Source organism: Pogonomyrmex barbatus, unplaced genomic scaffold, assembly GCF_055798465.1.
Source record: "Pogonomyrmex barbatus isolate J1 unplaced genomic scaffold, ASM5579846v1 scaffold1, whole genome shotgun sequence".
NCBI lineage: Eukaryota > Metazoa > Arthropoda > Insecta > Hymenoptera > Formicidae > Pogonomyrmex > Pogonomyrmex barbatus.
Window position 1 is genome coordinate 6214440 of NW_028297098.1, and position 288358 is coordinate 6502797.

Consider the following 288358-nt stretch of genomic DNA (forward strand, 5'->3'; position numbering starts at 1 on the left):
AAAATTCCTCACCCTGAAGAAAAAGTTACGCTAAGCGTTGTTTAACGGTAACATTAAACCCTAACGCAGTCTCTCGCAGACTGCAAAGCTTATAACGCCATAATCGTAACGAGATATCGCATTAAAATATACGACCGACCGGATACTTGAACGAGGAAATGGTGGCGGCTAGGAATAAATCTCGTTTCAACTTAAGTTGGGGAAGCAGATACGAGCGTCGCAGGTCATGCGCGAACAGGTCGGGAGAATGGAACACGGGGGCGAGATGCCAGTTGATAGCGCGATGCACCGGACGTGGAAGCGGTGCTCTCTCTCTCTCTCTCTCTCTCTCTCTCTCTCTCTCTCTCTCTCTTTCTCGGTATGAACAATAATATTTGTTCCTCGTTTCGTCGCGAGATGCACGTGACGCGAGGAGAGGGGAGGAGGGGGAAGGCGGGGGCGATACACGCGTGTTCTTCAAGTGCAGGCACTGTTTTCGCATTGCAAGCGAAATCTGAATTTCAGAACGGAGCAAACTGCGAGGATATGTTTGTTTAACGTTATGCATGGCAAAATCGAAGAAACTGAACTTGGAATCATATGACGATTATATGTAATAAAAGAAGCGGGGCGGAAGAGAAAAAGGGAAATAAAGGGAAAGGGAAAGGGAGAAAAGTCAACATCGCGACAGATCGTTCAAAATGACATCTCTGTTCGGTTTCATCGAATACAGAAAAAGTGAAATATGATTGAGAATCGTAGTAATGAAAAATGAAGTTGTATAGGATATGCTCTTAAATCCAATAAAGTTCCGCTTCCTTTTGAATATTGGCGAATTGATATAAACTGATAAACGCACATTTGTACAAAAATTCAATTAATATTTTCGTATATTTTTAGATATCCCATTAAATTCTGATGTAGAATTAATTATACATGTGTATTTGTATTGATTTTACATACAAAGGAACGATAAAATACGTAATTTTTCTCTGTAAAACGAGTTCCAAATGCTATTCTGTCTCATTTGGAACAATTTATTGGACGCCATGCATACGCCATGCTTCGCACATACTGGTAATTTAATGAATTTCTGCAATGTAAAAAAGATTTAATAAATAAAATTCCGCGTCTGTGCGATAATATATATTTTCACGCCAGTTTGAATCTCAGGAAAAATACCGGTTATTACCGAATCCGTACGAGCGACTATCTCTTGACTTTTCATAGCTGTCGGCTATCTGATCGGTTAAATGATTAAATATTCGGCAATTAGCCGCATGTGCTGCGAGAACGGGATATTTTTTTGTTGTATTCCGATCGCGCTCGGCCCTTTCTCTATAATCAACCGCCGGGCGCGGTCTCTCATCTCTCTTTTCATTCTCTTCCCTCCCCCTCCGTCCTGCTTACCCTCGCCCTGCTCGAAATACCGCTTTTAATCGGTCTCTCGTATATCGCGGCACTTTAACGCTACATCTGCTAATTGCGTCGGTAATGGCGTTTCTGGGATTCGACGCAAATTTGCTCGGTCGTCCGTGCGATTTGGGAAAATCGTCGCGTGAATACTTGATAAGCCATACTCCGGTTACATTATCGCGGGGTTACACGTGCACGCACGCACGCACGCACGCATACACGCGTGCACGCACGCACGCACGCACGCGGATGCGCGATATAAACGCGTTGATCCGCTTCCGTCCCGGTGATTCAAGAACCGTCGGATACTTTCAGCAGCCTCCACGAAAATTAGCCGCCACGAGAGAGATAAGTCCCTCTCCCAAGGGTATGATGCAAAAATGAACGGGGCGCTATTATTTTTCGCATTAATGTCCGAACGCGACTGACCGACCGCTTATAGGAAGACTGAAAATGATGCAGGCTGCCTCCACCGTATTAGTATCCGAATCGATTATCGAATATATTACGATCACGAGCTCGTTATTTCGCAATTTACTCGTCTCGGTGATTAATTATCTGGATGTTGCAATCGTTATCATTAGCGATTGCGATTTCATTGCATCACCCTTGGCGCGCCTCCTCTTCGCTCATCGCCCCGCTTCATCGCAATCGCATTCGACAAATTTTTAATCTCTTTTGTTCTCTTTTTGCGCAGGCTTCTAACGACATAACGCGACGAGACGCAGACGGAATTATGCAATGAAATGAATTTCTGCGCTAACCCTTTATGTGCGAACGCGAGAGCTGAGATTCGGACTTGCGTAAGCCAAGCGTAGCAGAAACTTTTTTCATATCTCTGAAATTATTTTGGAGTATCAAAATCTGGCAAACGTTATCCTCTTTATTTCCTCGTGTCCGTTCGTACATTTGCGGGAATATTAACTTAGCTCCGACCTGTATTTCGGTGTTTTACATGGAAAATAAAATATTTTCTCTGGTAAAATATTTTTCATCAAACGCACATTATATTCGACAGCGTTTTAACAAATTGTTTATGATATATGTTACGCAAATAACACTCGACCTACATGATGTGCCATAATTCGTGAATATTTCGTGCGTTTGCGTTTGCTCTTAAGTTATAATATTCACAATATTTTTTGGTATGTCGAAATGTAGATGAATGTATATTTATGTTTCATTAGAGTATTCTAATGGTCTTTCGAATTATTCAGTTAGATTTTCCTATCTCATTTCTCCTCTCCTCGCACGTAATTCGGAGTGCATCTCCGAACCTCTCTCTCGCTGTCGAGAGGAGAGGGAACAAATTATTCACAGTTTGTTATATCGACGTCGCGGATGTGAGACTCGCGTTTCCCCGATAATCTCGGCCGTAATAATCTCGGAGCGGAACGTCCAGGGTGCCCCCGGGCGTTAGGCTAGAATCGCGCGCTTCAAAATGCATGGAAATAGGAAATCTCACGATCCGCTCGCAATAAGGTCTGCACGTGATCGCTGTACCTCCCGATCGCTGCACCCACCTCCGTAGAATTGGCCGGGGACCAAGCAAGGGGTGAGTACTTTTATCGTATTTCGCTCGGCATTTTTCTCTCGCCTTATTTACGTTCTCCCTTTTTTCTTCTTTTTTTTCCTCTTCCTCCTTCTCTCTCTTTCTCTCTCTTTCTTGCTAGTCCTTGCTGTCGTTGTCGTTGGCATCGACAGCGACGACGACGACGGAGTCCGTTGTGCACAGGCGATGCTGAATTATTTACAAACTTTAAAGCGCGCAGGTAAAACCGTGCCGACTACGTTGCGCTATTCCGGAGCCAATGTAGATGATCCCGCTCCATTTTCAGTAAATGTTCATAGTTCGTAGTTTCATAGCTCAGCGACATCCCCCTGGGACGAATTTACATCTGCTGCGCCGTCATACGCGATCGCGTCATGAAAGATGAACAAGGATATACAAGATTTATCTTTCTTACACAACAATTTTCTTTCGCTAAAGATACGCACACATAACTTTAATAAAAAATTGTCTATGTCCGCAACATTTAAATATAAATGGATTTTGAACCCGGACGAACATCATCTCTAACAATAGATAAATCTCAGACATTCGGAGCGTTGCGAACTATTTCAAATTATCTCCCTCGTATTTCTCGAGATTAAGGGGGATTACTGCGGGGGTGTCAAAGGGAACCTTGCCATTCGCGCTTCTGCGAGTCGAGACAATTCCCGGCGTGTGGCAATTCCCCGTAATTTTCTATCACCGACGTGTGCCTGCACTTATGAAGCACTCGTACGGTCGTTCTCGTAACTCACTCTGGCGCGTCATTAATACCCGGGCATTCGCCGTACACCATCACGCGGCATTATGACGGTAGATCGATCCCATTTGGATCCCGGTCCAGCCGGGTTAACTTCGCGAGCCTCGGCTCTCTGGAATACCACGGAATTTTTGTCAGTGAGCGCTAAGCCGCTCGGAAGATGAGCTCCCGTCTATTCAGCGCCTTCGTCTTCCTCCCGCGATTCTTTCGCGAACAATGAGCGCGTATTTAACAACGAGCCGAATTTCCCCGGGGGAGAATCCGTCGGATCCTGTGTGTTATCCGCGTGATTTTATGCGGAATAATAGATCCGATTCGACGGCGCGGTCACGAGATTATGCTGAATATTAATAAGAAGACGCGGACGCGTGTCGGAAAAATCGAATGGGGATCGAATAGACTGAACGTTGACGTGCTTCTTATTGCCACTATTCGATGTATTAGAGTACATTATCGTGACGTGACGAGGATATATTTTAGGGTACATTAACGTGACGTGAAGAGGATATGTTATTTAAATAATTCTAATTTTCGATATCTTGAATATTTTACATATTCAGGATGCGAGCTTTATTCCGAGTGACAGACGATATTCGTTTAATAAATTCGCGAAAATAATTCGACGCAAATTCATCCTTTCAATTAAATAAAAGTGTACTGAAACATAATTATTCATTACGTAAAAATATTATTATGATATATTAGATAAACATGTTTTTAATCTAATCTCTTAAGACATTCGGAGAAGATAATCTCTCTGAGGAATCTTCTTGGCAGTGTGCCATATTCTCCCCGGAACATTCTGTATTCCTTGAGCATCACGTGTTTCTTGCGGAAAGACTTTGAGCAGCGACTCTTCGTCGTGCGAGAGGAAATCAACGCCGAACGTTTTCCTGGCTTTCCCCTCACGGACCGGTAAATCTTATTTTCCTAAAAGTCAAAGATGCAGGCAGCGGTGCCGCGGCAACGCTGCCTCAGACGGCATCCGGAGCGCTTTGATCTTTAAAATCTTTGACTGCTTCCAGTTTCTGATGATGCGGCATTTTCGCGACGTACAATGACTCGGTTTGAATTTGTCAACGAATTACCGCAATTCCATTAGTCGTTCGCGGTGCGAACGTGACGAGAGAAATTTCAGACGCGTTTTCCGCTACGTCCGGCGATCTGTCGCGAAGATACGGATTTTTCAGAAAGAAACCCCCGGAAGAAGAGAAAAGTCCGGAAAAAGTCGTGGAAAACGTCAAGCGAGATTTTTGGACGCTAGATAATGTGGAATTGATGTCGCGGCTTGGGTGTAAACTTTTCGCGACCGAACTTCGCGTTTCGCGAGAGGAATCGAGTTAGCGAATATGCGGATGTCGTGTCGCGAGCTACAAAGTCGACACATTGAAGGAACGAGAGTCTCGTCGCGTTTCGATCCCTCTGTAGCGACGGACGCAACTTCGCCGCTGCTTCTCTCTCCAAAGGGTAGCGCCGTGGTATCGCCGAAAAGTATTCCGCAACTTCGCCGCTATTGAGTGGCATCAATCGCGATATCTGTCGCACGTTCACGCGACTCCGCGCGATTCCTTGCGTCCGCGAATCAAGTATCTCGCGAAGTTCATTGTTCCGGGATTTCTGCCACACGAAACGTATTACTGATGTTACAAAACCCGTTTCTCTTCCTATTATCTCTCTCTCTCTCTCTCTCTCTCTCTCTTCTTGCATGCGCGTGCGCGCGTTTCCTTTATCACCATCTCCTCTCCTGAGAGCTTTGCCGTATATACCGCAAAACCGCTTACCGCGAATTGCAGTCTCGGCGTTACTCAACAAAAGCTTCCTCGCGCGGTATATGGACGGCAGAGTCGAGCGATATGCATACTTCATAGAGCGACGTGGTACATTGATTCGCTCGTGCGTGTCGTCGCAGCCGCCGGCATAAGACCTGTGGAGTTCTCTCTCTCTCTCTCTCTCTCTCTCTCTCTCTCTCTCGATACGGCCCGCGCAAAATTAAGCGAAACGGACGATTGAACAGCGGAGCTTTTCCTCCTTGCGGCGGTAAGAAGAAAGGGCCGTGTAATAACGGCGAGTGCGAAATTATTTAAACGGGAACGAGCCGAATTGAGACCTCCGGGGGAGGCATGAATCTGGAATGAAGTTCCGTAACCGTAAAAAGATCCTGATGTAGCCTTGAAGAACCCGACAATTGCGAGACTTAATTTTTCATCAGTTATTCCATTGACATTGGAGAGCGAAGCCTCGGAATGAAACAGCGGAAACGTAAAACCGAATTTTCTCAGTTTCTTCTGGAAACCGTCGCCCAGCAATAATTTAAGTCCTTATTTAACATTTCATTAATTTACGCATAAAGTCTAAAATATGAATCTTACGGAGGAAATATCTTTTTGCGTAGTATTTACAGATTTCGTTGAAATACACTTGGCATTATCGTCTACGTGCTTGATTCAGTTCCGCTAAAGCAAACAAGGTTTTTCTGGGCACACAGACTCAGTAATCAAATAAGCTCGACGAGATTTTCAGGGAGAAAGCAGAAAAACGTCGCGTCAACATCTCGACTGTCCCAGTTGTGCAGTATTTGCTTGTGCTCGACTTCGTACATCCAAAAGTCAAGCGAGAAAAATCCATAAAGACGTGCAAAAAATAAATGTTGGGAAAATTTCATAATAAGGTTAATATGGGATCTGTGTCGCGAGAAAGACGTCTGTATTTTCCACCGTGCCTATGCGCGATAGAAAATACAGACGTCTTTCTCGCGACACAGATCCCGTATTAACCTTATTACGAAATTTTCCCAACGTTTATTTTTTGCACGTCTCTACGGATTTTTCTCGCTTGACTTTTCCCCAAAGTTTCCGACCGAAACTTTCGCGCAAAGGTTTATACGCGTGACCGATTTATAGTGGCGGAACTTCCTGGGCTTATAATAAACGCGTTTTACTACTACTAAACGTCCAGTTTGACTTATTCTCATAATATCGCGAGTACGGCGAAATCCGTGTTCCTTGTGTTGAAATTCTGATGACGACGATATAGATTATGTACAACGAGAACTTTCCGTTTAATTTATAGTTACGCGTCTCATAGCTTACAATGTTTCACTATCATCGCATTTTATCGGATCACACATTACGATGAATCATTCCTTTTTAAATTTTATAGACGTCATCGAGTTTTGCATCGACAACGTTACGGATAGACAGCAGAAAAACTTATTTTTTCACATTATATAAACTTGAATAAACTTCTGATCAAAAAGTCAATTCGAAATATTTAACAGTGAAATGTGAGGAGTTCAGATACAACGAAGAGACTTTTTCTGAGACTTTTTCTGGGATCAAACTTTCGCAACAAAATTGATTTTTATTTTATCTGATAGCTATAAAATGACAGTACTAGGTTATCCTATATGTATTTTTAGAAATACTAATACAATCGTAAATCAATATTGAAAATGATCGATTAAAGGAAAATTAGATGAGTTTTCAAATTCCCGCGTCTGTATTAAAAAAAATAGAAAGCACACATAATTAAAGGATTTTATTTTTTTACATTTACACGTTACACTATAAATATTATGTGTTTTTACTCAAGTATTTATCATATGTAACAAAATAGATTTTTATCAAGCATCACATTTGTTTCCATTCGCTGTCATTATTCTGAGTCATTTGTTTTCATTTTCGCTGCGAATAATGTATCTTCTTCATCTCGATAAAAATAAAGTGATTAAATGCATTGTGCTCACCGGATAGGAGAAAATTATATTACGTGGATACCGTTGAACTCGTTCTTCTTTGCACTTCGGAGAACTCTCAGATTTCTAAAGATTCGTGTGTGTGTGTGTGTGTGTGTGTGTGTGTGTGTGGGTGTGTGTCAATTATGCACGTGCGCGCGCGCGCGTTGTGTGAAATGGGGGGTGCATCGATCGATGCAATTATATACTTGAGTTGTTCGCGATACAATGATAGAGATGTGCCAAAAAAAGGTAAAACAGATTTTAAGACACGTTAGAATATCACGAATATCCAATTTTAATTGCTTTTTAATCTCTTTGTGCTTTGCAATTATTAAAATAATAATTAAGAATTTATCGATAAAAATGCGGTACCGCGATTGTATTTTATTTAATAAAAGCATCCTTGATCATCATGCGTCGTAATATTTTCTTTGATATAAGCGTCAAAATATTTTGCAGTTAAAAAACCACATCAGCGTTATGCGTAACGAAAGTTGAATACAGAATACATACTCTTAAAAATGCAGAGCAATTAACTTTTTTATTATACTCCGTAAACAAAATGAAGTAAACACAAGCGAATTATTGTAATCACAGAATAATGCGAGCGTATCTGACAAATAAATAATAAATATAATAAACAATATGCGAATGAATAACGTATTTCTCGCGATCGAGCAAGTATTGAGTACAGCGTAAAAAATGCAATAAAGGCACGAAATTTTAGTTAAATGTATGATGCGTGCATGATAATGTCATGCATTAAATTTGGAATGTAATAAGCTCACTTTTAGCAATTTTGAAGTATTCATTTAAATGAAACTGTATAATGCATTTGTATTCTCTCGTGAAATTTCCGTTCCTGACACTGTCAAAAGTCGCAGAACACTTTTATTATCTTCTTTGGAACTACACTTTTAATATTTTTGGTAATTATAAATATTTTATAACTAAATTAATGTGGTGAAATGTTTTTCGTAAAAAAAATGTAAAAGAAAAGTGTTATATTTCGCAATTTCGTGCCGGTTCGTGCGAAATTGCGTAGACACTTCTCATTAGATGGAGCATGCCAAACGGAAAAATTGATAGCGTTTCCGAGAGTATTCTTTTTTAGCTCATGTCGTCTTTTTTTCACGGTCGGCGATTTGCAGACAGGTAGCACGAGAGCATGCGATAACTCATGGTCCTTAATCTTTAAGCATCCTGTACTTCTGTTTAAGTTTTAATGTTCTTTTTTTGGGTACTCTGACACCAATAAATAACATCCTGGAAGACAACCAATGTGACACGGGTATCACAAAAAGTGCTGAAATTACGTAAGGAAAATACATCCTTGTCGCATCGCGTTTGGTGTAATGAAAAAAAATAGACATGTTGTTAATAATAAAGGATGACAGTTACATACGATATGATGCGAATATTCTTAGCCAATCGATCCCGAAGTTGTACCGGTGTTTATCCGAAAGAAAGCCCCGCGAGAGTTTCGCGTTTCCCTCTTTCTCTTTCTCCGCCTTTTTCTCGGGCTCAACTAAAATAATTACGAATTTCCGCGCTTTACCAGCGGGTTAATTAATTAGCTCACATTAATTACAGTTATATACAGAGAATAATTGCTTTCTTTTCACGGGCGACGTGGTAGCGCACGATCGTCCGGGTGTTCGCGCAGCGTAATGTTCCTCCTGTGCAGCCGCCGTCCTCACGCTCGACCGGCCGGGCTCGCCATCGGCGACGTATACGCGTGTTCTTAACGGTGAGTTTCAATTTCCTGGTCACGGGTCACCGCCCTTGCAATTCCGGAAGAACGAAACCGGGACGCGCTCAGCCTCCCGGAGCGCACCCAGGAACAAATGAAATATGCAGAACGCTTCTACTTCGCGATCCACGGCTCACGCGGCTGGTAGGCGGTAGAGGCGCGGGGCGCGGGAACGGCGAAGAGGGGTTAATTGCAAGGAAATACGATAAAGCAGACGGGAAGCGTTTCGTCGAGACGCTGGAAAATTTATACGAGGCGTAGGGATGGTTTAAAGAGGCAACCGCCCTCTGTCGGTGGCGAGGACGCGCCGAAATAAACGAGAGCAGGCCGCATACTTTACGAATTCCGATTGCGCCCCTCGGGAGCCACAAGGTTCCCGCGACCCCTGTTATTCTTGAAAATGCCTTGGCATTTCATCCCGCGGTGTCTCGAAAGAGGTGTCGAGAAGAGCGAAATCGGTCTCATTAGCATCGGTCTCATTACATACACGGACGATATACACACTCGATGTTATCGCTGTTTGACTTTTGCGCGCTCCAATATTGACCTTCATTGTAATAAATCTTTTCAGGATCGAGCATCACTTTATCCTCTAAACGACAAATTGAAGTCTCTTAAAGTGTGATAGTCTACGATATAAAATAACACAGAATTTTAATAAAAATGCTTATCTTACAAATTTGATCTAGAAGAAAAGCAAGGTTTAGATTATTTTTCAATACATTTTAAAGATTTTGTAATTTTATCTTATCCGATCTTTTATCTAAATAATTCTCTCTAAAAATTCTCTGTTTTTGCATCCGAGAGTTTTCCATATTGCTGACTTATCAGCCCGATATTATCCTTTGAAGGTGCACCTGTCGAGAAAAATCGATACAAAAGCGATAAAGAATTCCGTGGAGCTTACCATTAATAAGTTATCTTCATCCTGTTCTTTGTGACGATGGATCTGTGCAGTGATAGAGATTGCCTGGTATCCGCATTTTTGTCCGTTGTAAAACTGTCAATTTATATCCACCGGCGAGTCCAGGCGCGATTGCGAATTCGATGGAATTGGTCATCAAACTGATCGATATATCGCTGATTGAAATTAATATATTCTACGAATCAATTCCGCTTTCGATGATAAGCCATCCTGGAAGCCTATACGTAATGCGAGGAGGGTAGAGGGGGAGGGGGAGGGAATATAATCCATTGTGCGTTTGAAATACACTCCCGGTAAAAACGGTGGCGCAACCGATGGTGAAGATGAGGTGGAAGACGCGATGAGGAGACGAACGTCCTTTTTTCCACGTCGTCCTTCTCTACGTGAAGAGCTCGTATATGTAAGAAAAACTCCGGATCGGTTATGATTCAATCTCGCCGCTCGGCGACATCGGCCCTGGACGGATTAACGCGGCCCATTCCCCTTCCCTCCCCCTTCCCTTTCGTTCGCTTGCGCTCACATCAGCAGCACGGGAGATGAAAAACACCTGATTACAAAAGAATTTGCATTTTTATTACAGTGACGTACGTATATGTTACAGTACACAATGTGTAACGAGAACGCACATACATCGTAGACCTCGCGTCGCGCCGATTTCGCCAATCCGCGCGAGAGACACTCCGCGCTTTTTCCCTTCAACTCGAGCTGTGTCCCTCCCTCCCTCCCCCATCCCCCATCCCCCGTCTCCGCCCATGGTCGGGAAACGGGAGATCTTAACGCCAGCCGATCCCAAACGATTCAGTAATGCGATAATGAACTACCGTCGAGCGCGTTTCTCGCAGCGCTACATTCCGTAACGATTTTTCGTAACGAGCTCGCTCGGATATCGTATATCGCCTCGATAATCATCACTTCGTCGCGCTCCGTCGAAACGTGAACGCGGGGGAGGAACTCCCGCGCCGGGACATTAAAAATTCCTGTGCAGCAAACGCGACATTTTGTCACGTTTGCGGCTTCGATGCTCGACGCGCGGCGATCATGCTCGGGATTATTGGCGACATCGAGCGAGTCGAATCTGCCGATCTAAATCGAATCGCGAAAAACGCACCATCCGCGTGCGTTTCCATCCAGTCCTAATGCGAAATACGTTACATCGGTCCATCGCGTATAATACCGATACCGCGATAAAAGTTCTGAATGGATCTGGCCTCTCGTTGGACCCCTCGGGGAGAATCATCACGCCGATCACGCTAATTCACACTATCGTTGTTTCGCTATTTAAGAGATCATCAGAATTTTTATGATAATAATCTCGGTGATATCGACATCCTTAACCATTGAATACATAGTTTTCCGATACGTATCTATATACAATCGTTTCACGTATATTTATAGAGTCTAAACACGGTCCACAGAACGTCACCTTAATTGCCAATTCCTCAATAATGGCTAGCGTTCAGACGCGAATATTTGACCTAGAAGGAAAAGATGAAAATTCGAAATAGATCCGAATATAATTTTATACCTGACCTATGCCCTCTCGCACCTTCTTATTCTACAAAGGTTAACAGAACACGTGTCTTCACTGGTAAATAAAGTATATTCTTTTTCGTCTTGAAAATGACAAGCGACTCATTCAGCGACTGAACAAGAAAGAAAAAAAAGATGATTTATGCTCGTCATAAGAGAAGTTTATTTGATATCGGATGCTTCTCATGCATCTTACTCTGTAAACTCGCGCTGGAACGCTAACCGAATGTCGGAAATATCTTTTAAATTTACATCCTCTTCTTGTTTTCCTTCTTTTTACACGTTTTGCCCTCTCAACGCCGGAGGATCTGGAATCCGTCGCGCAATCGATCGCTCGCAAAGGGGTGAGCAATTTTTCCCGTCTCCGCCACCCTCCTGATGATCCGCGCGCGGCCCAATCGGAAATTGATGGTACTGTCGTACCGCGGGCGTTCACCGCAAAATGGCGCGCCATTTCGCGAGATCGGCGCGTGGTGATGTTCTAAACCGCGCGGTTTGCCGAGCCATTAAGAAAACACAATAGCCACTTCACACCCGTCCGATCTCATCCGAACGGCCGGCCGGGTGCGACACGTAATAACGTAGTGTTTAGTCGTAAATCGTTCGGCAAATGCGCGTCACGCGTTACATGGAAGCAAAGTCTATCTACCACCTATTCCCCTCCGATGTCGCTTATAGTTGTCCGGGAGCACACGCGACCCCTCGAGAGAGATCGTGTGTGCTTCATACACTCCACAAAATTTCATATTTCTTGAAGAAGACTGAGCGTTGAAGATGCGAGGAAATCTCCCCTTCCAAAACACAATTCGTCACCCGCAAATTCGACAGATTTCTCGCAAAAATTCTGGAAATTTCTCATTTCGTTCAGAATCTCTTGTATCTACTTAATGTCAATATATTTCTGTGATTTTAATATTCTACACTACCGCTTTTAAAATGCTGCTTTCAATTTAATAATAATTAATAATTAAATAATTTAATAAAGATCTAATATGAAATCCAATTCGGATTGGCTGAATTTGATATAATTTTTTTTAATCTTCTTGGTTACAGAGGCAGAGAATATTACGATATATCTCGTCTTGTTCAAAATTTATAAGATTTTTTAGAGTATACGAGAGCTCTGCACGTGTGGCTCACATTGTTCAATACATTGTCGAAATCAATTTCCTGTACAACTCTTACGAGATATCTCGTCCGCTCGATCGCGTTTCGTCCAACACGATGCGTCGTCGCGAAGTGATTAAAGTTACTTGGAACAAAATTCAGATTCGTAAAAAACCGTTTATAAAATGCTCCGTTATTCTGGTAAAGATTTCCCATTCGTGCGCACATTCTCTCACGTATACGCATGCATACTCACTCGTGCGAACTCGCTTGAACTCTTCGTTGCCGTTAACGCAAAGGTCTGGTGTGGCCAGATTTTTTTTTTGGTACTAGACACTTCTCGAGAACGATGCTCTTCGTCGAGCATCCATCGAGTCCATCAATTATAGCACTCTCTCGGTGCGCATCACTTAGGCGCACAGCACTGCTGATCGCGACCATTTCTCAGTCTGTAGTTCGACGTTCGTGCTGAAAACTCGACAATCGACAATTGTCCGTTTGTGGCTCTTTGGCGCGTGAACTCGAAACTTCCGCGAATCGGGGAGCCCTTCGAACCTTAATTAGCACGCTCGAATCGTTCGAATCGCGCTCACACGTTCGAAACCTCCACGAGTCGGGAGTTCCGTGGCTTTTCTCATACATTCAGCGTGGTGTTGTTGATGAAATTGTTGGTGGAATGCTGACCATCCTGACTGGTCTGCCTGGTGGTGGTGTGACCGGCCTCGCCGCTTTGTATGCTGAAGTGCCTGTACGATATATACTCTGGCGGTATCGGCTGCTGATCCCTCTTGACAGCCTCCCGTTGCTTCTTCACCTTGAGGTAACCCAAGACGGATACCAGCAGGAGGAAGACGACGAAGCCCATGCAGCAGCCAACTATCAGGCCCAGCCGCCTCGTCAGGAAGCTGCTCACACTGCCGACATCGCCCATGGCCGAGCCGTCGCTGCTGATTATGGCGTTCGGCGCATCCAGCGTCTTCACCTCGGTGCAACGGCTGGTCGAGGAGTCCGTCATCTGTGAGCTCGGCGTGGACGCGAGTATCTCGACCTGCGTAAAGTTGAGCTGCTCCAACGAGCCGTCCTCCATCCGCGACGACGTCATCCAATTACCGAGACCGAATACACAAATCAGGTAGCGAGTGTTCGGCGACAGTTTCGACAGTTTCACCGAGCGCGCGTTCGGCTCAAGTATTTTGGCACGTACCTGGAATTCAGAGAGGTAAAAGTGATGCCACGTGTTTACGAGGACACTGAATAAATTTAGGAAAAAAGTATGTATGTACTGTACGTATAGAGTATCCTCACGAGATAATTTAATTTTTTATAAACATGCTCGAAATATACTGATCTTTATTTGTTTTTTATTTGCTTAAAAAGATCTATTATTTTCCATTAAAAAATGCATATTATTATTATTATTATAGAGAATATTCCCTTTTTTATCGCTGGGTGATATCACGACGCGAAATTGTCTCTAGCAGAATAATGAGCGCGTAGCAATTGCACGTGAGAGCATACCGTTATTATCCGGTAATTACTAAAAAATGGGTAAATTCGATTTCCTTCGGAGTGACGAAAATACTTAATCCGGTCGAAACGCCGCGTCGCTTTTTTGCGTATCCGTGTCGATCGATCAGCAAGGATCGGTGTCGGATGTGACAACCAAGTTTTTGTGAAGGACGAATTGGAACCTCGGCGGGAGGGGGAGAGAGAGAGAGAGAGAGAGAGAGAGAGAGAGAGAGAGAGAGAGAGAGAGAGAGAGAGAGAGAGAGAGACAGCGAGGTCCTCGGTTATATCGATTGATGAATCAAGCGCCGTTTACACTTTACATTTTATCCGATCCGCCCGTTCGATATATATCCCGTGTTCCGCATCCGCATCTCGCTTTTTAGCGACGACATTGCCGCGTGCGCTGTCACACAACGAAAGTGCCTGTTTTTACGGTACCTCGTCAACATTATCCAGAGCGTGATAGGCCACCTGATAGCCACGCAGACCGGAATGATTTCTGCTCTGCCATGACACCAGGACAGAGAACGGCTGGATGTCCTGGATCGCCAGTTTCAAGACCAGGGGCGCGGTGCAGAAGGCGTGCGGGTCCAGATCCAGGAAGACCAGTCCGCGCAACTCCGGCGGCTGCTCGCATCTCAGTAGACCGCTGTCCATGTCGTTCATCCTTAGTCCGCCCCCGCGATTACGGCTCATCCCGCCGCCGACCAGTTTCTGATGATCGCGCAGCCATTCCCAGAGCTCCTGAGACTCGCAGTCGCAGTGCAGCGGATTCTCTGCGCGGAAATTCAATGTCTATGATTATCTTATGAAAATGGTCTCGAGGACGTCTCTATCCAGCGATCGGCATTTGTTCCGATGATTGTAAAAAAGTTTTTCCGAGGCACGTCGTGATCGTCACGAATGAGTTTCGCGAGTTACGGAAGCCCCGAGCATTTGGATTCACCGTAAACGCCACGACGTTTATGGCAACCTGAATTACCGCAGCGCTATAGCTATTCCCGCGTTGAATAGCACCGTGATATTTTGTAACGTTGCTCGCGATTGTGTGCTCAGTGTTCATATCGTTCACTCGACGTCGAGGAGTTCCAAGTGTAACTACCCGGCGGGGCTATTTTCGACTGAGTCGAATTCGCTTGCATGCGAAGATACGCCGCCGGAGTGAGTTTTGCATGCGACCAATCATCTCACCGGCTGAGATTACTATTGTCGAACATAGCGCGATACGATCCGTGTGAATGGCGTCACGTGTGTTTATATACGCGCGAGCAATATCGTTGAAGGTAAGAGAATTTTTTTCGTGTTACCTCGCAATAAACGACCGAATAACAGGCTCGAAAAACGTATAAATATTTTGTGCGGGAAGCGACTTAGTCTAGTTTTCAGAAATGAAAAATTGAAAAAAAAAATATAGTCGTCCCATTGCGATTTAACGGATAGATTATTAAAGACATTGCATTGATTTTTCAGGTCAACTATTTCTATTCGCAATTTTCTAAGTCGTGAACAGCAAAATTCTCACGAAATGCGAAACGAAGTAAAATTGGAACACACGAATGAAGTAATAAATCTTATACTTACCCTCGGCCCGTAAACTCCGTATTTGCGTTTCGAGTGGTCGAAAGGCATTCAGCGGTAGGTTCGCTAAGTAGTTTCTACTTAGATCTAAAATCCTAAGCTTCTTCAGAGGTTTAAACGCGTCCGGCGAGATCGACGATATCCAGTTGCCGTAAAGATGCAGCTCGACTAGATTCTCCAAATGCTGGAACGTGCCCTTTCCCACTCCGCTTATCTGATTGTACGAAAGATCGAGCACCTGCAAAGCTTTAAGGTCAGGCGGGAAGTCCTCGAGCTCTTTCAAACGGTTGTGCGTGAGATTCAACAGCCTGAGGTGTTCCAGCCCCTTCAGTCTTTCCTGCGGCAACAGTTCCAGCTCGTTCACGCTGAGATCCAGCGTGAGTAAATTTGGGAGGCTGCGAAACGCGCTGGGCGATACCCGAGATATCATATTGCTGCCCATAAAGAGGTGCATCAGCGCGGGAAACGCCTCGAAGTCTTGACTAGTGACTATCGTCAGGTTCGTCCCGGAGATGTGAATTTCCTGAAGAGCCGGATACTTTGCCTCCGAACTGATCTCGTGAATTCTAACGAGAGGATTAGCCGTGACGTTCAGCCAAGTTAGACCGGGTATATTTTGCGCCGTGAGTGCAACGGCGGGTATTTGCCGGAACTTGTTAGCCGCAAGCTCGATCTTTCTCAGCATATTCGAGCGGGCGAAGAAATTCGCCGGAAGAGCCGTTAAGTGATTGTGACTTAAGTCCACGGATATCAGGCGGGAGAAATTGACGGCGGCGAAGCCGGTGAGAGACATAATGTAGTTGCCACGTAAATCGAGCTCCCGTAGACTGGTCAATCCGTTCAGTCGCGACATGTCTACGTGGAGGAGAACATTGTTGGCCAGAGAGAGGAATTCCACCGTGGTGGCGTTCGCGAATACGTCGTACGGGATCTCTTGGAACCTGTTGCCGTCGAGCTTGACCTCCTTGAGCGTCTCCAGACCCAAGAACAGCGTCGCCGGCAGTACCCTGAGTAAATTGTTACTGAGCAATAGTTTCCCCAAATTCTTGTTCTTCGAGAATATCTCGGCCGGCATCCTGTAGATCTGCGACGAGTCCATCGCGAGATGCTGAAGGGACGGCAGACCGTCCAGAGAATTCGCGTTAATCTGACTGAAGTTATTGTATGATATTCTTAAGACTCTTAATCCTGGTATATCTAGGCGGTCCAACGCCGTGGCAGTGAAATGATTGTGCTCGAGATTCAACTCGTAGAGATTGTTCAGTCCGCGGAAGGCACCGTTCTCGATCACGCTGACGGTGCAGTTCTTCAGGTTGAGCGTTCTGATCGGTAGCCCCTCCTGGAAGATCTTATCGTGCAGCACGTTCAAGTGATTATTGGCCAGATCGAGGACGCGCAGTCTTTTGAGGGCCGTCAAGGCGTAAGGATCCAGGCGGCGTAGACCGTTGTCCTGCAGATAGAGTTCCTCGAGCTCGTGTAGCTCCGAGAAGGTTTTTACGGTCACGTGGCTCAGTCGGTTCATACTGAGCTCCAGGAACTTGAGCGCTTGCATCGGCTTGAAAGCGGTATCCTCTATCCGTGAGATAGAATTATTCGTGAGATACAGGCGTTCGACCAGCAACAGGTCCCGAAACAATGGAGCTTGAAGACGAGTCAGCCTATTATGTCCAAGCCACATGATCCTGACCGAGGCCTGGCCCCTTAATGAGTCATTGTGTAGAACTCCAAGTCCATTGTTGTCCAGCTGAATGGAAACCAAAGAGCTACCACTGTTTTCGTTCTGGCCGACGTCGTTCGACACCTGGAACACGTCGCCGAGAACCGCCAGGAGGTTACCCTGTAGATTCACGTGTTGCAGACTGTGGAGAGATCTCAGCGCGCCGGTTTCCATGTCCGTGATGGCATTGTTTTGTAGATGCAGCTCGAGGAGCGACGGTAACGGCGCGAACACGCCACGTTTCACCTCGGTGATCTGATTATCCTGCAGTCGAAGCTCGCGCAGTTGCTTCGCCTTGGCGAACGTGCCCACTTCGAGTTCGCGAATGTTATTGCCGTCCAACGAGAGGGTCGAGAGATTCTCGCAGTGTTCGAGAAAGTCGCGCGGTACCTTCTCGATGTAATTTCCGCTGAGATGTAACTGCGCTAATTGACCGAGCGTCACGAGGCCGCGCGCGTCAATTCTTCTGATGGCGTTTTGCTGGAGATACACGACCGAGAGGCTCGTACTACCGGCGAACGTTTCCGCCGGTATTTCGAGAATGTTATTCTCCGCCAGGAAGAGCTCCTTCAATTCGGGCAACCTCGAGAACACGCCCCGGATATAGTGTATGTGATTGTGGCTGAGATCGATCGACCTGAGCTTTTGATTGGCACGGAAGGTGGCCACATCAAGAAACACGATCTTGTTGTGGCTGAGGTCTATCGACTCGAGATCGATCAACGATATAAAGGCATCCTTCTCGACCGATTCGACCGCGTTGTAATAAAGCGAGAGGGTCTTTAGGGACGGACAGCAGCGAAAGCAATTGAGCGGAATGTCCTTGAAATTGTTGCTACTGAGATCGAGGAAGTTTAAGGCGTCCAGTCTGGAATAGCCGTCCTCCGGGAGCTGGGATATCTCGTTCCAAGCGAGTCTCAAGGACGTGAGATGTTCTAATCTTCTTAAGGATGTCATGGGGAATACTCTGATCTTGTTCTCCGCCAGATCCAGGTCCTTCAAAGTGCTCTCGAGACCACCAAAGGCGTACTCCGAAATTTTCATGATTTGATTACCCTTCAGGTTTAGTTTAATTAACGCGAGCCCGAAGAAACTGAAGCTAGGCAGCTCGTAAATGAGGTTGGCCTCCAGATCCAGCGCTTTGAGTAGGCTCAGCGAGGCCATAGCCTTTTGAGGTACGTGAGGTAGTCGGCCAGATACGAGTGCCAAGGATTCCAGGCTTTTGCTGAGTCGCGTGAAAGCATCCTCGTTTATTTCGCGGATCGCGGAATGCGATATTTGTAGATGCCTAATTTGCGAACCCGCTGGGAAAGCGACGGACCGAAGTTCCTCTACTTTTCGATCCAATTCGTATACGCTCAACGATTGAACAAGCGCTCCTGAAACAATCGCGGGATATTTCACTCAAAGCCACTCAAAGCCACATGCTCTGTGAGTTACAATCGCGAGAATTAAAAGTAAAATTTTCTTCCTGTATCTTATTTTTTATTGGATACGCGTAAAATGTTTCATCGAATATCGATAGAAATAAAAGAACAAAGATAACAATCATTCTCTTCAATAAATACACACAAAAATTTGTATTATTAAAAACTTTACAAAGTATAAGATGCAGTAAGATTAATATAACATCTGACTAGCAAATGACAAGTTTAAATATCATATTCCTTTTTTACTCGGAGATTTGAGATGAATATTGATAAATCAGACTATTTTTCTGTACGTCAAATTAAAATATCTCTGTAGTAAAATATCTATTAAAAAAATTTATATTAAAAGCGATTTAAATTAAAGTTTGCAAGACTTTTGCACTTACAGTCTAAAAAGAATATTACTACATTTAGATATCATTAGATATTTAGATATCCAGAAATACAATTAAATAATCTCAGAGCTCGAATGTGTCAAGTTACTTGACGTCTAAGAACCGAAAGCTAAAAGAGTAAGAACTAAAAATAGCTTATTAACTATTTGCACAGATACTGGAACGTTCTCTCGAGTTTATCTCTTTTTTCTTTTTCTATTCTGCTCCACAGCTGTTTCCGCCAGCACGACGTTACTACCACTTTATCGGTGGACGTATCACGGCGGCGGCTGTTTCTAGTTATATATGCAAGCGAAATACGTGTTCTCCCCGCTGATCCCCGCTTTTTGCGTGTTGTATCATGCACGGTTTACCTTCCTCGCCGGCGGCATGTATCACGCCGGACAAAGCGTTCCTGAGGGACTCCTCGGTGGCACCTGCGCACTCCAGGAACAGACCGCCGTTCTCGAAGTTGTAACACGGACAGCCGGGTATTGTGTCCGCTGCCGGACACTTGGCGCCCCTCGCTTCCTGCGTCGCCATGCAGGCCGCCAGAATCACCGAGTAGATGATGCGGAAACCGTCCCGACGGCGATTCCACCGATTGTCACGTTCTCTGCACGACGGGGTCGACGATCGTCGCCACTTTCGTCTGGTCCGTGGCCGCGTCGTCCACATAGTATTATTATCGCGCCACTTCGTTCCCGGCTCGTCCCGATTCGTTCATCGTTTCTCCTGCCGACACTCGGATCTCGGCACCGCCGCGGATCCTGCGAACAATATGAAACGTCGCGGGGATGAAATTGGAGACGTGAGACGGGGGTGGGAGAGGAGACGCCACTATCGTCTTGGCGAATACACGGTTGAATACGTCGTTCAAATATGAAGACACTCGAGATAAATGTCCAAGAGTAGGTAGAAATGTACGACGGTTGAACGGTATCATTTTTATCTGATTCTCCATCGACACAAATGAGATTTCAAATTTCGACTATATATCGGATTTAATGTCCGAGATACAGTGCAATATGATTTTCGATAATGATCTTGGGCGAACTGGAAAAATGTCTAAGAATATATAAAGGGGAAGAATTGTAAGACGAAAGGAGAATTCAAATTGATACGTTTCGTTAATATTAACAATTCATTATATTATCCGCGGAGACATCACATATTTATGTATATGTTCGAATATTTAAAAATTTGTAATTTTCAATTGTTCTTTGTATTAAAAAACTAACGTTTAAATTATCTCCCAGGAGAAATCACGATTTCTTATTCGTTGAGTATTTTAAGCGCAAATTTATATTCTTTTTCTAGTTACGACAACAAAAGATTACAAATTCCAGCTAGTTCCGTGCGTTTTTTTGTCAGAAATTGCCCTGGTTTTCCTCGCCTACGGTTCGGATCGTCCAACCAGAAAAATATGGTTATTCTGTTTTCGACGAACCAACAACGAAACAGGTACGTATATATACTCCTTGGACGAATCTCAATTTTCAACAGGACAAGGTTGGATCCCGCGGGACCGGAAAAGCCGACGGATAACATCCTTAAAGAAAAAAAAGGGTGAGAGAAAGAGAGAGAGAGAGAGAGAGGAAGAAGTCAACAGCGTTGGTCTCCGAGCTCCTGAGCTCCTGGTTTCGGTGTCTTCTTCAAAAGATACCGATCCCGAAGATCAGCCGACCGACGGTCGTAATTTAATGCCCACAGTAAATCTTCATGGCTCGGGGATGCTGTCACATACCCGCGTGACCCGTTACGATCGGAAAAATATGACCGGATTGGGCGGTTGCCAGATGGTGTCTTAAGACGGTGTTCGGGGTTGCGAGGCGATCGGTTCGGGGTCACGTGTGGGACATGACCGAGAATACGAAGTGGTAAATGGGTGTCGATTTCCGTCGTGCTACGCCGTGTACGGCACGTCATTCTTCGGATAACTTTGTTAGGGCCGTGCTTGCTGCGGGGTAATGTTAGGTCATTGGCTGCAGCACCGGAGTAGAAAAATCAATATGCCCTCGCGACTCCTACATCAGGGGGATTTTATTTTTTAATCCGCTCGCACGCTTATCGCAATGCCTGCTTAGGCCCACTTTCCCGTAAAAAATTCCGTATTCCGGATGACCGTTTCAGACATCCTCTCGCTTGCATCCCCATTAATTAATTCATTAGATTTTCGTGAGAGATACGCGAGTTATTATTTCTACTGGAATTAAGGCAGTTAATTAAATTTCATCCTAATTAGGTGACAGGCTAATTATGTAGTTTAAATTACACGGTTTATATTAAGCTGCATCTAGTTCTCGATTATTTCAAAAAAACAGAAACGAAGGGAAAAAAAGAGAACAACGGATACGGGAAAGCAATGGAATTGTAAAATATTGCTTGTTTGTTTAAGAGTATACTGACGTTAGAACGTTAACGTTAAACATAATATTGTTGCGCAATAAAAAAAAATAAATAAAAGCATATGCAGGCCAAGCTATGATTTTATATCATAATTTTATAATGTTATTTTTTGTTCTCTTCTTTTTTCTTGTAGTGATGCAAAGCTTTGTAAATGTTACATAAATATGAAATTAATTCTAAATTTTTATAGAAAAAGCAATAAGAATATGTTTAAAAATAAATAAATCACTGAGTGTTTCTCTCATTATTTTATATTTATCCTTACATTTATGCATATATTTTGCAATAATTCTATAAGTTTTATAAATTCTCTAATTATTTAAAATAAGATTATAATGCATATATTAAAATTAACTGAAAATTATTTCACAGATTTTAAAGTTATAGCGATCTGTAAATGATGCTATAATACATAATGATGATACTTGGTCTTGATGAAGGCTCTCGATGAAGGCGGTCAAACATATCTCGTTATGTGGAAATGGGTCAGAATTTAGTTATACGTTGTGCGAATCTCTAATTTAAAACTCGCGAGAGATGAGAAAAGCGCGAAACGAAGTGAAGCGCTTGTTATCGCCGTTTCGAAAGTGAGCTCACGTGCCATTATAAATTTCAAAACGTACGTATATCTATGTAATATATTGGATCAAATCGTAAGGTCGAACTTCATCGTTTGCTAGCACGAAAGTTGTTCCGCATTGTAACTTCCAGAAGCTTTGCCCGTTGCTCTTGTTTCCGAACCGAGAAATCTTCCGTGTACTCGACGTTTTACTCTCGAAGGACTTGGCACAATATTTGCATAGTGTTACGTAATGCTGTGGCATTCGACAGGTTTCTAAATCTAGAAAGACAAGAAATAAAGCAAAATAAAAAAAGAAACGCGAATCACTTCTCTTTCGTTAAAAATATTTCTATTGATATAATATACGTTTATAATACTGTTTTTATAAGTTTTAACAAACAAGTTCGTATATGCATTTAAATTCGTATATTTTTATATCTTAAAAATGCTTAAATTAAACTTGCACAAGAGAATTTTTACATAAAGTTAGTTTTAAAATTACGAATTTCAAATATATATATAATTAACACTGTTACTTTTCTTATTAGCCGCTTGATTTCCTTAAATCAAATCAATTATAAATTAAATGTGAATAATTGTATTTCTATTTCAAATAAGTAAATATATAGTAAAAAATAAAGAATAGATTAAAAACATTTAATAAGATTTTTACAGGGTTTAAAAAAATATGCAATAAGATATTTACAGGGTTTAAAAATGAACTAATTATAAAGTGACTCATTATTGTTATATGACTTGATAATATCAAATAATATCTTTTAAAATATTGTATACGAAAAACATTCTTCACACAACAATTTTTTACAGAATTTTCTGATTTGTAAAATATATATTATAGATACAGAAAGTGTAGAATAATAATAAAGACATATCTAAAACATCTTTAATTGATATAAGATTGTTTCTAAATTCATTAAAAAAATCATAGAAGTAATCAACAAAAGATAGATGATTTATACAAATAAGTAGTGTTGTCATCATGTTGTAAATAAAAAAAAATCAGCTGCTATCAAGTTTTTTTCGGAGAGGTGCGAGACTTGTATTCTTTTCACTTATGTTCGCGTGTCGACGCTCTCTTTTCCGTCGAAAATTTTTCGCAAGGCCGAGCCAGACGTTCCTGTCGACGTCGTTTGTGCCGTTCGTGTCGTTCTCGCACGCGATTAGCTATCGAACACGCCGTCGGGTATCGAGAAGCGAGTGGTCCTGCCACCCGGAATCCGCGTTACGTACGAACCCGGATTCCGCTTTCGATGGGATACAGCGAGAGTCGATCGGCGTTTCCGAGAGTCGGCCTGACTCTCCGGTCGGAAACGTTCTGGTCCATTACCGCCGTAGCGAAATTGAATTTCCTCGGGATGGCGGCGTGGCTTCACGCCGCGCGCAAGCTCGGATTAAATCGTTGCGGCCGTCAAGCAAACCGCAGCCACTAATGAAGCGTACCGCGTTGAATTTAAAAGATTCCCCTTGCTTTCCTTCCTCTCTCCCGCGTTACGCGGGGTCGGGGGTCTCGAGGATTCGCGTCCTCGCGCGAAATTGCAGTCATCTGACTGCCCTCTCTCTCTCTCTCTCTCTCTCCTCCTCTTCCTCCTTTCTCTCTCTCTCCTTTACTAGATTACGTTAGAAGGGGAGGTTGAAAGCAGCGCGGTCTGCAGAGATGAGTGGTGCGTCGGAAGAGCGCAGGATGCAACGGATATACCTGTGCATACGGCCACCCTCCTTCTCTCATCTACTTGGGAGCGGTTGCCTAACGAGCTCTCCGGCCACCGGAATGCTTTGCAGTTGTTCACCTATTTAAATAAGAACCGCCGATGATAATGAGAATGCAAATGGCGCGACACGCCCTACGCGAGCTTCGTCTCACACGCCATGGAATAATAAAAAGTGAGCGTCGCCGCGGGCGCTTGTACATAGCGCGAGCTCCTCAACCCCCGAAGTACGGAGGGGGTTGCGAGTCGGGATGACGATGGTGCTCGCGGTGATTACGAGCGCTGATTTTTCTTGCTCGTCGCGCTATCCGGATCTGGATTAAAGCACCGAGATTGAGAATTTAATAAGACTGATCGAGAGGTCTAGATCTCGTGGATACACACACCTTTCGTGCCGCGTGTTGAATGAAATTACAAAGCAGCACGTTGTACGCCGCGGCACGGTTTACGATTCCGATCGTAAAGAAACAATATATCGTGCCGTGTGCTCGATCAACGTATCAGATTTTACGATCTCAATGTCTTGAGAGGGACACTCTTGATTGTCGGTTAAGAAATAAGAAAATGTTACTTGTAGATAAATCTGGATTTACAGAGCTTGGCGTAAGGTCTTAAAACGTAATCATAGAAACAGCGAATTTCGCAAAATGTCTTATATGTATTTACGGCCGATATTATCTGAAAACGGACTTTGATTTTTTACGACGAAGGGGATTTTATGGGATTTTATGGGATTTTTTTTTCCGAGATTGAGATGACTGTACACCTGTTCCATACTATTTAATGCATTTGATGCGTCAGTTATTATTGGAAATCTCGGTTGATTTATTCCTTCGCAAGATAAATTTCTTTGCTATTTTTCTCTTTTTATGAGAAAAGGAATTTCTGTTATAACAAGTTCTGACAAGTCATAAAGTCACTCAATTTAGTTATTTTTAAATAACTTCTTTCTCGGTTAATCGGAGGTCTTCGTTAAATTGGATGATTAATGGATGACGCTTAAAAACGCAATCGCGGGTTCGTTCACATTGTTGACGTCACAGCGAGAATTATCTCATCTGATAATAGCGACGTGGAAATAAACTCACGTGGCTGAAAACGAGAAGTCGTGATATATAACGGCGACGAAGCGAGATCCGCTTTATGAGTTTTAGGGCCATCGTGAAGTAGCGTCGTTCAGATCGTTTAATAACTTGTACTTTACCGAGTGAGTTCTGTTCCTCCTGGCATCGAGGCAATATCGCGTAATTTTTACTCGGAAAATAAAACGCTATCCCTCCACCGGAGAGTTTACCAGCTTTAATCGTGCCTCTGTATCGGGCACGCCTTCGTAATCCGTGTGATGGAAAATCCTTTCGAAATGGCCAACGTTAAGTCCCTAATTTATCGATCGAAACATTAAAAATTAAGCCGCCAGCATACGCGAGTCGCAGGAGGGACGCCGACCTACTTACGTGCCTCACATAAACTCACGTTTTATCCCGAGATCGCGTTACGAATTGGTGTAACGCGAAGAGCACCGCCGAAAATATCCGGCGAGCTTTATCGAGCGGTTTCAGCAGTCGAGTTTTCCTAAGTGCACGACGTTTTAACGTCAATCGGTTTTCGTTTCCGAAGACAATAATCTATTTATAAGCCGCTCCCAAAGATATTACATGTCAATTTTAATTGTTTCCAATTAAGTTGAAAAACTGTCTTTCTTGATTTCACATTGGCTTCAGCTTGTTAACACAGAGTTGCTTCCATTCAATGCTCCGCGGTCCGTGTAATATTTCAAAGGAGAAAGATACGATCTTCTTCGGTATTTCCGCCAATAAGAAAGGAACTTCATCTCCGCCGGAGCGTCTGAAGTATCGTTTCGCGAGATGAAAAGTCAATCTACATAGAAAGTGTGCGTATCAAATCAAATGTATGTCGCATTAAGTATCGTGTCTGTATTATCTTACGCGGAAAAAAGTTTTCCATTATTTTTATCACTCAAGTCAATGTGAATCTTATTCTCTGCCAACCATTATCAGTATTTGCTTTGATATTTTTTCTCTTATCTATAATACACACGATTGCGATACAAAATTTTTGCTCTCTCTCTCTCTCTCTCTCTCTCTCTCTCTCTCTCTTTCTCTCTGCATTTTGCAACGATACCTAGAATAGCATTTTCCATAAAGTAATCAACGATCAATCTTTATTATTACTGGCGCAGAGATATTTGGTGTATGAGTTCGCGGTTAGAAACGGATTCCTGCCGGGAAACGCCGCTGTTGATTTAACCCGTTCGGCGGATCAGAGAAATTCATGCGGATCGCAAAACGATAATTCTCTTTTTCAATCAAATTCCGGATTTCAAACTTGAATTCTCCATTAAACCGCGTTCCTCAATTAAGAAATCCACCATGAAAATTTCCGACAGATAATTTATTTCGAGTGGAAAATATAAACGACGTTGGAAATTAATTCGCCGCGAGGAATTTTCGCGGCTAAGTAAGAGTTAAAGTTTTGAATGATCCTTACGTAGATGATAGATCCGTCGCGATGGTAGATCGTTTACCGTCGCTCGTCGCGTTGCTTCGCGGGGCAGAAGTCACGGTCAATTTAAATACCTCGGGTTCGTCCTCGTATGTTAAAGGGGCTTTGCATGCAGGATGAACCTAATACGGTTGTGGAGCTTGGTCTTCCGATGGGAGATTGAGAATCAATCTCTTCGAGTCCGGTCACGGATATACGGTGGATGGACCTCCAATAGGAAACAAAGGCGCGGAAAGCGTTAAATCGCGACACGTCGTAATCCGTTACGGGCTACTGGCTTTAAGGCGTGCGGACCTGCTTGGGGTACAAAGCAGCAAGTATAAAATATCACCGTGCAGAAGTCCCGGGATAAACTTTTTGCCGGAGCGTTGCCCGCGTATAAAATGGCATGCAGTCGCAACGCGTGAGAGCAAGGTGGGTTGGGTACCGTCCTCAAAGGAAATTTAACCTTGTTGATCCGGCAAAAAATTTCTTGGTGGTGCAATTAGTACGTAGCGCGTGAGAAACAGCTTTCGGGAAGCATCCGGACTGCGGATAAGATTTCATTAGTCGTACTTAGCGGTTTTAAGAACTAATTACCACGGGCGCGCGTACGGATTACAAGACAAATCTTTTCTTTCGTGAGGGCTTGTGTACAAACCGACTATTTAAATAGACATATTAGGAAATATCCAGTATATAATAAATAAAAAAGTGTTTTAGTGTGCGAGCATTGTGAAACGTTCGAAATTAATATATGAAAAGCGAGATTTTAATTTATCTTTAAAATCTAATTTATCTTTAAAATTTTGCTACACATGTTCTAACCATGTATTTTACGTTATTTAATCTTTTTCTTTTATAACATCATGTTTGTAGATACGGAAGAGTGAACGTTTGCCAGGAAAGTTAGGTGCGACATATCTTTATGCGAGTTTATACGTACCCAAAGCTAAAAAAACATAAATATAAAGAAGGTATAAACTTACATTTCTGGCTTCGGCAAAATGCAAACAAGAAAATTTAAATCAGAACACTTTACGTCACATGCCTTGAGTATAAACGTCATGCAGCGTCGTGTCGGCTTCTTGAAATAGTCCACGAGGAATACGTAAATAGCACTTTCGGGATTTATATTCATGAAATAAAGTAACAGTTTTAAACATAGGACACGAGTACTAAATCATTGTGCACGATGTAAGAATGGAAAGAAGAAAAATTTTTTATGCACTCTTTACATTATCTCATAAATACATTTTCCTATTTTTACAAACATGACTCTTGATTCGATCAATTCGAAATGAAAAATTATATGATCCTTATATTAATTTAATATTGGAAGGTAGTGATTAGTTATTTTAAGTATTGCATTATTGTTCGATGTTTTTAATATACAAAAGTATTACAATTTCTAATATTAAATTGGATATCAAATTGGATTTCTATAAGAGGAGCATATATAATAATTTTATGTAATTTTATATATATAAATTGATTATTCTCTTGAATTGTTGAAATTATTAAATATATAAGATAATTTCATAATCTAATGTATAATTAAATTCATCTTACTTTATTATTACCTTATAAATTATTAATAATTATCTTATTTTATTATTACCTTATAAATTATTAATAAATTTATAAGGTAATAATAAAATAAGATAATTATTGGATATTAAATATATCCATTTATATACCAATTATATACCAATATAAATATTAAATGTTATTTATTATCGAATTATTAAATAGAATTTTACAATAATAGATTTTATTCGAATACGAATAATTTCGATAATAATAAGACTCCGTTCGAATACTTTTATAAAATAATCTTGGAATTGCAAAGAAAAAGAATAATATTCTGCAACATTGCGCTCAACTAAAATAAATTGTAGAACATTCTTTCGTGTTGCTTATACAAGAATTACATCTTTATTTTTACATCAAAATAACGGATGAGGCCATGTCCGAGCAAGACAAATGAGTATATTCTGAAAACAGAAGAATATGAAAGACATCGTCTATAATGTGCAACATACGTTTTAAAAAAGAGTATTTCTAGAAGAGAAAGCTTCTACAAGACATGTGAAATTTCAAGCATTATGCAAATATCTACAAAATAAACAAAAATATTTTTTTTTATTTCAAATATTATATAATAATTCTTGAAATTTTATTTAGTAAATGTATATCAGATTTTTATAGATATTATGTAGCTATGTAATATTTTTACAATCTCCTTTTTTAAATTGTTAAAAATCGAATTTACATTGATGCGAGAGATACATTTACATGTTTAATTACATATAAATGCAAAAAGATTTATCGTTTCTGACTAATTTATTTATTTTTTCGTATTTACAACCACAAAAATGATTTTATAAAAACAAATAACGTAAAGCGTGAATAAAAATGCGTTGCAAATTCTAAAAATATATTTGATTTGTATACGATTTATGATAGATAAATAAAAATCTTATTTTTTGTAAGTACTATGAAATAGCTTACAAGAGATAGTAGCATCATACGATTATCGTATCGTTCGATTATTGGAAAGAAAAATTCTTATATCTTGCCTTAGCTCATTGCCATCTATTAATGCTGAACATTATGGATAATGAAGATATGAAGGCGTTTATCGGTGTACACATGTACTGTGCGATATCGTGTTATAGGTGTGTAAGTGTATGTGTGTACGTGTATACTAATCGATATACAGAGAATGCATCTGAAGTCGTTGTATAGTCGAGAAAAGGCTGCTCTCTCTTTTCAATAAATAAATCAAAACCATTATTAAATAAATTCTTTTTGTTTCTGGTTATGAGAGAAAAAAAGTAAAATTGAAAATCGAGTAAAGAGGAATCATTCGTTTCCCTGTCCCTTCGTCTGTATCACAATTTCAGATGTATTTTGTATATTATTATTATTCAGGAATATGAATTCAGTCTAAAATATTCGCATAATAATTACGGAGACAATATGCAATTCTACGTGGAGTTCGTCCTTTAATCGCGGCTAAGCTGCATTAATAATATTAAATCCTTTTAATAATGGGACGTGCATTATGACTTTTGCATCACGATCGCAATATGATACTCCCGTATTGAATATTAATTATCATATCACATAATTATTACTTATTTATAGCCACTCGCACATTTTGGCCAATAACATAATGACATAGTAATATTGTATTAATATCGATATACATTCACGTAGATTAAAATTTGCTATTTCTAGACTTCATTTCCTGGCGTGCAATGCATCATTTATAGAGCGATACATTAAACAAAGTTAAATAGATATAAACGACGCCGACGTGACGAATTTCCTGAATTGCAACGGCATCGTTTCGCCTCATATTCGTCGTAATTAAATGTGTAATCAAACGCGGTCATCTTTGAGATTATCTGCATGCTTAATGGTGCGTATTTTCCCATGCGCAGGAAATGAAAACGCGCCCGTCGGTCTGTCGAGGAAAGTTTTGGCTGGACAGGAGTTAAATTGAGAACATCTCAGCATTTGCCACGTGCATAATTCGGTCGAGTAAAGTTTTATTAAGAGGCGATTCCCAGTATTTATCGTCAGATGAATGTTATTGGGTAAGCAAATTTGGTTTACGAGAAAGCAGATCTGGTCGTCCGGTGAGACTCTTGCGAATCCGGTCGACATTGGGCATGAAATTCAAGCGGGGAATGGTCCAATCTGCTTGTAAAAGCAGAAACGCCATGGGAGGTCCGGTCCTTTCCCGTAAATCCGCAATCTCGATGGATTATGTACACTCCGCTGCTATTTTACAATGCGACAGGAAGGCGAACACATGAAAGAACACCCTCACAACTTCCTAAGTTCGAATGTGATTCTCTCGCTCTCGCTTCTCTCTCGCTCTCATCTTTCGTGTCTTGGTACTATAATAAATTTCAAGCATTTTGCCGCTCGTCCTGTCAAATGTACATATTTTCATAGTTAATCAGCGATGTTAACCACGAGCAAAGTAAGGCGGTAACAATGATCGTTTTCGCTAATGCGAACACGTAATGCAGATATAAAGTTGTCGCGATGATAATAAGACATCGACGTGTGCGGAACGGCGAGAAACTCGCGCGGAATGGCTCAGGGCGTTATATTAAGACGCGTTAATGTGGAAACAAACGCAAGAGCTCCCCCGTTCGCTCGACGTGCCGCTGAGATGTTTTGGAACTTTTGTCTTTATGTCGAGGAAATTCAGCTTTGTCGCAGAAAAAGGACTGGCTTTTCCGCTTTGAACGACTGCGCTAAAAGTCCGCGATGTAATGTAACATTCTCTTCTTTGAGATCAAAAACAGAATGAGCTTTGTTATGTAGAAAGATATATATATATATATATATATATATTAAATATTATATTAAAAAATACACACACACACACACACACACACATATATATATATATATATATATATATATATATATATAACAAAACTTCTGTTTTTGATCTCAAAGAAGAATGTTACATTACATCGCGGACTTTTAGCGCAGTCGTTCGCGGAAAAACCAGTCTTTTTATCTGCCAATATCTATGCACAAGAAAAGATATATAATATATATGTATATATACATATATATTATATATCTTTTCTTGTGCATAGATATTGGCAGATATAATATGCATTGACACGCTGAATATTCCCGAAGTTATTTCTATTATTAAAGCTGTGTAAAAAAAATTCATGTAACACGTACGCGAAGGAAAAATTTTTTTTCGTAGCTCGAATCCTTTTCAATTTTGCATATTTTTATTATTAACATGTAACGCGCTGTATATGTAGCGTAGTTGTAACCTCTCTTCTTCGATGTAATAATTTCCAAAATAATCTATGTCTATAAATGTCATCTTAACGATATAATAGGGATAAAAGTTCAAAGTTAAGAAATATGTTATCCTTTTTTCTTTCATTCATTTGCTTATACACAGGAGTGATTCGATAATTCCACTGCTCCATCGTTAGTGTAAAAATTACGCTGTCCAGGAAACTTTATAATCCAATTGGAAAGTTTTCCGCTGATGTAATAATCGCGCTTCAGTAACGAAAAAAGCGGAGATGTTTTTTACAAGGGCTCGAACGACGTCGATAACTACACCGATAATTTTATCTTAAAGAAAACTTCGTCACAAGCACATAGCGGTTGTCGCGATCGTAACGTGATACTGAAGAAAGATTACTTGTGAATTAAATTTAAATTATCTGCACACACGTAGTTTCTAATTATTCATTCATTTAAATTTATTAATCGTACCTGTGGAAAATTTCATATATTACCCCAATGCATTATGTATTATTTGCACATTATAATCTTTGAATTCTGCAATTCGTGTTAATCAGAAATTAATTATCTATTAAATGAAGAAGAGGAATTGGTTTGGAATTATTATTTGTTACTGGATTTATTTATATACGATTTCGCTGTTAAATATCCTGCTTTTCCTTCTGGCAGGGATATAATTATTTTCTCTGACACATTACCGCCGTAATATTCTACAAAAATATTTAATTGGTTAATTAATTTAATCTAACGATGAATAAACTGAAGGATTTACTCATTTATGGTATTATTGTGTTACAAATTGAATTAATTATATTAAATTGCGTATTTTGTATTATATTCATGGATGAGTGATACTTGGAGTGAGTCTTCTACCTTCTTCGATGAGATGAGATGAGACGAGATAATGTCGCTCGAAAATTCGCTGAAGAAAAGTGGTAATCTACAACGTTTTACGCCATCCGAGATGATGGAACCTCGATGAAAACATGTTATCGCAGAAGAAATCGGGCGGTTTCTCGCGGCAGTGTTTATGGCCTGCGCATGCAAAAGCGACGACGGGGTGGCGACGGGGTGGCGACGGGGTGGCGACGGGGTGGCGACGGCTGCTGCTGCTGCATGCACGGTCCACGGATTTTTCTGGCTCTTGTTCCGAGTTGGGGTTAAAGGCCAGCCACTCGGTACCGCGCGTGTTACCAAAGACCACCCTCGGCCTTGAGCGAACTTTTTTCTGAAAGAGTTTCCGCCAGGCTTGAAGCGCGGGATGGCTTACCCCTCGTGATAACCACGGTGGAAGAACCGAGGAATCCGGACGGTCCGGAACAGTCCGGGTTTGCATTTATCGCAACCCAAATCTGAAATGGAAGCGAATTCTCGCGACAACTGGGGCCAGATCACTTCTTTTTTTTTTTCCCCTCGTCGATATATCGCCGGTGCGGCGTGCGGAGCGAGATTCGAACCGAGCGAGATCTGTGTTTCGAATTGGTCGAAGTGCTCATCCGTCTCTTTTTCTCTTTCGCAAACAAACGAATCCGCATGCGGGCGACTGAAAAAAAAGGAAATAATCAAACTTCGACTCAATTTGCCGCCGTTCAGCAGCGGGGCGGCTGGATTTTCATTTTCGTTGCGACCCTTTCGATGTAGGTATCTGTTAAATGGCAGGACAGGGATTAATTACTTTCCCCTTTGCTGGCGTGCTCTTGACGCCTCGTCGAAGTGAAAATCTACGTTGGTTGTCTATTTCGTTACTTCGGCTTTATTTTTCAGCTCGTAGCTTTTGAGTCCGACAAATCTTTTTCTCGTGGATAAAATGCATTTTTACATAGAGGCAAAATAAAATTGCATGGAGTTTAAAATTTGATGCTCGTCTGTCTGTTGCTCGTTCTCTATCGAATTTGATTTATTGCGCTCTTTTTATATAAAATATATAGATATAATTAAATTAAATGTTTTCTAAATCTAATTTTAAATCAATACTACAATATTAACTACAATAGTCTCTCTCGATTTATATTTATTATTATTCGCAAATGTATTTATATTGCGGGTTATAAGATCTCTGAGATAATATTTTTCTCTCATAAATCATTTTCTCCATAGATGTTTTATTAGCAGACCGATAATATATCAGGGATAGAAATTGGGTAGTATTTCAGCGTCATGGATGTATAGCCGATTAACTTGTTAACGATGTACGCTTCTTGCTCATGAAAGCATTGGATGGTGAGCGGTTAGCGATATTAATTTTCATCGGTACGATACGTGTAATTTAGGTGGCTGGCGGCTTTCCTAATGGTTAAATAAGGTAATCCCGGCATTTAGCTCTAAATTCGTTTGTTTTTACTCTTGATCGTGGCAGAGCCACAGTAATGCATAAGAGCATTTCGATAGTAATACTCTGGTTAAAATTTATGATAACAACATTCATCGTATCGACTTTACCGCGAAGCGGATTAGGAGGTAAGAGACTCATTTTCCAAGTTTTAAATAATTTTGCTTTTAAGGGGCCACAAGAAACTATCTGCCGTTCTTATAAATTTTTCAACTTGCGGGGTTCGCCATTAGAGCGGCGATCAAAGACAAAATAAGATCTAATAAAAATAATTTTTTAAAGACACTTCTTTTTTAATATTTCAGGGATCTCATTTCATAATCTTACTGCCTCGAGCTTCGCCATACATGCATAAATTCTGCGATCGCTTATTGACTTGACTTTATTTAAATCTCTTTTTGTTAATCGCGATCTTCTCATGATAATCTATCGTGTAACGGTAATGGCCCATAGTTAATCGCGGAATATATCGTGCATCATTGCCTCGTTTATATTTTGCTCTTGCTACCAGAGAATGTCAGAAACATTACAAGAACGTAAAAGGTAGACTCGGTGGTATTTTAGCCTCTTTGGGAATTGGAAATTCGTATATCGGAATTGACTTTTTTCCCAAGCGCCGTAACTCAGTCGAGGTTTCTAATTTCAAACGGGAAAGCAGATTGGTTAATCCCCTGGGGGACGGGCGTACTTTGCGTTATTATTTATTTGGTACGCAGCGCAGCTTTCTTGGCCGATAAAATGGCCGGGGGAAAATATGTGAAACCGGCACGGATCGAATATGCGTGAACAGGCGAATAAACAGAAGTACGCGACCGCCGGTGAATTTACGACTTTGTTCTTAAAGAATTTATGTTCTACGTTAATATCACAATAAGTAACCACTGAACCGTGGAAACCTTATAAGAGAACTTTCGATCGACATTTTCTCACATACATATTTAAAAGCAATTTTAGGAAATCAGCAGTAGTAAAATAAAAAGAGGATTACTTAAGTCTGTCTCTCTCTCTCTCTCTCTCTCTCTCTCTCTCTCTCTCTCTCTTTCTCTAAAGAATCTAAAACTCGGTATTTATTAGTGAATCATATGAGAAGAGAAGAGAGAGAGCACTCAGTAAATTGATCCGTTTAGAGAAATACGGTACTGCAACTCCGATGGTTCGAATTATGGATGGACTGGTTGATGGGATGTACCGAGGTATCCATCAGCTTTACGACGTCTGGAACGCCGTTCGCCTTCTCGTCACGTAAGCCCCGATACGAGAACGAAATAAGTTATCGCTCGACGTAAACGCTTGCATACGGGGTGACCGGGGTAGTAACGCAGACGGCGGCGGCGGTGGCATAAAAATACAATCCGCTATCAATGCCATATGTTTCCGCGGAAAATGCAAATTTTGCTACGCGTGCACGACGTCGCGGAGATACGCACCCGCTAGGATGGCAAAGAGTGCATCTCGTAGCCGCATCGTAGGCTTTGATTTATATGCGAGCCACGGGAATATGGGGTGCGCACTATAATTTATACGTGCCGCGACGCTGGAAAGTGGCGAAGTCGGGGAAATTGTGGGGAAGAACGTTTTCCCCGGCGGGACGCAGGTCCGGCGGCGCGGGTCGATTAATTAATTAATTCAAGCGGAGAAGCGCGACGACGTAACAATGTGTCGCGCGCACAACGCCGACAGGGACGCATCGTGTGCTTACGAAAGATTACAGTGTCCCGTTGATGTCGTGTTATCACGTACAATCTTGAAACTCTGTGTTAAACATTGAAAAGGCTGCTTCTCGAATAAGGTATATCTTTTTTTTAACATTATGCAGATTTTCGAGAGAACAGCAAGTTTTTTTGTGAACATTTATTTAAAGAGTCGTTGTCTAACATGAAATAAATGGAGAAGATATAATTATAAATTGTATTTTATAATTCAATTTATAAATTTTAAATTTTATCAGGATTTCAAGTAACAGAGGAATAAAATAAAAAATATCATATTTTATATCTTTGATAGTTGATATTTTAAGTTTTTTTTTTTTGTTTGATATGTTTGTGTAAATATATTATCTGAAAACCAGACTTCTCTTACATAAAAATGAAAATAAAAAAAATTGTGTAAAAGCAAATTGCTTGTCACACAATTATCTATGATCGTGTTTATTCAATAAAATGTCATTCGTATTTTTATTATATGTACGAATAATACTTGTATTAAAAAATCAAGTTTTTCAATTTCGTGTAGCATATTAAACATTAAAAACATTGAATATCGTTATTTCACTCTTGCAAGAGATACATCGAATAATCCCGTCCAAATATTATTTTCAGTAAAAAAAATATATTGCACACATATAGTTTAAATGGAATATTTCAATCTCCAGTTACATCTGTAAATTGTCTTTGTTTTATAAAAAACGTAGGAAAAAGTATGTTATACACAATGCGTTATACACTCTTCGATTATTTCTGCGAAAAAGAAGTATATTCATGATATTTGATCACAAACATGAATTTATTACTTCGAAAAATCTCGTCAAATATACGGTTCCACTATTAGATATTTCGATAATATTGCAAGCTTAAGAGTTAAATAGTTTATATTGTTGGTAGTTTTATATTGTTTTATCACCTTTCTGTTGTTCTATCTTACTGCTGCACTCTTCCAGCCATCTCACTAAACGCGGAAAATTGTAAGACAATAGATGGCAAGAAGAAAGGACCGTTATTACCGTTTTAGAACATCTGGCGGATGTAGGATTCCGTGGACCAGTATATCCATCTTTCTCAATTGAATCTTATCTCGCTGCTCGGTGTTAATGACGTGACTCTCAAAAGCTGCCAAGGAAAACAGCTGCATTATTATAAATGAATTAATTACAGACGATAGGATTTCCTGGGATTTCCGACAAAAATACACAACACACACATCCCGTACAATACTTTTTCATAATAATTATTTTTTTATTGTAAGTTAATTATTTATATAATAATTAAGTACGTATCATGATATCATATAATATTCATATAAAATCTGACAAATTCGTGTATTTACGAATAGAGGTATTTCTCAAGATGTCAAGTGCTCTTAATTTAAAGGGTTGGCGGAGTTTCTAGGAAAAGAGTCATATTTTAAACTTCTATATCGGGCCTGCGCACCGAAAAAATTCTTCTGTATAAAGTCTCCCGCAGAGTGGCGTAATCAATGCCAAATGATCCGGATGAGCGTAATTCGATTATTTAAGTGGAGAGTGAAAAATTGCAGCGCTTAGTTAACGGTGAGCTTAATTGGTAGCTGTTATGCGATCGATCCGAGGCCAGTTCGTATTGTGGATTCAATACGAGAGATGTATGTCGTAATTTCTCAGCATACATCGCATCGCGCATGACGTGCTGGATATCGACGAATCAATCTTAGCGCTGTAACTTATGTATTGTGCCTGTTGGTAGTTTGATTGTGCCTCTTTTAGTCATTGTACGTATGCACTTTGCGCACGACACATACACGATGCGCCATTGTTACATCTCAACGTCGCTTTAGTGGACGAACAATGGTCCCGTTAAAGCTGATGTTCGTTTCCCACTAATTACGGATTGTATTGATGCCGGCTCTAAAACAATTCACCAAATTCTGACACTTTACACTAGTTGTAAAGCAGGCACGATATTGTTTTGCAATACAATTCGCGGTATCGCTTTTGCCTCTGATGACTGAGCTTGTTGTTCCCTCCCCCTCCCCCTCCCCCGAGATCGATGAACGGTGATTTGCGAAAATATCATTTTGCAAAAAAAAAAAGTGTAACAAAAATATCTGCCAAATTTCCCTGAGATAGCGCGACGCGTTTTAAATTTTCCTGGAGAGGGACTCGAGCGTTTGTGTGCAAAGTCCGTGAGAGCTGAAAAATCAACTTGAAATCTTTCGAAAGTGTTATTAACGGCGAAATGAAATGACGTAGAAAATGAGGCCTGAGATGAGTCGTTCAAATCTTTTCAGCGTTCACTATCTCATCGATCGTGTCCATCGTGGAAAAGCGAGGCTTTGTCGCATGCGGGTCCAGCGGGCGAAAAACTCTTTTAATTTTGTTCGCCGTCTCTTGAAAAACTTTCTATATCCGCCGCTGTACACTCGGCACGTTCGTCACTTGAATCCGCTGAAATTGAACTTCCGCGAATTGCCAGATGTTGACGTTGGTCGTACAATGATACTTACGGTAATCCGCGAAGAGATGTTGTCGCTAGTCGAGTGGTTTCGCAGTATCGTTTATAGTTAATATCCGTGAGGCTCTTGCCATTATTTCATAAAGTTTCAAGAGTGTGCGATTCACGAATATCATTGAATATCGTTTGTTATATCCTCCCGCGCGGAATTACTCATTTTCTTGGCACGATGACAGAATGAAGTATTAAAATTAATTAAGTTAAGGGTGAACCAAGCATCCGCACAAATTCGACGAGGGATCTTTTTCTCGAATATTCCCCAAATGGCACTGAGGGAAGCCTTGTATATTATAAATCACTTCTAACTTGCGAAAATGATAATACTGGAGGATTTACCAAGGTATAATCATGCGACTCTGTGAATTATGGCTAGTGGCGAACTACTTAAAGTAACTCCGTAAACACCTCAACTACCGTAATCCGAAATTATTGGCGGCATTAGCTCGCATAAGTACCTCTCAGTCTTTTGTGGGTATTGCTATTGTTATTTTTTAGAACATAAATTATTCCGTTACACAAAGAGCGGCCCCGCGAATTGTCAATCATTTTTCGCGATAGATTAAAATAACGTCGTTAAAAAGAGAATAATTTCTTTCTCGTTAATTGATTTCGCTAATGCGTGACACATGCATTTTCCCAACGTTCCGCATTAATGATGCGGTCGAGTAAATAATGATTATCGCATCGCGGGTAACGCGGTTGTCGAGCGCACGCATAAACAGAATATATGCGAGTATATTTTAAACGTGAAATATAATCTACGTGTATGCGTTTCTCGAATGTCTTCGATCTCCGTTATACGCGCACATACGGAGTATTTCTCAAAAACCGGTAGTAGCGTGATATAAGAAGGGATGAAAATACGTCTCACTTCTTTCGTATTACTACGTAAGCGGTTTACCGAAAAGGAAGAAAAACTGTTATCACATTTTCGCGTTTTCCGTTTCACAGACAGTTTTTATTTATCGCAATCTGTTGTCGCGCGTGTACAGAGCACTTCCGGTGCTGCTCCTGTTGCACGCGAAAAAACATTCTACTCGCCGGTATTAGCGAAATTAGATTTTCGCTCGTATTTCGTTACACGTTCGGAGATCGCTCGCGTCGCTTATTGGAAGTTATTTGGCGGCCGCCGGACGTGAACGCTTAAATCATGTGATTCTGGCATTTTAAATAATGCAATATCTGGGTATTATTTGGGCTTACAATCGGCCGTCGGTATAATCCGACGTGCGAACGAACGCGCGGAAGCGATACACGCGCGGAAACGAGACGAACGGATGTCAGCATTTTTGCGATTTCTGCATTTACCTTCCCCTTTTTCTATATATAATGCGCAAAAATGGGATTACGCCGTATTATCAATTCCTTGTTCAAGCGGGGAAACGCAAACGTCCGCGTATATCGGGCTGCACGCTTTTTCCCTTTCTTTTTTCTTTTTTTTTTTTTTTTATTTCGCTTTGTGCACACCGTGTCTTTTAGTACTGTTTCGCATGCGTTTCTTCTATCCGCACCGTAATCGCATTATTTTTTTAAGCGTTCTTTCCATTTGCGGCGATATTAATAAAGGGCTGCACAGCTATTTCATTAGTTGTCAAACGAGTTCGCTTCAAAGCGCGACGCGATATTAAATGTAATTTACCGAAATTATCGAAAATGTATTTCAGCACGCGGGACATTTTATATCCCCCGCATTCGTTAGAGAAATGTACAAAACTTTGGATGACTGAAATATCTAATATGGAAAGTGGATAATATTTTTTGGCAAGTCTTTCGACGTGCTAGTTTAAATTGCGAAAAGTTGATAAGAGCTACCGAACTTTATTCGAAATGTACGCTAATATACCTAGCTCGCGCAGAGGTTTAAAATATTATAGTCATTAAAACTGTTTTGCGTGCATTTTGCCGCGGAGGACTTAGAGCTCGCTGCGATTGTTCGTAGTAGATTCAAAATCGCTACAATTTGCATATCGTCGCTGCATTTTCGCGCGTTACTTCCGGTCCCGCGGACAAACATCGTTGCACTTTACTGCAGTTCGCTACACTTCATCCATAACGATGCATTCGTTTCACCAAGGAAAATGTCCGACGGCTTTGCATAACCGAACTTTCCGCGCAATCACAGTTTTCACTTACGTGAGCTCGTACATCGTTTTAAGTGATGCCGGGAAGAGAAGTTGTCTACGTTACAAGAATATATATACAAGAAATATACAGGATTTGCAAGAATATACAGGATTTGTCTTTATTTCTTGCCCATGGCGTTTGGGAATTCACTTGTTTAACGTTTAAAATCGATCAAATTACAGTTTAGCGCACGTCTATTAGATGATAATTGAGAGACAGTCAATTACGAATTTAATATTGCATGAATTATGCATTGGTATATGCAAAGTAGAACTCAACAAAATGTGTTCCGCGATCATGTGAAATCTAGGTCATTCATAAAATAGTAGAAGTGTACATGTATCTTTACACGCACACATAGAAATTATTTGTGGGTAAGATTAGCTTGAAGATTATACGTAACGTTCTCATCCATCTACTGCTCCGAATATGTAGATTTTAACGATATTCTAATAAACTTTGTGTGCGTTTCGTGTAATATTTTTTATTGTGATTATGTACCTTTATATTAAATATATTCAAGTATTGCGACGGAATTAGGGCGTTAGTTGCACTGCTTTCAGGTGAAAATGGAAATTTCTAGGACAATGAATATGTACAAGGTTACACGTAAGCCTTTCGTAAGAATATTTAAGAAAAAAAATTAATTAAAATGTAAAAATATATCACCTAGTATATATTTAATGTATATTTCAAATAAATCAATAGCCGAGAGATTTATAAATATCTCGTGTGTTTATAAAATATATTTATAAAGCTTTAATATCAATGGGATTACTCTTATTATGGATTGATAAAAATTATAAATTATTACAAGCGTAATAAAATATACAGGGATGTTAAATAAAAATATAGAGAGATGATGGATTATATTATATTTTATTACTTATCCATTATTCATTTATCGAACGAGATATCGAGCAAATGCGTTTTATTATTTATCTAAAAATCATAAAACGAGAAAAAGTACATTATGTCTCATAAAGTCTAATTAAAGCCACTTTACTAATAAATGTTAGTCTCAGTGTAAAGAGACAGTCGATCAGATTATGGGCTATACTTTAAGCACCGTCTAAGCAGTAATTTAGCTCCACCACTTTAAGTTTCATCAAGCAGAAGAAGTGTAATCAGATTTTAACTCGTGCATCTTACCAGCTATAAGAGCCATTTAAAATTACATTTTCTTTTTGACGAAAAGCCACCGCTATAATGCGCGTTAATTAACGTGAGATAGGACGGAAAAATAAATTCTGTTTTTATCATGATTTATTTGCCGCAACTTTTCGTAGCAGATATGCATCGTTAAACATTTGATAAACAAGATAAAGTTTAATCTGAAACATTTACATTGTATTTTTGAATCAAATATGTGTGGCATAAATTTTAATTTTACATGGTTCTTTATATAAAATTGTTACGATTACATATTTATAAATATATATATTTTTTATTTATGGAATATGATGTGCATATTTATTCTTTGTACGGTTATAAATATATGATACTGTATAATAATATGTATTTGTAATGAACTATGAAAATAGAATGCGCTTACACTATTTTTTCCGCAAAATCAAAGTTTAATAAGTAGGATTCAATATAAGTTGAATTTAAAAGTTGAATGAGCTCTTAATGCCCATGATAGTTTTATTCTTATTCTAGCAGAAGGGAATTCTTTCCGTCCAATCACTCTTAAAGAGATTAACCCTTAGGAGAACTTCTTGCCGTTTCCTCGAAGTAATATCCGGTTAAGTCCGGATATTACCGCGGTTGTTAATTACAACGACTCCCCGTTATCAGTTCAACATGCCATCAGTTTGAGTCACGACATGTTTATCCCGATGCTAGAATATTTCATCAATAGCTATTCGGAAACTTGTGTTTTTAATATCAAGGTATTCTACTTTAAAAATTTCCTCATTTTCCTTTCTACGTTGATCGATTAGAAAATATCAGATTCTACTCCTATCTACTAATTTATGAAAAATCATAAGTAGAGCATCAATCCCTCCTCTTAAGAGACTAATCAGATATTAATAATTCGATAATATGTTTATGTGTGCTCGAGAATATCATGATGTATCTATATGCTTTGTGCTTGTGCCGCCGACGTGCCTCTGCAATAATGTGTATGTACCTGGAACCACCTGAATGCTTGCGTATTAATGGAATGTGAACCATTCGACAGCACATTCGATAGTACAAGTTGGCACATAGTTAGGGTCACATTGTTTATCTAACGTAACATTGATAATTAAAGTACTGAAATGTATATAAGTCCAACAGAAAAAATCAGTGAATATCAGGAAAGAACTAAAAAGTTTTTAGAATTCAAAGATAAACATATTTTATCCCGTTCACTATACCGCCATAAGCAATTTCTGAAATATTTAAATAACGTAAAACGTAAAACGTAAAAAAATATTTCTTCTAGTAGAAATTTAAATTGTTAATAGTTTGTTATAATATTTTTATTAATAATAGTTTCGTTCTCTCTATTCTCGCGCTTCCATTATTTAAACTGTAGAATTTTTATTTTGAAAAAATTCGTCAGCGAGATTCCGATTAAACTGTGATTGTTTAATTTCATCGAAATATATAAATAAGCACGTAATATCAGTAGATGTCTGATAAAGAAACTTAATATCCAGTATTAAACAGCTGTACATAGGAATTATTCGATTTAGATAACTAACAGGTGTTGTTGTCGATAAACGCCCGATGATAACAAAATAGCGATGCATTTGCGGTTACGTATATTCACACTTTCAAATAAAGCTAATCTACAGATTAGCTTCCCTAATATCGATTTGATTAAAATGTTTCGTGGCAAACTAGCAATTTCTAGATCTGGTAATCTAATTCTAAACCCTTTATAATAATATTTCATATTCATTTTATACATTTGTAAATTTTATATACTTCCAACGTCAAGATCTAATAAACAAAGTTGTCACAATAATATTGATTAAAGCACAACTCATTAATTACCAATTAGCTTCATTGCTCGGTATCTCTCGATAATCACGAATTGCAACGATTGAACTGCGTGAGGTTGAGGTTTCAGGATACTCGTTTTTATTCGCTCGTAGCAATTTTTCCAACGTTAAACGGGAGATCGGCGTAACGATCCGATCGCGTATACGCTTCTGCTCGTTTTCCCCGACATCGATACATCGCAAACGCGGCCGTTGCACAAGTAACGAGGCGCACTCGCACATATCCTTCCTCGCGCCAATCATCTCGGTTATTTGAATCGCATCCGCGTAATTATCGGCGCATCCACGCGAGCCGACCGGGCGGCACCGATCGATGACACAGATTGGGCAAAGTTACTGTCGGCACATAAGCGTATCGGTTCGTTCCGGCGGCTCGTTCGGGCGAGCAGAAGCGGCCGCGCCCGCCTCTCTCCGTTGCGAGCAAACATTTTCGATACATCGATCATTGGATTTTTTCGCCTCGGTACGCCCGATGCACCACGACACGTACGGCCGATGGTACATCGTAGCTTCACCGTCGAAATACCAACTCCCGGCGAATCCTGGCGGCGGCACCGACGGCGGCGGCGGCTGCGGCGGCGGCGGCGGTGGCAGCACGTGCGTGCGTGCGTGCGTGCGTGCGTGCGTGCGTGCGTGCGTGCGTGCGTGCGTGCGTGCGTACGTGCGTGCGTGCATCACATGCCACCGGTACCGCTAATTGCACCACCCATTAAGGATCCTCCAATTTGCACAATGCACAACGCTCGTTACGATTAGCAGCGTTGCGCAGCGCTGCCGTATATTTAAAGTGTCGTATATCTCTGATAGACCCGGCGTTACGGAGCCGCCTCCTTCGCGCGACGACGAAACGGCCAATCGACAACGGACGAGTGAAATGCACTCGACGTCGAATTCAATTTGTCACTCGTCTCACTTTCGCGAATTATTTTTCAATATTCGCGAACGGTGAAGCGATGATTATTCATGTCGTTCGGACCTTTCGCGTCGCGTTCTCTTTTTCCGCGTTCACGCTACAGAAAGCGAAAAGCGGCGCGAATGTATTTAATCACGGGATTACAAATTCGCGATTTCATTGACGCTGCGTAGTGAATCTAATGAATCAATATGAGCTCCTCGCGCGGCTCTCGGAGATAAATGTAAAGGTCGTTGTTTTATCGCGTGAGCGAGGTGCGTTTCCATTAGAGTGAAATACAAAATAGTTTGTCAAGTTGCTCAAAATTGTTCATCGTGCTAACGTGGTAACGTCGGACGCTTACTCAGGCATAACTTTTTTAATTAAAACACGCGCGCAGTAAGAGTCAAGAAAATTCCGCCTGGTTGAAGAAAAAAGAGATTAATAGTGCTCGATGGCGAGAGCCGCCATTCACGTGGAGGGTCCCGCGTTTCTAAAAGTGCGTGCATAAACTAAGTATGCGAGGTAGGATTAGAGTGGCGGCGTGTATTACCACTGCCGTGCGTTTTAATTATGGCCATACAAGCCTGCCCGTTCTCGCTCGTTCGCTCATCTCGCACGTTCTCCCGAGCCTGAGTACACCACACGCTATTTCACTCGCACGAGATTATTCCTCCTAATTATTTTAATTGCTCACGCTTGTGGGACACACGCCGCGAAGGCCAGCGGGCATAATCCGAGGCGAAAACTTACGCGACATGAGACGTGATTATCTCTGAAACAGATACCATTCATGGATATGCTCCGACCGTATTTTAACATTATGCACCTTGGATAATTAAAGGCCCGCGCGAACCGGATACGCCCGTTTTCTTTAATAAAACGGCTATCTATCACGCGGTAGATGCCCTAGTAGTACTTTGATCGATTGACGCAACGCGCGAGACACGCCCGGTTAATACAAACAACAGAATAAGGGGGTACAAATGAACAGTTTGCAATATTGATCGTGACAGTCAATAAGATCCGCGATGTCTCGAGCAACCACGATGAGAAGGATGCATCGCAGGCTGAAATCCTCTGAAAATTTCAATTATATCGATATGGAGTTGTCTTTTACTGTTGTGCGACGCCTTAAAAAACTAAACGGTAATGCAAGAAAAATTTTTATTTAATTTTTTCTTTAACTTTCCGCGCGCGTCCGACTTGTTTTTTTTATCGTTGATACAGCTCTGCATATCGCGCTGAATATCATGGAGAATGCCTCCGTCAAGAACGGTTTATGCATCCCGGCCGATCCCGAACGGCGTACGCGTCGCGTAATGAAACGCTCGGATTGATGTAATAACATTTCGTTCCTCGGTGTACGCTGGCAGGTCAATCCAGGTGGAGTGATCGCCGACGGCGATATTCTCTTTTCCACGCGTTCTCGCGACGCGAGGATGCGGGATAAGCGACTTCAGCATCGGCGCGACGCGACGCGACGCGACCTCGCCGCGTGTGAATGGGCCGCCACCGATCCTCCGGGATCCGTGAAACATTTTTCGCCGGCGGCTCATAAATATCAGCACGTCCTCACCCTTACGTTCCTTCCTTCCTTCCGGCATCGCGTCGTTTCTCTTCCGGGCCGACCGAACGCGGCGACACAAAAGGGGATCGCGCGCGGCTTAAAGCGCGATTCTTCGTCGGTGGCGTCCCTCGACGGTGACTCGATTCATGGGAAGCTCGTAGAAAGAATACGGCGATCTTATCCGCGGGCTTGAGAGAGAGAGACTCCTTCGTGCGATCGTCGAATCGGCGGATGAAAAAGGTGCTTTCCTCGTTCCCGCGGGGATAAATACTGGGAGCCATTCATTCGCGCATCGATTTTGTATTCCGGGTGTGGTGTGTGTGTGTGTGTGTGTGTGTGTGTGTGTGTGTGTGTGTGTGTGTGTGTGTGTGTGTGTGTATGCTGTGTGCCTGTGTGTATGGGTGTTATCGGTTATTTCCATTCATCCTTATCGGACGCGAGAAATCCTGCCACAAAATGGTCCCCCCTCGCACAAAATGTGCTGTCGTTGTGTTCCGTCGTAATCACCGGGAGCATATAAGGCACGCGACGAATTAAAGCGCTGATGAGGGTCAAAGTATTGCGTTTTTGTGTCGCAATCAATAACTTACGACCATGTACGAGATCTCGTGAAGCATTTGCATTTTTTGTGGAACTTCTCTCATAAATTAATCGGATCATTTGATAAAGCGAGTTGGCGGAATCTAATTCTCTATTTTAATCTGACTGAAATTCTGCAGGATTACTGATTTACAATCAATCGATTAAGCTCGCAGTTACGAAGTGAAGTTAAAGTCAGAATTTTGTCAGTATCTATATTTAATAAACGAAACATTTTCATGTATCAAGAAAGGCAAATAAAAATCAACGTCCAACGTGTATTTATGGAACTAGGTGAAAATTGCAAAAATTAACTCGACAATTAGTTTGACTTTATTGTATTATTTCTTATAATATCTTCGCTCGCTTGTTTACAGCTACAGTCATTGTAATTTTCGAAAACGCAACTTTTTCCTTTACTCGGAAGTATTGTACACTCCTTCTTTTTGTACACTTCTTTTTCAATTCTGCTGCTTTACACGAGTGTTATTATAAAATTACAGTTTGACGTTTGTTACCGGACTGTTTAATGCTCAAGTTCCGCAAAATCATTTTCTGTCCGTTTCCTTCACATGATGAGAGACTCAAGAATTTTCTTGACCCAATACCGTCTGCCATTTGGCTTCTTTCTCGCGGGAGTTTCTGGCTCTTTCCTTTACGAGACTACGGAATGGCTGCGTGTGTTGGTTGTATAATGAGGTGCCGAGACAGCGCCTCGGAGTCGTTTACATCGGGACTCAGCAAAGTTTCCGAAAGGAGTTAGCGACATCGAACGACCGAGGAGAAACCTTCCCGGGTTTCATAGCTGGAAGAGACGACGACTGGTATAGCGTATAATTATAAAAAAAAGAGAAATACAAACGAGTGAAAGGTCTCCTCGCGAACTTGATCCGCGGCTTTGAATTACGTCCGCGGATATGCTTCTACGAGATATCGTCCGACTGCGTGCGAAGTTTTAAAGAGCTGTATATATATGTATGTAAAGCTGTATGTAGCGAGGACCGACCGGTCGCGCAAAGTTACACGTTTGGCTTTATAGCGAACACGAACGGAAATCAGAAATATCCCTTTTCAGCTCTCTGTAGCTCTTTTAACCCTTTGCGCTCGGCGTTATCCCTGTCATAATATCGATGCGCATTACATTACGGAATTAAATTCCAATTTTTTTCAAGTTATTTTCTCCGATTCTTTCTCTCTTTCTCCATTTAAAGTCCTATGAAATAGTGATAAAGGGTTTTAACAAAGGTATAAATTATATCTTTTAACGCCTGCGCGGATAAAAAAATGGCAGCAATTTTCAAACGAATGTAACGAATAATGCATTATGTCGTTGCGCGTATGTACACTATACGGACTGTAACGGTTAAATTCTTCAATTATTATTGTTACAAAACAGATTGCATTTACAATTTATTTATTGAACGTTGTCCATATACTCTGTTTATGAAAACGTATTAACAGATTTTAGTTATGACAATTTTTGTAATTGTATTGCCACAATTTTGAAAACAACAATAATGCGATATACGATTTTGCCGTTAAGTAAAAATTTTGCAATTCTCGAAATATTGTTTTATCTGTTGATTAATTAGTATGAAATTACAATTCCCAGTCCGTACATGATAATAATGTTACCTTTGTTGTTCATAACACGTTCTCATTATCACTCAAAGGGCGTGCATTTGTTTAATTAAGTAATGCGGCCATAACACTTATTACATCGATGAATACAGCGTCGAAATTTCAAATAAATTTGTGTATTTTGCGATAAAAAGTGCAATAAAATACGCTCCGTTGGCTAATCGGTAATTGAAATCTAACAAATAGCCGAATTATTCTTGAATTCGGCTTCTTTTTGGAATGCAAGTGATGCAGAAAGTGACGCGAAGGAAGTCCCTTAAATTATGCTAAAATGTCCGCGTAGTTTTACTTCAGGCTTATCCAAAGTTAAGTAGCAGAGTATTCTTCGGTGAAATCTAGATAAGAAAGTTCGCACCGCAAATGGAAGGAATGTCATGAATTTTAGAAGAATGTGCTACCTGTCGACGATTAGCTGTAAATGCAACAGATGCCGTCCGTTCTCGCGCAACGAAACATTACGATCTTATTAAGTTTTTAATCAAATTTAAAAATTAAACAGTGTACATAAATATATAAGTCAATCTTAATTAAAAAAAGGAGAAATCCATTAACTCGGTCACGGTTCTTTGTACGAGCAATTATACATATTTTGACTAATTCAAGAAGTTTCGAGAGTCATCCATTATCCGCGGTATACTTTCCGCGATTTTCCCTGTTCCTCCCTTTTTTCAACCATGCGACGTCGAATGATTATACGATGGCTTCCGCCCTGCATCTCGGACTTTCAGCAACTCCTAAAAACATTTCTTCAGAAGTTTGCTGAGATAAACTTGCCGACATAGCCGGACGGAGCCCGTTGAATTCAACGAGTTGCGAGAAAGCCTGTCGGAACTGACTTCTAGAGAGAGAGAGAGAGAGAGAGAGAGAGAGAGAGAGAGAGAGAGAGAGAGAGAGAGAGAGAGAGAGAGAGAAAGCAAGAGCAGCATGCTGCCACCACGAACGAGGGCTAATAACCTGGGAAGTTAATTACGACCGTAAACTAGCGAGGGGGTTGTTTGACTACTCCAAGGGTGGCTGACATAAGGCAGCTTCGTTGCACTGGCCAAGCCGGTACCCGCCTATGTCGCGTCGGTCCTTCAAAACGATCGGACATCATGAAAAGCTTTCGCACAGCGAGAATTGACTTAATGCCGCTTAGTCGCGTCGTTAAAAACTACGCGGCAAATCAAACTGGCGTCTCTCCCGTAACGCAAACTCATTTTAATTAGATGATGGAAGCGCGCGGCGTGTCCGGCGGAAATTGGCTCTCGTCACGAGATTGTAAATGGGTGTTTTTGAGATCGGGAAACAATCGTGTCCTGATCGTTTCCTTTCCATCATCTTGTGTTTGATGCGTGTCGTAATTTGCATCGTGAGACTCCTCGGTAACTTTACTTTCTAATAATTCTGTCTCTGCCGTTTGTTTTTTCGTGAGATTTTAATATGGAACGGAAGTTATGTGAATTCCTTCTCATATGAAATGTATTTATTTATAAATTTAAAATATTTTGGTATTTTTATTACACGCGCGACATTTATGTGCATTAACTACTCTCAAGTTTCCACTTCCGAGAGCTTATCACAGTAAGAAATTTATCAACATGTTTGTACAAACAAATTTACTGCAAGTTACAAGTAAAATATTTAGAAATTTAGAAATTTAATAAGACTTGTCAGCAGATGAGTCGTGAGATAAGACTAACAGAATATATTACACTGTAGTTTACATTTTCTTCGATGTAACAGCATTTAAAAAATGGTTTTCAGGTCAGGTATTCATATGATAAGATTAATCGAATGAAGACGAAGTGCTTGTATATCAACACATTTCCCCAGGGTATGCTAATACGCTAGTGGAAAGGTTGATAAATAATATCGCGAGGCAAACCAGAAATTTTGATAAACTTGAGAGCCAACGAAAGTCAACAATGGGAATAGCGCCGCTAATAAGAATGATGTATCATCTCAGCGAAATTGTCTTTATCGTCCGCCCGGATAATGAATGAATTAAGTTGGCCGTAAGCCATGAAGAAAATTACCCGTATAAATAACACCCGGAGACAAAACTTCACGGCCGCGGTAGCCGTATGAGAATTCTTGCTGACGGTAATATTTTCCGGCCACCTCGCTGCATCCGTAACCGTAAATTATTCCGCAAAACGCAACGTTTTTGCCGGTTATGTTCTTTAGAGTCTGTGCTTTTAATCCGCAGCCAATTTACACGTTGTCGCTTTATTACTTCCCCTCTACATAACTCGCGCGATTCCCGACTCGTTGATTTAACATTTTTATCCGGTTGAAGTTATCCGATTTCCGTGCGATCAAGATAGAATGCAAATTTCTAAGAATACATATAGAGATCATTTTGAAATTGCATCTCCACCATCTCGGATTTACGGATGATTTATCGCACGCCGGGAGAAACTTATTTTTCGCATTCGTTGCATTATTGATTAAAAGAGCGATAGTTTACTTGGTACAAAAAAAAAAATCACCGGGCAAAAAAGAAAAAACGTATCATCTCATTAATTTCCTTTGTGCAGCGGCGAGACTTTTTCATTCTTCTTTTCATTGATACCGATAGATAAAATTGTTACGTGGGAAAAGTGTAGTCGCTGCTTTTATCGAAAGATCCAACATATGCGTTTTAGTTCAAACGCAAACGCTACGACAGAATGTATAAAGAATCGCAAAGAGTACAAGCCGCCTTGTCGGAGTGAGTGTTCCAAAGTATCCGACAGTGCCGCGAGTAAGAGCAAAAGGGAATAGAGATGTAAAAGGCTGTTTCAAGACTTTTTCCATTTATCAGACGATTTTGCAAAGAGACGTGTAAAAAGGTGGGCGATATAATACATAGCAGGAATTATTATGCAACTTGTGCCGTAAGATTATTTGAGATTTGTGCGCGATGGTGTCACCAAAGAAGGTAAATCTTCATCCTGATGTATATCTGACACTTCTCACGTATTGCGTATTTTCCACTTGATTTATTCACTATCTCTCAAGTGTCGAATATGGAAAAATATGGAAAAGCGATAAGATATTGTAAAACGGTCATCGATAACAATGTTATTTTCGCATTCAAGGTACGATAAATTATTTCGCAACCCCGATTTATTTCTTTTTTTTCGCAGAGATTGTTTTCTACGATTGTATTGAGATTTTTTATCGCATTCCGCGCAGTGCAATTTCCACCCGAAAAATGTTGAGCAATAGCAATTTCATATCATTATAAAAGAAAATTTATTTCAAAGAATATCGGTCATTTAATTTTAGAGGTAGAAGCAAAATGTTTATGCTCGAATATTCGACGCTGCTATGAAAAATGGCCTTCGATGTAAGAAGAAAGAAAAAAAAAAAGAGAATTCTCTGCAACGATGTTAACGTTATTTCGCGGTAATGGCAAATTTATTCCTGATGGAAAGCTCGACGCTCGGGCAAAGATTAAATTGACCGTCGCGACGATGCCGTACAAGAAAGTAAGAAACGCGGGTGGCGAACCACCTGTATAATTAGGCATAGATCGCGATAGCAGTTACGAGGCTAACACGCATAAACGCCTCGCGCACGCGAGAGTGCGGGTCTGAATGTTTGCCATTTATCAAGTGGCCGTAAGTCGAAAAGTCTTATCGGCCGGCGGTGCAAGTCGACATTACGCGCTCACGGCGTTAAGAGATTGGCGCTTTTTGCGGGGAAACCGCAAATCTCTTCCTGCTCGAGAGCGAGTTGTAATAACGCGCGGAATCGCGCAATTCCGCGAATTTTTCGAAGCGCGGACCGGTGAAATCGATTCCCGTCATGTCGATGCCGAACAACAGCGCGTATCAATTCCGCCGCCAGGGATCTTTAACAAAATCTGCGACGCGGGTTATTATTTCAAAATTTGTAATGCGAAATAATATAATTAGCGATACGCCGCAAAACATGCGAAACGTGCGCGAAATGTTTTATGTTATTTTAACAGTATCGATTGCCGAGCAGCCAAGTTCAAGCGACCATTATTTCAACAAATATTTGTATCGAAACTTATCTTTGTAAGTCCACAGATTATAAAGATGATAATAATAATGAAATTATTTCATATCGTAACGCGATATCGCAACCATTGTACGATAATTGATTCCAATTTCAACGATTATTGTGTTTCAAAATAAAAATAATAGCGTGATACGAACTATTGTACATTAAACTATTTGATATCACTCGACATAAGCGTCATTGCGAAGAATGTGAATGTTATCAATCGATAATTCTTCGAAAATAATCAGATGTAAGAAAGAACTTATCTATTATTAGGAATTTTTCAGATACTTGCCGCAGTATAAAAGCGATTAAATTAAGCGATTAGAGTCAAACAATCACTATGTTTCGTTCGTGCATTTTGATTGCGGCGTTGATCGTCGTGATCAATTCAAGCCCAACCCAGGAAGGAGGTAAGGATTGGTACAAGAATAGCTTGATATATCAGATCTATCCGAGAAGCTTCAAGGATGATGACGGGGATGGTATTGGCGATTTGAAGGGTATCACAAGTAAATTGGAGCACGTCCGAGATATCGGCGCCGATGCACTATGGCTGTCACCGATTTACAGTAGTCCGCAAGCAGATTTCGGCTATGACATTTCTAATTTTACCGACATCCACGAAGAGTATGGAACTCTAGAAGATTTTGACGAACTCGTAGAGACGGCAAAGAATTTGGGACTGAAAGTAATCCTTGATTTTGTGCCGAATCATAGTTCCGATGAACACATATGGTTCAATCTGAGTGCCGCTCGTGAAGAGCCCTTCGACGAGTTCTACATTTGGCGTGATGCTAAATATGACGAAAAGGGCAAACGTCCGCCAAACAACTGGTTAAGCGTTTTTGGAGGCTCTGCCTGGGAATGGAACGAGGAACGAGAGCAGTATTATTTGCATCAATTTCATGCTAAACAACCGGATCTCAATTATCGTAATCCTAAACTACGAAAAGAAATGGAGAAAGTATTGACTTTCTGGATGGATCGAGGCGTGGAGGGTTTTCGCATCGACGCTATCAATCACATGTACGAGGATGATCGATTTTTGGACGAACCGTTAAGTAGCAGGGCGACTGAATTACCTGAGGATGATTACGATAGGTTAGACCATATTTACACGAAAAATCTTCTCGAGACTTACGATGTTCTCAAATCCTGGAGAGAATTAATGGACAAACATCCGAAAACTGCTGACACAAAGATGATCCTGACCGAGGCCTACACGGATTTTAATCTCACTATGTTGTATTATAAGTCGGGTTCGACTGTGCCGTTCAATTTCATGTTTATTTCTGATCTAAATAATAAATCTAAAGCCGCCGATTTCAAGTACTATATCGATCGTTGGATGAACAATATACCTAGCGGTCCGGAATACGTCGCGAATTGGGTAGTGGGCAATCACGACAATCATCGTGCAGCTAGCAGATTTGGCGATAATCGAATTGAACAACTTAATATGTTAGCAACCATTTTGCCTGGCGTAAGCGTAGTTTACAACGGTGACGAGATCGGCATGGTTGATAGGAATTTTACATGGGAAGAAACCGTGGATCCTGCTGGATGCAACGCTGGACCAGACAGGTAATTATCTGAATAAAATCACGTAACATAGAAACGTATCATAGAACGTAACATAGAAAATTTATAAATTTTTTTTATTTACACAATCTGTAATCTTATCTGGATTACAAAAATAGATTAATTAAAAAATTTGATTGCAAAAATTGTTAATTTGTATAAATATTTAGATGATTATAATATTACGAGATTTGTAATTTAATTTAATAATCAATTATAAAAAGTATTTAAAAATATTTAGAAGTAGTTAACAAATATTTAAATGTATAGGGCCATTCTTTTATTTGTAATAAATCATCATGTTTGATTATTTATTTTAGCAGGATAAATTCGAATTACAATTAACTAAACATGCTATATTTTAGATTTTGACAACAAATTATAATAAATCTATGTCAAAAAAAATGTAGCATATTAAATATATGTTCCTATTAATATTTTGTCATAATATATCATTTTTTTCTTAATTGGTCCTGGCATTATAATATTTTCAGGTATGCTGAAAAATCACGGGATCCGGAAAGAACGCCTTATCAATGGGACAACACCACTAGCGCCGGTTTCTCCAACAATACTGACACGTGGCTTCCAGTGAACGAGAATTACAAAACCTTGAATTTGGAAGCGCAAAAGTCCGAGAACGACACCTCTCATTACAAAATGTTTAAATTGTTAGCGCAATTGAAGAAGAAGAATGTCATTAAGCTGGGCTCTTTAGAAACTTCGTTGTACTGTTTTGATTGTATTGGAGACCAGAACGTTCTAGGGGTGATACGACGATACGAAACATCCGTCGTGGTGCTCTTAGTGAACTTTGACGAAAATCCGGTCGTCGTCGATGTCAGAACCTGGTTGAATATTCCAGAGAACTTGATTGTTTATGCGTCCAGCGTCGACTCCGTCCTGAATCAAGGATCGCACGTCGATGTGGCTAATGTCGCTCTGGAGGGCGCGGTTTCCGTTGTACTTACAACAGAATTGGTCGAGTAAATTTCTGCTTATCTTATGACTAACGGGTAACTCTCTAATAAAACAAAGTTTCATATATATATATATATATATATATATATGTGTGTGTGTATGTGTGTGTGCGTGTGTGTGTGCGCGCGCGCGCGCGCGCGCGTGTGTGTGTATAGGCGTGAACATATTTTCTTTGTAAGTCACATCATCTTATGCAAATCTGAGAATCAATATTGAAAGAAAACATCTTGTAATTGAAAATAATTAAAAGTAAATTTGTTGGTATTATTGTGTTATTATTAATTGCAAAATATTGCAATAGAATCTAAAACTGATGATCTAACTAATTCGCTCGTCTATGTATTTATAAAACGTACATTCTTGTTCAAATAAATTTTATTGTAACCTGAATAGGAATAATTCTTTATTATCTTCTGATATGTAAAATATTAGAAATTTATAAAACAAGAATTTGATGTTAAATTCTTAAGTTATCTTTATTTCAATAATTTGTTGTCGTACTTCAATATTAACTTTATTCTATCATTTTTAATTTTTCTTAATATAATACATATAATACATTTTTTAATTAATTACTACGGAAGAGTCAATAAAATAAAGAACTGTCATTTTACGACGAGTAAATTCTAATTACTTTTTCTATAGGTAAAATTAAAATATATAATATTTGGCAACATGTAAATTAATATATTTATATGAATTTATATAAAATATTTCTGTTTTGTGAAATTGTATTTTTATAAGCAATTAGTATAAAATTGAAACAATGTCCCAATTCGTAATTTTCTATAATTTATATTTATTATAACGATAATTTAATTATAATACATTTTCATTGAATCATTATTTTTAATTGATATGATGATGATTGAAACTCTTGATATTATAAAAATAATTATCTAACGAAAGAAAAATTACTTAATCTCACACATTATTTTAATGTATCATCATGAAAAATGTAAATTATCATTATCTAGCATTTGCAATTACAAGCTTATCAAATATAAATAATAAATGATAACATTTTAACATGCGTATCTACTATATATTTTTTGAAGGTCCATCGCGAAAAGTATAAAAGCACATTAAAATTAACAATCGAATTAATTACTATGTTTCGTTTCGTGTATTTTTATCGTAGGGTTGGTTGTTTTAACAACCTGCATATCATAAAAGCGATTAAAAATTAGTATAAGAACAGTTTGATGTACAGTTTGATTTACCCGAAAAGGATAGTAATAGGAGACGACATAGGCAATTTGAATGGTATTACAAGCAGATTGGAGCATATCGCAGACATCAGCGTTGATGCGCTATGGCTCTCTATCACCATGGATCTCTATCAGCCCGCAGTTTGACTTTGGTTACGACATTGCTAATTATACTAAACGTCGACAAGGATTACGGCATTTTAGCTGACTTTGATAAACTCGCGGCGAAGATAAAGTCCCTCGGGCTGAAAGTAATCCTCGATTTTGTATCAAACCACAGCTCTTACATGAGTGGTTCAAGAAAGGCGTCCGACGAAGCCGTACGACGAGTATTACGTTTGACATGAATAGAGTAAACAGTTGGGAAGTCATCGAACAATTGGCTGTCATCCGCATGGAAATGGAATTCGGTACGGAGATAGTATTATCTGCATCAGTTCAATATTGCTCAAGTAGATCTCAACTATCGTAGCGTTACATTGCGACGCGAAATGAAAAATGTGCTGAGTTTCTGGCTAGATTGGGATGGTTTTTGCATTGATGCTGTCAGCCACTCGTTTGAGGATGCACGTTATATTGATGAGGCACGAAAAAACGTGCCCGAGATATCAGATGATTATAAAGCCTTGGACCTTACATTTACACGAGGAATCTTCTCAAGATTTACGAAACTTTCCAATCCTGGAGAAAATTACTGAATAACCATTCAAAGACAGATGATATAAAAATCATTTTGATCGAGGCATAGATATCACGTTGTACTATAAGTTAGATTCGAGCGTGCTGTTTAATTTTATGTTTATTCTTGATTTGAACAATAAATCTAGTGTAGCCGACTTCAAACGTCTCATCGATCGTTGGGTGAACGATGCACCTAATGAATCAGCATAAGCGAATTGGGTAGTGGGCAATCATGACAATCATCGCGTAGCTTCCAGATTCGATGAGAAACGAGGTCAGCTTTTCATGTTGGCGACTGTTCTGTCCGGTGTGATTTACAACGATGAGATCGGCATGCTTGATAGGAATTTTATGTACGTGAAAACCAAAGATCTTATCAGTTGCATCGCTGGACCAGAAAAGTATCAGAAATAAAGATAAATTTAAACTATTTAAAATATTTAAATAAATTTAAAGATAATTTTAAATTTAATTGTATATTTTAGATTTAGTGAACGAAATAGTCCATAAGTTCACTATTCATTTCCAAAAAATTAAATGTTTTATATTTTAACAATACTTATATATTAGATAAAAGTGTTCTATTTTCTTTTTTTCTATTTGTAAAAATGAATTAATTAATATAATAAACAGAATTTCTATTATTAAAGTTTCCAATTTAACTTGTTGAAAATTAATATAACTCAAATTTTTTTATTTTTATAAAATTGTATTTATAGCATTCTATAGTGTAAAGCGTGAATTATATATGCTTTCATAATTAAAATAATGTGAATAAAATAGATCTCTCTCTCTCTCTCTCTCTCTCTCTCTCTCTCTCTCTTTCTGTCATTATTCTTTAGATTTTATCAATTAATATATTACATAATACTTTCATATTACTTAAAGAACATCTTTTATTTAACATCATTGAAAAAACTATCTTTTATATCTTAAATATTATATCTCTATAATATTATATTATTTAAGACTGGACTTAGGCTTTATCGTCTTTTTAAATATCATCTAAAACCAAGAGACCCGACAAGAATTTCTTTTCAATACTGAACAATACTGTCAGCACCGGTTTCTCTATCAACAATGAGACATAAATATGGCTTCCAGTAAACAGCAATTACACAAAATACTGAATTTGATAACGCAAGAAAACGTAACTGCATCCCATTACAGAGTATTCAAATCTTTATCAATCGCGTTTGAAAAAGAAGCTCGTTATCAGGCAGGACTCCCTGCAGACCGTCACCAAGGAAATCCTAGGAGTAGTGCATGACGACGTGGTGCATCCGTCGTGGCGCCTATGGTTAACTTCGCCGACAACCCGATTACCCTAGACATCAGAATCTAGATGAATAATTTCTAAACTGTTGATAGTCTATGCATCTAGTGTGCACTGTGAGATGCAGGATCGCGCGTCAATACGACTTGCATCGTTGTTCTTGATTCGGCTTTTATTCTGCCTCCGTTGTGCTCACCACAGCAGATTTGGTTTAGTAAACTTCTGCTTATCTTATGTTCACAGATAACTGTTTGATACCGTAAAGTTTCAAATATATATATATATATATATATATATATATATATATATAATATATGTGTGGTATAATATGTGTGTGTGTGTGTGTGTGTGTGTGTGTGTGTGTGTGTGTGTGTGTGTGTGTGTGTGTGTGTGTGTGTGTGTGTAATATACTATAAGTTACTAGAAAAAGTTTGTTTCACATAGAATTGCGAGTGAATGCAAATATGAGAAAATATGTTTTATAACATATACATATGTCTTATATATTTTATAACATATTTTCATAAAAACATAGATTTTCCGTTATTGTACTATTGGTTATTCATTAATAATCCATAATAAATTTAATCAATTGCGTTGTTGTAAAATATTTTTGTTTGAAATGAAATAAATTTTTAAGAAAAATTTTTTATATAAAATAATATAAATTCTTCACTAGAGAGATTTATATCAATTTCTTAATTCAGTTTTCTTAGTAATAATAAATTACTTAATAAACAATTTTTTTATCAAATCAATGTAATATTAATTTTAGTTTCAGATTTTTATTTTTTTTTTTTTAATAATATATATTTACTTTTATCAGAACATTATATAGATAAAACTTAGTTTTCCTATTTTTTTAATTAAAAAAAATATTCATTTAGTTAAAAACATTTTGTAAAAATTCTGTAACTTATATTGTTTATTGTGATAATTATAAAAATAAAGATAATTTTTGTAAGGTAGATATTTAGAACAGATGCCATATAATTTTAAAAAAAGAAAAAATCCTAATCATAGTACGTATATATAGAATATATAGTTAAATATATAGTTAAATATTTTATCAATTTAGTAGATATAATTCAGTATCAATTCAATAAATATAATTCAGTAAATATAATACAGTTAATTTTGACTTTTTTCATGTCTTTCGCTAACGAATACGCAAACAAAATAATGATATATAAAACTGTATAGAATATGTTTCGTGATAACATTTGATTTTGTGGTGATTGCAATAGCACCATGAGACTGATCTTTCGATAAATATTAGCCTTTGACAAATGCTGACTTTATTCAGCCCGATTTACATTACAACTTGCGAGTATTGTTTGTTGTTTATATCTGCACCGGAATAAACCGGTTGCAACATGCCGAATATTATTTTGTTACTGGAAAATCTCTCTAAAATCCCAATATAAATCCCAATATAAATCCCAATATAAATTCGCTTTGTTGTTCGGCAAATATAACAAGACAGAATTTGGACATGTGTCTGATTTACGATATCATTTAAAGCGGTTTAATAAAATACAATACTGACCGCTTTGAAAAAGCGCGTTGAAAATTCGGCCCGTAGTAATACACACATCGAAATCCCTTTGTTATCTTCGAAAAATTCTTTGGAGACAAATAAAAATGGATTAAAATACTGATCAGCATTGTCACGATATTGTGATAGAACTTTGTAAAATATTTCTTCTTCGACGCGCGCGCGCGCGCGCATAAAATCGTTCGCCCAACAAAAGTCTGTGTGCTTAACCGGAATGCAGCTGCTGAAAGTTACATATTTTTGGTATATACACCAGAATGGAGGAATACGGGAGAGGAGAATACGGGAAAGAAAATAGATTTACGACAGGAAAGCCGATAGTTTCGATCAGCTAAGGTAGCTAAGACGCCACGCGGCGAGAGGCAGACTTGCACGCACGTCCTCGGTGCTGTGTGCACATGAGTAGTTGGGAAAATTCTCGAGTTTTCATGCCGACAGCCGGCACTATGCACCGGCGCGCAGCACCAATCACGTTGAGTGCACATTCTTCAACCTCTTCTGTCTCGGAGTCCTCTCTCCGCCGTTCTCTCGTCCCCGAGACAGCCAGAAGAGATGCACCACTCTCGCTCCACACGGTGGTTTCGTTTGTATATCGCGCATGTATAACATGTATGTGTCGGCACGGCACGGTGAATCGGCCTGCATCTTCAATCGTAGTATCTCTTTCTCTTCCTTTTCTTCTGTCTGAGTTTGCGCGACCGCGACTGAATATTCGGTATGAACCTCGTACGTTGCCGCCAGTATCTTGTTTCTTCGCATGGTAGCTCTTAATTAATTCGCGTATTCTCCCCATCTTCCCGTATGTGTGTGTGTGTGTGTGTGTGTGTGTGTGTGTGTGTGTGTGTGTGTGTGTGTGTGTGTGTGTGTCCCTTCTGCCGCATTTATTTTTCTGGTCTTATTTTTAACTTTCTGCAACAGGATAATGGATAACGTCCGAGCTGAAATCGGTCCGCGATACGGACAACGGTATCCCATGGAGAATTGCATTCTCTTCTTGCCTCCAACAGCACACAGACTCTTTGATATTTAAAAGTATTTTAAATGAAAAATGTTTGTTTGTACGTATTGCAGTATGGACTGGAACTGCTGAGATGGTGTACATAGGTGGTGCGCTTCCGCTTCGCAGAAATTGTTTCGCGTTTCGTTTAATAATGCAACAAGACGCACGAATGCAATCTGCGATGTTAAAGATCGGCGTATTTGCAAACGGATCTTTGTAAGATTCTCTTCAAGAGTAACAAAGTAACTGACGTGCAACGGACAAAGCAATTATTGAAATGCCTCTGGATAACAAAACTGAGAAAATGTATATAGGAATACGTAAATAGAAATGTGTGTACCACTTGTTATATCTTCTAATATTATTGCTCAGATTTTATGTACAGTTTGTTATCAGGACCGATAACTCAAATTATACTTAAGTATAAATAATAATAATAATATATATATATATATATATATATATTATATATAATTTAGATTTAGATGTCAAGAAGTGAAAGTTCTTAATGCTTGACACATCAGGATGTTGACAAACGTAAAGTAAAATAATGCATTTATTTATTATTTTGAATTACAATATTTTACATCGTGAAGATCGTAATCGCGATGTAAAACTAGTAGGAGGAGGATTACTACTAATTTCCGATTAGTACTGTTTATTAGCACGATGCTGTAGAGATAAGTATTAAACACACCATGCTATGGTGGTATCTATCCGGTTCGCGATACAACGTCGATTTATAACGTCGGCCATAGAGCCTAGCATAAAATAATCTCTGTCCGAGCATTAGCCAGCCCTCTCCCCCTTTTTATGTGCATGTGCCGCGACTACCCTTACTGAATGGGCGCTATATACTAAGTGGATTTTATGTACGTCCTGAATCCAATTACCCTGAATAATTTATCGCCGAATCGCAGACGTTAATGACATCAGACTGAATTAGGCAAGCTTTTCATAATGGTTCCATAAAAATAGCGGCGCATATGGTCCGTTCACCGCTCACCTTTTCCCCGATAATGAATCATCACTGTCAATGGTGTAAATGGAGCTGATAATTACATTGTCCCGAATCATTGATCGGTCGCGAAAATGAGGCTTTGTTTTGCATACCTCGTCGACATATTAATTAGCTTTTCCGTGAAATAATAATGTGTCAAATCCGGTGCAGTGGCTAACGTTCCGTGGCTCTTCCGTTTGCGTGCAAATGCAAATAAATTATTAATTGGACACGGAAGAATAGACAAGGAGCGTGGATGTTGATCCGAGTAAAAAATATGTAAATAATATTTTTATCCAAAAAAAAAAAAAAAATTCAAAATTCGAAATACTTATGAAACTTCGTGAACTCGTGTCACTCATTCTTAGTTGTTTCGTATATTGTAAATTTTCCAAAATATTGTTGTCAGAATCAGAATCTGTACGTGACACATTCGTTAATAATACAATTCAGTGAAAATGCTCTTTCATATGAAAGTACACACGGTACGTGGATTTGTTGTGCAATGTCAATTAAACTTTATTTTCATTGTTTCTGGCAACGTTATTCGCGCATTATTGACTAAATTTTTGACGTATGATAACGCAATTGCTTTTTTTCATTTTGATTTATAAATATCTCATGTTTTTAACACGTTCATTGAACATCGGCACGCATATGTATTCGACGACATAAACGGAAATAAATGCGGAAAAGGGAGACACGTGCCATAGATACGCGCAATGCCGTGCGTATCGAATACTCTTTTGAAACGCACGTTTCTATCGTTTTGCCGTTTTGCAATAAGAGTCATCGGCTGGCGGTTTATATTCGTCGATTTGTATTCAAGCGTGACGCGAAGGGAAACCATCCCAACATCGGATTAATTGGATAAAAAAAGAAAAAAATCGAATTGACAATTTATTTCGTGTGTCGCACAATTCAAAATTGCAATTTTTGTGATTTGAAAAACCTTGTGTTTTATTAAGGCACATCCAGACAAACAAATAGAGATGTTTAATTTAATTTAATGTTGAATTTAATGTTGAATTTAATTTCCTCAAATAATTTTTCAGATATCGTTTATTTTTCAAACTTTTTTGTTTTTTATTTTTCTTATTATTCCTAATGATATCGAATTCCGTAGAATTCGTATAGAAAGCATATTGTTTCTTTCTAGAGATTTGTATAAATTAATAATATGTATCGGTAAAAAAAATTCTGTTATATTACTGAAGTTAAAATAATTCTAGTATTACTGCTAAAGTTTATTCTGAATATAGTGTCTCCGGACCGACGTTTTTCTACCTGATAAATACTAGCTGACTTTTAAACGTGAAACTTTCATGTTTCCTACGTCTCGCGACTTTACATCTATTCTCGTGTACGAACACGTAATTACACGAGCGTAGTGACCACAGCGTAAAATCACGAGCTATACTACATTTAACACTCGAGATACACTAAGCCGGTACACTAAGCCGACGTAAAGTGGGTCGTGTAAACCTCGTCATTGACGTGCAATACTGTGCCATTCTCGATGTTGTATTGCTTCTCGTGACAAAGCCTTGATTTGTCATGGGTGTTTATGTGAGAAACAGAATAGCGTTAATCTAGAAGTCTCGAATCAAATAGCCGCAATCATATCAAATGATATTATAAGCACGAGGAAAAAGGATATTGAATTAAATGAATAACGAGTCTAATAAATTACGGACAATGATGATTGGCATTTTATCGACATCGCGATTTAATATTCTGATCGTGTCGATTCTTTTTTCAATATGAATATTTTTAAAATTCTCACATCCGTTTCACTCAAAGACGCTGCCCCGTCGATTTTAAAAACAGCTGATGCACATCAATAAATAACGTTACATAGTGCTGAACGTGCCTTACTTTGAAATGTATTTCTTTTCATTATGCATTCCTTGCATTATTACGAGATAACGTCTTTGTAAAACTTCTACTTCTTATGCTTGATAAAATGTCGAAAAAATTTTATATGCAACGTTCCAGTGATACTGAAATGCAATATCACATGATGTAGCAAATATAACATAAAAGCTTAAAAGATAACTATGTGACGTGCGACATTTAAAAAATGGTTTTGAGCACTATAATATTCTATAGCCTTTGAAATATTTATTTTGTTTAAGCATCTTAGAAAAGTTTGATAGAATTTCCTTGAAACTGTTATTTCAATTTACATAATACATAAAATAGAAATTGTCATTCCAATTTTTCTAGCAGAAGTAAATGATAAGTTCCTCGAGCCGAAGATAATTAAAAGATTATTCAGTGTGATAATTATTTTATGGAACGTTTAATTAAAACTTAAATAAAATTGTACGCGCCCGCGAAGTTTTGAGCATGGCGTCGCTCTTAGAACGCAATTTCAGCAGCTCCTTTAAATATCCGTTCTTTCATTCGGTGATCATTCTAAGAGGGCTTTTCCAGGGAAATGATGGTTCCACATCGCCGCGATAAGGAACGCGAGAATGCCGTCGAGAGCCCTCCTTTCCACGAAGGGAAATGTCATCCGTTCGCAATGAAGCAGAATTTTTCGCCTCGCTTCTTTTAACGGTAAGTTAGAATTTCTCTTGAGAGCGGAGTTAAGCGAGCCCGAAATTCTTGCAGACGTAAGTGTACTCGAAGCGTTGTATCACGAAGAGGGAGAAACTCGAAGCGGAGAAACATTAGGAACTATTTATCAGTTGACTTTCCATTCCTCGTGTACCTCCTTCATGTAGAAATAGTGCTTGGTCAAGGAAAAATACTTCGATTTAGATTGCGATAGTCTCGGATAGATTTGTGAAATAAGAGCTTCGAAAGATAAAAAAAAAAAGATATCATAAAGGAAAGCTTAATTAGGATTTACGTTCGCCGAAATGGGATGCGTTTGTAAAAATTTATTGGTCCGACAGGCGAGTCGATTTTAGTTTCCTACTCTTACTTTTATGATTTATTTATACGTGTTCCTCAAGTTACTTTAGATTTGTTTGAAAAATTGATTAACTGTGAATTAATACATTTTGACACGACTCGAATATTTTAAGTGCGACGGGAATATGTCGTTAGAGACGCCATACCTCGTGCATAGTAATTGAGATGTAACTTTTCAGACAATTATTATTACAAAGTTACTTACTAACAAACTCATTATTATTTACCTGGCTTTGCGCGCCCTTACATCGAAAGTTGCCGGTGCGCGTTACGCAGAATACCTAGATCGCAAATACCATCCTGCCGTGTAGAAATCCTGCAACAAGAGAAAAGATTTAGTATTAGATTTAGGTATTAGGATTAGACTTGGTATTATAAATTCGTGGAAATAAGATATTGTCTAGTTTATTATATGGACGATATGTATTCTTTGACGTGACAGTCGTAAGCATGTAACAGAATTTGTCAGATTTAAAATTATCTCAGCGTGTGAATCACTGTTGCGCGTCTACCTCTCGAATTAAATTTTACGCGAGCGTACTTACAGCTACGGAGTCGGCGGATTTCGAGAGAACCGCGATCACACACGGACAAACCGAAAAACTTGGTACGTTCTAAATTAAATTAGCGGTGGGAATCGGCTACGCTTGCTGAAAGACAACAGGAGCATGAACGAAGGAAAAAGTGGAACGAAAAAAATAAAGTAAATTGGAAATGAGAGAGCGAAAACACATCTCTTCGGCGGGGTGGAGGGGGAGGGGAGCGGGTCCTCCCCTGTGCACGCGATGTCCATCATCCTCAAAACTATATTAATTCTCAAAAGAGTGCCTCGCTCTCATGATTTAACTCCGCGTACGACGTCGTGAACGAACGCGGACGCGATGCAATCGGAAATGTACGTAGCCCGGCACAGACGTAACGTAACTACATTAGTCCCCTTCGTGACGGTCGGTAGGGTCCTTTGAGGGTGGCACGGGGTGCCGAATACCAATCAGTTATGTCAATTGGCCCCAACAAAGTAATGAATGGTAATTGCAAGCTGCACGTCCGTCTCTCTCCCTCTCTCCCGCTTTCTCCCCCTCTCCCTCTGTCGCTCCCTCTCCTCCCGTCCACACAGCATTCGCCCTTCGATCGTGTTCAAATACGCTCCCTTCAAACTGCCCACTACCGGCCGCGCTGCCCAACACTGGTACACGGCTCGCATCCGTCGCGAATGGATCTCTACGCCGGTCAGCATCGATTTTAAACCGATCTAATCGGATCTAATCGGATTTTCACGCGGGACACGGACAGGCGTCGGTAATCATCAACGGCGATTCACGCGAATCAACGTATCGGGGGGGGGGGGGGGGAGGGGGTCTCGTATGAACCCGCCGATAAAATTTGCGAGCGATTTACCAGTGAAACGGACAGACAAAAAGAAGATGTTTATTTCGAAAAAGACCCGGCATTTTGATCAAAAGAAAATCTAGTTGCTTTTAAAGAGACAAAAAACTATTCGTATTATATTTTTTTTTTACAGTGACAATATTTATACAAATTATCTATCACACATTAAACAATATTATCGCGAGATAAAAATTGATATTAAATATGAAATACTTTATCACATTCCGCGTATTTGAAGCCTCGCTCTGAGCGTAATTTTTAATGGGCTTTATCATTTAATTAATTTTATAAGCATGCACATAAAAATTTCATCCATCGTTTAAAGTGGTCGTAATGCGGTCGTTATCAACCTCAAATTTCTAACGGCTTCTCCGGGTCGCTTTAAAATTCACTTAGCAGGAGTGCCCCTTTTTTCGTTACGCCGGAAGATTTAAGGGAGCGGCATGCGCTTTGCACCCAATGACGGCGGCACGTTTTCCCGACGTGTGGCGAAAGAAAAACGAGAATAGTTGCCTGCCTATCTGTTATCTGGTAATTACGCGGCGTAATTACGAATCTCGCATGACCAGTCCCCTAGCCGACCGCTTCCGGGTTGGTTTCCAGGAGAAGTCGGAAAAATAGGATTCCGTCGGTGGTCATGTTTTGCATTTCCGCGCGTAATTACGCCTGATTGCCGTCGGCAAATTTTGCCCTTCCGCGGTTTTTTCGCGCGCAAAGAACATCCCGCCGCCGCGGTTCCTCGCCGTTTTCCTCAGCGAGGACAACGGACGAAGAAACGCCGAGCGTATAGCTCTGCCTTTCCGTATCTTTATTGCCGTTACTCAGCAGTATGGTAATACAAAAGGATCCCTTGGATTAAGCTTCGCGCTCGTTTCCATGCCATTCGTTAGCGTCTATCGTCTTTGAGAAGGTGCCGCGACGGAGTTCGCGAGTACGTTCGCAGTTTACAATGCGACGCGATAGGACGACGGTGCGCCTCCGTATCTCCTCTATTTCGACGATGAAACTTGTTATTAACTGTGTAGCGCAGTTATACACACGGAAGACACTCCGCGATGATCCACTCATCCGTGTTGGATGACAAATACTGTCGCTTAATAAAGGGGAACTATTGCAATTATAGATATGCAAATTTGCGCGTTCGTTCGGAAGGACAATTTTAATATAATCGCATTGTGTGAATTAGATAAACCGTGTAAGAAGACCGATCTGCTCTTTTTCTTTCTCTCCTTTCTTCCACGCGGGAGATATTTTATTTGAAGGCATAGCAGGTAGAAGGAATATCGATTAATGAAGTTTGAATAAACTTCTGCACACAAGTGTTAAAATGTAATACGCGTCTCCATCATCGTGCGTATATTTTTCGTATATTTTAGAGAAAATACTTTCAGGTTTGTTACGAAATTCACAGAGCCTACGATCGATGTTCTGGCACATTTCGTTTATCGATAAATTGAAATTACACCTAGCGGGATTGCGCGCGTTGGAATCCCTCCCGCAATAATACGCATATCGACACGTGTTTGTATTAATTTGCGATGATAATGAAACAATTGTTTATCGAAAGTTTCCTTCGTGCGATTCAACCGCTGTTTATGATTGGAATCGATTTATTTGTGCATTACCGAGAGTACATTCGTCATGTACAAACATCATGCGAACTCGTGATACCGAAACGGTGAGACACCGGTAAACATTGATCGACTCACGAAATTGAAATTCAACGGTATATCGTTGTTTATTGTGTTCCGACGCTTCCATAATCAATTGCAGAAGATTCTCACGTTACGGATTCGCGCATCCGACGCGCAGCTCCTTCCCCGTATTTTTCTTTGCCGGACATGATCGATTGCCGTGCTTGCCGTGGTGATAACAAACGAATATACTGTGATATCGCATGTTACACGTGTAAGTGTGTTACACAGTTACACAGTTACACAGTTACGTTACACGCAACATTTATACGTTATATCCACACGGTATTTCCACCTCCAGGTTCGACTAAATCTTTGAAGGAGCGACGACAATGCTGGTAAATGCAGCCCTTCGCACACAATGCCCAATGCAGTAACAAGGTTCGTGTAAAGTGCTCGCAAATCAGACTCGATAAAATGGTAATCGCACCTAAGGTAGAGAAGTTCGCTCGAAATGTCCGCAGGAGCGGAAGGGAAAAGAAAAAGCGACCCTAGGTCCTTACTCGCTGACAGTTCTTTCCGACGCGCCGCCAATCAGCGTCCTCGACGAAGTTTCTACTTTCAAAGTCTGCTATAAAATATGCGAAAGGGTTGATGGCATATTTCAAGACAGAGAGATATAATTCAGAGAGATTCATAAGATTTAAAAAAATTAAGAAGAAAGGAAATCAAGGAAATGCAGGATGACAGCAAATATTTTATGGTTCATGGTGTCGAAAAATTTGACTATAGCGAGAAACAACGTAACGAGAAGCTTGTTACCGATTGTAATACGCGATCGCTGATCGCAGCACGAGTTTCATGCCAGAGTGCTCGTGTAAAAATGCAAGACAGCCGAGTTCCGTGCGCTCACGTGAGTCCGAGAGAACGCCTTTATCCTCGCTGACCGTCGACGCGAAAGGGGTTGAATGAACTTCCAGAAAAGTTTTTTTCGGTGATTTATTCGCGTCGTACGGCAGGATTTACATCGGCCGTGTGTTCGTTTTTCTTTTGCGGCGAGCCCGCCGGGAAAGCCACTTTTGCTCCGGAAAACGGTGTACCGAGATAGAAATTCGGTTCCAATTCTATTCTAAGCCGGGCTGTACAACTAGTTCGCGTTGTAGCGCTCGCGAATGCACGGAAATACAGATCCAATTCACGCCTCAACAGCCCGCTATAGACACGTCCATTTTACGTGGCGCATGGAATAAAGGCGAATGACAGTGAGAAGCTTGCTCATTATCTATTAATGATGCGCTTGCAGTTGATAGGCTCGAAACGTTGCTTCGCAATCTCACTTCTATCCGTCTTCTTCATGAATAACATCGTATCCACGAATATGAAAACTAACACAGCGGCAGATAACCATTAATATCTGCATGTTTACTTTGCTGAAATTTTAACTAAACATCTCATTAAAAATACGTACATCGGTATGTTAACCACACTGTAATGAAAATGAGTGATCCTTCATTTTCGATGAAATGAAATTTTCTTTTTATCCGATTATGCTATTTCATAAATTTATTCATTGTAGCTCATCAGTACGGAGTGCACTTTTAATTTCTAGTTATCATATAATAATCGTCTCCACGTTGTACGTGACGGGAAGCGGGCGTGGTCATGACGGTTTCTGGATTATTAGGATAGTCCCTCCCATATTATAGTATTAGCGCAAATACAGATTCTCTCGTAACAACATCACTGTTTAATAAGCAACAAACACGTAACTCTCATTAATACAGTTAGTTTTTTAGCTATAAAATTTTTACATCGAGATTACGTCCGACATTACGCCGCGTATATCTACATTATATATTAATAAAATTAAAACACTCGCGTTTAGAGGCATTTATTTAATTATTTAAAAAAATGTTAAATGTTAGCTCATTAAAAATTAATTAAATAATATGGTAAATAACGGTCGAAGAAATCTACTTGTGTGAAAGCAGCGAGAGTAAATAAACGTTTTATCGAAAAAGGGAATCCAGTTTGGTTCATGGTGAATACCCCGTTACGTAAAACTCAACTTATCGTTATTATTTAGCTACAAACCTCGGATCAAACGTCAGTAGTCCCGTGGATTTCTCGTTACACGTTTGAAAACAAAGAGATCGTTAGGACATTTATACGGTACGTTGTATCGATAGTTCGAGCAAAAGCTTCTTAGTCCTTAGTACTGCAGTCAGTAAAGTGCGCCAATCGATGCGGTCGTACGTCACTGACATCTGTGCTCTACGACGACTGATGCAGCACAAGCTTTGTCTTGCCTTTCCGCGGATATTTCGAAGGATATTTCATCTCGAGCTTCATATATTCCAACGCGAAACTCAGATCAGTCGATTGACATTCAAATACCCTGCGGCAGAACGAGCTATCTGGATCTCAAAGAATTCTGACTTCGCTTTTCATACGCGGAATATTTGGTCAGCATATTTATATAATTTCATATAGTTGTTATTTACATACTAACGGATATCAAATGTGATCCCTTACATCCGGAACTCATTTTTTTTTCTTTTGATTCATACTCCTGTTTCGCTTTTTTAGAAAGTCTACAACATCGAGCGAGCTACAACATTTCACGATGCGTTATGTGTACATGTAAATATCGTTGTTATTAAAGATAAATAATTGTACTGACAAAACGCAAATCATGCGTAAATTTATACTCAGAATGCATTGGAGTACACGCTAAAGAAACGCTATTGCGGCATGTTGAAATAGTAATGCCAGCGAGAACTCCTATATGATTATAGCCGCCCTTGATAACCAATATCCGGCGAACGAACCTCTATTGCTAGGTACATACACGTGGGATGACAAATATGCTCTTACTACGCCTATGGCGCATATATTATTCATAACGCTATTATCATAACGCGATGTCGACTGGTTTACGAAGTAAAGATGCCACGGTCGATAGTTTGCTCCAGATGAGGATAACCGAGGGTCGTATCTCGCCATTAATGAGACACGAGGCGACATTTTTGCGTGCCAGGATTTTTTTTCTTCAAAATTATTATTCAAATCGTCAAATCGTTGTTTCACGTGATAGCCTCAGCCGTGTCTTTTTTATGCGACGCACGTCGGTGAATGGAGATAATAATTATCGGGGGTAATTTAACGGTACCCGCATGCAACACCCACACACGGATGCATACTCATATACGCATACATAAAGAGACATTAAAGAGACGCTCCGCGTTTGGGCAGCATGTCCGAATGATTTAGTGCGACGATAGCACGGATCTCGGACTTGCGTCGTATTTCATGAGCGGTGATGATGCAGTGGCATGGACGGACGCGACCACTTTTGCCGGATGGACCGGGAGGAAGTGTCCATCGGTGAAATGAGACTAATGTACTTGGAGCACGTGCGCCAACGATGACACATAGTTTATGCACTCTGTACATACAAGGCGACACATGATATCGCGGCGGCTACAGAAAAAAACTTGCTTGTCGCAAGTATATGTCGTAGACATCGATATCGACATCCTTTTGAAAAGCCGTACAAATTCGCAAATTACTCAAATTACGAACGATCCATTTATATCTACTTAACAGATATAATCCTTACTCGTTTTCTCTGTAATTTATATAGATGAAAAATAAATTTTTAAATATAACCACAAGTATTTTATACGAGTTTTTACTTTACTAACTTGTAAAAGATTGAAAGTGAATAAACTAAGTTCATAATTTGCAAGAGCTATTTTGAGTAAAAAAAAAAAAAAATATATATATATATATATATATATATATAAAGTAGAATTTAAAAATAATGAACCTTTTCATCCCGAGTTTTTTACATGTCGATATAGCAGCGCCCGTTATATTGTTGACCATCAAAATATTAAACACGTTAAACATGAAAATTTTAAAAGCTTTTTTGCCTTTTATGTGTTAAACATACGATAGAAAAGTAAATGAATTTTTATCTACAGGGAACGTTATAGATAACAAAATATGTAAATACTATATGCGATATTTTTTTTAAGATAAAAGAGATAGCTGCGTTTTTCCATTCCTGCAACTGCTCTAGGCATATATTAAGTTGTAAAATGACTATGATGAAACTATGACTATGACCAATAATATAACAAAAACACAAATTGCAGACTATCTCTGTACATATAGGATAGGTTACGTAGATTGTAAAACTGAAATTACTTTGAATGTTATCACATTGTACTATTTGATTGTTTTGTTCTGTTTCAAATTCAATTTCTGATATTATATTTAAACCTTATCACTTTATATAACAAAAGTCTATAAAAGTAAAATATATATTATTCTCTGTTTCTCTCTCTTTCTTTCTCTATAAAATTTAGTTTTCAAATAAAAGTTTTATTAAATATTGTAATAGTGTGTCACGCATTTTCAAGCGTAATTTATAATTAACATTATCTTTTCATCTAAATAAGTAATTATCCTGATTAATAAGAATGCTACTTATAAAAAAGAAAAAAAGAAAATACTTAAAAAAATAAATATAATTTTCACTTATAAAATATATTCATGATTTTCAGATTTCCAGTTTTCCTTTTGTCTTAGGACAAAATGAAACTATTTTCACTCGTTTAATAATTATAATATTTGTGAAAAAAGAATTTAATGAAATGATATTTGATAATTTAATTGTAATTGAAGAATTAATTTATTTTTTCCACATATCTTATCACTTTGTAATTGTATCTACACAAAATACGGATATCACTATAATTAAATTAATCTCAGTTGAGCTTTTTGTTTAAACAAATTGAGGTACATTTTATCGATCAAATTAATAATTGATAATAATTATTTACCCATATTGAAAATACCCATATAAAAAAAACTGAAATAATATTACCTTGACTTATAACATTAATTAATTGTTTGAGTATTTTGTAAATGATAAAATATCTCTCCGCTCGGTAAGTTTCAACTAATTTGAAAATCATGAAAATAAATCTGGAAGTAATAATGACTCTGCACGCTTTTAAATCTTAATGTGAAATCAATCCACGTTACTTTCGTGACTTTTTGAAACGGAGCTCGGACGACTTCGATTGGTAAGTGAGGGAGATTCATTGGGATAGATCTTAAGTTTATTACTTGCGACTTTTCGGGCAGTGAAAGTGGAGTGTGGTGGAGTTCCAAGCGTTCTCCAGGGGCTAGAAGAAAGACATTCCAAGATCGTTACCCGACATTTGGCCCCGATATTGAATGAGAGTTCTTCGGACTTGAGCTAAGAGAAGAAACTCGAGATTGAGTAGAAAAGAAATAGAATTCGCGATAGCGCGGTAGTATTTCGGTGCTTGCTTCGCTCCGTTCATTTTCCGACCGATTCATTTGGCAACAAGTAAATTGAAAGTTTCATTTAGCCGTATACGTGAGAGTTTCAATTCCGTGATAAAAATCGCAGTTATTATTTCTGCATCGTTCGCGTGCAAAATGACACGATGTAAAACATCAAATAATCCCAATTTGCATGTTTGCGACAGCAATATAGCATATATGATCATCAAAAAATTGAACGCTAGCTCGTCGCGCGTCAGCCCGTCCAATATCTTCTATTGTGCACCTCGTGCATGTACGCTCAATATTTTCAAATATCAATATCTTAATTAAAGATATCATATATTTTACTTTAACTGACAATTACGCTTAATGAAATATTTGTGCGGAACAAGGGACGCGTAATTCTACACTCGATTATTTATCGTTAAATCGTTATTACGTTGATCCTCGAAATTGAAGAGTGCTGTCATATCGCACGAACGAATATAGCTTCTATAACGATATTGCGTGTACGCACGTGCGTGTCCGAAATATTTATATATCATCTCTCTCTCTCTCTCTCTCTCTCTCTCTCTCTCTCTCTTTTTTTTTTTGTTCGTTTCGTCCAAATAACCGGTGTATCTATCCGGTTGTATCTGCGTATCTCGAATTTTTCGACAGATATATCGCGATTCCAGTACGATGCGACGTGCGAAAGCTGGTACGACGTGAATTCTAACACCAACGGGATACATATCCATAAGAGAGATACCGACTTTAGATATAACTACTTGCGCGAACCGGACGCCAGATAGGAAATTAGTTTGTTCTCGCTAATCGTGGCGTGTGGTTTACGTGTGTGTTGCAGGACTCTCTGCCCCTCGTAGGTTTTGCTATCTTGTGTGGTCTATCTACAATCTGGACAGTGACACATTGTTGCTACGTCGGATATTTCTGCAACAATGAAGATCTGTCACGATACGTGCTGTCATCCGTATGACGCGTGTGACGTGTCATGTGATTTTAGGCTTAAACGGCGTTGCGCGTATCATGCGCTATATATTAAATCTATAATTGCAAGGTGAAATCGCGTGTTAGAAACATGCTAATCTTGATAGCTTTGAAACCTGTTAGGATTCGAAACAAATAATAACTTGCAGAAATAATCTTTACGTTATTATACTTATTAATGGTAATATAATTGATGTCAGATGCAATTCTTATAAATTGTTGTAAAATGAAGAAATCAATCTTTCATCTTAATCTCTATGTCTTAATCTCTATGTAGTCTCTTAAACAGAAACAGTCATTTTGTTTTTGTTCGTATTATAAAGAATGCAATTTGTTTCTCAGTATTTCCTCGTCCATTAATGCCGTTTCGTTATTGGTCCTTTGTCAAAGTAGAAACGCTGAAGTATGCTCGAAAAAGAGTAACGGCAAAGTACCATGAAGAAGCGTTGCGCTAATTCTTTTTCACGAGATGAAGAAAGCGCAAATCGGTTTACCAGTGAGAGACATGATTCGTAAACATAGTATACAATCTCAGCTAAAGACATCTTAGCCGGAACACAATGGCGATAAAAGCCCGTTATTTTCTCCCTCGACTCTTAATTATCGCGCGATTTTCAGTATTTATAAAATTTTCAAAAGCATTCTCGAATCCGGTTTAGAGGCAACGTTTATCGCGGACGAATGAGAAATTACACGACGGAAAAGACGAAGCACGTAATAAGGAAAACAACACGGGGAGAGAATGAAAGTTCGCCGCAGTGAATTTCAATCTAATCGAGATTATGATTTGTTTTCCGGTCGACTGGCCCGCCCGTGCATTATCAAGGCGCTGGTTTGAAGAAGCGCTGGAACAGCAGCTGGAACAGATGATAACGCGTGTTGCGAACAAAGCAATGATTGGGAAAAGATTGCCGCGTATTTCCGAAGCAATTCTACCGTACATGCCCTTTTCCCTGGGGCAGCAACTTCCCAGATAAATCAAATATGTAGCGGAATGCGCGGAGGCAGAGGGAACGGATTCGAGGGTGGAGGAAACAGACTCGGTGTCGGGCGTTGGTGGGCAAAATCCCCTCGTCGAAGCTTCCGCGCCGCGCTGTCTGCACCTCGCAGCCTCGAACCTGGAAACGCGATAATGTCGCACGTAATTAATTCGCCGTTGCAGTTACATTCTCCTTCTCCTCCCCTCTGTTCCTTCCCCACCTCCCCCGTCATCATCCCCGCGACCGTCGCGCCGTAATCGCAGCGAGACACCCGACTTGCCCCGGAGATGTTGGCTGTTTGTAAATAATTCTAATCTAGATATTGCAGCGCCGAGCATGAAAATTGAGCCTCCCAATTCGCAGCGTATTAATCAGAATACGAGATAACGTCAACTAACCCAGTCGAGTCGCGCTCGCAATGTTGGAGTTGCAATCCGTTCGAATGTCAGTATGTATATGTGTATATACATATATGTTGAAATTATATGTCGACGTGTATGTTGCGTATGAGATATCGATAATTTTAGAACCAAATTATGAACCGTTGAAAATCAAACTTATATATGCGTGCATGCGTGCGTGTGTGTATGTGTATGTGTATATCTAAGGCCAAATTGCACGTGCAATCTGCCGGAAGTACGCAATTGAAACGGCACATTATCGTTATCAATTCGGATGTACTTGTTGATACGTTTAAGCTTTTTATTTCCCACAATTGATACATGTCATTTTAATTTTCAACGTGAAGCAGTGCGTAAATAAGACGCTATTTAAAATAATTTGCTATCTTGTGAACATACTCGTCTGTGTAATACATAAATTTTCTTGTGCAATACATAAATTTGCCTGCGTCATGTAAAAAATTATTAAAATTATCTTTTTAAAAAAGATAAAAAAATGTTTACATTGTAAAAAAAAGTTGTATAAAAAGATTTGATATCAAGCACTGGCGCCAATTTATTTTAGGCGTCAATAAATCTAATATAGCTATAATATTTCTAGTTATAGCATTTTGTATCATATAATTATTATTTTATACTATTTTGTCATGGATTTCGGTTTAAATTATAAAATGTATAAACTAATTTTAAGATCTCTGACAAATAATAAGTTGGTGCATCCGGGTTGCATTAAGATTATTTTGATACCAATTATTGCATAATGTGACAGACGTATACCAATATAGTTTACTAAAGCAAATAAAATATTGAATAAGTTTCCATGATTTATCTTTATATTTTGTAATTTTATAATTTATTACATTTCTTAAATGTATTATTTATTAAATTTATTTCTTTGCAAGTCAGATCCAAAATTTATCTCTACAAATTTTTGAAAATTGTAATATTTTAATTTTTTAAACATATTTATTTGTTATATTAATATAACAATAAATTATGTAGTATAAAATAGTAATTACATATGTGTCTGTATCTGTCTGAATATAATTCGAGCGTCAAATTCAGTAATTTTGTAATTTCAAAAAATTTAATAAATATAATTTTAATAACTGTTGCATTAAAATCATACATCGTACAACAGAAAATATATCAATATCACATATCAATAAATAAAATATAATAAATTATTTTAGAATTTGTATCAGTTACAAACAACTTACAGTTAACAACTTATGCTTTTATTGCAAAGTTTTTGTACTTTGAGAGATCTAAAATAGCATGATTTTAGTAAATAAAAAGAATATATGTATATTGCCATATTTTTTAAATTTAATTTACGTAATTTATTAATATCTAAAATAAAATTTATTCTTAATATATTCATACATTATGCTAATTTGATTTCTTTTAAAATATGAAAATTGCAAGTATATCGATAATTATCTATCAAAGGTGTTTAGTATAATTTAGTATAAAATAATTGAAACAATATAGAATAATAGTTTCACGATAATTACGAACGATAATTATATTCTTAATAATGGTTTAATTCAAATATCTCTAACATTACGCGCTTTGAAATTTTGACCGATTTAAATGTAATTTGCAGCGATAGCTAATAATCGTTCATTGTAACAATGTCAAGCTTATAATGATATAGATAAGATATATGTACATAAAATATATTTACTCATATATATCATACATATTTTAATACATAAATTACGATAATGAGACGATAAATCATGATAATGAGAGTATCAAATAAAGCTGTAAATATACGCCAATAGGCTATTCGGAAATTATTTAAAGTATAATAATTTAGTGTTTAGTTATCGTAAGATATCGATAGCACTCCTTATATAAATTAGATATTTGTAATATCGTGAATATTTCGTAGTAGCCAGATTGTTGGCTACTACGAAGTACAGCTATCTTGAGAAATGTTCACGCGCGGCGGATAGCGCGCTTTGTGTTTACACTTGGCGAATACCGCGTATTTACGCGGCCTTGACCCGTTATCATTCTCTCGCCGGCGTTCACAGGGATAGGTCGCAGTTTGTATCGCTCCGCATTTCTTCACATTCCTTTCGAATCGCGATCGCGAATGAATACTAGATGATACCGATATGTTACGATAATAATCAATGGCTGTCTTCAACGGAGAAAGCAACTTGATAAGCGCCTTGCGCCGATTGAATTATATTTTTAGATTCCAAGGAATAATCCTCGGCTTATTATTGTCTTAAGACTTGTCTCAGACTTAAAAGCATAATCTAATCAACGCACACTTAGCTATTTTTGTTGCTGAACGCAGTCGATGCTCATTAATCCGCGTGATTTAATGGTTCATAAGCGTATCGAAATTATAAATTTCGCGCGATTTATTTCTTTAATGCAAGAACGGAAATGATAAAGAGTTAATCAAGCAACAGCTAGTTATCATATATTAGTTTAAAGATCAATTTGTAATTTAAGGAACAGGAATATTCGAAATTCGTTTTGTATTGATTACTTCGCGATGATACAATGATTCGCATGTGACGATTAATTTTTTTTTTAGGGACACTGATAATTCAAGATTTTTTAAATTATCAACAGTATCCATTATAATGATAACTTTTATTAACACAGCATAGCCATGAGTCGCACAATGGCTCTTATGTGGTAAATGCGTTTCTCACATTATTATATTTTTAACCGACAAATTCGATTCTTACTGTCGCCGATTTAAATAAAAAAAAAAAAAAAACGGATCACAATCAATTCGTCGCGTCACAAATCGGGAGTGTCGTACGAGTGATCGGATCAAAAGACTTTTCCGTCGATGATCCGTTCGATAAATATCATAGTTTAGGTTCGATTAGTGATATGGAGAGTACAAGCAGAGTAGAGATTTTATTGAAGCGTAATTTGGGCAATGTTCTCGCACCACGTGTGTGCACTGATAATGCCGGTCGCGTATGTTCATCTATTTCATCTGTATTCATGTGATTGCATTGATTGCAATAAATGGCTAACTGAGAACACGCTTTATCTTTAAATGATTTCGGTCCCAATTAATCGACAAGATTTTAATCGGCTTGATTTCATTATTTCGCCTTAACACAATCGAGTGCTCCTTCGTCCGACGAAACTGAATGTTTTGATAGACAGCTAAACATAGAGTGTCATAAAATTTTGTGCGAAAGACTTTTACTTAATTAAATTAATCCGCGCAAGTTAATTATTCGCGAGTGTTTTTTATAAGTGTCTTGTGCTACAAGGAGGAAGATGACGATCTAATACCTTGAGAGAAGGAGAAAGCCTAGGAGAGGAATCGAGCATCGGCGGAGCAACCTTGCGGTAAATATAAATTTTTCATTAATTAAAGTTAATTGTTTTTTCTTACTTATTCGAATCTCCTTTATTTCAAGAATTTAAAATTAAAGTTTATACATTTTTTATAAGAATCTTATTTTGCAAATCAAATAATAATTATTCTAATAAATAATTAAAAAAATAAATAAATTCTATGAGCGTAAGAATTATTTTTTAAAATATTGACCATTTCAAACATTGCTTTAATTTGAATGTTTTTTTTCTATGTTACAGAATCGTAGCTGCAGATTAACGTTGCAGATTAACTCCGCCGTTGCGCATCGAATTGGTGAGTGATGAATTTTTTACATTGAAGTAACGAATCTATGAAACTTAGATTATTTTTATGTCATTATACCTGAATAACAGGATTGCAGTTGAAATTGTTTTCACAGATTTGTTGCCTTAAAATGGAGATTTAAATAGTTGGTAATATCTAATTCTTATTATCTAATTCTTTATATCTAATCCTGAAATTAGACCACTGATTAATTTATGATGTATCACGAGTATTAAAAGTAAAAGAATAAGAAAAAATAATAACTATAATTACATAACAAACGTGCCGATTGACCCTAATTATATATAACTTATGCATTTATTTTAATCGATAATTTCGCTTTACATAAACTAAAGCAAAACGACATGACATGAGATTCAATAAATGTTTTATCGCGGAACATAAATTGATAATTATTAATTCATTTTAATTGAAAATACATTTATTAAAATCTTAACAAATTTATTTTAAATTTGAAAAATCTGACTTAAAACAATATACAAATATTATTAACATATCAATTATTTTATTTATTATTTTTAAATTTATTATATATTTGACAAATTAGATCCATAAACAATATTAAATATTGGAGTTTATATCGATATTTTATAAAATATATATTATATAGCACAACATTGATAGGCAAATTACACGGAAAATTCATTATCCTATTTGGATCTCATGTCATTGAATTTATAATGAGTTTCAAATAATAATAATAGAAATATACAGCGTAATAATATGAGGTTTTTTCAATAAATATTATTCATTAAATAATTTACAATCATTTTTATTTCTATTCTTCCATTTTTATGTCTTATTTATGTATTATTTAATTTATCATTAAACTTTCTTCAATTTTATTCGTAATATAATAATCGAGTATTGTAATCAAGTTTTTTTAAATTAAATCGAAAAATCAGAATTGAAATATGAAACATTTGCCATACAAATTCAAGTTGGAGATTAATTATGTATATTGCGAATATATTCTTAAATTAATATTACAAGAAATGTTCTCATAAATTTTGTATTTTATTAATATTTGAATAGCGCACGCGATCAATACAATTTCGATGTATAATCGATGTATCATATGTAAAAATCGAACGTATCGTTTATCGAAACGTCAATTAGTCAATAATAGAAAGAGTATATCTCCTTTCTCTATTTATATATGGACAGAATTGATGTGGAGGCGACTGATCACCCTGTAAAGATAAATTTAATTTGGCTTAAAAAATTAATAGCAGCTACTAAAATATAGGTCAGTAATATTAGTTAAAATAAGCACGAAGTCATTGGTAATGACTATTTTCATAAAAAAAATATTAACATGTAATAACTTATGCAATTTTAAAATGCATTTAAATAATTATAAAAATCTCGCGCTTCAACACGTCCTTTCCTTTAAAAAAAATTGCAGATTTTATAAAATTCAACACACAAACGGTGGAGTATTAATCTTTTAATTATCTATCCATCGATAACTTTATACATGTACCACATACTTCTCTGTTATAACCGATGCAGACAGTTTTTCCTATGTGATTTGGTTTTGCAATGAAGTCGATAGTTTTAAACATTGTATAAAATTACCCATGCAATTTGACGAAAGATAGATCCAGAAAAACGAAAATATAAAAATGTAACAATATTCGTAATACTCGACTGAAGAATACATTAATTTTTGCACTACATTTTGATATCGCTTTCCATTATTTCTGTAATACTTTACTATGATACAGTAGTAATGATAGTGGTATGATAGTAGTAATGATAGTAGTAATGATAGTAGTATGATAGCGTTGTTCTATTTCGATTTTTATAACATCTCATTTACCGTTTCCCTCATTATCGTCGCTCCGACAAAATATTCCTATCTTCCTTCAGATGCTAGAATCGCCACGAAATAACCTGTAGTAGACCCCCGGTATCGCGATGCACACGCATTCATTAAACGCGCGCGTGACGTTGCGTTATTTTTACACCTCCCGACTTAGCACGTACCGCAGATATATTGCAGGAAGTTCACCGAATGCTACTCGCGCGCAAGACCGCAGTCGCTTTTTGTTTGCTGCAACGAGCGCGCGTGATATGTCCATTGTTTCTCTGTGTCGGCCGGCGCGAATCGGCCCCGTCTGGTCAAACGGTTTGACAAAATCGGAAACTAATTTTACGGGTCGTCAGGCTGATTATCGTCGACGTGATGCGGCGTGAGACTTAAGCGACGTCGACGCTCATTACACAGATGCGAACGTGCGGACGGACGTGCATAAGCCCGACATATGGGACGGGAGGGAGGGGAGGGGCTTCACGCGAACGAGATTTGACGGATGTCCTCCCCACGGTCGGAAATATTCCCTCGCACATCCCTCCGCGTTCCATCCTCGCGGCCCATCTCGTGGCAGCGCCTGCGAGGGGAGAGGCTTGCTTGTCGCAATTAGTATATGCGGAACTTTGACGTCTCAAGATGAATCGCGTCGTTCCTCGAAATGTCTGCCGCGTAAATCATTACTCGCCGAAATTTTCTTGGAGTCTCAGCATTTTGCGGAGCGAACGAGCGAAAGATTCGTATATAAGTCACGTTTGAGAGTTTCTCTCTTTCCCTATCCCCCCCCCCCCCCGAAGAAGTATCGCGCGCCTTTGAGCGGTCAAAGGGGTTGCGAAACAAACTAATTAATGCGCCGCGTTTCTCGCGCGGTTGCTAGCTCTTCTGTTTTCCGAGGAGTTTTACGCCGGGTGATACAAATTACTGTTGACGTATCCGACGGAAGAGTTTTATTGGAAATTATAAGCGGAAAAGAGAGAGAGAGAGAGATAGTCGAGGTGGAGAAGGAGGAGGAAGGGAGACGAAATTATCCATTATGCATTTCCGGCCTATAAAATTAGGCGCTTTATTTCATTAGCTACATCCACTATGCTCATGTTTCACATTTCCGAATTATCGATTTTTGAAATTTAAAATTTGGTATCACAAGTATTCCAAGAGAAATCATAATTTCTTAAAGTCATTTCCTCTTATCTGCAATTATTGCTAAAAAATAAATTGGAATCTATTTTCTTCGAGTATAAAAATATAAAAATATAATAATATGGCTGTGTAAGTTCTTTGACATAATGTTTCCGCTTACAAATTCAATCATCGTTTAAAAGGAAAATTTAATATCGGCTTTAATTAATTTTAAAAAGGTTATAAGCGAAAATAATATACTATGGTTCCTTTGTTCGCGCATGTTTGCAACAGTTGCAAGGAATGAAATTCGTATTGGCGGAATTGGCGATGGGAACGGGGAAACGTTTCGTACTAATAAATGATCGCGGTTAATTACGAAGTTAATTGTAAGATAAGCGTACAAACTGCGCGACGAATTTGTTAGGACGCTTACGTACCTCTCTAATTGATTTTAACAGCGCGAATGCGAATGCATTGTTTCACTCGGTGATTTAGCGAGTACGCGGTTGCGCGAATGCGATACCATCGATAACATGGCATATCAATATTACGCGGCTACGTATCGTAATCTGCGCGTGTAGCGAAAAGCTCTCCTATAATCCGATCAGCGGTAACAACCGCTCGTGGAAATATATATTTTCGGGTTTTCAGCTTTTTTTTTCCCTCCTCTCGCGGCAGAAATTTCGGCGCGGCGAGGACGATGCGTTTAACAATGCGGTTACGAGACCCTGTCTGAGAGACGTAGTATGATTTTCTATGTACTTAATTAACGAGCCGGTGTATCATTACTGTCGCGTGGTACGTGAAATTTACACATGTCTAAACGTTGACTAAAATTGAATAGCCTTTTTAATGAGTCCGCTCGTTGAAAATTACGAAAATTTAATAAATGAGTAAAATAACGAGCCTGCGTAACGAAAAAAAGGTATTAACATTAGCGAATTAACATATTCGCTGCTCGACGTGCAATTGGACACGTCAACCCGCGGTTGAATGGCAACGCGAGCGTGTTACACGTTGAAATAAAAATATGTTAATATGCACGTCGTTCATTTGCATTACTAATCTTGTGACGTGATTATCATACATTTCGCCCTTAATTTTCTAGTTCACCAGTCGATAGCATTCGAAACGATTGGCACATAAAATGCATACCAACAAAATTTTCGTTCGCTTAATCAGCGGGCTGATGTATCATTTTCAGTTTATGTATAAACAAGGTGTCTGAAATTTACTCACGTTCACGCGAGAATTTACGATTAAATATATTAATCTAAATTTGCCCCGCCCCGTTGTAAACGATCAACGATATAAAAGCGTTACGTATCTGCGCAGGTACAAGGCTAAACTTAATATACTTAGTAAACGCGTTAACATTAAGCAAAGTAGCTTAGTCCTTAACGACTGAAACGCGGATTCACTCTGAAATCTCATTTATGAGAGTGCATATCTCCAACTCCGTCGGGATCCGCAATTTACGTCTTTGTTTACCGTCTTGTCCGACAGTGCTCTTTGCGCTCCGAGCGTCAGCGGCAGTCTAGTCCTGTTTCCATTACATCCTGACGGTATTTATGCGCCAGAATCGCGTCTCGGTCGAGAGTGAGCACAAAAGTGTGTTGCATTAACATACGGTTCATTATATGTAATCCTCGCGGTCTCTCATTTTCGTACTATTCGCGCTTAAATCTAGAGTGCTCGCCGGTATACTCGTTATCTTCACCTAGAAAATCATGAGAAATATTATCTTATAAGTGCTATATCGTCCTTTATAATTTCCCAGAACAACGATGTTTAATTACGCGACAAATAGAATTTCTCTCGGATTTTTAAAAATATGATATAAAATCTCTTTATAAAAATTTTTAATTCGCTACGGCAAAGCATCCACAAAATTGAGCTCGCGACGGTCCATTGATGGCACTTGGATTAATTATGCGCTCTCAACAAGAGCCGCGTGCTAAATTCATAATCGATATGTTTATGAAATATTCCATGTTTTGTGTTCTTTTTTCACTTGCAAATTCTTCAAGCAGTTCTAATTTTTCCATGGTAGAAATTTAATTGGTCATAGATTTCAGCTTTCCAACATTCAATTTTAAATATCTTTTCTTTCGAACTTTGGAATTAAAATTTAAAGAAACTTTGATTCCATATTATAAGAAAAATAACGTTCTTCTATATTATCGGAAGAATAGCGTTGTTTTTTTTCACTTTTAAAATTTAAATTATAAGATTCTTTGGATCTTTAATATTCCATAATGCAAAAATTATATTTATGGCTCTTTATCTCATAAAAGAAAATTCAAGATGCATATACAATGCGAAACTACGTTATCAATTTACGGATCTTAAGAATGTTATTAAAGATGATGTGATATGACATTAGCGCACTTGCATTTGATAGCGTCTCGGGAAGGATATAAAACAAAATTATCATGTTACGTGAAGCACTTGGTTTAGATTTTTTTGCGGATATCAATGCGATGTGGATATGAAAGTGATGGAAAATCGAGACCCTCCGGTTATGATAAAACTTTCCTCATCATCGATATATAATCGATCAATAGCGATATACGAGCGGTAAGCAAATAGTATTCTCACATAGACAAGGCAGCAATATATATATATATATATATATATATATGTGTGTGTGTATGCCATTAAAAAATTGCAAAATCATTATCAGCTGCGCCAGACAACACATGGTTCAGAAATATTTAGGTTCGCTTATATAATTAGCGAGTTAACTAATCATAGAAAAACGTTGTTTTCTTCTGAATTTTAAAGTCCACACTTTTCGAGACTTTTTTTATAATTATATATAAGAGTCTGAAGTAGAAATGTGTTGTATTTTCTTGCAAGTGAAAAATAAAAATAGAGATAAAATTGAAGAGCGAAACAAACAACAAGGAGAGATGTATTATATAAGAGAAAGCATGGCGATACGCGAATTTGTGATAGTCAGCAACGAACTTGTGCCACACACGAACGAATCAACGAGAGGAACATTATAATGAAATCGGTTTTCGCTTAGCGCGCTCTCAAGCGGCCTTTATTAAATCTGCGATTTGGCACCTCCTCTCTCTATCTCTTTCTCTCTCTCTCCCCTTTTTTTATTATTATTCACAGCTTGCGAATCTTGCGGCCCTATTCTCGACGGCGGATGGAGGTGAACCTGTCTATTGCCCTTCACTCCTTTTTCCTTTCTCCTCTCTCGCCTTTCGCCGATCTCGAACGAACTTACAATGGCGGCTGCGCCGTCTTTATCGTCTCTTCCGTCCATCGTGGTGGATTGAGAGGGAATAAAACCGTAATGCACGTGAAGCGCTTAACGGTAACTCGACGTATTCAATTTAGTCCGCACTCTTGTATTTCGCGCTTGCAATAGGTGAACCTACGTTCTCGACTTTCCTTTACGACCGGATCTCCACTCGAAGATGCGGCATTGTCTTTTATAGAAAATAAATATTTAATTTGAACGAGAGAGAAAAAAAATCAATTTTTTTTCTCCGATTTTCAAGTGCCGCGAATAGAGTAAATTAAGATTCTAAGAATTTTAATTTCCTTTCTCTTGATTACCGCGCGTGATATATCCCTTTATTTCCCGTTAAAATGTAATAAAGGATTAACCTTTCACAGGTAGGAGAAACTAACATCACCTGCCGCTCGACATGATAAAGCGTTTTGAAGTTTAACGAACGTTAAGCGAGATAGCGATATGATTAGCTGAACACGTAATCGCTATAACTGTAATGTCTTAAGCTCTTTATCTAAAAGTAGAAGAAATTTATCGAGTTATGAGAAGTGTATCGAGTTATCCAAATCCAAAATATCGGATATCAATTCAAATATCAATTAGTTTAATATTTGAAAGGAAACGTAATCCTGTCGAGCTCTCGCAAAGTCGATGAGAATAGTCTCGACACTTTTTCTTTCTTCCCCTTCTTTTTCCTCGGGAGAGACGGTGCGAAAAATGTTTCTTCCTTGATGCGATAGAAAAACTAATTTTCGGCGTGATCTGGGTTTCATCGCTAGCGCTGGAAATACGGAGAACGGAATTAGGAGAGCGCTGTTAGCCGCCGGGTGAAATGGGCTTCGGGTCTCGCTTTGGTCGCGCAGTTAATTTTAGTTTCGTTTGGAACATTTTGTCGGTGATAGCCGTAGGCAATTCTCTTACGCTGTTCCTCGCACACAGGAAAAATGTCGCGACGCAAAAGTTACTATTTCAAACAACGATACACTTGGTAAATAAAATATACATTATTGATGATTACAAATCTGATTTTTGATAAATACTTTTCATAAATATATCGATAAAAAATAAAAAGAAGAGAATATATTACGCGAAAGTATACACCATTAAAATGTTTCACAAATAAAACATTCGCAGTTTGATAAAATTTTTAGAAAAATTTTATGTGGTGCATGTTTGCAACCCGCAATGAAAAAAATGGAATTGATTACATCAGAGAAAATCCTAGATGTTTAACTGACATATAATATTTTCACAGATTTCTTTCTAAATCAAGATTGCTCGATTTCTTTTAAAAATGCAAAATTTTAATTCTTATAATTGAACTAGTCATATGCAGTTGTCAATATATGTACATCAATAATAATTTTTATATAAAAGAAGAGTGACTGATAAGTCTGTACATATTAGTATTTGCATAAAGCAATTGCATTTATAATACCGTATGTTCTGAATATAATTTTTCGATTATGTTAAAGCACGCTTTAACGTTCGCGTGAGCTAAAATCGCGTGCGCAAATCGTTAATAGCCCAATAAAAAAATTATGTTTTTACGACATAGAAAATTTTAGTATTTCTCTAAAATTCTACAGTATTACTAAAAGATGCGATTATATAGGAATCACAACAAGAGCATATTATTCATATATTATTGAAATATGTGATGCAATTGCGATGAGAATAAACGGTGAGAATTATTTGCTAATACTCGTACATAATTAAATCGCATGAAAAAGTAACGCGCGCGAACGCAGAAAAGGACTCGTCGAATCCGATTTGCGTAATTTATATTTCATTGAAACGTTCGAACAGATGCAAATGTTGCTGTCGCGTAATTTTAATCAGAAGAGTAATCCGCTATTTTTCGACATACAACTTCATGGTTGGTATTCTTTCGAGTTTACTTCATCCTTGGTCCCACGAGTGTTTTATAAATGCATATCGCGTGCGGGTGTACCGAGCTAGAAATCGGTCATGCCCCAACTGTTTGCCGATATCGGCAAATCAGTCGGAAAAGATATAAAATCCCAGCGTGATATCACACACAGAGCGGCTTAACGAACTTTTATTAAAATCGAATTCGAGATGCGCGTTGCTCACGTGTCGGACGCTTAGTACGGTAGAAACGAACCGGTAAACCATTTTGTGTGTTCAACGTGACTGTGAAAATATGCGTGGGCATGAAACTAAATTAGTCGCAGTAAGAATTTGAAAGTGGTTAAAAACCTTCCGCCGTGTTCGCCAATAGCAGCACGTACGAGGTATAAAAATGGATTTTACAAGCCGTGTCTTTTCTACTAATTGAGCATAAAATTCGTTATAGTTCGCGCATTAAAGTTCATTATAATGCGTTGGCATACGTGTACCGATCTTTTAGTAAAATAATTTTATTCAAAGAGCGACACGAGATTTTTTATTTTTTTATTGAATAAACATCTTTTCTATGATATTTAAAAAAAAAAAGTCTCAAATTACGTGTTATTTTAAATTACATTTTCATATTACGATAGAAATTAGACGAATTATGTCGAAAGATTACATTTAATAAACTCTGTCATTGTATTGTCATATTGATAAAAATGGGAAATGTATCACCAATTTATAATATTAAATATCTGTGAGCTAAAAAAGATATACGTATCTTTCATTGTGTTAGCTAATTAAAAGGTTAATTAATATCTTCTGGACCTGGAGCAGCAAAATAATAATTGATAAGATCATTGTGTAAAATCATGCCACGGATATGGGAATGTCTGTTTCGTATCATAATAAATAACAGGCGGATATGAAACGGAAAAATGACGATGTTTACGGGGATAATACCAGCATAACATCGATACGTGCAGCTGCAATTGTATAATGGCACTTCGCTTTAACGTCGATAAAATACGCCATGCCGGTATGAATAGCTGTTCTGTGCGTTTTCACGTAACAATAGGTCGCTGTGAAAGATAAAAATGTACTAGCTATATAAAACAACAATTATAAAAATCTCGATTATAGAGATACGGATATTAGTTTTAGCTTTGCCATTTCCTGTTTTCTCTGTTGTTTTTCCATATTTTTATACTTTTATTCCACATTACTGAATTTTATTACATTTGGTACGCTGATGTTTTCGATGACGAAAATGAGAGCTTCAGCATTAGGATAATCGGGCATCAAAGGCTTATTTGGATCGTTAATGATCTGAAAAATCAGTCCGAGCGAAAGAAATGGAGAAAGATGGAGAGGAGGGGGAGGGGGGATTTTTCTTGTCCACTTATTGCGTTATAACGTTATAACTTGGAATCGATAACTTATTCGAGCGCAGTTATGTGTGTGCAATCCTCTGAAGCATTAAACAGCCGCCCGCATTTCTTCAGCGCCTCATCAATTTATTATGCATACCGTAAAACAAACTCATATAAAAGCGAGCCATAAAGGTCCCAGGTAGGTCAGCGTGCAACTCCGCAGCGTCCCGTGTAATCGATGCCCTCTCAAACATACGTGGGGGCGAGGTATTCAGCGTTGTAATATCGCGCCCGTTGCAGGTATTCCGGGCAGAGATCTGCCTGGGGGATTGCATATGTCGTCATCGCGTTGTCAAATATTCAAGTCAATCTAAAGTGCCGACGGCTTCCGGTCCCTATGTCCCGAACTATGTCCCGAACTAATCTAACTAACTCGTGAGCAATTGAACAGCAAGTTCGGAAAACGTGCTAAGTCCGGACGCCATAACGTTTGGACATACGTACGTGCATCGTATAAATGGCTGCTGGCTGGCCGAGCCATACTTGACATAAATTCATTGATAACATGAAATTTTCACGAGAGAATTGCGACGAAGATATACGGTATCATCAGCTGCTTCGAACTATTAATTACATACCAGATATTAATTGGAAATTCATTTTAACATAAAATTCTGCGAGCATAACGTGCAATAGTTATGAAATAGCGGAACATAATGTATCATGTTTTATGGAAATAAAAACTAGCAGGTCGAAGTAATGGTTATTAAAAGAATAATAAAAGTTAGTCATATATGCATATATAAATGCACCATTATAGTCAGTGCATACCGTAACATTTATATGAGTTCGAATTGCATATCGACTAAATTGGTGCAAATTCACATCGCGAGTTAATTTTATTTCAAATCAATAAATTGATTAAATCACTCTTTTCGTGTATGCTAATTTATGTTTACCGATATTATAATTAGAGAATGCATTTCGGAAAAGAAAACATTAATTTGTTATTTTTTCAATGAAAATTATGCTAATTCGTTTATGTGTAAAATATTTCCGAATACAAATTGTAATATTTATCAAGTGATCCAATTATTTATCTTAAAATATTATAAAATTTTTATTGAAAATATTTTTTCATATATTTTATATTTAATTCTTGATATATTTCGGAATAAGATATATGTCGAATTAACTTGAGAAGTTATTTCAAACTTTAGAATGAATGAAGAAACGTGAAGAAACTTTCATCTCGCGCGCAAGTTGTCTTCTATAATATATTCAAAATTCATTAAAAGACAAATTATTATACATTGTGAATATCTTTTTAAAAGAATACAGCCATTAACAATATAATTAATAAATATATCACAAATAAAATATTGTAAAATTTTTTAAGATACGTAGAGAGATATCCAATAAAACCATTTCACTTGTCATGTTTCAGATTTTATAATAAATTTATTATTAATAAAATATTACATATTAAACTGCTTTATTATTATTATATATTAAATTATTTCTGGATTTCAGATAACGTTTAAATCAAATAAAATTTATTTCCTTAAAATTTAGACACTCGTCGCAGTGCCAATTAAACTTCCGAAAGATTCGAGAATCATTTCTTGACTTTTGTGAACAGTGACGTTAAGTATCAATCATGTAATCTTTTTGAGAAAATAACATTTGATATTTATATTATAATACATTTCATATTGTACCAATGAAACTGGAACATTTGTTTCATGATTTATGTAAAGTGCACATTGTACGCGTAATGTAACTTCAACTGGGGTTGCTTGTTGATTCACGATGGTCACGAGCTGGACTTGCTATTCAGATAAAAGGGGTTAATTTCATATTCTTTGCGTGCGCAAAAGCGAATAGCAGGCAAACAACATATATCAGTAGATGTATAGAGTAAATAAACTACCTTTCCTTTTTACATCCGGCGTAACTCACTAAGGGGGGGTGGTTTCGCTTTTTTTTTCTTTTACGAAAGTCAAGCTTGTGTCACTTACATTTGTGTTAAGACTAAGTGCTTTTAAAATAAAATTTAGAAACGCAGTTGCCAATTTTGTCGATACTAATGTAAATTTAGACATAATAGACTTTAAATGTACGCGCGCACATTTTGCATAAAGTGCGTTTGAGGTAAAACCACCTCATATGTGGCGTATCATTTAATTCTAAAAGTAGCGAAACATTATCAAAATTCATTTATGTATCCAGCGAGTTGTTTGCTGCTGATCAAAGTGGAAATATGGCATTAACGCGCAATTTAGTTACGAAGTAGTAGACATAAAGTAGATAATCATTACATATGCTGTATAGCATATTTATGATCTCGATATTATAGCGTAATTTATATTTTAATGTATTTAAATACATTTCAACCATATTTCACGTTTGTGATATCACTTTTTAAATGAATTTTAATTTATTTGACATTGTGATCGATACATTGTATAATCGAGGCATTTATATAAAACTGTATTAAACAAAATACTTTTTGATTTAAAAAGCGCAATTAATGAATTAATAAGATAAATAATTAATATAGACGTATAAAAAAGCATGAAATATGTGAGTATTTTCATTGTATTGTATATTTCTTTAATATATAAGGTCATTTTATTCTTAATTTAATCTCAGATAACAATATCAGTTACCTTTAAATCGTTATTTTAGGTATAATGTAACAAAAAGGAAATAAAATCATTTTGCAATATTGAAGATTAATAATTCACGATTAAAAGTTCCTGATAATCGAATTTTACTCAAGTGTTATCAATAATTACTCTTTGTTCGGATGATGACACGTCGCTTGACATTATCGTCAAAAGATAATGGCTGTCAGCAAAAATGCATTTTGCTACGCGGTTGGCTGTGACATGAAAAAATGCTCTAATGACGTAATTAATTACACGAGAAAAACTTCGGTCCGGTAAGTTTTAAAGTCTAGGGAAGTGGCCACGAGAGAGAAAGGCATCTTTATTGTATGCCCGGCACAAGTTTCGAGAAACCCTGAGAAACACGATATCGAGCTTGGCCGAGCTTTTTCGTCGGCGTGCGAGGTCACATAAACAGTACGATGCAGCTTAAAGAGGAGCTTACGGAGAAATACGTTTGCCAAACGGGGTTGCTTGAATTACGGAGAAATGTTGCGTATCGTTGCCGCAATCTCGCCGAGATTTTTCTCGTTAGTTATTAAAAGCAAGTACAAGGTTCAACGAACTACCATTTTCTCACTTCACCGAATCCGTCGTACAAGATGAAGGATTCCGCATATATTTCCTATAAATGTAAAAATCTTTAAATTTTTAAAATGCAAATCTCGTATTTTCCTTTATCTCAATGATATGAAATGATATTTGTCAGAGAAGAACTAATTGCAGTTGGAAATATTGCTATCAAAATTAATGTAAATTAATAAACCTCCAATTTGGCGTCTCTTTGTTACGATGTGATCTTAATTTAACATTTGTCTAAATAACATGTTTTGAGTTGCTTTAATTGCTTTATTAATTGCGATGTCCGTTACAAATTACGTCTATTTATTTTATTTAATTTCAGTGTTATAAAGATTATTTTACATCGCGTTGTGTTTACAACAATAAACGCAGCAAATATGATGTTAAAGCAATTAGATAAAGCGACTATTCAAATCACTCTTCTGTATCTGCATTACAAAGCTTTAATCTAGCGGAAAGCATATAGAATTCTTGATCCTACATTAATTAACCCAAACTAAATCGGCTTTGCGTTCACGGTCAAAGCTTTAGCTTTTAGATTTAGTCTTGCTTACACAATCAATGTCCACGCAAAAATATTCCGTCGACTTGCTGAGGCTTAATAATGCACAATACATGTGAATTTCAAATGGAATGGCAAACACGAGGGAACGAAGGACGAAATATAGCAAATCACATTTCATACAAGGGGAAAAAACTCAGAAAATAAGTCGTACATCGTCATTTCCGCACAACGCCAGGTACATAGCATGCCTCTAATATCTCTCCCCTATGTTATATAATGCAAAATGATCTCCATGATGAAAGGCCACGATAATGGAACGAAGAACGGTGTGTATTATTGTTCCGTGAAATCCACGGGACCATTCGAAGACGGCCGTTGCTTTAAGGTTGAACTTTTATCCTTCGATATAACGGACGCAGCGCGAGTGCTATTCTCCGAGGCACGAATGAAATTTTATCTGGATATTCCTTTGCTCGCGAAACCTCAAGGTCCTTCCGTGAAACATATCCTTTATGATTTTTCTTTTCTCTCTCTCTCTCTCTCTCTCTCTCTCTCTCTCTCTCTCTCTCTCTGTCTCACTTTCTCTCTTTCTCAAATGAAACAGAACCGGAAAGGTGCCGCTGGCTTAACAAATTTTCCGAGCCGGTTTGTTCGTAATACGAAGTTTGCGTGTATTCGCGCGCATACGTGACGTACACCGTGTATTTATGCACGCCAATATCCTGCTGTCGATCGGCAACGAATAAGGCCTATATGCCTCGATGTGTTTTTACTCTCGCGAACAGAACTGTGGTAAAGCAAGCGGTTATCAAACAGAACTCGGCCGCATCAACCGAACGGTTTTCCCTGTAATTTTCATATTTTATGTGCTTTATCATGTGTGATAACAAACCCGCTTTTTGGGACGTGATATTAGATTTTCATTAACATCCACGTTGTATTTTTTCCTGCGGAAAAGTTTGTCTATTTGCATTTCAGTTTAGCTACCGTATAAAACTTTCCATCGGGTATTTTAGAGTTATAAAAATCCGCGAATCGATACGTAATTGTTGGGGGATTTGTTTGATTTCCACGCTTTCAGGTCTCACGGGAATTTCATGCAATAAAATCTCATCGTTTAGCCCCGAAGAAGACGTGTGGGTTCGGCAAATATTGCGATAACATTTACTTTTTATTATTTTTTATTCTTAGGAAATAATGCAATGATCCTCGGACATTTATCATAAAAATGAAATGCATATTTTATCTCTGTGATAATTTAAATTTACGTGATAGCATAAGTGCGTATAAAAAGGTTTTACGGAGAGATATTTTTTATTAAAAAAAAATTTAATATAATTTATTATTTTGTAAATAGTGATGTACTAGAAATTAGAAATTTAAAATAGCCATATATGCGACGATGTATACGGTCTAGAAATAATAGTATCGGTGTTGCGTGAACTATACAAGCAACTTATCGCAAAACGGGTAACAAACTTTCTGATTATTATAAAGCGTCTAACAACTTGTTGCTATTCCTCGGGAAGCGTTATTGCATAAACAGAGTCATATTTATCTCGAATTATTAATGTATTTTCGAGAAATTGCCATTTCCTTTTTTTCGCGAATTAAAGAGAGCTCGTTATTTAAACTCGCTGCGTTTAACGAGTGCCAGTATATATCGGTTAACACGATCATTCAACATCTTTTCTCTTTCGCTTTAAGCGCATTATCATCGAAATGGTGGCTGCGAGATATCTCATAGGACAAGAGGAAAAATTTCCCACCCTGAAAATTATCATTTAAATTGGCACTCAATATAACTTTCCTCCGACATTATTTGTATCTGTTTCTTTTCGCTTTTGTATCCAGCTGGCCGGTAATAGTTCTTCATCTTGTCGGATTAGGTATTGTGCCGGCTTAAATTTATCGTCCGTTATATCTCTGAAGCGAGAAGGATAAATCTCACGCGACTTTAAGCGTTGAGCGTTACGAAGCGGGATAAACCGCTTTTATAGAGTCATGCTGTTCGATTAGCCGATTCGCAATTATTGGAGAACATTTCGCGGTAACGCCTTGATAATGTGGTGCCGCATTTACACATAAATTATCTGCCAGCAAATACATCAGTCGAATCGACAAAATCATCAGTTTTATATTAGAGAAACTGGAACGTTTGATGTAATTGGAATATCGATTCATTTTGAACTCATTTCTCTCTTTAAATAAGTTTTCTTTTAAAACGAAATTGTTTACTCTTTCTTGTTTAGCTGAATAATATATTTATTTAAATAATGAAATGTCTTAAATAAAATTTATAAATAAAAAAGTAGATAATATAATTTTAAATAATATAATTTAATAAATATATATTTAATATTATTAATAAATATATACTTAATAAATATCAGATAATGAATTTTCTCTTTCTCTCTTTCTCTACTTTAGTCGTAAAAAGAAAGTTCTAAATTATTTGTATTATTAATTGTATAATCTATGACCTAAGTTTAATGACCTGATCTTAATCGAAATTAAATCTGGTTAATTCTAATTCTAATATCTGATTTTCAGTTTAATAGCAAACAGCAAACAAGATTTGGAAGTACTCAAAATATTTTGTGCCTTCTATTTGTTTGTTTGTTTTAATTCATATATATATTTTCGATTAAATATAGAGAAATATATTTGCATTAAAATTTTAATGCAAACTCAGTCCCCAAAATCAGTCGTTTGCATTAATCTATTAAATTTATTAAAATATATGTAAATATGTACGTTTCTATGACATCTACGTTATTTTAACATAACAAGTTTAAAAAATGTTTGAACTTTCGCGATTGTGAATCCTATTAAGATTTTTTTCTCGTTTTAACAATATAACGTGTATCTCAAATTATAAAACAATCAGATATATATAGTCACGTGTACTCATATATAGCATTTTCTTTCTCTCTTTCTCTCGTATGTGATAGACCGTTTTGACAGATTTTCCATTGATTCCCGGAAGCATCCTATTATATGGGGATAAACACGTCTACTTCTAGTCGTCAGATCGAATGAAAATTACAGTCAATACTGGCTATAGAAGTGTGTAGTAATTTGTAGAAACTGGAGGTCAGGTATATGCAAAAGTTGCCTCTCCGTGTTGAAGGACCCTGAAAGAATACACGACCTTCCTCCTCGTCGTGTGCTATGTATCGATCTTGATGCAGACGTCGCGCCCCGTCAGGGATAGAAATGCTATCAGGAACTCAGTTGCATGCCCCGCTACTTTTATTTTTGGCTGACACGATACGCTGTAACGGATACACTACACAGATTGAACTATAAGCGTGCTACACACACGACGATAATCCCTATTCGCTTCTATCCTCCAGACTTCTATCGAGTTTCGTTGTGATTGCGCCACTGCCATTTCGTTTACCTTTAATCCCTCTTCTTCTTCCCATTCTACTCGTCGTGTGAGGGATCTCTCTCTCTCTCTCTCTCTCTCTCTCTCTCTCTCTCTCTCTCTCTCTCTCTCTCGATTCTCCGTTAAAGTTAAGCAGGAGTAAAGTTTTGATGGACACGTGATACATATATATATATATATATATATATATATATATATATATATATATATATACATATATATATACAGAGCTTAATTTGTCAGAGATCCTTTTACCCTAGCGCGCGGGAATAGGAGGTGAGAAAATTTCGTCCTGTTCGACCGTTCTGTCGATAGTCCCGGGAAACTTTTCGGCGAAACTTCCGTCAGTCCGAAACTTCTTGTGTTTGACGTTACGGGAGTGTCTTCAAGATTATGCATTTTCATGAGCAGTTGCTCATACGCTTGCTACACAGGAAGTGGCGAGGAGTACGGTCGAGGCCAGGATCTATTCTCGGGAGGATTTAAAATCAAATCTGTCGGAAGCGCAGCGATTCGGAAACGTACCGTGTATCGAAGTACCGGCTTCGACTTAAGAAATTCTGCGTAGTCAATACTACACGTTGGCTGGTTTGCAGGATATATGCCATCCGTTTCGATCAGATCATCCTCCGCCAATTAGAAGCATCGCCCTCTTTGTCACGTCCGCTCTTTGCCGTCGTGCAGTTTGACTAGAGCTACTGGAATCTATAGCGCAGGTTTTGCAGCTAAATTGTTTGACATGTCTCATCCGCGGTTCTAGCGTAACTAAGTTCGCGCTTGTTCCTCTGGATTCTGGAATTGCCCCGCGGCGAGATATCTCTCTAGAATCCGATTGTACGAAAATGTCGAACTATTACACTCGGCGCCTCCCCCATCCCCCCGGGAACATTATTGATATTTAGGATTTTCAATTTGCAATGATCAAGGAATTGCTTTGCTATTTACCACCAAGGATCCTTACACGTACATACAGATAATACGTAACCTCATGTGTATCATGTATTTACTTTTATGCCATATTTCTTTCTATGTTAGTTTACCAGTAGATTCATACTGTCGGCCAGCAAAATATTTTCGGTTTGACAAAAAAAGCAAAAAAGGAAATTTGTTTTTTTGCAAAAAAGGAAAAATACTTGAAAAACAAATATAATCTTCAAAACGTTACGGCGAAACGGTTAAATTTTTTCCTATGTAGGGCACGTAAAGGTATATTTTGAATGGTTTTTTACAATATCTTCTTCCATAATAAATTGATATTAATAATTTTTCCGCAATCAATATCAATCTTCGGTTTTACTACCACGCTATAACTAATGACTCGCAAACTAATATCGGAGCAGTGATGAAAGTCGACTCGTCTGAAGAACGATGAGAGATTCCAGACGGTTTCTTTTGTGCTCGTTCCCCCGATGGCGTTGCCACAGTCTCCGTATTCCGAGCAGGATTTACCGCAATGATGTAATTAATAGAATCTAAAGAGATTTTAAGTTTCGTCTACCTCCTTGCGGCGTTGCTGTACGCATGTCTTTGTTAGGAAAATTGAGGCTTAAGTCGTGATTTCAATTCAGCGCCAAGTTTCACCTCGCTGGCTTGGTTACCGTAACTTTGTTTCGTTTCTCCGAATGACGGAGAAACTGGTGGCTACGAAGGATAATGGAAGACGGATTGGTTACCGGCATCCGACGACGATTTCCCTGCACATCTCTTTGGCAAGTATTTGTCTAAATGCTCGCGAGCAAAGGTATTTCCTCGATAATATCACCAGCCAATTGTCGAGGACAAATACCGTTAATAGCACGCCCGTGCATTGTATGCGGCGCAATGTTCCACGCATGCAGAATGCCCATATCAAAAGTCACGCGTTCTAGTGTTTGCATACTGTATTTGGAATTGCCTCGGACAGTATAATAACGAGCAGAAGTAGCCTCGTGGGGATTCAAACTAATTTGACCCTTTTGTTTAACCTGCAACGAGGCGGATGCGAGGCTTAAAATCTGCACGCTGTTTAAATTTCAGATAATCCTACCGAGTTTTGAAAATGTATTCGCGTATAGTACATAGCTCGAATTGCGCTTGCATTCTCGAATCTAAATCAGGATATAAATGTAACAGCACTCGGGCCATCTCCATAGAATGACTAAAATGATGAGAAATTGGGGGACACGCGTGAATTTATGGCGAACATTAAAGCCGGAAATGTGGGCTTCTGCTGTTTTTCAGAGGCCAAGGAAACGGTACGATATCGGCATGCGGATTCTTTAAAATTATGGTTATTATGATATATTCGAAGAACATTTTTGAGTCGTCGAATTATGAGACCAAACGAAATCGGATCGCATACTTTCAAATAAATTACTTTCACATAAATTACGATCTTCTTAATACGAATTTATGTGAAAAATTCGTCTGTTGTTTTACAATTAACATGAATAAGCTTTTCAGTATTTTATTTAAAAAGTTATAGCTAAACAATTAGCCTTAAGAATAAATAATTAAATTAAAATCTGCGGCAAAGAAGTAGATTTATTTTACTTTTTTTGTAAAATCGAATTTGTTATTTGATATTTTAATTTAGAACTTTTGTGATCTCAAAGAAAATATAGAATATTTAATTAAATTGAAAAATTGTCAAAGGAAAAGTACGTACAGGTAGCGACTCAAACTTGACATTTAATTTTTATTCTAGAAAAAGAGCAAAATGTGGAAATTTCTAAAAAGTATAAATTTCAATAAATTTTAATTAATTAGATCCATTAACTATAATATGCATGGGAAAACTATTAATCAATTCAAACTATAATATATATGAAAAGTTATCGATCTAATTATACTGTATTATGCATGCAAAGTATTCATAGTCAAATTAAATGTTAAAACAACATGGACTGTTATAATAATAAGCAATATAATAATAAATGTGTAGTGTATAATATATCATAATTTCAATTAATATGTATGTATGTGTGTGTGTGTATATATATATATATATATACATTTACATATGTACATACATACATATATATCTCGTATTCCTTTCTGTACGACTATTAAAAGGCCGATTGATCTTTTATTCAACTTATCATTAATAAAAGAAAAGTCTCCACGGAAAATGTATATAATGTCGAAGTACTTATCGTAGACCCATTGAGTTCCATTGAAATGTTTCAATATGATTTGTAGCAAGTCAGTGCAACTGGCAATGAACATTGAAAGCTCCCGTTTTATATCCATGAAACGTGAATATCACCTTAAATATCCAGAGCGTGACTGCTTTACAATATGAATCAGCCAGAAATTTCTGATGGTTTATGTTCGATGAAATCGACATCAGACTTCGAATGAGAAAATTCGTATGTTTCTCGTGATTACAATATTTTCTTATCCATTTTTCTTATCTTTACTCAAAATGATTAAGTTTCAATAGAGAAAAGCAGAAAATTTTGATTTTTTGTTCGTATTTTTCGTTTAGCGGAATAGAAGAATTAAATTACAACAATAGAGATAACGTTTTCTCTGGTTATTGCTATCATGCTGAAAAATATAATAGTAAATATTTGTAGAAAATTCTTGAAAAAAAAAATAATATTTGTATAGGCAAATGTCGATTCCAGATATAAAAAACAATTGAATAAAAGATATAACAATATTATATTTTGTTATCTTGTTTAGCAACTAGTAATTTGTTAAAGTCACAATTTGTTAAAGTCACAAAAAATTATTTAATATCATCTTGTGCATTTTAAATTTAATTCAATCACGTAATCCTCAGCAAACGTCAGATTTAATCTCAAGTACCAACGGAAGCCTCGTCTTTAAAGATTCTTTTCGTTTTCATGAATGGAAATGTTGGTTTATCTCGGATGCAAGAAGAAATAAAATTATCTCCTTTTTATCTCCTTCACTTAACTTTCCTGGAAGTCCGAATTTTCGTTAGAGGTGTTAAAAAGTGATTTGTTTCTTTCAGTTTGTATTATATAGAGAAAAGAATGAAACATATATATTTTATTTACACAGACACACACGCGCGCGCGCGTCACACACACACACACACACACACACACACACAAAACAGGAAATTGCTTTTACATTTTATCTGCATAATTGAATACAGCGATCTAATGTGAAACTAATGTGAAAATAATAAAAGCAAAATAATAAAGACGTCATTTAAAATATTCCATGTCGCGCTTGAACGAAACACTTGGGGGAGACTTTTAAATAATTGCATTACACCTTGAAAATATTGGAGCAATGTTATGGTACTTCTCGCGGGATATCAAATTTAACTTTGTCGATTCGCGGAGCGATACGCGTTGTTTAATGACGTTTTTCATTTCTCGTCGCAGCGTATGGGAAAAACTTGGCGCAACCTATCTGCGCGCTGGATCGTGAAAAATAATATCTGCCCGCACACGACACACTCGACGCACGAAGCGCGTCGCGCCGGCCGGCCGATGCTCCGGAATGCCATCGCTCCACCGCGAGCCATCGCATCGAACATCGATCACCGGGCATTCGTGTAACGCACGGATCCAACGGGAGAGCCGGATACGTGACGAGTGAAACTCGCGCGAAAAGTCGCGGCGCGCACGCTATCCTCTTCATTAAAGTCGACGGGAGAGAGATGATATCGATCAAAATCACCGGGCGATACGATCACAAACTCGGTGCGGCACACATACCTCTTTACACTTCTGCTCGTCGTAATCACAGACAGATCACTCCTCCGATAGATCCTCCCGGTCGCGCTCGACTGTACGCACCACTGTATCCCACACACCACTCTGGAGTCCGCGCGGGGGCTGCGTCCACTTCCGCGTCCGCTCGCGTCCCTGGTCCCGGCCACGTACGACGAAATAATCACTGTTACTACTGGCGTGGTAATCGCGGTAAACGAGTGCCGGACGTGTGTGTACGTCGCCGACACGTACGTACCGACACAGGATCGCGAAATCGCGCGGAGCGGAGACCGTGGTGCCGCGCGCTGCGCCCACGGTAGACTGGCGCCCGCTCGTTCGTCTGACTCGTTGCTGACTCTCCCTACTTGCCTGGCTCGGCTGAATGGGGCGCTCCGACGCGACACGACAGGGCGGCCGACTGGATGGCAGCGAGCGTGTGCTGCCTGCTTGCACGAGCCTCAAGTATAATCCTTTCTCAGGCGACACTTACCAGTCGGTGTGTTTACGAGCCCGAACGTAATTTGTTCTTATTACATGCACGTCGCATCGTCTCTCGCCGAAGTCCGCTTGTCGAATTTGATGAACGCGTCCCGCGAACTCGACGCTTTCACGATTTTTCGTGAGTGGGAAACTTGATTGCGCGTCTTTCGCGCCGTTGTTTCTCAGTTTGAAAAAACGTTCTCCTAATTAAGATGTAATTTTACATTCCGCCCGCGTAAAGCACATCATTCTTAATTAAACATGGATCCTTTTACTTATTTGTATTCTTGAGGTGCGAGTTGTCAGAGAAATAACGTTAAATAATTTCGAAGAAGCATCACGATAGACAAAATGCTTTTTCGTAAAAGAGACTGATTATAAATTGATCGACAAACACATTTACGGAGAAATTAAATGAGTATGATTGACTACGTTTTTCATTAAAAAGAAAGAAATGTTTTTGAAAACATATATATGTTTATAAAGAAATTGTGTATTTTCTAACAAGATTTCACAATTGTGATTTCACAATGTGTTCAGCATATTTAGAGAAAAATCTTAATAAAATAATTGATTGACAAAAATTTGTATGCAAAAATCAAATTTAGGTTTGACAGAAATAGTTTATTGCATAACAAATAATTTTTATATAGGATTTATTGACATTTGAAGCAAAGAGTAGGACGTATGTTATAATAAATCTTATTTTAAAATAATTTATTTAATTAATCTTATTTTGTCAAATACGTCGTTCAAGTATAATTTTATGTACTCACGTACTTATAATTTACATTTCAAAGTAATGGCAATCACGTTAAATTATGCGTGCATTTCCATGTTGCAACCTTGATTTATTTCTTCTTACTCAATTTATTAATCATTCTTAATGTTTCAGTGATGCTAATGGATACTGATAAGTATCAGTACTATGGAAAATGTATGTACATATTACGTTAAAAGGTACTCGTTAATATAAGATGTATATTAATTATTAAATTTATTAAATTATTAATTTATTAAATTATTAAATTTATTGAATCTAGAAATCGTTGAAATATATTAAAAATTGGAAATTAATATGGTTAATTCGTTTTTTTTTTTCGTAATAACACTTAGACTGTGTTGCTCGGTTCGCGACTTGTGTTAATTTTTCATCTTGGATATTTAGCTGTCTGTTCCACGTCAGTCAAAGTCCTCGTTACATCGTTATAACTGCGTCTTCATTACTATAATAAGCTTTGTTGGAAGTCTACTTGATTGCTTTGAAATTCTTTGTCTTTAACTCGCGGAGTTGACTGCTTTTTCAAACGAAAGTAGTTGTCGATCGTGCAACGTGATGTGACATTGTTATCGATTACAATAGATGTCGTATTGCCACTCATCGCATTACTTTGCATATATTTTTGTTCAATGTCAAATCTATTTATTAGTTCATCAAGTGGCAAGAGGTATAATTGATGAAATTAATGAAATTGATATACATATAAGTATAAGAAATAAACTCGTTTACAATATTAAATAAATAGATAATTTCTTATTACAATTTTTTATAGATATATAAAAATAACTTTATATTAATAATTAAATCTCATTGCCGAAAAGAACATTTTCTGATATCTTTTTATTTTTTCTTAATAAAAATAATATTGATCATCCTATTTAATGAAATTAATGAATAAAGATCTATATAATTTATATAACATAATTTCTATTATCATAATATAATTCAAATATCTTAAAATATTTAGACATACACTTTTAAACTATATGTGTCTGCTTTATCCTTAATGCCTTTCTTATTTCCTTCATTTGCTTTAAATCTACACTCATCTTAATCTTTAAGCAATAAAACGAGTGATCGAAATAGTTCGCGATTGTAAGCTGTATATAACAGAGAGCTTGGAAATGACTTTTGAATCTCAAAATAAATTAAAATCTTATGTGCTAACCTTAAAGTGCACTCTTTGGAAATTTAATGGCATATTAATAAATCATTTAGGAATTGAACTGGTGAACGCGACTTAGGGCTTTTATTACTTTCGGAGTAATCAAGGCGAAAAGTACGACTACGTTATTCAGAAAGTTCGACTCTCGTGAAAGCTAAAGCTTTTCCCCGTTAGTATTGAATCTCGTGTAGCAAATGAGAATTGAATACTTCTTTCCAGCGTATTTTTCATTTTAGTCAATAATTTTCTTGATGTAGATTACAATCTTGATAATACTTTCATTGCTATCACGTTTATTATTTGATTATAAAATTACGCTTAAAACTTTTCCTATTTATTTAAAAACTTGGATTAAAAGCTTGGAAATTTAAATAAGATTTTGGATTTAAATGTAACAATCGAGGCTGAAATAATTAAAATTTTTTGAGATTTTTATTAATATATATATATGTTGATTTAATGTTATTAATATATATATATATGTGTGTGTGTGTGTGTGTGTGTGTGTGTGTGTGTGTGTGTGTGTGTGTGTGTGTGTGTGTATGATTTAATTTAAATAAGGTGTCGAACTAAATTAATGTGCCTATCTATTTAATCTTTTGGAAGTTGATTGAGCTTGTAAATAGCATCCTACGTTATCGTTGAATCACTGCTAAGTACTTAAGTTCTGTTCATTCTGGAACGCTTTACCTTTCACTAGCGAAGCTGCAACGATACGCTTTGGAACGTTTCGACCGCTCGTGTTCTGCTCTAGTTCGATCTCGCGTGATACATTACTGTCCTAAGACACGCTTTAGTAAAGCGCGGCGTGCATTTCTATGATTTAATTTCCATACCTCTTCCATGCTCACAAGATTATTTCGCGTTTATTTCGTCGAATAGCAAGAAGAACTTCGTTTCTCGTTCCAACGAGAGTTACTCACATTTTCTAGAACCGAGTTATTAGGATGTAATAAAATTGTTGAACTTCTCGAGTGAAACAGGGACGAAATTAAACACAGATTCATTAAAATTTCTTTGTACGCAACTTCTCATAATAAATAGGAAGTCCGGATGTTTTTAAATGTGTAAATAAATTTCTGTTTTAAAGGTGCTTATCAAACAGCTTGAAAAAGTAAAAGTATGTCAAAGTGTGTTGTGAATTGTAATCATAAAATAATTTTTATTACGCTTATCAGTAAAGTGTTGCGCGACCTAATATCGATAAGTTGTAGAGTTATGCCGTAACGCTTATGCAATAACGTTCACGTGACTAAACAGGCAACGCACGACGTGAAGGAGCATCACAAAATTGAACGCTTTACGAACTTCCGCTGCGTACGCTGCATATTTGATAAGAGCATATTTTACATATTCTGCATATATTTCGTCTTGTAGGACGCAACAGTGAATCACGTAATTCTCTGTTGGACATGCCGCCATTTACCCGGAGTACGGCGTTATGGTAATTCTAGTGATGTGCAGATCACTGCTTGTTGAGACGTTGAATGAGGTTTCAACAGGAATCAAGTAGTTCCGTACAAATGTTCCGCCCTTTAATAATTTAATCCAGTTATTGGAAGCTCCGAGACTTTAGTCAACTAGAACTGTTCTCTCTCGCGCACAACTGCAAGCTGTGTTATTTAAGTCAGAATTTACGTGGCGTGTGCCATGAAAACATATTTGGATATAATTTTGTGTATGTCGTTCATATAATACAGCTATAAAATTACTTTGCGCAACGCGTGTTGTACAAAGTGGTCCGGGCTTATTCTTCCCTTTCTTACACGGCAGTTGAGTCGGACGACATAATTTCCACTTTTTACTTTGTAATTCCCGTGAAAGTCCTTTAGCGGAACTGTATTCCCGGATAAAATGGCGCGGTGTACGATACTGTCGATCTTTGAAACAAAGTTTTTCGCCGCGGCACGGCACATAAAACTTCTTCAACAGTTTTCATCTTCTTGTTTGATGTGTATACTACATGCACGTTACATCGGTCTTTCGCTATTGTCAGTATTCTTCGCGATGCTTTGAAATAGATGTGTGGTGAGCCTCTTTACGATGGATATCTCTCGTCGATCTGCCGCGTGTATCGTGACGTAAGTGCATGGCACGTTCATGCCTATTTCCTCTGTAATGTGAACTTTAACTAGCAACGTTTTTACGAGAATTAAGTTTTCACTCGTAACCGTTTTTTTTTTTCATATCCAGTAATATATAGGAATTATCCGGTTAAATAAATAAAACTTCGCTGAAATGCGACTTTTCTACAAATTTTGAATATCATAAGATAATTAATGCTAGTAAATTTAATAGAGAGATTAATCAATTCTGGAGAAACTGAAATATATGTTACAAAGTAGAGCTGATGATTTATATTAGTATTTTGTTATGGTATTGATACTAAGTAGCGAAAATTAAGGACAGTAGTCTTTATTTCAGATTAAATCGTATCCAAAATGTTTAGTAAAAAATCTCGCGTTGCCATAATGATTCGTGTAGTCAATTAAATGCCACATTCCGCACGATTTATGTCATTGACTGACGGATACGTGAAACACAGGTTGACAGTATACAGGAATGCGATTTATGGTCCGGCGCTTGAATAAAACGATAAACGGAACAAAATCGCATTTCAAATCTGATGGATAAGCGTTAATACAGAGGGGGTGCCGCGAAAATGGCACGTCAACGTTGTCGGAAATTAAGCGACGAAAAGATCCGTAAGCTAAACGCGGCGGCAATATTTTTCTGGCCCCGCGATACGCACACTCATACGTCACGAAATACATTACGAGCTTGTACCGGCAATTCGTATCCCGCCATATATTTTCGAGTGCAACGTGTGCGCGGGCGTGTACTCGCACGAATATCATCCGCAAGGACTCCCATTAATTGTGCCGCGGCTATCATCGTCATTCGAGCGTGCTCGCGTCGCTCGATCGCCTATTTGTCACCCGCCGATTGCGAAAATGATCGAGATCTGCCGCACAAAGTTGTCAACCGCGATTTCCAGCGGCGCGTGTTGCCCGTAAAAAAACGAAAAACATATCCTCGCTGAGCGCACAAAAAGAATTATGTATGTGTATAGTATACGTGTATAGTTTCGCATTTTGTGAATTCGCTTTTTATAATTTCGTCGGGTTACCTTACAACTGGCATGCGGAAATTTTACTGATATTATTGTTTGAAATGGTGGTTGAAATCAACGGGAGCGTCCTTTCTCGAAACGAGATGTAATATGCATGCTAATCGCGAACACGGTATTCCGTGCGAGCCATCAAGGCGGAACGTGCGGATACATCGCGATAATTAGACGACGTATTATAATTATATTATACGTTCCCTTATTGGGTTCTTCATATTCAATTATTCTTCATATTCAATTTCATGTTCAAATTAATAATAATGGAAAGATGGATCTGCTATATCTCTTGTAAGTAATTAGTCGCTTAACGCGATGATATTAATTGTTTTTTAATTATTATACAAGTTCGTCTTCTTTTTAATTGTTATAAATTCTTGATAAACTGCGTGTACTGTATAGAAATTCAAGATGCAGAAAATTATGCGTAAAATTTAGTTTATTAATAAGTATATGGAGCTATTGCCTTTTTTATTATCTTTGATGAATTTTCAATTGGGAAATAAATAATAACATGTATTAAGACTATTGTATCGCAAGCTTCATTTAAAATTCATAATCGTTATTTGTTTCTACTTATTAGTATTTATTTATGAAATACAATATATTATTTGGAGATTGACTGTATTAATATGCAAATATTATATTATGTTCCTCTGACTAAAGGTAATTGTAAATCGTAACCTAACTTTGCATAATATGCCGCGTGGTAATAGATATTCCATTAATATTAACTGTTATTGGGCGATGTTATAGTAACTAATATATTTTTTTCAAAATGAATATTATAATTCTAAACTTCGATTTGAATGCGTTAATCGAAATTGTTAGTTCTGTTCATTGATTCGTATTAATATTCAATCATCAGCAGCGTTCAATATTAATTATTACTAGTAGTTTTTATTATATTATTTTTCACGTGCATTTTGCATAAGAGGAAATTGATCAGTACATGATAAAAATCAAAACTGCAAACATTTAATTTATCTGTATTACTTTTTTTTTTAAATTTATTTCGCGCGAGTATCTCATACTCTTATTTGTTAAAACGTGCTTTTTAAATAGACCTTCGTATATATATATTGAATATGAGGCAACTCGTGCAAATTCAGAATACAAAAGAGAGAAGAGCAAATAAATAGAACTGACTTTATTACGGCATGAACAATAAGAAAAGAACGCGCGAACAGGAAGTCTTGTACATCCAAGCTGCAATTGTCCTTTTAATTCGGTTGTCGTTTTTTTCTTTTCTTTTTTACTGCAAACAATCAACTATGCAATTTTGCAATATATATATATATATATATATATATATATATATATATATATATTGTAAATTTTTACTATTAATTTATTTTTTCTTAATTATTGCTCCTACTTGTATATGTGTTTATTCTAGGCTATTTTTACAATATATTGTATTGTATTATATTAACAATTATAAAAGCTGGCAAGAGTAACTTAGAATAAACACATTTATAAATAGGAGCAATGAATATTTAAAAAAAAATTACTAATAAAGATAGCAAAATGAAATGAAATGATAATACAATTTCATAACTGAAAATTATATTAATTATTAACTTACAAATAATATGTACCCTATAAACATTTTTCGTTTTCAATCTTTTAATTAAAATATATAGTCGATTCTCTCTTTTTCTTTATGCATGTGCTTATAATTAAGTTAATAATGTTGACCCATTATAGCAGTTAAATTTTAAGCTTAACTAATTGACCTGTTTAAGTAAATGATGATTACATTATTAAAATCTACAAATGGCGAGAAGTTATTTCTCATTTATGACGTATACGAGTGTTTAATTTATATGGAAATTATTAAGAGAAAGAGAGAAAGAGAGAGAGAGAGAGAGAGAGAGAGAGAGAGAGGGGGGGAGAGAGAGAGATATATATATATATATATGAAAGCTTTACATTTAAAATCATATTCGAAATTCCACTGTATAATATTATAGAAACATTGCCCTTACCGGATATGCTGTTTCCTAAGAAGGGTTCATCTCATTTATAAGTGAAACGGCAAAACGCCGTGATGCTCAATCTTACCGTCGGCATCAAAGATTCCCGTGTCAGCTCCATATACGTAGTTGTAACGATCGCAACATGTAACCGCGGGACGGACCTTGTATAATGTATCATGGGGTGGCCGGCGGGTAGCAAGCGACCGAAATCTCAGCGCCGATAACATATGTACCCGTATCTATAGCCAGCGTCTGCATCTGCATAGATTCCGGTGAGGTCGTTTCTCCATGGATATGCACGAGGGGAAAATCCTTTCGCTCGGGGCGAAATTTCGGCAAGACTTAAGTACCCGGCACAGCACCCGGGTGTTGTATGGTCTCCAGGGCCGCGTATAATTGCCGCCTATCTAACGTTAACCGTTTCTCCCACTCGCCCCCTCCGACGCCCTCTTTTAATTTCGCTATCCATCACCGGCCGCCTCCCTTCTTCTGCCCCTACCTTCTGCCCCTTCGTCTCTTCCTCGCTCCTGCCGTTTCTATTTCTGATCTCTTCTTTTTTACATCTCGGAACAATGCGGTCACGATGTACCTACCTGCGTACGCGCACGCGCGCGCACGTAACGCTAGTCGGGGGCGTCGCTAAATTTGCATTCCAACCGAATGAAATATGCATTTCCTGTCGCGCGACGATCTTCCGTTGCCGACTCATACATCCGGCTGTCGCACCATTCGGCGCGTCGCGTCTCAGCTGCTTTCTATTAATTAGCGTCGCGACGCATTCCGTTACGATGCATTCCGTTAGGGGTACAAGCGTGGGAGCGCTTGTTATAGCACGTGGCGCAGCCCGCTGTCATCTCGGACGCAAGACGAAGGGAGAATAGATCGCACGGAATCGTTGTTATCCGCTCGGATTGCCCAGAGCGACTTAAATAAATTACGAGCGGGATCGTTGAACGTTTCCGTCGTGCCTACGTCGCGTGGAGGAGAAACGGCGTCTACCACTTTGCTGCGGTTAGAATACGAAACGATCGTCATTAATGGCGGTTAAATAACGTTTGCAGTAAATCTTCGTTTTTTAGCGAGAGAATAAAAAGCCATACGATATTAGCGAGTTTAATTTTCTCTCTTTAATCTTCCATTGTCAATATTATGTTGATAGATGGTTCAGATAATTACACACAAATCCATTTTAAAAGTGAATCATAGATATTTAGAACCGTTGATATTTATTCTCATTATAAAGCCCAATAAAGTTGAGATGTAGTAAGTTAACATCTCGAGTTTTATTGATTTTTATCGATTTTTCTACATGAAAAATATTTTCGTATAAAAATACGTTTCGTAAAAAGAAAAAAATAAGAGAATTCAGAAAATAGGAAATATTTAATTTACGAATAAACATGTTTTCCGGGCGCTTTCTCTAATTCATTTTATAACAAAGCATATTCCGTCAGAGATGAAGTGTGTGTCCTCGAGAAGATAATTAAGTATAATCAAGTATAATGAAGAAAAGTAAAAAAATTAAGTTGTTTTTCCGAGCGGCACCAGCAGTGCAAGTAAATAAAATGAAACTTCCAAGCGAATTGTTACAAAGCGCTAGAAACCATAATGGGCGAATGTTTCCCTACAACGATGCAATTTTTTTTTTTTTTTTTGACGAGACAAACGAGCTTCCGTATAGCGTATACGTCGGCTCTAACTTCCGGCGACTCGTTTACAACGGGCGGAAAGTTTTTCGCTCGCGTCTGCGAAAGTGTCTGCTTCGAAAATCGGCACGGCGAACGAGAACCTCGCACTTTCCAGCGAGGATCTGATTTTCCGACGTGCTTCCGCGGTCAGACCAAGTTCGTGGATGGCATTTCAAAGAGAGACCTAACTCACTCTGGCTCGCGCGTCCACCCGCGCTTAGAACTCCGTCACTTACGAGTTTAAGATAGACCAGTTTGCCATACCAGCGATCTTGCTCGGTTGGCAGGATTTGTGATGAATGGTGATGTACCCTCGGTTTTATTAGATACACTCGGGATTTGTCGATCATTAAGGTTTCTGAAACCTGGTTATTGCGGCTACATCGGATTATGATGTCAGAAGCGGAAATTCTCTGTCTCTCTTTCCTTATTTCTCTTGTTGTTTCTTTCTCTCTCGTTAAAACTATTATTTTTACACCATACGCGGCGAGATCAATATCCTAACGAAATGTTGCTTCATTGTTATCTGTAATTATTTTTATTATTATCTTTTTATGTGATCAGCTTGTGAGAATAAAGATAGATAGTGCGTATCGTAAATTATAAGGAATTAAAATTTTAATGTTTTCGTGACAGAATATGTCAAAGCATTTGAAAGCACGCAAGTATTTTTCTTAATTTAGGAAGTTAGAATAAATGGAGCTCTAAGTGATTCTTAATCTCTCCCCTTCAAATATATAAATCTATCCGACTAACAGCAATTCCCGAAGGATAAATTGGCCGTGCTGTCTGCGAAAACGAGGCCGCCACGACTGGACTTTATAATGCAGATGTCAAATTAAGCCAGTAAATTAGGTGCTAAATCGCGTTAGTAAGCGAGCAAACGTTAGCTGCATTAAATTTTCACGCACACTTGCAATACTAAAATTGTGTCCTGATACTTATATTATATAAATTTACGCGTAAAGTCGAATCTAGACCAGGCAAACGAACACGAATAAACAACTTATTTCAATTTGCGCGAATATTTATTCTAATTGAAGCAAGTATGATAGTTCGCTCGCATTTCTTCATGTTCATTTGCATGATTTACATCCGAAACTTTAAATATATATAAATATATGTACACAAATACATAATTTCAATAAAACATGTTTTTTATAGCTAAGAAAAATAATGTACAAATTTCTTTCATATAATTCACTGAAACATTACAAAGCGCGAGTTTTGCACGTCATTTATGGTTTTTAACATTATATATTTTTAAATGAATATTTACATCGCATATTACATAATCTCATTAAAATCTCACACAAGTACTAATATTAACATTTGACAATTATATTCAAACAAAGTGAACAAAGCGAAAGAATTAAGAAACGATCAATATTGTTGGAAAAGCGTCAACAATTAAAGTTTTTCATGAACGGAAGTCTTTTCATGAATGGAATCTAATATAAAATTAATATATTCACATATTAAATTTTGTATGGAATATAAAAATTTGCAAAAAAAAATTTGCGTATCGACAAATATTGTCGAAAGCGTTTAGTGTAGTTTATTCTATAATCGATATACATATAATAATAGATTCACGATAATTACGATTATTTTTATAATAGTCTAATCCAAATATCTTTAACATCGGACACTTAAATTCCTATTCTGGATTTTATTATAATTTGCATAGCATTTTGTAATACATACGCATAGCGATAGTTAATTTATTTATTATAACAATTGTTAATTATAATACACATAAGATATATAAGATATCTACATGCTTATTTTTGATAAGTCGTAACTATCGTAACTATCTATTGAACAAAACAGAAAATGCACGATAATAGATTATTCAGAAAATATTTAAAATATACCGATTACAGCATTTAATGTTGAATCATCAAAATTGTAGCGCTTCGTATCAGTTAGATATTATTCGTAATATTAAATTTCTCTTCTTACTACACATTGTTAGCTTTGAATATTGTTTACGCGCCGTGACCTGGCGGCGCGCGCCATGTTTACGCGCTTCATCGCTACCATTCTTTAATGGGCGTTCGTACGAACAGGTAGCAAAGCACGTCGCTCTGCGTTTCTTCGCATTTTACATCGCAAAATGAAATATAAATGTTATATAAAATGTTGCTGCATCATATAAATATAATATTAAATACTTATTAACGATTGATTAATGATTTATAAACAATGACTTTTTAACAAAGTATGTACACATTTCGCGCGACTTACTTCTTTGAAATTTACTTATTTTAAGTAAGTAAATTTAATTACTTTTTGTAAATAGCAACCCCTCCAATGGGTACGGCCTTGACGTGGCAGAGGGGCTCAGTATTCCGAGGGGTTTCGTTGGGTTCTCCAATGGAATCCCAAAGACGAAGAAGCTAACAGTACCCGTTGCACCGTTATTAGTAATATCAATATTAACATTAGTTAATATTACTGTTACTAATAATGTAATAACTAACACAGCATAGCCACGAGTCGTAAAATGGCTCTTATGTGGCAAATGTCGGTTTTTAACCGACCATCATTTTTCCGCCGCCGATTTTTAAGTGAATAAACGAACTGCAATCAGTTCGTCGCGCCGCGCGTTTGCTTCGGGAGCAAGTGCCGTAAGTGATCGGACTAAAAGACTTTTCCTCATTCTGCGAGGGCTCGTTTGACAAATATCATAGTTCGTGCCGGGAGTCGCACTGCCAAGGGGTGCAGAGAGCATGGGATCTCATTGAGGCGTAGTCGGCTACGTCCTCACGCCACGTGCGCCGCGGCACTGGTGATGCCGGCTGTGAATGTTACACACACTCGCACCGCTTGATGTGTTGTGTTTCGCACAGTTGCAACCTGCATTAAACGGCTGATTGAGAACACGCTCTGTCTTCGACAAGTGGTTCGGTCCCAATCGGTAAGATTTCAATCGACTGACTTGTTTTCGTCGCTTCGCTTGATCTCTTATTTTCGACACAGCATTGCCACGAGTCGTGAAAGGGCTCCTATGTGGCGCGTGCGATTATTTAATCGCCAACGACCTTTATTTTCCCTTCCTTAAGAAGTCCTAAACAAATTGCGTGTAATTTGACTCGATCAGAGCTTAGTTCGGACGGTTATTGCGTGTGCCGAGAGGCTGGATCTCAGTTGTCCGATTGTCTAGAGTGTTAGGCATCGGCGGTGGGTACCTTCTCTCTCGTCACATCTACCTGTCTTCTCGATAGCCCGGGTGACGTTTGATATCACGTGTATGGTATCCGCCCTGGTGATTCGACCTGAACCGTTGGCTCTGTGATGGTTGAGTCAATTTCAGACGTGATTTCTAAGAAACAAGAGACGTCGGATTCAAGTCAGTCGATTCGTCTTCTTCCGCTTCGGTCCTAGCCTTTGCTTGAAGAGTTACCGTGTGTCCCGAAAAGCTCACCGACTCGGGTGCTGACTGGACCGACGGAACTTGATATTTTCACGAGCAGCTAAACGCGAAGTGCCGTATCTCCGCGTGAAAGACTTTGAAATTAGTCCGCGCGCGGTTATAATAATTCGCGAGTGTTTTCTCGCGAGTGTCCTGTGCTGCGAGGACATCCGATGACCCGACATCTTGAGAGGAGGAGGAGGCCTAGAAGATGCATCAGGCACCGACGGAGCAACTTTGCGGTAAGCATTCATTTTTTGTCAAGATCAAATTATTTCTTTTCTCATTTATTTGGACCACTGAATTTTGATAATTTAAAATTTATAGTTTGGAAAAGGAAAATAATTTAAAATTTAATATAAATTTATTTCTATAAAGATCTTTTTTGAAAATTATTTATTATTAATTAATTATTAATTATTTTAATAAATATCTAATTAAAAAACAAGTAGATTCGATATACGTAAAAATTTTTAAAATATCTATCATTTAGAACGCTTCTATAATGTGCATCTGTTTGTGTGTTACAGAATCATCGTAGCTACGTGGCAGATTCACTCCGCTGTTGCGCATCAGATCGGTGAATGAGGAATTTTTTTTATTGGGATTACAAATCTGTGAAACTTAGATTATTTTTATATATTTATTTTTATAAAAGTATTGCAGTTGAATATATCTTCACAGATTCATTGTCCTAAAATGAATAGACTTAAACAGTTTAGGATATATATATTTAATTCTGATTTAATCCTGATATTTATTTGACATTTATTGATTTGTCATGTTGAAATGTACATGTACAGACACATAGAGCTCATAAAATAGAGTTCATTGTGTCCACGCTTTATTATTTTATATTTCAATTGAAATGCGAAAGATAATATAAAATGATGTATGCTATTGGTATTTTTTGTTTAAAAATTATGAAATAATCTCGCAAAAGAAAGTGTAAATAAAATCATTTAAATATTTTAAGAAATTAGATATATACCAATATAATATATAAAATAATAAATAATATGGACAATTTAAAAATAATAATGTTGAATTTATTAAATTATTATTTTCTTTGAATAAATTTATGAAGTTTGTTAAATTCATTTAATTTTCGATTTTCTTAAATAAATGTTTAATAATAATAGAAATGGCACAAAACCGCGTAAAAATTTATATTGATATCTTTCTTATTTTATTATATCAATATTTTTTAAAAATTAAGTTTTTATTCAAATCTTTTTATAATAAATCTTTCTCAAGAAAGATAGAAACAATGATTACAAAAAAATATTCATATCTTATATTTATGTATAATATCAATATACATTTCTTAAAATGTGTTCTTTATTTATCTCTCATCTTCCTCTCATCTTCCTAAATTTTACCAGGATTAAATATTTAAATCGGTACATGAAAGACATATGTATATACTATGTATATGTGCATATATTCAGAAACTCTTTTAATAATGTATATTATAAACAGTGGACGAATAATAAAATATAATAATCAATTATATTACAAATACCTGATTTGATCCTAAACATGTATAACCTATTCATCTATATTAATTAATAATTTAGCTTTACATAAGTTAAAGCAATATTTAATATGACGTGAGATTCAATAAATTTTCATCGCGGAATATAATTATTAATTTTCTTTAATTTAAAATATTCGTTTTATATTAAAATCTTTGAAAGTTTATTTTTAATTTAAGTTCTGATTTTTAATATAAGTATTTTTAACATATCATAGGTTTTTTTTATTTATATTGTTTATTAAATTTATTATTGCTTATATTATTGTATTTAATAAATTATGTGAATATGTATACAATATCTGGTATTTATATTGGTATAATAATTTGTAAAGTTTATACATTGCGAATATTGACATGCTAATTATATGCCAGATATGTATTATCTCATTCGGATCTCATGTCATTCTGAATCTTTTATGTCATTCTCATCTAATTCATGATGAGATTTAAATTGCGCTTCGATTGTATGCAAATAATAAGGACGATTATGGGCCTTAGATTTTTTTCGGTTTGAATATATATTATTTATTATGTAAATTACAATCATTTTTATTTTTATTTTATTAATTTTATGCAATATTTTCAACTTATCTTTCAACTCTTTTAAATTATTTTAAATTCATGATCGAATTTCCTTATTTTGAATCGAATCACGCGTATTGCGAAAAAACGTGATGTTGTTAATTAATATTAAAATTAACTTTATTAAAATATTAATATTAAAATTAACTTTATTAACGCAATATTAAAATTAACTTTAAGAATCATTATTTCAAATTTTAAATTTTATTAACGTTTGAATGGCAATCGACACGCACGTGTAAAAATCGAGCGAAAAGTCTTGACCAGCATTGATGATTAGCCGGTAATTAAAGGAGTATATCTCCTTCTTATCCCTGGCTATATGTGGCCAGAATCCCTGATTATGCGGCCGACGATGGAGCAACGTGGCCAGGAACAAAAGATAGGTTCAATCTGGCCTGAAGAATATAAAAGGTTAATCAATAATATATCAAAATGAGTAAAAACGTAAGTAAATTGATTTTTATATGTACATGCGATTGCATGTAATTATGAGGGGAAATTATAAAATACTATCTATATTTTCAAACATAGATTTCTAAATGGTGAACTCCTAAATACATTTCTCATTTAATGATCGCGGGTTAGGAATCCCATTGGAGTACAAAATAGGGATTCAGTTAGGTAGGAAGATCGTGAAAAAATTCGCGGGTAGTTAGAGATACTATTGAAATTCGCAAATGAATAGCAACGCTAAAATTCGGGTGGGTAAAAATTCTGGGGGGTTGATTGAAGCAGATAGAAAAATGTTATAAAAATTAAAAATGTATGATCTAATATTATCTATGAAATCTATAAAGAATCCATATAAAACATTAATTAAGAAATAATACCTTAGGTAGATACTAAAAATTTTGATAACTAATTTATAATTATAAATATTATTATAATTTATGAATTTTATTATAATTTATGAAATGTTAATAAATCGGGTAGATAGAGATATTAAAAAATTCGGGTTAATAAAAAAAGAATGTTATAAATTAACATAATATTCCACGGAATCCGATGCAGAAACTAGACTACTAAGATCACTCTTCACAGAAAAGATTATTAATTTGTTATATTATATAATAAATGTAAGAAAATTTAAAATGTAAAGAGAAGAGGATTCGCCGATTTGATTCAATGATACTACATTTTTTCGATTAAAAAACAGACTTGTTTTTTTTATTTAATCTCAAAAAAATCGCAAGCTGATGCGTCGTATTTTAAAAGTGTTTTTTCATAAAAAATTATCACGTCGGCGTTACTATGTCGGAAACGGAATTACCATTGTTCCGCGCGAATAGACGCTCTCTTTAGTTACGTGCACATTGTGACGCGGCGTCATATTCGGTGAGATGGGTGCCGTCGCGGATGCCTTCATCTTTATATTATCCTGGTTTTCGGTCGCCTGTCAGAAGTTCGTGCGCCCGCTGTCGTCGCCTGTTGGGCCTCAGAATTTTACGAGGTAACGTCACCGCCACGAGGAAGCCAGGATTATGGAATGCAGACGCGAGATTTAGCGACGGCAAGTACGTGTATGCGCCACACAGTATAGCTCTCTTTTGCCGGGTTCTCCCGTTGAGTCCCACGGGGAACGCCGCAAGGCGGCTGCTTCAGACCGCAATTTGCTCAGAACATGACGAAGTAAAATGCAGCATGAGGGCGCACGGGGAATGGGACCCGCGGTTTTTCGCATTTTGCGATTATTGTATCAAGCAGCTAAAGTTCATCGAATGATCAAGTCTTATTAGATTGAATATAATTTGAATAAATATATAATAAAGGTGAGGAAAGAAAATCTCGAAAATATGAATCTATTTACTCAAAAGGGAGAGAACTTACATTTCATTTTACAATAAAGAAGCTTATAAGTCAGGTGCATCAAGAATATTCCAGATATTTCGCTATCTAAAAATGTATGTTATCGATCAAATAATTTATCTTGAGTTAAAGAGATGAAATTATATTTCCTATTTTCTCCATTATTGATTTTGCAGTCCACTTGAATAATTGATGACAAAATATAATTTATACGTCGAATTTTACCATCTCTCTCATTCTTAATGATGCAACGAACATTATTTATATTATGCAACGCTGTTTTAATCTTCATTTAATAATGAATAAGCACAAAATAACGTATTTCGATGTCTATAAAATTTAAACGTCTCAATATTTTGTATAATGCAATACTTTGACTTATCAATATTAAATTCAGAAATAATTGTATATATATATATATATATATATATATATATATATATATATATGTGTGTGTGTTAAAAACAATGCGCTGCATGAAAAATATAAAAATTTAAATACAATAGTATTTATGCATTTTGTTATTTTTCATTTTTATAAAAAGATCAAGTGACTATAAAACTTTAACGTCATTATTTGTGATTTGATAAATAATCTTCAATTTTAAACAAATATTCGTTCCATTAATTGCAATTAATAATAAGTTCATGTGATTTTCATCAAATTTTGGAAATAAGTAGTTTTTGCACAAATATTCTAAATTTATATTAAAATTTTTAACGTGTGTGTGGTCTGAGAATGCATGCCGCCATTATTTATGTACTTTATTTGCGATATCTGTATTATTTATTTAAAACAAATCCGTGTATTGCAAAAAACATTTTATAATATATATTGAAAAGTTATATATTGGAAAGTTTTATTATTTAATTAATAATCTTTAATAAAAAATCTTTAATAAAAGTATAATATGTACTGTATACCTTACTGACAAAATGGAATCAAATTGAAAATTCAATAAATGGTTAATATTTTTATAAGGTGAAATATGTGAGTGTTTAATCATGCATTACAAACTAGACTGTATTTAATGCTACATATAATTAGCTACATATAATTAATTATTTGATGAAGGAAACTTTCAAGAAGTAAAACGCGATGATTCTTCATCTTCGTCTTGATGCTTGGCATTTCTTCGTAAAAGTTAGTACCACTTCGTCACGAACATCTTAGTTATATATGCGATATCCAATTATCGTCCTAGGTAATCCTATCGTAAATACTCAACAGGGCATCAATTCAACTACATCTTTTATGACTTTGCAATTAAAGAACTGAAAGAATTTTCCTCGAGGCAAATTAACGCTTAACAATGTCCCATTTTATTACGCAACTCTCGACTTCATTGTGGTGTAAACTTCAATAAGATAGATACAACGTCGTCGTATTCCAAGGTAAATAAAGGTAGAATAATTCGAGCAAAAGTCGCGCTGCATTAAACGCAACTGCCCTCCGGTTGCCGAATGAATAATTGAAAAGTCACATTAGAAAACGTCGCATCGCTTCTGATAACAAATTAGTCGCGAAACTCCCTCTTATTCCGCCCCCCTCCGGACAAAAATGGCCGAATGTTTCCTGGCGAACTCGACGCTACGAGCATCGTAATTCACCGGTGCTGGTTGATGATCCTTTTGCAATGTCGTGAGTTTCTTAAAGGAGAATACACGCACGAGAAAGAGATAGATAGAGAGAGATGGGGGGCGGGAGGAGACGGGAAGGGGCGGGAGAGAGGGAGCTCAGATCTGACTTTCAGATCCTCTCTTGGAGAGGAGGCGGCCGCCGGCTTAACCGTCCTGCCATAAATTACTGACCTTGATACATTACCACGTGGCTGCTCCACTGAGTTCTGCATCCACCACCGTCTTTGATATATGTACACCGCCGTATCCTCGCGCGGCCGTATGCACGTAGGCGCGTATATGTATGCTGCATGCGCTATACGTCTAACGTGCCACGTATACGCGACAATTTTAATACTACCAAAAAGAGCGAACTCCATTCGAACCCTCCCCCCCCTCCCTTCCTCCCCCCGTAAAACTGTCCGCGCGCATTAGGAACTGCCTGGATAAAATGTCGACGTTGTTCGCGTTGTAACACGCAATGCGGGACAATTTAATTAATGAGCGAGTACGATGGTGTTTTACGTGCGTCACACAATAATTTTCCATGTTAATGATTTAACCATGTCAGCGGTTTAATTTCGAGCATTTTCGACTTTTCGCAGCAATCAATAGATGGAGAACACGGGGTAAATGTATATACTTGAAATAGTCGCTACTTTTTAAATTATAATAATATTAAATTAGTGTCAATAAATATTATCGATATATGAAAGAAGTTGATTATTGAATGTATAATGATATAAAACGATAATTCCTCTATTTATAAACCTCTATTTATTTATCTATTTATAAATCATGAAAATAAAATATAAAAAATATAAAACTCCAAGAGTGAAAGATAAATTTCCGCTATAAATCCGCGATAAATTAACTGCAGATATTAGCTCTTTGAAGCATAAAGAAATAATAAATAAAATTTCAATCAAAGCTTGAAAGAATAAATTAAAAATAATAAAATTTATCGAGGATGAGACTAATGGTATTAAAACTAGAAATACTAATTTACAGAACTTGGTTCTGAGGAAGATTTTCCAAGCTTTTTAAGGATCAGTTTTACGATCAGATTTGCGTTAAATTGACGATTACAACATTATGAAATCTAGCAAAATTTTCGCAGATTGCGAAGTAAAATTTTCAAACTGCAGACTTTCCATGCACGACATAAAGAAAATCTGCGCGTATAATTTGTATGAGCGACGCGACCGAGATGAGACAAGTTATGAGTGGTAGATAAACTTACAAATAGAACGCCCGTGATTTTTTTGCGCGGTTTGGCGACACGGCCGCGTCGAGACAGATTTGAAAATTCCGGCGCAGTAAAATGCGGCAGAACACGACGGGAAAATTTTACACAAACGTAGGACTAAACTCAGGCGTAACAAAACGTGACGCGTTTACGATGCAACTTGGTATAACATTACCTCCATTCTGTACGTGCGTATTGTAGAAATGTACGGTACTTGATATTTTACGGTACGTATGCTCGTACATCATGTGAAAATAGTATTTTTGCATGAAGATAACTGCGGGAGCCTCGAGGGCAGTTAAAAAAACACATCTAGATTCTGACACTCCGGGGTATGATAGCCTGAATCAATTCCTGTTTTTAAATTACAAAACTGGTTGCAATGTTCGAAACACTCCCATGTTTTGAACATAGAACGTGATAATAGACTCGATGCGGACTAAAATACACACGTGGAAATCGCGAGAAGCGACGTTTTTTTTTCTTTTAAGTATCAGCTTGAAGAATATCGATATCTTTTCCTGCATTTCATTCGCAGTAAACATATCGTTACATCAAGATTTCCGATATAAATTATGTGTAAATATTTAAAAAGAAATCATACGACGCGGAAATAACTGACGTTTCGATAGAACTTGATATAAGAAGATAGAAATCTTTGAGAGTTGATATCGGGGTTGATATCGGAGCATGATGCTCATCAAGTCTCGTGCGTGCTGTATTTTTCACTACGTACGTATATAAAAAAATATATATGCGGGTTCGCAGATGTGTCAGGTGCATATATGCATATACATATGTCGCGAGTGGTCATGTATACAGCCGCGAATTTCCATTCGAACGATTCAATTTCTCGACAGTAGCGTCGCCGTCTACCATCGACGCTCTGTTGCGGGTTGAAAAAAGTGTTTGCATATGTGTGTGTGTGTGTGTGTGTGGGGGGGGGGTGACGCGGAGATTTTACACATGCTCAGACCCGTCGTTATTTCACATTTCGCCATGGCACGCAAAAATGAGCGAGTGATTAATGAGAAGAGATTAACGATATTGTTAGACATCGCCACTTATAATCCATGCGTCACATTCCAGATTGACATTATTGCGCGGTGTACAACATCGTTGTGTAAATATGTATTTTATACTAATTCACTACTGTTCTATTAATTATTTCTTTAAGATCTACAGAAGTTTTTTTAAGAAGCAAGTTCGTAGTTGTGCTTTGCACTTGTTACATTTAATTATAATATATTTGCAAAAGCACTTTGCGATCACAAAGAATAAAAATTGATTGAAAATATTTTATTACATATATTTAGTGTATTTTACATTGATTTTGTAACTTTGTCAACTAATACAAGATGCTATATAAGCTAATTATTATTAAATATAACTTCAACACAGCGATAATGTTCAGTAGTTAATCTTGAGTATCAAGATGAATTTGTGTATATAATTAATTATACAATATAATATAATTATACAAAATTAATTCTCTAAAGATTTCTATATTTTTCTCTAAAGTTACTCTTGCGTTTAACAACTCGCACTCTTGCGACAGACCTGATCGTATCGAAGTACATGTATGTATATACGTGTCTGTGTGTGTGTGTGTGTGTGTGTGTGTGTGTGTGTGTGTGTGTGTGTGTGTGTGTGTGTGTGTGTGTGTTGAGAGAGGGAAGAAACAGTTTTAAATTAAACTGCGGCCAATTCCAATTTGATCCCAGGCAGGTGGATTAGCAGACGCCTGTCGAATGCAAGGACGTTTACAGGATAGGGGATGATTACTGCTTTCCTCCCTTGAGTATCCGACGTCCCGTATAGGAATTGTTTCGCGAATCGAAAGGATATTAACAGTGCGCGTCCTGCCGACTGGAAATTATGCCGTCAGCAGTATGTTACATATCGCGGAAGCGACATTTCTGTTACTTCTTTTTTTTCGTCATATTGTGCCGTTTTACCGGGCGTGAACGCGGCTAGCGCATACGGAAGGCGGCATTAATTAAATCTAAAAAACCTTTAATTACGGCGAGTTGGTTTTCCATACAAAGATGAGGGGCGGATATAATTACGGGCAGTAAGAATCGTCGACTTTTCATAAAAATCCAGGTGGCGACGGGGCTTTAGCAGAGAAATCGTAGACGAGTGTGTGGGATTATTTTTCGTTTGTGTGGTGGTAGAGAATAGCACCGCTGCACGTCGGAAGAAACGTTTAATGAGACTCTTTGTGCTTCGTTTACACTCGAAAATGACGCCACGGCTCCGGTCCGTGATTCGGTACCGAATTGTAAATTAAACTAATTTTGATTAATTTCACAGCAACGTTGAAACTTCTCGAGATTAAAGTTTAATTTCTTGTCAAGCTTATGAAATGGAGGAAGTGTTTGGACAGTAAATGAAAAGTATACTTCCTAATATTATTTGGACAGAAGAGAAAGGAGGAGAGCGAGAGAAAGAAAGGAGAGAGTCATTATTTTATTTTCAAAATCAAATACTTCAGTCAAATACTTTTTCAAAAGGAAATTTTATCGCATTGTAATGAGAAGAGTGAGATCTTATATGTATTATATATATTATATGTACAGAAAATTATTAACATGTTATATATTATTATATTAATAATATAGTCAAGGATATATATTATAATCGCATTAATTATTAAAGTACTAATCTATTAATGACTAGCCTAATTATTATCAGATACAATTTGTATAATGAATAAATAAATTAATATCTCTGAATGTGAAATGTACATACACATAATTTGGAGATGTAACGCACCCTTGTCTGAGCGACATTTCGCGCATAAAATATCTAGACATATGTTGTTATATATATGTGTTATATATATATGAACTGTTATAAATCGAATTGCCGATCGCACTTTCCTTTGGATATATGTGCAATTTAGTCGACATTACTTATTTCGTGGGTATACCGAGACAGCTGTTTCACCGTCGCGGAGCAATGCGCCGCCGACATTTTCTCTGAATAGCCGCCGATCCATTCGGCCGTAAGTTTAGATTTATGCAGTAACGGTATGTTAAATGGAAAAGCGGTGAAGATCCGCTTCATGATATATGACAAAGCCCTCTGGTTTTGTCGATTTTTTCTGTTATATATACCGATATTATATACCGATATTACATACACAATACGCGGATTTATAATTTATGACAATAAATTATAATTAATAATTTATATATGGTTTCGCTATAATTAATAAAAACTATTTTATTAATAGCAGTCGATTCATGTGTGTTACTACACACTGTATTATTACTATTCTAGTACCTTTCCCGCGGTCTCGCCATCGCATTCTTATTCTACTAGAATTAACGAGAATACAAAGCACCAGAGAGGATTCTGTGCGCGGCGGCGAACAAAACGGCAAAACCCCGACGATTAAGCAGTCCGGGGCGACGGTTCGCGGGGTAAAAAAGTTCGGCTTCGTAGCAGTCAACCGGGCTATTGATGTGTTAAGGTCGGCGGTGACGGCTATGGCGGCCGTTACATGTATCGCGGCGCGAAAAACGCATCTCGTAAAAAGCAATAACCGCTGCCAACTTTTATTTCGCGCCCGCAATTCAGAAGGCGCAATAGGGCATGCGGCCGGACAGCCGGACAAAGCGGAATACACCGTACAATTTTCTCGAAACGAATGCGTCGCCGACGAGGGCGACTTCTTTTGTGCCTGGGTAACCGGTACCCGGCGTGAATCACATTAACACGGCATTTCGCATCGGGTCGATGCAACTTCCTGCTCTCTCTGTCTTTCTGTCTCTTCTCTCTCTCTCTCTCTCTCTCTCTCTCTCTCTCTCTCTCTCTCTTCTTCTCTTTGCTACTCGGTCAACATCCTCCCGCCAGCCCGGCTGTCCCCTGCCGAGCACAACCGCCCAGATCGCTTTGCTCCCGTTGTTGCGTTCCCATCGCGTTCTCTCGGCGCAATTTTAACGGTGAACACCGACCAAAGGATTCCCGAGTCGGTCTTTTGCATCTTCGAAAAAGATCGCGTCCGCACTTTAATGAAAAAAAAACAGCTTTTTCCATAACGGTTCGGTGCAGCTCGAGACTCTGCTCTGAGAGTCGCGCTGTTTCTCTTTCTTCGGCGCCGTCCCTCTGGATCGAGCGCGCATCGCTTCAGCTATATCAAGGGCTATATTGTATAATGCAATAGTGGAGCTTGTCGGCAACGGCGCCGACAGCCCGCCAACGAACCCTTTTTTATGGGCTCGTTTGACAATCCTTTATCTCCGCGAGAGCCTTTTTTGCACGAGAGACCCGTGTCGAGGCAGTTAATAAAAATGCATGTAACGTTCTCTCGTTCTCGCGAGAACAACGACTAGACGGTAATTGCACCGGGTAGAAGCGGGAGGGCACGAAACGAAGAATGGGTATGATAGATTCCCCAGCTTTCTGATAGCGAGATTTTATTGAATCCGAGCTATTTGAGCCGTTAATTCGGTTATGAACACATACGATCGCTCGGCTGAGTGCCTTGCTATTAAATCGACTTGTAGTATCTCCGTGCAGTTTGGCTCGCTCGTCGACTTATTGGAAAAACAAAAATAGCATGCGTTATTAAGAAATTTGCTTTTCTAATTAGCATATCAAGTTATATCAATTAAAACCTGAAAATCAATTATCTCTATTCTCTTTATCATTTATAAAAAGAGTATCTTTGGCTCTCTGTTAAAATGTGTTTTTAAAATGTGTAATAAAGTTTATTATGAAAATTAATATAAAAAGTTTATTGTATACGGAATTGCATTTAAATATAAAGGATGTGATAATATCAGATTGGATATGAATGTCTTAGGCTTATACGTTTGAAATACGATTGGTACGCGTCGGCGATCACTCCCTTATTAAAGCTCCGCACGATTAAAGGGCTTTATTTCAAACGATCTCACCGCATTTCCTGTGACGTGATTCGTTCACGTGAAGCGAGTTGAAAGCGTTATTAGTCCGTCCCGAGAGTAACATGCGAAAGGATACAATTCAGTTGTGATTCGTGAATAAGAAAATCGGTAGGAACGTCTCGTAACGGCGATACGAAGCACCGTGGTTTCCTGTCCGTACCATGTCGCTTGCGGTAGTAATACGCGGCAGACATCCGTGTCGCTCGAAGGAAGATGTATGATATCGAGCTCCTACGAGCGCACGGCGTTGTAACCTACAGTAAAGCGGATAGTAATAACGAATCCCGCGCGACAACGTTCCCTCCCTCTCACCCTCACACCCCCCCCCGTACACCATCGTATTCAGTGCATGCTCCGTCGTAACAATTTCTGTAAAGAATTGTAAAGAGTTGTTCCAATTCGTCAAATTTTTCTATTCTGCCGAGGAAATAATAAAATTTTATCGACAGTTTCTCTCTCCTACATCGGTTTAATTTTAAATGAATTAGTTTATAATTTTATATTCTTTTGTTTGAAGGAAATTTTGTTTCTTCCATTGTTTCCATTTCTTTTAATAATTTTAATGAAACAATTTGTTATTTACTACTGTAATTTGATACCAATACTTAATAATTATCGATAGAAATTTTGCTAAAAATAGATATTTCATGTAAAAATGGAAATGAACTATCCGAACATTTAATCCTTTAAATTTCCAGATTATGTGATAGTGTAGTAATTAGTGTAGTAATGTAATTAATTAACCTATTACATCGGCATTTCTCTCTCTCTCTCTCTCTCTCTCTCTCTCTCTCTTCCTCTCTCCTCCTCCTTATATAACTACAGATACGCACCACATCATACCGCGCGTACCTTACATAATTCCATACGCTATCGGTTCGCGCTGCTAGCGCATGTAACTATAACGTTAATGTTACTATGTAGATGCTGGTCGGGCAAACGGCGTCCCACCAAGACGAATCAGAGAGCGGAGTGTCATAGAGAGGGTTCAGGAGCTGGCCGGTTGTCACAAAGCACGTCGAGTGATCTATAGCTCTAATTAATGGCAATCTCCGGAGGGTCCTCTGGCTTTCCACGTGGATTTCAATTATCTCGCATCGGTCCGCCTGGGTAGTCCAGTAAACCGATTAAAGTTTTTGCGATGGAGCGCACTCCATTCGCTTTCATCTCCATTTCTCCTCCACCTGCGTTTCGGACTCCCTGTCGGTATAATGCTATTAAAATCTCACGTACTACGTTATATTTATAGGAAAGCTGCATAAGAAGTCTAATTAAACTTGTGCAACCTTCGTGACTTTTCAAGATAGAAATATGTATACGAGGCTAGTAACGAAACGTAATTTTGTTAAAAAGTATATTTTACGCGAAGAAACATATTTTCTTATTTAATAAAATATTGGATATTATTCTAAAATTAGACAGAATCTACAATCTCAATGTTGTTTGTATATAGGATATATCGTTTTCAGCTTAATGTTTAATATATTAAAATGTATTACAGCAACATTAAGGTTTAATAGCATTATGGAGCATTTGCTTTTAATGTAATATATTACGACAACCGTGTAACTATCTACGCAATTGCGACGTATCCAGACATTATTTGTGTTTACTTTTATGACAATCCTCTTAGGGAACGTTTCGCACGTTTGCTTTACGCGATGCTGACGGAATGGAGATTATCGCTCGAGAGTGTTTGCAAGGCAGTCAAATACCCTCTTTAAGATACTTGCCGAGATCTTCGAAGTTGTTTGCACTGTTGTGTGTGAGGGAGACATTCAGTTTTGTTGCCACTTCGTGATTGTAATACTGAAACACCGGCTGCCCGAGTGGCTGTTAGATGTCAATGTCTATTTCAACACAAATTTAATGTAATACGACCACTAAGTTTCGATCTTGTTAAAGACTTTGTTTCCAATCATCTTGGAAATTATACAAATGTATACAATCGCGCTTTATACGTTTTCTAAAGCGCTACGGTGATTGTATTTCTCTTCGTAAAAACGTAATGTAAGAATAATGAAAAGGATTTTTAAATAACTTTCTTGAACATTAATATTTGCTAATTACTGTAATGTATAAATACATGAAGTTTATTTGTTGTATTCAACAAGAAATTTAATGCTACAAAAAATATTATCTTTTCAAGTAAAGAAAACGGATAAATAATTGTCATTTTCTGCATTATGCGTTTGCCACTGCGTCCGATGGTAGGAAAATACGCAACGCTACAAAATGAAATGACAGATCGTCGCGTTTCTATTAATTAGCGCACTATAATTAGCGCGTATAATTAACAGAGTTTTTTAAAATGAACATTCAGATGCAACGGAGAATGCTGCAAAGAAAATACAGAGCAGATTTATTTGTGTTTGTACGAATACCTAACAGAATTTCGTCGCTTTTGCATTGTTCGCGCGCTATATTTAGCACGATATATTTAGCGAGAGACAGTATCTCTTAACGCATTCTACACATAATACACAGATTAGATCGAAATAATATATAATGAATGAATTTTATTTCCGTCATTTTCTTCTCTATTGGCTGATGTAACTAGTCACTTGTCGATCGACAGAATCGCTTCAGTGAAGCTTGTTGCGTTTGGTCTCTTTTTGTGAAACAGATGTTTCTGCACCTACTCGTGCACCTACTTCGCAATTACTGTACCGATGTATGGAACATGCATTTGTAAAAATACTATTTAATTGAATCTGGTCTTAAATGAAAATTATCACCATTCGACACGTTAATTACAAATAATTTGCAGAAATTTTGGCAATATTATATTTAAAAAAAAAAAGATAAGAATATAACAAAAATAAAAAAATTGACAAATGTCGAACAAGAAACGGCGGTAGTAAATACATTTTGAATGAACAGATTTCAGATATCCTCTTTTTAATTTTCCGCTAAAATTTTAACTGAGATCAATGCTTCGATATACTTGTTTCACAAGCTACTCCTGACCGTTGCGGATATGAAACATTAACGTGACGATCAGATAAATGTTGCATATCGCTTTTAGGCAGATCTGCATACAGCCATAGGGACGTGTAATCAATTAAAAAGCTGTTGATGAAAAAACAAGAGAGAGAGAGAGAGAGAGAGAGAGAGAGAGAGAGAGAGAGAGAGAGAGAGAGAGAGATGAATACAGAGAGAAGGAGAAAAGTAAATCGGTGAAAGAAGTGTCTTCAGTTTTAGTTCAATTTAGGGGTTAATGGATGCGGAATTCCCAAGACAACTGTGACCGCATGCTTGTGCGGAGACATGCCGACCAACAATAACGGCAAGTGCAACAGATCCGTGCGTGAAACTGTCGATCCGGCTCAGAGGGATTCGTCATCAATCATGCGCAAAGCGATGTTCGTATAAGTATACATAGGTCATCCCATTCGATATGCCCGCACGTATATATTCCCCTGCTTCTGCATTCGCGCACCCACCGACGACACCGACGACATCCAGGTCGCTCGTTTGATGGACGGCTCTAATCGCTATCGATCATTATTATACGTGCGCGTGTAATACACGCGGGGGCCCCGCCTGTGTCGTACGCGAACCACGCGTATTATATATATATCGACGCGTGTATAAAATAGGGGACCGTGATGTGAGTGATACTCAACGTCGCATCCGTTCGTGAATGATCGATCGATCGGACAGGTGGATGATAGACAACGTTCGTCGTCGAAAAGTTCTTGCTCGTCTTGCGTCTCTGCGCTCTCTGATGGAATATCTATTCTTTCTTTTCCTTGGAATAAAAATCAAGCGAGCGAGCCACCGCTTTGGCACGCATGATTGACAAAGCTTGATATATTTTTATCAAACTTTTAAGAGCCAAAGAAATATTATATTTGATAGATTATTTGATAGATATGAAAACTTCACAAATAGCAGCTTGTTATTATTATTGACTGTTATTATTGACAAATATACGAGAGAGATCGATGATTTAGTCGACTTGGGATCAAAACAATTTATTTAATTATGAGTTAAAATGATTTTTAAACGTCAGTCCTGTTTTCCTCGTCAAAATAATTTATTTAATTATGAGTTAAAATGATTTTTAAACGTCAATCCAGTTTTATTTTATTATTAAAGAGAATTAATTTTTGTAAATCTTTTTCGTTAAAATTGAGAATAATGAATTTTCATGTGTGAAACGCCTCGAAATTAAAACAGAGTTGAAACGAGCACAGTTCAAAAAGACGACGAGATTCGAAAACCCGATTATAGATTTTACGTCTTGAGCAATACTGGGATAACTCCGTATTATAGTTGTAACTTTGTGAGGAAGCGCGTTACAGTAACCCTGTAAATTTGCACGTCAAACTTATAGGTTTGTGATCCCAAAACTTACTGTATATCCTTTAAGACTTGTCAATGTCTCAGTGGTATGTCTGAATTCCGTGCGATGCGGAAAGTTTAATGAATTTCGACGCAAGGAAAATTTAGCGCGCAGATCCAAATTGGAGTGAATAACCGGATAATTAGGTCGTTTACAATCGCATTCGCGTTAATCCATTTGCTTAATGGGAAATTTGATTTTAACGTTAATCCAGTTTAATCTCTGCCCATTATATCAAAACATCACTCATTTAGCGAAGCGAAGTAATGTTTTATTCACTTTTTGTAGTGAAATTTTGTAAACATGTTCTTTAATCTTTTCGCAAATTATTTGGAAACATAAATGAATTTCATCTTTACATTTACATATTTTTACATACTGTTTGAGAAACGAAAACTGGTTAATTGTTCTCGTTATATATGAGAGAAAGATTAATATGGATATTGTTTCAAATTTGCTGTCGTACAACTTTACAAAGCCCGATATGTGTGCGGTTTAATATCAAAGCCGAGTAATTCTCACGTGATCGGTAATGTAAGCGAAGCATGAAGGTCTTTCTTTCGCAACGCACTTTTTTCTGATAAATGTGCGATGAGAATTTCTAAATCGCGATAACGTGAAAAGTTGCTAGTCACGTTTTCTTGCGTTCAACGCACGTTGTCGTCACCTCGATTGCCTCGTTTGCCTCTCGCGATACCGGATTAATTTACGTAACAGCTAATCCAATTAAAAATAGCAATCCGATTTTCCCAGATCCAACAAAAAATTTTCATATTGTATTTTAAATTAGATAATAAGATTAATAAGATATCCAGCAATATAAAATCCGCAAGTTTTTGCCAATTCAGTCAGTCAATTTATACGAAAAAAATGCAAATTACTTTTATCAACGCTACATATTTCTCTGATGCAGGTAATCTTTCTAAATTTATATAATTTTCGATCTGTTGTTGCACATACATAAAACCGAGGAACATGCATACGCAAAATAATTTTTTCTTTGCACATTCAATATAAGTCACGTGCAGAGTCTTTTTTACAAAATAACAGAAAAAATGGTTAATATCTGTAATTATTACAGTAACAGATCGAAATTTCGATATTTCTTGTCAAACTTTCAATTTAATTTCGCGTAGAAATATCGATGATTAAAAGTCATCAGAGAAAAGTGACGGGGAGGTCCCGGGAAAACCAAAATAGGAGTCGACTCATCGGCGGTGACGCAGCTGCAACTGCATGACAGTCGCCATCCTCATCGTGACCTTTCCCGCTCGTTGGCCATGTGAACAATTTTTCTTCCAGCGTGTTACCGCGCGTTTCATTTTATTCTTCTTTTTCTATTTTTTTTTGTTTTTTAGAAGATCGCTTTTCCACCCACTCGCGTCCATAAAACCAAAAGCGTGTTGTATGCATACGCAGGAGGGCGAAACGAGATAGGTAGATGGGTGGATGCGACGGTGGTTCGCCCAGCCATTTTGATCGTGCCAACTGTCTAAATCCTCAGGCATTGTTTGCAATGCTTTGTGCTGTTCCGCGGAGGTATTCGCCACTCCTCTGTAACGAGTCGTTTTCTCTCACATACACACACGCGCGCTCTCTCTCAGTCTCTCTTTCTCTTTCGCTTGCAACCCTCTTCCAATTCCTGCACGAGTACTCCAGCCGTTGCGTTTGGTCGCAACTATAGGTACCATATTCCACGGGGTGGTCGAACAACGATCCGGATAGAAGAGGAGAGATGGTTCGGCGACGAGTAATATAAGGGTGGTTTGATGCCGCTAGTAGATGGGTGATAGAAACGATGTAGAAGTAGCAAACGAGTAAAATGAAGGGAAGAGTGTCAGGAAGGGAGCCAGGAAGTGGCGTTCAGAACAATTTCGCGGTTGGATAATCGCGCTTTGGCTGTCCCTTGTTGTGAAAGAGAGCTGAGAGAAAGCGAGAAGGGAAGATAACGAAGGAGAGAGAGCGAGAGAGAGAGAGAGAGAGAGAGAGAGAGAGAGAGAGAGAGAGAGAGAAGGAAACTGAGAAAGCGAGAGTTAGAAGACAAGCGTGGCGGCGTTCCCATCCCTTTCGAGTATCTAATCCAATGCGGGCGGATGTCTTACGAGCCATTTAAGAAGGAATTTACGTATTTGGCTCGATACCGGATATCGGGGGAAAACGCTCTTAGTTTGCCTTATATAATAGTGGGCGTGTTTATCGGAGAAAATACGACGCTGGAAGGCATCCCGAAACTAAAAGTACTTAAATAACGTTCGGTGAAATGAAATGAAATATAACGACGTTTAATTGCGTCGCGTGAAAGGGATGTACAAAATGATGTCTGCGGCGTCTAATTTAGTTTCGCAGCCTCTGCGACGCGAATAGAAATACCGAATATAAGGTATATTCGACTAAGTTACGCTTGAAATATGCACGGGCGGAGCTTTTTTGAAGGAAAACTCTCTCTTTCTCTCCTCCGTCCGCTCTTTCTTCGCTTAAGCTTCTTCCAATCCTACTCGACGTGTCACTTCCTTCCATTCATCGTCAATCCCTTTTGCGGGCAACGAGTCACGTTCGGAACTACCGCAGACACGTGTACGCGCGAATACATGCGCGTACACACACACACACACACACACACACACACACACACACACACACACACGCGCGCGCGCGCGCGCGCGCGCGTCTCTCGAAGGCGGGATCGGCTGTTGCAACTTAGAAGCAGTTTATTGCTATAAACTTATTTATTGCTATAAACCATGCCGTACGGGGGATCACCGTATGTGTATAGCGAAAAGACGTTGTTGGAAAAGATACACTCACTCGTATTCGAAATTGCACGTATAGGATTCGAGGATATCCGAGGATACCTCTTGAGAAAGTAATCGTACATACTTCTTCTTCGTATCGTGCCGCCGGGTTCTTTACCGAAAGCTATTTCTTCAATCTGAAATGTATTTTTAAATATAGCCTCGTACCGGCAATTACATGATATTTCGATCCAATGATATATGTTAATGGCAACCTACACCACGTTATTACGCGAATTTTTACTGGACAATGAATACGGTTCGTGAGCTTTGCGAAATTGAGCTGTTTAAATATCCATGATCGCATTTGTTCTTTAAATAACTCGATAACCGATTTGATAGTCTATTATAATCTCATCACACGACATCGTTGCGAATCTAAGCAAATAATTTTCTCATTACGAAATCGATTTGATAATAAGACCGAAGTAAGAAAGCCGAGCAAATAATTAACGGGAGTAGCATAAGTAATAAGTCAGTTTTAATAAAGTTTCGTACTCACGGAAGAAAAATCAATATTCAATATTTAATCTCTATAAAATCAGTCTTTTTACAATTTATTATCTCGCGGCTAAGTATCATAAATCAAGGCGGTTTGCTTGTGGTTTATTCATGGATTTTGGTATTACCTTTAATTATCATTAGCGAACTCCTTAAACGCTTTCATGCGGTCGAGTGGTAAGTCAGCTTTCTTTTTAGCGGCGTGATATTAATAATTCAGCTCCACAAGGCTAATAAAGTTCGTCGTCGGAAGTTTAGTTTCCTTCCACGCTTGTCCCTCCGGTTTATCGACCTCGTTTATCACTGCCGCTACTTTATTCCGTACCACCGCCGACAACACCTAACCGTCTCTCATACAGAGAGGTGTACGGCGGAGTATGGATGAGAAAATAATCGAAACCCCCTTTACTGCGGTCGGCGTATATACGTTGCGTGCACGGACGTATTGCACGGCCGCAGGAAGACACGTACGATCCATAAATATGCCATAAACACCGCGCAGGGAAAACGGGAAATCATTAGAGCGCCGTTCAATTTGCGGGGTACACCCTCGAAAAGGATGAACTCAATTTGGCCGGTGCAGCTGGGGGCCGGTTTCCAGTTGCGAAAAAGTCGAGTTGCGTGGTCCATTCTCGCATTTTGCGATAATCCAAATTCGGTCCCGGGCCGATAACGGCCGAAGGAAGAAACAAGGTGGCGAACTCCGCGCGAACTCCTAGAAGGAGAGAATTGTCGTGGCTTGTAAATAATTAGATTTAGTTTGGAAAGTACGTACAGGAAAGGCGCAGTCACAGGAAGTTTTGTAATTAGAAACGCGCACTAATCTTCCTATACGAATGTAGCTCTCGCTACATATAATTTACGTTCATTTTTAAATAATTTTAACTAACATAGCGAACAAAAGGGATTAAAGTAAAAATATACATTAGTTTGGAAGTTGTCAAATACGTTTGCTCGAAAACAAAATTGCTAATAGAATGGAAATAAATTGTTTCCTTGTTCGGTCGCTATCAAATGTCGCTTCATGTAAAATTATTTTCAAATCCGCTCAAGCGCTCCGAATCGAAATTTCTAAAAAAAGGACCTATTTTTTTGATCTTTCGTGTACACCGACATGTCAGGTAACGATGGAAAACTGATAACGGTAATGACGAACCGCTGATAGCCTGTCAACTATCGACGTGTAGAAATTCTATACGTGAGCGACCTGGTGCTTATACTCGCGCGGAAAAAGTATACGCTTCCATAGCAAAATCTGGCGAGGCTACGTGATCACAGGATCACAGGGAAAAGCAGTATCGTACACCCGTCTCTCGATATCGCACGTACAGCAGATACCGTATATATTTACGTAGTTCGCACGTGCAAGCCGCACTTACGTACATGCCGTTCACGAATAGCAGCAGCAAGCCGATACAGGCGAGCATCCCTCTCCCCCGCTATCCGTGAATTGAATTTTCATACATCCCTCCGTCTCGCGATACGTCAACCGGTTGTCATGCCAGACGCAGCTCGCGATCGGTATCTCCAATTTCTCTCCGATCGCTTCACCACGCGACCATGAATAAAATATTACGCGTCTATTTATGCCTCTCTGATGCGATTTGAGGTAGATCAAGAAAGCGATTCAAAATGACCCTTTATTCATTCAATTTTATTATTAATTTATAATCGATATCTTCAAATTAATAATAAAACTAGACTCAAAGAGTAGCTTGCTCTGCATTTGATATAAATGTAAATCTCGAACGATATTTTTAAGGAAGTTACGTGTTACTTAGTTAAATAACAATCGTTACACAATGGCCAAAGGTTGAGATCTCCGTTTATTCTCAGGATATGGCTCCCGCGGCATCTCTGTTGTATTCTCGCTTTGTGACGCTTTGCATATGCTCGGAATTTTGACAGCGCATGTACATTCGTAGGAACGCGCCGCACGTAGAAACATAAGCGTTTGTGCATTAACGCTTTGCGGTTCTCTGAATTTTCAGCACGGATGTCTAGAAGCGCAAAGGAGCTTAGGGTCAATTGTAACAAGGGACAGTGGTAATATTCGGGTTGTGTGATAATTCGGCTACACGATTGCTATCTATGTCGAGTAATATGCATCAAGTATCAGTTACGCTCTAATAACTGGATATGTTATATAAATACAATGTGAAATTTGATATCTTGATATCAAATATATACTTTGATATACATCTATTAAACATATATCTATTGCCATATTTAAGAATGTATTAAAGAAATTTTTTCTATCTTACGGTAGTTTTTATAATATTTTTAAATATTTTTTTATAAGAAATACATCAAATCTGAACAGATCTATTTAATTTCTGATTTATTTCTCACATTCTTTTATTTCGAATTAAAAATTCTGATTGCTAATTAATTTTGTTCACGCAATCACATCGTTGAACTCCAATGCGATAAAAGTTTCTCGCCAGTTATATAATTATGAATAACGTGAACAGCAATTCAGCGATTCTAATGCAATAAATTTTGTATCGTTAAAAATCGCGCCAGCTCTAAACACCTCGGGTCCGCCTTAATTAAGTTCCGCCGGTGGTATTAATGATAAAATGAATTATCGTTTAGCTCGCGAGGTCTAATAGGTGCCCGCCCCTCTCGCTCTCCGTCGTTCACGACGTCTTCTTAAATGGGAAGCGACGTGTCGCAGCGATAATATATTCGCCCGCTTTTCATTAGTACAGCCAGTTATCGCGCCTCGCCCCCCTTCGTCACATCGCGTAATCTACCGTAGACCGATGACTCTCGGCCAATACCATCGAAGTTATGTGAAAGCGTTCCCCATAAACAAGCATTTAATAGAGCGGACGATTAGTTTCGTCCTGTCGAAAGAGGCGATTCGATGATATCCCATGACTCGAAATACAAGCGGTTTAATTTAACTTGTGGACTATCCGGGAGCGAGGGGGGGGGGAGAGGTGAGAACTTTACGAGCGTGTTATCTACGCGCGTGCGTAAAGCTGGATCTGGAACGGGCAAACGAGCAAAAGCGAATAAGCGAATTGTTCACAAGCAAGGGTGAATGCCACCTTGTATTCGCACTCATTTGTTTGGTTTGCCCCTGACTTTACGGAACGGATTATCCGTAAAATACGTGTACTTGTGCGATATGACATACAGACAGACTTACTATGCAACAACGACATAAAGCGACATAAAGATACGTAATAATGAGCACTGTGACCTCGATATGTGGGCCAAACACTGAAGCGTTACCCGCATCACATGTAGACTATTGCATAGACTAAGCGATATATGTGATTTATATGCGACAGTGGATTCTCTCATTAAAGTGCGAACAGTTAGGAAGTAATACTCGAATGGGCAAGCGTTTCGCGAAAGGAGCCTGGATTCTCAGGGAGAGTGATGATGAGGCTCATATACGGCGCAGCTTCACGTTTCTCTTCCTTCAGCGTGAGACTACCGCCACGCTATGTTTCACTGTAAAATCTGTCAGATTATGATCCGAATCCCGAGTTTGTGGTTGCATAAATTTATTTTCAATCAACCTTTAGTCGAAGTAATTTTTTATCATATTCTTCATTTAATATCCGTCTATTTTTCCACTGTCGATGTTATCAGAAATGAAATTTCATAAAATACGTTAATTTAAACATTACAATCGTGCATTTTTACTATTTTTTTTCCCGAGCATTCTTATAACGCAATTTCATTAGATAAGTCATTTTGGAGTATATTTGCACAGATGCTTGGGTGACACGCGATATGCAAATTACAAACGGAAGATTATTAGTGCTTACATGGCAAGGCAGGTTTGATTACAAATGCTCTAATTAACGACAAAAGCGTAATCGTGGCCATTGATTTATTAGGGAGAAGGAGCACCGAACAACGTACGTGTGCAAAGGCAATTCTAGGTCTGTCATTAGTTCATACGGGCAAATGGTCCAAGGATTAATAGGAGGTTGATTATGTTGTACAATTTGTAGCTCTGTATCTGACGACATATCTGTGTGCACTCAAACGGGACGTCATGCGGATTATCTACAAAATGATGTCAATTTCTTGGTGGTGCAACCAAGGGAAAGCAAAATAGAGCAATATTAATTAAGTTCATCTCATCAAGAATAACAAAATTTATTTTGTAAAACATAGAATTTTCGTGCTGCAGCAAACAAAGATAAAGTAACGAAAAAAATTAAAATAACGTCAGAGAAGTGTATTCTGTAGGGAGGGACAAAAAACGTTATATGCAAATAGTTTTATTTAATTTCAGTCAAGCTAAATTATACACATAACATATATTTTTATATAACATATAAAAATTTACAAATGTATACTATAAATAATATTTTTTTAAGATTTTTATATGTATAATAATGTATATAAAAAATTATAAATATAAAATTACATGTTATATCAAGATTAATTCTACCATGGAAATATTGAAAATACATTAACTAATATATTACATTATGCATCTGTACTTGTTAATTACTAGCATGTATATTTTTGATTAAAGATGAATCTTTTTTAAGTTAATATTATTTGCGTTGATATGAATTTAAATCTCGATTTTAATACAATCTCTTATACTATTCTTATACTTTCCTATATTATTTTATATTTATACTAGATTTAATATTGCTATACATAAATCACAAGTCATATTACATTACACACACACACACACACACACACACACACACACACACACACACACACACACACACACACACACACACACACACACGCACGCACGCACGCACGCACGCACGCACGCACGCACACACACACACACACACACACACACACACACACACACACACACACACACATATATATATATTATATAAATATCTATAATACAGATTTAATATAAACTCAAGCAGACTTTGTATAACATCAGTATATTCAACTTTCAATAATATCTCATGTCTCCTTTTAAATGAAATTCGCATTCGTTGAAACTTAAAAATTTTGAATCGTCTGTCTCCGTGCGAATTTAGTGAGGAGGTAAATTTCACGCCGGAGTATGGTCGAACGATTTCGATTTCTACTCGTTAACTACGAGCGCTCGCCAGTATCACTTCAAAGGGGATAATCGCCGAGGGAATTATCGGGAACTCGAAATGGGAACGATATCTTTCTCGTTTCGAACAGATACGTGCAGGAACGTGCGAACGTAGTTTCAGATCCTGGTTGCATAACCAGGATCTGAATCATCGCGCACTTAAACGAGCCTGTAAGTTGGGAATGCAGGAGCAACTTGATGTACGAGGGAGAAGAAACTCGGCCGAACTTCTGGAACTCACGGAGACGGATTACGGTAGGATGAATGATGCGTATCGGCTCGATTTTGCAGGATGACAGACTTCATGCTCGTTAAAGTGCGAGCGCTTCAAAGAGCTCTTTGAAAGGAGCACAGTCGCGGTGAGCGGCGAAAGCGCGTTATTGAGCTGGGCACTGCTAGAAAGCTCCGGGAACGAAGTTTAATTTCAGAAGTGGAGGATGCGCCGCCGGTCGATTCAAGCCCCCATATTGCGAGCAATAGTTTCAAATTCATATTGATGACTCTGTATCGCGAACTTAATCTATCTGTTGAAGTCTATATTTTTTTGTATTTGATCGTTGGCTGTGTTGGTAAATGAATTACGAGCTGGAAAAATGGATATATAGACGTTTCCCTCTTAAACTGAGTAATGAATAAATTTTACAATATTGATTTTATACGAGAAAACATTTGATTATAATACCTAATAAGAACCTTTCGATGGCGGTACATAAATCGATGATAGTTATAATTAATTACATATGGTTGAAATTTGGAGCATTTCTTTGGGGAGAAAAGAAAAGTTTTCAAATTTTATCTGAAATTAATTAAATTAATACGTATATCAATGGTTTAAAGAAGCGTGACAGAAAGAAATATTGTAATTTAAGAAAGATGTAATATAAGAAAAATATAATAATTTAATATAATAAGATTTGAGCAATTCTAAGTCTTGAGAAGTTTTTTTAATTTTATATAAAAATAAGGTATAGATAGATATATAAAACAGATAAAAAAATAATATTATTTATATCTGGGAATAACGGTGAATAAATTTTTGTTTGTAGCAACAATAAATTACAATTCTATTATAGTCCATTAACAAACACAGTCATTATGTTTTTTTACGAGGCGGTTGGTACATAAATTTAACACAGAAGCGCGCTATTTACAGCTGACCAATACTCGAGCCGATAAATTGAAATGTTCGAAACAGTTTATAGCATTGGCCGATTCCCTTCCAATTCGAAGAGTCGATACTAATACGTTGTATTGTTTCCGCTGTCAATAACGTACAATAACGTACAATTTCATTCATTCTTAGAATGTCTCACATTTATTTCTCAATGCATCGTGATTGTGAAAATATATATCCGCCATCATTATTAGTAGCTGAAATTATAAATTTAGTTATCAATCTGGAGGAGTCTTATCGTGGGACACCACACAAGTGGCAAGTTAAAAGCGCGTTCATCCGGCGCACTCGTATAAATATTCCACTATCGCCGTGTAAACTACGAAACTAAATTTCGTTCAGCACTTGCTCGGAGTACAGCATGAATGTCACATATGCCTTGCGGCAAGTTATTATTCTGGTCATTTGCTTAACAGAATTATGCAAAATCGTGGAGGTTCGGAACCCTTATCGTAGAAGCGACACGTGTGACTGTAGCGCTCTGTATTCCGTTGTAATATATATTCATAAACGTTAAAAAAAAAAAACGCCCAAATCTCTCTGCAATCCTATTTAAACCCTGAGCGATCACGTTGCTGTGCTCTATGTTGCCGTTTAGTACAAGGGCAATTTTATAGATATGGAAGAGTAATAAAATGGAACGGTTTGCCGTGGAAATAGCGCTTATAAAGAAATACATAGACATAAAATTTCAACGTTTCAATACTCTTAAATGTATCAATATTGTAATATATAACCATTGATCGAATTAGAATTAATTGTGATGGCCATTTTAATTTCTTATTTAGCATTTAGAACATTATTTTACAATATACAAAACAATAATTTGATAAATAATAATGAGGTACATATAATATGTACAATACGAGAACTGCTGTTATAAATACTGCTTCTCTATTAATTGTTAAATGCAAAAGCTAATTATAATCTAAATATGTTTATCAATAATTAAAGAGTATACAGGTAAAATTGAGTCATTGGCTCATCGAATCATTGAGCGTAATTTTAGAGCATGCAAACAAGATAATAAAAATTATCAATTGGACGTAAGCCGATTTACGAACGATCCTAGAGCATGAAGCACGGAGGATTTATTGCAATTTCAAGCTTACAAATATTGGTGCGATTTTGGAATCCCTGTATATCGTGATGCCACAGCGTGTGCAACGTGCGTGTTGCAATGCCATTTTTCAACGGGAGTATGATAGACGAAGCGATGTTATTTTAGCTTGAAGGTAATTACTCCAGTTATTTTGATATATATATATATATATATATATATATAGATAGATAGATAGATATATATCTCTGTGTGTGTGTGTGTGTTACACACACACACACACACACACACACACACAAAATCTACGATTTCTACATATATCTAAACGTAAATCGATTCGTACGAAAATGTAGATAGTAATTACAAACACGCTTCGTGAAATTGATAGCGATATTGATTCAACCTCAAATCGTTGTTACAGCTGGAAATCCGTATATTTTTGCGAAAATATTGCTAACAGATCGAAAGATTATACTCCATGTAATTGGACCTGACATGTTGTGGCCAAATTTATCCTTTTACATCTACGCTTTATTCCACAGATAATTTTCGAGATATTTTAATATTGTAAGAAGGATTTAAAATATATCAGATAGCAAATAATTTTGATTTTATTTCATCGTAGCTGTTTTCGAAGAATTTTTAGAAATATGCTAATCTAATATAACGATAATAGCTGGAATAAAATGAGATAGATAAATAGCTTTGATAATTGATAATAAAATTTAGATTGAAAGCAGAGGAAGTTTTAATATAGAAAGGAAAAGAAATATAATTTTTTTTGTATTAAGTATTCATAAAATAAAAAACGGATTTTGAAAGAATATCGATTTTTTAGGTTTATAGAATTTACCGTCACTATACACATACATTGTAATCTATATTTACAGCGTTAGAGTGAGTAAAAGTTTATATTTTTCCGAGGGATTTTCGAAAAATGAAAATTTATGCGTTATATAGCGACATGTTTTGCAGCGCTTCTTGTCAGAATTTTCCATAAGCTTATTACATCTTCATGATGGAAGAGATTTTAAATTGCTATGGAGTTCAGATTTGATCTGTGTCGAGAACTTGTTCGAGTTGGATTGAACAGATTTATAATCTACGAAGAGATCTGCGTAAGCGAGATCTTTCGCATTTTCTTGACAGTGATGATCCCGCAGGAAGACTTGTGAAATCTTTCAGCACTGATGATTGAATTTTGTTGCGAACTTGTAGAAGTTAGGTTGCCCCCCGTTATGTTCTTGCATAACCGATTTATGGGGAGCCTCAACCTGATAGATCGTCGCTTTATTTATTTACAACAGTTTTATAACCTCGATTTGATTTTACTTTTATACTAAAAATTTTATATGTAACATACTATGTTTGTCTAACCAGCTTAATCAAATATTTTTCTATTTTGTTAACTCGCGTCCGCCCTCCAATTACTTCAGCATGAATTTTTGAAGTTAGTACAGCGAAGCTTGCACGCAACTACTATAAGGGTATTTTCGTACCTTTTAGAAAAGAAGAAAAATGTTTTCTGACGCGTAATTTGTTCTTTGTTACATATATTGATCGTAAATTTTGAAGGCAAGGGAAGAGAAAGAGAGAGAGAGGGAAGAGGGGAAACAGAAAAAAATTTTTCACGCAACTATCAGTTACGTGTCACAAAGGATTGGCATTATTATTTAAAAACGAGTATGGATTATCATAAAATAATAAAATAATAATAAATAAACGGCGGATTGCAAAAATTCGTAATCTTTAAACTGTCGTGTTTTTCACTAAAAATGATATATAATCGCATCGAATTCTTCATACATTAACGATAATCCGATTTTACACATATCCAGATACAATTACATTGTGTGTGTAACGTTTAAATTTAATTTTGATGATTACGCACATTCATGGAATTAAATAATTTAATAATAGCAAGAATCGGTTCAATGATTAATGCGTGAGTACGTGCCACTGGATATAATATTACATCAACGATTATGGTATCAAGTTATTTAATGCGATACGTGTGGAATGCATACTGTAAACGACAGTTCTGTCAATATAACGTTGTGTTTGAACATGAAAGGAATTGCGTAATGTCGCGCAATATACATGCAATTAAATTTCGAACGCGTAAAATCGTTATTAATTAATATTACTTTCTATAAGTCCATATTATAATTGTTTAATTATAAATATGTTCTCTTTATTATATTGTATACGAATAAATATATTTTTGTAGCAAATGAAAATATGATTATATGTTTGTAATAGCCATATTTTTTATAAAGTAGCTTTTCTCGTTAAAAATATTACACTTTTTATGAGATCCTAAAATCTAAAATATATAATTCTTAGAATCAAATACATATTGCTGTTTTTTTTTCTCATTTTCTATCTCACTTTCTCATTCTATATTTGTAATTAATAAAAGTTAGTAATTAATAAAAGTCTTTTATAAACTAATTCATCTCGTGTGTCCTACAAAAGCATTCTGTAATAATCTTCAATAGAAGACCATAAGAGCCATCGCAAAAATTAAAAAATGTGTTACAAATGGATGTTAACACAAGTTCAAATTGCTTATGTCATTGTTCAAAGTACATGCATGTATATAAACATATCGCATAGTAAATAATAGGGACATTCGACCCGCAATGAAATTGGACGGTAACTCGAGCACATAGCTATGTGGTTGCCTCATCACTATGGCACCGCTATCATGTTATACGATATGGAAACAACTTAATGACGCGCAAACAGCCATTCGAATCTATGGAAATCATTTCTTTCCTGTCGGCGATTATGCCTATTATCTCTGTGCAATTCGAGATCATAAATTTCCCAGTATAACGTAGTCTTCATAACTTACCTCTGTGTATGTGATAGTCAATTTTTCTTTCACATCTAACGTGAATATAAAAATATAAAAGTATTTAATAAATAACTGAGATTGTTTCTTTTTGTGCGTGTCTTATTGCTATTAAACAATTTTTGCGAAGATGGAAGATAATAATTTCATATTTATTGTCTGATTTCTGAAACACAGAAGTTATAATCTTGGAAGTTTGTAATACTATACTTTGTTATTAAAGGATCAATGAAGTTGCTCAAGCATGATATATCTTGTTATTAAAGTAATAGTATATATATATATATATATATATATATATATATTTATACTTCAATAAGAAATTGCCTCACGAAAGTACTCCACGTTTAAATTATATTTATAATATTTAATTATAAATTTGTGGTATATATTTTTCTATGCAATAAATACCACAAATAAAAAATGATTAAACTTATCGATTAAACAATTTGCGATCAATTTCTTAAAACTATTTATACAATCTATATAAATAAAAATCTCTGTCTTACATATATAAGATTATTAATATTTTCTCGAAAGATTTATCAAGCAGCCCATGCAAAATTCAAATGCGCTCTTTCAATAGAAAACAAGACTCGAGTCTAAAATGATCCGAAATTAATCAAATTATACTTCTGAAATTAAAGATTTGAAATCTCTTAAATGTCATTCCTATTTCTGGTTACCTAAATCAAAATCCTCCCAAGCATCATTTCTGTCTTCATTACTCGAGCGATCTCCAAACTGCGATTCGAATTACCGGATAGATTCTATTTTGTTCGGCAATTTATCACCGTTAGTCCCTTGCACTTGTAGCGAAAGTAATTCGTCCGCGAAAGATTTGCATGCCGATGGATTGCCTCGTGAGGCCACACACGCTCGCCTTTGCGAGCGTGTGTCGCGCGTGTCGACAAAATAAATCAAACGTGGGAGTACGACGATGCAACGAACAATTAACGTGTCGGCCCTGCGCGCGGCTTTGTTACGGCAAACAAATCCCGTAAAGCCGTGCAGGATTCGCCGTCAGTTTTCTTCTATTCGCCACTCGATCGACTCAATGTATGAACTTGCTGCGTTCGACGAACGAGAGGGGAATGTCACGCTTGGGGGAATCCCTGACGCTCGAGAGTCAGATTATTCCATTAAGGGGGACGTTTCAGGGATAAAGTGATGCGACAGCAAATCATGAAATAAAAGAGAAAATGCACGCGACGGAGACGACCATCGATCGATAGTAATACGAAACATGCAGATGCAAAAAGAACGAGACATACATCCGGGCACAAAGCGTCTTGCTCTTGTGATCCGGTGCTTGAAATAGTTCCTTGAAACTATTATGCGCGTAAAATTGGATCTTTTATGCGTTTTTATAAACATTCCCTGAGTCAGGAATTTCCTGTATTTTCAGAGGATTGGAGTTGTGGATTCTTTCTTGAAGAGAAAGGGTGGAAGAGAGGCATCTTTTCCTCATCAAGAATGCCCGGGAATTCTTTAATATTCGCGTAGTACTGCTCGTACGACCTACTGCCTGCATTATTTATGACGCACGCGTGAGGAGCGTTTAAAGGAAGTACATTTACTCCTCTTCTTTTTTTTTTAAGCCAAAGGAAATGACTTACTTTGTTTAAGAATCATTATCTTAATTCCTATCTGTTAACATAATCGTTAATAAAAAAAAAAATGATTAAAAATTTAATACAATACTTCTCTTCAAGATAAGAGACAGTAATGACAGACACTTGTAATTAATTTATCAGCGTATATTAATAAATTTCCGCGAATATCTTAGTCTATACGATTATTATCTACAACTTTCGGGATTGTAAAAAAAGGACAAAACGGAAGCTCTTTCGGTACAGTCCTTCTTTTTAATTTCGTTATAATAAGACAATAAATTACAAATTTTTTTACGAGTGTGTTACAGTTCATCATGAAATGGATATGTTGTTTTATAAGGGTCTATTGTCTACCGCTTCCAGGATGTAACAATGAGAAGTTGCTTTCTATTATGCGGAAGAAATGGAAATTGAAGTCGCGATACACAATGGGCGGGAAAATCGCCGAGAGATAACGTTTCCACAGTGCGGCATATTAATGGCGCCGGTTTTTCCGTATATTCGCGGCTAGCGCGCGGCCGATGGAAATAAAGTTCGCGGTGCTGTCATCAAATTAGCGCGCGCGCGCACCCGCTAGCCATTTTCACTCGAATGGACGCAACAATGAGGGCGGAAATGGATATTCGATGTAAATGTCAACGTAGCGCAATTCCGTGATATCGGCGAGCGTATCCCATATTTCGCGACGATCAGAAACTTATATTAATAATTTATTAGTTACTCGTCCTCTCTCTCCCTCTCCCTTTCCCTCTTTTTCTCTCTTTCTCTTACTTCCTCCTCCTTCTCTTTCTCTTCCCTCCCTCCCCTCTCTCTCTCTCTCTTTCAATGTGCGTTCTCATCGGTTTACATTCGGTTTCATATTTTATATATAGAAATTCCGAGAGACGGCAATTTACAGTCATTGAACGTAACTTTAACGAGCTAATCAAGAAGTTTGATATTTGATGCACTCTTTGCTCCTAATAAGCTTCTTAAACTTGTGACGCTGTTTATACTATTTTCTGGTAACTTTAACATCAGTTAGGAAAAAATTTAATTGGTGCAAATGAAAATCTATATATATATATATATATATATATGACATTTCTCAAATATCTATACAACGATAGTGAAACATTCCTTATTGAAACAATGTTTAATAAAAATTCAATTGGTTGTCATTCTATACTTACAATATTAATAAATAATTCTGCATCTCGAGGATTCGGTTTCGATTTTTCTTTTTCTTTTTTAATTCAATTCAATTGAATTATTTTTTTAAACAAAACATCATATGATGAAAACTCAAGAAAGAACGTGATCTTATCATCATTATATTTTTTGAAATGCTTTGTAGAGTAGAAAATTACACTTCTTTCGCAAAAATTCTTCGTGGAAGCTTAAAAAGAGGGAAAAGAAAAAAAAAATAGATAGTTGGAAGGGAGAAACAAGAAAAATAATTTTCTGCTTCTTCCGAATCGTCGTTTTCTCGCGAGTAGTGCGTGCAGCGCACCGGTTAAAGACAGCAAGTGAGTGTCGCATTGCGGTGCTCTCACCCCTGAAATTGGAACTTGTACGTAGTTAAACCGTTATGCCCGGCAGTGTCGCGATATTGTTAGACCACGACAGTAGAAACCAATAGTGATGTAGTCGGCGGTCTCGTTGAATTTATTCACAGCACCGTGGAATATTTATATGCGCTCTGTGTCATGTATAGAATTGCCGGCGATGCCATTCATCGCATTATATGGAGGGTCAAAATTATTTCTCATTGAGATCGATACGAATAAAACATGCGATTAAAACATTTTCGGTACATCATAGCGCAGAAATAACGAGTCACATGTCAATTTTAATGTCCCTCTTCCTCCTCTCTGCTTAAAAAAAATTAAATTACAATCACAGTATTTTTATACGATTTATTTTTTCTCGATCTATTATTTCCGCGATAGATTTAAAATACAAATACAAATAATAAATATGACTCGACACAGTTTTATATTTACGTATGTCAATGACCGAGTTAATTGTTATGTTAAAATAGACATGCAACAGATTCTTTTATGTTTTTATTATTTTTATATCGGATTATTATATATTTGATTTTTTTAAAATCTGGATAATTATTTAATATTATGACATTCGCTAATCAAAGGATTATAATTGCTGATGTTAATTGCTTGTGACAAATGTAAAATGCGTGATGAATGCCAAATGATTATTATTCATGAATTATAGTTTTCTGGCTTCACGGAAAACCCGCATAGGTAGCTCGAAACGCAAACAATAAAGAATCAATCTGTGTTCGTGACATACAGATATAGCTAATTCATTATATAACGTGATTAAGCTTTTGATGATACGCCGAACGCATTTCACATTCGTGGTGTCCCTAATTCATTTCATACTTTGTCCACGCGTAATTATAGACGAGATGACAAAGAGACTCATTCGCTCATTAAGAGAATGCGATCTTTTGGTCGCATGTCTGTTGTACGGCACAAAGAAATGTAATTAATTAATTTTACCTTTGAACAAGGCCTCGATTTATTCTATGTTTGATAGATTGAAAAAAACACGTGCGGTGAAAGATGTTAATATAAATAACGTACTTCGGTCTGAAAGTTTTTGCCTATATTTCAAAATCTTTTATTTATAATCAAGCAACTTTCGTATTCCATTATATCTTATATAATGCAGGATTTACGTTACAGATTTTAATAGTCACATATATTTAATGATTTATATCTTAAAAGAGCTATTTAAAAAAATTTCAATCTAATTAAAGATAAGTGACTGCACTAATACGGCTACTTGCATATTTACATTGCAATTATTTCTGTAGATAATATATAATAAATTTCATTAAATATATCTTGTGGAAAATACATACTTGCGACAAGATAATATAACATTATTAATTTTAAATTTTCTCCACTGCTTACTCAAGCAAAATTAATTTCCGTGAGTAAGTTTACCATAGCAAAAATAGTTTCCTTGATAGTTTTCACAATTTTAAATATCATAAATTCGAGCATTATGAACGTTCGCGCGGGCAAACCAACGCTCCGTAAAAAATAGATGCTATTTCGAGGATACACTTTGTGTTGCAAGATGGATACTCAGATATCGTGGACAAAATCTGGCGTGGTTTATGATGTTATTCGTTGATTCTATTTTATGGTCGACAAAGTAAATGCCAGTTATACTCAATTTCGACATCTTCAGATATTTCGCTTTGAATTAACTTGTTGATATTTATGACGCAATCCGCCGCAAAATAGGAGGGTAACTCTCTGTATTGGATAGCGATTTTTAGCATCGACGTCGAGAAAAGCGTGATAAGCAGGGACATCCTGCTATATTGTAACCCGATATCTTCGACCAAACTACACAGAGAAAAGTAACATTCCTATGTCAATATGACGACGGCGAGGTTGCCGAACCCGAAGCTTATCTCGATTCCCGAGAGACGTTACCGCATTGAAGAAACCGTCAGTACATTTCACCACTCTCTCCTGCTCGCGTCTGGAAAGGGCTGTTTTATGTTTACGGCCTGCTTGTGGTATTTAATGGATCTTAAAACGTCCAAGTACCCTTTACCAGCTCGTGCACGCGTTCACTCGTGGCTTACAGGCACCATATCTTCCGTTTTGAACATATCAGTTACAAGAAACATCCGCGGGTTCGCTCACCTCCCAATGTCTTTGTGGAACTTTATGGAGTTGTAAAATAGTCTCAAATAAAAAAACGTCCATGTTTAAGAAAACGTGACACTGCGAAAGTTTCTTTCTATACGCCACTTTGACGAATGATATACACTCTATCGCGAGAGTTGCAGGCAAAACGACAGCTCCGAGAGTAAGCGGGGATGAAAAATATGTAAAATGTTTTCTATTTATTCACTTAAATGTTATACCACTGAATATTTACAAGTATGAATTGTTTCGTTATAACGTGTATCGTAATAACGCGTTCTTAGAAAATAGAATCGAATATAAGACTACTAAAGGTGTTCGTTGCATAGTGCATGTACAATCCGCTGTATCGCAAGCAATCGCCTAAGTTATTATAATGTATTCCGAGGAAAAATAACTTTCGTCATTTGTGCGACTATGTCCCGCGCAAATCTACATAGCGTCATTGCAAACTGAATAACAAAGTTACAAAGGTCTCATTTTAAAATCTTTGTTTTGCGTGATATCGCTCGGTGGAAAGACTACTTTTGATCGCAATCTATCTTGGAACAAAAGAAGACCTCGTTAATCAGATTTTAGATCGATTAATACTTTATGTAAGAATGTAAGCGATTTAAACTTTAATATAATTTCTACGACTTCCAAAACCCTCTAATTTTATTAGCACTGAATTTATTAATATCATACGTATACATTTATATTACATTTTATACTCTAATTATACATTAATTAGCCTGATCTATTTCGATCATGTAAGTTACTTATATTGTATAATTTATTTAACATAAATAAAAGAGTTACAACTATCTAAATAAAAATTTCATATTTTAAATTCTTATTCAATTGTTTTAATATACTTTTAATTACTCTTTTTATTAATTAAATCTTTTGAATCATAAAACATTGACTCTATAAGGAATATTCTTACTTAGCAAGAATATTCTTACTTAACAGATCAAAAATAAATTATTTAATTAATTTTATTATAATTGGGATCCAGTTTATCAAATTAATATCTCTAATTTTATTGTTATATAAAGTTTTATCGTTATATTAATCTAAACAATTACGTGACGAAACTTATTCAAATCGTTTAATGCGATACAGATACAAAATATCCGTTCACCTAAATATCGTTGCTTCGTCACCGACGTATATATATAGATTGACGCATTTTTCGCATGACCATGGAAAGAACAAGAGGCTTATATTCTTCGCGAGGGTGTCACGGCCTATCGATCAGCCTTAAGAACGTAGGTAAACGTGAAAGTAGTACATTCTACTCGCGCCCTGCTTTTATTAACTTACAATTGCGAATGTCAACACGGAGGAAAGATAAGAGCGTCACCGTTACGCCACGTTTGTAGAAACACGGTCTGAATACTCTGATCAGAATTTGACGGCGACACGTAAAACAGCGCGAATGCTTTCCGGACGGACGAGTCCGAATGTACAAATCTCCCACTTTCTCTCTCTCTCTCTCTCTCCCCTTTTAAATGAATGACCATTATCATCGTATAAATACTCATTGTTTCCTCGATGCATCATTGCATTGTTCTATCGGTATTCGCCATGCTTTACGCCGTCCACCCGGAGAACGAATGGCCGCACCTATTCCAATGTATTATACATTTCCGCGCTGTCAGTGAGCGCGATGCGGCCAATTTCTCACGCGATAAATCAAGCTTCGGTGGCGTGCATTCTAGGGTGCGCACGGCGAAAGAAGCAAGATCTGGCCGCGATCTGTCCGAAGGATCATGGATTCGTGATCAATCGGCGCGAGTTCGACGACTGCGCCTCGAACGGACATGCGAGGCAATGCGACGCGAATTCCGGGACCGCGGGACTAAAAAAAGATTAAAAACTGTGCTAAGGCTAAGGCACTAGACTATAGCGAAACTTCCCCTAATTGCTCGGTCGCAGGGCTTTGCGACCAGCTCGCGTGTAATCAGATCGCGCGACTCTCGCAAGGTTGAGCATCGGCCGGGCTACCCTCGTTTCTCGCGAATGAGGCCGCTCGATCGCGTTCGGTCACACGTGTTTTATGCCTCTTGATTTATTCCCGTGTGCTTAATACATATATGCATTGAGGGTCCTATGTCGCGGGCGTATTGAGGATACGGCTTGATAAACGTCGGGGAGGATGACGGTAGTACGGAACAAGATAGAAGCGCCAGAGGACAGATCTCAACGACGGACGAACTCGTGCGAGAGAATTGCCGATGTTGTTCGAGGGTCACGAATGTAGAGAGAGCGCCTAGGGACGAGTTGCACAGGTCAGGCACGTACTTGTGACCAAGGTCCCGTATACACCTATCAAGTAGATCAGGTCGTTATATCTTGTACCAGGAATACTTATTTAGAATAACAATCTCCATATCTCTTCTACCGCCCGTATCACGTTCTAAGAATACTCACGTTGTATCTCTAAGAATATCGTACGTAACGACGTTTTTCCGATCTAATGAATTCCGAACGTAAAGCGATCTCGAACAATTTAAAATAAACATCTGCTAGATAAAAGACTCTTCTTTACGATACTCTTTAAGGCAATTGCTTGCATTTTGCACGGAAATAAACGTAACTTTCGTCAGTTTTTACAGATGTTAAGGGAGAAGCGAAAGTAGAGCGTAGCATTTTCTAGTCGATGATTGCGTGGCTATTATTCGATGGTGTTCACATTCACGCGTCGCTGCATTCGCCGCGATGTTTGCCGGAGTCTTTTAAGCGGCAATGCCGGCTGTTCGATTGGAATCGTTTATTTAAGAGAGACTCCGGGCCGAGTGTTTGCGAGTGCGACGCGCTCTTCGTTGGAAAGTGCTAAATAAAGCGTACACTTTTTTTTTGTCAAGAAGCTATTTGATTAGTATTTTAGAATGGTCGTTTATGCGCCGATCGATCGATCTTCGTGAACATAAGAGCTTTTTCAAAGGTTTTCAGAACTATGTCCTATAACCCTTTTGTGATTTGTTGTAAGGAAACAGTGTAAAAAATGTGGGTTTACTTTCCGTTATTGCACGCAATTGTTCCATTTCTTTCCACGTGACCCTTTTCACGTGGATTTCTCTCTCTTTCTCTCTCTCTTTCTCTCTGGGTTCTCCACGTAACACCTCGATACCATAAATTTACTTACGTTTGCTTTATCGTTCCGTTTTCACATTATACAATTGCTTTGTGGAAGGAGTACAATTTCGGAACAGCAAGTTGGCAGAAGCGGGCAAATTGTTGGTAAAGTGATTAGTCTCCATGAAACTGGCATCTTCCTCCGCACTCTACTTCATTGTAGACTACATAAAATGGAGTAACAAACGTGCCGGCACTTGCTATCTCGGAGGTTGGGTACCAACTCCAACCTCCCTCTAAGTACAATTTAAGCGCACAATTATAACAAATAATGAACCTTTGAAAGAATCAGCATTTAGATGGAGTATTAAGCTCTGAAAGTCCGGCTAGTCCCCTTTAAATATCTTCGTGATGTGATTTCACCACTTGCGCAGACAACTCCCGTGAGACGGTATCGTTAGTGTGGATAAGATTTCTTCCGGTTATAAAATTTTTACAAAGACAACTTCTGTAAGCTTTTTTTATTTTATCAAAAAAGTCCAAACTAGAGTAAAAAGATAAAACGGGTGGTACGCCGAGTGGATGGGACCTGTGATTGCCCTTCTGCCTTTCTCGAAAATCGAAATATCAATCGCGTACGTTAGAGAGAAGCGCGGCGTATCGTATTATTTTTCACGGCTAAAAATCCCACGGATATTAGGCGCGATCGATATTCAAATAGCACGTCACCGGCCGCAAAAATAACCCGCGGCGTTCTACCGAGTTACGATCGCATCGGCCAATTTTCGAAAACACGCCGAAAGGTCGGACTTGTTACGCGCGGGCGCCATAAAAATCAATCGCGTCGGACGCGAGCGGCTGAAATTGAAACAGAGCCCGGTTACCTCCGTTACAGACGGAGCGGCGGCGGAGCCTGGTCCCAAACGATACTCGCGAACTATTCATTTTAACGCTCCTCTTCCGCCACGGTTCCCCCATCGTTTCCCCGCCGTCCGGCCGTTACGGGGGTAACATCGTCCGACGCCGTTGTACATCCTAAGCCTCGCGCTCGTACCTCACCGCACTAAAGCACATTTGGTCTGACACTGTGAAATCCTAGGATTTCATAAAGCACATCACGTACAAGTGCACCGTAAATATGTATTATATTAGAGGAGGAGGGGAAGGGGGGGGGACGAGATGGAGGTGGCGGAGGAGCGTCCTAACGACGTACGCGCCCGCGTCGAGCAATAAGCTCGGCGCGTTCGTGCGGTCTACGTTTCTTGCAATTAGGCTGAAAAGGGGTCGATTCACGAATTAGCGCGATAAGGCGCGCTAACACGATACAGCGCGTGGTCGCCGACCCGTTTTTAATATGTAATAACGGCTCAGGACGCCGCGGGATTATAACGGTGCTCGTATCTAATTTGCAACGGAAAATATGATCTATTATCATAGACCGATAAGAAGCCCGACCCCGGCGCTGAGTACCTGCTTTTTGATAATAATGATCGATAAGCAAATGGATCGAGCGGTTCGCATACGAAATAATATAGTTTTTATTAACGTATCTGTAAGTGCTATTTAATTATATCTCGAACTCGTCGGGTTCGAAACATTTTTCATCTGCATCAAATTAAATGGATAATTTTTTAATTTGACCCAGATCTACTTAAAGGAGTTGCCATGTATAATAATCTCCTCTGACATTTTTCCATATGAATTTTCTCAAATTAAGCTGACAATAAGTAAAAGGTTCTTAATATCATATAAGTTCTCGATTATATCGTGCGATATTGATTGCCGGCGCGACTCCGTTCATTTCCCAGGATACCAACGAATCACATTGTCGTAAATTACATGCAATGTTTTGCCGGAATGCCCCGCGTCACGCCCCGCAATCGTTATATTTTGCCGAAACGATCGCCCGGCCGCCTCGCATCGCCAATTTCACGACAATCTGCATAAGCGCGTTGCCTGCCTGCGAGGCGCGTGAGTTTCGTTTCGGCCGTTGGATTTTCGGTGATTATCGCGAAACTCAAGTACCTACCTCCTACTCGTTAGAGAATCTAACAGATTTGCCGTGCGGGATGTTCACGGGAGCGTGCGGCTTTTCGCGATTACGACCGAGGTTGTTATCGTTGACTGCGCGGATACGTCGGCTCCAGTAAAATTGAAAGCGCAAATGCGAACCGCAGAAAGTTATTCAGACAGGCGTCAGTGACAGGCGAATTCCAAGTAAAATTAAATATCTAGCTCTCGTGTGGCGGATCACGAGATCTCATATGTCCATCGCGAAATTGATCCCGTACATGTTCTACAAAACTCCATAAAAAAAAAAAAAAAAAACATTCGCGTTTATTTATTGCCGAAATAGGCGTGCCGATAAAAAAAAAAAACAACAGAATATTGTAGATGATTTGAACTTTCGTATTGTATTTTTCTCTTGTAAGTCTTTCGTTGTCTTTATGAAATGTTTTATCTCACAGACAGTAATATTAGAAAATATATAACTTTTGCAAGAAGAAATGTGAATGTGAGACAAAATACGTATTGTATTATAAAATAAAATGAATTACTATCATTACAAATATCGATAATTATATATATTTGAAATATATTAATAATTGTTGCTCTTGTTTTTACCATGCATTCAACTTTTTTATTTGCTCTTTAGCTCGTGCATAATGGATTGCAGCATCGCTGATGTAAATACAATGATAATATTGGTAATGTGGTAAGCGTGGATCGACATCGACGTCGATGATAATGCATGAGAAGCGTCGCGCCTTTAGTTAATGAAAAATTAACCGGATATTTGGTTATTAAATTTTTCAATGATTCTCGTGAGGGCGCCTTTATTAACCGCTGTCTATATTTATCGGTTAGCGAATGGTATAAAAAGAAATAAATAAGTTTTATTTATGGGATAAATAGTCCGTTTATTAGTCACTTAAAGTATGTTTAGTCGAAAAATCTACTATAAAAACTATAGAATAGAATTTATTTATTATTGATTATAATTTTGCTTTATGTTATTACATTTTTTTGGTACACAGTTTAAAAGTCACACTTAATTTAGCGGCATTTTCTTGATAAATTATTGTATTGTTCAAGAAATTATATGAAATTGATGTTTCCATTTACGAAGTAGATAAACAAGGTTATTTTATGATGTACTGATAAAACCGAATCAATCATTTGTAATTAAGTCTGCAAACTCTGCTGTTGCTTCGCCTGAAAATTTATTTACGTTACACGGGAGATCGAGAAAGTCTCGCGAATTTTCGCGATGCATTTTATAACTTATTATTGACTCAAACGAGAGAAACTTGGAAACGCGTTTGGTATATTTCCACTTTTCAGGAGTCACAGGAGTTGAATATACAGCAGGTCGTTAAAAACGAATCGATGTTATAACGATAACGTGATGCACTCTCGCGTTATTAATCTCTCGGGGGTTGCTAAGGGAAACGCTTAAGCGTGCCTTATCGCGTCTCATTGCACTTTGCCGAGCGGATTTCATTTTACGTAACTCCCACTCTTATTAGTATAACTAACCGAAGTACGAAAGAAAAAAAAGAGAAAGACGGAAGCGGACATCGTCCTGTCGGCTTATATCCTACTCCACTGAACAAAGTTTTGAGTGGTAACATGGACCCCCTCATTCGTTAAAAAAAAAAAAAAAAAAAATTTGAGGAACGTGCGGTTATACGCGCAGAAAGGGACACGGGCGGCAGATCAGCGATACGGCAGCAATAATTTATCGGCCAATTTGCTGGCATTGATATCTCGCGATTAAACGCTCGACGTCCGGCGATTGCCGAACTTCTCTGCTGTCCGGCCGAAATTGCAGCGCGAGTTTCGCGCAATATCGATGTGTTTGTACGCTGTCGACCGTCGTGTCGTCCACGGTCTGGCGAAATATCGTTTTAAAAATTCATGGCGTTATAGGCATGTGAAATATCTGCAGCGTCGAAAAAAAGCAGTCCCCCAGGCTGATGGAGGATGTTGAGTTTAAACTTTATGCGAAAACACAGGCGCGGCGACTAAGAGGATTACAGATACTAATCTTTAACGTTCGACATGTTTAGCTCTGTGATCCATTCGCGTCTGTGCGGAGGCTAGACGGACGCCATTGATGCAATATTTCTGAAATAATTAAATTTTGGCGTTCCATGATTGTTGTTAATTGAATCCAATTACTTTTACAGTGCTTCTCGGTTAAATGCAGTGTTGGTGTAACAAGCGAAAAAAATATTTTTGGATGTTACGTAAAAAGCAAAAAGTGCATCGCGTCGACTAAATCGCATGGCACTGCAGAATAATTCTGTCGCGAATAAAAAAAAAAAAAAAAAGATTGAACACGGTTGATATATCTTTTTCAATTTTCGTGCTAATAAATACGTGTAAATAAATACTGCCGATCATAATGGACGGTTTTTAATCGAGTGCGTATAATGGAAGTTCGTACGAAGTCATTTTCAGTGTAACAATAATGCACGATAAAGTGATAATTATATCGCGGCTAATATTGTTAAAATTATCCGTGTGCAAAACGCTGTGGCACAAATGCATCATTTTATTAATGCGCGATTTATTATTATGATAGAATTCATTAATTAATTCTAGCGTGCGGCCCCAAGATGCGGTGATTATTATGACAGATTTATGCGTACGTAGCGAAATTTCGTAAATGCAGGTTTCACATGTATTTATCGGCGCGTATTTAGCGACCGTGCGTACCCGATAACCCGTTAAAAGTGCACGACACATAAAATTAAATTTGTGTAATTTTCTATTTTTTTCCCCCCTCCCTCCCATTATTACAAACAAAATCGATTCTGCCATTGTCTTCACGCCTGAAATATCGTGGTTCCGGATGTTACAAGCGTAATAACGATAATACATCAATGTACATCCAACTTTGTAGAGAGCGCATATAAATGCGCTGCGAGGTATACAAATGCACGCAATTTTATGCGCGAGCTACGAGTAGCTTAAGAGAGAAGATGTATACTCCGTAGAACTTACGCTTAAGATCCGTGTCTCAACATAAAGAAAGCGCGCCGCGTTATATGATGAGACAGGTTGCCGTTGAGACGGGAAAATTCGATATAAGCTGCCGCAGAGTTTACAGTATCGCGCGCTCTTCGGACGCACTTTATGAAATTTACACTAACTGCATTACCGTGTCTTCTATGCCCAGCTGAATACAATTTCACGAGAAATATAAGCGTCGCGCGACGTTACGCCGTATATATCATTTTTGAACTGAAAAATCTTTGTTGCAAATTCATTTCTCGTACGCATATAGAACCGCAATTTATTCTTTTTTTCTTATAACCTTTTTCGTATAACTGTGTGAGACGCGGCGGGTCTGCACTCCCATAAACGCCATAGAAATTTTCTCGTATTAATTCATCGTTTAATATCTTGGCATGTCGAGCATTTTATTTCTAATATTCATAATAAAACATAAATGCCGCGTGACAATAGATTTTTGCGTTTCAAGTCATCTTATTCATGGCATTGACGGTAGTTATATTTACCGAGAATTAAAGCGTCCGGGTATCGATCGATCCGCTGGCTTGGGGCACGCTTTTACGCCGTGCTGTCCCGAATTCTTTCAGAATAAGTTAATTGGAAAACTTTCTATAGTTCTCGAGATTTTGTTCCGTTCTCTTTGTCTTCTCTCAAGATACACGGTTTGCTTGCTTCGAAGATTTCCGTAATGCTGCGTCAGCATCTTTGCGCTACACGTGTAAGTTAAATGGTTTCTTGTAGAGTCGATTCTGTAACGTCATCAAGAGGAGTGGCTTGCGTCCGCCGATGCTCGATATTCGAGATCAGGATATGCTACATAAACTCGCAAAATGTTACAGCGCATTCTTTATACTTTAACAAGATGTAGGCACACACTCAATATGGAGTAATGCAACGACAGATCAGACTAACTTGGCGAACGAACCTAATATAAACTCCAAAGTTTCATCTTTTTCAGCAAAGCATCGATTTTTTATGAGCTCCGAGAGAACATCGTAAATGATAAAGAACACGATGGCAGACTTGACGCAAGAAAATTCGAGCTTTTCTCATTAGCACTAACATGCAAAAGAGTTATTTTTGCAACATTATTCATAATCAAATTTTAAACATTTTTTTTGTTGTATTATGCAGTTGCATTACTTTTCGATTTACTATCCTTATAATTAGATTATAAAAAAAATAGGTGTTATATTGTGAAAAATTTTTGAAATAAATTTTAAAATAATTTGAAATAGTCACTTCTTTAGTGTGAAAAGTGAAAAAAAGATTTGTTTTGTAATCATTAATAAAATTATAAATTATTTTAATTACGTTATTTATAATTTGTAGTTTTAGAACTCATACGCAATATATGTTTATTAAATACTATATTGTCATGAGAAAATCATGAATTTGTGAAACCGATATACTTTTATCGAATATTGTGAAAAAATATCGTAGATTATTTTGAATATTGAATGGCAATAGTTCTCTCTTTGATTCTCGAAATCTTGTTTATTGTGTGACATCGGAGACTGGTTAGTATATCGTTATAAATAATTCCTCCGTATAATACTTATCATGCGAATAAACAAGGCGGTAATTCTATCTTTTCTGAGTGGTTTCAATACGATCAGAAAGTATCGGAACAAGCGTATATCGCAGAATCGTTCTCCTTCGTAGCCGCGAATTACTTTGCGGGTGTCATTGGTATTTCTATTGGAATTTCTAACAGTGGAATTTCGCATGACCTTGGTGCAAGAATGTCCCGAGAGAAGTTTGATATTCAAAGCACGTAATCATCTGAACATTCCTCCCTTCTCACCTGAATAATATGTTATTGCAGCGCAAGCATATTAAAAATCCATAGCGCGTGCGGGATATTGAGTGCACTATGTCTGAAATATTCTTCACATTTTAATGTCTTTTTAATGTCTTCTTAATTTTAACGATCAACGTATTATACAATTTTAATGTCAAATTCTTTAAGATATTAATCTTAGATTTTAAATTTTAAATCCAATCCATTTTAAATCTCTGAATAATTAACATGTCAAATAACAGAATTATGTCAAGATAGGTAGAACATAAAAAAAAATTAGTTTTAAATTAAGAAAAATGTTCTCATATATGACTAAGGATATTATAATCTATAAAAATTTTAGATTTATATTTTTGCTTAATTCAAGATTAAAAATTCTTGATTTGATTACTTTTGCTTAATTCAAGATTAAAAAGTTTTGATTTGATCGAATTTATATTGATGCAAGTATTACTTTTGCTTAATTCAAGATGAAAAATTTTCTATATAAAGATTGTAATATTCTTATTTATATATGAGAATATATAATGTTCAAGACTAATTTTTTTTCCGTGTAGAACGCAATATTATATTTTTACGCAACGTATCAAATCTCACGAATTAGTTGAAAGGTTGTAGACACGCGACACATACGTGTTTCTGAGAGTGCGATCGGTACAAAGACGGTTTTACGAGACGCCACGGAGTTTTACGTCGTCGAAGTACCAGCGGCGAGTTCTCTGCAGACGTAATTTCAGATATTGTCCCGCGCTAGATTGGATTCGGCCGGTCGGAATTGCGACGTTTCCGCGGCGTTTCGCCTCGCACTTTCTCGCTAAGAAGAAAAGACGGGGCTGTAAAATTATGAAGTGAGATCCCCGTGTGATTCCTTAAGAGGTGAATGGGAACACCGACGTCGGCGTCGTCGCCGACGCCATTGGCGTCGTACGTGCTCGCGAAAGTTGGAGGGCTGGTTTGGTTCGTCGTCAAGGGTTACTCACGTCGACGCTCGCTTTCAGACCGACGGAGTGCGCGCTTTACAGACTTGCGTATCCTCTCGCGGAAGCATTTTCGCGTGCGAAAATTATGCAACTTTCGAGAGGTCGCGCGCGTATATTGCGCGCCGGGAGTCGGTACCGGAGTAATATATACGCGTGCACGGGATGCGTCCCGACGCGTTACGTTTTCTATACTTTCTCGCGTAAGTCACCATTTCTACGCCTTCGAACTCCTGTCCTCTCCCCCTAGAGATACAGTCCGCAACAGAAGGTGATCACGTTCGTTGCATTTTTCATCTAGCACCTGGGAATCGAGCGTGGAAGAAAGACTTTTATAAAGTGGAACGACTTACTCGGATAATAAAGAAAATGTATCTCGATTGGCATCTGATTGCATTAGATGATTAAATGTAGAATTTCGATCTTTAAATAAAACTTCAAGGAATATTAAAAAGCCCATTGAAATATCTTGATATAGTGTAGATATATCCAGAATATAGCAGAAGTCAGGGAAAATAGAAATGATAATTTGTGATAATCACTTACTCTGCCTTACTGTACTTTTATGTTATATATTAGTATTGCGTTATGATTTCAATTTTTTACTGTTAATATTAACGAAATTAGTATGAATTGAATCAATTTGTTCATATAGTAAGTATCGCAATAAATGTATTACAACCTATCTAAAATGATTACTACAGTGAGTGTAAAAGGCTTAGAGGTTTCTTCGTGATATATAAGTACAGAAGGATAGTAAAAATAAAGTAATATAGCAAAATACAAGTGCTTTTGTATTCTTTGTTCAGCTTAACGTCTTGTATATCCCATTTGTTTGGGATATACGACATTTTTAGTGCGCGGAGTTTATGTCACAATACAAACGCTCCATGTTAAATAAATATATATCATTTTGTATTAATGAATAAATAAATTTAAGATTATTTTATTACTTCGTACATGTATCATTCTTATTCTATAATAAAACTTTGTAAATACATTTTATAAGCTACTGTGTCACTTTATGTTTTATTTGTAAATTTTTTATATCTCACTTATTATTATGAGATATACGGCAAAAATATAAGGGTACTAAAAGTTTTCTTTTTAAAATAAAAAATAAATATTTCATGTTTCTAATTTTTTTATAGTAAATAATATAACATTTTTATCTGTATAGTTTATTTGCCTTAAACATATTAAAAATAAAATAATACTTAAATAATATTTAAATTAAATTTTCGTTAACGATAGATGTCGCATATATACCGGAATTACCTTGTATCAAAATAACGAGAAAAGTAGGAGAATTAATCGAAGAGAGGATATTTGCTCTACAAACATCTTGGCGAGCAAAAGCCACCGGTGACATTTAAACGGACATTTCGTATTCTGCGCTTCGGGAGAATCGTATTGTTTTAAAGTACGAGCTGGTTTCTTTTTTGTAAAAGAAATGACAGAAGGCACAGGAAAAGAGGACGCGATCGTAAGACAGACGCGCAATATGCGGGATCGCAATATCGCGGGGGTAGATTTACCGTATCTTTCGCTCAATGGTTATCGATAGTGGCTTGAGTGGTTGCAAAACTTCCTAGTTTCACGTAAACTTCGCCAACGTCGCCATTCGCGTGAATCCGAATGTGACAGTTTTGAATATAGGGTGGAAAGTTTCGCATTGTGCTGCGCGTTGCGCACCACTACTCGTTAACTCTTCTCCATGAGGCATTTAAAGCGATCCCTATACTGTATTATCTCACGAAACAATCGCTACTTTGTTAGTCATCACATTGTATCGCGGTACATTCAACTTCAAAGGTGCGAATGCGCTTCGCTAGTGTAGCGTAGTGTTAGTGCAGCCTCGACCGCCACGATTGTGACTCGTGTTCTACTTATCAGTTGTTCTTATTATTTATTATTCAGTAAGGAAGGTCCAAAGAAAGGATCCAAAATATTTTAACTAACATTAATTAATTACCTTACTCTCCTTCCTATCTGTTTCTTAAATCAAATGTGATTTGACAACAAATGATTTAGTTTTTTACTATTTTTACTTGCGTAAACTTGTTATTATTTCTTAAAGATTGTTTACGATTAAGAGTAATATAAAAATATTTGTAATTTATTACTTATTGATTCTCCATTTTACTAATTCGCGTACTGCTGCAATTACAAATTGTTGCAGCAGAGTTCATTATTGCAGCCGTAAGCATAAGTATAACTAGACTATGGTAATTGTGACGAGGCATTGTATGTTGTCAATGTAATTTGGTATTTATTAATTGCAACCACAATTCTGTTTAATAATGGCGTGATCCACAATTGCCTATATTATTAATACTGTCGCATTCATCTACAACACATCCATTACATTCCGGTCCATTACATTCCATCCATTTCCGGTGTCTCGGAATATAACGTCAAACTTACATTAATGAAATATAAATACAGTTATATCTAATGTAAAATGTCACATAATTAAGTTACTAAATCCCACGAGTAGCCAGGAAGATAAATGTCTTAAATATACGTAAGAAGTGTCTTCCACATCGAAAGAATATTATTTATTTATTTATGAAATATGTACACACAATATATTTTTATACTATTTAATAATCATTTTCTTTTTATTATAATTTATATTAAGAATATAAGAGAATATATCTTTTTAAAAAAATATAGATAATATAATATAACAATAATAAAATTTTTAATTTTATGTCTAAATAAATTATTTCAATTAAAAGCAGATGATGTTAACAATTAAAATATCTTAATCGCATAGTAATAATTGTTTTATAACCTTATTTGTTGACATCATTCAAATGCTGACATTAAATTTATATAAAGGTTGAAAAACAAAAAATATAAAATATAATTTTTTTGAAAATGAAAAATAAATTAATTGCTTTGATCTATTAGGATCTGGACAGCAAGCTATTGTTTCAAAAAAATTCTTTCAAAACATGTTCTTGTGCGTCAGTGTGTTCTCATGTATGGAAATTTTTTAATTTTTTATAGTATTGAAAAAAACACTTCAATCTATAAAATATCTCAGAAAATTTAAAATAAAAATAGTATTAAATATACATATCAGAAAGAAAACAACATAGAATATTATTTAAGTTTCATATTTTTATAACGTAAAATTTATTTAAGATTTTTAGAATGGCGTACCTGAGTAAAATTATATGATTATGTTAATTTCGATTATCTATTTAATTAAATATCAATTAAAATTAGCTTTAATTAAATATTAATTATAATTAGCTTTAATTAAATATCAATTATAATTAGCTTTAATTAAAATTTGAATAACCATGATTAAAATTTAATCATTACGAAAAATCATTACACTCATTAGATTCACTTGAATATATTATTTTATTATAACGAGAATATTAAAAAAAATATATCGCGTTATTTGAAGAATCGTCAAAATTACTTTTTCGATGAACGTGTTCGATTTGCCTTGCGTGGCGCGAATATGCAATAATCGATTGCCATTCTTACGTTTCGTTTGCCGGGTAAAGGTATCGTGAAAAATATGAAGATGCACATAAGATGCACATCTGTCATTTCACAATTTTTTTCTACGATGCACGCGATTTCTCGAGATCCTTGTTCCCCTTCTCCGAAGAGTCTCAGGTGAGCTTGATCCCGGAAGCTGCGAAGGGAGAATGGGTTGCGGTTGCGGGCGGCTCGTCGATCATCGCTGTAGGTCAGTATAGTCGATCCATCTTTGTAAAGCAACCCTTGTCGATGAGGGTACTGTCACGAACTCCTGTTTATCTCCCACAGGAATACGTATCGTGAATTCCCGCGACAAGGTAAACTTGCGTGTTTTTGGCGCAAATTGACAGATTGCAATGCAGACACGTCGATGATATTCTCGCAATGCATTGCGAATCTGATCTGTCTGACTGTTCGCCGACAAGAAAATGAATGCGGAGATTCATTAACATTTCGTCGGTTTATTTAAAATTTCGCCATATCAAATAATGTGAATAAAATGAATATACATTAACATTTTTAATAGTTTTTTAATGTAATTTTATATTATTTATAAATTTATCATTTATAAACAGAAGAAATTATGTAATTATTAGTATCATTATTTTGTAATAGTTATTTAAGCAATTATCATATTGTTAGTAATTATAAGGAAAAAATATTTGTTATTTTATTAGTAATAATTATCATTTTATTTATTCTAAAAAAAATTTATACTAGTTGCAGCCTGTATTCAATAGAGACAATGTCCATCTGTCGAACATGCCGCGCTGGTAACGACTCGATAACACGTCCGAGTTTTATCGATGTGAGTCTTTTCAGCTGCCGCGTTTCGTTTTCCGAGAAATTTGTGTCCAATAAATCCGGATTTGTACAACGTTTCGGCTCCGGGCTATCTCATCGATACAGCACGACGAATTTCCGAGTTAACAGGTATTAGAGAGACCGCCATCTTGATATTGATCTTGTTCCTTACCGGTTCCTTGGCATTTCCGGCTTGTTCTGCCGCTCTACGTGATGTTAGAACTATGTTAGCTGTTCTGAATAGGAATTTGGCGCTAACTACAAGTAGTCTCACGATTACGGGTAACAGAGCGTTGCTAATGTCGCGTCTCGGGAAAGTCTTACATATAATCAGGATGTGATACGGAACCATAATTGTATATCTGACACTAACTTTGATCTTTAACGAAAGATCATTATGGAGACAGTTTCCAATATATCGTAGTAAAATAAATCGTTTACCTCAACAAGATAATATTTTAAACTGCATCACTGCAATTTTAATCAAGTGGCATATATATAGTTCAAAAGGTAGGTATACTTGTGAAATATGCACGCTATAAAATATGCAAACTTCTCTTAAAATATTTTAGGAGATTTTCTTTCTGCGATTTAAAATTTATTAGACAATTCAAATGCGAAAAAATCATTTATATAAAAGTTGAACGTCGTCTCTTTATGCATTCAGAATTAAATGTTTAAGAAGAAAAAAAATCAATTTTGAATTAATAAATAAAAAAGATTTAAGTATTTTGATTGGTTAACACCTGGTTTATGTTAAAACACCTTTTAAGATAATTTCCAATATATTAACAATAATACAAGGGTATTAGCTATTCAAGACAAATTTGCAGGCGAAATTTTTTCGATCGTGTTTCATTGTAGCCACGCTAAAATTAACGGCGGAACAGCCTTGGTAAGTGCCGAGAGTTCTAGTTCTTGCTCGTTTACATGCAAATTACGTATATTTCACTCCAAGGTAGATGGTATCGAACTGTACACGTTCGAAGCACGTGTCTGACTCAATGTCAGGGCCAATACGCCGAAACTTCGAGGTAAGACAGGTATGCGATGCGATAAGATAATCATTCGTTCTGCAATTTGTTTTAAAAATATATATTTTTTTATCATTTATTAACGTGCTATGTAGAGGTATTAAAGTATCGTCGTAATCAGGTATCAGGCGATGCACAAATAATGATATATAGTCGATAATTCTCGATTATAAATGAAGAGAAGAAGATTTGCATCTTAAATTCATTTCATTCTCAGATACGAGCGACTTATGTCGAGGGGTATCGAGTAACTTTGCATCGATAACACCGCAACCGTTTAAACGCGAAGCCAAGTTGGATGAAACCCACACCATCACTTACATATTATACCGATATTATTGAAGTTTGTAGCGCAAGTAATGGCGTGTCGAGGATGATGTAAATAGCTTCGCAATAATCGGCTGCCACAGGAACCGCTTTGTCACATTGCAACACTTATGTCGATATATTCGACTAAACTCGATTTACCGTACGCGCCGGTATGTAACCGCTTTATGGCATGCACGGCACACTTACGTTCGCTGAAATTCTGTTTATGTATACGTCGTCCTGCTAGGAGCGCGTTCCATGGCCCACATCGCATACCACAAACAATCGTTTATCCCAATAGCCTTATTACAATTGTCGCAGTATGTTGTGGCGAAGCACATCGCGATCCACATGCTTGTGGAGAATTGTTTCGCAATGCCTGTAATTATTTCGCAAAGTTGCGGAGAAAATGGTTGAAAAAGAAAGCGGGAAAAGGGAAAAGGAGGCGACGGTCCTTTGCGTCGCGATAATTTTATTTTCAAGCATACACTTGGCACATTTTTGCGTTACTTGCATTCATATTTATTTATTTTCTTTCTTTGAAAGGGGGGTTTACTCCCTGCAGATGCACTCAGTCCTGCATTATCGGTAAATTTCTTTGGAGCAGGCCACGTAATCGAATAATTTCGAGGATTTCGTGCCGGTATTAAATTGCATGCCAACTTGCGGCTTTAGCATTGCTTTCCCTCAACATGGCTGGAATCGAATTGCTGGAGCTTCGGGCACCACCAAGGACCATTTCATACGATTCCCACCTTCGATGACAAAATCTACCTCGTTTGTTCTCGCGATTCTGTGAGGGCGAATCTGATTATTTCGATTCTCACCTTGCGTGATATTCGCTTCCACACCCCTTTCGGTGAATTTCTGTAGTATCTACAGAAATTCCCAGAATAACTCAGTTATAATAAAATGTCGCGACGAATTTTAACATTTTATGATCTTCTTATTTTAATGAGTGTTATGTATAGATTATGTATGAGTGTATATAGATATATATTTTTGAATAAAATTAGGCTCATAGTCAGATTACAATTAATTCACATTAGAATCAGCAAAGCTATTTATTTCGTCAAATACTACAATTTATTAAGAATATTTTAAAAAATTTACGATTATCGGGATCAGATTGGAATAAAAAAAAGTATAGTCCGTAACTCAATTACATTATATCTGCCGTTATTTCGATCCTAAGAAGAAATGATATCAAATTCCGAGTAGTAAACGAAGAAGAAATATTGGGAATCACTAATCTCAAAAAGCAATGGGAAAGTTGTGCTACCGCCTCGGGGCAAAGAGTAAGTTCACGTTTTTAGAAAAACGTGAACTTTCGTCGTTTTTCTCCCTTTGCAAAATTGGAGAACTGCAATCGTTATCCGAGTGCGCCGCTCTTGATTGACCTCAATCGAATATCCAATAATTTATCGCTGAGTAGATGTGGAATGAATAGACGTTCACGTGCAGATAAGGTGGCAGGACACATTTACAACACAATACAATTTGTAATTCTTAATTTCTTCATACATTAGGTGCTGTCATTTCTGACAGGCATTAAAAGCTTAATTAATAGGAATTATAACTTTATTTCGCGAGTCGATATAAACGTAAAGGATATAAATTTTGTTGTTGTAATTACATCACGTTTTCTATATTATATTACGATATGTCGTATCTCAGAGACAACGATATTTCTGTATAATTAGATCAATGTTACTTTTAATCGTAGCAAGGAAAGAAACGTCTTTCTTCAGTTTATAAACGACGATTCCTCGAATATTCCACGAATACAGACGAAATCCGTCGACGTCGCCATGTCTCATGGAATGGTCTTAATATTTTATATCAATACTTTTGTTTCTGCGAGAGAGAAAAAGCTCGGACAGCGAAAGGGGGCTCGATTCGACGCGTTCGCTCACGCGAGTAACTGATAAATCACATTTTACAATGAACTGTATCGAATCGAGATGGATGTCGACGTCATAGGGAAAGAAAACCGGGGAGGAGAAAGTAGAGAGGAGGAAGGGGGGGGGGGGTGGCGGAAGAATAAGATCAGGCAAAAAGGCAGACGTCCACGATACTTCACGCTCACGATAAACGCGTCTCCATAAAGATGTTTTCACCGTAAGCCGATCTTAATTCACCTTCGTTGCGCAAAGCGGGATGTAACTGAGACAAACAAAAGACCGAGCGCGATTTTATTCTATTCGGAACAAGCGGGTGCGTAATAATGCCTTTATGTAAACGCAAAGAGACGAGAACTTGCATCGGAGAGGTAATGAAGCGACGCGGCTCGTGAAAACTTCTCCGGCATTGGTAGCTATAGCTTCCGTCCCCCCCCCCCCCTTCCCCCGTCGACATTAAGCACGATAGTGGAACTGAATCGAAATGTCTGACGGTTCTCTTTGACCGCGGCGTAAAGAAGCGTTGTAGAACAGACCGGGGGGGAGGGGGAGAAACTTGTTTCGAGTGCCCCTCGGTGAGGTTGTTTGCGAATTCATGAGCGTTTACGTCGGTGTGCATGAACCAGCCCTGGTTACAAGTTAAAGAGTTTCAGAGTATCTGCTTAAACCATGAAATATTTTAAATGCGATCGCGCGCAGAGTTCTCGCGAATGTCATAACTCGCGTCCCGACGTAGTTAAGGCATAAGCCGAAAAATTGCTTTTTTAAGTAGAGAAAGGCAAGCGGTTTTTAGAAAGAGAACGACGTAACCATTTAAATTCCCATAGAGACTTTGCATCACTTTGTCCGCGTATTAGTCTGCGTTTCTGCGGAATTATCGCGCGTTTTAGCCGTCGCAGTTTTATCAGTATAGTTTCCCTCATTTATAGAAGATATCAATAGCAAGCGCTATCCGAGTAACACGTAGCATGTCGAGTCATAGCACTGATCTTTTATTGCCATTTAGATTGCGTATCGCATCGATTCGCAATCGAAGAATTCTTTTTGCGCAACGCAACTCTGCAGATAAGACCTTATCCGCGAGTATTACACGTGTGGCTCGTTGGGTGGATCTCCCACGATTCATCGCGCTGCGAGAGACGCCCCCGTCCCGACACGCGCGCGATTCGCAAGCGCACGGACGCCTGATGAATGGCCGAGGGCCACTTTTCATCAGGGTTTCGGACGTTTGTGTGCGCCGGGAATTACGTATCCTCGAAGGTGCCGCGAATGTTGCGCGATGTTACCCGCGCGATTCCCGCAGGTAGCGGCGCGCACAAGAGCACTTTGTGTTCCGAGGTGCCTTAAAAGTTTTCCCATTTCCGTGGTGCACACTATCGCGTTCTCGAGCACTACGTTGCACCGCTGCCGGGAATACGCCGTGCCATTGCTCGCGAACACGTCTATCAGACGAGCTCGCGAATGGTTTAGCTCTTGGCCTGGATTGCTCCGGTTTTTCGAGGGGGGCAGAAGGGGGCCGGGAGATTCATACACAGCGTGCCTAAGAGGAGGCTCGAATCAAACCGGAAGGAGGAGGAGGAAGAGGAGGAAGAGGAGGAGGAGGAGGAGGAGGAGGAGGAGGAGGAGGAGGAGGAGGAGGAGGAGGAGGAGGAGGAGGAGGAGGAGGAGGAGGAGGAGGAGGAGGAGGAGGAGGAGGAGGAGGAGGAGGAGGAGGAGGAGGAGGAGGAGGAGGAGGAGGAGGAGGAGGAGGAGAAAGGGATCCGCGAATGAACGGAGGAACAGGGAGAGAGGGATGAAAGGGAAAAGGGAAGTGAATGAGATCAAAGGATGGTATGGGCGGTGAGAGGAATCATCGTCGGGTAAATATGTCGTTCAATTCTCCGCGATTTTTCTCATGCTTAGCCACAGCAGTAGCTTTTCGAGATTTTTCATTTTCATCAGAGTAAAATTTCCGATCGGAGTAAAATTTATGATTAATCGAATAGAAATTTTCACGAGAATATAAAAGCGTAATTATTTGTATTATAATATGCACGGCAGATTTCTAGAAGCGAAAGGTTTTGTTCCTGTCAAATAAACAAATAGGTTTCGAAATACAGAAACGTCAGAAAATTATATATTTTTTTATGCTAAAAACACACTACTATTCTTTGTTATTTATTTTTGTAAAAATATGCGTACATCTATTCTTCTTTATACTTAGACGTCATTTCCATTTTTTTCCTACTATCTTTTTCTTCTGAGAAAGAATGGTGAGATTTGATAAAATCAACTTTGATTGGAATATAGAGTTGCTTTGCGCGATTTATAATATATTTTTGATCAAAGCAATAAGATCAAAGTGATACAAGCACTTGCCTGTCTCGTTGAGCAACGCGCAAGATTGCGTTATACTTGAATGTCACAAACGATATCCGAGACGGATTTAATAAAATCATCTCGCGTCGTAAGAGCGAGAAGGCCGAAGGGACGGAAAGAAAACTTGTTACTGCAGCCGTCAAGCTGTATATGGAAGAAAATGTTTTGTAGAAATATGAGGGTGCGATGGTGGCACACCCAGCGGTGATGAAATGTTTCCTTTATAAGACTTAAACGCCTTATTCTTATGATGGATGCAAGCGAAACAAATTCAAGATATAATTTGTTTCGCAGAAATGCCTGGAATGTACCGAATTCTGGTATTCTCATTAAATATTTTCCGTCCACCATGTAGTAGTCATTGCGTTTCTGAAGAAGATAATGTATATTTAATATCTTACAATTAGTGATCGAGTAACTTATTCATCACTACTATTCTTAAAATCTGACCGATAATGAAATTCAGCAATTTATTTTGCGAAAGGTTATTTTTTGAATCGGTTACGTTATTTTAAAAATTCTCAAGAATAATGCTTTAAAACTATATGTAAATAGCTTCGAGCTTAGATTAATTCAATAGCCTTTTTAAAAAACTGTTGCAGATAAAGAACAAATTTATATTTCTACGCGTATATACACACTGGAGAAATCACTGGAGAATATCAAATTCACTGGAGAATATCAAATTCTAATTTATATTCTGTATAAACTCAGTGGAATACTTTCATATAGAAAAATCCGTGCTTTTTAACTCTCTAATGCATTTAAAATATACAAATCTGATTTGTAAGGCATTAAAATAAAATTTAAATCGCATTTAAAAACCTTTGCTTTTTTGCATATTCTTTGAGTGGCATTAAAATTAATTAAATAATTTTGGACTTTTATTTAAATGTAAAAATACTGCATACAATAGCGTTTTCGATCTGAAAAATGTTTTAGAAATCATACAGAATCCGATGAACGAAAGATAAGCGATATGAATAAAATTGATATCAATACATATTATAGAATTAAATATTTTTTTTTCGATTTGTTCTCCAAACAATCAATTTTACTATTAACGTGATTCAATTACGCTGCCATTTCTTTGTGCCGACGTAGCTGGCAAAAGCTTTGGAAATTGTTAGATGCGCATTCATATTACAAATCACTGATGGTGTTATATAACTGATGGTGTTATATTTTAGTAGCAAAAATATCCGGATATGTGAGTCCGTAGTACGCTGTCATATTTTTAAAGAGTAAAAATTATAAAAATCCAAATTAATGCAGGCATACGAAGAGAAACGAAGCAGACGATTTCTCACACAAATATTATAATATCAATTATTATGCTTATTATGCTTATATTATGCTTATTTAGGAGTGAAAAATAAATAATAAAATTTTTGCGTGTGAATAAAAGAGGAGAAAAATAAAAATATTCTTTTAGAAATATATTAATCGTCTCCTATATTCAGCTTTCGCTTCTCGATTCTGTATATATTAGCAGTCTGATGTGATATAGAGATATGTATTGTGATACGAATACTATAAAATAGATGCGAATAAATCGCGAGCGCGTAACGAGGCTCGACAGTCTCCGGAAACAAGGCTTGACGATCGGGATGGACGGTCCCCCGTTGCAATTCATCTTTGTCTCTTTTTCGATCAACGGACGACTGAATTATCCACATGAGGTCCCGGTGTAACCACACACACGATGGATTACGCGGCGCACGTATCACACGGGGAATTCGGTAATGAAATGTCCAGCCTGTCGGGGGTAGCAATTTGCGTTTCCGAGATGAAAAGTCGAATATTTGCCGATCCCCCACCCTTCCGCCCGTGCGAATTTTCGGACTTCGGCCGTACGCCCGAGCGTAAACGTGCACACGGACGTACATGCTGGAATTTTAATCGCGAAACATTTTCGCAGCCCCCGCCATTAATTTAACTGTTGTTAATGTTGACAATTAGCCTCGCGTGCGTCGGCTGCAAAGTATCGGCCTGTTTCATTGAATTTCGCTATTTGCTACGTCGTTTCGGGTTTTCCGTAGTGTATTTCTGGGACATGATGTATCGCGTTCATTGTCGTTTCCGCATGTAAATTAGCATTTCGAGTGACTGCGCGTAAACGGACGAAGTCGATATTTAGTACGGTGTTGGCTGCAACGAAAACGACACGACAGCGGTTAAGCTGGGACGAAGACTTCGATAGATATACAGACAAAGCAGTCGCGAAAGGTTCATGACCCACGCGGGCGGGCAACTTAGTCGCGTGGAAGGAGGTACTTACTTTTTAACTAGTAGAACTAAAATTCATAAAAAGCTCCGATGTTACGTAATGCCCGAAGTTCGAACGCAAACTCGATCGTCACATGACGACGGAGGGAATGGAATTTCCGCGTCTTGATCTTCGCCTTCCATTCCTCGTCGTCCCGCACAGATTCCACCCTCTCCTCCTCCGCGGGAGAGAAGTTTCAATCGTTGGAATTACAATTTCGATCTTCAAATAGCCGAGCCCCTTCCCCTTTCGCGGGTTAATATTTCATTCCTACTAGTCTTTAAACAGGCGAATCGATTTCTCAGATATCGAATTCCAGGACCGCATTATATTCGGGACCGGAACCAATTTAACCGGTGGACACAGTCGCTCCCGGTACCGATTCACTGAGATGAGAATTAAAGCGATTTCCATAGACGTCGACGATCGAATTTCATCACTATTCCGTGTAATGAATTTTTTTTTCAAGAGTTTTCTTAAAGGGTAGAGAAATGCATTTCAAATCCTTTTGAAAATTATATTGTTCTTAATTAATCTGCGCGCGTATTGAATGTAAAATGAAATGCGTATAATAAAAAATATGTGCGTTTATCTACATTTTTACAAATTGCTTTGTACACATTTGATAACAACAGATATTGTTGTGTAAAATGTATTGTAAAATAACCAATAATTTACTATGAGGTTTATTTTATTGGTTCGGTCAGTAAATAATAATTTTACATGTATAAATATTACGGTGCACGCGCGCGCGTCCTGGGTAAAACACTCACAATCAGTTGTCAGACTGTAATCCGGCATCACTTCACTTGTGTCCTAAATTCGGTTTGACGCGCGACAATACGCGCGGAAGTCACAACGATACGCGACAACCCCCGGTTTAATTGACCAGTAGAGAGCGCGGCACAAAGGAAGCTTAATTTCGCGCGAGTCGGCAACCACGGCGAAAAGTTCCCCGGTTATTTGTTTTCAAAATTAAATGTCCACAGTCTACACATTGTCGGCAAGATGAAAAGCAATTTATACAGCCAGCCTGCGCCGCGGCGCCGTCACCCACGGAGTGCTATGTTAACACGAATGCCGCCTTTGAAATCGCGAGTTATCCCCAGCCGAGCCCAAACTTTCGTAAATTGAAGCCCGAGCGGAATATTCCGGTAGTCAATGAAACGACTTACCCACAACGCGGCACACAGATCTACTCCTCCTCCCCCCTTCCCTTCCCCTTCCGCTTCCGCGTTTCATCTCTTCGTTTCCGTTCATCGTACCGAATACTCCGGGGATCATTATACGGATTCGCTGGGTATTATAAGGACTTGGGTGAAATGGTCTCGGTCGAAATGCATAGGGTGAGATCGCTGGGTAGTACCGTTGTCAAAGATGTACCGGGAACAAGCGAGTTTCTCGTAGGTCTAACTCATCGAAATTTCACGAAAGCGCTTATTTTCTCTACGTGGCGCTTACCGAATACACTCCGTGAAATCACCTCGCCTAAAACCGCTCTGCCGCAATAGAGAATTTCACGTTCTAAAGCGAGGTGCGGCGCACTTTTAAGACAGAAGCTAGCCGGTCTCAACGGTTGAAGCGTGCAAGAGGAAAAAGGAGAAAAAGAGGTCTCGAGGTCTCGAGTGGAAACGACAAACAGGTGCGGCAAAAAGGATGTAAACTGCACCGCGCGGAGTTCCTTTTTATATTTCGGGGCGCAAATGCGTTTCAGTGCGACTCTATTTGGACCCGTGCTCGTTAGCCGCTCCTTTCGCGATGACAAAATTGAACTTCTCCGAGTTTCCCCCCACCTGTCGCCCGCAATATTTTTCATCTCGTTCAATCTGTAGTTTCGTCGGTTGTCGAGTGGCACCTGTGACGCGTCGACCGCCCTCGTGAATATTAATTGAATTCTACGGGTGACAGGTGACTGATCGATATGTACGGCCGGTCGACCGCCGCCAGTTCTGTACGCTCTCGTTAAGTTTCGATGAAAGTTGATAAGATAAGCGCGAGCTTGACAAATAAGAGCTGGCTCCAAAAGGATTCTGCTTGGTCGATCGTGCGAGCGCTACTTACCCCGGTTTCTTCGATCTTCTTCCAGGTCTATCAAACTTCCAGTACCGTCGTTCCTCAAACTTTCTTTCCAACGGTAATCGCTTGTCACTTGGTAGAAAATATATTCACAGAATTACGTACTGTACCAAACAGAGAGAGAGAGAGAGAGAGATAAAGTCGGATTTTTTCGAAGTAGGGGTAAATTTTTCGCGATAACGTTACGCCGGCCGAGGAGGTTGGATATTTTTGCGATTTCGATTCGATCTCGCTTATCGCCGATATCCGCACACACTTGTCGTCATAAGTAAAGAAAGTCCCTCAAATTGCGAAAGATATTCACGCCGATGTTACAACTCGCGTTACGTTGCCGTGACGGCGACTAACTCAAGGCTCTCGACCACGCGACTCGAGCTTACGACGCGCAATTGCTTCGCGCATTCGAAAACACGCCGGGGCCGCGCATCAACGCCAACGGAAGCTGAGATTATGCGCTCGATGCTTCGCGATGGAACTCGGTCACTCGGTACTAACAACATGCCGGATGTTCCGCGACTTATCATGACTTTATAATTTCTCGATTCCCTTGACTTCCCCTTTAAATGCCAAATGTGAATGTGGATGTGACTGTCGATGGTGCAATTTTATCGAGTACCTGAATAATTTTCGATACGATAATAGTAAAAAGGAAATAGTAATTGTATAAACAACCTTTATAATACGTTTTATAATTTATTACGTATTTGTCGATACGTGGATCACGTAGATGCTTCCTCCTTTCCTACTGTACGATATAACTTAGGATGGGCGTTAAGATACAGGATTTACGATGTGAGAAATTTATGTTGGACGATAGAAAGCTTACAATCCTCCCCGTCAGCTTTTGTTCATACGATCCATCGTATTGATTTATTGAGGAATCTGACCCATACAGTATCTTTGGAATCGTATAGAAACTAAGTTAAGCAGTTACAGAAACTTTATGCTGTTCTCCGTAAAGCGGAGTTTTATTTTTATGCCGTTTTATTTCTGTAAATCAAATTTCATCCAAGCGGCTTCAATGGAACAGGAGAAAGAGAGAGAGATTGAGAGAAGAGAGATGAGGATAGGAGGGGGCGGTGCGCAGAAGAAATTTTTCGAATGTGACGTATGATGCGCATGTATGACACTCGTGATAGAATGTTGTCAGTACACTAGTAGCCCGCTTTTCGCGTATTAGAGTTCTTCGAAGGGAGGCTGCCGGAGGGTTTACACAGGATTTTCAGGGATTCGAACGTCGAGCTGTCAGTGCGGCGGAAAAGTTAGCCGACGTGCACCATCGTTTGGCTTCCGTTTCTCGCGACGGGGATTTCTCAAATGTAAATTTAAAGTCGCGTCTACAGTCGGTGCAAATTTCACCACTTTCGAGTCACGGCGGCGTGTGACACTTAGCCGTCACATTATACATGCATATTACATCTCGAAACGAGAAACTTTTAAGTTACGCCGCATTAATTATGCGGCGTGTTTTAATTGTCGCCCATCCGTCAATTATCCAACAATATGAAATAAAATTTCATCAAGATCAAGATTCTCGTTTGGATGTATCCATCTTTCTATAGCAGTTACGAAGTTATCTTATTTCTCTTGGCTTAGACAATCTGGCGTCTATCTCTAAACTTTCATGCAAATTATATTTTAATATTTAGAATTTAATATTTTATGAAACATGATTATTTCTATTTTATGACAGCTTAATATGATACGTGAAGATCATCAGACTAACTGTGTTTGATTGTTTCTTGGAAATATAGTTTTCTCATTATACTTATGCATCGCTTTTGACTAACAGAGCATTTCTATTTTCATAATATTCTATCATTTTATTATTTCATCAATCTTATCAATCCTCGATTCAAATTTCATCAACTGTCTTTCTTGTAGCGTTTCGATAAAATTTTATTCTTTTGTATAGTATTGTATTTATTATTTTATACTATTTTATTTATTTATACTGTAGAATTTGGAAATAGTTTTCATTTTTTAAAATTCATGTTTTTCAAAATTTGTGTTGTTTTCATTTTTCAAAATTTAAATTGGCTTTAAAAAGAACAAAAGATTTCGTTAATAAATTTCCTCAGCTTGCAGAGTATTATAATGGATAGAAAGATAAAATGCCTGTACCCGCCGTTTATCCAACGTTTGATATGGATTTTAAGTGCTTACAGGGACTAGAATTCTCATTTCATAAAGTGACGATATTGCTTACTCGTACAAATGCTCGCACGACGAGTCTGCCGCGACTTGGAAACACGCTCGTAAGCTCGGACATAAACGTATGCATGAACACGTAAAGCACACGTTTGCGCTATGCGCACCTATATAGGTATCGCGTCGTGCCGTGCAAGAAAAAGGATGAAGAGCCGTGGCAGAGACCCGTAATAAATGTGAACGCGGAGGGTGGTGAATAGCCGGAACTCCCGACGTTGCCAACCCATCGCGCTCTCTTCCGCCTTCTCGTTGTCGTTCGCTTCATTATTTCCACACGCCGTAGTTTCGCCAGGGTTTTCTTCTTCGGAGTAGGTTTGGATGTGGAGAGTACCCTCTTTCAAACCTCCTCCTCCTCCTCCTCCTTCTTCTCCTTACTATTCAAGTCGCAACGGAGTGAAGGGGAAGGATGCGTCCCGGGGCGTTTCGGGGGCTGCGAGGATATATCCGCTTTAATGAGAACATCAATCGGCCCCTCTTCGGCGATTTTCATCGAAATTGGCGGTTTTTGTTTCGACACGACCGACGCTTGGCATTAGATTTTCGCGGCGGGTAGCACTGACTAATTATAGCGGGGACCTAAATCCAGCGAGAGCCGCGATGTATCGCGCCGGAGGAAAAATAATCTCGCGTTGAGAGGCGCCATTTCACAGGCGTGACTTTATCTTTACTTTCCGTCGTCGTTTGGACGCTTTAAAATTTTTTCACATTGACTATGCTCCTCTTGCTGTCAGACACTTAAAAAATTTTCCACTCATGAATTACAGTATAATTTGCATAAGCAAATGATATGCGACGGTACCTTAAGACTTAATCCAGAGAGAAACGGGTTTTAAAAGTAGTTCGCGCAATTTTTTCATATATAAACTGTCAAACAAGACGAATGTATTTCGTATCAAATTTTTGTGTAGCTTGTAAAGTAAAATGATCGCAGAAATAAAACATGTCGCAACAAAGTGTACATGTCTCTCCATCTTCTTTTTTTCGTTGTTGATATTGAACATCAATCTTCTTTGCTCCACGCGCGGTATAGCTTGCGGTAATAATTTGCGGTGCAATCGATCGAAAATCAGAAACCACCGTGCCCTCTCATCGTGTCTACGGTTTCGCAAAACCGATCGTGCGGCATAAGGGACAAAGGTGGTCGGGATTCAACGGTGCTCGGCAGATATCTGACGGGATACGAGTCGGGGCGGGCCACGCATACCATTAATCTCACATAATTGTCATGCGTTCCCACATGTGTGCGCGTGTCCCGGTCGGATATCGCGAACTAACGCTTGGAATACGCCCTTCTGCACTCAGTCAGTCAGTTACGAGAGCCGCTTGACGATAGCTACTGTTTCAATGGATAAGAGCGGGTCTTCGCTCGTGAACGATGGGATATTAGACGTGGTAGTTATCGTCTGCTCGAAGAAGATTGACGATCTGTCGAGAACGCGGCGGGAATATAAGCCTGGACCTTTACAGGGTGTAACGTAATGTATAAAAACGGTCAATGGCTGTAACGTGTAATCTATTCTGCTGTAAAAAAATTCTGACAATCCCGTGGTCTGTATAGGGCAAAGGCCTTATTACGTGGCAGAGATATTCTTATTTTACATTGATTGATATAGTTTACATTGATTTTATTACATTTAAGGAAGGATGTGAAATATTTTAAACAAAAGTGAAATATTTCTGGGGCAAAGACGTTTAAAAAAAAAAATTAAAAAATAATTCTTATTTTTAAAAAAATAGATAGATATACATATGGTATTCTTTTATTTAAATTGATTCTCCTTGCAATGTCAATTTCATGTTATGGTAATTATTTTCTAAATTGTGCGTGATTTGTTTCTAAATATATAATAATGTAACGTTGTAGTATACATATATGTGGCACTGTATAATTATATGTGAATTTCACTTTAACGTTCTAGCACGAACGTTGTACCGTCGCGCGTATTAATTACCGAGTGCATAAAGCAATTATATGCAACGTTAGCCGCGGGACGATCCTATTGATTTAAAATTCTTAATAATCATTGACGTTTGGATAATTGACCTTCCGCCGTTGCTGATTAATGGCTGTCATTGCTATGCCGCCCGTATTCGAGAAATGATGCGTCACGAATTTGAATTCACGGAGTTAAATTCCCGTAAATTTTGATGGTTTCGCTATTATGTTACAGCCACGACCGTCGTATCATTTCTAAAGAGGTACATTAACGCGCTTGAAATTTCATTTACGTATAATTAATGCATTGATTCATCCTCTTGTTATCAGCCCTTATTAATTAATATTACCTATAACGATTAAGAGTAAAATAATAATTACAGGAATATTCCATGCGGGTCTGTTTATTCGCTGCCAATACAATAAACGTTTGCAGGTTAATTGCTTTTGTTTCCCTAATCATAAAAATACAGCAAGATATCGAAAAAATTTAGACCTTGTCATGTTCACCGTTACCAATTACGGATGTTTTTCATTTATCTCCAATATACTAACGCACGTGGAAATATTTTACATTTTCGCGATTTATATTTTTAATACAGATGGTTAATTGCAACAGAGCAAACGAGAATATGAATTTGTGATTTAATTCTTGTTGCCGTTGTGTACGCACATATATTATAAAAATACCGTACCGTTAAGGGATTAAATTGGTCCCATGTCGGATACGATCGGCTTTATAAATCAATTTCATATCGGCGGTCTAGCAGCAGTATTAACAGTTTTCGATACCACAACGTTCTCGTCCGATTATTCGAGTCGCGATCGTGCCATCTGCACGACTTTGATACACTGCCAATATTATTCATAGGAAAGACATACAGACTGATTGAATTCCAAATGGCGTCGGTTCGGTAATGGAGAACGGCGAGAGGGTGGCGAAAGGTGCGCGCAAGAAAGGGCGCGCTCTTTGGGGGAACGATTTTATTGTCGAATACGGGGAGAGGGGGGGGGATCGGCAACGAGGTAACACCGTCGATCGTGATCGCGATCGCGAGTGCGTGTGCGTAAACACGCGTATCGGCGTTACGCTTTCGGTGGAAAGACTGCCACGAGGGTTGGTTTCTTTTGCAATTCAATTTGACCGACGATTCCGCAAATCCCTTTTTATCCGTCGATATTTGCAATCGTTCGGATAAAAAGGGATTGTCGCCGCGTTCTAGCGTAACGTCAAACGCCAAGCGTGTTTTCGAGAGGAGGAATTCCCTCCTCTTGAGGACCGTAGAAAAATATTTGTTTCGTGCGATTGACGACAATGCGCGTCGGCTGTAACCGACGATTTTTGACTTACACACGAAGGAAGATACGGAGGATAAGTGCGCGACCGTTTTTGACAATTTATGTCTGTGTATACAAGGGCGATTTTCCGACCTTTCCGGCACACACTACCGGAATATATGGCCATAATATTCTATATATATAGTCATAATATTCTATTTCAGTACCGCACAGGTTACAAGTATATACAAATAAAAAATAGAGTGATTAATTTAAAAGGCCACGAAGATGCTGCGAAGATTAAATTTTTTTCCAACCAAGTAGATTTAACGTAAATTATACGTAAATTATACGTTTGTGCAACATTTGAAATTTTTATAATTTCACCACCAGAGATATTTCTCTCTGAAATCTCCATCTTATCATAATCTCGATTATCGCATTCATTTTGTTTGAATTATCACGTTTTTTTCCTATTAAAATTAATAACTTCAAAGAAACTTGAATTCCGAGGGGGAGATGTGATTGGCGAAGGAAATTTGCGGATTTAAATACAGCTAATACGTCAGCCAGTCTGACAGGTTTTTACCACTTGTACGTGTTATGATTGATGCGCGTGTGCACATAGCGAGGCTGATTCGTTTCGTATCGCTATGATTTTCATTCGGGACAATTTACAGACGGCACGTTCAGCTTTCATCGCGTAAGGCTGTGTATGATCGATGACGCCTAGTCTGGCGATAATTACTGGCATTATGAAGCGCTATCAGCTGGTTCATAGGGTTGGACGTGGGTAATACTGGCTCGATTTCGGCTGTTCCTATATCGGGAATTATGATGCTTCAATGAGGGTGTTGATTGCATTATGCGCTAATCAGCTTGACGTCGTGTAACCAAATTCAGCATCGGCTGACGCCTTCGTATGACAAACTCGATCGGGTGCGTAATCTGCTGGCACACGTGACGTACGCCAAACGTAAAACGTCTCCACTTAAATTGATGCCGTTGAAAATACACCAAGGCAGCTTTTCTGTGCGGATAGCGCGCTAGAAGAATAAATCATTTATTCTCGCTTGTTGAAAAATATTATCGCTCGAAAATCGATGGAAACAATTCCGCACTATGTATTATCCTCGTCTTAAACTTTAAGAAGTTGCAATCAAGAGCCGCGTAACTTCGTGAAGCATCGTGAGATACAGGCTGACGTTTCTGCGACGTTATCTATGAAATATTTATTAGTCGTCTTGTGTCGACGATGAATTAGTTGCAAACTTGTTACGACGATAAAGCGCGCGAGTTCGTGCTATCAGTGTTTAATGGCTGCATGCATCTCTTGTCGGGCGATCCACAAGTGACCGTTCGAAGGATAGATACGGGATGGAGCAAGAAAATCGCATTGGCGTGAGGCGTCTCGCAAACTGGCCGAATTCCTCGTTTCGCCGACGGCAAAGTATTGGCCTGGCACTCTACGTGTCCCGAATGCTTCGGGATGGCGCGGTACGACTGTGAGCCAGGCCTTAGCTGCTTTGCACATTGGTATTCTCGCTATTTCCAACTTACCGGGACTGGTGTGTCTACCGGAGCGCAATTTCACCGTATTTTTCCGATCGCCTTTTTCCCTTCCTCCTCCCCCTCCCTTCCTCTCCCGCCTGATCTTCCTCCTCGCGGGCGCGAGTACTTTTTGTTGTATATAAAGTGTATTCGCCACGCGATCGCCGATTCTTCTTTTAGCGATAGCACGAGCGATTCCTGGGAAGTAGTTCCGTCGGTGAAGCCGCGAAGTCGAGAGGTTTTTTTCTTCGCGTTTTCGGGGGGCGAGAAGGGCCCCCGAATCGAAAGCAGATACTTTCCGTGAATTAAAAAGTTAACTGTAGCACGAGGCTCCACAAGCGCGAAGTTGTTACTTTGCGCTTGCAGTGATCTTTACACCTCCTCCTTGGAAAATATTTATTTTATTAATTTCGTTATGTCGATCGAAATCACAATCGAGAATGTTAATAAAGATAATTGGGGAGAAAATATTATTGACTTTACATTTACATTTGTGTTCTGTGCGCGGAATTATAATACTTCAAACTTTCCTACTGTTTCGATAAAATTATATGCATTTTCCAATGTACGTTTCGAAGAAAGTTGGTATGTTAAGGACGATTCGACTGATACAGGAAGTTTAGCGAATCGATGATGGTAGAAATGGAGCTTTCTGGAAAAAGCTGATGTGAGACATCGAACTATCCTATTTGTAGTTTCGAGTATTGACGTAATGGCGTGGAATGAGGCGCAGTACAATTTCATCCAAAATGCTCTTTTATCGTCGAGACGTGACAGATAATGCATTCTGATGTAGACAGCTTGCGAATGCATGACAACGTCGATCAAAATTTGGGCCGTTATATAACAGCCCGATCATACTACGTTAATTAATAGATGATATTATCAATTAATTGTATTTTCGAACTAATAGAATTCTTAATCATTATCAACATGGTTTATATTTTTCACTTTTATAAATAATACATGTAGTACAAACATCTTTATCTATGCATTTGTTAATTTAAATAATATTAAAGTAAGAAGTAAATTTAAGTAAAAAGCAATATAATAATGTAATATACTTAAACAACTTGTACTTGTTATCGTGTTGTTACGCGTATCTCTGTTATACTGAAAACTGATTTTATCGTCAAATAAAATTTCACGATACACAACATGCACACGAAAAAGAATTGAATGTTCTTTTTTATTTTACCAAATCTATGAATTCATTGACTTCATGGCGAGTATCTCTCAGCAGAAATGCACCCTGAGGAGTTTCCGCGCACATTGAAATTCGTGGAGATACGTACGTTTTGCCGTTTCAGGGCATTCGCGTGGAATATATCGACGCGCTGTACACGCACCGACGCCTCGTGTAACTCGACGTGTATTCCTCGCGGGCGGGAAAAAAAAAATCAGAGACGACAACCGGCTAATGCCGATTACATTGCTGCGACCTGGTTTCCCATCCGCTGCCCCTGGCTAGACGAAAATGTCATGTGCTCGCTCTGAAATCCGGTACAAACCCTAACTTTGCGCGCGTAACCCGCGGCGATACTCGATTGTTACAATCCCAGGATCGCCTCATGAATTTTACATCGAGGCGACGAACTATTATCAAATTCCAATAGACAATTGGTGTTCTCGGAGGCTAATGGGATTGCGGTACGGCGCTGACACGGGGGGGGGGGAGGCGAGGGGGTGCGAGGGGAGCTGCAAAGGTTACGAGGAACGTGCCGCGCGCAGGAGTGCTTCCTTGTAGATGCGGGCGATCGTCTCTGAGGAGTTTAAGGATAGGGGCGATTTTCCTCCTCCCCGATCTTTCCGTACCTTTCCCGCCTCCGATACCAAGCGGTAGAAAAGCGGCCGTAGTGGAGAGAGGTAACGTGTACCGCCTCGATAATCGATGTAGCGTGCATCCACCTGAGTCCAATGCCTGCCATCCAGTTGACCCGAGAGAAATTTCTATTTCGAGGCAGCGCGCGCCGTCGCGGCGAGGCCGTGCGTTGTGCCGGGGAACTGCATAACCGCGGGCACGATGAAATTCTGATCGAGACACGGTGTGACTCGGCGAACTCATTTTGCGAATACTTTTTGCGAAGGGCAGGCGAACCTGTCCCACTTCGGCGACAATGCTGAAAGAATAATTCTATGCAAAAATACATATAGCTTAATAAACTTGAGAATATACGACGTAGGAACTGATTGGATATTGGAGACTTGGATATGTGGAATTCAGCAGCATATTTTTATAAAAAATATTTTATATCCAGACAAATTTGAGAAATTTTCTTTCTCTTCTTTTAATTTTAGATATTTGAAATTAATTATATACGTCACACGAACGCCTATGAATTGTATACGCGTGATTTAAAAAAAATTCGATAAACATTTTTATATTTTTTTTCTATCTGAAATCCGTATGTTTAATAATGAGGCTAATTTATTACAGCTCTCTACGTAGATCTCGGTATCCTCGAAGTATACGCCAAGATAGCTGAACTAACTCGATGCGATGCAATCTTATTCTTCGTAATATTTCCCGCAAGTTAATCAGACAAGTTATCTGAGAATAATATTGATGGGGAGTTCGCCGATGTGCAACATTTTCCGACCAAGGCAAAATATTTTACACTACTTGGTTGTGAGTGAGTTTACGGTACAAATTACGAATGTTTCTCTCTCGAGATAGTAGGCAGGTTGTATCAAGCAAGTACATACTTCAGAGACGGCAACTGAAAGTGTTCACCGCGATAGTTTCCCCCTTTAACTTTTCTTTTTTGCACCGCCCGATTTCACCGACGCGCGGAAACTTCCTTCTTTCTCTTCCTGTATATCTCTTTCTCCCTTATTCATACCTATTTTAAATTTCTGAGTGAAACTTGCCAGTGAAACAAGATTATCTAAATCAAAGTGACTCGAGAAGTCAGCGCCTGCGGCGGACGGTCCTTTCATCAGCTTTGTAACCAATGAACTAAGGGAAACATGAATCTTGCTTCCTCGTATGTTTCGTTAATTCACAAACGGCGCGCGAAAATACGTTCGTCAACGTACTTCAAATTTGTTCTGTAATAATTGTAACTATAATATATTTATAATTATAACAAATAATGATATGAAATTTAAGTTTCCTTCATTTCATTTTAGTGATATTTTAATAGCGATAAGTAAATCGATATTTCTCTTTTTTAAACTTGCAGAGAATAAAAAGATCTCTGAACAGCTATTAATACAATTCCCCGCTGTGCTGATTATCCGAGAAAGAAAGGAAAAAGAAACGTAAAACAATGCTTCCTTTTTCTTTCGTATTTTTTATAGAATATTTTTCTATTTCTCACGGAATGCACTAATTAATTCGTGTATATGTGTGATTTCATCAATTTCGCGTAAAAGCCTTCATCGGGCAGCATTTGCGTAATGTCAGATAATAACGTGACTTCGTATCGATCCTCCGGTATCTTGGGAGTACATTAGACGTTGTTTTTGATTTATCTTTAATGATACTCGCGACTCGAATGTGTCTCGTGTCTCTTCTCATCGCCCATTCACGATCGCTGGCAAGGCCGACTCGCCACGATCGATGGCTTTAAGTCGAGAAAAACGAGCCGCGCGGGACGATTACCTCAGGCATGCCTGTTGCGGAAGTGAGCTACCGGTAACTGCTTCGAAACACGAGAAAACCGTAGGAAACTCGGCAATAACCGCGCGAGGAAAATCGACGATGCTATCAGACAGTGATAAAAGCACACGCGTACGAGACAATACATGATTTATAATTCCGAAACAGATAATGTTAAATTATAGTATTGAAAAATATTACATTTTCGAGTCAAAAACTTTGGAGAATTATGTTGCGTGAACAATTCGAGAAAATCTAATCTTTATCTTACGATCGATAAAACTTCAAGATAAAGTGAAAAATGGATTTTACGTCATAGAATTAAATAATGAACCATAATACGTTCGAGTTATCTCGAGCGTATGTTGTCTTCTCATTAAACCGGAAGTTTAAGCAGCAAGCTCCTTTAGTTGAAAAACAAGTAAAGAACTTACAAATCTTCGTCGCGGAAGCCTGACAGTTGCTATTTGCGTACAACGCACGAAAGATTCGCGAACGCATGCAAAACTCGAGTTATTTGAGACTGACAGGATCGAAGGGGAGAGGTGCTTGGTTAGACGCGGAGACTAAAATTGTTTAGTTAAACTGAGACACAGAGATTTGTAGAATCGGGAATTTTTGGCACCCGTTCAGGTACACAAAGCTCGGTACGTGGACAAATACACGTCTAGTGTTAGAGCTTGTGTGTGTGTGTGGAGACTACTTTTACCCCGCCGTGGAAGTAACGTACGGTCCACTCGTACGTTTTTCGCACATGTCGTGGCGGGTGTATTTTAGTCACAGAGACGCGCACGAGGAGGGCACAGGATACCTCGCTACTGGAAGTCCTCCAAATGGTACGAAAAACTAAAACGGTCGGCAGAAATATGGCAACCGTATAGCCCCGGTCTCGTATATCAAATATTACTTCGAGATAGCACGAAGTATCGCGATAGCTTTGCAGCGCGCAACCCTTTCGAAACGCAGAATGCGCGCGCTTTATCTCGCACGAGGTTGAGTCCCGAAGGACGAGAGATTCCTGCACGACGGCACATTTTTCGAAATCCGCGACGCAAAGACGGACGTAAAGCAGCGTAACGCCGCGCGAATTGTGAACGTCGCGTTTCGTCGTGATGTGATAATCCGAGAAAATGTAGTCGAGATTTTTTTTCCGGAACTAAATCCCCGTTCTTATCTCTAAGCTGGCCGGCAGAAGAAACAGAGTTGTTTTTTAACATTTAAAACAGAGAAAAAGAGAAACACATGTGCATATTATATATTAAATATTAATATAATTTAATACTTTTGCTGCATTATAAGAGAGAGAGAGAGTACAATAGAAATGAGGTCTCCATTGATGGATGTCCATTAACTTGTTGCTCACGTAATGTAGATAAATTGCATGGGTATATCTTATCTCTCTTTAAAAGAGAAAAGAGAAGCAGAATTGTGAAATTTACTATAATAGAACACAGAGAAGTTTCGGGTGCATTGAACCATTACGAAGCACGTAGAAAATGTGCTTTCTGAGGACCGTTGAACAGTAGAAAGAGTATCGAAAAACGAAGATAGAAGATTTTCACAGACTCCATTTACGCAATGGATGTTCAGAGGTCAGTCATGTCTACAGCGACGATTGAAGGTTATAGAGGGTAGACGTCTTCTGCAAGTTAGGGTTGAAGTAGGGCGACTCTGGCCATCGTCAGCAGATTCCCTGTAGATCTTTCAAAGTTCTAATGGGGCTCTTCCGTGATAATGATACGCGTGTGACTGGAATAATTAAACAGAAACTTACTTCTATTACTAAGTAACATAAGGATCCATATGTTCACTTAAAAATTATAATGACATTTTTAGGATAAATGTAAAATTGTGTCTAATAATATTGTATACTAGTTTTAATTGTCATAAAGATTTACAAAAAGTTTACAAAAATTCTTATATTTCATAATATTAGAACAAAGTGTCGTAAAATAAATAGAATTTAATAGTATAGTAATTGATAACGCATTAAATAACAATTATAAAAATGTGAGTATTTATTGTAAATATTATATAATTTTAATGTAACTCTTTGAATCTTGAAATTAATTTTATATTAATTTTTTTATGATTATTTTTTATGATTATAATAAAAATTATCATACTTTGTCTATTCTTTTTTTTTATATACTAGACCTCACAACATGTGCTTCACGCGCGCTATTTCACTTTTTATTTTTTATTTTTTAAAAATAAATAGCATTGGTACAAGTTGTTATTTGCTGACTCCGCTCATGAAACAAGTGCAACAAAAGAACGATCAGCATCGCGAAAAAGCGACAACAATAAACCTCGAGAGATGCAAGTAATCGACTTAACATGCTTTTTTTTTAGAAGGGAGTACGATGGAGCTCTATATATATATATATCGCAATACATAAATAAGCCGTGGAATATATATATATATATATATATATATATATATATATATATATTCCACGGCTTATTTATGTATTGCGATCGAATACGGTATATCGATTATGAGACTGACTTCCAAATATTCAAGACACGAAATGAAAATAAAGGGATGTCACGAAGATCTATTAGTGTAATAATGTACAGCTCAAAATTGCATAATGGATTTTACATTATAAAATACCAATGACAATATTCAGAAAGCGAGAGAAAGACAATAATTCTATATTTGTCATATAAAATGTACACCTAAAAATTAATATCTCGACTTATATATTAACATTAGAATAATTGTTTATGAAAAAGAATGATTACAATGATAAAACATTGATGAATAGATATTGACAACGTGATGATATTTTTCTAAAAATAATCTTACGCTTTAGTAACATTTCCGGCAGGCCCCTAGGATTATCTTTAGCCATATGATAATATGCATAATATAAACTTCATGAAGCATTCAAGCAATGTACATTTGGGAGTCTGTTCTCGGTTCTGAATTAATCGTGATATATACGTGCAGTGACTAAACATTTGAAACTATTTAGAAATTTTGGACAGGAATATAGTTATGTATTAAACTGTATGAATTCGATGAGGAAAATTAGAGATAATAAACGTAATATGCAGAAGGTATATGATATTAAAAAGAATATGATAAATACAAATCTGTGTGTGTGTGTGTGTGTGTGTGTGTGTGTGTGTGTGTGTGTGTGTGTGTGTAATTTCCAAGTCACGTTATTTTAAGAATTTTTATGTAAATTTGCAGTTACAAGATACATTTATTTTAATCTTATAATCAATAGCGCAGGGCTGCGTTCGGTTTCCTCATCCAGCTGCTTTCTTTCTCTCTTTATCTCACTCTTGTATCTCTACTCCAATGCAGCAAGTTCACTCGGGTGGAGAATCGGAATGCAGCCCTATAATTAATCAAAAAATATTCATATTCTCATATTTACTGTTTTCAGCGTAAAATCGTGTCAATATTTATGTCATTATTTATTTTCTGGATGTTGAAGAGCATTTGACTATAAAATTGAGCGTATGATTCCGTATTGATTCCGGAATTTATTTAGTATAATATTTTTATCAAAGCGAATATGGATTTAATATCAAATTATATTAATTTGTCCGTATTCAAAAAACAATTTTTAATATCACGCTGTCCTTTTGCATATCATACATATTGCCCTTATTTTCTTTATTATTATACATTGCAAAAGCACACGATACGCAACAAACTAAAAATGGCGCTTGTTTTTTTTTTTTTATAGTTAAACAGTATTTATTAGTTTTCCTGCATTAGAACGGTATAGCATGGCGGTATACGTTGCCATCGTTTTTCCTTGATGTATCGAAAATGTATCGCTTGTTTTTCGTAAACACACAGGCCGGGCTTTTATCCGATGAAATCCTAACTGGGTTCCAACTGATTATAATGAAAATTGAAGCTGCTATTGCGGCGCGGCCCAGATTCCAGCGTGTTCCCGGAAAATTGAATTGTACGGCAGAGAACTGTCCGGGGAGAGAAGCGCGGCGGAATTCTCCGTGGAAAACAACTAGGTGGGACTAATTTTCAATTTAACCGTTCATCAGAATGACCGGCCGGGTGAGCAAGCTCGATGCGTTTCTTTCTACCCTCAGCAGATTGCGGCATTATCGCCGACACTCTCCAAGTGGTAAACTGTCTTCGTTACTTGAAGGATTACGCTTGCATTGGAAACGTGGACGAACCGTTGAGGCAAAAGCACGAGGTGTTGTTGAGCTATTTGCACGAACAGATCTTACTTCTGACTAAACGTTAATTGCACGTTAGTCTGTTACGTCTTACATAAGCAGGATTAGCTCTTACATTTAATATGACGATCCACTTGAGAAACATCTTTTGTTTCTCTTTTTTTTTTGCTCGCTTTTTCTTTTTTATCAAGCTCTCATCTCTCTACGCTGCATATTAGTTGTTTTATGGAGAACTGAATATCGATAATATGGAAATTCGCAGCATTCAGAATCATGAAGAAAATCAGAATTACGCGTAAAGTAATAACGGAATAATAACATTATGGTAGACGGTAGAGTGTTGTAAAATTATCTGTAAGTAATAAGCTGATAGCGTAATCCACGTAACTAAATATATATATTTCGTAAGAAATCGGAATACATACGAGGCGCGTGTGAATTTCCGCGATATTCGAGAAATTTGAACGGTAATTTGTCACGACAGTGGAGATGCATTTTAATTAAGTTATCTTTGTTATTACCTGACTGTTCCATTGGTCAATTGCATCCAAGAGGAGTGACTTTGGTCGCATCTGCATACGGCATAAATCACAACCCTCGGTGCTCAGAATGCACGGTGGACGTGCATAATCGTGAGACAGGATGTATTTGCGTTACATGCGGCACGCCACTAATCGCTTAATACAATAATATGATTTCGCGTTCGTAGCTCCCTGTCAAGATAAATATACATGTTTAAGATGTACGTTCGCTCGCGTAGTCACGTGCGATGTTAATTACGCGCATTGCGCCAGCATGACTAGGCGATATTGTTTCAACATACGACGTCCTTTGTAAATCATTGAATGCGGACGTGTTAAAACAACAAGCCCAAGATTATCAGAGAGCGACAGAATTTCCACACAAACTTATCGCGCAACCGTAAAGTCACACAGCGCTTCGCATTAGTTATTCGCTGAAAGCTTCATATTTTCTCTGTCGGAGTTGAAAGCTAAATTTTTACTCGATCATTCGGAAATCAAGATTTCGCGGCAAACGCAAAATATATTTATGTAAAAATTGAAAGGACCTTTACGTTATTTTATTATATAACTGCAATAACTTGAATATTGAGAATTTGATAGGAATAATTCACGCTCGATTTCCCTTGCTCTAAGAGACCCAGATTTCCTCGATATTCGATACTCATTAATTTTACACGCTATATCTCTCATAGGAACAAGTCAATCGCGTTCGCCAGTTTTTTTAAGCTTCGGCAAAAACTGGCAGCTGTCAAATCGCGAGAAATGCATATCGTGCAACGTTAGCCAGACGCAATTCCGATGGAAACTAATTTAAGGTCGATAATATCTGATATTTTTTATGCGAATCGCATACACTCGTCAATGTAGAAAGTTAAAAATCGATACTTCATATCGGATACTTCGTGTGCGTATGCATACACGTATACATTAAATTATATTCGGGTATATTGCACCGCGTGATATTTAATGTAAAATGGTGATATACTACGCCTGTGATACCGCATGACGTGTCAACAAACGTATAATTTGGCGACCGTGCCTCTCGATTGTCAGTCTCTGTGAAATGAGATGACACACTTTCGCGCTCCTTGCGCTAAAATACTATAATTCCCACGGTTGCATCTGATTTCGTGTGTACGTGTGTGCATCTATGCGCACGTATGCGCACGTGTAGCGTTCACAGATATCGAAAATTATCCCGCCGAAGATAATGCGCATTCAAAGACAACCGGGAAATCCGTATAGCTGATGCATATTCCGTTTTCGTACATATTTTTCGACTCGCGTAACTGATAAGTATTAATCATCACGTAGAGCGACGTATCGGTATGCGGAGACACAGCCCGACACAGATTTGCCTTGAGCTAACTCTCACACAAACAGATCCATCGAGCAATCCTTACTCCAAATCCGCATACGAAGTTTCGGCGCATGGCTAATTGTTTACTATTTGCACAGTGTCTGAGCAAGCTAAGGGTGGCGGTTCCGCCGGCCGCAAACTGGACCTTCTGGAGTTCCGCCCCATCGGGATACCTCTGCAATTTATTCGACAGATAGTACTCATTTCTCTTCACGTATATATTTAAGAAGAATACTTTGATAATTCTCCAAAGTCTCTTGGTAACTTTGGATAGCGTACTAGCAACTTTGTTGAATATTTATACACATATGCGCACCGTGCAAATGCACTTATAAATATGATATTCGACAAAATTGTTCAAAAAGTATTGAATAAATTAAATTGAGTAATAAATCTGTTATTACGCTTATTTGAAAACGATGGAGGAATAATTCAAAATAGCGATGCCTAGAAAATTGAACTGAACATAATCTTGTTCTCGATAATGAAGAATGTAAACTCTTTTTTAAATAAAAGAGAGAAAGGTTACGCTATTGTAATATAAAGAAAAGGATTAATATCTCGTAAATTTTACACGCTTCTACTTTCATTTTCCAATTTTAATGGAAACAATATTTCTCATTTTCACATTAACGGCCTTCAATATTTCCATTTTCCATACTTTCCAATTTTACGGGTCTTTAATATCCAGGTCAATTTGAATATCGCCATTCAAAGCGCCGGTAAGTGGCAGACAGCTGGATTGAATGGGCAATCCTTGAATAAATAATGAAAATTTACTATTTCCATCGACCGACGTTATTCTGTCCGTCTCGGAAATTTGCAGAAACAATTTTCAACGAAGATTAGGTCGAACGAAATCTCGAAAACCTGGACTCTCTACTAGACACGGAGTACGATAGGATAATTTTACCGGAGGGCTATGCAACTGGAATCCCATAGCAAGGAGATTTAACTGCACTATCGTATGGACGCCTTGATAATCTAGCTGTATCTACCTCTTAATAGTACGCCGTCCAAAGTTACCAAGGATTTCTACAATCTTCACCGGGTCTCAGTAGTATACACATTACGTACTTAATCCAAAATGTGCTCGGATTATAAAGTTAAAATAAAAATAAAAGAGAAAAAATTGGAAAGAAAATTCTAGTTTTTTTCTAGTTATTTTAATTATTCTAGTTATTCTAAAATTTTTTTGACATAATAGTTATAATAATAATATAATCAAAAGTTATTCAAATAAAATAGGATGCAGGTATTGTGTCAACTTCATATTTATCAACATTATATTTATCATAAATTCTATCATTTTTTTATATTATCTTCATAAAAATTGTTATGTATGACAAGTAATTTATCACACTTTTATTTTCAATTATTGCTTTTAATGCATAACCGATTTATCAGCGTTAAATTTTTTCTGTTCTGATAGCATATTATCGAGCGCTTCACGCTACTTGTTTTCTAACATTTTTTTAATTTTTACTTAATATCATTACACTATTACTATTATACTAGTAATTTTCTTGAAATATATAACTAATCAAAATACATGATTTTTATGATAACAATTGTTCATAAAGTAAGCGCAGCGAAAGAGAAGTCGATCAGAATCGCGGAAGAGGAACTTCATCATTTTAACATATTCGAGATTTTGACAGCATGCCTTTTTTAGAAGGGGAGAATCGAATTCTCTGTACGATTATCTTTTCATAGTTCGTATCTAGACAAAAGATGGATAGGACTCAGAATAGAAAAGAGTATAACCTTGCGGTCCCTGTGCAATGGCGGGTATCTGTATGTCCGTTTTTTTGCTCTCAATCCACGAGGGAAGAAATAAATCCTGGCGCGAATCGCTCATCTGGAAACTGAGGGGCAAAGACAGGGGAGGAAGTGCTATTGTTCGCGCGTGGATGACAGTCCCGAAAATAAAAATCCGCCCGCGGTGCTCCATCGAATATCGGAAGAATGCTTTTGAAAGGAGAAAAATGTCGTAACGGACATTCAAACGCTCGGGGGCGCCTATGTTAAATATAATCATTTAACAGATAGATTTTAATAAATTTATCTGTCACTTTTTAAATAATATGATATTAAACATAACGGAAAAAATCTCTAATTGCATTTTGACAGCTGTCTTTTCATTAACCATTGTTACAAAACTAATTGATTATTAATACGTATCTATAGATTTGGCCTTGTCATTTAAGCCATCAAAATTCAATCTTTCGAAATATTTAATAAATGAGATAGCTTACATATATATGACATCATGAACGTCATGAATAATTTTGTGATAGTAGAAAATATTCCTGTTGATTAAATTAGTAGTTCTGCAGTAAACCATGAATGATATCGGTAGCGGAGATTATTATTTGACTTTCTGTGTTTCGATACGTTTTATAAATAATAAAATATGTACCCAAGAACTCTGGCGTTATTTTTTTTTCTTTTGTACCGAAGGCGACTTACCGCCGCGCGTTAAACTTGCTTCATTAAGACTTCCAGAAGAAAACGCCGAGCACGCCGGATTAATTACGCGCGTCACTAAATCGAGAGCCGAAGTTTACCGGTTGATGAATAAATCGATGGCGGTGAGGCAATTATCATTAACCGTCGCTTTTAATATCGCTGCAAAATTCGCACGTTTGCATCTCGGGGAACTTATCGAGCCGGTCGCGAATAGCCGCAGACAGACACCGGAGAGATAAAATACTCCCATCGTTCGGTCCGATCGCAGGCCGTGAGGAGCATCTCACCGCGGCAATTTTAATATGCTAAGTGCCTGATAGCCCATAACCATAATGTTAAAACTTCGTGACTTCTTATTGCGGGGATATGCGCTTCCGTATCGATTCGATACGGGTAACGCATACGCGCGCCCACGTATCGGGTATTCGCGTCGCGCTTGCAAACTCGGAAGCTTGGAAACTCGCGAACGACCCAGTTGGAGAACGTTAAACGCGCCTACCCCCCCCCTCCGCGGACCCCCTCCCGCATTTATTACCGCGCGCATTGCTATCGTACTTTTCGTTTTCCGGAAGAAAACTTTGCGCCGTTACTCGATGTCCCAAATAGCGAGAGCCGAGAGCCCGCCCGCGATTCGGCGGAATGCATTCGTGGGAGTCCGCTGCCTGGGGCACAGTGTGGAAGAGCCCTTAAATTTCCACCGACGGAAAAGTCGATATTGTTTCCGGCGCCCCTACATACGCAGCCATAAATTCAAAATAGATGCCGGATGTTGAGAGCACTTTCAGACATTGTGCTCCATATGGCCGCTGTCACGACCGTGTTGCGGAGTTTCGCGGTTAGAATTTTGTTGCCAAGTTTCGACCGAATGATCTCTATGGGTACATTTAAGTGTCCCTCTTATCTATTAAACATTACTAATGAGTATGGGTTCTCACAATATTTCAGCAATATTTTAAATGATACTTTATTTCTATTGTTTAACGAATATCGCCCAAATATCTTTTTGTTTAAAATTTTATTTTATAACTTATTTGTTTATATATTATTTTATGCTTATTATAACTTATATTTGTTTTAATATTTTAATTCTTACTTGTTTTTGTTGATAAAAAATATTTTTATCGATAAAACTTGAAATTTTTTTAATAAAGCAAGTGATATAATATGAAGCTTTGTTAAAATTTTGCAAATATTAGAAATATAAAAATTAAGAAACTTTACTTATATATGAAAATTTTGGATAAAAGGTTTTCTTAAATACGTTAAATTCTTACGGCAATTTTCTCGCGGCGATTTGACCACGGATGTAATCACGTGCTGAATCGATTTCACATCGGATTGCACACACTAGTATTAAGCTGGCATCAAAGGATACTCTCGGACGATTACACGTTACGTATTTGTTCAAAGAACACTATGTCTCGTTCAGTCTTTGTTTGCTTGTATCTTGAAATCCGAGGTGTTCTAGAGGCGATTGGCTAATTCCACAAATTCCTTCAGACTTCGCAACAAGACTTACATTAATCCTTGCAATATATGCATTAGTTTATCAAATTTTTAATAAAAGTAATTTGATTATTTTGTATAATTAGATTTTTTACGATTTTATTGTCATCTAATATCAATTTTGCTATTTATTCGATATGTTTTCAATTACGTCGTGATAACCTGCATAAGAAAATTTTTAACTCGATTGTTTATAATATATTGTGTATTAATATATATTTATTAATATGACAATTGTCAAGTTCTTGTTTCTGTTGGGTTAGTAATTATTATGTTTTACAAAATTATTTATTTAACTTTTAATCAATTGGAGATATCACTATTTCTACTATAATTTTAATTATTATATTAATATCATAATATAATCCAATTCTTACTTAATTAATAAATTTCATTTAAAGAAAGCTGTTATCAAATCAATTGTCATCTCATTAATAGTTTTACGAAATAATTGTGTGCAATCTACAAATTACATCGTAAAGTGTTGGCGGAAAATTAATGAACAGTAAGAAAGAAAACAAAGAGAGAGGAAATTTAAGAAAAAAATTACTCGCCGCAAGGAGAGGAAAAATCGCGTTCTAGTTCCTGTTTTGTCAGCCTGCTTTTTATGGCAGTTTCCCAGGTCTCTCGTTTATCTCGGAAGGCCGCTAGCAAAGTCGTTCGGAATATCTCGAAGCTGTGGAGACTTTCAGTTTTACGACATTGGATAATGTCGCGCGACAAGCAAAAGTGCGGGGTTGGAGGAGGAGGCGCGAATGCGAGTCACGTTTAGTGGCGGTGCCAAGGTACCGACGATATCCCGGTTGACAGGTAAAGCGGAATTCTTGAAGACACATGGATAGGAGGCACGTCTCACCAGTCGATGTGCATTCTACCAGATCTTAGATGACGGAACATAAACAACGTCGCTTTACTCTCCGTAGAAGAGAGTTAAAAAGTCTGAAAATGCCGAGAAATTCAGTGATGCTTGCGTACGTATACGATGGAATGTTTCACCGTTAGAATTCGGAGGAAATTTTTTTACTCCAAGAATGCCGCCAGAAATGCAATTTAGTTTAGCTACTTGCATTAGACGTCTTATTTTAAATGTCTCACATTAAATATACGAAATTTATCGTTTTATAGAAATCATTGAGATTGCTTCGTTTTGTTGCTGTAAAATATGCCTTCATGTTTCGCACGTGTACATGGAAGAAATATCTCGTTTTAATCACGTATTTATTATGCAAGAAACAGCGAAAGGAGAAATCTTTGAAATGAGCCTTTGAACCTTGTAGAATCTGCTGGCATTGATCCAACTGCTGGCTAGATTTTGATATCTTTAGTTCTTGCAAATGCTTGCGCTACTGCGATGCAAACGTTTCTCCAAATCCAAGGGATGTTCGTGCAGCTCAATCCTTAGATCTATGAATCCTTCTACTTGTACAGTTCTTGAATCCCTGAGTGCTTGCTTCGTTGGGCTTTCTATATCCTCTGAAATTCGTATGTTTTTGTACCACTGAGATTTAGATGGTTTTGACAAAAAGTTTGGCACCGATATCTTTAGCTTGAGATGTATTCGAAATATACAGCGCTATTCAGATGTAGCAGTTAGATTCGATAATACAATGCAAATGAGTAGAGCACGTTCCACGCAATTTTGTAATTTTAATTACAAAAGCAGATACAATTTATCACCGGATCATGAATCTAAATAATGACTGCATGCGTTAGGTCGACAAGCTCGACTATTGCACATGATGTTCAAGCTTGACTATTGCACGTGATGTTCAAGCGACACTAACATTTGTGATTGCGGACGATTATGTACCGCTAGTTTGTTGAAACAACGTTGAAAATTGCGTACAAACTTTATTAATGTGACATACACGCTTGTTATCGTAAATTAGATAAATGTTTCTATTTTTGAACATTATAAACAAACAATCAGTATAATAACCAAGATTTTAAAAAACAAGATAAAAGATAGTATTATTCGATAAACAGGATCCTAGATGTCTATTAATTTCTTTTTTGAATTTATATCTATAAATTTGCTTATATTCGTAGGGAAGGGAATAATCAATTTCAAAATTTGATTAACGATTTATTAAAGAAGAAATAATTTAGATGTAGCTTTGAGCTGCTATGTTGCAAGTCCGTTAAAAATAATGGCACATGATTTGATATAACTCATTGTCCTGAATTTATAGATGTAAATTTAAAAAAAGAATTATATTAGATACCTAATAGCCTGTCTACCGAGTAATGTGCTATTCTTTTTTCTGTTCTATAAACAAAAATTAATATTAAAAACTTGTCTATTGTATTGAATTTCTTACAAGAATATATCTTCCAGGGGAATATATAGTTTTCTATATATATATATATATATATATATATATAGTTTTCTATATTTTCTATACAATGAATTCTCTTGAAATAGTCGTTTTCGCCTCTACATTTATTAGCACATCTTTCCCGGAATCAATCCATTCATGGTACCGTTTCATCAGTATTGATTCCCCGAAACGAGTCGATTTCATTCTTGTGCTTTTAGTCGAAACTGTTTTCTTATCGACGCGCTGATCAGTACGTCCAATTTATGTGCATTTGTCCGATTGATATTTATGACTTGGCGATCGGTGGATCACCACGGTCCCAACTTTATGACGTAAGCATTTCTGTGTCACGCAACGTTCACGCTTGGTGGTACCACCACCGGTAGCCGCGGCATCTCCTGTCGTATCTCGTCAATAGCGACACGTATTGCGCGCCTGCGAAATTAGAACCGTAAACGAGAAAGAATGACGATGTATTACGCGTTTCATATTTCTAGAAGCCGCGAAACGGATCGCGGTATGCGTCTCGATCTGCCCCAGTGAATTATTGGAACGTTTTCCATGAAGAATGCCACGATAGGCATACGTCGAGAGGACCGATTGATGTGCTGTCCCTCGTCTGCAAATCATGTCGAACAGAAGGCTTAATGTTCCGTACAAATCAAATCCATGTTGGAACACCAACGCAAATTCGTTGTACACGGTACGATACGTCAGCCTCGGGGTCTGGTTTTCAGACAGGTCAGATTTTAAGTATTCAATCAGTTTAGCTTAAATCGAATAGATTTCTGATCTAGAACTAATTTTTAAGTACAAAAAGAAGGACTCTTTTTAAGATAACTTTTTAGGATAATAAGAACAGATCTAAAACTACCGCGTAATGGTTTTACAATTTATATCTATTTTAGGATCTGGCAATAACTTTTTTAAATGTCGAAAATGGAATTGCTTTCATAACTTACATCGAGTCGAATCGTAGAAATAAACGCCAGCGTATAAAACGTTGCGGTTACTTTATTTTGCTTTCGATCTATACGCGAATACTACACGAACCATATATTTTATTCTTATTCTGTATTTTCTGCTTTTTTATCCTCCCACAGTTTCCCTCTGTGTTTCTGTTCCTTACTTTCTCGTGTAACGAGCTGAGCTGCGCGCGTTCCGTTAGTCAAGCAATGGAAAGGTGGATACCAATCCTGGTAAATCGCATTTTCTCTTCTTTTAAAAATATCGCTATTTTTCAACAATAGAAACAAGAATAGAATTTTTTAAATCTTTTATGATGCATTAATGTAATAAAAACAATTCACGATTTTTTTCTAATTACAATCATTATTGCGCTACTATCACGTATTGGATTTTTTATAAAAAAAAGAACAATAGGGCATGTATGTATACATAAAAATGTGTTTCCGTAAGAGATGTTAATAACGCGATCAATCCAAGTGAGCGACGGAGAGGTTATTACACGTATGTTCGCGATGAAACTGGTTGCATTTAAATTCCAAAGTTTGCATAAACGTTTTCATAAATGCTGGACGAGTTTGCTTTCAGAAATGGTCGCGCAATTGCCTTTGACGTGACAAAAAAGTGCAATATACGCGGGTGTGCGCATTCTGCATGCAAATATTGCGGCAATTTAATTGCATTAAAATTTAGATAAATTTCAAGAGAAAATAATAATTGAAAAACACCGCGTCTACGCTCGAGTGTCTGATAAATATATGCATGTTATCAATATAATGCCTCTCAGCTTTTTGTTTGCGCAATAAAATCATATAAATCATGTAATTGCATATATACAAAATCGTTAAAATAATTTTTATTTCAAAGCTTCACATACAAAATTATATCAATTTAATTTTAAAAATTAATATATATTGATAAACAGAGAGAAAAAAGGGAAATGAGAGAGAGAGAGAGAGAGAGAGAGAGAGAAAGAGAGAGAGAGAGAGGAAAAAAGAGGACATAGCATGTCCTCTTGGCATAGCATGTGTTTGGACTTTTAAACGTCAAGACTATTGTCCGCAGCTTTTGATATACATCTCGTATGCATAGTATATTTCCATGTTCGTTCGCATAAAAGGAATTGGAGTGTCCAACGATAACGTTTCTCAAGTTTCCCGACATCAGATGCAGCCATTGTCTCGCTAGTTGTAGTTGCTATAATCATTTAATATCGCGATATAACAGGTGTCTCGTTCGAGCTGACGGACGTAGCATCTTGAAAATGTAATGCGAGCGATTTTTAACATTGCGCAAAATGGAACTGTTGGTAATTCATTCTTATATCTTTTATCGACTTTCTTCCGGAAGTGTTCATTGCTATAAAGCTGCGTTCCTTATACGAACGTATTGAAAATCGAGGCCATAGACCGACGTCATCCAATATAAATTCAAATTTTTCATCACGCTTGCGGTTGCCACCTTTTTTATGCTCGGCACACAACACCTAGTTCACGAGACTTTATTAAACGATAAAAGACTAAAAATATAAACGTGTGTGACACGACTGAATAATATATAATAATTTTTTTACGCATAATTTATACTTATGTTATCAAAAATTTATTATTATCACCAATTATTCTTATTATTATTATTATTCGATTGTCAGAAAGAAAGATAATAAGTGTTTCCTCTCGCAGTGAAAATCGGAGCTGATCTCATTCCGTCTCAGTTCACAAGTCGTTCGGAAAAGTTATATTTAAAATCGAGATTCCGAGGTCTTTCTTACGTGATTACGAACGAAGGTAATTAAGGAATAAGAAAGTCGGCGAAGTGTGTGTTTGTAACGCGTGAAGATTTCTCGTCGTTACCTTCTTACAGCGAAAGAGTCGACTAAGTACTTTACATTTTTTAATCCCGGCTATCCCGGCAGTTTTCGATCGATGACGGCTACGACAATTACAGTTCATTAAGCGGCAGCTTCAATCGACAGCCCGTTATGGAAGCGGTTGGCAATGAAGCCGTCGTCCGTCGCAATTTAACTTGGTCGCCGCGTCTTCATTCTCAAGCGACGGGTGCATCGTGATTTACATCTCAAAGAAAACTCCGGAAAGGCTTAACTTAACCATCGATCGTCATTTACGCCTTTGCCGTCGGTCTCTAAATGTAACCATACTTTGCGTCGCGAATAAATCAAGATGGTGCCCGATGAAATCTGAATAGGGACGTTTGATACGTTTGAGTCTCTGGACGAATCCACGGATTTGTTCCATCTGCGAAAAAGTTTTATAACTGTCGGAAATAAAAACGCGAAAAAATACTCCGTGCCGCGTATCGCGAATCGTTCTTGCGCAAAATCCCGCGGTGAAGTTTCTAATTAAACTCCCTCGAGCACTGAAAACAATTTACATTAATAAATACCACGGCGCGATTTGTAGATTTCACGTTAAATCAAGCGCATTCCACCTCTTTACCTTCCACGGAAGACCACTTTGTTTCCGATATTCTCGCTTCCCGCGTCTCTCTCGTTTAATTAATGTTCTCGTATATTGTAACATTTGTGTAGCATAATGTAACACTGTTACAGGACCATTTCGTAAACGCGCAAGTTTTGCGATGACGCGTTTACTTGGAGCTGCACAAGATGCCGTGTCCTTAGAGAATCTTCAATGGAATATTATCCCTGGGAACATCCAGTTAAATGGCGCTATCATCTTGAGAGACTCGTTTCAGCTCGGCCATTAGCGCATCCACGAACGTCAAACTTTGCATATCCGCCGCGTTGGGTTTGCTCACTGGCAAGTAGTCGCTGATAACCACCGTCGTGCCGTGCGGAGAACACGACAGAGGGAAGCCAACGTTTCGATTCCTCCGACGACGACCCGCCTCTTCCGAAACGGACGGCATAAGTCAGGGATGTAGTTGTTCTAATGACGGCAACTCTCCCCGGCGAACTAGTCGTCACCGTGTTCGATATGGCTTCTTAAGGAAAACCAATTAGTCCCTCGAGTGATAGTTCGTGGTTAGTGTGTAAGATTGCGCGAGCGGATCTCCGGAAGTATTAGTGACGTGCTAAAAGCGCGAAAACGCTTCCCTCGACGTCTCTCGCGTGATTTCTCATGCCGCTAAAGATACCTTTAGGTCACGTTTCGAGTCATTTCCCTCTGAGTGAGTGTTCTTTTTGCGTGAGTAAGCAGAAATTCAGCCGCCACTCTCTTGGTTCTTTATATCCGGTGTCGGCGGCTATTAAAGTTGCTCGACTTTTTCTATCGATCAGGTGTAAAAACGCCTATGCCTGAGCATCGCGCCGCCACTCCGAGACAAAGGCTGTTACGAGTAGGGTGTAAATGAATGAGCCGTCCCGTCGTGAAAAATGATCTCGGCCAGACTCCGAGGTATCTACTAACAATTGGTCACTACAGTTTCCACGTTGACGCGCTTCCTCTAGCGCGAGAGCACAATAGCGCTATTTTATTTGCCATTTTAAATTTTCTGCGAGATGAAATTTAAATATGAGTATCGGAATATATCAGATTGATTCATCAATCAAATCGCACTACGATTTATATCTGTCTCTTTTATTGCGGCAATAGATCGCATCGCGCGCTGATTAATCTGTCTCAATTAGCGGCGGCCATTCATGCATTTGACGATGTACATCAAATGTGTCACTTCATAAACACGAATATCGTTTTAGTCAGTGCGCGTAACTTGATTGGCTTATTTTCAATATTTTACAATGCACATCACTGTAATGCCATTTGATTTAGATAACGGGCATCGAGTTACAGTATAGAATTTTCAAACATTAATATCCATGTTATTTGCTTGATGCCGCTAAATTGACAGTATCTAAAGCGTAGAAATTTTTTGGGCTTTCAAATGGAATAAACTGGCAGCTATTTTAGAAGTGTTGAAAGTGAACGATTGAACCACTTTGAATGCAATGCAGTAGATCGTCGAAAGATTCCGCAAAGCCAAAACTTTAGAAACGTTTTCCCAAAGGCGAGAAAATTTAAGGATCAAACTCTGTAATTTCGCTGAACATTTACCAACTTTCCTTCAGAAACTTTTCGTAGGTACAAGTAGACTTTGTACAATATAAACCTTTGTCTAAGAAAAAAATATAGTTCTCTCTCATGTTAAATGAGAAAAATTAGAACTTTTGTTTAATATATAAAATATATGTATATATCCTATATTTTATATATATATATATATATAGATAGCTTATATTTTTTTAAAGAGAAAACAAGAGAACAAACAGCCGCAGATACTTTTGTTCTACAATAGACTTGCCGAGTGTCGATTTTGTATTTTTTATTAAATATAAAGTCTAAGGAATTTATTAAAATTATCAGAATATTCATATTATATATTAAAAGATGTTTACATACACACTAGTTTTAAACCAGGTTTTTGATTTCACAAATGGGTTTTTGAAAAATAAAATGGTTTGCACTGCTGATATTTAAATAATTATTGGATTTTGTGACACATCCATACGCATCGATACATAGCAATTTTTCAAATAAACTGTATGCGTCGAAAAATAGTTATACGAGGGAAGATATCTCCTCTCTCTCTCTCTCTCTCTCTCTCTCTGTATATATTGATCGCGTAGCTTTGCGCACTTTTCGCACAAACGACAAATTGCATTTAGCCCTCGGATGTCTAAAAACACTCAAAGATATAGATGATGACAGATGAACACTCAAAGCCAAAGGTGAACAAGCACACAGGTCCTGTCATTGGATGAAAAAAAAAAAAAAATAATAGCCTCGTTTTGTTGCTGTATGGCATGTGTCAATAGACAGCCCGAATAAAAGTGTTTTGTTCAACGGGCTCCATTACTCGCTACTTTTCAATAAACAATCGTAACATGTATCGCAACGGTAGACAATAGACGATTCGATTTCTGCATGCCGGATATGGTGCCTTGTGTTTGCGAACACAGTTTAAATAAAATTCCCTATTTATTTAATATAGATTACCATTCGCATGGTCGTTTTCCGTATACAGGATCACGTGCACAATTACATTATTAGAATGCATACATTTTATATCACTTAAATCGAGAGACATACGCATCGTTTAGTTTCAATTGCAAATAATTTGGGCTGTTGCATTAATTATCAGCGTATGTTTTGCATATCATATCAAAACAATCATCAACAAATGATTGTTTATATTTATCTGTCTGCATGTAAAACGAGTTTAGCGCGGCCACTCTCGGTATTCACCTCTGTGGGAATATAATATTAATAAACCGTCTCTCTTTCTCCGAGAGAATTTGTGCGTTTTGCGTTTAATGATTTTTTTTAAATTATTCCTTCCTCCGTACGCGAGGTACCGGCGCTTAGTAACTAAAATTGCGCCTAGTTCTGCTCTGCCGCGGATATCGTTATAAAACGCTCAAAATATTGTGCGACGTCGCGAAAGTCGGTCTTTCTGCACGCATGCCCGCGGAATAAGCACGCGTTATTGCACCGTGCACTTACGGTCTCAGAGTAATTGCGGAGCCCGTCTGTAGCGGCTACGAATGCTTTTCGCCGCTAATGAAAAGCGCTGAGCGCAAGGGTGTGTGTGTGTCGTACGGGACTGGAATAGGAAAAGCATCGATGCCTTAAAAGCGCACCGTACGACACAAAGTATGAAGGATCGAAGCTCAAAGCACACCGAGAGGCTTGAGTGGAGATGACTTAAAAATCGAACCAACCTAATCCGACCCGCGCTCGCGATCGCGGAAGATCAAAGCAATCAGCCATCGTTTCTACGTTTTCTACGAGAATTCTCTCATTTCACTTGTCACATTATGTCGATTATCAAGCTACGCTGCTTACAATAGATCAGTTGAGAACATCGAATTACGTAATAGATAGTTCTAATTAATAGACCATAGCATTATGAAATTGGAATATTATGTTTTTGATTAATTGTGTGATGGTTAAATATAAATATAAAACATGTTAAAAGAAAAATTTAAGAGAAAAACTATTTTAATACTAGCAGTTTTTTAGCAATTATTAATTAAACGCAAAATTTAATATGAAAGTAATTTAATCTGCAATTAATTTGAATGTTAATTATGTCTGAGGCATATCCTTCTTTTATGAATAAATAACGGGTTTTTGTATTTTATATTAAATAGACATCTTCAAATATACATTAAGGAAGGAAAATTCTTCTCTTATCCCGATTAAATAATTTCCGGGATATACCTTACGCAGATTTATTTAAAATGCAGTTCTCTAAAATAAGTAGTAACCGGGCAAACATATGCTTATTCTACAAGGAAATAGTCTTCATCTTTTATGCGAATCTCTGCATATTTTCTCTCATATTACAAGCCATTAAACTTGCAGCAAATCCATATTAACAATAAATAAAAGGAAAACTATATTTGCGTAACTCCGTTTTTTAAAATTATTTTTTATCATAAAATATTAACTTACTTAATATTAATCAAAATATATAACTTTTTACTTTATTAAATTATAGATTCTGAAAATAAAATTGAAGATGGTCATTTTTTTAAAAGTTTTTATTATATATTATACATAGCTTCTAATTTGAACAACTAATTTGAACAACAAGAGATATATTTAAGAATTGTTATGTCAAAATACTCTTTGCCATAATATTGTTTCATAGAAAAATTATATGTTATTATCATCATTCGATCGATGCGTAAAATGGTTTTTTGGTAACTGCCACTTAAAAGTGAAAAGTGAAAAATAAAACTTTACGTGGAACCTTAGTTAATCGGGTCTTTGCCGTAATCGGCTTAATTGCCAAGGAGTTTGCAGGCAGGCTTTACGAGGAACGGTCTCAACCCAAACTAGAAGTACCTACTTTACAGAGAAAGTCGCCCGTGTATCGGTGCTTGAAAATGTCGCAGATGAGACGACACACATAGGATAAAATGCAGTCAGACTTCAGAGATAAAATTATATAGTCTTCTGTATATTCTTCCTCCGATTTTGTAATCGGAACTTATTTTTACATAGTATTGTACAAAAAGTGCTCCCTTATTTCTTTAATTATGAATAAATATTTATTTTTAATATTTAATATTTAAAAAATTTTAAATATGATATATCTATCGTTTAAATAAAAAAAAAGAATATAAATATGTACAACAACAAAAGTTATACATTGAGTAAAAAAAAGTACATATAATTGTCGAAATAAATTCAACTTTATTATTATAAAAAGCAATTCCTCAAATGTTTGCAAATTAAAATACGTAACATCTTTAGAAACGCGCGGATTTACCTTCGGATTTGTAAGAGATATTTCTACATTTCTATAATATGAGAAAGTGTTTTCGTGATTATTTTATTTACAAAATTATTCATCAGAAAATTTAAATACATACTTTGGAAGACAATTTTGAATAGATTTGGCAAAGTAACAGTAAAAGTGAAATGAAGTCAAGTATCTCTCTAGTTATATCAGTCTTTCCTTTTTCATATTCATTAAAAATTTACAATTCATTCCTCGACTAAACCCCGAGGTCTAGACCACTTAAGATGAAAATGGGAGCAGGCTACGCAGGTGGTATGAAAAATTAAGCATACCCTTAAGTGACACATAATAACGGACAACGGATTAGATCTAGAAAATTTACGATGATATAACAATTAAACTTTACTAAGTAAATTCATTTGTCTGGATTATATTTTCTTTATAAGATACAAATAGTTGAAAAGATCTTTTATTTGTCAATACGATATTATAAAGTCGATAAAAGCATTTCAATTATAATATTTTTTACATTTCACGAATATTCAATTTTCAATCTGATCTGTCCCAGTTTTTACTCAAAAATAAAATGTTCTCTTCTTTGTCTATCGTCTATTGTCGAGCGAAAAAGAGGAGATGAAAAAAAAACAAGAAACGAAATATAGTACATCTACAGTTTTTTATTTTTACAGTTATTATTTTTTAAGAATTTTTATTTTAACAGCCAACATTGCTATTCGTCGCTTTATTCTCCGTCCAATCCAATTTCTTTTAAATATCAGAATTCTTAATACATAAGCGATATGTACTTCGTAATATCAGAAATATTACATCAATTGCGTATAATGTCGGAACAATTTTGTTTTGTCATAGATAAACGCAATCTTATTACTTGCACACGCCTTTTCTTGCACGTGCGAGTATTCCTGTCTGTAGCCTCTTGCATTCTTTCAAAATGTATTCCGTACGTGACTGGTATCAAATTGCTGGACACGAAAGTGCTTGAATCACAGCTCCACGGCACGAACTCGTGTGTACGACTGCTCGCTGTAAAGCTTCGGAATGAGAAAACTCCGCAGTGCCGGCGCGACCGAAAGGCAAAGGAAATTAAAACCGATCACTATTGTGCCTCTCTCTGGAAAAATAGCGGCAGGCACTGAAGCAGGCATCGAGGCGTCCTATCGGGTAAACCCGATTAAAGGAATGAAAACGTATGATTGCTATAATCGATTGCGATAATCGAGTGTGACAGAAATGAAGTGTGACAGAAATGAAGTGAACTCTGTGTCAGTGGCGGTGATACTTTTGTTGAAGTTGGGAAAATTTGAATAAATGGAGTTGCAAAATTTAGTTTGCGCGCAGACTGAATGTAGAGCGTACCCGTATAACGCTTTTAACCGTATGTTCACCGGCACAAATCGTCCGTAAATAGTTGCCAGCCCATTTTGACGTAAACTAAAATTGCACGATCAAATTAACGGACATTATAAATTAAAGAATAAAAAATGAGACTACTTTTAGATGTCAAAAATATCTATTTTGATATATTCAATCGTTATTTAAATCAAGCTTTAATTTCCCGACCGTATATTTTTTATTGATGCTTCCAACATATATTCAATATTTTAACGGTAACTACAAATATCAGCTTGATTTTTACGGCACGGAGTTAATTATGGAATTAATTATGATGCTTTTAATTGTTACTATAAAAACAGTTTAATTGTTACTATAAAAATTTAAATTTGTAAATGCGTTCGCGCACGAAAAGATTAACTTACTTATATATGCTTCTTGCGACAAAAAGTATAATGAATATTAGAAAAATGGCCTTAAGGGACGCAACATCGCAAATAAAGCTCGCTTTCGTTCGCATGTTGATGATTGCTGCCAATTCTGTGAAACTGTAGTAAACAGCTGGTCTTCGTTTCATGTTAGAACTGCAAGATTATAACAATAGCAAAGAAACAAGGCGGAAGATCGAAAATCCCTCTTAAAAAAGTCGCATCAAAGAAACTTACAAATTGTTTTGTGCGACATCACTTGATCTTTTTGTACAATGCTACAGACAATGTCTCATGAAGGAAAAAAAAACATTTTCTTTGATATATAAGATAAGAAAGATGTTATTTTGGCGTTATATGACAATTTTACTAAAATTTTTATTCGATCTATTTGATCTAAAACATTTAATATTAAAAATTAAAAAAATGATATTATTACCTAAATATATAAAAAATGGAATTTGAAGAAACTATCGATTTTCCATTTGTCACGATAAACGTATTTTATAAATGATAAAAGTAATTTCGATCAAATATTATTACTTATAATTTTAGTTTCTGTCCCAAATTTCTCGAAAGGTTTCACGCCAGCTTTATTACGGAACTACAATTTCATCGTCCATGATTCTACATTAAATTCCACCATATGTAGTATGCACCTACTACATATAGCACGTATAATGAATGGGATTGCAGTTACCTCTCCTCGGAAATGATGATAGCATCGATCGCGGCTTCGTAGCTGAGGCCACTTGCAAATGTACGGAAAGATGGGCCAAATGGCCCGATTCAAAGTGCCAAACTTCGGACGTTGGTCCGGAGCTCTTTTGTAAATGGCAGCTATCACTGGCTGTTAAGGCTTGCCGTAGGTTTCGAATTAGGTTGGAGTTATTCCACTGGGTATGATACCGTTTCTCCTTTGGACTGCCAGCGCTTTCTGAGAAATAGCGCGCCATCGTTTCTGCAATAAAACAATTTTGCGCTTTATTTCCGTACTCGGAGAGTTCACGCAAATTATTCATATTCCTCATTTTGTGCAAATACGACTGACGTACCTACATAAAAAGGATACACTGGAGGGAATAAGCAAAATTGCGAAAGAATTATTTAATATATCTTTCCTTCAATTCGGTTATTTTATTGAGAATGTAAATTAATTTTGTTAAGTACATTTTGTTAAGTACATTAATTAAATTAATAAATAATATTTATATGTTAGTATATTTAATATATTTATATATAGAATAGTTACATTTTACAAAAAAATATTATTACGAAGCTAAATATAATAACTAATATAGATAAAATTCAGTTTCTTCCATAATTTTTAATAATTTTAGTTTGAAAAAAAGTGCACTTATTTATCTCTGTATTTCTTAAAAAATAAATAACATGCTTTATGCAAATTTATATAAATTTTAATAAAGAATTTTAGATATAAAGAAATAAGAGATTTTATCACATAAATTAATTGTATGTTACATTAATATCTTTGCTAGAATTTACGTCTACATAACAATGGAATGGAGAAATTAATAACATGGAAAGGCATGGATAAACATCATAATCGTATAATTTTCTTATTCCTGACTTTACCGAGAAATAGAAAACGAGGAGAAGATAACGTCTGTAATATTAAGCTACATTCAGACTGTGATATTTATAGCGTGACATATTTTCTAAATCTTTCCTTATTTTCTTTGACATAAATCGCCAGGCAGGAAGCCTTAAGGGTGATTTCTTGCCGCGAAGCTATCGCTCTTTGCAGCATGGATTTCGATGTTCCCAAGGCGATGCGAACAACTTTTTCAAGTCACTTTCCAATAAGGTGGCTTTCAAAAGGTGGGTTGTACATTTTCTACGTAAACATTTCGCAAAAATATGACAAATACAAGTGTCACATATAGTTCCTTTGCAGATGAAAACAATATGATTTTACAATACTGTAATCATCTTTCTCTATCCGTGATATCTACTTATAAAGGAAAAAAGCAAACAATTGCAATATAAATATTTTTGTTTTACCACTTTTTACTATTTTCTTATCATTTTTTATACATAAGTGTATCTTTATTTCTTTTTGTTTGCTTTTTTTATATTTTAATAAAGTATTATCTTATTTTATTGTTATAATTATTGTCAGGCTTATAATAGATATAAAAAAGCGTAGAATACAATAATATATATCATCTAATATTTTTTCCATTTTATGATTTACAAATTAAAGATTTATAAATTTATATTACTGCAAATTTTTAATCGTCAGTTTTCGAAAATTGATAACATTTTAATATATTTCGTATAGCTTTGACTATAATTATTGTCAGATTTATTATAGATATAAAAAGATAGATATAGAGTATGTTACAATAATATCATGTATTATTAAATATCTAATTAAATAAAGATTTATAAATGTTTATAAATGTTATTTATTAACAGAATGTAATTTGTGATTTTTAGTTAGACAGATCGATATTTAATCTTTTTCCTCGTGACATAAGAGATAATCAATTTTTCAGGAAAGTACATGGAATCTTTATAATTTCGTGGTCAGCAATTAGTTGAGAAATTTCAACTAGCTTGTGATTAATAAAATTCGACATAACATTCTGACAGTTATTTCTAGTTAATAAAACTTGGAATATCTTAATTATTATTTCCAGGTCAGCAACCAGAGTTTCGTGAGCCAAAATTAATCAGAAATTTGTCAGAACAAAATACTAATCAAAAGAGAAAAAAAAATTAATTAATAAAAGTTAAATTTTATAAAAGACTTAATAATAATTAAATTTATATTATTATATTTATAATTTTAACTGTAATAATAAATTTTAAATTATCATTTAATTAAAAATTACACAATTAGATAAATAATAAACTTTATTAGATAAATAAAGTTAAATTAATATTATTAATTGAAATATTAACAGTTAGTTTATAAAATCATTTTGATCTGTCATTGGAACGAATGTTTTGTGGAAATTTTTAAATGTTAAAAATACAGATTTAATTTCCAAAATTTTATGTATGATATATATATATATATATATATGAATGTTGAATGTTTTATTGTACACTTTTAATTATATATAAAGAATAATTATACTAGAATAATTACATATTCAAATAAAAAAATGTAAAAATCATAAAGAAACATTTCGATGGTAAGATGCAATAAAACCCTTTTCGGAATACTTGTTTATAATTTTCTCATTTGTATATAGTACTTATTATGCGCAATAAAATGTGCAATATAATGTAATTATTTGAATGATAACTAATAGAACTTTCTATACCTACCGTATATTTTTTGCACGTCTATCTCTATGAGCATTGAGTCATTCAGGCGGACAGGCGTTGAAGAGAAAAGGCATGATTACGCGTAGGGCGAAAATTTGTCGCGCCGTGAAAAAGCGCGAGCTGACAATCTGTCTTTTTGCGTTTGAAGTAACAGTGGTACTCGAATAAGAAGCGAAATACATAGAAGAGACGCCATTCTCTCGATTACTTCGTGCGTCAGCCTGACATTTAATTTCGCGCGAGAGCTATTGACATTTCGATCGCCGGCCTGTTGGATACCTGATATTTGCGTTTCCCGCGCTCATCCTGCTCGAAAGCAGCGAATGGCGTCGCGAACGATGAACGCGTACCACGAATCGAGTAATGCATTGCTTCCGAGTATTTAATTACTGGGTTTGCAACTCCCGCGAGATGAAGTACACGCGATATGTCAGTCGGCGATATACAAACAATTCTGTTCAAAATTTTACCTATATTTCTTAATGATTCATTGGTCACATTTTGTTGCCTGCTCTATAAAGCGTAATTGCAAAAAAAAAAAGAAAATAATAAAAGTACGAAATATTTGAAAAAATATACTCGTAGCAGTGGACAGTTCTCGAATTCTGAAAATTAAGCAATACATGCTGAAAATTTCATTAGTCAAGACAACATGAAATGGAGGAAAGTTTAAAAGTATAGTTTGAAGTTTAATATAAAGATGTGAGACTATTTCTTTTGTTTCCTCTCGTTCTCTCTGTCTCTTTGTTTCTTGATTTTCAAGAAAGCATCGTTCTACCGAGCGTTCGCGATATTGAGTATAATCTTGGAATGATAAGAATTTTACCCTCCCATCTTGCTTCTCTTTCGTCTTACCGAAAAGATTTTAATGTTGTAACGTATAAGATAAAAGCAATTCATACAAACGAAGTTCTGAAAAGACGGCACTTTGTAATGTCTGCGACTGAAAGTCTTCGGCATTGTGCGACGTATTCTTACACGAAGTTACTGGCGACTGAAATAGTAGTTAAAAAGTAATAAGAAGGAGAATGGTCATAAGGATAAATAATCATAAATTTTAATTATAAATGAAAATGTGCTGTATTTTATACCTTTGTAATCGGCATTTCCATCAATTTAATCACATTGCTCATAATTGAGAATCGATAAATTACGATGAAAGATTAATTACAATGACAAAAACTCTTATGAGTAATCAAAATGCATTCAGCGCGACATTAATTAAGATAAACGATTCGAATTATTGTACAATACAAAATTCTATATACAATATATGCGTACGTGCTTATTGTTTCTTATTAATTTATTTATTAGTAAAATAAAATTTTACAATAGTTATGTAATAAAAGATATTTGCTGAAATTTATGACAAACATTTCTCCAAGATATTCGCATCCGTCCAAAATTCCAAAACTTTGGAGCGAATTACGTAACCCCCCAATTAAAAGAGTGAAGTCGGAAACTTAGGTCCGCAGAATTCGTACTGTGATCGATGTTTTAAATGTTCGTATACGTATCTCGGCCATTCGGGCCGTTACCGGGCTGTTCGCCGGAAGTTGGCTCGCAACTTTCGTCCGATATCGAAAATCTTTGTTCAGCATTATCGTGAAAAGTCAGGAGCGCAATCTTGATACTCCAGTTGTCATTCGTCAAAACTGTAACGAGGCCTCCGGCAGAACGTGGTCTGTATGTGTGTACCACTCTGTGTGTGTGTGTGTGTGTGTGTGTGTGTGTGTGTGTGTGTGTGTGTGTGTGTGTGTGTGAGAGAGAGAGAGAAAGAGAGAGAGAAAGAGAGAGAGAAAGAGAGTGTCCGATTCTTCCTCGACGAAAATTATCACAAGTTTCTCAAAAACGGCTGAATTGCTATCGTCGATCACTGAAGTTCTTTATAAATTGATACTAGTTATCCGAGATGGAGACTTGTTAGTTGAAAATGCGGCGGACATCTCGTTAGCCAGCAGTCTACGTACACTACGATTCACACTGCTCCCAAGTATCCCCTTCCCTCGTAACTGTCTTGATGGTAATAACACCTTAGTTTTTCCGTGATATAATTGGACGGGCACGGAGCGCTCGTAAAATAGGATTGAATTCTCGGATACATCGGGGTGCGCGTACAGATGCAGCCCGCCATGGAGTATGTAATTGAGTTTCAGATAATTTAATAACTCCTTAATGTTATTCATCGCGAGCCCTTCGTATCCTCTTTCCACATTTCCGCTTGGATGTTATCTCATTGTATTATCTCTACAATTTATTTGAGGGGATAAAATGAAAAGCGATGAAGGAAATAAATCTCGACACGTCGACCGGATATTGAATGCATGAACAATACGGAACGGGATATTGAAGAAGATATTTTAGCGTTATATGACTAATTATGAAAAATAATTTTATAATTTTACGTTCTAGTGGTCTCACTTTTACATCAAACAATCCGAAACGAAATATAATTCATCTACATTTTTACTTTATTATTTGTACATTATCTTCTACCGTTTTATCACAATATTTTACAGGTTAAAAATATTATATTATTCAACAAAGAATTTATTATTTTTTTATTGAAATTTTTTGCTAGATAATTTTTCGTAACCTAGAAAGATTACAAATGTGGAACACGTTGATTTATTTTATAAAGAGAACGGCTACGTTCTAATTTAAATAAAACTGTCTAACGTAAATTTTTGAACTACTCTACAAATTTTATCTTATTATGAATGTATGAGATAAAATGTATTATGTATGCATCTTTAGAATGTTTAAAGATGCATTAAAGATAATTTAAAGACAATTTAATTTATAATACACTATTCCGTTTAAAAATAATGTAGCTTTATAAACAATCCTTTTACAGGAAAGAAACCAAGTACACGTAGATGGCGAATCCATCAGCTCGGGTTCGCACGGTTTATCGACGTTGCAACCAATTTCCTTGTATCGACAACGTGCGTTCCCTTCCAAAAGGACTCTCGTAAAATTTTATTTCCGGTCAAATTCTCGCGGTAAACGGAAATCGAATTAACCTTCGGATTCTATGGCGCGGAAGTGCGACATAGCTGACGTGTAATATACCGTGTGGAACGTAATTATCGACGGCAATTACGTACCAGCCGCGAGGCGGTAGTTATTTTAATGCGGCCCGGTTCACTGACTTTCCACCTGCGCCATCGCCATCGCAATTCAATTAAGAGATCGGAAAGGGAACGGAGCTTATTGTAATTTAATCACCGTTGTAAGGTCGTCCTGGTGTGATCGTAAAACTTTTAGGATAGCCCATTAATCCCCATGGTTCCCTTTCAGTTTCATCGAATTAACCGACCGCTTCTGCAGCCACATGACTCTCCAGCAGTCCGAATGTGCATGTTATTCATCGAAAATTATTGTTTCATTATTTTAACGCTTTTTCTCCTCTGCATCATATCTCAAAATGTGCATCTGGTTTTATTTTCTCAAACATGTTTTCGTTTTATCATATCGTCATATCGATTTGAAATATTGATTTTGCAGTCCGCATGGGTGTTTATGATCAAATGCATAACTGTGTTGAATAATAAGTTTATGTAATTCTACTGAAATCGAAAACAGATATTTGACAGAATATTGATGAGAGGCGTTGTTGTCGTTTGAAATTCCATGGCATTCGCGCTTCGGAGGGCGCTTTGAAGAAGCTTACCTGCGCAGCAGCAATATCAACCCCGGCTATCGATCATACTTTTGCTTCCCTCTGTCGGAGGTGGCGTGCAAACTTCAGGTAAAATTTCTGTTATCCTTCCGCAAACCACCCTGACTATCCTCTGGCGAACTCACCCCGTGCGATACACCACCTCGCTTGGCTATCTGTTACGCGTACTTGAAGTTAAAGGGCGTTGCGATCTGTTTTCCCGTCAACCACCATCCATTATGAAGACTGCTTGATCGACCTACTGCATTTGCAATTATTAATCCACCTTCTCCTTGACACAACCCTGTGATTTTTTTGCAATCCCGATTTTTAATATTGCATTTACATAGTTGCATTTACATAGTTTACTTTGCATAAAAATATAATAAATATGTTTTATTTTTACATGGCATATTACGTGCATTTACAGAAAAACATCATTAAGAAATTCTATCAAAATTGCAATTTTTTCTTTTGTTAAATATATAGCAATATATTTGTTAAATATATAGCATTGTTTAAAGATAGACATAAGATATAATCGTAATGTAGCAGTTAAAGAATTGTACTAATTGTACGATTTACATTCGCGACTTGATTGCGACTGTAAAATGTGGAAGAGAAGTAACGAATGAATGCGGAGAGAGATAAAATAAATCAAACAAACAGAAAAAGTGATCGGTGGAGAAGTGGCGAATTGAAAGCAATACAATGTAACTCTGATTTGCATGTGAAGAATAGCGTAAACTTGCTAAAGCGTTGAATAGCATACGTAATGTATATAAAAAAAATTGAGAAACACACAGAGAATTGAAGAATAGAACAAACTTTAGTTAAAACTTTAGTTAAAATATTTTTGGTAATATTCTATTCGCTAGATGATACGAAAAATCACGTACTATCTCTATATAATATTATAATATTATCTATATAAATATAGCTTCAATTGCTCTGTATTATCTGGAATCTAAACGATAGTTAAGTGTTAAATTTAATTAGCATATTCGTACTAATTTTGTAACAAATAAACTGAGTTGAATTTGGAAATGAAAATTTAATTATCGCGTACATGTATGGAAGCCAGAATTTCATAACGACCACGGATACCGCGATTTCCGCCGTTTGGATGAATGTTTTGGAGGATTTCCGACAGGCTTTATACATATTTGTCCGTAGCAAACAATTGTTCGGAGATCACAAAACAGAGAGTAAACATTAATCGGCAACTAGAAGAGGAAGCGGCCACTGGATATTCACACGGAAATCGTTCGAGGCAAATTTGTATTTCCGCGTTTGAACGGAAAGGAATGGGTAGAAACGGAACGGAGTGGAGAGGTTTTTCTGCGAGAAAAATTCCCCTGCGAGAAAAAATCCCTGACGCGCGGCGCCACCGCTCGCGCGTTCTTCGTTTCTTCCGGCGGTAATGGCGACAACGACGACGACAACGACGACAACGACGACGACGACGACGACGACGACGACGACGACGGCGGCGACAGCAGAGACCTTTTTTTCGCGTATTCGTCGCGGAAATACTGTCGCGCGCGAGAGACGAAACGCTATCGCTGCCGGTGGCGTGGTTACATTTCGAGCGTAAAACCTGCGCGAAATTAAATTTCCCACGGCGCGAGCGACTGCTACCTGGCGTCGATGCAACTGCAACCGGCGGCGGACGGCTGCATTGCAGTTGGCGGTTTGGCAATCGAGCTGCGGTCGGATCGATGTACCCTCGTATATCCGTTATATGAAGCTGCGCGTCTCTCGTTTTCCATTGATCTCTCTTTTTCCCTCTCTCTCTCTCTCTCTCTCTCTCTCTCTCTCTCTTTCTCTTTCTCTCTCTGGCGGCTCTCGCTTCTTCCGCAGCGCACAAATAATGCAGCGACATTTGACCGAGCACTCACACGCGGCGCGCTAAAAGTGGCGAGCGCGAGGGGGTGTCTGCGCCGACGAAAGGGTGATATTCGCTTCGACCGCTCGTACTTCCGATCGCTGGCGATTAAACCGAGTATGACGGCAAAATATTTTTTTTAAATCCTAAATTCCTTGATAGAGATATTTTATTTTGTTACGATTGTAGAGGATTGGGGACGCAACGTTTCTTACAATAAATTTCAAGCACGTTTCTTTTCGAGAGTTACGTGAAATGAAAAGGCGCGTCTCTGAATGTAGTCTGACTATATATCGCTAAAGTTTAATTCAAGTTGTATGATGTATATACTTCATGTATCGCATAAATTTCGATTTACATATTCTATGCGTAGTTCCATGAAGACTAGATGACTTAACTAACATATGTAGAGTTTACTAATGACTTTTGACTAGACTCAGAAATGACAAGTTACACACGACGCGCGGGTATGTTGTAAACGTCACTGACTTTTAAATTCGTTTTATGCAGTTGGAAAGTAGTACGAGCGCATCGTTTGTAAAGAATCTACTTGAATATCCCCTAGTGGAAGAATCGTGACATCTCTGTTACTTGTCTTTCCCTCTCTCGAAAAGTTTCTTGCCTGATACTTACAACATCTCGTTTGCGACTCTTCAAACGTAAAGAAAGCGGGATTCCCTTTAGGATCATCTATTTACACGTGTATGCTCTCGAAAATTTACGGAAACTGAGATAAAGCCCTGGATAAAGTGGACTCGAACGCAGATGACGCATCGCTTTAATATCTCGCCTGAATTAAACAGCACTCTGTACCCGCCGCCTGCATTGCGTTGTTCGTATGATTATCACGCGGCTCGCATTCGATAATTAACCGATCGTTCTCTTGTTAGCGTATATTCATCGTTTACAATGAATGCGGACAAACTTGCGCATACGGTACATATATGCATACAGGGAATGGCCGCCGCAAGGCTAATAACTATTCGAGATTCTTAACAATCTCGAGCCGAGCCTGGGAAGGGTAGGTGGGAGGGGGGGGGGGGTGGGGGGAGGGAGGAATGGCTTTTACCGTTTGCTCCTAATCTCGCGATGCAGAGCGTTTCATTATACTTAGCCGGTTCGCACAGTTTGGCAACTCGAGCAAATATCCTCCGGGTGTTTCCGCACATTATTACGATACTGAATACGGTTAAGGTATAATTAACTACGCCCTCCCCATAGACACACGTATACGCCTATCCTGTTTTCCGGGCGCGGTAATTAGCTTTCATAATAAATATACCGATGCAAGAAATACGCACGTAATGCCGCGCTCCCAGAAGACGCGAGCCATCGATTTAACGTCGTGCACGAATAGTATTCTCGCGTAACAGTATTCTCTATTCGACGCCATTCGAAAATATTCGACGACAGTGCCGTCCTATATATCAGCGAGTGAGTTACACAAAGGAGATAAATATTTGTCTTCCGGGACACTTCCGCGCTTGTGCTCGACGAAGAAATCATCCGATTTTTCCATTCTTCGATATATCTGAAATCGTTCTGGATCAACCGCGGAATATCCCGCGCGTCTCCCATCGAAATAATCCGCGTGTCGTATCGCGAGTAGAATCCTTTTTTTTTTTACCATGTTGCTATTATAATTTTCTTTCGATACATCGTTCATCTTCGTTTTATAATTGTGAAATACCGTGTATCGTGACAAATGTGAAAATTAATTTTTCGCAAAGTCAATCGATGAGTCATATTACGTGTTGATAATTTGGAACATAAATATTATAGCTCACAGCTCCTTTTCCTTCGCTTCCTGCATCAATGTCTCGGCGTTTCACTGATGTGAGACGAGGAAAGATCCCGTTTGAAATTCGAGACGGGAATCGCGAATGCACCGTCAACTTCGTAAATCGAGAGACACCGTGTTCATATGTTATTCCATCTGTCGACAAGACTAACCAAAAGCGCCCCTTGGAAAGAAATTCCATTGCGAAGACGCGCAAAAGGCAGCTGGTATTTGCGTGCTCGAACACAAAAATTTCGCCTCGTTTTCGTCATTGCGTCTCGCGCGAAACGTCGGAAACGTCGTTCAAGCTTAATACCGCGGATGCACTCAGTTAGTCCGGGGGGGGGGGGGGGCATTTGATTCACGCTTCTGGCACACAGGTAATCCGGAGCTTTTCGTATGGCAAAGTACGGTCTGCCACTTTGAGCTTACTGATTTGGCTGCCAACTAATCCACGTGCTTCGTTTCACCTCGGGTCACACCGGTGCCATCACGCGATAAATATTTGGTTAGACATCGAGTATGTCGCGCACTCTGGAGTCTTTAACAGAAAATTTCAGACAATTCCGACAAACTGACATCAAGTCGTAAAGCTGCAAAGCGCAAAAATAACTTCTCCCTGCGCTTTAAACAGTTCACAACGCGTAATTTTTCCCGTGACGTTAACAAGAGTGAATTAAGAGCGAAAACGCGTTATTATTAATTTTTTTCGGATTTCTCATCGCGGATGTATAATAAGTATACATCATGATTGTTGATTGTTGTTTGTGCAAAATTTAATACACGTATTATACGAACCTTAGATGTCTGTATACGCAGTTAATGGTTACGCAACGCAATATATATGGGTTTTCGTGGTACACAGGTGAGCGTAACAGGACGTCTAGTTTACATACTTTTGTCATTAACCGTTGTGCTTTTCCAGTTGTTACTAAACGCAAAAAAAGCCGTTGTTTTGCCCCGACTATGCTTTTATTCGCTTTCGTGTCGCATACACTGTGGGTCTCCCGTAGAGTGCACGTTGCATTCATCGACATCCCTTTTTTAAATTTGTATCATTGTTCGAGGGATGCGCACGCTGGTCGGTGAAAATTCGCTGCCACTTCGCCACCCGACCGTATCTACTACGTATTTCCCCCTATTGTTCTTAATTTACGAGTCTCACGACTATTCTTCTTTCGGTCGCTAATTAACGGGTCGGCCCGACTGGATTCGAGGCTGTAACTCAGGAAAATTTACCAGTCGCGAGATAACAGCATTCTTCCACTGCATCGTGCGCGAACAAAGGGTGTCGGAAACGAGCGCTCTCGCTTGGGAATGCTATGATAAAGAAATCTCAATTATAGCGGAAAATGCGAGAATAGCTACTGATATATTTTCACTGATATATCGTACGACGCTTTTACATTTAGACGTTGAGATTGCGCCGTCACTTCGCATCACAAAACTCCGCTTCTTCGAGCACTTTTTATATTATTATTTTAAATTGAGTAAATTGAAAAAATGCAATAAACAATAATGTATATAAATGAAGAACATTTGATGAATGAAATACCTCGAGATAATTGTATCCTCTGATACGCTTTTGTCTCTCCGATCTCTCTCACGCGGGGTTGTCCAAATTTAATGTTTGCTGAAACTACTTTTACTGATACGAAGCGAATTGTATATCGAGAACCACGGATTGTAAGCGTACTTGATTTTACGGTTACGCTCACCGAATGAAAGAAATATAACGAGTTTTAATGGGCATTTAAAAGTTTCGTTCGACCAAACGCTCGTACGTTCGAACTTTCGGCTGCCAATACATTTTTCCGTCATGCTCTTATTGAACCAGTCGACGGATAAGCGAGTCCGCGCTTCTCTCCACTAAATGCAATTTCGATCCCGTATCTCGTCGAGTTGTTTGGAAGTTTTCATCTTATCGAGAAGTGAATTAATTTCTCCGTTCAGAATGGTACGCATATTCAATGATCGAATATTTGTTATTGAACAGTGAAGATATTCAACTTCGCTGTTTTCAATTTTGGGTCTTATAAAAGTTGTTCAAATATTGTCAGAAAAATTTCGTAGAAAAATTATAAGTACAAGAGTGATGATTTGTGTTGAAGAATACCATTTACATTGAAACATTTAATAATTATTTATAATAAAAGTGATTTTTTTATAGATATAAATGAATATATAGGGACAAATGACAATGTATATATGTGTACTTTTCACATGTTATTCTCATCGAGTGTAGTATACTTTCGTTTATTATAAACGCGTCCCAGAAAGTAAGACAACAACGTTTTTGTAGCATGGCATTGTATTATAAATGACGTGCAACGTGACAGCGCATTTAGTCCCCGGTACAAAGTAGGTGTAAAAAAAAAACACTTGCTCCTAAAATAGAGGTACGTGTTGCAATTTGTAATTACGTTCAGTTGAGCGCATTACGCCAAGCTGTGAATCGTGATGAAAAGCGCAATATGTCATGCGACACGGCAGTACGTTCCACTTTTGCTGATTAAACATTCTGTTACGAAATGCGAAATAATTAAAAGTTTGTCGTTTAATCTCGCGCGATTTCTCGAAACATCCCGCAAAATCCATCCCGAATTTTGCATATCGAACATACGCGATTCACCGCCCGAATTTGTTACCGGCGCAAACGCCGAGCGAAATGCTCCCGATAAAATTACAATAATGAATCGAGAAAAAAGCAGCGGTCTATTATTAAAAGCGCTATAATTTTTGCACAGCGTCGTTGCAATATTTTATAAAATTTACGCGCGAGTTGGATAACGCAATTCGTGTAACGGAATTAGAAAAAAAATAGTGCGGCAAAATTAGAAGTGCTATTATTTTTGCGTACCGCTCTGAAACATTTACAGCGCGAGATGTGGTCCCCGTGTCAAGCTTTGTTAATATTTCATACAATTGTCATCTACGACTATCGTCGAAGTAAAAACAGCATGTAGACGCGAAAATGTGCGTGTATGTGACAGAGAGAACGACCGATCTTAATTCTCGCAAAAGCCAATTGGATTAACGGTTAGAGCTATTTTCTGCACACAGCCGCACTTTCTTTCTTTTTCCTGTCTGCTCCCCCCCCCCTCTCTCTCTCTCTCTCTCTCTCTCTCTCTCTCTCTCTCTCTCTGGTTTTTTCCGCTGTCGAATCGAAGGAAAAGTCGGCTCCGTCTGCATAAAATTAACGAGATAAAAGCTTCTGCTCCTCCGCCTGGGAAATGGTCGTTCTATTTCACTCGCTTCCATGCCCTCGGTCTCCTCTTTCATGACCCGTCTACCATTTCCTCCTATGTATGCAGTCGTCAACATTGCCTGAAGGGGTTGTCTTATTAAGATCCGACGAAGATTGCAAAGATTTACCGTTACATCTCGTCTCTCCGCTCGGATTGCTCCGCCGTCGTCTTACGCATTACGACGTAATACAAAGGAAAAAGAGAACACGTATTCAGCGTATAATCAGCGTTTATTTCGAATAATTTGGATACATTCCCGTTCAATGCCTGAATACTAGCTCGTATCGTAACTGCAGCGATGTATCCAACTGGCAAGCCAGCTGGTTGAATCCGCAGCAAGCTCGCGAGGAGTATTTCAATGAAACGACCGTCTTAATGCTCTTTACTCTCTTTTAAAACGTGTAGAATTAAAGCCCACTAATTGCATTCTTCGTGCGAGATATCTCCCGTACGTAAATCGGTTTCTTACTTTACGAGAACGATATCGCGCATACATATTCACTTGGCACTATCTCTCTCATAACTATCGCGATACTACCTATAAGATAAAACGATGAAGGAACTAAGATCGTAATTTGAAAAAAGTCTTAAACTTTTAAAAAATATCGTTCCGAAGAATTACGGCTGCACGGTGAAATAATGCATTATAATATTAACGTTTATTGTATCACGTTAAAAACATATAAAATAGGATTTGATTACAATTTATTAATCCAGCCAAATTACAGTCATGATATTCAATACCCAATTATAAATATATTTTGATATTTAAATTAATGTTATTTATTTTTTATAATTTTGATATACTTTTTTATAATTTTTTAAATTTGACATAGATTATTTCTTTTGGACGTATCGGTTATTATAAGTGATCGTTTATTTTCGTTACAGAGATTATAAGTCTATCAGCATGAAAGATCGAGTGATTAAAATAATCGATAATTACCTTTATGCACTCCATAATTAATGCTATTGTCGTATAAATTGATTTCATTAGAATCTACTTCGATGCTTGGCTCCATTGATGTATGAAAATGGAAGTCGGGACCACCATAATGTTGAATCTGCCTCATTGCCTCTAGCGACGAGGGATAACACTTGCTAAACTCGTTTTTCCTTCTTTTTCTGGGACGAATAAAGGCAGGATAAAGAGCTCAAGAACGAGGAAGTAGCACTAAAGTCAATAAGCATTCGTTAAGGGGAATAATATAACGAATAGTAATAATGATTAGAATTTATAACTATATTCCGTCGTAACGTACAGTGATTGTTAAATGAAATAATAATTTCCTCTGTTTTTAAATAGAAAAATCAACGATAAGAGAAATTATTATCTGATTTTAAACTGAAAGATAATAAAAGTTGTACGTGAAAATACAAAAATATTTTCAAACATGTCATAGATGTTTTAATATAAGTATTTTGTCCGCATGTGTGTGTGTGTGTGTGTGTGTGTGTGTGTGTGTGTGTGTGTGTGTGTGTGTGTGTGTGTGTGTGTGTGTGTGTGTGTGTGTGTGTGTGTGTGTGTGTGTGTGTGTGTACGTTAAACAAAGCGCTGTGTACACTTCTGAATTACCGCACAGACTCATACTCTAACAGATAATTTTCTTAATTGTCTGTTTCGCATGGGATTAATTGCAGTGCCAAGCGAAACTTAGTAATACTCTGCGAGTCCATTGAGAAACGCTATAGTAATTTCAGCAAATTGCACGTGCCGACGAGGGAAAGGGTAAAACTTGCGATCGGGGTATATCTGTGTTATGAAGAAATATCGAGGATTTAATATTCCATGCCTGTGCTGTCGGAAAAAAAAAACTTGGCGGTCGCGGCAGTAACGGTGGCTGCGGCAGAAAAAGTAGCTCCCGGATAGTGGGCGATAAATTATATTGCATCTCGTGGTGCGTGCGCCGTGGTCCCCTTAACAGCCAGTTAATAGTTTTTCCAGCTCGGAACAAAGTGGGTTTGTTAAGAAATCGAGTTTCTGCCGCGTTCCGCCGTTCTACTCTTTCAGCCGTGAAGTAGTTCATCGATATCCCGAACTCTCTTCAAATCTAAATACTTTTAAGTCCATTTTCTCCATTTAACGTATTCCCGTTAAGTTTTCGATCGCTGTTTTATATACAGCTGTTTTTGCATTCAGCATTTTGCAGAGTGCAAAGAAATTCCAATATCCCCTCAAAATTTCTTGTCCGTCGAATTTAGGTCGTTAATAATTTAAAATCGCTAATTAGTAATTACTAAATATAAGTAAGAGAGTAAAATAACGTTATTATGTATTATCAAATACAAGCAATGTTGTTACGAATATCTCCTCGTTATATTTTTTTTTATTTTTATCATAATCGTTGCAATTTTATTCTTGCATGACAGATAAATACCGCGACGATAAAGTCAATCAAGATAATCCTCTTTTTCTTTCCCAAGGGAGCGTTATATTTTTCTCATACCAACCAATTCGTTATATTGATTTATCATACGATCTTCATCCAGTGAGATACTTGAACTTTGCTCCCTGCTACATTCGCCTTGAGTTTACTCTTGACGAGAGATCGTTCGTTCAATTCTCTCGACGCCGTACTGAATATCTAAGCAACGGTCTCGAGGCACGAGACTTATGTATACTTTATAACTTCATCGGCAACCGTGCTGATGCCGGTAACGAAAATATCCACCGTGTTTCACAGTGATAATGATATCTCGTCGATGATAACATCTTTACGTATTCTTGAATCATAGCTCTTTCATAAGGAGGGTTAAAATTGAAAAATAGATTTTTGAGAGAAAAGAAAGTGATGATACTATTCGAGTACATATACATGTACATAAAAGTACAATACACATTCGAATAAATCTTGATTTAGTAAATCATTTATTCGACGTAAAATATTAATAATATTCATTAGTAAATATATTTAAATGAAATGACATTCTGTTCCAATAACTCTATATTATGGAATTAGTGTAGTAAAATTATGTTTCATTATATCAGTATCAAATACATGAATAGTAGCAGATATTTTAGTGTATAACGTAGTTATAGCACTCAGAGAGTGTCATTTATTGCACACGTATCATATTCGTTGCGTATCTGCAGCTGTCACGTGATATATATAGATTGACATCGATGTCATATAAGCGCTCGAAATAAAACATGGATTTTCCAAAAGTTGATAATTTATTGATGACATTTATCTTGGGTATAGATTGGTTTTATAAAAATTCATTGATGTTCATTATTCGAAAGCAAATTGCATTACCAAAACATGAAAGCTTTATAGGACGTTTATTGAACATTACCATATATATTAAAAATATAATATATGTAAAATATAATATTCTTCCTCTTCGGAAGTTTATATAAAATAAAACGCATTATGTACTTTAATTTATAGGTACTAGACACACACACACACACACACACACACACACACACACACACACACACACACACACACACACCACAAACACACACATCAGAATAAATTAAAAATATAATTCATTATGTGGATCGACATGCATAGTTACGTTCGAGAAACACGCGTGTGTTTTATATGTAAGGAGAGAAAGAGAGAGAGAGAGAGAATCCTAAATTAATACGTTATACGTTGCATTCATTATTCGTTGTATTAATCAGGTCGCAAACGTGAGCGCGGAATCCGACTGGACACGAAACCTGGGATTCATGCAGACCATCTCCCATGTTTCCGTGGTTTCGTCTTCCGTTTCCCGCCGCTGTACGCTATATATACCTTCAGCATGTCACGAAGGAAGTAGGGTTGCTGCGTGTGGCAAATACGCCGCGGATGGTAGAATCTACTACCCCGCGTTGCAACAGATGGAGAGGAACCAGCCGTTCTCGGGAGAGTGATCACGTATCCCGTAGCGAGGAGGCGATGTATAAACTGCATTGCCGTGGCACGCTTGACGTGGCGCCGCTAAAAAATGTTGCACGTGAAGATGAAGTTTTCAGTCGGGGCCACGGGATCTGGAGTGGAAGCGGCCGTGAAGATCGGAGAAAGGCCGAGAGAAAACGCGTCACATGTACATACACGGCGCTCGCATTGTATGCGTGTGTGTCACGTTACGTGTCGCGTCAGGGATGACGGGGGAGGAGAGCGGGATGGATCCCGCCCTTCATTTGATGAAACAACTTTGTTCATACATCGACTCGGAATCAAATGGCAATTTCCTAATGTACATTTTCATCTACCGAGTGTTTCAAGGAATAATGAAAAATTCGTGGAGGAATATATAGATGTGCCCAATGGCAATCGTAAATTTGCAGAAATTACCTGAATGTAATTAAACGCGCTGTTGATTTTATTCCGAATGCCAAATATGTTTCTGATTTGTTCCAAAATGTTTTTTTTTTTTTTTTTTTTTAATTAGGTATCCACTCTTTACCTCTCGTAAACATTACTGTGAAAAAACAAATTTGGACAAAAGAGTTTATTGAACGTCGAGAATGATAAATGAGAGATAAACAAATTATATTTAAAGTAAATGGATGGTACTTTAAAACATTGTTATTGATAAATGTATTAATATACATGTATGACTGACGTAATAATAAAACGGCAAATACTTCTTTTATATAAAAACAACAAGATATACATTGAACATTGTTGTAAAAGTTAGGAATGAAAACTTTTTTGCGTTGTTCAGAAATATTAACATATACGCCGCGCGCGCATTAAACCTCGGAGAAAGTTTTTGCAATAAGAACTACGAAAGTACGTTTCATAAATTGTATCCCTCGATGCGCAATAGCGTTGAGAAATAGCCGCGGTTTCAATCATCCCTCGGATGCGGGAGGCGGCCTCGGGAAAAGACAACGCGGAGTCTTCCATCAAATCGCGCAGTGGAACTCCGGAAGTTGTCCGCTCGGTGTGTCGGATGTGTCGCCGAGCGAGAGAGCACGGAATAAGGCGCGCTCGTCTCGATTACATCCCCCCCTCCCCCCTCCTTCTTTGGATATCGCCGCGCGGAACGAAGATGAAACACTCGCATTATCTCGGGGGAGAGGGCAAACTTTAATACGAATTTTTGCTTCCACTCCGACGAAAGACGCTACTGGATACCGGTGCGATTCTTCCGTGACGATCCTGTGGCGGCGGCATCGGCGGAGGCGGCGGCGGAGGCAGCTGCGGTGGCGGTTGTATAAGACGTAGAGCCCGTGATACGTAAGTAACTCGGTTATGAGCCATCCATTACCTTGCTCAACTCCAGCGGCGATCCTCTTCCACCTCCGTTGGCCCGAGCTACGTCTCACCCCGCCGACCACCCGGTCGGGTAACTCCGTCGCGCAGCTCTTCTAAGTGCACCACCGCGAAAGTCCCGCGTACGCTGTTTACTGAGTTACCCCCCGGGCAGTGTCAAAGCGCCGGTTCCCCGCGTACCACGACGACTCCCTTGTCCAGTGGATAGTGTCAGAAACAAGCAGCCGTGTCGCCGGAGAATGCGCGACCGACTCGCCTCCGCCCGACTGCTGTCACTCCGTTACGCGCGTATGTACATGTATATGTACAAGTAGAACGAGTCAACGTCGCGCCCGTCGCCTTTTCCCGGAGAAAACTTTGTCCCTGAAAAATATCAGGCAACTTTTTTTTTCGCTCCGATTAAATATTTTCGCCATCCGTTTTTTTAGACGCGGCGATATACTCGCTGATGAAACGCGGGTGCGCTTGCGATCGTCGTTGAAAATTGTATTCGGAAAAATCGCATCGGGTCGCGCGAATCGAATACCCACCCGAATAATTGTGAGCCGCTATTGTTCAATCGATTTGCAAACGTACACGCAAACATTTAGCACGATCTGTGGCTGCCTAAAGTTCCTCTTTACGCGGAATGTTATATACATGCAAAATAAACAAACGATTGGACGCAAACATTTAGAGTTAAATAGAGCCGTCTGAATAGAGACGCCACGGCATCTATTATCGTTACGCAACCGATTGTTCGTATACCGATGATTCAATGTGGAACCTCTCGAACGGAGAATTGATTATAATGTGAATATTATATAACAATAAATATAAAGCCAAAGACGTAAATGCTAATACAACTATTATCTCGAAACTATTGTGCAGAATTGTAACGATCGATTGTTATATCTCAGCATTTGTAATAATTTCCAGACGAACAATTAATAGGTTAGTAATTTATTGGCATAATTACAGTCTTTTTTAAATTAGTGATTATAATTTCTGTTAAGAATTTTGTGTCTCGGTGGTTTGCTAAATGACAAAATTGTTCTAGAAATTTGTTTAATTTTACGAATAAATAATATAAATATGATGGATATTTATTGACAATGGTGGCATTCATTCACAATAAGTATGTAAATTTAATTCTTTTTTCTCGACCTTTTTAATTGTACGTACATTCTTCCAAGTTCAGTATAAGAAGAGTCTCCTGGCTGCTTCACTCGGGTTATCTACGCTCTACGAACTCTTTGTAATTACTCTACGAAATGTTTGCCTCCCTTCCCCTCTGCCACCCTCTTCGTTTATGTCATTTTAAAGTTCCAGCGAATCCAAGAAAACGGGATACTTGTTTGACAACGTGACTTAGATTAATCGAGCGATAGTAAAATTCGTCCTCGTTGCAGAGTCGCACATGGAATCCTCTTATTACATTGGCACAGTAATTTCAGGATGCTATCTCGAAAATGTCCCGGTCGTTTTTTTCACCACGGATCTCACCTTAAAACTGCACAGACGCATTCACATGTAATTCACCGCGAATCACGCGAGAACGCGGAAATTGTGCGGAGCGCGGTTGTCTTTCATAATCATTTCGGATCTGTTTTTCGCGCGTTACAAATCGACCGAGTTATTCCAAGCGCATGCAAATGCGTGTAATCTAACAGTGTCATTCGGTCACAGATTTTGAAATTTCATTTTTCAATCGGAAAATTGTATATCCATGTATGAGTGTATTCCCTACCGCACCCAATATTAGCTTTCTCTTCATTCGAGTGGCAATTAGTTATGCGCATACGCAGATAATAAAAATCAAACCCAACTCGAAATTGGCTGTCCAGGTCATCGCGCAAATCTTGTTTGACATAAATCTATGGCTTTATTGGCACAATAACGTGGAATTGCATGAACAAGCTTTGATATTTGCATCATGGACATCGCTACAAAAAATAAAATCTCGAGTTCGTAAATTTTTAATAAACAACATCCTACACGTCCGAATCAATTTTCCATATTTACACGCATATCTAATAAATTTCCAATGATTAATTAACGTTAAAAATATCCCCTTCTGAAAAGCGTACGCTATATATTATCGAAAATGGAGCCATGAATTATTTTTTTTTTTATTTTACACAAAGTATGGGGCGGCGAAAGAAATTTATTCATGTTTTAATGAGAATTTGGAATTTACGTCATGACGTCCGTCGCACGTTTGCACGATAAAGTGCTGAAATATCGAACCGGAGCGTCAGTCCGTGTTTAACTTTGATTTCTTTGTGTTGGTGCCGATAAGTGCCTCCCGGCACTGTCTCTTAAGCAGCCAATCTCGAAGTACTACCTGCAAACTCGGCAATCTCGCATTCGATGAATCCATTGTCTACAGTAGTGCACTTGTCTGCGGAATCGTCCTTCCGCCGCTATACCGCCAGAGGTATTCCCGTTCTGTCGAATATCCTCTTCCACAATCAGCCGTCTGATTTCCTCCTTCCAATTTTCGACGTTCCCTATAAGCCTAATCGCAACGATTCGTAGTCTTCGAAAAATAAATCAAAGGAAAGCGACATCAAAACCGGCACATTTCGGCGGTCCGCATCTAAATCGCTGCCGTGTGTTTGCTTCCGTCGTGCGATTTTTCGAGCGTAAATGTATGCATGAGTTCTCTTTTTTTACCTCGAGAGTTCCACTTCACATTGATTGTACATTGGCAAATCCCATTTCTATTTCATGATTAAAAGAATTGTACAATCGAATCAAGAAAATTAATTCAGAGAATCGTTTTAGATGTAACAATGTAATTTTCATGTGACATCACGCGATTGAAATAATAAATGTTTCACATTTCATGTTAATTTTTATAAAACGAAAAATAATGTAACTATATAAAACAAAAATATTATTGTATCCATATTAATATCAAATTTGTATTATATTTGGGATTATTGTTGAATATTATATTATTCATATAAAACAGTCTCCATCATTTATACATTACGTAATCTTTTCGACTGGATCCGAGGGATGACATGCCTTCAGAAACATACATGCAAACGTAATATCTTTGTAACAGTGTTTGTATATATATATATATATACACACACACACACACACACACACACACATATATATATATATATATATTCACATAGGCGTCATGCCATTTGAAATTACGACTGACCTAGTCTCTATGACATGCATTCATATGATAAGTATGTCATTGGCGAAACTACGCTAATGACTTGCCATAATTTGAATATCTCGCGGAAACTTGTCGAACATCCGTATAAACTTCAGGATTTCCCGTTGTAATACGAAGATGACAAATGTACATGCGATGTACGTAAATCGAATATAGCCATTATGATATATGGCTGATGCAGTTATAAGTAGAATTATCAAATAATCATTTAATGACTAAGATGTTAAATAATAATGTTTAATATTTGGTATCATGAATATATTCGCAATGAATTAAAATTTTACTGAGATTTTAATAAGAATGTCCATATATTCTTTTCTAAATAAATTCCTTTAAATAATTTTTTAAAATTTGATTATATATAGACACACACACACACACACACACACACACACACACACACACACACACACACACACACACACACACACACAAAATTGCAGATAGATAAAATATCGAAGATATCTTTATAATCAAGAGACATATTTTTATTACTTATATCACTCACTTCTGTACATTAAATAGTCATGAGGCTTTCTTTTAATTAATCAAGTTCGGAAAATCGTAGAAATGTAGATTGTCTTGCTATTAAACGGAATTATGTATCAAAGATATGGTCAAAGATTATCGAGAGAAAGAGCGAGTTATGCCGTTCGCGAAGTTAGCGTGGCTTATACTAAACGCTAATTTGCATCACATCTGTATGCGCCATCGCGCATATCCCGGGCTTACGCAGAGTGCTCTGCTCTTAATACTTCGTTAAGCTTTATACATATATTTCGACGAGTATCGCGTCGTCGGTAACTGCTTGTCGTTTTGCGCGCCGGACGTGCCTGATCCGCTCATTTCTGAAATCCATCGATATTTTCAAGAAATACGAATGCACATTCCGCTTGTCAATTATGTGTGATCTCGCACGAGATATTCATGCAATTTAATTTATATATATCGTTACGTTCGCCGCGCCGCGTTGCGAACGATTAAAGTAAAAGCTGCACACGGAAGATTAGTTATATTCCGAGTTTATCCCGAAAATTAAATTTTGCATGATTTGAATTCAAAACGAAAGTTTCTCTACAAAGTGATATTCAAGTTATGCAAGTTGCATTTATACGTCCCTCCCATTAGCAATAACTACGAGTTATTTTGCAGAGTTGCTCGAACGATTGCGCCACCGTTGCTTCCTGCTATGGAAATACGCTAATTAATACGACATTATTTCGCGCGTGGCAAAAGTTTTGAGGAGTTTTGTTCATTCGAGCGGACGATACGTACGCTAATTGGAACTTTCGTAGAGTGCGGCGTGTCATTTTCGTGCGCGCCGCGTGCGATATTTCGATTCGCGTGTTTCCAGGTGTAAAGTTTTCGACGAGATTCCGAAGATTTCCGCCGTTCACGGAAACTTTAAACAAGCTGAGTCTCTCTCTCTCTCTCTTTCTCTCTCTCTCTCTCTTAGCTTTAGCTTCGACTGCATCTCCCGTTGCATTCCTCATCGTTGCGATGCATTAAAATGGAAAACAGAAAGAAAATAGACTCTCCATTTATTTGCTGATGAACGAACGTCATTCTGATATTTACATCGGTTTATTCTTATTTTTTAAACATTTTTTTATTTAACGAAGGGAATAATAGTATAATCGTTCGATTTTTATAAAAAAAAGTATTCATAAAGATGAGTTTTAAATATGAATATTTAACAATCCGAATGGCAAAATATTACGTTTTTAACTTGTGAATTTTATATATATATATATATATATAATTTACTATGATTTATCATGAATAATATAAATTATTTCCGATTCGTTGAATTAATAGTTTTATATAAATGAAAAGTTTTTCAATTCTGCCTTACGAGATTGTATATACAGCAGTTATACATTTTTTTACTAACTTCAAGCCTGCATTCTGCGATCCCGCGCGATTGAGCTTTGAGACATTTAAAGGGAACGGAACATCGCGATAGATATAAATCAATGCCGACTGCGCGTCGAAACAATGACGCATTCAAGAAGCTTAATGAACACGAATTGGAGAATTCATCGAAGTCCCTGGAAATCAGCACGTTCGACTCCGCACGTGGTCTACTGTCTAGAAGAGCATCCTCTTTTCAACGCGTACGTGCCGATGTCCACGACTGTTTCTCTCTTCCCTCAATCCCCCTCTTCTCCCTCCTTCTCTTTCTCTCACCATCGTTCGCCTCTCGTGCTTTTTTATATACGTCGTCGATTGTTTATTTCCTTCGCGATCAAGATGCGCACTCACGTGGACGTGAAACGCGTGGATGTTCCGTGGCGCGTGATATCGATGCCGGTGGATCAAAGCGCGCGGAGGACGTCCGTCGCGAACGTTTTACACAGAACGGCGACTACAACGGCAAGAGTGTCCGCTCCACTGTAACCATTCGCGCTGTCGCGTCTCATGGGAGCCTGTAGAAACGCGCACCGGCGATCAGTGGAAAAGTCCAACGGTCGCCTGGACGCGATTGTCACGATTGTCACCCTCCCGCGCCGACAGAACGCGTATTGTTCGGAGTTTCCCTTTGTGCGGTGGCGCGCCACGGGAAGCAGTTCCCGAGGGAATGGCGAGAGGAAAGCGATCGACGATATTGCGACGCGGAGGCATGTGTGAATGATTAAGAAGCTCGATATCGCAGAAGCCAGCTACCTTGTCGGTAGCTTCGTTGCATCCCCCTCGACACGATGAAACTGATGTAATCTTGACGAAGAATTTCGTAACGCTAGATATTTACGTAATTGCGATCCGATATGTAGTTCTGAATAAAGTGCTCCCTCAGAATTGGATACAGCATGTATACAAATACAATTTTCGCGACTTTTTTCATTATAAATTAACATTTTAATTTAACGGAATTAATTTTGGTATTTCAGCCTTAATCGCGAGAATTTTTCTTGCGTGTGAAATATATCAGAAATTTTACACTACTCTTCGGGGAGGAGTGAGAGCTCTCTATTAATTATATTTTAATTCTAAAGACGGAGTGCTAACGAAGGCGAAGACAGAACACGGTTCTGTACGACCGAGTATCTCCGGCTTTAAAATCTTGAAACGCCATTAATCTGCAAGCGACGTGATTTTATATTGATTTTGATTAATCAATTCATAATTTGGCGTACGCCCGCCTTTATCATACTTGCGCGTAACTTCGGTATCGAACGTTAAGCTCGCTACCAGTCAGAGAACGCTCGCACTTCTCACGTGAAAAATGAGATTTTCATGAAACTTAGCATCTATTATAACACCAGGCGAAACCATTTATCACCTGATACACAGCGTAGTACGTGTACGATCGTACATGACCGAGGTGGATCCGCCGACATCATGACGACGTACATGGACGTAGCGCGTTACAATAACCAATAGCACATGTGAGGGTGCGCCTCATAATCCGAGGGGTAGATAATGGATAGGTATCCTTCTTGTTAATTAATCGCACATGGAAGTTTCTAACGACAAGCACGCGGTGCCGTACAACACGCTCGATAATAATTCGCGAATTACCGGCTCGGCGCCTAGGCGGTATCGCGGAGACGGGAGACGAAAGTGGAAGGCGGTAATTATAGTTGAGTAAGTAATGTTTTCCCAACGCAAATTGCAAATCCGTGCCGAAATTCATTTACGAGCACCAGAAAATTCGACTTGACTCGTGAAGTGTCGAAAATTAAACCGGATCATCGCGAGACATCGGGCGTTTGTTCTACGTCACAGTGTTCTCTCTAAATGTTACGGCCATGTGCACCATAGCATTCTCTCTGTTTGAAATTCTCATGGTATTCTAAATAATTTATTATTGCAAACGATTTTATATGTAAAAACAGAAATTTTACGTGTGCTACTTTACATGTTACATGTTACATTTGGAGAGTGTTCTTTAGACAGGAATGTATGTGCTTGCAGTCACGCATTCGTGGGGGAACGTTTAGCGCATATTTTACTGGTACAATTCAATCGAACGATGTACAGTCGTGTTCGATCTGAACGCGAGCCATTATTATCGCGAATACGGGAGGCGTCACCATAAGCTAGGGACAGGCGGACTACGCTCGCAGGGCACTGTGATAGAACTCTCTCTCGACCAGGCCATGCTAATGAACTTGGCCTGCCATTATCTGAACTGCAGCTAGTGTGCCACTTCATCCGATCTCTCTGTCGAACTACGAGTAACTAGCTCCACTTCCTCCGTACCTTCCGGCTCCATTGGCTCTTTAATATAATGCTGATTGTTCAAACGCTTCGTACTTTTCTCCGGCAATTTGGCCTTTCAGATCGCATATAGAATTGTGTGGCGCTGGCAATTCGTAAGCTCAATAAAACAATGCACAAAATATATTAACAAACATCAATTTGATAATAATAAAAAATTATACATTTATTTCCGTAATTTATTTAAGCGTAATCAGAAATAAAAACGACGATAAGTAAATTTGTGATATATATATATATATATATATATATATATATATATATGCTGTTTTATATGCAGTTAATTATAATTAGAATCATCGAGAAAAGTGGGATAAGTCATAAGTCTGACGTCTCATGAAATTTGTAGTTTTATGATTCAATAAATTCCGAAGAAATTGTACTAACGCTCGGCTCTTTGCCGAAGGTATAAGGAGTTATGGTTACGTCGAAACGTTAAACTGTCTTTACGCGCGGTCCTGAAACTTCTTGGGCGTATTCCAGCAGGAGCATTTCACGCATTTCGCGTTTTCGGGGGTCGAGCTTTAGGGACGCGGAAATACATTGCAGCCGCGAGAACAAATGCAGGCTCTCCACGTTTAGCCGGATTCTCTCGGGGACGGCCGGAGATTTTTCTCTCGCCGCTCTCTAATTACCCGTCGAACGACTCGCCACCGTCGCCCGTCCTCGACGTGCGCTTTCAGCCTTTGACCCCGTCGAGATGTATATCGCGCGGAATCTCACCAGGCGAAATTTCCGGCTCGGGCACGGCGGTCTAATTGAAGCTAATTGAAAATCGATCGATCGGATCTGCGGTATGCGGACTATCGCCGCGCCCGCCGCTATTACTCCCGCACTTCGTCGAATAACGGATTATCGAAGTATGCAAATGCGCGGTGTACAATACTTCACGGCCGAGTGATCAGGAATTAATAAACGCGTCGGACGTGATTCCGACCGTTCCCTTTCTTCCGAATGCAAGAGAAACGGCTGCAAATTGTCTCCATGTATTTAACATATCGCATTGTGTATGACTCCTCAATCGGAAAACGGTGTCTCCATTGTTACTCGGTCTGTACAATTATAAGCTTCGCGAAGTCTTTTGTTAATTTAGTGCTTTGTCACTTACACATTGACGCCTCACACATTCTACACATCCTATTTTATCCTATTTCATCCTATTTTATATAATATGTAACTTGCGCCTTAGTCCCTAATTATTATAATAAATATTTATAATAAAGGTTAAATTAAATTAAGTATCGTCGAAGTATTTTAAATAGTACAACTCAACGGTACGGTCGTAGCAGCTGTTTCGCGATTAATGACGTTATGAACAATCGTAAATCGATACTTCGTAACGCAAAAGTGCAGTGTTTTGCATGTATCGAAACTGATCGCCCTGGAAATTGCGGCTGCAAACTGAGCCGCGCTTGATTCCACGCCTGATTCCGCGAAATAACGTTCAGATTCTTTCTACTTTAGATTGTTATCGTTTCCTCCTTCTCATCCTCATTCGTAGATCATCCAATATTAGTGCTCGCAAATCGACAGCGACGCGTAATCGTTAGACCAGAAGCTGATATCGAGCCGTTGGCTAACGATTACACATCATTTATCTATTGCAATAAGCGCATTGGTTTGTACTGCGGTAACTGCACGTTGCAAACGTGCAGTCGCTATTAACACGTGGCGGCCGGCAACGCTTTGTGCTATGTCACGTGACTACTACTTAATTATCTGATTGTATTGCTCATCTGTATCACGTCCGGCCATTCTGTAATTATATCGATTGCGTGTCTACAATTGTATCATTGAGATATGAAAGGAAAATTATACGATTAATTAAATAGATATCTATCTGTATCTAGCTTATATACATGACTTTTCTAATCGATTGCATCTTTAAAATTTATTACTTCCAAGATAACTACATTAAAGTCGCTAATTAATATTTTATTTATCCTTAATTGTTATCTGTATTCTTATAATTTTTTATTAAAGAAATGTTAGATAGTTCATATATATATATATATATATATATATATATATATATATATATATATATATATACATATTAGTCAATGTGTATCGATTTTTTATTTTCCTATCGGACATGTTCTACATTCCATCGCCTTTATCAAATTTGTAGAGGAACTTTGGATATCTGTCGGACAGTCCCATGTAGCTTTCACCGCAAATTATTCACAGGATAAGATCGTAAATTATTCTCCGGACAGTAACACATTTTTCTAAACGCAAAAAGAAAGCGGCTGTCACGCGATGTTCAATATTCATGACACGGAACTTTAAAAAATTAAAAAAGAGGAATTGAACACGTGTCTATTAGCATCGAGTAATGAATCCCTAGGAAGTAATTAAAGTTTCCGCAAAGAAAATTTTTCCCGTTCAGGAGCCAAGGCGAATCTCGGATGCAGCGCATTTTTCACCGTCGCACGTCCCCGTCTTCCTGCATTGCCTGTTTCCGGTTCCTTTTCGCATTTACCGAATTGTAAACTCACACACCTTTTTACAGGAGAAAAAAGTTTTCAGTTAAAAAAGTTTACATTTGACGCGTGGCTCTAATTAGAATGCCTTTAAAATTGTTTTCCTTGTACATCTCAAATGAAAGATAACAGATATTCGTACAAATATGATAAATAATAATTATCATAGATATTATAAGGAAAAATATTGTTCAAATATAGTAAATCATGCTAAATGTATATCAGTAAATAATGTTAAATTATGTATGTCTGTAAAGAGTATACATTTTTAACAATTAAAGAAAACGGCCATTTCTTTTGCATAGATTGCATAAATCATATTACGAGACAAATTAGCGTTTAAAGAGTCTCATAAAATGAATAAATAAGCTGGCGCTTAAAAATGGTATATTTAATTAATTACGTGACATCAAGTAAGACTAATTGCACACGAAATAAACAATTTTTCATATAAATTTGATGTAATTTGCATCTCAGTCGGTAGCCGTGCCAACGATCGGTAAATTCAGACTTCGTTTTATATTAATTAGAGTGCAAATTGCATTAAACCGTCGACACTGAGCGAAGCGAAAAACTGCTTTTGCCCAGAAGTGAATTTAATCTACGACTCGCGTCGCCCGTAATTCCGCGCGGGTCGGAAGTTCTTTAAGATCCGCGTCGAAACGAATCATGCTATCGTGGACGTATTAAGCGTCTCGTAGACGTCGAGCGACGAATGATCGCATAATGTTTCATTTTTTCCCTTTATTTTTTTTCCTTTTATCTTTTCTTTTTTTTTATAGTCCTTCGCGTCTCCGATAATGACATGAGAGTTTGAAGGATAATTGAGGCTTTAGAAAAGTGCACAATCAGGTTGTACGATGTCACCGCGGAAGAGAAAGAAAAGGAAAGTCGGAGAGGCGCAGAAAGAACCAGGGGAGAACGATTGAAGCGCAAAGTCCACGGTATACAGGACAGATAAGAGGACTTGGCGCTTAGGAGGGGGATGGGATGGATGGGCGATTAAGTAAAACGATAGGAGAAGGAAGAGAAGGGAGGCCCGACATTTAATCTCGGAGAGAGCACGAGATCGAGATACGTTTTGCTTTTATATTCTATCACGCTCGTCTAAGACCCAGTGGTCCAGAAAACTAGAGAGCACGCAGACTCACTCGCGAAAGGTAGCGAGCGATAGGTTGACAAAAAAAGTATGACGTGGGTGGGTATTCGTTTAACGGATGTTCTCGACGAAGTACGATCTGTCTCCATCTTGGCGATACGATACGTGCCACGCTGTACAGAATGTTTCAGAAATCTCTGACAGATACCGCGACAAATCTGATGAAATCAATTGACATAGCGCTTGAAAAGAATGAGAAAAGAAAATAAAATCGGTATAAAGAAAGAAAGAAAGAAAAGAAAAGAGGAGGAGGAGGAGAGAGAGAGAGAGAGAGAGAGAGAGAGAGAGAGAGAGAGAGAGAGCTGGTTATACAACTTCCTATGACTTCACTTCGTATGTAACTTCAAGATTTTGTTAATGAAAAATTTGAAAATTTCGTACTAAGTTCATATTTTCCATCTCACACAATCTCGTATGTGGGTTTCGTGTGTTAAAATATCCATACATTCATATACATCCTTCATTAATGACTCATTTGGAATGAATAGCAGCGGTGTTTTCATTGTAAAATGGTTCGGTGAAACGCATATCTGTGTTCTTCTCATTCCAAAATGTGAAATGGCATGTCAAGTATTCATGAATTGATTTGTGTTGCAACAATATATCATATAGAATAAAGCGATAATTCTGTTCTCAAATATCTTCAAAACTAATGATTATTGTAAGATAACTGACAGCATGACAGCATAATTTTTGACGGAATTATGTGGCAATAAAGCGAAAAATTTCGTAATTTTATAACTGTTTATAATAAAGAAAAATAATAATAAAGAAAAAATAAAACTCAATTATTTCGTATATTATTATTTATGATTTATCGTAAATACAATAGTTTCTTTTTATGTAACAAATAAACGAAAAAGCGAGACTTCTGTGATTGATATTTGAAATTTTGCTCAACTTCTGTTAGAATATCATATTTATAGATATTATATCATTTTTAAAGAAAAACCAATTTTTAATTATTTAATATAATGAATCACAATGCTACACGTATATTTAGAAAGATTAAAATTACAAGTTTATAATAGTCATTCTAAATAAAGTTTATGTTATAGTAATAAATACGATAAAATTTTTATTTAATTTTAAATAAAGAAACTTAATTTTTGTGATAAAATTTAAAGAAAGAAAAAATAAAAGAAAAAATGAAAATTAGAAACGAAATAAATATAAAAAAAGTAATAATAATATTTATCGTTTTAAGAATGCAAGTAAAAATATATGTTAGCTAACAATATTTATATACTCTGTTTAAATATGAAATTTTTCTGAAAAATAAATAAAGTACTGTGAGATATTTTGTAAATAATATTAGCAAATTATAAATCTTTTTTATAGAATAATATATGATATTTTTTCTTTCAAATATATTTTGATAATGTTATAAAAAAATTAATAATGGAAAACCTAGAAAAGTTTCATTATCGCACGAATTAAAATTTTGAAATAAATTGATAAAGTATACATCGAAAATTTTTATATATTAAAATTACGTAAATAAATACGGTATTCTGTACGCGAAGGAAATATTGATGTATGGTCGCGAAATTCATTATACATATTTCATGAATATTGAAATAGCTAGTTACATATTTCAGGAGTATAGCTATCCGTTAAATTCACAGACAAGTTTAACTTACATACACACTAACTTACTTACACACGCCACTATACAAACCGGAGAAATATCCCGCCTAATATAGTATACTGTATGCTGCCGTTGCGCGCAATAAACGTGCATTATTCCCATTTCTCACGTAAAACGTGCTTACTTAAAGTACAATATGCTGTGAACAAGGCTTATCCTCTCGGTTTATGTAACAATAATTTCTGGGATAAAACGTAGCTCAACATGTTTATCAAGCGATAATATCTTCCTTCAGAGCATAATCATGGAATACAATTATTATCTACATAATTTTTATAAAATCGCAGATATTCTTCTGCAAAGAGAACTGTTCCTGTTTTTTCTAACTTGTAGTTTTGGAAGAAGGTATGCGATGTATATAATAATATTTGCATTCTTAAAAAATTTTGTTTTTTAAAAATTGTTTTTTAAATAAATCGGAAAATTATATAATTTGTTATACCGTAAGAATATTTGCACATCGCAATTTCGCCATCGTTGTAGATCGTTAAATTCTCGTCTGACATTCATTCTTTAACCCTTTACTTTCGAACGCACGAACCCGTAAATTTCGCTTGGTCGCTCCTCCGCACGAAAACGACCCTTCTTTGGAAAAGTACGCTACGACATTTTAAAGCGCAGCTGCTTTAATACAGCTGTCGCTCTTACAAGAGTGCATTCCTATTGCGGTATACAATTATATCTTTCTTTTCATGATTATTAGAATACGCTACTTTCAGACTTTCTATTATTAATTTTTCATAATAAGATGTCAGTTTAAATATTTTTTAAAGGAAAGAATGTTATTTTATAGAAAAGATTTATAGTTAAAATATTTCTTAGTTCATTTTCTGGCACGTTCTCATATTTAAACATAGTACCTGAATATTTATAGCTTACATGTATTTTTAGGATATAATTGTATTATTCTTGTAAATTTAATTTTGTCCAGATACATTGTGTCTTGTTATTTCGACGTTAATTGTAACGATCCTCGTAGTCCAGCACAAGGTAAAGGCTCTCACGGAATTTCAGTGTCGCGTTGTTTCTCGTTCTCGGCTGCTCTTACTCTCGCATGGCTCCTACGTCTGATGCGATTCGAGACTTCGTGTAATCCGCGACCGTAAATCGGGATTAAACTTAGTGCCACTTCCGGTGAGGCTACCACTGACCAGCGAACAAGTATAGAGAGAGTGTACTTCGTGCTCGTACTTTGAAACAGTTTCTTGAAGGGTTCCGTCGTGCAATTGCGAATTGACATTTTGACAAGCGAGTATAACTTTTTCACAATATTCTCAAGAGCCCGTAATAAGTGTAAATTAAATTTATTCTTCACGCCGTGTTTATATCTTTCATTTTTTATTAGAATATGTCTAAAACTTTAATATATTTTAATGTATTGCTTCAAACTCGATTATGTAAGAGATAATTAATTAATTTAATAAATTGCACCATATCTTTCTATTTATAATTTTGTATTCATTGTTTTATCTCTACCTGTATAGCTTGCTTTTTTATCATGTACACACACACACACACACACACACACACACAATTATAATAATACATATTATAATAAAATTTTCTCTGATCTAGATATATATATATATATATATATATATATATATATTGTTCCGGATATTCATGAAAAGTATGTATACATGTACACAATCGTATTTTATAGTATGTGACTACTGCAAATGAAACTACAAACCACAGCGAGTGCGTATGTTTTGATTTTTACACTGGAGATTTCATGTATCGTAGATAGAACATGAATTTTTACTTCCGCTTCACGCTACTGACGCTTTACAGGATTACATCATCAAAACATGTTCGCGTATTCGAATCTATCTTTTTTTTCCTCGGTTTCTTTTATAATATTTTATACATAACATGATATGTTAAAATTATGTTAAGAATACAGCAGAGCCTTTCAAAAATAAATAATAATATATTTGTAACAAATTTGATATCTTAAATATTGAAATTTTGCACACTAAAAAATATTTAAATACAATTAAAATACAATATAAATACAAAATCGTGTATAAAGAATTTTTTGAAAAATTTGTATTTATAAAAGAATTTATTGAAAAATGCTACAAAATTGAAATAATTAGCATTATTGAGGACCATTTCATTGTAACGATCGTTTTCTGATGGAAATTAACGATGAATAAAGTATTTAACACTCAGTAGTTATTAAAAATGTATATCTTTATCTTGGTGTAATACAGAACAAAGGATATAACTACATAATCCGAGGTATTAGAATACAGTATAATTAATAGCCTCGTAATTAAGTCCATTTCGCCCCTATGAAATGTATTACAGCTTATAACTTATAAAATAAATTCATGATCAATCATGTTGATTAAAAGTAATTAGATTGTTCAATAGATGATTGCATAAACAAACGGATACATTCCATGTGATAGAATATTCCTATAATATATAATCATACGTACTGCCAAAACTCTTTATTAGAAAATCAATTCTAATTTTAATGTAAGAGACATTTATAAGAGTTTTATACAAATAAAAAATGACATATTATAAGAAAATAATTAAGAAAATTTAAGGAAAAAAACATGTCATCAGTAATTTTATTTGCAAAACTATTGATTTTTACATATAATATATATGCATTTGTTAAAACATTAATCACCTCATAAACAAAAAAGAAAGACAATGTGTTCGAATATTTTTACGTCCATTTTAGAAAAAAATCGTGAAATTGAATCGTGAATTAGTGTGTATAATGCAGTACGTAGTTTCGCACACATTTTCAATTCTTATCGCGATAGCTGTTGAACCTCGGCCGTCTGAAAAGTTCGTCAAAGGATCATAAAAATATTCCACATGTCGTCCAAACTCGCTCGATCCGCGAGTTATTTTATGAGCATCTATCAGGATGTGTAGTAACAAGAGCATTGCAGCTCCTCTCCACGTCGGTTGCTACATTCCCTGAATGATATTGACAGGAAAAAAAGAGACACGCAAAAGAATGCACGACTGATTGAAATTCTTTTCCTTTACGAATCGTAATGAAAGCGCATATAAACGTAATATAACATCATGAATTGCGCATTTGCTTCTCTTCCGATAAATAAAATTTTTCTAATCCAGAATCGTTATGAACAGCAAAGGATTTATGAAGATCGAAAACTGCTCTAAAAAGCCATATCTCTAATTTGTTCATAACTTCATTCGACTTTGTACATATGATATATGTTTATCTATTTTTACAAAGGATAAGTATGTCTAATATTTAGTAAAATAAAATATATTGCTACTTTATATCTCTGATTTCCTATTTTGACAATAAATTAATTAACTGATCCGTAATTCATTATCTTTATTTGATTATTTTATGTATTTTAATTAACTTAAAACGAAAAAAATAATGAAAATAATAAAATTAATGAATTTATTTAATATAATTTTTTTTACATCTATATTAATATAATACTCTAAATTCCAAAGCACATTATAAAGAAATTATTTATCATGAATTTAATAGAATATTTTTGTCGCAAATTAAACGCTTTTCATATGATTTACGAAATAAATGTCTTTTTAACGACAATATTCGTGCACGAGATAACAGCGAGAAAGTCCTTTCATTATATACTGCAATAATTTCCTCTCGTCGTTTCTTCGCTTTCTCCCTCGATCGGTCCTGTACTCCTTTGACCTGTCTCATAGCAGGGGCGAAGCGGGAATTCTTGTATTTAATTTAGCGCAAGGCTTTTAATCAAACCGCGCTTACAGACGCATACTCGGTACTCACTCGGAAACTGAAGGACCAAACTCAAAAGAAGCTTTTTGAAGATTTAAGATGTTCCTCCTCCTCCTCCTCCTCCTCTTCCTCCTCCTCCTCCTCCTCCTCCTCCTCCTCCTCCTCCTCCTCCTCCTCCTCCTCCTCCTCCTCTCTCTCTCTCTCTCTCTCTCTCTCTCTCTCTCTCTCTCTCTCTTCTTTCTCTGTCTTGTCAGACAAGCGATGTCCCCCGTCGAATCGCGCCTGCTATAAATTTACTTTACTTCTACCCGTGATACCTGAGAAGTATTACGTAATTAAAGAGATATCCGTGTACATAATTTAAATTGGATTTAGACGGTGTAATACAAATTGCAGACCCAAGTTTTATCGATTGGCGAACGTTAATATTTGATGTCATTGAATTAAAATTTCGCAAACTTCGAACAGATCAAAAAGTTTCTTATTGATATTTTCGATCGGTTAAATATTCGCATAATCTTCTAACTCATTAGATCTTGTAATGATACAATTAATATTAAATTAATATTTATTTCAAAACTCCAAATTAAATAAATTAAATAAATTAAAAAAAATGCCACAGTATTATGCACTATCTTTTAAATGTAAACTTTAGTATTAAACTTTAAATTAAGTATTAAATTTTTCGGTATTATGTAATTTTACGAATGAGATATATTATATGTATGTATGTATGTATGTAAAATGTAAACTTTAACAAAATTCATGAGAAAGTATCTAAAATATGTGCATATTTATCTTATTTATTTAATTTTACTCTTTAGAATCCGCGAGATCTCATTATACTGAAATGGATATAAGTAAGAAGTTTTCACGTTAACATAATAAAAGTGCTTTTCGCTTTGCTGCGCTCAGAAAACTTTCGGATTTTCAAGTCCGCAGTACGATCATGAGAACTGAAAGTTTCTTCATCCATACATTCGTCGCTATGTGTAACCTATTCAAGCGCAAGTTCGTCGAACCTGGTCGGGAAATTGCAATAGAAACGCTGCAACTAACGTACAGCTAGTCGAATTTCACAACTAGTTTCTCTCGATACCACATAATGTTCGTGCAAATTTCTCTAAAATTATCATCGTGTTGTAATATAATCATCGTAATGGCAATTATACTTGCAATCGTTATTGTTGTAACCGGATTTACACATAAATATATATTCGACATCTCTGTATTTTGCATAAAAGATCCTTACATCTCTCTCCCTCTCTCTCTCTCTCTCTCTCTCTCTCTCTCTTCTCTCTCTCTCTCTCTCTCTCTCTCTCTCTCTCTCTCGTTTTTTGATAAATAGAAGTTCTCAATTTTTTAATGAAGAAATTATTTTTTATGTATGCAGTCTACATGTACAGACATGTATAAAATAATCTAATTTATGATAAAAGCAAATATATATTAATCATTTATGGTGAATTCATTTAAAATAACAGTTAACGAGTAATCATAAATTAATTGACGTTATAAGTTTCAACAGTTTTTTTTTTTTTTGATGCGTCAAAATACACGCAGAGTGGGACACGCGTGTACTTGTGTAATTAAAAAATACATTCAAACATGTCGTACAACTCGCGGCATTCAAATCCAGAGTATCTTCATTTCTCGTGTCAATTAATGGTAGTTGCTTGTTGACAGGGAAGATGCGTACACCTTGCATTTTGCGGACATTTTGCTCCGCGGCGATTCGTTCGCGCACGCGGTGCTGCATAAATTATGAGTGGCGGCACCGGCGGCGAGTGGCTTGTACGTAGAAAAAAAATTTTGAAAATTTAATTTGCACGGCGCCCGGGCACTTTAAATCAACGGTAAACCGACAGCGCTCGTACATCTCGAACGCTTATAGAGCATACGCGGCAGATGTTTCAGCTAAATCAACTGCCTTCGAACGCCGCGCGCCGCAGAAACTATCTGTTCCGGTGTCAAAACAGCTGTGCTTAATTAAACGTATACAATGGGCGTGTTGTGCGATGGCGGTGCGGCGAGTAGGACGTCTCAAAACAACACGCTTAATTGCATGCGTAGGCGTTTCGGTCTTAATGTACCTATAACACAGAGAAACAAGGGTTTGCCGAGTAAAACAGGCTATGTTTTGTGTGATTTCATTATAAAATGTTGGGTGTGTCAGTTTACCCATTTGCTTTTTTGTCCCGACTATATTTATTTTATAGCACTTAAAAAAATGACATTTAATAGTCACAGAGAGAAAGGAAAGATAAGCCCGAGCCCCATTCGCTCATATTATACAAAATATATCATCAAAATAATAATTTTTTATACTTAATTAAGAAAAACTTATTAAAATTCAAAAGAGGCTTCAAATGTCATGTTTCTAATTAATTAAGTAAATTAATATAATATTGAATTCTTATTAATAATGCTTCTGTTTTAAAATAATTTATGTTAGAATAAATAAATAACTTTTCCAAATAGTTAATAAATTTGAAATAAGATAAAATTAATGTCATAAAATTGTCGATTATAATTATTAAGTAAGGGAATACTGAAAATAGATCATACAAAAGTATTAACAGTACTTATAGTAACTTCTCGATAATAAATTAATTATTAATTAAGAGTACTAAGATATGATGAAGATATGATGAAGTGATGAATACTAAGATATGATAAGAATATCTCATTATGAACTTCTGAATCAAATATTTGATCAAAGGATAATGAACGGAAACGGAACAAATCGCTTAGCTTATATGATATAAAGATGAACGGCGAATTGTTTCAGTTATCAGTAGTCTGCAGCTCTCACGCGGTCTAGAATTCGGGGCGGGAAAGCGAGGGAGTGATGCATTAATTAATTATGGACCGATTACCCGAGCTGGCGATGGTCAACATCCTATTTTCGCGGCAGTGTCCTCCCTATGCTTTATAATCGTATTAGATTTAATACCCGCCCCATATACATTTCCAACATATATTAGTATATACGATAAAACAAGTAATGTTACACTAGATGATACATGATAGGTAAAGTTTAGAAGAAAGACTTGTCACGTTATATAATCAGAAATAGATATTTATTATCTCCTGTTACATAAAGATATTACGAAACTCTATCTTGCATGAGAAACATAGAAGTATAATAAATTATCACTGCAGAATACCGCACGAACTACTAGAATTACGCAAGTTGCACATTTCAAAGAGATACATCTCTTAGGAATTAATAACACACACAAAAGAATCTAAATCTTAGCTGTAATTTGAGATGTAGTAACATCGGGAAGTAGTTTACGAAAATTCATTGAAATAGCGACAATTTCATGATATTAATACAACCAAGAAGGTACGATGAGAGCAAACATCGTCTCTCATTTATCATAATCAGTTTTTCCTGTCACTGACTGAGGTCGACTTGCATCTGACACTTGAATCTTCCTGATGAATTTTCAGACGAAATTCAGACGAAGCGGCGCGACGAGCAACTTTGAGAATGGCGCAAGTGGTGGATCACATCCCACGCCTAATTCGCAAAAAGCGAAATCGGGGAAACGGAATCAGCGAACGGTGTGTAAGCGAAAGACGAAGACGAGCAAAAGTTTTCGATAGCGCGAGAAGGGCCATTGTTTTGTAATTCATTAAAAGTCCGGATAACTCTCGGACGATAGCGACGTCTCGTCGAACGGTGTGCCGCCCCCCCCCCCCCCCCTAGAGAAAGGGGTGAAGAAGGGGGAGAGGAAACAGAAACGGCCGAACGGTGCGGTTATTGATTATCTAATTATCGTAATTGTTCGCGCGGTTGTTGCGGTACGTTTTCAGATAGAAAATGAATCGCGCGAAACGCGTCCAATATTCTAGAAGTGCTTCCAGAAGCATATTTGTGACGAGTTAATTTTCGCGAAAGCTCAACTCGTATCGCTTGACTGACGCAAAAGCCTCTGCATGCTCGCTTTCGGACAAATAACTTCCGGCTCGCGCGTACGTTACGTAAATGTCTGTAAATGGTAATGCCATATCATCCCTACAGAGCTATTCAACAATCAATTACATGAATGGAATCACTTACAGAGCGTGAATAATACGGCCGCCAATGTCATACCTGATCAAACCGCAGCTGATCGGCTTTTAACCAGATATTGGCTTTCTATTGAATGATTTTAACGGAAATAAATGTTGAAAAACTGTTTCTTTTTTTACATAAATCCTTTAAAGCTCTCCGATACAATCAAGATGTACATGATAAAAATCTATGTAATTAAGAAATAGATGAAGGAGAGATATTTAACTTATTTGTTATAAAATATTGAATACCGATATTGAAACACTTGACATTTTTTATCGACATTATTTCGTCAAAGTTGCCATATTTAACATTTTTTACAATATATTTTTGTTAAGGAATGCTTTTTAATAAAACCAAATAAAATGTCGATTAAACAAAAATTAAAACAAATAAAGACTGAAAAAATAACGAGTAACTTTATTTCTCATATTTTCTCGGTTGGATAACTGACAATAACACAATCAGAAAATAAATCAAAGTCAACATCAGAAAATAAATATTAAATGAAAATAATAGAAAAAAATTGTTAAATTTAAACATAATATAAAACATCGAAAAACGGAGCATCTCGGTTCTTCTTGTAGTAAATGTAGTAAATTAGTAAAATTACATTATCGTTCACAACAAATCGGTATATGAATTTGTACATAATCGATAATTCCTGTCGCCTGAGACCAACTTGTTTCGATTCTCCCGGTTGCGTCACGCTCGATTTCACGTATTTTGCATGCTATAAGCCAAGCTATACATACATTTTTATCATTTATTTTCCCTACAGCCCAAGCAGTGACCAAATGCAATAACGCCAAATGCAATTCGCTGCAACGGACAGGGATGTAAACTGACATGAGAATAGTTTCAGCATTTCTACGATCGCCGGAAGCCAACCATATTACAATTTATTAATACCCCTACGAAATGTTATTCTTCTTTATCACGTTACGAAATTCTCTCAGAGAGTAAGACAAGTCTTAGAAAAGCAAGAAATACAATGTTCCAGGAAATGTAATATTAAAAAATTTAATAAAGATAAAAATATGAAACGTTTTTTTCTAAATTCTTATAAAAGAGAAAGAATATTCTTTTCGCTTATCACAAGATATTATAAGAAAATTTCTTTATTAAATGTATCAGGATAAATACCATCACAAAAGCGAAACAAAATCAAAGTATAATCATTTAAAAATATTTTTCGCATTTTCTTACAATATTATAAAATTATTAGTCATTTAATGCGAACCGATATTTATGATAATAAACGTTCTATAAATTATCACAATGACTAATAATAATTATGGGACTGTATTTTACATGAAAATTGATATAGCTACAGAGATGATTATATTATATCATATCATATATAAATCATTTAAACGTTCTATTTTAGAATCATTATCGGTTAATGATTATTGTTTATTATATTTTGTATACATTATAATCATCCAATTTTTCTTAAATTTGCAATTTGATTCTCTCTGTATAAAAAGATGCGGTAGCTGTTATACTCAAGGAACACATAGAGAAATACATAAAGAGATAGAAGTGACAATTATGACCATAATTATTTCTATAGTAGAATTATCTGCTTGTAGGCTCTTAAAGCGGCTTTAATCCAACTTGGTTCACAACACTAAAGCTGTACTCCATAAGCTGTAGAAAGTTCTCAACTGCCATACGATGTCATTTACCTTTGCACTTTGATCCTTAACAGCTTTCAGTTATGCCCCGCATGAAAATAATAAGGAACTTGTCCCGATATTAGCAATTGTAATTCAAGACTATTTATAATTCCATACAAATATTATTTCGCGTAAATATTTGCATCACAATAGAACAATATACAGACAAATAATGACATATGAATAGAATATAGTGTATATATATATATATATATATATATATATATATATATATATATGTATAATTGAGTATAATCGAGATTGCAACGATATTTTTTGGCAGCTCCGTGAAATTAATCAAAATTAAATATTTTACAATTTAAAGCCGTCTTGCACATAGACGTAATATTTCCTTTTCGGAGATGTTTCTATAAGTGGGTCAAAATGGCTCCTAAGGGAGTGGTTATATTACGACAAGTATTACCTACATGATATCCTCAAGGGGACTTTGTGTCGCCTCTGTATTAACTTTCCTTCGACTTGTGCAACGTTCTAGAAATATCAGGGAAAGCATTTCTAACTGCTTTAATGAACTCTCCAAGTTATAGCCTCTCAAAGATTGTCGTCTTCGTAGATATTGCACGGTTGGTTGGAAAATACAGTAATTTTATTACATAACTTTTTTACACCTCACTTTAAAGCTGCGATTTACCTGCGTAGAGTCTAGCCTCCTGTACTAAAAAATTTATTGCACAAGTTGCGGATAATATTTTCAAAATATTTCCTCTCTCTCAATTGAAAAAAATTACAACAATGGTGTAACATATATACAAAAATTATGACAAAAGTAGAAGCGTATATTATAGTGGGACACATTTTTATCTTTACAACGTTCATCACACACGCCGAAAAACATGTCGTTTATCCGTTTTATCCGAATTAAAGGGTAAAATCCGATTTATCGAGTATTGGTAAGCTGGATCTGACTTTAGATTTATCGTTCGGACGATGAACGACTTCTAACGAAGGCAAGATGGATCGCCTAGTCTTCCACATAACACGACGAATTAGATAAAGAGTACAGTGCATGCGTAAACGCAGATTTGCGAAATCCGTTTTATTTCATAGCAATTTAAATAATTGGTACTTAAATAATTTCTAAATTATATAACATTTATTCTGTCTACTTGAATAATCCGTAATCGCATCCATATAATGACCACAAACAAAAAGATAGTAAACATAGTAAACATTTTCAACATGCTCGAGGCACAATTTCACAAATTGTCCTTCTCAAAGGAAAAATAGTAATTGCAAAAAATTAAAAAATACTTTTTTAATACTATAAAAAGAAACGGTAAGAAAAAAGAATAAATTTAATAATAAATGTATTGAATTGTAAAAAATAAATTTTCAAACATACCTTATAAAATATTTTACTTTTGAAATATTCTCTTTTTCTCTAAATTTTTTTTATTTTAGTATTATTCAATTAATGTATATATATATATATATATATATAATATGTAACTGCAAAAATAAAACTCTCATGTTTAAAGATATCGATAGATAGATGATCGATATCTCACTTGCGAGCATTTTTTTATTTTAAGTGGAAAGTAATTCGGCGGAGTTCCACCAACGTAGCGTGCCACAAGCATGCTCTTATGCAGTTTTCCTCGCCGAGCGTCGTCGTTGGACGAAACATCGAAGAGTAATCTCCGGTCGAGATATACGTCGCGGTGTAATCTTCCACGTGTGGTTTCGGCCGGCGGCGTCTGCTTGCAAATTACAGCGGTCCCTCGAAGTGTCCGAGTTTGCTCGACCGAACTCGCGCGCGTGTACGTGTTCGCGCCGCGTGTGCTACGTGCATCGGGCTCTTTTCGCGTCTCCGGCTTGCGGGGACGCCCGACGATGGTGTTGGTCCCACCTCGCAATTTCCCACACACAACTTCTACAGTTCGTTCCAACTTCCGGGACACTTATAATTGGTTTCCTGATACCGCGGTGCCGAGAGAATGAGGGAGCACGGGAGATGTGCAGATTACGGGCAGGAAGAGAGACAAATTGTGTGCGCGGGCGCCGCGTGCCTGCGGGTAATACGAGTCCGACCAGCGGAATGGCGGGTGTGTTCTAAATCCTGGCTAATGTAAAGCGTCTGTAAGCTTGAAGAACCGTACATTGTGAAAATAGAGTTTCCGAGGATACGGTATACTGCAGGTATACAGTGGCTATATAAATGAAGGAAATTTGCAGTCTCGCTTTATCAAGTTCCCGTTCTTCCCGGCGTACGCAGTTGATTGGTCCGAATACTCTCTCGCATTACTCTCTCTTGTTCTCTTTCTCGGCTATGTAGGTTTTTGCGGTGATATTTATTGATTGGAATTTGTTTTAACTCGGCTTGGCCCTCCCGGCTGCAACGCCTAGACTGAATTTTATTTTCGCGATCGAAGTAGTTTGTACGCATAATAATATTGAGATCAATCAAACTCTACTTGCTGATTTTATTTTCTTAGGCTTTTGGCGGGACAATGATGAGTACCTTTGCACTTCTAAAACATAATTTTGCATTTTACATTAATTGTATAGTGACAATATTTTTGATAAAAATGAGCAATGTATGAAAAAATCTAATCAGGAATCAAGATTTCGGATGTTGATTTTTTAATAATATATTGTAATAGTTTGTAATGAACATTGCACATACATTCCTAATATATAATCTATTTAAATTTTTACAATAAACTCCATAAAAAGTTAATATTTTAGTTAACATTGTGTGAAACACATTTACTAATTTGTGAAAATATTTTATTAAACTACAATAATGAAATATTACAGTTATAAAAATTAATATACATTTAATAATAAATTTTTTTAATGACTTGAATTTAATTAACAAAGAGCTAATATTATAAAATTATATGATGATATTTTCTATGAAATACATAAAATATAATGGAATTATACATCGTATATAATTATACACAATATATACAATTTTAATTATTTAAATTGTTTGAAGAATTTAACAGTAATTTAATAATGTTAATTAAAAATATGAGACACTTATTTTAAAACATTTAAATCATTTAAATGATGTTTAACATTATTTCACAATATATCTTGAGATTCAGATATATTTTATAATGGAGGAAGTAAAAGTGACAAAATATGAAAAGGAATGAGAAAGACAGAGAAAGCTGTATTCTCTATTAGTCTCGTTCATAAAGCGATATCATCATTTGTTTTCAATAGCCTCTCATCCTATAAGCGCGTCAACATACAAGTTCCACGCCCAATGTGTGTAAACTCAGCTTAACGACGCCCGTAAATTCAGGGAAGTATATATCGGTACTACGTAACGCGGGTAATCGAAACAGAATACCGGCGCGGATGCATAAACTATCAACTGAAGTCATAATCGAAATTTCGCGTCCGTCTCGAATGTAGGTGTCGGATTTAATCGTCCGAGAAAGGCTACGATTGAATCCTCCAATCCTCTCTCTCTCTTTCTCTCTCATTCTCATTCTGAATTAATTGCGCTAGTCAAGCCGTTGCGAGAAATTAATTGAATGTCGCACGATTGTCCTTTTCGGTCTTTTCAACTTTCTTCGAACTCTTCCTCCGTTCGCATTGCGGTCTTTGCATAGTCGCGCAGTAAATCTCTCGTTTGCCATAGAGGACGGAACATTCCGTCGTCCATTCCTTTGAGAGGAGACGACATTTAATCATTTCTCGGTCCCAAGATAGATTGGTAAATCAATAACGTCGCAATGTCAATACATTGTTAGCAACGTTTGATAGTACGTGAAAGCGAGGCGGCGAGAGCGCCTCCGAGCAAAAATTTACGCGTCGTCTTGTGTTTGCGTACACTGAGTTTCCTCGGAAGTAGAAGAGACTCGTAAAGTATCGTAAAAATCTGAAAGTTAAAGATAAAATAGCGCGCGTGGGAAAACGTAGGTAATTTATATCTTTAAAAATTTCACCAACCTCCATTTGAACTTGAACTGGAGTAATAAGTAAAATTTAAATAAGTGCTAAAGTAAAGAGAAAAAAAAAATATATATATATATATATATCTAACAACTAATTAGCTTCCCCTTTGTTTACTTAATATTTATTTTTGAATGCTATGTGTGATAATGGAAAAAACCTCTCTTTCTCTCTCTTTCTTTTTTTCTTTTTACAACAATCTCGGAAATATTCCTTGTGTTTTGCAAGACGTTTCGCCGTAATTCCCGACATAAATTACACGTTAATAGCCATTGCCGCCACCGCTGTTAGACGTTGATAAGACAAAATAAGATTTCCATTCTCATCTTGGCGTCTCGCGCCTTGTTTTGTCGCCCCTTTATATCCCGGCATCTATCTTTTCTGAGCCCGGTCGACGTTTCCCATCAGTGCTACTTCCGGAGGAAGCCGGTGGAAGTACCTCGTCGACGACGAAAACGACATGCACGTCACGGTGCAGTTAATCGACCACATCCTGCGATTGTCGGCAAGACAATTTTCGTCTCCGCCTCGACTACGAGCGAAGCCGAGGCGGTGCGACGACGAAACCGCAATGGCGCCTCGTTTGTAGTAGCGGAAGGTGGTGTAATAAGACTGGCACTCGTCTCGTTGTCGGTCGATAAACGACGAATGTCATATAACGGTCAGTCTGATATTTCTAGGGCAAACGGCAACAAATTTATTATTATAAAGAAGCGAAAGCGAGACTTTGACGATATTTATTCCAAACAATACTTCAGGATTTTGTTACAAATTTACATCGATATTTTTTTATCGTCGGAATAATCAATATTTTTTATTGCATTATGAAGAAAGACGCGCGCGCGCGTCTTCGCTCTGTGTGTGTGTGTGTGTGTGTGTGTGTGTGTGTGTGTGTGTGTGTATGTGTGTGTTATATATCAACATACGTGACATCTTTTTCCATTTCCAAGTTAGAAAATCATATTAACTGTCCTAGTTTCTAGATATCCATAAGGATATCCTGTGTGTTCCTAAAAGATTTGGCCAAACTTTTGCCAACTTCAAAGATAAAATAAATTTGTATAGACGAAGAGGTGCGCAAAGGTTTTCTATATAACTTATAAGATATTATTATTATTTCTTTGGTATATTACGTATAAAAGAGAAGTATCAATTTTATATATCATATGATGATTGTGTAAAAGAATTGTGATCAATATAATATAAGTATATACAAGACGAATATATGTATTTTCGCTTACAATACTGTTTGAGGAGACCACTTGAAGTACTTCCTCTGATATGCAAACACAAAGTTTCGAAAGGTTATAACTTGGCCAGTAAGTATTTCCGGAGCTAAGTCTATATAAATTTTTCTTTTTCATTCTGAAAGTCGACAGAACAAGTTGTTGAAATTTTGCCAGACCTCGCAGGAATCGAGCCTGTAAGGCTACATTAAAGGAATAAAAGATATCTATATGTATAATTCACATTTATTAATTTATAAATATCTTAAAATATTATAAATTTTATCTAATCTCCGATTGTCTGATCAATTATTGAAGTGTATATTTGATAAGCTGATTGACAGGAAAATGGCTCGTATCAATCCTCATAAATTCTGTTTCCTTTGTCCGTTGAAATTGTGTTGATAGCTGCTGTAAGATTTATAAGCAATTTGATATCAGAATATCGATCATTATAAACGCCATGAGGTTCCACCGGGTTTGAACATGAACCACTGGACTTTGCTGACGCACTTAATTAGGTGTTGATTAACGGATGTCCGTAGTGCCAAGGGGTGGCACAGCCGGCAGGTGTATAGATGCAATTGGTGGGTCCAGCAACGGGAGAGATCGCAGAGATTGCTTGATCGGATTAGTATGTTCGCTAAACCGACTAGCCGCTATTCCCCCGCTGCTCCTCATCGTCGTCCTTCCCTCGTATCGATCTACGAACGATTAATTTCCGTTTAGATGATGGTCTCAGGTGTACAAGTACTCGTTATGGATACCAAACATTCGCTACCTACGGTTATCTTCTATCAACGGACAATAAATATCGTTTATTTAGTATTACGGATTCTCGTGAGGTCCAACGTTACGTACGAATGTTGCAATAAAAGAGATAATTTATAAATAACGTGAATCGATAAGTTTAGTAAAACCGCGTTTAATTAACCATGACTTTGAGGCTCAAAGAAGACTCTACGAGAAAAATATCTCTCATATTTTTAAACCGGAATATTAAAATATGAATATTTGGCATTTTAATGAAACTGTTTGAAAACAACGAAAATAACAACCGTCCGATACTACTGGCCTCAAAAGATTAAAGCGCATTCAAGAAAATATTGTTCAAACGTGGCCATATATGAAATTTCATAAAATCCTCTCCTCCTCCTCCCTCCCTTTTATATTAATTCTTTTCGGTGAAACTATACACATACATATATAGCGTAACAATATATATATATATATATATATATATATAGAGCTGCAAAATAATATCTTACTTGTACTTGGCTGATCAAAAGAGGCGGATCGGCAGAGTCTAAAAAAACATGTAATCCAGGAACTGAAAAGAAATATGCAGCGGGAAGAAAGGATAAATATCAAAGGGAATGGTAGAATTGCTGAGATGCCGATCGAAAGTGGATCGTTCGCGCATGCGAACTTCGAAATTCTTTTTCTAAAAAAGCACATAAAGACTTTGTTTGAACGCGAACGAATGGAATATGTATTTATACGTATCGGAAATATTTAGTTTTGATACGTGCGCATACTTTAGTGCACACACATTTAAATGCTTTTAACCGGCCATATGAAGTTTCTGCATTAGTCGGCGTTGAAACGCAAGAAGAAAGGAAGAAGCCAGTAAGGATACACATTCATACAATAAAGGCTTACCTTTTTAAAGAACTCAAAAAGCTCTGATTTGCGTAAAAACATAAAATTGCGTTTGCCAAACTTGGCAACGACGCAAACGAAGCCGTCAGCTGCCGAAGCTGTTTGAGCGATAGGGAATTAAAAATAAAAATGAAACTGGTGAAACTGGTGAGCCTTTTTTTTTACCGGGAGCGCTGCGACCGCTGCATTCGCAGATTGATATAAACCGCGTGGATAGAAACGTATTTCAATCATGCGTGCATCACTAGAGAATTCGTGACATTCGAATGGAGATAAGTTTTATATAACCTGTATTTCTCTGATAAACTTATATTTTTTTACATCGTCCATTGCGCCACTAGATCTCGATGCTAACGTGTTAATATGGCAGTTAAGTTTAAGCGAACTTGTTCTTCCGACGCGTTATCGCAATAATCGGGCGCTTAAGTAGTTTCCATTGTTAGAGGTAACTAGCGTGGTGCTCGATCGGGACTATAGGATATTTGCATTTACGAAGTGCTCACTTAGGTGCAAGTTTGCATCTCTAGTTTGTACTTGACCTGAATCGCTTACAGGCAAATAGCTGTGATTTCGCGAGAAATCGATGCGTTATTACATGTAAATTTCTCATACTAAGGCTCTGTCAATAGATTTTTGTTATCTTTATTTATGTCGCAACTGTTTCATTTTCATAACCACGTCCTTTCCCTATATATAGACATATCGTTTTACCCCAAAAAATATTTCGAATAAAACAATTAATTTTTGTTTAAAATTTAACGTGGGATTTTTTATATTCTCATATTAATTTGATAATTACCTTTATCATCACGGGATAATCCATGAATAATTAAATTTTCTGATTTTACGATAATGATTATTGTTTAAAAATTACTATTCTTTTATTCAATTCCTTTAATCAGTATGACACAAATGACTTCGATTTTACACATCTCTCTTACGTATATATATATATATATATATATATATATATATATATATATTTAAATTAAAGACATTTGAATGTCTGTGCGAAAAAGTAATCGCTCGTACAAATGTGTAGACGCATTGTGTCTTGTGGCGCGTGCAGAACTGTACGAAGCATAAGAAAATCCCGAAGCGATCTCCCAACGTAGAATGAAGAAAAGCGTCGTCAGTCGCAAGCTTGCGCCGCCGCCGTGCAATCTCCGTTCAGAATTTATGATTACCCTTCCCGACCGTGAGATGCTTTACGTGACTAGGATTTTCAATGGTCAGTACCTAATGGCTGAAACCACCGTCCCCCACGGCTCACCCTTACGATCCATCGCCCGGCGCTACTACCACCACCACTGCTTGTCATAAGGGGAAAACGGTCGCCCTCGTACTCGCTTTTTATCGCGGTAAATTCACCGAGGTTTTCCAATTTCGATACGTTCGCACTCGCATTGACCCCCCCCCCCCCCGCAGCGCGACCTTTATCCGACCTTTCGGCCGCGAAATCTTCACCGAAAATATAATATGATCGTCCTCCAAGCGCGAGGATTGCGCCAATATCGTAAAAACGGCGAAGAGATGATAGGGAAAAAGAGAAAGGGAAGGAGGGGGGTAGAAAGGGTTGGAGCGCGAGAGATGAGGGAAAGGGTGGTACGCAGAGTGTACGACCCGAGAAAAAAATTCGATACACCGATGGGAGCTCCGCCGACTTTCCCACAACCATAGCGGGCTCGGGACGAGCGGCTTTAAACCGCTTTGGAAGAGTTATTGCGATTCCTCCGTTACGATTTCACGCTACATTCGCTGCCACTTCCGCCGACTTACCGACGCCCTCTCCCCTTGTGCTCCCCCGCGATCGCATCTCGTTCGCCCTGCGGCCTGTGTCTCGTAAAATCATAACTCTCGAAAAAAATTAGAAACATATACATTTCTCGTATTATTATTGGTTTATTAACAATTTAATAAGAATGAGATAACAGATGTTTTACAATTTATTTGCGACTGAGAATAATATAATTGTCTCTTCTACGCATTAATATTTAACAGTTTAAATTATTAATTTATTTCAATATTTCATTAAAATAGTAATCAGTTTGTTTTATTTTCTATCAAAATATAATACTCAAACTCATACATAATACTCACTTTTCTAAGAATATGATGATATTATTTTTATATTTTTACGTATTTATGCGTACTTCTTTTTTCATAAGATACTGTTTTATAACTAAATTAATAAATTTCTGTACATTAATTAGCACAAGTTTCATTTGATTTATATGAATTCTTAATTGCCACAGATTTAAACCGAATCTCTCTCTCTCTCTCTCTCTCTCTCTTTCTCTCTCTCATTCAATTTACGATCTCTTAATTGCCGCATTATGTTGGATTCACATTAAAATAATAAACGGCAAACAATGGATAACAATGATGCTGCGGACGAAATCGGGAAAATAATGTTTAAGGGCTGATGAAAAGCAGGGTGTAATAACAGATCAGCGAAAAACGTGCGTTGTACGCACAATGAAAACGCCGCAGCGGGATAGGAGCAGGTCGTCGATTGCAGTTCGGCGTAGGGTGCTTAATAATTCGAATAATGCCAACGCCGATAAGTGAACCGGATGGAAATACGAGAGGACAGTCGGCTATGCGCCAATCGGACCAGTGAGAGCGCATCCACGCGCCTCGTGCTGCATGGAACGGAGCAGATAGCCGGAAACTATTTCATGGCTAATAGAGGAGTTATGCATTTACGAATCATAAATTCCGCAATGGGCCGCATTTGCGGCGGCGCTACGTAACTCGTTACCTGACCCTGGCCGCGTTCTTCAATCTGATCAGTTTGCTGTCCTTTCCGATATCTGGCATGAATGGCGCTCCGTGCGCGTTACGGTGTAAACGTCCAATCATTCTGGACGATATTATCATTCCGTTCTAAAAGTCAGACGTAACGAGGCCATGAAAAATTCGATTAAAAAATAAAAGCACGAATGATTCATCCGAAAACAAAACGAAAACATTACATGCGGTCTGATGTTTCAGAATAAGATGTAAGATTGAGCTTTTAATCGTACTGTTGTTTAGAAGAGATTTTCAAGTAGGAAAAAAATTAAAAAATTTAGTAAAATTTTCAGTAATTAAATAATTATTGTAACTATTAGTATATTGTGACATATAAATGTAGCCAAAGTTTTGAGTATTTTATAATATCAAAATTGCTCTTGCATTATTATGCGTAACATTATATTTTATACTTTAATTCGGAAGATTACTCTGAAAAAATTTCGATTCCTATAATTCGGTTCACTGAGGCCGAGTGTATAAAACGAGATAATCGTCAATAAATATAATCAATATGTATCAATATCGGAAAGCTTATAGGTAGATGAAAGTACAATTTTGCCAGCTTTACTAGCCAGATTTTCTGCCAGATTACAGTTAAATCGGATAATTCTCAAAGTTTATATCGCATCATGTAAAGACGATTGGATAAAACTATCAGACGAATTTTACAGATTTACACAACAATAAATGTATTATATTACATTGTATCTTTTCTCTTCAGAGAGAATAAGAGATTATTTTTTTCTATTGTTAATCTGTTATTCTGTTAAATTCTGTGACAATTTAAACCAAATATTACAAATTTGACAAAAATTTCGTTAAAATAATTTGATTTTTCCACTATATTTTCTATTATATAATAATTTCCAATCGATTAAGGAAATGAAAAAAATAATGAAGAGATTAGTAATTTAGTACAATGGCATGTGATAATATTACGTAGAATATAATAACTATTAATTAGACAACGATTTATCGGTTTTGCACGCATACCGAACATGCTTTTTTTATTTATATTAATAAATATTTTAATTAAAAAATTATTAACAATATTAACTTTAGATATTAATTTTTTTATTTTTAATATTTGCATGCCGTTATTGGAAATATCAATGAAATTCTCACATATACATCATAAATATTTTTTTTTATACATTTATCAATGTATCAATTACTTTTTATTACATTCTTCTAAAATTACACTTTCACTTTTATCTTTTACAAATATGTTTCTTACATATATGCATTCAGTTAACATAAATTTAAATATATTTTATTCAGCAAACAAATGACAATATAAATTTATTTTTTATCGTGAAATTTATTTTTATTACGGTATGAAAAATATTATATTATTTTGCATAATACATATATAAATATATATATATATATATATATATATATATATTCGCAAACATGTCTCTTCTATATGATAATAATTAAAAATAATTTTTTATATAATAATAATTGGAAATATTTTCAAATTTTTATAATTTTTTCTTAAATCTGAGATAACGTGAAACGAAAAAATATAAACACATATCTATATAACCAACTATTATTCACGCATCGATTTCGATATAATGGTTTGTATTAAATGTGAAGCATTAAAATTATCGCCCTATAAAAGCCTGCAGCTCTTACATTTAAGTGGAAATTGTTTCTCTTGGTATTCAATAAAGGCCATCGACCGTTTCAACATTATACAATACACATTCGAAATATTTACAATACATCTATTGTGTAATCTATATATAAACATAACGTAAAATAACGTTCTGCAAATTGCTAGGCAGAACATTTACGTACGTACATACACGTAACGTTATTAGTTTTGTTTTTACTCTTTTTTTTTTAATTTTGCCAGCAGAAATTAAAATTGTTGATTAGGAAGAAACATTATGAATACGAATGTAGGAAGACGAGAAAAATCTGCCTTATGAAATGTTGTTTCTACTATAATGCAGCTTGACGTTTTCTACATTCGCGTTAGCCCGCGTTGGCGCGCGTTGGAAGCGTTGGAAGCGTTGGAAGCGTTGAACATGCATTATCATTACAATCCTGCTTTTATTTATATATTTACATGCAGTAAGAATATATAGACTAGCCAGTGCATTTGGTGCGACTGCTGACAACAATATTACTCACGGCGTTTACACCATTTCTTTGCACTTTTATTACGAATAACCATATACGCATATTTTATACGCATTATATTTTTTTGTATAATAAATATAACATATCAAAATATATAATAAATATAAAATAAAAATATAAGTTTTTTTCTAATGATTTTTTTCTAATGACATTACAAACTTTTTTTTAAGAGAAATTATTATAAAAGGAACGAGATAAATCTGAGGATAACAATCGATATCGAAATAGAAAAGGAAATAAGTGATATTTTTCGATGCTGCTTTATATGATTTAAGTCCCATTTCCAAGCTTGTAAACTGAAATATATCATCTAGTGCTCTGTACTCTTAGAGGATTAGAGAAACCATTAAATTAGCTCAAACTCGGTAACCATGGCTACGCCATAAGCTGCCCGCACTTTATATTTATCAAGAGAAATCGAGAAACATAAGCACAGAGTGTACTTTAAAATAGGAAAAGTAAAGTTATTCTAATAAAAACTGTTATACCGTGATCAACAATAACTCTAAACGTCAAGAGGGAATCGCACTGAAGCCACCAAACAGACTAGGACTCGTAATGACGATAAATCTGCTCTATATCACTGATCCGCAACTGCGACGTGCCAAAGCCCCGATTAAGAAGTAATAGATGCGAAACTATTTCCTAAGTTTCCCTCAATCCATCTCATTACGTTCAATGACGGGGGGTATCCAATATCAGTCTCTGTGTTCATCCAAGTTTAATCGTAGCGATTACATTTAGCTTTGGATCCCCGTGCGGATATTACAGCGAATTACGAAGCTGAACAGATATACGTTTGTGAAAACGTTCTGTAAATACGTATAGGGATTAAATGCGTATGTATAGTATACGATGGCTATTTCCATGATTTTGAAATACGCGGAAAATCATAAAGATCATTTTACATAAGAACATAATAACAAATAATAATAATACACTTCATATTATTAAACCAAATTAGAAAATTTAATTCTAATATATAAATATTTGTGTATTACTGTTATATATTGTGTATTATTTTTTGTGTATTATTGTTACGTATAATTATTAAATTATCTTTTAAACATTTATCATCAAGTTTTTGCTGTCGACTAATCGAACAAAATAAAAATTAATGACAATTAAAAAAAAATTGACTTGTTATAACAAGCAAAATACTTAAACATAAATTAATACATATTTTACGCGAAAAGAGCGACTCTCGAGCATTTGGAGAAACGTTATCGTATTCGTAACAGTAGAGGTCGAACGATACTCGATCGTCATAATCTATGCACGATGTGCAATAACCAGGTTTTATGATCTCCTTGTATCGCAACGCTCGCGTTAACTACCTCACCAAGGTGTTAGACCTTGGCGGATATGCAAAGGTGCAACGGCAGACTAAGGAGCCTGGAAGGAAATTGCTTGCTCTACGACGGCAATCTCTGCTCTAATTTATTGACCGTCGAGAATATCCCATCTTATGTACAGTGCAAAAAAGATGCGTCAAGTCGCGTCAAATTACCCTGCAACAATAACTGTGCGAATTGCAAAGGCGCACGGTGAGAATAAAAAGAGAGAATAGCGAGTTTAATTTAAAAAATATCAAAGTGCTGACTTTCCAATCAAGTTTTAGTAGTGACTAGTAGCAGATGGATAATTTGTATGGGAAATAGACTGTCGTTATCACTGGTATCATCACATTTTTTTTTTCAACTAGAAATTTAATATTCTATGGATCAGCCTGCGGCCACAATAGATTCCGACGCAAAATTGCCAATATCCGAAATAAAGTTTTCTGTAAACAAACTCCACGCTACAGAAAATGCGCCGCGTGCGAATTCTTCATATATAAAGTTTAAATATGCGTATATTTCATTAAAAAACAATTATTTTGTACATTTTTGTCACACTGCTAGAGATCACTGGTCTATTTAATAAATCTGAACACAAGATTCTTTGACAGATATGCGCTTACGGTTCGAATTTTTTAATATTTTTTTTATAATAATAAAAAAAATATCTTCCGATAGCATAGTTTGACGTAAATCTGTGAAATATTATAAAATAAGAATAATTAGATTAAAGAACACATATATTTGCTCAAAAAAGCAATTAATTCGAGATAAATCAACATTCGAGCAGTTTTATAGGCGAGATATAATTATTATAAATTTGCGTTTATTATTATACTAATCAACTAAAAAGTTTTCTTATGTGAATATATATATATATATACATATATGTACACACACACACACACACACACACACACACACACACACACATATATATATATATATGTACACACACACATATATATATATATATATATACACACATGCAATATTTTTGTTTTATTTATATAGTTGTTGAGCCGATGAAAAAAGTCCCCAATCCCCTATTCCGCTGTTAACTTCCACGTTATTCCGGCGCTCGCATACGTCACATCAAAACGTCAATGTCGAAATATGGGTCGCACCAGAGCAATCAGGATCGAACGATGCTTTTGGGGAACGGTGGATGAGCAAGCACTGGACCACATTTAGCGACCATGGCGGGGAAGAGGTCCGCCGCCATTCGCTAACTTTCTGTTTTTACGTCGAGTGTCGCTGGTACATCCGAATGTTGCTGAATAGGAAGAAAGCGGCATTCATGACGCACGTTTCGCGACTTTTAACTTTTTACCGCAATTCATCGATCGTTCCACCCGTCAGAACTTGCTTCGAATTGTTAATCGTAGCCAATGCATAATATTCGTAGTATTGGATTCAAGTATTATAATAATTAAAAAATTAATATTTAATGTATATAAGTATATATATATAAATATACATTAAATATTAATTTTTAATTATTATAATACTTGAATCCAATACTACGAATATTATGCATCGGCTACGATTAACAATTCGAAGCAAGTTCTGACGGGTGGAACGATGGATGAATATAATCACGGATGATCAGTAGACGAATAGTCGATTTGCTTAAAACGAATATTAGAAAAATTCGATGCACGATGTTGAATTAATTATGTTATTCACGATTATCCTTGATACACGATAGCCAACTAATCGATATGATTTTTGCGCCACGTTGATCTTGAATCGTTGTCTCGCATCGTGCACATACCGAACCGGTCGAGGCGGTGAAATCGCGATTTCATAGTTCCATCAAAACTCGATCTCGCATGTCACAGCTGTAAATTTTAAAATTCGGACTCAGCCATTGGCAGCACCGACATGCCGAAATGCTTTGGCACACGTATGCAGGCCCATTTGCCCGAAATTCGAAGTTATTGGTTTTAAAAACTCCTCTGATGCGCTTACACATTTTCTTCCTCTTTCTCTTTTCCCTTCTCTCTCTTTCTTTTACGTTCTTACGTTCGCTCTCTTGCTCCGAATTCAACTCTGAGTTTTTCTCTTTTACCTATTCCATCCGTCGTTCTTTCTTTCCTGTCTCTTCATTCGCGCATCGTTCGCCGAGATGGCATCCAGTCTTGTTATCCTATTTTTATCGTTGAATCTTTCGCAGTCAGTTTGTCGAGCGTCAAATTCACCCCTGTCGTCGTTTGCGGAAGGAAGCTCATCCACGCTCTGAAAACAACGTCAAAAAACAATTATAGCGAGATTAACAATAACGATATAACGGCGTGCCGCGATCGATATACGCGGAAATGGTTTTCATCGGTTGACCTGGATTCTCTCGGTGTATGATGTTTGATGTCCGCATCGAAAGTTACACGCGCTATGATAAATAATGCCTTTCCTTTTATTTTAAAGACAACCAATCTGCGATCTCACTCTGTTACGTTCTTATTTGACACTGAAAATATACAATGTGATAATAACATGCGTACGATTGAATTTACACTTAAAGTTCAATTAAACATTTATTTATTAATTTTGATATTATTGTCAATTAAAAATCTATTTTATTATAAAATCTTTTTGTTTTGTTAATTTAAATTTGTTATAAAAGATAATATTTAATTAAATATTATGATTGTAGACGCAAAAGTTCGCATATAATTTATTTTTCTTATACATTATACGTAGTCATTATTAACATTTTATTTTAATTTATTTCAAATTGAAAATATAATGCAACAACATTGCATTTATATAATTTTATTCGTTTTCTCTTTCACTTGCTAAAATTACTGAAGTTCTGTATTTAAAAATATACCTTTCACATTAAACGTACTCAATTTTTATTGTAATGCTCTAGTTGCTTTTTAATGAATTTTATAAACTTTCAAAGCTTTAGAAACGGAGAAAACGTGATGTGAGAAATATTGTAATCTCGCTCTTTTAAAGTCAATATATAAAATTATATTGTATGTGAATTAACAATATCTCTGTACCCATTCATAATAAACAAATCGGTATTTTTACCAAGTGACATAAGCGGATCAGAGAGGAAAGCCTTCGGCTTTCCGTAAGCGGCGTCTTGCCCTTGCTCTCCGTTGTCTCCTAAATCCTTAAAGGTGCTCTCAAATCGTTCTGTAAGATCGATCGCGGCAGTCGGGCGAGGATTCATTTCGTGGCTAGACGGAAATGCAACACCCCTTTTCGTATTCCCACGGAAGGAGCCATTGGCCGTTCGTTCAGCCGTAAATCGTTTCTCGACCTCGATTCTCCCGTAATTACTGGTTCCTCAAGGCTCCATTATATTAAGCCCCGGCGTGTCACGGTGTGTCGAGCACCGTCGAGATTCCCGGTTAGTGCTCAGTACGTTGCCGGCGAATCCCGATGTAAATTGTATTACCAGCTTGCCCGCCATCGCGCAAACGTAATACTAATGACTTCGGCGCAGATAATTAGCCAGAAGAGCGTAATTTCGAACAAAATGAGTCTCGCCTAAGTCCTTGCTTTCCGACTTCGTTCCCTCGAATCGTCTACTTCTGCTTCGCGCCGCTTCCCCCCTCCCCCCCGCAATATCCGAGCTTACACGAATATAATCTCGGATCTCTCATCGTTAGAAATGTTCCTTTATTTGGACGAGGTAATTTTTTCCGACGCAAGCGTAATTTCTTGCGTTTGCGGTCTCGCAACTCCGAGAGTGTTTCCGCACGCGAAAAAGGAATGTAGCAATCGGTCAGCCATTTCTTTATTTTCTATTGCTTGCGGAAGAAGCTTTAGAAGCTATACGGAACCGATATACGGAACCGATTCGAATGTTCCTGATTTAATGCCGCCGGCTAATCCCAAATCGGCGACTCTCCAGCTCTGAGATCTCACGCCAGACGACGATAAAGCAAGCTACTTAATCCGCCGAGGTACGCAAGATTTATGGTTCACGGATTGGTGAAATCAGCCGGGTACATCGAGAGTATCCTTAAGCTTAATCGGGTCTGCATGTACGAGAGCATAAGATTCGAAATACGTTTGCTTTTGCCGGGAAAAATAGATTGCTTGTCCAATCGACTGCAATTCGACATCGCTATCTGGATGTACTTATGTACGGTCTTTGTATATTTTACTTGCATTTCTGAGTAAATAATTACACGGTTTCCCTTGTACTTTCATTATATATAGTTATACGGACAACGTCTAGACTAGTACACAATCGAATTTTGCGTGTTGTTGACTTCATTGCCTATACACAATTTGCAGCAATGTCATTTAACGAGATTTAACGGCGATTTCTGGCTTGAGAGATATCCTTCCAATTTCTTTCAATCTCATCGCGAATCAAGACAAGATGCGGAGCATCAAGATGAATAATTTTTAGTTTTTTAAAGGTCGCGGCTAGAATTTTTCTTTGCGATGACTATTCATAGCGGTAAATTTTATTTCACGCGATGAATATAACATGATCATGGGGAACATGAAAGAACAATTTCGAGTTCTACGTGGATCGAGAATAAATGTATTTTTGGAAGAATACAGATATAAATCGATAATATCTTCGATGTCAGAAATGACGCCTCTAATCAGAACAAGTGATATTATTTAATCCTTAACTCGAACGATTTCCTCGATCGAGCGTGGGCCCTCCGAGGGAATTCCGAAGGCGACACACGTTGAAGCAGACGCTATGCCGAAGTGACCCAGCCGTCCACTTTTCTTCTGCATTTTCACCAGCTGACGACCGTTTCTCAGCTGTCCCTCGGGAGATACACGTGGCGGGTTAGATTCCCGTTAAATGTGTAATCCGCATTTCAAGGGGATATGCTTGTAGGATGGAACAGAATGATAGATGGTGCGGGAAGCGAACACGGGGGAAGGTATTTAGAATGAAGGGGAGAAGGAAACGAGTAGAAAAAAAAAGAAATCGCACCTCGGATACGAGATGGAAGAGGCGACAGGTAAAAAGTAGGAAGAATGTGAAAAAGAGCGACGATCACACATTCGCACCTCGCGCGCACCTCCGGAGGCCTATCGTCCATTATTTATGGTGACGTGTCACACGAGTGCTCGTCGAGTCAAACTGCGTTGTCTACCATGGGTCTCTGAGATACGGCCGAGATTCGGAAAAGCGGCAGGCGGCTTCATTTTTCTGCCGTTTATTTTCGCCGGTGTCAACGTTGCGTATGTGTGCGTGAACGTGTGGATGTACGTGTGCTCTGATTCTCTACTTTCCCGAATAAAAGAAAAAAGAGAAGGTGGCGGTGCACTCCTCTTCGCCCTTTGTTCAACTGGATTTTTACTGGAAAAGAGGGAAAGACGCGTCTCGTGCTTGAAGCCTGGTACTCTGTTCGAACATGTACTATCATCCCCAAGTATCTCCCTGTTGCGACGAGGAACCAGCAACGACACACTGAAATAACGATTTCCGAAGAGGATGTATTTCCACCTGAAGTGCTCGCCGACGATTATTCGACTATTCGATATCGACAGCAAAGATTTATGTTACCTTTTTTTACTCTTTTTTTTGCCGTCTATATAACTCACCTTTCCATTTCCGAATCATCGTGTCAGTTGACTAGTACGAGCCAAGTGATATTTAATTCATTTTGCGTCTTTATCGAAATTAATAAATAATTGCAAAAAATTTATAGTAACGCAAAAAACATGCGTGAAAAAAAAAATCAATCATATATCTCTGTTAACTAAAACTTAAGACATCTTTAACAGAAAGATAAAATCATTTAATTATTAACGACATAATAAGAAGTACGCAATTTATTTAAATTTTATTTAAAGTAATTAATAATCCATGTATATAAAAAATTATTAAATGAGAATCATTCCTTTAAGAAATGTTTGAGGCGTTTAATTTTCTTATTCTGCTGAGCCATCGTTTTTCCGATGGAAACGTCAGAATCGTAGCAATCCCCGATCTGACCGGTTAATTCCATCTCCTCCTGCCCATCTATCAAGCAGCTGACGGCCTTTTCTTCCTGTCATCGCGATTCCGTTCACGACGATTGTCGTGGGGCCGAGCTTATCCAGCTACTTGCCGGGACCAACGAATACAATTCTACGTCGTCGGCCCAATCTCATTCCGCTGGAGGGACTCTCTTCTCACGCCTACCCCAGCTAAGCCCGTCGCTACGTAACGTACGGGCGAGACGGTTTTGCAATTAATTCACCGTTGTCCGAAAACTCGTTGCTGACGATCTCGCAAACACAAAGCGGTTTCGCGCCCACGCAGCGTCTCCTCGGGAGTATCTTTTACGTCGAACGGCAAAAGAGACCCGGGGTAATCCCAGTCGGAGCGTTAGCATCAAGGATGAGACGGAGTCGTCTCGTGTTACGTCTCTCCTCGTCCCTCCGCCCCGCCACGGATCGTAAGAAGAGACGAGGGCGAGCGAACGTTGAGGAAAAGTGGTGAGGAATTTCTCGTCGGACAGGAGAGAAATTCTCACGTGGCTTGTAGGTCGCGGCGCCGGCTCCTTACGGGGCCATAAGGCGCGCCGTGTACGCGCCGCGGTCTCCTTAAAGATTTTTACACGCTCTTCAACACAATCCGCACGCGGACAGACGCGCCCGCGAGTCGCCCATTTATATCCGCTCTCCTCGTCGCCGCTTTCACGGACCTCGGGGAAAATCCGTTAGATTATCTCGTCTCCATCGGGCGTTTGAGACCTACGAGCGCTATAAAAACTGGTAACGTTAAATCGGAATCTTACTTGGCGAGTTACACGTCCCGAAATTCAATTGCACCGGGTCGTAGAATGATGACAGCAATTGATAAAAGTTGTACATTTTGTGTTACGCAGAGAATTTCAAATTTTTTCATTTTCTTATAATTTATGATTATGCAAAAAATGTATTATATTGTATTTGCAATATTAAGTAGAATATAATATTGCAACATAATAAATACATGTTATAATAAAATAGCATGTTCAAAGAAACATCTTTTTATGTAAAAATCTTTCGACGTTCAATATGCCGTCACCTAACTGTATCGATTTTAATCTTCTTTAACCGGGAGTTTTCAAGCGAGAACGTCTCGTACCTATCTAGCACAAAGGCAACCAATTATGTCTAGAACATTTTCTCGAAGAAGATTCGCCAGGCAGGCAATTATTGGTGTGTCTGCCGAAAGAACAGCTCTCTTTCTCCTGCCAGGTACTTTCGTGCACTTCATTGGCCAATGTTCGCCTTGATTCACGAAACAATAAGTTGTCTTTCAATAGAATGCATGCAGATAAAAATATCATCTTGGAGATAAGCGAATCAATTATAAGAGGTAATAAGAGGTTTTTCAAAATTATATGGAATAAATTTACACATAAAGAAGTATAAATAATATTATAAAATGTTTAAATAAAAAAAAAAATAAAAATTGTATAGGGAAGGCACACATAGATCAATATTATATAGATATAATATTACATATGTATTAAGTATACGTGTTTACAGATGTCATAAATTATAATTTTTAGATAATTTCGTAGTTTCTTAATGCGTAATTAATACATAATTAATCATAAATAAAATAATTTGTTAATAATGGAGAAGAATTATTACAATAGCACATATGATGTCCATACAGCCACCGAGTCGAACCCCGTCACGCTAATCCGTACGATCTGCGGGTTAATCTCGTTTAGAAACTCACCTCGACATTTTATACGATCCTTCCAGCTAGCGAAGTATAACGAGATTACGATATCCAATTACTTCAGCAGCAGCGGCAGCAGGAGCTACAAAATTTCACGTCGTTCATCGTGGGCGTAAAAGGGGTGGACGGTATCCGTGAAATTGAAAAATTGCAAAGGCAACAATACGCTTCGCGCGAACAATGCAAAGCAAAAAAGTTATTCGACAGTGCATGACATGGTATCGACCGCGTAAAAAATTATTTAAATATAACTTCGTATTGCGTTAGAGAAAAAAAGAGCGTATAGTTTATAGAAACACCGCGTATGCGTACAATGAGAATTTAATAGTTATAAAAATGTTAAAATAAAAATAGAATGCCATACGTGATATCTTTATTTATGATATATAAATGAAATCTTGTTCAGATATTCTCAGTTATCACCAAATTTACAAAGGAATTAAATATTTCTGCTTATTAATATTTCAAATGTCATATTTGATTGGAGAGAAGCATCTTTATTACTTTATTTTTATTTATCAATATTTATCACAGAAAGAGAATATGAATTTTGGATAAATACAAATTTTACGTAAGTTATTTATCGAGGCACATAGAGATATTTTGCACTATATATTTTGCATTACATATTTTATTTAAATATCAATCACTTTAATGTATCATAAATAATATATTGCGAGATTTATTAATTTAATAAATTAATATTTATGCTACTTGTGCAGAAATAAAATAATTTTTCGTGATATTTTCAAATTTATATTTCTTAGAAAGTGTAATGTTTCTTTCCTTTCTTTTATTGTGCTTGACATTTTTTATATATGACACGGGTAAAATTTATACGACTACTTTAATACTTGTGAAATTTTGTTTTTCTTCTACGATTGCATTATTTTACACCGACGGCTACTAATCTGTTGATGACAGCATAATAAGCGGTACATCGTCGAGCGTGTCGACTTCGCCCCGTTATGGAAACCTGCATTTATGTCGGTGAGTTAGGTGAAGCAAGAAGCAAATTTATATCGCATCTCTTCGTGGATTCTAGACAGGCGGGATTTTTCTAAAAAGGGAACTAACGGATGTTAGAAAGAGGCTGGCATGTTATCGAGCGTTACGTGTACCAATGGCATTTTCTGAGTATGGCCAATACGCGCGATGTTGCCGCGAGCAATAAAGCGGAGATAAAATGAGGACGGGCGACGGTAATGCGCGTAAAGCCGGACTAAAATGGGAGCTTAATGAGAGAACTTCGCTTAGAAGTCGCGAGTAGGGTCAACGAGGCGTACAGGTCACCCGAAGTAAATTTAAGTTTAAAGCTGCGGAAGTTACGGCGCTTGATGAGGACATAAAGGTAAGGTGAGAGGTTGAAGGAGAAAGCGAAGGCTGCGAGGGGAGGGGGAGGAGGAGGGGAGGTAAGGGTCAAGTTAGGCAGAAGTTAGGGGTGGATTTCATGCGAGTTCGACGATGGCAGACCACATTTTTCTAAGTTAATTATCGGAATGAGGGCGACGGAAGGGTCGAGGAAGTTTGCCCCATCAACCGGCGCGCTCATGAAACTTTCGAATCAGTCCTCAGGTTTGTACGAAGTCTCATCTTTGCGAAACCATCTCGAGTATTTCCCATCGCTTCTCCTCTCCATTAGACCCTCACCTTTGAAACGGAGAAACAAGGGAAGTTTTCCCTTTGTCGAATTATACGGGAACATCTCTTCTCTTAACACGACCATGGGGCTTCAGTGTTTTTTATTTCTCTCTTTGTCTCTTCGCGCCATACGGAAACTTCGTTTAAACGCGATATATTGTGACAAGAAGAACAGTTTTTATCTATTGTGTTAATTGTCTCGCAGTTATCGTATTAATTGCATCGCAAAACTTGATTATAAAACTTGATTACAAAAACCCGGGGCAAATCGCGAGAAATATAAACCTGAATATAATGTCGTCTTCTATAAATCGTGAATATTAACATCATTCTCTTTATTTTTTACACAATGATATAGTCCACACTTCGTTATATCAATTTTAATAAATGAAATTTTATATTTCCTGAAAAGATATTGAATATCTCGATCTAATCATTCGTGTCAACAAAATGTGTAATTATGATCTGATTCGACCTAATTTAACGCGGTGAAATCTTGATTTGTAGTTCAATAAAATTTTTATAGCAATTATTTTCATCGGGATTTTCACACAGTTTGTCGTCGTAATCATCCCTGATATACTTTATTTTGTCATAACGTTGTGATTGCGATTATACAATATCACTAGTTCAGTGCAATACGACCGTTTCGCGGATTTATGTTTCGGCTATACTTTATTTTTCACTGTAGTCCGTTAGTATCTCTCTGTTTTCGCTGTCTCTTATGTACGTATCTTTCTTCCTCTATCAATGCATACACTCGACGTACGTTTTATCATCGAAACGTAGTTCGATATACGTAGAAGTTCGAATTTCCCGGTAGAAAACATATCCGATAGACGTGACATTCTACAGATAAACTCGACGAGTGGGATTTTCACGAAGCGGATTTTGAGATTGCTTTGTATAGCATGCGTCATCTTGATAGTTTCGCGTCTTCAGTGCGAGCTCGATGCTCCTCCAGAGAGAAAGGAAAACGCGATACAAACAGTCGTAACGGATCCGTTCCCTCTGTATGCCAAAATTTTACAGATAAACGCACCTTGCATCAAGACTGATAATTGTGTCTTTTTGATCTCTCTCTCTTGCCGTCATCATGGCCTGTATTCATATATGCGAGTAACTGATAAAGCATTTTCGGATTCAAACGGTATTTATGTACAAACATGTGATTTTTTTTTTTAAATAGTATAAAGATTCTAATTTTGATGCTAATTTTGATGCGATAATCGAATTATATGTATATGGTTTAATATAATGATTGAAATATTTTTTTATTAATCGCTAATACATTTCCCATTTTATAAAATTATTTTATGCATATATATATTAAATTGAGAATAGTGAAAATATAGACCTCATTAAGGAATAAAAAAAATCGTTATTATTAATTTTTAATCTATATCTATAAAAATTAATAGGTGGCTAATTAGAACAATAGATATTTATTCTCATTCCTATATGAATTATTTAAAGTCTGAAAATAAATAACATTCAAAAAACTAAAAATGATTTAATTAAGATTAATTAAGATTAAATTCTGATATTCTTTTTTAAATTATTTTTCTAATGTGTTGTAAATGGTATATATTTTAATCGGAATGTTGTTAAGTAGTTGATTAAATAATAAGAAATCACGAAAATGTATTTTGACAGTTGAAGCAATTAAAACTCTATATATATATATATATATATATATATAAATATTTATATTTTAGATCCACACGTCTCTGTCTTCGATTTTACCAAATATAATTTTGAATTACAAAACAATGATCCAACAGCGTTCTCATATCGTAGTTAGTATTTATTCAGTAACATTCGTTTTGTAATACTGTGTGGACATGGCAACTCAAAGAGATCCAGATGATGATCCAGCATCTTTATCTTATACTAAAAGAAATATTACTGCAACATGCAATATTTGTAAGAAAAAGTTTTACGGTCCTTGTCGGAAGGAATTAATGAAGACGCACATTAGTAATCATAGAATTGGTGATAAAATTACATTCTTGAATTATCGAGAAATTTTTTTACGTCGTTATTTCACACAAGAAGCATTTGTTGAAAAATGCAAAATTTGTAATGCAAGAATTAATTTAGCACGTCCTAGGTTAGCTAAAGAGCTTCATCTACGTAGACATCAAAATATAATATCAAAGATACGAGAAGAAATTAAACAAAGCTGGGTATCGCAACATTTCATGTTCGACAAGGATTTAGCAGATTATAAGACAAAATGTATTAATTGCGGTTGTGTTTTTGTCATATTTCTCGGAACGGATGGCTTAGAAGAACATTTGCGTACGTTTCATAATATAATTAATGAGCATTCAAGAGCTAGTACAAGTACAGAAAATAACTTAGATACTAACTCGATAAAATCAACAGCTGAAGAAATCGCAAGTACAAGTATAAGTTATCAACAAGCTAATACAGATTCGCAAATTCCAGAAAACAAAAGAGACCATGATGGTAAATATTAACCTTTGTTAAATTGCTATATGTTTTTATAACAAGCGCATAAAAAGTTGGATCTAGTATCGGATCTATTTGTTTATTGTAAAAATTATAAAAATTTGTGCTTAATATTAAAGAAATGTAGATTACATATGTTACAATATAATTAACAATACTCATTTAAAATTTATGATAAAATTTGGAATTTATGTTATTTATTTATGTTATTTACTTTATTATCATTGAATTTACTTATTATATTATATTGTATTATGTATTGTACTATATTTATTATATTCAATACTCAATATTCAATATTCGCTAATGAACAAAAATTCCCATATGCATGTAATTGATGAAGCATGCTCAAATTCAAATAATATTTGCATTTGAGCATTTAGTTCTTCAGATATTTGCGTATTAAAGGTTCTTAATTTCAGTAATAATACAATAATATGTCTGATTAATATATTTTTTCTATTTAATTATTTTGTACATATGTTCAGATTCAACTGACGACGAATGAGTGATGACTGATGATTAACATAAATTTGATTATGGCTTCTGTACTATTACGTACTATTTACGTATTACAATGGACCTCTTGACTCTCTTGATTCTGATATAATACAAGCAGGAATATGCCAATTTTTGAAAAGAAAATATTTTTGTAACATAAAACGATTTTACAATTTTTAAACATCAACTTTTTTACAAACACAAACATTATGAAAAGTTTCTTCTATAATATGATATAGTCAATATTAATGAATATTTAAATTATTATGTTATTAAACGTATTTATTAAAAATTATTGTATAATTAAAAAATTGTATTATATTAATATACAATTTTTTAATTATACAATTTTTTAAACTTTTTTTTTATATAACATATTAAGATTGTAATAGATAGTATTTTAATGATATTCAAATGATGTAATAATTATTACCAGATAGATAATTAAGTGTTGCAATTATCTGAATAATTTAAAAATGAATATTTGTAAATTAAAATTTAAAACTAGTTTATTACAAAGAAATAGAAAATAGCAAAGCATATGAAATTTATGTAAATGTTAAAAAGAATTTGAATAAATTAATAATTTTTTCAATAAATTATAAATTTTTTTAATAATATCGATAAATTATTAATTTTTTTAAATATTTCAATATTCAAATATTCATATTTGAATTATATTTATTGCTGTAATCTATAAAATTTTATTATTTCAAATTTTAATATAATAATATGGAAAACAATTTAATAATATAAAATATATATATAATACTTATATAATACAAATATATATACATATATAATACATATATAATACAAATATAATAATACTTTTAAACAATAATTTTGAAATTAGATTTAATTAAAGCTATTTATTGACATCGCACTTTGTGCGTTCAGATTTATTAATATCAATTTGATATGTATCTTTAATTCTAATTCTTAATATAAAAAAATTAAAATATCAAAATCAATTAAAATTATTATTATAATCTAGACTTTCATAATTTTTATAAATAATGTAAAAACTACAAAATAAAATAAGTATTATAAAAAGTAAGAATAAAACTGTTTGAATTTAAATTATTTCTTATTTTTAAATTAATGATTTTATTTAATTAATGATTTTAATTTGTTATGGACAAGTATATAATTTAATTAAAATTTCCAACTAGATAATTAAATAACTAAAAGAACAACTTTTGAACCGATTCAAACTATATTTAATATTTACATTTTAAAAAAGATTCTTATCCCCATCTTTTTTTGATTTTGTCAGTCAAAGTTTTCTAATATTGTTTCATAATTAGTATCTATTTAATAAAACATTTGCTTTCTAATTACGTAAATTTAATATCAACGCAGAGGAATATTGATTCAATATTCTTATCTTGTATTGTAATAAATCCTTTTTACTAGTGCAAGTTGGCGATTTTCATTTTTTTTATATAAATCACATTTCACATTCAACAGAAGATTAAATAATTATAATAAATAAGAAAAAAATTAGATATCTGGGGTTCGTTTATTAAAAATTATGAAAATTTATGTTTAATATTAAGCAAATGTTACGCATGTCACAATTATAGTTAAATACGTGCTCGCATACCGAATTCGTTTACTTCGCGCGATTATTCGCATAATTTAAGCGGATCTTGAATTGTAATTTTCATCAACCCGGCCATTGTCTATCGCACCGCCTGTTTGCAGGACATTGTCGACCATCGCACGGATGATGATAATACACCGTAGTCGTTTCTCCATTGGTGGAGTTTTATTCTCGCCAAATTTCAGCATCGTAAAGCCGATACGTTGGAAGTAGAACGCCGGCGTAGATATCGGCGAGTTCTCTTTCGGTGGCGGCGGACCATAAATATAAACATGAATAAATGCAGCGCATTCGATCCGCGATTGTCCGCGCATTGCTCTCTCCGATGTCTCCGGCATTTCATCCGGCATTTCGAACGACGTTTCTTTCTCGATTTCTCCTCACGAAAACGGAGGCTACGAAATTCGCGCGAATCTGAGAAGACGGCAGACGCACTTGATGCGTGCCGTTAAAATTTAAATGTAATGTTGATTAAGACGGCAAGTCGACTGTGTCCAACAGTGATATCCGGCAAGATCACGCACGAGAAGATAGGCCGATGAGCCTCGCCGAACGTGGAATTGCTCGGGGAATTCGTCGGGCGGATATTACAGAGCCAACGGAGTTCTCGCATTTTTCTCATTTTCCGCACATCGCAAGAACATACGCACGCCACCGAGAATGTCTACGTAGTGGGGTCGACGTGCATTCAAAATATGACCCTTTATTAAGATAGTAGATGCAGCACACACATGGTGCTCCCCAATCTCGCGCGCCACATAAGCGCCTCAGGAATGAAAATTTACTTTAACAGGGGACTTTATTCCCAGATTTATTACAGGAATGTTCAGAGAGAAGGTTGAATGTCAAAAAGTTATATTAAAGAAATTGGTGTTCGGACAAACTTTTCGCCGAGGTGAAAATCGCGTTCAAATCAAGATGAATTTAAAGACGTGGGAATTTGTAATGATGAAAATTGTGCGAGGAATCCGCGACAACTTATCATAAATCGATTTCCGCATAGCGTTGAAAGTACGTCCAAGTACGCACGTTTGAATGAATGGGATTCTTAGAAATTCTATTCTACATTCTACGTTCGAGAGAAGTTGAAGAGAAAATTGTCATTAATGGAAGTTTTGCGTTAAAATAGTGAGTGAAAAAATGGTAATGTTGAAATAGTAAGGAGTTGTTGGAAGAAACAAAACCAGGAAACAAACTCCAGGATCAGACTCCTCGTCGTTCGAATCGACAGGCTCTTTGGTCGTATATTTCCGCCACGCACTTTTGAAACCAGGCGTGAAGTCCAATTTCGTTGGGTGTCCCGTGGGAATACACATCATGCTGACGTACTCGGTTACCGCAGTCACATACCTCGAAAATCACTGTTGACTGATGCCACTGGCACGAAAAAAAAAAAGTATTCCGACGGAGGAGGTCAACTCTGTCCCGGTTTCTCCTCTCCCTTTGGCGAGTTCCCTTGACGGATTTTCCACGTTTCGCCAACAAATGCGACGGGCAAATCCTATCAAATTTCGTGGTTATACGAGAAATGACAGATCCTTCCAGCCGAGAGAGCGATTGTGTGATCAATCTATCGATTATTATCACACAACTAAAGTATACTAATCACACCTAAAGTATACTAATAGTTGATAGTTATTGTTTTCTCAGACTGATAGCATAACGAATACTGTACGTTATATAATTTATGGAGAAAATATATATCTTAATAGAATTTATAAAAAGTAATAAACAAAAATTTATTTTTTATGTTACAAATTTTTGCTATATGTTACGTAACGTATTTATAATATATTAATGTTATATGTTGTAAGGTTGAGAGAGCGACGTTAATTAGATCTAAATTACGTGGGTACCGCGAGATCCTAACATGAACTGTCTAAATCACTTGCCGGAAATGTCAGGAGTAGTGTGTTAGATGTCTGTGCTAAGTAGAATGCTTTGTCTGATATGTAACAATAGTTTCAGTTGTAAAGATCAATGTAGACATAGCTTGCATCGTTTCTTATTAGCAAAGCTTATTAGCAAAGTCTTCAAAGCTTACATCATGTTAAAATTATTTCATGTTTATCGGATTAATTGGCAACTAAGTTATATATACGTAAAATATAAATAATTTGCAATATTGAATAATCATTATTTTCTATTTTCGGATTAAAAGAAGCAAAAATGTTGCGTTAAAACGAGAAACTTTTCATTATGTGATCAGTTATATATAAAATAATCAATTTAATAAAATTTTATGGAGTTGAATAAAGCATATTCAAGAAAATGTTTCATTTTAAACGCGATGAAGTCATTGTTGGAATATGCATGATGAGCAAGCTAAAATTCATTACTTGAACAAAATGGAGCATTTCGCGCAGGCAACGATCGCATACGATTGCTCCCGATTAAATAGTTTAATCGAGAGCAATATGATTTGTAATTGTAGGAACGTAAAATTTCATCTCGAGCAGCTGAGAATGCGGCGGAATTTTCTCTTTTTGCAGACGGACAAGAAAAAAAAAAGAAGAGAGTTAAGCTCAATGCCGATCGAGGACGTTCCGCGGATTATCAGATATTGGAAACTCTTTAGGATTAGACTCGATCAAGAAGACTGTTACCAAGTCATCGGAGTGACTTAACTCACAGACAAGGAAAAGTCGGCCTGATGCGTTTTCGATCGTCCATCGACGCGCACGTGACGGCAATTCCATAATACGTCAAGTCTAGAGCTAATATCCGAAGATGTGAGACGACTTTTCGATTTTATGGTCGGGCTCCGCCACGAGAACGATTAATTTTCCAGCCTAGGCATTCTCTCGTAACCATTGAGCCCTGTTGCGTAGGTAGGCGGAAATGAAAAGAGAAGGCGTCTATCGAGTTCTTTTCGCGGACGATCGGCAAGTCACATTTTCTCCTTACTGAACGCCTACTTTCGCTGTCTAATCGCTGTCAGTCAACAGTCTCGAGGCATTATCCTGCTATTTTAGTAAAATTATAAAAAAAAATAACAGAGAGAGAAATAAGCTAACGAAGACCGTCTTCGGGGATTCTCGACGGGATGCCCGAGGAAGAAAAAGAAACGAGGAGCCGAGGGGACTCTTGCTGGGCGAATGCATCGTTCCGTTCTCGCGCTGGATAAGTACGACGGTAACAATGGTCGCTGGCAGCGGCCTGATTCATGGCGGCGAACTTTTTCAGCAAACAACGCATCCGGGATGTAATAAACAATGGGACCCCGGGCACGTGGACTAAACCGGCCCGGGAATATTTTAGCGTGCGGCACTCACTCCTCGCACGAAGCTGCCCCGTAACTTCGCCTCTCGTATTATGGCGGGACCGATGGTATGCGCTTCGGCCATGTGTATCGCCTACGCTCGCGACGCGCGGGAATCCTGGAGAAATGAAGCTGAAAATGTCGCGCGGGCCATGATTTACTGGACGACGTATCGCCGGGCGAGAGCGAATGCCCACATTTCGCCAGTGGTCGCCATCGTTAACGATAAATCATGGTAAAATAACGGGGAAATAACATAATCACTAGCGCCGCGCTGAAGGTATGCGACTCGCTCGATTTTATCGAAAATTCATGTTCGTTGATAACGCGGCGTGTCGTTCAAGCGCGCGGCATGTCGGAGTCGAAGGAGAAAAATACGCGGAGTTAAATGCGCGTTGGATTCATTTCTAATTAAACGCGTGGATTACGAATTCACAAATTGCGTTGCGTTCTGATAACAACCCGTCGGGAGTGTTCCATTTAAATGTGAAATGCGTTACTGATTGACGATGGATTAAATGATTATTTCAGGGGAAACGAAATCAGTGAAAGTTTTACAATAATCAGCATCGGAGTGATTATTCATCATATGCCGCTGTTTGTCATTATTCATTATCCACATCGAAACTGATGAATCAATATATATGTATATGTAATATACATTAGGTATATAAAGCAAACTAACAAAACGTAATTCCGATAGTAATTCCGAGTTAAGAGCTCGGCAGATCGTATTAACCGCTCGCTTTTAGGAGCCTATAGAGTTGAATATAAATCGTGACCTTTGGCATCGTACACTTTAGAATAGATATATCACGAGCGATAATAGATAATATCGATAATAGAATGTAAATTTCTAACGGGGATCAATATTTATTCGAAGAGAGAAGCGAGAAAGTTTGGAAATGACACCCAGACGTGAACCAACAAGCCGGATGTTCGTTTTAAGCTTGTTCCAATTTTGGCCGTTACTATCGGTACACACGGCAGTCCTTTCAGTAGAAATTTGATTTTACCCAAGCCTGTCCGGGCCGCAATCTCATATAATCTCATTTAATGCTATGGCAAGGTGTTAGGTTCATTACTGACGCCCTGCGAAATTTACGACGACTGCGGTGAACCGAATGGGAGATTGTCAGAAATTCAAAATAGCTAAAATAGACTATGGTACATGACCATATGTCTGTCAAAAGAAATAAAATATCTAAGTTATAGAATATTATTTAAATTATATTGTTTAAACATCTTTTATAAGTACAGATATATATTTATCAATATAAATCTCTGTCAATATTCTATAATTTCTCATGACGATAATTTCGATGACTAACGATATTGCTTGTGAACATATGACATAATTTTTTTCATTTTCTAAAAAAATTTATATATATTTTAAACATTTCGTTAAATCGGTTCGGCTTAATAAAATCAGATTTTAATTAATGCTATCACACGAGCGTCGTTTTGAACATTTAAACATTAATCTCCGTAGAAGTGAGAAAAATGCTGACATGGGTTAACTTTTGCGAGCTTAAGCAGAAAATTTCTGTTAGCCGGTTGTCCCTTTCGACGAGCGAACGACCGAAATTAGCGATGCGAAGATAATAGGGAACGAGGGACGGGAAAGAAGGAAGAGAGAAGAAAATGGAAAAAGATATAATAAAAATCTCGCTATTCTGTCCTGGTATATCGCGGTGAAAGCTTACACGAATATAGAACAAGAACACTAGCCAATAGATTTTTATCTGCATTCTAGACCAGCGTGTGCATGAGTGTGAGTGGAGCAAGGAGATGTGCTTCCCTCGTGATGGAATTGTTCCTGCGGATAAGGATGGACTCTTCCCTGCAAATTGCTCGCGGCGTTCCCGTATATCTCTTTAGAGCAATTGTGTTGAGAAGACAAAAATATATAAATGCCACCGGGGATATAAATGCGCGAATAACAAATCTACGAACCCTCTGTTCTATCCTCTAAAGGAAGATTTTTGTGCTTGTACGAATTTATTTAGTTGACATAAATTTCTTTACTTTCTTATTTTATTATTTCTCGGTGCAATAATATAATGTTTTAACTATTTATTATTAAGCGTATTCTCATAAAATCTTGAAACTGTTGAAAATATTAAAGTCGAAAAAATGTCTATCTAATTGAAAATTCTGCCGTTAAAAACTTCTAATCCCATACAAGCGAATTCGAAACTTTATTTTATTTTTTTTCGCAAGCTCGCGAAAAGAAATGCCCGGGAACTTAGACTATCTCTCGCTTAACATTCGCGATTCCACAATATTGCGCTACGGCAAGCGGTCAGAGCGAATATTAAAATGCATAAATTAAAATCAATATTCCTTTCCCGCTTCCTCGCACGCGTTAAACTCACGCCGTACAGCGGCCGTAATGAACCCGCCTTTAACGATCACTCAAACCCTCGCAAATCTCGCGAAACCCAACTCGCGCTTTCCTTTATGGATTCAAGTCCGCGTTGGAATACCGTGCACCCGGCCGGGGGTATTAATTTTGAATTAACGAAGTCCTAGGTGGCACACGGCTCCGGTATTGGATGCCCGAGGAAAGGTATGCGAGTGGCGGTGTGCAGCCTGAGGGGGGTTGCGCAGCATCACCACTACGTACGTATACCCCGAGAACTCACGCACTCGTGGTTTCTGTATGTCGACGAAGTTTCTGCAGACGTGTCCTCCACGGCCGCAATGGAAACCGGCAAGTTCAACCGGCCGAAGTTTGCGCGTGATGAAAATTGGATATTAACGCCGAGGGAAGAAGAAGCCAGTAAGAGAGCGCGAAGTTTCCAGTTTTGGTGTTAAGAAGATATTATTACGCGCATCCCGTGAGCATTTTTAACCTTTTTAATCGTGTGAGTTTCGGCATAATAAAAGCACAAATCGATATGACGCGAATAATACATGATGTTATATACATTCTCTCTCTCTCTCTCTCTCTCTCTCTCTCTCTCTCTCTCTCTCTCTCTCTCTCTCTCTCTCTCTCTCTCTCTCCGGCAGTGTCAAGCATGAGACTATCTATGTACGAGTTATTCGAATATTTTCTCTCAATTCTTCAAACAGCAATTTACTAACAAATCTGATTCATTGACATAGACAGAATGAAATATTACGAGGAACGCTTATGTAAAATTTATTTCCCAAATCCAGAACGTATATTGACTATATTTTGCGATGCCTCAATAAATTACTGAAGATTGTCGATATAAAATACAAATGCAACATATTGCGCATTTATATGGAAAATAACAATTTACTGGGACCCGGAATTGGAGCGCTTGCATTATTTGAAAATAAAATAATGTTTAAAATTATATTGTGAAATAAATATATAATCGAGAATGTGCGTGAGAAACGCGTGCAATCGATCAATTGTGCAGTCAATTGCATTTAGAGTTGCAATCTATGTTTCTATTTTTACTTGTTTTATTTGTTTTTATTAAATGGTGCCGAATACATCCGTTATCTATGTCACTTATTTTACTGAAACAGCTGTGATCAATAATAGCATTATGTTTGAATAATTACCGACGCGATATTAATGTTATGCAAAGAGTGTGACGTATAATTGATGTAGATTGCATTCGACTTTATATTGACTGGAATAATAACATTCAATAATTAATAATAATTATTCCTACAACGTAACAGTCATTCGTATTATTATTTGTGAGTCCGATAACAATGCTCTAAACAAGAAACGTGCAATTATACGTCATGCCATATTTATCGAGTCGCTGGTACGTCTCTTCTCGGAATAAGCTTCGTGCAGCCACCGTCTCGGTGTTTTCATTGCTGATCGTTTTGCTAAATTGGACTGAACGTGTGAAGGAAAGTTCTTGGGTGGAATGCAAGGTGGGTAGACAGTCGGTTGCAAAATAAATGAGAGAACGGAGCGATGGAGAAAGCACGGCGGTATATACAAAATTGTTTGCAAGTTGTTGAACTAATTCGAGGGGATATTAATTGGCGGAAAGTAATTATAAGTGCTGGGAGCAGTTGCTCGGTAGTTTAAGTATACTTTCGACAACGACGATAGTCTACAGGAAGTAGCGGGGAAGAAGCAATTTTCGAAGCGAAAGTACGTAAACTCTGTAATAGTACGTAATAGTGTAACATTGTTTCGTAAGAAAATAAATCATTTAATCGGATGAGTGAAAAAGGCGTGTTTTCTATCGGAGAATTTTTTTCGTTTTCGCGAAATATGAAAAACAAAAATGTAAGTATATAAAAAGGAAAGGGAGAATATTAAATATTTCATAACATAGTTTTGTAGGCAAGAAATTTGTAATAAAGTTAAGAAAATACATGTATGATATTTGTTACAAAGCATATTGAAATTTAAAAATTTTAATAAAACTTGATTATATATTCCTTGATGAAGCAAATTACGTACTATTACAGAGCAATTTAAAAATGCCGCTTTTTCAGAAAGGGAAAACGTTAAAAGAATAAGAGTCGCTGGTTTAATCAAATTAGTACAAAATTGCATTTTATTAAGGGCACGCGAAAGAGCAACCGATCGTGTTTTAATACTTTAATAAGAACGCGCGGACGTCGGAAATTGCAGTCGGAAGGCCGATCTTTGCGCGAGAACGTTAAACGCATTACCTGCAAGCTGTATATCGGATTATCGTCAACTAGACTCCCTAGACTAGAGGTATACGCAAAATATCGCCTTTAATAAACAACAGATATCTGATGACGAAACTCCTAAATACGCATAACACAATTTAGTTAGAATGCCCGGTCCAGTCTGTCCTGCGCTGTAATTGATGAAACACGGTGGAGACCGGCGATGTCTCTCAAAGGCCGGCATCGGAAGTTAATAACAAACATAACAACGTAACAACCCTTCAACGAACCCTTTACGAACGGCAAACGGATACGAATATAAATATAGTGTACGGCACATGGAAAAAAATCTCCCCGAAGGACACGTTAATATCTCTGCAAAAATATGAAGGATTGCACACACGTGTACGAATCTACGTAACAATTAATACAATAAATTCTCAAAGGCAGGAATTCACGTACCAGAGTTACGAATGGTAAATCAAATATTATCCCTAAAAGAAAGAAGCGCAGCGGCAATGCGATTTCTCTCTGCGTGGCGAACGCACGTTCGCGAATGCAACATAATAAAATTATTTTTTATATCTCTTATATCTAAATAAATTTTATTATCTCTTTTCGCTCTTTATTACATCTCTTGACAATTTTTCTAATAAATTTGTTTCGTAGTTTATCGATTTGACGTAGAAATTGGATTTACATGTCTCAATGGTTTTCGAATTACGAATAGGCGTTTTAATATACTTTTTAAGCTGGAGAATTAAGCTGGAGAAATACGAATGCATAAAATGTTTGAAAATTCTCAATGTTTAATTTCGAGCGGAGATTTTATATATTCGCAGTGATTTTTATTCATGTTTCGAAGCGCTAAAGTATCTCTCCCCATGAAAATTGCGACATCAAAGAAAAGGACGACCTTTAATTGGATTATTCTTGGAAGTAACAGAATTCTCGTATTCGAAAAAGAAATCTGTAAAGCGACGCGACGCATTCTTGAACATCCAATGTACGTCGTGCTTCTACGCCCGACAAACCTCATCGTGCCGTCGGAATTTATTATCCGGCACTTTGAATTATTTGTGCGGCACGTAATCCCGCGTCGCGTAATCCTTTAAGTCATTGAGCTCGCCGCAGTCGCCGGACGCAGAGGTTTGGCGCGATCGGATAACGGCGGCTCGGTTAGACTTTTCGCGCTTAGCACACACAGGACGCGTCGCGCCGGCACGAAGCGATCGCGCGGAATTTATATTCCAACAGCTGCCGTGGCTCGCGCGCGCCGTCGCTCGAAATTTCATCACGAACGCACCTGTCGCGCTTTTCGTGTCGATTTGACTCGGTGCAAATTAAATGGAACGGTTTAGTCTCCGTCCTTCTCGACGCGGAGGCGGCGCGTTAATGGGCGGAAAAAACCTCGAAAACTTGTGCATCTGTGCCTTGAAAACTCTTTATTTCAATGCGCGGTTTTAAATGAGTTATAAATAACTTTTATGCCACTCGTGCATTCGTGAAATCATCATACGTGAAGGTTTGTTCAATATCTTTTTCCATCTATTTACTTATATATATTTTTTTTTTTTTTTTTTTTTTTTTATATATTTCGACGCAAATCTAACACGTATATACGTGTTGCATCGATCCGAAGCCAGCAAATTAAATGAAACGGATCAGTTCATTTTCCAATATTCAGTGGGAAAGCAGCCTGCTAGATGGGAAATACAGAGCGCAGAGTGTTCCCCATCAAATGGCGTTTTCTGTTTTGCCACGAATTCGATTGTTATATACTTTTTCTCCCGTTACGGAGTACGACGCGAATCCCAAACGTGCAGGCATCAATGTTGTAACGAATACGCGCAACGGCAAACCACTTGAACCACTTATTGATTTTCTTGTATAATTGTAATTCATTACACATTTCTTGCAACAAATTTCAAATTTGTTTATTTTTTTATTTTTATCAAATTTGTCTGGGTCTGAAGAAGCGCATTATGCGGTATTTTAAGAACTACGATCGCACGGTGGTAAATGTGAGAATCTGACATCGCGACTGACAATTAATACAACAATAATGTTTATGACAAACCTCGTACGATTGTTCTCGGTTGTAAAAATCGGACTGCTTTGCGGCACAAACTTTATATTAAACGCACCGGGCGCCTCGTACCGACGCTTAGGATGCACTGCATCCCTTTGTGACGCTTCTCTCTTTCTCCTACTGCAGCGTTCTTTTATTATGTAAATCTATGCCGTCGGTGGAGCACGGAACATTCACGGAGGACATATAAGGGATTTTAATATTAAGCACCGACGCGAACGCGGGGAGGAGATGGGGAAGAGGCAGACCAACGAATCCTCTCTCTCGCCGTCCTCTCGCTCGCGAGGATCCTCTTCGCATCCTTCCTGGAGGACACGGAGGAGGCGACGGTGCATTTAATGGGATGGGTATGCCGTTGTGGTCTACGATACGAGATACCGCGAGAGTTCGTTGGTATGCCACCCTTTCCCCCTTCTCCCCCCTCTTTCTCTCCCCTCTCCCCTCAACATCTTCCACGCTCCGTGCCGAACATGACGAGACTTCGTAGTAGGCCGCTCGGCGATACAGAATTCATACCGATTGGTTTCCTTTGCGGCGCGACGCGAGTTTCTCTCTTTCGCCATCATCAGTTCCGCTTCCCCCACGGCTATTCCCCCCCCTTCCCTCCGCGACTCTTCTCTCCGCCCGTTCTTCCTTCACGTTTGCACAGACGTTCGCTGGCATTCCCATCCGTGGGCTATGTCTCGGGAAAAACTGTACACGTAAGTTATGTTCGTCACGCGAAGAAATATCTGCTATTGACTTTTTCACTCTGACGCGCGTGTTTGGTAAGGCGTTACTTCGGAATTGCATTTGAGGCGCCGCGAGGTACTTTCCGGATTAAAGGATTTGGTAGCGCTTATCATAGTTTCTTATTCTCTAAACCGTCGATCGGACCAAAGATTTTCTCTTGATTTAGAAAGTCTATATTTAGAATTTATAATGATGAAGAACACGTTTTAAAAATTTTCTATTATGTACACTGTTATCGATTTTCTCTATTAAAGTATTCAAAAAGGTTTCGAAAGTTTTATAATAGTTATTTTTTTACTTCAAAGTCGCACGCATGAGTTGCTGCTCAATAAACAAATTTTGTTATACAGCGCCTGTTTTTCCCCTCGTCGATTTTTATTTTTTACAAAGCTGTCAAAGCCTCTATAAAATTTTAATTCGTGCGCGGGAATATTTATACAACAGCAGACAATAAAGCCTCCAGAAAACGTTTTGCAGAAACGATCCTCCATTATGATAACGATCCCTTCTGCATCCCTTTATGCGCGTCGCGCGAAGTGATACAAAGCTTGCGAGTCGTCAGAAGCGTTTTTACCCAAAACGACGTACATCCACTCGATGTTCCCGGGGGAGTGTGTATTCGGGGGTAGTAGTGATTTTTTCGCCCTTTCAGAGGTAGTTTCGGCTCTCTCTCTCGACATTTCGGCAAGTCGATATACGTTTTCGCGCGAAAAGAGAGCTCATAAATTCTCGCGGTTAATCCCCACGGTATACACTCTTGATGTGTTTGTCGGGTCTGTAGCCCGACGCCGACATCATCGGCATTGCTCACCCGCCATACCCGTCTATTCCGTGCGCCAGTATAACTTCGTTATTGTTGTCCGTAGGAAACGCGCGGAGCACACGCTGTGTGGAGTCGCGCGTTTTTTCTTGCAGTACGTGCATCAGAAAATACGCGCGTTCACGATCGAAGACCGGCGACGATCACAAATCACACTCCATCTCCATCGCTAATGCGCGATGGGATTGGCAACCGGCCATTTTGGTCACGCGTCCATCGCCGTCGCTATTCTCGCTGTCATCTTATCAAACGTAACGTATACAACGCCGTTCTCCTTCTTCGTCTCCCTTTCTCACCAAGTGTAAATATGTCTTATCCCGTCAATTCCGCCGATGGCAGAAATGGAAGCCGAGACACCTTTTTCCCTTACCTGAAAGTAAACTTTTCAGGTTTACTCCTCAGTCAGGCTTCTCGTATCACGCCTATCGTCTCACCCCTGCCGTGGCTTTGATGGCAGTTTATTCTCCGTTTTACGAACTTGCGAAAATAAAAATATAGCTACTCCATGGCTGCGAAGCTGACGCCGCTTTCTTTATGCGACTTTTACGAAAACTTTCGCCACATTCTCGCGAAATTTTCTCCAGCGTCTCGTCGAGTTCCCGGACTTAGCTGTCGCTAGTGTTACAATCATGCGTGTATTTTCGGTAACATATTCTGCATTAAATATTATTATATCTGAAAAATAAAAAGATGTGATCACCATATTTGGTATTAAATGGATGATTAATTGTATAACGATATTGTTATCGTTGCGCAACAAGAAAGATATTAAAAAATAGTTGCGCAACGACGAAAATAACAATAACGACACTGTTGTTAAAAATTACAGCATACGCATACTGATAACACAATCAGCGCCATAACAATATACCTTGCAATAACTTTAAATTAGTAATGTTTCGGTTTATCTGTAGGAGAATGGTCGCCATCCAATCTATAGCATCTGTTTCGACTGCTTTCAATTTCGCAGAAAAAGATGCTGAGTCGATAAGCAATTTAGCGAAAGCAACGGAAAAGTTTCGGCCGCACACTTAGCCGCACATGCGTTTCTGAACGAGACACGGAGACGCGGACCCCAGTTAGATTTTGCGTTCTATGGACCAAATTGATTAGGAGCTTCAACATTTATGGCTGTTCAAGACTACAAGACGTATAAGAAGTTTCAAACGACTCGATTTTCGACGGAGGTGGGAATCTCCGTCCAGAGGGTTCTCATACGAGGAGAGGGACGAGGGGTTCTATTTCGCTTTAGCATCGTCGCTCGATTACCGTTTCTCCTATAAGCATATTTCCCTCGAGTTTCGAGATATCGCTGAACTTCTTACCCCGCGGATTCAAGGGGATTGAGCAGTAATGCAAACGGCCCACCGGCGTTCCCTCGGAATTGTTCGCCGGCTACATAGGTTGCGGCTTATGTTTGCCTTCAGCCGGAAACTTTTTCGACCCTCTTCCCCTTTCCTTTGCGTGTTTAGACCGGAGAAAAACGACAGCGAAACGACGCGAATGCGCATCGTTCGGTTTTAACCCTGTTTCGCTAACGGAAGATTCGCGCACGAAAGAATCGTGAACATTTTATTTTAAGTAATTTATTCGCCCTCCGACTCAACGATTCATCATTATTTATTAAATATTCCAAACAGGAAAGATGAGATAGAAAGAGAATCATATTTCCTTAGATAGATGTAGTATTGTAAAGGAGAAAAATAAAATTCCTGAATTTAAAATTTTATTTGAAAAAAATGTTAACTATAAATAATATGTAAATTAATATTGTAATAACAGTAAGAATCACAGTATTTCATACAATAATATTAATATGACAAAAATCAAGCTATCAAATCTAAATAACATATTTATAGCTATAATGTACTGTCTCAAGAAGGAAACACCGGATCGCTTTTTTCATCATGAAGATATTATTGTTCGATCGTATCATATTTGCCGAGTATAGCGTCGTACATGTTATAAATGCAGACACTATCGATGTTTCGCGCCGGGCAAATATTTGGTCACCAAACGATATGGTTCTCCTCGAAAATATGAACTGTATCGGTGAACTGTATGTTATTGCATGATTCTTAATCAGCGATTTCATCGCAACTCGCAATATATATATATATATATATGTATATATATCGCGACATGGAATTTTAATTTAAATTTCTGATTCATATTTTCTCCATATAAAGAAATATTTTGTAGCGAAATATCTAGCAAAATTAGAAATTGTGATATTGTATTCTATTTTAACTACGCAATTGCGAATATAAATATTGTAATAGTCACGTATTACCGATAGCAATCCTTTTATAATAAATCATTCTCAAATTTTAGCGTTATTTATCTTCCGCGATGCTTTCGATACTTTGAACACACAATTTTCACAATATAACTTTGATTACTGAGCGCATTGAGACTTTTATTGTCATTTTATTTCTTTTATTGCAAACTGATCTGAATGATTATCGAGGAAAAGATAGATCACGATTCTATATGTTACTTATGATTTTCAGCTGATAGACGTATATTGTTTATTTAGTTAGGGATGCACATGGGGCGTGTACGTCACGATATGCCGTTTATAGCCATGTCCCCGTGGCCGTGGACCATTCGAAGGCACCGTAACGACCGTCCGGGATTAATTTATGACGGTGTTACACGATACTGCCGGACTATTAGCGCGGAGCCCGGCGAAATGAATCCTGCTGGGATTAATTTCGTACTGTCGAGTACGCCTTGTGGCGAATTTTGAGTTTATCAATCGAGTTAATTAACGGGGACGGAAGAAGAAAGAAGTAGTAAGTAATAGTTCTGTCACGTTATTCAGCTAATTAACCGTTCGATATCATGAATATCTATCTAAATATTTATTTAAATACTCATAATATCAGAAATAAATATGAAGAAAGAAAAAAGAAGAGATTTGAAAAAATTTCGATAATACTTTCAGTATTACTGAGAAATTAATTTCAGTATTGTTGTATCCGATATTAAAATAATGTTGAAGATTATATAATATAATTCATAGAGCACGTATCATCACCCTCATCTCTATGACAAAATAACATGTTATTTTGTAAAATTTGCTCTATTTAGTTTAGCACCACACATGTGCGTTGCATGTAAATTGCATCTATTTAACATAATATGACATGCATGTTTCATATTTACGATAAAATTACCCTATTGCGGTGAGAATGCACATTGCATTTAATTAAGTGCAACCTTACATTTAATCAATAATAATCTTGGTATATAATTTTGGACAAAAAATATATCAAGATGTTAAAAATATGGCAAAGAATATGTTCCTAACTTTATACACACACACACACACACACACACACACACACACACACACACACACACACACACACACACACACACACACATAATATATATTATATACATATTATATATATATATATATATATATATATATATATATGTGGATGCGATTATTTATATATATATATATATATATATATATATATATA

At 37.3% G+C, this 288358-nt stretch overlaps 3 protein-coding genes, 2 long non-coding RNA genes and 1 pseudogene across 9 annotated transcripts; 4 read left to right on the plus strand and 2 right to left on the minus strand.

The window, feature by feature from the left end:
* Nucleotides 1–10844: 10844 nt before the first annotated feature.
* LOC105432356 (uncharacterized) lies at nt 10845–172511 on the minus strand. Of its 2 annotated transcripts, none has more exons than XM_089074274.1 (6): nt 172142–172511; nt 64160–64248; nt 19741–20136; nt 15849–18941; nt 14706–15043; nt 10845–13962 (listed from the first exon to the last, which is right to left on the minus strand). In XM_089074274.1, exons 3-6 carry the CDS (start codon nt 20042–20044, stop codon nt 13393–13395), a joined length of 4305 nt encoding a protein of 1434 aa, XP_088930400.1. In that variant the 5' UTR covers nt 20045–20136; nt 64160–64248; nt 172142–172511; the 3' UTR covers nt 10845–13392. The 2 variants fall into 2 exon arrangements, with proteins under 2 accessions (XP_088930400.1, XP_011645434.3); XM_011647132.3 differs by lacking the exon at nt 172142–172511 and adding an exon at nt 99575–99910.
* Hbg2 (alpha-glucosidase) lies at nt 39730–54671 on the plus strand. The gene is made up of 2 exons (XM_011647131.3): nt 39730–53303; nt 53795–54671. The coding sequence occupies exons 1-2, from the start codon at nt 52060–52062 to the stop codon at nt 54288–54290; spliced, it is 1740 nt and encodes a 579-aa protein (XP_011645433.2). The 5' UTR covers nt 39730–52059; the 3' UTR covers nt 54291–54671.
* Nucleotides 55231–56967, plus strand: LOC148937984 (maltase 1 pseudogene; annotated as a pseudogene).
* On the plus strand, nt 66533–70436 carry LOC148937985 (uncharacterized). The gene is made up of 2 exons (XR_016139902.1): nt 66533–67229; nt 67317–70436. It is a non-coding gene; the product is annotated as an uncharacterized LOC148937985 (long non-coding RNA).
* Nucleotides 172512–201981: 29470 nt separating the features above from the next.
* Nucleotides 201982–216141, minus strand: LOC105432354 (uncharacterized). Of its 4 annotated transcripts, XR_016138749.1 has the most exons (4): nt 212052–213725; nt 211607–211947; nt 205773–206033; nt 201982–204466 (listed from the first exon to the last, which is right to left on the minus strand). It is a non-coding gene; the product is annotated as an uncharacterized LOC105432354 (long non-coding RNA). The 4 variants fall into 4 exon arrangements; XR_016138748.1 differs by lacking the exons at nt 201982–204466; nt 205773–206033 and adding an exon at nt 215715–216141 and having other exon boundaries at nt 209431–211947; nt 212052–212301; XR_016138747.1 differs by lacking the exons at nt 201982–204466; nt 205773–206033 and having other exon boundaries at nt 209431–211947; nt 212052–212301; nt 213109–213725.
* Nucleotides 216142–267689: 51548 nt separating this feature from the next.
* LOC105432353 (uncharacterized) lies at nt 267690–272358 on the plus strand. Its single transcript, XM_089073739.1, has 4 exons — nt 267690–269927; nt 270496–271081; nt 271169–271252; nt 271744–272358. The coding sequence occupies exons 2-4, from the start codon at nt 270622–270624 to the stop codon at nt 271761–271763; spliced, it is 564 nt and encodes a 187-aa protein (XP_088929865.1). The 5' UTR covers nt 267690–269927; nt 270496–270621; the 3' UTR covers nt 271764–272358.
* The last annotated feature ends 16000 nt before the right edge of the window (nt 272359–288358 follow it).

Bases quoted from the DNA above. Each gene is read 5' to 3' on its own strand.
- LOC105432356 (XM_089074274.1), bottom strand. From the start codon at position 20,044: ATGTGGACGACGCGGCCACGGACCAGACGAAAGTGGCGACGATCGTCG. The intron at 18,942-19,740 runs GTAAACCGTGCA...CGATTGTTTCAG, and splicing joins ACATGCCGCCGGCGAGGAAG to GAGCGCTTGTTCAATCGTTG. The intron at 15,044-15,848 runs GTAAGTATAAGA...ATTTCCGCGCAG, and splicing joins ACGGAGTTTACGGGCCGAGG to AGAATCCGCTGCACTGCGAC.
- Hbg2 (XM_011647131.3), top strand. From the start codon at position 52,060: ATGTTTCGTTCGTGCATTTTGATTGCGGCGTTGATCGTCGTGATCAAT. The intron at 53,304-53,794 runs GTAATTATCTGA...TAATATTTTCAG, and splicing joins TGCAACGCTGGACCAGACAG to GTATGCTGAAAAATCACGGG.
- LOC105432353 (XM_089073739.1), top strand. From the start codon at position 270,622: ATGGCAACTCAAAGAGATCCAGATGATGATCCAGCATCTTTATCTTAT. The intron at 271,082-271,168 runs GTACGTTTCATA...TAAAATCAACAG, and splicing joins TGGCTTAGAAGAACATTTGC to CTGAAGAAATCGCAAGTACA. The intron at 271,253-271,743 runs GTAAATATTAAC...ACATATGTTCAG, and splicing joins AAACAAAAGAGACCATGATG to ATTCAACTGACGACGAATGA.